This window comes from Diceros bicornis, chromosome 5 (assembly GCF_020826845.1).
Source record: "Diceros bicornis minor isolate mBicDic1 chromosome 5, mDicBic1.mat.cur, whole genome shotgun sequence".
In the NCBI taxonomy this organism is placed as follows: domain Eukaryota; kingdom Metazoa; phylum Chordata; class Mammalia; order Perissodactyla; family Rhinocerotidae; genus Diceros; species Diceros bicornis.
The window spans coordinates 93,270,015-93,503,693 of record NC_080744.1 but is presented as its reverse complement, the minus strand read 5'-3'; the positions used below and the strand labels follow the sequence as shown (position 1 = coordinate 93,503,693).

At 47.7% G+C, this 233,679-nt stretch overlaps 7 protein-coding genes and 1 pseudogene across 17 annotated transcripts; 5 read left to right on the top strand and 3 right to left on the bottom strand.

Moving 5' to 3' along the window:
• The first annotated feature begins 26,128 nt into the window (after positions 1-26,128).
• ANPEP (alanyl aminopeptidase, membrane) lies at positions 26,129-43,237 on the top strand. Its single transcript, XM_058542448.1, has 20 exons — positions 26,129-27,382; positions 27,789-27,931; positions 28,048-28,187; positions 28,587-28,713; positions 28,798-28,952; positions 29,185-29,298; positions 29,389-29,532; positions 29,713-29,778; positions 29,922-29,987; positions 31,650-31,825; positions 32,093-32,172; positions 32,857-32,990; positions 33,108-33,163; positions 34,034-34,181; positions 37,252-37,343; positions 37,802-37,912; positions 38,021-38,188; positions 38,976-39,116; positions 39,553-39,634; positions 43,058-43,237. Exons 1-20 carry the CDS (start codon positions 26,775-26,777, stop codon positions 43,208-43,210), a joined length of 2,904 nt encoding a protein of 967 aa, XP_058398431.1. The 5' UTR covers positions 26,129-26,774; the 3' UTR covers positions 43,211-43,237.
• Positions 43,238-49,161: 5,924 nt separating this feature from the next.
• Positions 49,162-51,423, bottom strand: MESP2 (mesoderm posterior bHLH transcription factor 2). The gene is made up of 2 exons (XM_058542449.1): positions 50,578-51,423; positions 49,162-49,742 (listed from the first exon to the last, which is right to left on the bottom strand). Exons 1-2 carry the CDS (start codon positions 51,421-51,423, stop codon positions 49,473-49,475), a joined length of 1,116 nt encoding a protein of 371 aa, XP_058398432.1. The 3' UTR covers positions 49,162-49,472.
• A 15,720-nt stretch (positions 51,424-67,143) lies between these two features.
• Positions 67,144-68,524, top strand: MESP1 (mesoderm posterior bHLH transcription factor 1). Its single transcript, XM_058540485.1, has 2 exons — positions 67,144-67,839; positions 68,167-68,524. The coding sequence occupies exons 1-2, from the start codon at positions 67,144-67,146 to the stop codon at positions 68,239-68,241; spliced, it is 771 nt and encodes a 256-aa protein (XP_058396468.1). The 3' UTR covers positions 68,242-68,524.
• A 4,809-nt stretch (positions 68,525-73,333) lies between these two features.
• Positions 73,334-124,702, bottom strand: WDR93 (WD repeat domain 93). Of its 2 annotated transcripts, XM_058542443.1 has the most exons (17): positions 124,317-124,702; positions 114,922-115,266; positions 114,107-114,299; positions 112,216-112,280; positions 105,457-105,535; positions 103,330-103,445; positions 101,535-101,573; positions 94,802-94,886; positions 90,837-91,008; positions 89,266-89,336; positions 88,629-88,715; positions 87,207-87,326; positions 85,568-85,781; positions 84,091-84,154; positions 82,012-82,168; positions 81,445-81,658; positions 73,334-73,678 (listed from the first exon to the last, which is right to left on the bottom strand). In XM_058542443.1, exons 2-17 carry the CDS (start codon positions 115,222-115,224, stop codon positions 73,579-73,581), a joined length of 2,079 nt encoding a protein of 692 aa, XP_058398426.1. In that variant the 5' UTR covers positions 115,225-115,266; positions 124,317-124,702; the 3' UTR covers positions 73,334-73,578. The 2 variants fall into 2 exon arrangements, with proteins under 2 accessions (XP_058398426.1, XP_058398425.1); XM_058542442.1 differs by lacking the exon at positions 73,334-73,678 and having other exon boundaries at positions 81,062-81,658.
• A 187-nt stretch (positions 124,703-124,889) lies between these two features.
• On the top strand, positions 124,890-146,941 carry LOC131406451 (peroxisomal membrane protein 11A). Of its 3 annotated transcripts, XM_058542444.1 has the most exons (10): positions 124,890-125,069; positions 127,641-127,756; positions 134,691-134,749; positions 137,501-137,705; positions 139,376-139,458; positions 140,635-140,899; positions 141,200-141,372; positions 143,111-143,302; positions 143,730-143,975; positions 145,021-146,941. In XM_058542444.1, the coding sequence occupies exons 1-10, from the start codon at positions 125,005-125,007 to the stop codon at positions 145,366-145,368; spliced, it is 1,752 nt and encodes a 583-aa protein (XP_058398427.1). In that variant the 5' UTR covers positions 124,890-125,004; the 3' UTR covers positions 145,369-146,941. The 3 variants fall into 3 exon arrangements, with proteins under 3 accessions (XP_058398427.1, XP_058398430.1, XP_058398428.1); XM_058542445.1 differs by lacking the exons at positions 134,691-134,749; positions 137,501-137,705; positions 139,376-139,458; ... (3 more) ...; positions 143,730-143,975; positions 145,021-146,941 and adding an exon at positions 129,724-131,825 and having other exon boundaries at positions 124,915-125,069; XM_058542447.1 differs by lacking the exons at positions 127,641-127,756; positions 134,691-134,749; positions 137,501-137,705; ... (4 more) ...; positions 143,730-143,975; positions 145,021-146,941 and adding an exon at positions 129,724-131,825 and having other exon boundaries at positions 124,913-125,069.
• An 8,195-nt stretch (positions 146,942-155,136) lies between these two features.
• KIF7 (kinesin family member 7) lies at positions 155,137-171,038 on the top strand. 8 transcript variants are annotated; one of them, XM_058542440.1, is made up of 19 exons: positions 155,137-155,267; positions 156,053-156,415; positions 157,992-158,192; positions 158,517-158,910; positions 159,178-159,712; positions 160,188-160,304; positions 160,885-161,112; positions 161,999-162,141; positions 162,474-162,589; positions 162,773-162,925; positions 164,428-164,630; positions 165,685-165,882; positions 166,310-166,435; positions 166,614-166,790; positions 167,930-168,145; positions 168,927-169,133; positions 169,892-170,090; positions 170,204-170,350; positions 170,577-171,038. In XM_058542440.1, the coding sequence occupies exons 2-19, from the start codon at positions 156,088-156,090 to the stop codon at positions 170,939-170,941; spliced, it is 4,053 nt and encodes a 1,350-aa protein (XP_058398423.1). In that variant the 5' UTR covers positions 155,137-155,267; positions 156,053-156,087; the 3' UTR covers positions 170,942-171,038. The 8 variants fall into 8 exon arrangements, with proteins under 8 accessions (XP_058398423.1, XP_058398422.1, XP_058398421.1 ...); XM_058542439.1 differs by lacking the exon at positions 155,137-155,267 and adding an exon at positions 155,739-155,954 and having other exon boundaries at positions 159,178-159,697; positions 166,617-166,790; XM_058542438.1 differs by lacking the exon at positions 155,137-155,267 and adding an exon at positions 155,739-155,954 and having other exon boundaries at positions 159,178-159,697.
• A 78-nt stretch (positions 171,039-171,116) lies between these two features.
• TICRR (TOPBP1 interacting checkpoint and replication regulator) lies at positions 171,117-213,626 on the bottom strand. Its single transcript, XM_058542433.1, is given in 23 exon segments — positions 171,117-172,653; positions 173,546-173,671; positions 173,800-174,412; positions 174,414-175,979; positions 177,776-177,933; positions 178,555-178,689; positions 179,795-179,856; positions 180,943-181,033; positions 188,877-189,023; positions 190,515-190,572; positions 192,668-192,764; positions 193,293-193,532; positions 193,701-193,780; positions 193,874-193,967; positions 194,265-194,365; positions 195,470-195,621; positions 198,860-199,078; positions 199,876-200,015; positions 203,323-203,452; positions 204,447-204,681; positions 206,633-206,871; positions 207,838-208,117; positions 212,860-213,626. Coding segments are annotated over 23 exon segments (5,739 nt in total). The 5' UTR covers positions 213,523-213,626; the 3' UTR covers positions 171,117-172,540.
• A 13,418-nt stretch (positions 213,627-227,044) lies between these two features.
• Positions 227,045-227,141, top strand: LOC131406706 (U6 spliceosomal RNA; annotated as a pseudogene).
• Positions 227,142-233,679: the final 6,538 nt, after the last annotated feature.

The following is a 233,679-nucleotide window of genomic DNA, read 5'->3' as shown; positions in this document are numbered from 1 at the left end:
TCTTGCTCCTGCACTGCCCGGAGGCCAGGTCTCAGGTACAGTGTGAGCTGCCTTGAGATTAGGGGGCTCGCTGCACCTTCCTGGTAAAGTCTCCCCACCTGGGGACTTCTCGTGCCTGCTGGCGGGAACCCAGACTGTTTCCCAGGCCTCCTAATGCTGTCTCAGAACCCGTCAGAGATGGTGCCCAACGGGCACCATCTTTTCGCTCTTTGAACAGTGCTTTCTGTGCTTGCTGCCCATTGCTTCCTACACCCTCTTGTCCGCACGCTTTCAGAGCCCCTCAGAAATGGGCAGTGTTGATCGGATGGTAGGCCCTCTTATGTTGGAAGAGGGAAATGTAGGTGAATATATCTGATGTAAAAACCTCTGATATCATTCTTTTGAAGGGTTTAATTTTTTTTTTATAAACATTTCAGCACATTCACATTCCTCTCTCTCACATTTGCTGAATGTCAAATAGGAACAGAGGAAGGAAACCGATGCTTATTTTGCCCCTACTGTAAGGTGGTATGAGCAAGATCCTTCCACAGTCCTTATAACAGACATTATCATCTCCATTTTGCAGATGAAGAAAGTAAAACTCAGGTCAGTTAACGTGCTTTAGGTCACACAGGGCTAAGAATTGACACTGTCTGCTTGCCTAACTCCATAGTCTGTTTTTTTTCACTGTTCAAGATGGCTTCTCCCAATTTTATCTTCTTTCTTATAGATAGGGTAACTGAGTCTCAAAGAGGTTATGTAGCTTCTCACAAACTGTGATAAAAACAGGCTTGGTTTTCTAAGGTAACCAGTGACACCACCACAGAGTGTGAGAGCGGGAGGGCTCAGCGTGTCTCCCTTGAGCTCACGAAGAGACGAAAGCCCGGAGAGTTACGTGTTGTGTTGAGGGTCACAAAGCTAGAACCAAGCCATTCCTCTTGAATTTATTTGTTTTGTGGTTTAATGGAGGATATCCACATGTCCTGGATTTCCTGAGATAGTCTTAAAATGTTTTGCCTGCCAGAAACTAATGGTTCCCAAAAACCATGGACTGGTCCTGGAGCCTCCAAGAGTGGGCATCCCAACAACGTCCCTCACACTGCCTCTAAAAATGGCATAAAACTTAAGCCTGCCTTTTTATTTGGAAAACTCAATCCCTTTGGACAAGCCACAATAATTGTTCATTAACTACCTGAGGTTGCCTGCAAATCCAGCTAGCTTTCTTGCCTGCAATCAGCAAAGCCATAAGCATTTTTTTTTAAATAAGTTAAGAGGAAATCCTCACTGGCCTTTTTTTGGAGAGGGATAGATACTGCTGCTGAGAGATGTCAGTTATGAACACAGGGGCTAGGCTTGACTTAGGGAGTCCTTGCCCCTAGATGGTTACACTGAGGATTTCCTAAAGTGGTACAGAATACTGCGTTTTCAGGGCTCACTGCCACTAATTAAAATCTAAAATTCATCCATTGTGCAATTTCTAAGTGCCTGGTGAGTGCCAGGCTCAGTGCTAGGCACTGAAGAGAGAGAAACGAGACTCTGCTTCCTACTGTTGTCTCTGCTGAGGATCTCTGAGTGCTCAGATGGAGTCTGACTGGGAGCCTGAATTTGTGGAGACCGGAGTCAGTGACTTTGTGTTATATGGGATATTTAAAGGACAGTAACCCATTTCCCACCCCCAGCTGACCCCATCATGCCCTGCTGGGCTGTGCTCGAAACAGCCTGTCTTAGTTCAAGCTGTTGTAATAAAAATACCATAGGCTGGGTGGCTTAAGTAACCAACATTTCTCACGGTTCTGCAGGCTCATCAGGATCTAGTGAGGGCCCGCTTCCTGTTTATGTCATAGACAGCATCTTCTTGCTATGTCATCACACGGTGGAGAAGGTGCTGGGTGGCAGTAGAGGCTCCACCCCCATGACATCATCCAAACCTAATTATCTCCCAAAGGCCCACCTCCAAATACCATCACATTGGGGATTAGACTTCAACATATAAATCTGGGGGGACACAAACATTAAGTCCATACAGTGCATCTAATTACCCACCTTTCTTCCAGACTGGTTGTGCTTGTCACCTTGAGGATTAAGTCAGGATACCAAGTCTTCTAAAGTCCTGTTATTCAGGCCTCTGCCACACACACAGCCAACCCTCCCTCCCCACCACCTCCACGTCTATGGAGCCACCCTAGTGAAGCCCTCTCTGGCCCCAGCTTCATCAGAAAAGAAACCAGGGGAGTATGGCTAAAACCAGGCTGCTGGCTAAGTCCTGCCATGTAGATCAGTCTTTAGTAGGGGATCTCCTTCGTGTGGCCATCTGTCCATGGCTTTCCAAATAGGATGCAGAGTGATTGGTGCCTGCAGATAAAGATCAGGAGTGAGTGCCATAGCCAAGGTGGAGAGCCACTGAAGTATGAGAGACCCAGGGGGTCGTGGGCTGCTGGAAAATACCCTGGTCATCAGTCTCCCAAGGCCTCTACCCTACCACCGAGAGAGTGCCTATCCCATTGTGGTCATTGTTAGCCTGATGTCCACATGCACTCGTACACCAGTGCGTGGTCAGTGCTCAGAGGCTGCCTAATGGCTGTCCTCATGGTTCAGACTTTGCCCTCAGGAGCACTGGGGATTCTGCATCTGCAGTGTTGGCAGCAGCTGACAGATATACAGACAGGCCTCCTTTAAGGAAATAGTTCCGTGAAAATGAATAATCATTTCCAAAACACTTTAAATTCTTTCCTGTTTCAATGAATTAATGTTTTAAAAAGGAAATACATTCATGTAGTTCAAACTTTAAGATAACAAAAGTCTGTTCAGCCGGACTCCCACACTGTTCCCCCAAACCTCCAAGCCCCCCCATCCCTGGTAGCAACAAGTGTTTCCATTTTAAAGGAGTAAGAAACAAAGCCCCTGGATTTTTATTAGCGAAACTGCGAGTGTGTCTTCTTGAAAGAGTTATGTTCCATTTGACCTCGGTGAGTGACCTCAGCCCGCTACAACCATGCCATTCTCTGTAGGGAGGGGGGCGCCTCCCAGGCCACCTCGTATAAAATAGCCCCCCTACTTCAGCACGACCTCCTCTTGCTCTGCCTTTCCTTTTTCTGACATACCGTGTGTTTGGGTTGTGGTTATTGTCGGTTCCCTACTAGGATGCACGCCCCTCAAGGGCAGGGGTTTGTTGTTCAGTGCTGTTTCCCAGCTGCTGTGAACAGTGCCTGGTACATACCACTCAATAAAGAACTGTTGAATGAGTGCATAGTTGGACCAGTGATTCGTTCTTACAGTAACTCATAGCTTATGCTCTCCTGGGCCCTGTGCTCAGCACTTAGGGAAGGAGAACCAGGGTAACGGCATTGGGAGCAGCAGGTGGGGAGGGACCAGGTGATGGCCTGTGGAGGATGAAGGAGAGGAGAAAGGCAAAGCTGATGACTGTGGAGCCCAAGTGACTGAAGGACCAGTTGAGAGAGAAGGAGGTGGTTTGGGAGGCAGAAAGTCCAGGGTTTGGATGTGGACATGTTAGGTTGGAGTTGCCAGAGAATATCTGGGGGCAGATGTCCACCAGCCAGCTGGGAACTTGGGAGTGGGCAGGAGAGGAAGTGAGCGTCCATCACAGGGAGATGGTGGTTGAAGCTGTGGGGGCGAGCAGGGTGGCCACGGGATGAGAGGAGGGGGTTGAGGGACAGCCTGTGGGCAAGGGAAGGGCAAGGAGAGTCTAGATAGTGGAGTGACTTCTAGTCAAGGGAGAAATTTTTCAATGAGAAGGCCCCTGCTGAGAGGCCAAGAGGCTGGGCACTAGGAAGAGATGACCTCTCTCGGGCTTGCATTTGCTCCCACCAAGCCCCACAAGTGAGGCAGCAAAATAAGGAAACTTTGAAGGGGTGATTCTAGCCAAGTGATGGGGCAGGTCCAAGCCACAAGGAGGTCGTATAAGAGTGTGGGTCCCAATCCAGCTCTGTGACATACAGAGTCCTCACCCATAAAAGGGGTACCAATAACTCCTGCCTCAAGGGGTTGCTGTAAGGATTAACCGAGAGAATTGGTGTAGACCACGAAGGGCTCCATACACATGCTACTGTCATCATTGGGATTTTTGCAGAGGGAATGGGAGTTGAAGTAGACGCAATAAGCTGGGAGAAGCGTGGTGGTGCTGGGAAGGAGAGACGGCACTGCATGGTGCTCATGTCCTGGCAGAAGGAGGAGGGGGGCACCAAGGTGGGCCTCAAAGGAGTGGGGCTGCAGAAGGATGATGGGGACAGTGGCTGCTGGCCGGGCCCCACCAGTGGGGTCCCAGACCCATATCGAGAGGCCACCACTGGATAAACTGTAGGGGAAGTGATGGAGTCTCTGGGGGTGAAGCTTTCCTTACAGTGAGGAGTTCAAAAATAGAGCAGCAAGCTTGTGATTGAAGGGACCAGAAGTGCGGGGGACACAGCCTGGAACTCCCTTCCCCCGGCGTCAGCAGAAGTCGAGAGGTCCTGCAGGCACAGTGGAAGGAATCAGCGTTCAGCCAGGACTGTGGTGAGGCCTGTGGCCAGCAGGCCTGGCTGAGAGTTGGGATCCTGCAGGGACTCCACCCTTCCCATGAGAAGTGGGATCAGTGGGCCTTCTCAAGAGCAAACCTTATATTTTGCTCAACTTGGACATCAGCCTGGCCTGAGAGCACTTGGGAACAGGGAGGCCCTCCTCTGCATCCTAGGACTGGGTCACGCCTTCAAGAGGGCAGGTTCAAGGTTGTCTTCTGCGTTGATGAGAATGAATGCCCTTTGTAAACCCATGAGATAAAGGCACAGCTGAAATGATATAAAGGAGGTACAGGTAAATTTCTCAAAGACTGGGATCCATTGGTCCCCCAGACTGAGGTGATATTCAAAATATTTACCAGCCAGCATGGCTCAGGCCCTGGGCAATCAGAGTGGAGGTACCAGATGCAGGGTGGGGGTGTTACTGGTGGTCCTCCCACCTCTCCTGAGGCAGCAGAGGGGAGAGCCCAAGAGGCTGCCACAGCTGGGGCTGCTGCAGTTGCGTCCTTTCCCAGCCTGGAGGAGAACAAGATAAGGCCCCACTGGTTGCGTGTGTGGCCTGGTGAGTCAGCATGCCTTCTCCTACTTGGGCATTGCGGTGGGAGGGACAAGGGGCCTTCTCGTACCGATCTCTGGACCCTCACAAGCTGGCAGCGAAACTAGAGTCAGGAGGCAGCCACAAGCCCAGGGCACTTTCCACTGCAGAAGATCACGGCCTTCACCCTGCGCAGCCTGGGGGTGAAGGTTTCCTCCAGCCTCTTGGTTCTGATCGCTTGGCACTGGACTCCCTTCCCTTGACCTGCCTCCAAGTGGCTCCCCAGTTGGCCGCAGGCCACACAAATCAAAGGTGGCAACATGTCTGGCCTGGGAAGTAACCCTTTCTTGCTATGGAAGTGCTTATCTAACTGAGGCAGGCTAGGATCTGAACTGCCAACTGCTAAGCCAGCTTTTCTGGAACTTCCTTTGTGTGGCTAGGAGGTATGGCTGGACCTGCTGCCTCAGCACGGGTACCAGAGGAGGCAGCTCCCACTCAGAGCCTGGACTGGGTACTTCGGGGCACTTACTGCTGAAATTCCCTGTTCTGAGTTTCCCAGCCTCTACCTGCCTCTTTTCCACCAGCTGGGCCCTAGGAAGTGCCAACCAACCCATCAGCTGTGTAAAGTGCACGAGGATGTTAGAGGTTTGGAAGGAAATCCCTGGGTTCAAACTCTGTGCCCAACAGGCAAGCGAAACAGTGATGCCACCTGGCACTGCGCTATGCCTGGCACAGGTTGACAGCCTGAAGCAGCACCCTGTCAGGCCCATCCCTGAGCCTCAGGTCACCTCCCTCCCAGCCCCAGCCAAACCTGTGAGCTGCTCTGGGCTCCTGTGGCCCCAGAAAGGCCACAGAGTCCAGGCTGGGCCAGGCTCCCCTGGCTTCCACATGACCTCTAGTTCCCACATGTGCTCACAGGTGGCCCCTTTGCTCTGAGCCTTCGGTCCCCAGCTTTGTCCCTGACTGGGGCCTCAGGCATCCCCGGCCCCTCTGTTCTCACCCCCTCATAGCCCCAAGCTTAAGCCCTCTCCCTGGGAGCCCACTGCCCACCATCCCCAGATCCTGCTTGACAACCAGCTGCCCTGGAGCCCACATCTCACCGCCATGCCCCCCACCCCGATGTCCCACCTGGACACCCCCCACAACCCTAAACTGTCTCTCTGCCTCCTCCTTTGCCTCCTTATGGCCCGTTTCGTCACTCAGCAGCCAGAGTGAACCTTCTCAAGCATTCAGCAGACCACAGCACTGCCCTGCAGTGTTTAAAACCTTCCAAAGGCTTCCCACCGGCCACCGAACAAAACACAAGGCCCTGTGTAGCCGGGCCCTACCTGCCTCTCTGTCCTCACCTCCGGCCACACTGGCCTTTGCAGCCAGGCTCACTGCCACCACAGGGCCTTTGCCCTTGCTGTCCCCTCGGCCTATCTTCAGGTCTTCCTCGCTCCCTTACTTCAGGAGAGGCTCTGCTCAAATGTCACCTTCAGAGGACATCCCTGTCCTGCCTGCCTCCCCAGTCACTCCGTGTCCCTCACCCTGCTTTATCCTCCATGGCATTTATCACCTAACACAATACTGTGTGCAACGTCACCTCTGGTCTTTTCACTATCTTTTGCTGCTGTTTTGCTGGTGCCTAGAACAGTGCCTGACCCATGTTAGCTATCGCTTAGTGAATAAATTTATTTATTTAGTAAATATTTAATAAATAGCTATCGGTAAATAAATGATTGTTCAACACATGAGTGAATGAACGCACACTCTTTCCCTCTCAACGGGCTTGAAGCTCCACATGCGCTCCAGGCTCGAGGGCAGGAAGCTCTGTGGAGTGGGGGTCACAGGGCCCGGCTTCTTGATGCACTGTGTGAGTCATTTAGATGCCGACTTCTAGTTGTAGGGATAGTGAATGAGAAAGCAATAATCGTATAGACATAGAGCCCTGAATGGGATATAAATTTGGTTTGAATCCTGGTTCCACCACCTGCTAGCTGTGTGACCTTGGGCAACGTACATAACCTCTCTGTGCTTCCGTTTCCTCATCTGTAAAATGGGAATAAACCCTTGAATCAGTCAGGTTCTTGGTTGCAAACAATAGAACCAACCCAGAAACTTAATGGGCTATGGGGAAGCTCACACAGGCTTGGAAGGTGGAAAGCCCAAAACTCAGCTGACCGGGCCACAGGGGAAAAAAATCCTCTGAAACATGCTGCTGGCACAGCCAATGCTGGACCTTGGGGCCACAGACCCTGCTGGCCCTCCCTGAGGAGACAGACTCCCAGGCAGGTGCCTCTGATTGCTGAAGCTCAGGTCCAGAGGCTGGGACACGAAGCAGAGGGAGGCTGGCCCCCGGATCTCACGGGGACAGGCTGCCGAGCATGGAAACAGAGCTGTCCACCACGTCGCATGCAGAGGGTTGTCGTGAGGATTAAGAGTTAATCCCGAATGCTCGTACACAGCTGGTGGGAAACGCGGGAAACTGATGGAATCCACTGGAGTTGGCATATGCTTATCCCACGACTCAGTGGTGCCAAATGAGGGCGAGTGTCCACCCAAAGACGCGGACCAAAATGTTGAGCGCAGCACTACGCGTGATCGCCAAAAACCGGGAACAACCGAATGCCCATCAACAATGGAAGGCATGAGTAAATAAGTACCTTGGAATACTACACAGCCGTGAGGACAAACCGCAACTGCACCCGACGACGCGGACCAGCCTTACAGCCGGGGCAAGAAGCCGGGCTCGACGCAACGAGCCGGTGATTTCCTCTCTCCGGCTGCAGACGCAGGCGCCCGCGCGTGCGCGGCGGAAGCTGGGACAGCGGGTGCCCCCCCCGGAAGGATGGAGGCGGAAGGAGCAGGAGCGGGCTTCCTGGTTGTTCTCAGGGGTTCCCTTTGTGAAGCTTCATTGAGTTCTTCACTTATGAGTTCGTATTTTTCTCTAGGCTTGTTATGCTTCAATAAAAAATAACAAACAGGTTTAAGAAAAAAAAATTAGTCCATGGGAAGCACTTGGGGTAGTGCCTGGCCCGTGGTAGGAGCATTGTGGCCCCGTGGTCATTGTGAGACCCGTTGTCCTGTCACCCGTTGGTCTCTTCACCCCCCACGCCCCCTCCACCGCCCAGGCTGGAAGAGACCCGAGTGTTCTCAGATCTGTGCGTGGACAGAGCTGGTGCCGCAGGCGCAGGGCTCCGAGCTCGTTTGTGGGAGATGGGGAAGGACTCCCGGATCAGCACATCTCAGCTCATTCATCAGGGAGTTAGCCAGTGCCGCACAAAGGCAGGAGTGGGGAGAGAGACAGTCTGGCAAATTAAGGGCTGGCAAGCAGCTGAGAGCAGGAGTGGAGACAGGGCGGCCTGGGAGGGGATGGAGAGCCGGGCCTTCTGAGGCGGGAAGTGGTGGGAGTCTATCCTGAGGACAGCGGGAGCCAGTGAGCGTGTGTGTGTGTGGGGGGGGGGTTTACATGTCCAGTTTTGCACCCTGGCTTTAGTGTGGAGAATGGATGGAAAGGGAGAAAAACAAATTCCAGGAGCCCAATTAGGAGGCTTTTGGCGGCGGCTTTTTGGTTTTCAGACCGGGTCACGGCGGGACGGTGAAGACGAAGAGAAGCGGAGGATTCGTGGGACATTCTGGGGTTAGAACCGACAGGGCTTGGGGTCGTCATCCAGCACAGAGGGAGGGTGAGGCAGGCCCCCACCAGGGCTTGGGCAGCCCGTGGATACAGGGCCTTGCTCTGTCGGGCACTCGGGAAGAGCAGGATGGGGGTGGGGTGTGAGTTAGGTTTGGGGAGCGGAGTAAGCAGAGACTGAGAGCAGTGGGCAAACTTTGGGGAGGGTGGGGTCAGGGGAGGGAAGGGAAGCCGTGTGCACGGAGGACGCCAGCTTCCCAGAGGCTGCCGGTTTGGGCAGCACGCTCAGAGGACAGGCTCAGGTTAGGGAGTGTGGGCCATGCCCCCAGGGTTTCTGCAGCTCAGGGGGGAAGGTGGGGGAGTGGTGACAGGGGGGATGCAGAGTGGGCCTCTGGTGGCTTAGTTAGTCCCTAAATTTCCAGAACAATAAACTGGGCCCTGGTGGATGGGAGGACCCTGGCGCATGGGGAGGAGAGAGCCCCCCCCCCCCCCCCCCCCCCCCCCCCCCGTGATGGTGCCCAGGTCAACAGGCTGGATGACATGTGTGGAGCGCTTGCATGCTCTCCAACCTGTAGAAGGGGCTAAGCAAGAGCGACAATAACAATAGTGAAAGCAGCTGTGGTAGACACTATTACTGGTCAAAATATCTGTTGCCTCTCTCTGGGCGAGCCTGACAAGTCCCACACCTTTGACTTCAGGCTTGGTGACCTAACTGGCTCTGGTCAATGCCATGAGCATAAGTGAGGTGTGCCACTTCTAAGCAGGAAGTTCAGGGATCACGACATGGCACTGCCATGTTCACTTTTATCTCTGCTGGGAGACCCGCAGTGTCCCAGATCTGGGCTGCTCCTCAGCCTCGGTCACGGAGCGGAGCTGACTTGGTGCAGAGCTGCATCCAACTCATGATAGGCATGTGGGGTGAGCAAGAAATGAACCTTGTTGGAAGCTGCTAAGATTCAGGAGCTGTTTGTTACTGCAGCATAACATAGCCTCAGCTGACTGCTACAGCGGCTCCTGGACTTGGAGGGCTGACTCTGCACCAGGGGCTGTGCAGTTGATCCTGACAAAAGGGTGCACACTGTGTAATTCCATTTATATAAAATTCTAGGAAATGTAAACTAATCTATAGCGGCAGGAAGCAGATCAGTGGCTGCCTGGGGACGGGGTGGGGAAGAGGGGGACAGGAGGGAGGGATTAAAAGGGACATGAGGACACTCTTGGGGTGACGGATCTTAATTGTGGGGATGGTTTCATGAATATATACACGTCAGAACGTGTATATTTTATGTACCGTTTATTGTATGACAGGTGTACCTCAATAAAACTGTTTTTAAAGAAAACTCAGCTCAGTCTAGAATTCTAATAAAATTCTTATCACTGTGTTACCGATGAGGAAAATGAGGCTCTTTGGGATCAAATTACTTGCTGATGGTCACACAGCTATTAGAGGTGGATCCAGAATTTGAGCCAGGTGTGCTTGAATCCAAAACCTGTGCCTTGAACCTGGAAGGATTCTGACTGGCAGGCCACAGTGCAGGGATGAGGGTCCCCAGAGACAGCCCCCGCTTCAACGTGGTGTTCCCCGAGAGTCACCTTGGGGTGAAGAGGAGGTGGGCAGATGCCTGGCCCCACAGTTTTCAGAGCTGCCCCACGTCTCCTGGAAGAATGAGCCCGGCACAGGTGCAGTGGGGTTCCGGAGCCGGCTTGTACCATCTTGGGAGGGCCAACTGTTAAAATTACAGGAATTTTGCGAGCCAGTTGTAAAATATAGCCATTATGAAAAATTAAATTATATATGCTTACCATTAAATAAAGTATATTAAAAACAAAGGTAACACTCAAAACTCACGGCTTCCTAATTACATTCCCGCGTCTGGCTGGGACTTTCTGCTCTTGAGGTGCTGCACACTGATTGTGTCTGTATGCTGGAGGCACTCAGATTGCGTCTGTATGCTGGAGGTGCTCCGCAGTGCTGCGACCCCGGCGTCTCTTCCCAGCTCCGCCTCCTGCGGTAGCTTAAACTTGGATGTGGTGGGTTTATTTTCACCACAGAGATCAGAAAATGCTCAGTCAGGGCTAAGCTCAATCAACATCTAACCGTCATATCTCTGAGCCCTAGGGTCTGGCCACTGCACAGGCCCAGGAGCTGAAGGGAGGGGCAAATACCGTCAGAGGCTGAGGCCCAGGGCTGCCCGTTATACCGCTGATAAAATGGCCAGCACCCTTGAGCCCTGCTGCCTGACAAGTCTTCTGTGCGCTCCCTCACTTAATCCTCACCACAGCCCTCTCAGGCAAAGTGCTGTTACTATCCACAGATGAAGACGCTGAGGCGCAGAGAAGCTACTAGCCCAGCTGCAGGGAATAACTGTCACAGCCAGGACACAAAGCCTGACTCTTAACCGCCACTGTCCACACCCTGCCCCCTCAAAATTACCGGTGTTGGACGTGGGGTCTGGCCCAACCCTTTCCTGAAACATCTAGCAGGTGCAGACCCCGGGCCCCCCTGAAGCCTGGAGTGGGCTTCAGTGACCACCGGGCCCACGGCCCTGCTTCTCCTGTGGACAGCCAGTCTTGGGGGCCATGTTTTGTGCAGATCCGAGTGCCAAGGAGAGGACAGACCCATCTCCAGTGACCTAGGCCAAGGGCAGGTGGACTCCTGCCCAGAACAGCCTGGGGCCCCTCTTGGAGGCCCTGGAGCACCAGGGGCCAAGCTGGGCTTGTGGACATCTCAGAGCTTCCTGAGGGCTCTGAAGAGAATTCCAGGAATGCCGCAGCCTGAGGGTCCTCTAGGTTAGAGGGGCCTCTAGGTGTCTGGGGCTTAAAGAAGGGAATTCTAGAACAGGTCTCAGACTGTCAGAGCAAGAGTAGGAAGCCCTGGGGAGAGAGACAAGTTGAAACAGGTCTCCCAGGTCAGGAGGTGAGGCCCCCAGGGTGGGCGGGCCCACCACCCCTCTGGTGCTAGAGGCAGGGGAGCTGTGATGTGGGGTATGGGGTGAGGGGTGGGTGTGCTCTAGCTGAGCCACATGGGGACTGGGCAGAGGCTGGCTCGGAAGAGGCTGAGGGGCTGAGGAGGACCCCAGGGCCCTGCTGGGCATAGTGGGTTGAAGGGTGGCCCCAAAAAAGATATGTCCAGGTCCTAGTCCCCAGAACCTGTATATGTGAGCTTATTTGGAAAAAGTGTGTTTGTGTTGGATCACTCAGGTGAGCCCTAACTCCAGTGACAGGTGTCTTTACAAGAGACACACAGAGGAGAAGGCCAGGTGACCACAGAGGCAGAGATAAGAGGGATGCTGCCACAAGCTAAGGATGCCTAGAGCCACCAGGACCTGTAAGGGGCACTGAAGGATCCTCCCCTGCAGGCTGGTGGAGGGAGCATGGCCCTGCTGATTCCTTGATTTCAGACTTCTGCTCCAGACGGTCAGAGGATAAATTTCTACTGTTTTAAGCCACCCCATCCATGGTATTTTGTTACTGAAGCCCTAGAAAACCAATACAGTGGGGGTGAAAATGGGCATGTTACAGAGATCCCCCCACTGCACGGGCCACACCTGGGCTGGAAGGAGGCTCACAGACTGGCAGGCAGGAGATCAAAGGGAGAGCCAGGGAGCGGGGCTGCTGGGTGGAGGCGGAGTGGGCTCAGGCTGGGTGGGCAGAGGAAGGCCTGTAGAGGGTGATGGATGGAAAGGACTGGGGGCAGGAGGTGGGCAGAGGCCTGGAGTACTCAGAGGGATGGGAGATGGGGGTCTGGGAGGGACACCCAGGAAAGGGCAGTATCAGGCAGGGCGCTTCCAAAAGATGGCAGGGCCTGGGAAGGGATGTGGGAGGGATGGCCAAGGAGGCAAATGGGGAAACCCCCAGAGCTGAGGCTTCCTGGGGAAAGAGGCTAATGTCCCTAGGGAGAGGCATGGCCAGAGAGGGCATGAGCCGTGCCGAGCTGGTCAAAGACAGACCCTTCTCAGAGAGCATCCGTGGACGTACATTACTGGGGGCTTCCTATGGGCAAACGTTGGTAAACGCCGTGCACGCTTTTTATCATTTAATTCTCACAACAGCTCTATGAGTGTCCCCACTTTACTGATGAGGAAGGTGAAGGCTCCGGGGTAAGTAACCCCCTGAGGTCGGTTGCCCAGCTTGTAAGTGTCAGACCCCTATAGGAAGCCACGTCTCTGACTGCAAAACTGGCTTCCTGCTGAGCCTGCCCCTCCCTCTCCCCCTGCCTCGGGGACCTCTGCTCCTCCCGCTGGGCGTCAGGGTCCGTTCTGTGCCTTCCACGGCTGGGACCCCACTGGGCCCACCTTTATATCGGCAGGCTCTGTCCCACTTCCTGCCTGGTCAAGACAGATTGCTCTAAAAGCTGCTCTTTGTCCTCCTTTTTTTCAAAAATTGTGTGTTTAATCAATTTTATAATAAAACCCAAACTGAATTCTTGAAAACAACAGCAAGGAGAAATAAGAAGAAAAAGTCTCAGCTCCGGGGAGCACTGACTCCAGCTCCACCAGCTCCTGCCCCAGCAGCAGCCCCGCTTTGCCTCCTTTTCTCTGAACCCTGCCTCCCCTGCCTTCAGCTCCTGGCCACGAAGCCTCCTAAATATCCTGAACTGCCCTCTCCTCCAAGCCCCTCCGTCTCTGCCCTGCCCCCTCCCAACTTCTCTCCCTGCCTCCCATTTGACTCCGCCTCCAAGCTGGTCCCCAAACTGTCCCCAGAGGCTCACTCTAAAAGGCAAATCTGACTCCATCAGTGCCCTTTTCTCAAAATTCATAGAGCCTAAACTCCTTAGCACAGCACCCAAGTTTCCAGTGTCCGGTACCCCGCCCGCCCCAGCCTCACGCCCTGCCACGCACCTGACCCGCTGCCTTTGTATATGCTGGTCCCCCTGCGTGGGACCCCCTTCCTCCACCTGCCCATCAGGCCCTCCTCCTCACTGTCATGACAATTGTGTGGAACTTGGTTTATTCATTCACCTGATATGTGCCAACTCTGGGCTAGGCACTGGGGCATGGCAAAAACAGGGCAGACCGAGCCCCTGCACCCTCAGAGTTTCTTATCCCTGCTGCTGTCGTCCAGGTACATCTTGAGTCCCCCAGGACAGGTACCGCCTGAATCCACAGAGCCGAGCTTGGTGCTGCACCCAGTGTGTGCTCCTTAAGTGTTTGTTGACTCACTGACAGAGCAAATGAGTGAGTGAATAACCATAACTCTTTCCTTCTTCACAGTCCTCCCACTCCTGGGCAGGGGCTGTGTTGGCCTCAGAGTTGAGTCACCTGCTCACAGGAGGTGCTCAGTTCTAGAACACACGGCTCCCCTGGGAGAGGGAGGAGTGTAGGGAAGGGGACAGTGAGGGCTGAGGACACTGAGTGCTCCGAGTCCTCAAGGCTGGGGGGCCTGGGAGTCTGCACCCCTCTCCCTTCTACTCACACACTACTTCTGAACTCCCGGGGAGAGGCAGGCCTGGAAACGACTGCCCACGTCCCCAAGGGCCTCCAGCTTGGAGGAGCGGACTTCCAGGCCACGCCCCCACTGAGCTGCCTCCAGCTGGTCCCTGCACCCCCCACCCGCCGACATCTGGCACTCTCCCCAGCTCTGCCCAGCACCTTGAGCTTGGAGCAGGGTCAGGGGCCCCGAGAGGCCCCACACAGTTAGGACAGGACCAGACCTCTACCCTCTCCCCCTTCCCCAATGCCTTCTTGTCTCCTTTTCTTTTTCATATGGTATTTTAATGGCTTTGATGGTGGTGGTGATTGCTACAAAAATAGTACACGTTTGTTCTAACAACTTAAAGAATACACAAGTATATAAGGATAAAACGGTCGTCTCTCCCCCTCCCTCCATCCCTCCTGCATCAAGTTGACCTGAGACCAATCGGGTTAATCATTTGGCAGGTGCATTCCCCCTCCATCCCAACACTCGTGACACGACAGGAGTGTACGTGCACCAAGAGCTCTTAGGAAGATGGGGTGATAGTAAATGCATTACTTTGGCACTTGCATTTTTTTTTTTTTTCTGTGAGGAGGACTAGCCCTGAGCTAACATCCAATTCCAATCCTCTCCTTTTTTCTTGAGGAAGACTGGCCCTGGGCTAACATCCGTGCCTGTCTTCCTCTACTTTATATGGGACGCCGCCACAGCATGGCTTGACAAGCGGTGCATCGGTGCGCACCAGGATCCAAACCCGTGAACCCCGGGCCGCTGCAGTGGAGCGCGCGCACTTAACCGCTACGCCACTTGGGCCGGCCCCTGCCACTTGCTTTTTTAACTTAAAAACTTACTATGGACATCATTCCAGGGTAACATGTACAGAATTAACTCATTCTCTCTAACTGCTATGTAATGTTTCCTGGGGATGTTTAATAATTTATTTAAATGGCACTGTATGGACACTTCGGCCTTTTTTTGCATGTGAAACAAGGAATACTGCAATAAACCTCCTCCCACTCGTCCTTAAGTTCTGGTTGGATTCCCTGGGTTTAGAATAAATTCCCTAAAGTGGGGTCACGGGGTCAAAGGGTATGTGCATTTAAATTTTTAATAGGTCTTGCCATTTTACTTTCTCAAGCGCCCAGAGCAATTCACAAGTGTCCCAGGAGCGAATGGAAAGCTGCTTCCTCCCGCCCCGCACGACTCCAGGTGTGCTCTCTCAGTCGTCCAAGCCTTTGCCAGTGTCATGGGCAAAAACGGACATCGCATTGTTTTGAGACTGTGTTTCCTAAATATGACAAAGGTTGCACATCTTCTCATGTGTCAGTTGGCCTTTTTTATTTCCTCTTCTGTGAGTTTTTGAATCTAATCCTTAGCCCAGTTTTCAATTCTGGCGTCTTTATTTTTAAAAATCATCTTGTAGGACCAGCTTGAACATTATTGATATTAATCCTTTGTTATATGTGTTGCAAATATTATACTCCAGGGTAACAGTTGTCTTTTGCATACAGAAGTTTGTATATACTTAAATTATTTTTAACTTTTTATTACAAAAATTTGAAAACATCCTCAAAAGTAATAAGAATAGCATGATGAGCTCCCAGTGTATGCACCTCTCAGCTCCAACAGTGATGGAGACAAGGCAAACTTCCCCTGTATGAAGTTTTCCTTCTAACGTTGTTTGCGGTGGTTTTTGCAATCCAGAGATTTTTGCCGTCGTGTAGTCACGTTTCTCAGTCTTTCCGTTCGTGGTTTCTGAGCTTCGTATGCTACTTAGAAAGCTTTTCCCACTCCACAATTATTAACCAAACCAAACCAAACATATTCTTCTAGTACTTTTAAAACATGATTGATTATTTTTTAAATGGTGGCATAGTATTTTTTCACATGGAGGACCATCGCTTATTTAACCAATCCTCAATTACTGAACACTAGGTTTTCTCTGATTTTCCTCTATTTTAAATCGTGCTGTATTGAGCAGCCAGCCCTGACTTCTCCCACTTCACCTGGATTATTTCATAGCAAACCCCAGACATCAAATCATTTCATCCATAAAGACAAAAGTTTTACTTTTTTTTTTTTTCTGAGGAAGATCGGCCCTGAGCTAAGATCTGCCAATCCTCCTCTTTTTGCTGAGGAAGACTGGCCCTGGGCTAACACCCATGCCCATCTTCCTCCACTTTATGTGGGACGCCGCCACAGCATGGCCTGACATGCGGTGCGTCAGTGCGCGCCCAGGATCTGAACCGGCTAACCCCAGGCCGCTGAAGCGGAGCACAGGCACTTAACCGCTTGCGCCACCGGGCCGGCCCCCAAAAGTTTTACATTTTTTTATATCAAAAAATCTGTTAATCTTCTGGTCTTTTTGTCCTGCACTTTTAATTTTGTTTATATTTTGAATAGACTGTATTCACATGGTTCAACATTGAAAAAAACAGAAGGATACATTGAAAAGTTTGTTTCCCACCCTGCTCTCCGGCTGCCTAGTTCCTTTTCTGGGAAATAACCAGTGTTATCAGTTTCTTGTGTGCCTTTAGGGTCATTATATACACGTATAAAAGCGAATTATGTGCTCTTCCCCTTTTAAAATACAATAGCTAAGCTACTTGAACAATTATATGCGCCCGCTTTTGTTACTTAACATGTCTTGGAGATTGTTTCAGAGGGAGCATCCTAGTTCTTGTTTCTAGCTCCACACATTCCCTTGCACAGACATGCAAGCAGAGGTCGACTGGCCCATCTCGACCGGTGCACGTTTGGGTACCTTCCGGCACAGACAGTGTTGCAGGGAAAAGCCTTCTACATTCGCCATTTCGCTTGTGTGACAGGATATCTCTAGGATAAACTTCTGGATGTGGAAGTGCTGACTCAAGGGGGCATGTGTTTATGTTTGATGAATAGCGCCAAATTACCTCTACCGAGGCTGAGCCAGTCACACACCAGCCGGCGGAGCAGGAGCGTGGGTGCCCATTCTCCTCCCACTCCTGCAATGGTGTGTGTTATCACGTTTTTTTTTTTTTATCTCCGCTGATCTGATAAGTAAAGAATAGTATCTTTGGAGACATAACTTTCAATTATCTTTTTAAGAGTGTTATTGAGCATCTTTTCACATGTTTAACAGCCTATTTGAATTTTCCCTTTTCCAGTAACTGTTTTTTCATAGCCTTTGTCCAATTTCCCCCATTTGAGTCATTGTTGGTTCATTTTTAAATGATTTATGGGAACTCTTCATATAGTAGAGAAATCAGCCCTTTGCCTATGTTATGAGTTCCAGTTCATGTCCCCCCCCAACCCCAGCTTAAAGTTTTTCTTTTGACTTGGCTTGTGGTAGTTTTTGCGATGCAGAAATTTTAATTTTTTTACATAGTCCAATTTATCAATCTTTTCGTTTGAGCCTTCAGGTTTTGTATAATAATTAGGAGGGGCTTCCCCTCTCTGGAATTTTTATTTTTTTAATTCTCCCACGGTTTCATTCAATATTATAAAACATGATCTGCTTTTTGTGTGGGACAGTATTTCTTCAGATGGGAAGACCATCATTTATTTAACCAATCACCTAGAGCTGAACATTTAGGCTATTTTGGATTTTCCTGAATTAAAAGTAATACTGCAGTGGAAAGCCTTGTCCATAAATATTCTATTTTATTAGGCTAAATTCCTGAAAGTGACCTTCATTCCTCTCCCCGAACTACCCTCCAGAAAGTCGGGCTGCACTTCTGCCTCAGGGCATGTTTATTTGTCTAAAAATGCCCTCAGAACCTAAGGCAGAGAGGCAGGACCCAAGGTGGAAGGTTCTTTCTCCGCCCCTTGAGCCTTTCCTGGGCTTGTCAGTCACGGAGAGAATTCTGTCGATTATGCTGGAGGAGGAGGCCAACCAGGAGGAGACTGGAGGGAGAGAAAGAAAACCCAAAAGAGCTGCTGGGGTCTCACTCAGAGCCTACTTTCTCTTACTTTACACACAATTCTATATACCAGTAAGCTTGCGACCTGGATTTTAAGAGTACAGCAACACATTAGGAAGGGGAAGCAAGGCTGCTCCTTACAGGCACCCTGGCCCACTGCGCAGTTTCCAAAGGAAGAGCAAGTGCAAGTATAATAAAGCGCAGTCAGTCAAAAAGCAACCAGTCTGGACTGTTCAGTGCGGTGCTAAACCATCCCACAGATCCCAGTAATGCACCAGGAAGAACCGATTAGATTGGGTGATCTCTAAATTTGCTTCTAAACCTGAGATTCTGGGCGGCATCTTGAATGCTGTGGTAGGCAGAATAATGCCTCCCTCCCCAAAGATGTCCTCCTCCGAATCCCCGGAATCTGTGAATATGTTATGCTGCACGGCAAAGGGGAAGTCAAGTTGCAGATAGAATTAAAATTCTAATCAGTTGACCTTAAAATAGGGAGATTATCTTGGATTATCCAGGTAGACACAATGTAATCACAAGGATTCTTAAAAGTAGAGGCGGGAGGCAGAAGAGTTTGTGTCAGAGTGATACAGTGTCAGAGAGACTGGATGGGCCATTGCTGGTTTGAAAACGGTAGGGGCCACAAGCCAAGGAGTGTGGGCAGCCTCTAGAAGCTAGAAAAGGCAAAGAAACGGATGCTCCCCAGATGCTCCTGGATGCTCTCCAGGAGGCAGCCTTGCGGACACTCTCGAATTTAGCCTAGTGAGACCCATTTTGGACTTGATTTACAAAGCTGTAAGATAACAAATGTGCATTGTTTTAAGTTTGTGTTAACTTGTTACAGCAGCCAAGTGAAACGAATGCAAATACCATCTGGTACGGCCCAGAGAAAGATGCGCAGAGAAGAAGCGTGCCCTGCCGCCAGCAGCACAGCCTCTGGAAGCAGAATCCGGATGAGAAGCGCATAGCCCTAGCTCCGGTCTTTTTTTTTTTTTTTTTTAACTAGGTCCTGCTGCTCCTCTACCTTTTTTTTTTTTGTTTGTTTTGTTTTTTTGTTTTGTTTTGTTTTTTTTTTTAAAGATTTTATTTATTTTATTTTTTACCCCCAAAGCCCCAGTAGATAGTTGTATGTCATAGCTGCACATCCTTCTAGTTGCTGTATGTGGGACTCAGCCTCAGGATGGACGGAGAAGTGGTGCCTCGATGCACACCCGGGATCCGAACCCGGGCAACCAGCATCGCAGCGCGCGCACTTAACCACCAAGCCACGGGGCCGGCCCCGTGCTCCTCTACCTTTTTAATGATGAGCCCCAGGTATCACGAAAGTTAAATTGCGTCCCCTGTCGAGATTCAGTTATTCACTTAACCGGAGGATGCCCGCTTTCTCTTTCTGGATGAGTGAGGCTCTCCCCCCAGTTGGAAGGGCGAGGCTCCGTGCCCCACCCCCGGGGCAGATGCTGTCCAGATGTGGAGGGGCGGGGCCCTGGGGCTGCGGCCACAGAGGGGCTCGGTGAAGGGGTGAGCGGTTCCAGGCGCTGCGCGCGGGGCCGTCGGCGGTGCGGCCTCCCCACCCCGGGGGCTCCAGGGAGGCTGCGGGCGGGCGGGCAGGAATCGGGCGGAGCTGCGGGCGGGCGGCCTGGAAGGGGTTAACCCGGGAGGAGTAGTGGTCGGGTCAGGTTACTTCCCTTTAAAAAGACGGGAGAGGAGGAGTCAGGTCCTGGTGGGGCAGTGGCGGGGGCCCGCTCGTCGTCCCGGGTGGCCGCAGGCAAGTGGAGCGCGGGGCAGGGGGCTGCGGGGGCCGAGGAGGGGGCGGTCGGGGGCGCCGCCGGGGGCGGGGAGGGTCCTCGCCGCGAGCGTGGGCAGAGACCCGCCGTCTGCCGCCGACGCCCTCTCCTCGGATGAGTACACTGAGGTCCAGGGAGAGCGGAGAACTCTTCTGGCCAAGATCCCGCCACGGCCCCCAGCGGCCGATCAGCGGGTCAGGGGGCCTCCACCTGGAGAGGTGGCCCCAGGGCGGGCAGGGGGGCCACTGGAGCCTCTGGGGGGGAAAGGTGGAGAGACCCCGCTGGTGTTGCGGACTCTGTCCTGCGGGCGTCTGAGGCAGGGTGGGGTGGGGACCGCACCAGCCGGGCTGCGTGATTTGAGCGGTCAGAGCCCTGGTCTCAGGCAGAGACCCGAGGTCTGACTGTGGCTTAGTCCCTGAGTCTCTAAATGACCTGGGCCTCTCTGGGCCTCGGTTTATTCAACTGTAAAAGGGGAGGCTTCAACCAGGGTCATTTGCTTTTGAGGATGGGCGGTAGACAGGTGGGGTTGGGGTGGGGAGGAATCAGGGCGTGGCCAAGAGGAAGTGGGTGGGCCTCCAGGTCACCGGAAGACTGGCCCCGCCCCATGGGGGCAGGGGAGCTGGGCAGGCGGGGCCGACTCCTCCCACCTCGCGGTACCCTGGCATCCTGACACCGTGTCCAGCCCTCGGCCACCAACCCGCCGCCCTACGGAGCCCCAGAATCTCAGGCTGGACTATCGGTGGAAGCAGGCTGTCGGAGAGAGCTGCTCCCATTTCACAGATGGGAAACAGGCTCACCAGTGAGGGGCAGCCCAGCCTCCCGCCCTGTGCTTCCCCTAGAGCCTCCTGAGGGGGGCCGAGGGGGGAGGCCAGCTCCTGACCACTCCCACAACCCCCAAGCCAAGTCCTCCATCCCCTTAGCTTCAAGACTGTTGCTAAGAATTCTGAGAACATAGGTGGGAGTCCCCACGTGGCCAGGGGCTGAAGTATCGGAATTGGGCCTAGTTCCTGGGCTTGTGGCTCTGGTGGAAGATCTACGACCCTGTGCTGGGCGTTATTTGAGAGTCCAGGAGGGACCGGCATGGACGATGGGCCCGCTGCGCACACTGAGGCCCCTGGGTGCCTTCGGTCATACTAGCCCCCAGCCATCACCCCCAGCCTGGGCCTAACACAGGGTGCTGTCATCAGAGACCCTCCCGTGGCTGCGGCTGCCCCTGGGAGGCAGGGCCTCCTAGCTCCTCCACAGGCCTATGCTGGTAGCAGCCCCCAGCGCTGCCCTGCTGACCAGAAGTTCCACTTCCTAGAACCACCCCCAGCTCCCAGTCCTGGTCTGGGGGCAGGGAGTTCATGGCCCATTTGCAGAGCTACCCAGCTCACTTCCATCCCGTTCCCAGTCTCAGCTGCTCCCTGCAGGAGCCACTTCCGCTCCCTGCCCCTTAGCGTGTGCATATAAAATTCAGAAGGGACACACAGTTCCCCTAAAAGATGATCAGACCCCGTGTCCTGCCCAGATCTGCTTTCTGTAACTTATGTGTTGTGCTAAAAGGTGTGTGTGTGTCTCCTCCCGTGGTCTCTAACCCTCCTGGGCACGGCACAGTAGAACATGTGGGGAGCTGTGTGGAGCACGCTTTCGGAGGCATGTATAGTTAAGCCTATAGAACCTGCCATTAACTAGCTGCATGGCCTTGGGTAAGTCATTTAACCTCTCTGTGCCTTGGTTTCCTCAGCAGGCCAATGGTGGTGGTAGTCCTGGTGAGGCACATAGGAGGTGCTCAGTTGCACAGATGGGAGTTGCCAAGAAGGATCTGCAGCCCAGAATGGCCCCTGCACGGCTGGTGTACTTCCCCCCTCCCCACGAGGGCCCCTCTGCTCCTTCCCTCCTTAGGGCCTTGCCTTGGGCTCAAGAGGCTGAGCCAGGCGCTGACTTCCCACTGGGGCCTTCTGAGGTTCTCACAGGAGGGACAAGGTCCAAGGCTCCCAGAGGAAGCACCCTGGGGGCTGGCCCAGGCCCAGCCTCATGCAGCTGTGGGTGGAGGCTTTAGAAGCCTGGGGGAAAGTCAGGGGCCTGAGGGGCCAGAGCATGGCCTGCGCTGGCACCCCAGCCTCGTCCTTACCCCCCACTCACTGCCCCTTCAGAGCAGACAGGTGGGCTTCAGGCTGTCCCGTAGCTCCCAGCCTGCCCGGCCCTGCAGCAGATGGGAGGAGGCTGAGTGAGGGGAGCAGCAGCTTACCCAAGACCCAGCGGTCTGCGAGGGCCAGGGAGCCTGGATCACGCGGTCCTCCGCTCTCCCCGCCGCAGCCCCTCCCAGGCTCCTAGGGATTTCATGTTTGAACAGAAGGCAACTTGTACCCCCACATCTGAGACAAAGCTGCCTTTTTCCATTCGGTTGATGTCTTCTGCGCGTGTGGCTATGCCTTAAATGTTCTCTAGCATGATCGTTGTCAACCTTAATTTTTTTTTTTAATTTAGAAGAACTTTTGTTCCCTGGACCAAGACGTAGATGGGGCAGAAATATATAAACCTATAGAAAGACTGCTTTAGTTGAGACAGGGCTGCAGGTGCTTGGTTTCTCCCCCATCATGAGGTGAACAGTAAAAGGAACGCACACATTTTGCTCACCTGCAGAAAGGTCCCACCCCTGAGACAGTCTGAATGTGACACCGTCCCCAACCATTCAGGATGGAGAGTGATTCCCAAAGTGAGGCAGCTATACGATGATTTTAGGGGCCACCTAGATGAACAGCTTTTATTTATTTTTCATTTTATTTATTTATTTATTTTTTGAGGAAGATTGGCCCTGAGCTAACATCTGTTGCCAATCTTCCTCTTTTCTGTCTTTTTTCTTCCCAAAGCCCCAGTACATAGTTGTATATCTAGTTGTAGGTCCTTCTAGTTCTTCTTTGTGGAACACCACCTCAGCGAGGCTTGATGAGCGGTAAGTAGGTCCGTGCCAGGATCCGAACCAGAGAACCCCAGGCCGCCGAAGCAGAATGCACAAACTTAACTGCTACGCCACTGGCCCAGCCCTAGCTTTTAAATCGACAGTCATGAATTGAAATGTGTGTTGGAAGAAATATAACAACACATCCAACCAAAATTTCATGGTCATTTTTGCTCAGAAGGAGAGTAAGCGGTGAATTGCTTTAAAGAAAAATATTAAGTGAATAATGTACAGCAGGATCACAGAGATGGCAAAACTCACAAAGGTGGTTTGTGTGTACAGTCTGGGAGCCCAAGAAGGTGAGGTATGGAGGGGAAACCTGTCCCGAGGAAAGAGTCTGAATTGCGCTGAATCCCATCTTTACCTGCTGTCTGTCATCTTTTTACTGACGCGTCCATCCCACAAGCGTGTGTTGCCCCCCTGCTGTGTACTAGGTCCTTGCCTGGTGTGGAGGGTGCTATCCCCATGGCGCAGAGTCTTGGGGGCACTGGGAGGGTTGTCCTGGGAAGTGAGCCTCCAGGACGAGTGGGTGGTAGGTGAGGGAGAGACAGAAGCTTTCCAGCCCCAAGGAGCAGCTTGGGGGTGGGGAGGGCTGGAAGAGGGAAGAGCATGGTGGGCTTGAGGAACCTAAAGAGGCCAGTGGGGCAGAGCACAGAGGGCGACAGAGGGAGAGGGCTTGAGATGAGATCAGAATCACTGGGGCTAGATTGGGCTGGATCTATAAGCAATGGGAAAGATGGTGGATGCTGTCATTCATTTAGCCAACATTCATTGCGTTCCTGCCCTGTGCTAGTCATGGAGGGGTATGCAAAGTCGCAGAGCCTTCCCTCTAGGCACCTAGGCCTGGTGGCAGGCTTTTGAACACGTGGATGGACTTTTCATAAGTGCCGTGTCAGAGGTATAAACAAGAGGCCAAGGGAGCACAGAGGGGAGAGGGCTGCCATGTATGAGAAGGCAGTGACATTTGAGCTGGGTTTTGAAGAATGAGTAGGAGTTTAACAGGAGGAAAAGGAAAGGTGGCAGTGAAAACAAGGTGAGTAAAGGCACAGAGGCGTGAAAAAGCCCAGAGGGTCTGGGGAAATGCCGGCAGCTGGAGCCAGAGGGTCAAGTACGCAGAGGTTTTCAGGCTCAAGCCAGAGCTGAGGTTTCGTTCCACAGTGAGGAAGCTGGCAGTGAGGAGCTAGAGACCCAGGTTAGAGCAGCAGAGGAAGATCCCTCTGCCAAGGGGTGTGGTGAGCTTGGGTGACAGGGGAGGACAGCGCTGTCACCACTGCCCAGTGGGGTGTGAAGATGGCCAGGCCTGGGCCACGGCAGGGGCTGGAGGAGGGGACCCTTTGCAGTGTTACAGAAGATGGGGACTGCAGAACATGCCCTCTCTGTGCCCCCGGCCTGGGCTGGCATGGTGCCCGGAACAGCGACCTCTCCTTACAGGGCAGTGGGCTGCCTGCTGCCCTGACTTCGAAGACCAGAGGCCTTTTCCAAAAGAGTAAAGATTCCAGCCAGCTGGGCCCGTGGTCTGTGTCCAAAGCAAACAGGAAGAGACCACAGTGGGCAGGCAGGGCCTCTTTCTTTGTTTGGAGAAGGGATTAGGCCAAGCGGGCTTGTGGATCTTCCTGCTGCAGAGACAGGAGGGGCTGCAGGCCAGTCAGGGACCGAGCGAAACTCGGTGCAGGGGGCGCATGGCCCTGGGTGCCAGCCTACAGGGCACCGTAAAGATGGCCTCCCTTGGCAAATTCTGGCCTTGACGGAGGGAGACTGGGAGCACGTGCTACGGCACCTTGGGTGCCACCGTTCCCTCTCACTGTGCCCAGGCTGGAGCCCTCTCCCGCGCACTCGGCTTCCTGCTGGTGCCCCTTGGCCGTCAGCCCGGGAAGTCCGTGCTGCCCAGACCGGGGCCCCGTGGCGGGTTTCTAGAGAGAAGGAGGGAAATGCCAAGGGCTCAGAGCACCCTCAGTCTGAAGGATGGGCACCCAGGATTGCCCTGAGGCACGCACTCAGGCCCTGGCCTCCCTGGCTGGAGGACAGGCGGCCGTCTTTCCCTCTTGCAGCTGTGCCTGAATGAATTAATCTGTGCATCCGCTCAGTTCATGCCTGTGTTCATTCACCAAGCCCTCACACAGGCTCAGGATGGCAGGCCCAAGCTGGGGCAGGGAGCAGCAGATGAACGAGGTCCTTCACAGCTGACAAGCTGATGGAGCGGTCAGATGTGAGCCCTGAGATGCAGCTGCCCCTAACAGGAGTCCTACCTGTCTGCAGGGGTTGGAGGAGGGCTCAGAGAAGCGGGCAGACAGTTCTCCCAGGGCAAGAGTGGGGGCGGGGACAGGGGCGGAGGTGGGCTAGAAAGACTTCAATGAGAAGTGACTCCTGAACGGACTCATTCATTTATCATTCACCCATTCACCCGTGTGTGCGTTCACTCAACAGATATGTATTGAGCACCTACTGGGTGCCAGGTCCTGTGCCAAGTGCTGGTGAGCAGATACAGCTGAGGACCTGCTTTTCTGGGGCCTGCAGTTGGTGGGGAGACAGTCAGGACTCAAGTCATCACCACACAGACCAAATGGAAAATTACGCTGAGTTATTGGGCTTTGAAGAAGAGGTTTGTGGTGCTGATGGAGCTAATGACCTGGTCAGGGAGGTCGAGGCCTCCTCTCTGAGAAAGACTTGAAGGATGAATAGGAATTAACTAGGGCAAGAAGGGAGAGAAGATGATCCAGGCAGAGGGAACAGCAGGTGCAAAGGTCCTGTGATGGAATGACTGGATGAAGGCCAGAGTGGCTGGGGTACCGTGACAGAGGGGAGCGTGGTGAAAATGAGGCTGGGAAGTGGGCGGGCTGATAGCACCTGAACTTGTGGGTCCTTTTAGAATATTTGGTCTGGATTCTACGAGCAAAAGGAAGGTTTTAAGCGGTGGTCAAAATGATCCTGGTTGTGTGGTGAATAGTTTTGAGGGGGCGCGAGTGGAGGGGGGTGTTGATGAGGGTACAGCAGTGTCCACATAAACAGTGGAGGGGCTTTGACCAAGGACATGGCGAGATCAGGGGATGGGGGAGTTGGATGTGGGGTGAGGGTCAGGCTGTGTCAAGGTCTAGGAAACTGAGCTGGTGGATGGGAAGGGTGACAATGAACATCGTTTTCCTGTACGAATGTATTTTATTGAGTGTGATAAGTAATATCTTCATTTCTACCAAGGAGAGGAAAAGAGGCAGCGGTTGCACTGTGAGCAAGGGATGATGTTTAGTTTCTACTGTGTGGTATTTAATATGTCTTCTCAGTAAATCTTTTCAACACACCCCAGAGGTAAACACGATTGTTTATTTACGAGGAAAGAGGTTGCAGAAAGGTAAAGTTACCTGCCCAAGGTCACGGCTGGGAAGAGGTTAATCCTCCACCAGCCTCCTCTCTTAAAAAAAAAAAAAAAAAGGCAAAACAACTTCTTTGATTCTATGATTCTATTCAGTGAGCTGATAATTGAGCAAACAGTTTCTGTCAAGAAGGGGAAGGGAGGGACCCTGGGAGGACCCCCTGCTCTGGAAGAGTGCACGGGAGGCTGGGACCGCGTCGCCTAGGAGCCCCAGGCGTCCTTCCAGAATCCAGCCACGGGGTGACCCAGCGTGTTCTTGACCCAAACCAGAAAACAACCCTTCCCTTCTCTGCATCTTTCACCTCTTGCTCCTGAGAAGTCCTTCCCTGACTCTAACCTTGATCTTCCTGCTTCTGTCCCCACTGTCTCAGCTCGCAGGCAGATCAACGCCACCTGGCTGCTCCCTCTACCTGCTGGGCCCGCAGCCTGCTCCCTGCCCTTCAGCCCTCGGGCAGACTCCTAGGCAGCCGGCAGCCTGTAACCAGACGCTGTTTGCTCCCAGCAGGCTCCCTGAGCCTCACTCCGCACACTGTTCCTGGGTCTCCTCTCCCCAGCCTGGGTGGAGTGTTCCCCTGCCCAGTCCAGTGACCTTCGCCTGTCTGAGCCCTGGTTAATTTTTGCCCAGTCTTCAGGCTGTGGGGCTCCTCCCCTCGGGGATATAAGCCTGGCCCAAGGCTGCCCCGTTCCCTACCTGTCCTGAACCTCCCCAAGCTCCCTCCCCACCCTCACCATGGCCAAGGGCTTCTACATTTCCAAGACCCTGGGCATCCTGGGCGTCGTCCTGGGCGTGGCAGCCGTGTGCACCATCATTGCTCTGTCGGTGGTGTACTCCCAGGAGAAGAATAAGAATGCTGGCAGCTCCGCTGCAGCCACCACGAGCCACACTACCAGTCCCACCACCACTGCAGCCACCACCTTGGACCAAAGTGAGCCATGGAACCAATACCGCCTACCCACGACACTGGTGCCCGAGTCCTACAGGGTGAAGCTGAGGCCCTACCTCACCCCCAACGAGCAGGGCCTGTACGTCTTCCAGGGCACAAGCACTGTCCGCTTCACCTGCAAGGAGGCCACCGACGTCATCATCATCCACAGCAAGCAGCTCAACTACACCCTCACTCAGGGGCACATGGTGGTCCTGCGCGGCGTGGGCGACGCCCAGCCCCCTGAGATCGACAGAACTGAGCTGGTGGAGCTCACCCAGTACCTGGTGGTGCACCTCAAGGGCACGCTGGCGGAGGGCAGCCTGTACGAGATGGACAGTGAGTTTGAGGGGGAGCTGGCCGATGACCTGGCAGGCTTCTACCGCAGCGAGTACACAGAAGGCAACGTCAAAAAGTGAGTTGGAGCTGGATCTGCTCGGTGGGGGTGGATCCCAGACGCTGAAGCAGAGCCGGAGCCTGAGGGTCAAGGAAAGGCTTAGATTCGAGACCTTTGAACTTTCTGGAGCCCTTGGCTGGCCATTCCATCTGCAGGCTCAGAGGAGAGAAATTTGTCTTCCAGCTAATACGGGGATAGAGCCTGCCAGGACTTTGACCCTGAATCCAGAGGAGCTCTGATCCCCCATAGCCAGCGGGCGTGTCAGGGCATGAGGCTGCCCAGGGGAGGTGGGGAGGGCAGAGTTAGGCCTTCCGTGCACCCCTTCCTCTGCATGCCCAGCAACACCCTAAAACTCCCAGCCTGCCCACCCCCCTGGGGTGCAAGCATTCTGCCGGCACAGCCCCTAACACCCTGGTTTGGGCAGGGTGCTGGCCACGACACAGATGCAGGCTGCAGATGCCCGGAAATCCTTCCCGTGCTTCGACGAGCCATCCATGAAGGCCCAGTTTAACATCACCCTCATCCACCCCAAAGACCTCACAGCCCTGTCCAACATGCTGCCCAAAAGTGAGCGAGTCTGTCCTGGGGCCACACAGCCTGGGGAGGCCGGGACCTGGGGCTGGAGTGCAGGATGCGGGGGGAGGCGGGGTACATCCCCACATACTTGGATGCTCCATGCCCAGGTCCTAGTGTCTCCTTTTCGGAAGACCCTGACTGGAACATTACCGAGTTTGAAAGCACGCCCGTAATGTCCACGTATCTGCTGGCCTTCATCGTGTGCGAGTTCTCGTATGTGGACTCGAGGTCACCCAATGACGTCCTGGTACGGAGCTGGGCCCGCCAGTCCTTCCCTGGGATTGGTCCTGGCCTGAGGGGTATTCCTGTTGATCCTCATCCCTGAATCCCAGCTCTGAGTGATCTTGGGCATGCGTCTTAAGTTCTCTGACCCTCAGTCTCTGCATCTGAAAAATGGGTCCCACCTCCTGAAGGGAGTTCCCAACTCCTGGGTGCCAGACACATGGTGGCTATGACTACTGTTATTCCCCAAAGGCTCCTCCCTATGACTCGAAGCCCCTCAGAGACCCCCAGCTCTCTCTTCTGCTGACCAGGCCTCTGGGTTTAACCTAGTTGCTCCCCCTACCAGCCTGCTGGGCCCTGGGGCTCAGCCCATCTGCACCAGGAGCCTAGAGGGACCCCTGACCTACCTCCATCCTCTTTGCAGATCCGGATCTGGGCTCGGCCTAGTGCAATTGCGGAGGGCCATGGCGATTATGCCCTGAACGTGACAGGCCCCATCCTGAACTTCTTCGCCTCACATTATAATACATCCTACCCACTTGACAAATCCGGTGAGTGAGGGGCCTTGTGCGGTGAGGGGCAGTGGGTGGGGCTCCATAGCTAGAGGCCATCCTGCCAATGGCTGGTATCCCCAGACCAGGTCGCCTTGCCCGACTTCAACGCCGGCGCCATGGAGAACTGGGGGCTGGTGACCTACCGGGAGAGTGCTCTGCTGTTCGACCTGCTGTCCTCCTCCATCAGCAACAAGGAGCGAGTGGTCACTGTGATTGCTCATGAGCTGGCGCACCAGGTAGCCGCCCCATCGTGGGGGGAGTCCAGAGAAAGACACAGAGGGCCCTGGGAGGAGATTGCACAAGTCCTGGCTCTGCGCTTGGCAGCTGAGAAGGGAGGAGGGTCCCACCTGGCAGGGTAGCAGTCACCATGATGTCGGTGAAGTCCCCAGCCCGGGAATGGTGGCCCTGGGTACTGTTAATGACTGTAAGGCCAGAGTGGCTTGCTGGGCTGACCTCCCTCCCCTACAGTGGTTTGGGAACCTGGTGACTGTGGCCTGGTGGAATGACCTGTGGCTGAACGAGGGCTTTGCCTCCTATGTGGAGTACCTGGGTGCTGACTATGCAGAACCCTCCTGGAATCTGGTGAGCCAGCTGGGGTCTGGGGTGGGGCGGGGGAAGGCCTGGGTCACCCCCTCCCAGGCCAGTCTCCTGATGGCTGTCAGGGATTTGCAGAAAGACCTCATAGTGCTGAACGACTTGTACTCTGTGATGGCCGTGGATGCACTGGCCTCCTCCCACCCGCTGACCTGCCCTGCCGACGAGGTCAACACGCCGGCCCAGATCAGTGAGATGTTTGACACCATCACCTACAATAAGGTGCTGCCCCAGCCTCTGTGTTGGTCCTGAGACAGTGGGGGGCATGCGGAGGGAGGTAGGGACTCAGCCCACGGGGGTTCCACCGCAGCCAGGGCTCCAGGAGCACCTGTCCTGGCCTGATGGGGGCACAGGGTCCCGCCAGCTCAGCACAGCCCTTCTGAACCCCTCCCCCTCCCCCAGGGAGCCTCTGTCCTAAGGATGCTCTCCAATTTCCTGACGGAGGACCTGTTCAAGCAGGGCCTGGCGGTGAGTACCCCTGGCCAGCCATGGAGCGGAGGCTGTTTCCTCCAGCCCCCGCCCCTTGTCCCTGAGCCCTGCCTACCACAGAAGTTGAGTGGTAGAGCCTGGGGATACCGGCTTTGCCCTCACAGTGGCCTGTCTTTCCGCAGTCCTACCTCCATGCCTTTGCCTACCAGAGCAGCACCTACCTGGACCTGTGGAAGCACCTGCAGGAGGTCGGTAACAGCAAGCCCCCCTGAGGCTGTTCTGTTGGGGTCCTGAGATGCTGAAAGTCCCTGGGGGCAGCACATGTGTAAGAGAATGTGCCCAGCTCCACTGCTTACCAGCCCAGGCAGGTCATTTGGAGCCTTGGTTGTTTATCTATAAAATGGGTGCAGTGAGGGCTCCTTGAAGGAAGTGTTGTGAGACCACAGGTCAAGCCCCCTGGCAGGTGGCCTGCCTCGTGCTGTAGTGAGCTCCATGATGGGAGCCGAGGAGGCCCCTCATCTTAGCAGTGAGGAAACGGGCCCTCACGGTTCCCAAGCTCCAGCCCTCCTCTGCCTGGAACTTTGGAGCCCGTCATTCAACCTACTCAGCACTCCTGGCTGCCCTGTGCCCTGACCGGCCCCTCCCAGGCGCAACTTTGCACACACTGGCACCCTCGGCATAAACTCTGACCCTTCCATCCAGCCCCGCCTTGCATTCCTGTCCTCTCAGACCCCCAGCATTCCCTGTCTGTGCGGCAAACTCTCTGACTGGGGTCCACCCTCCTGCCTTCCCCTCCCTGCCTCTCCTAGGGCTGGAGTCTGTGCATCCCTCACCCCCATCATCTCCTCTCCCTCACAGCTGCCCCCACCCCTTCTCTGTGGCCCTCCTCAGCCCTACTGACCCCTCCAGAATCCCGTGCCCCAGGCTCCCTCTCCAGCTGCTCCCCCACTGCTGCCACCATCCCTCCAGTCCCCAGGTGCCCAGGCTGGGCCAGTCTGACCAGGGAGGGCAGACCCAGGGTCTTGTCATGGAGTCACAGCTGGGCTCCAGTGCCCTCCTGGCCAGTCTCCAGCCCAGCTTCCATCTGCCATGAGCCTGATCCCCCTCCCCCACCTCCCACGGCCGGCTGACAGGTGGCACTCACGGCCTCGTTCCCTCCCCTCCACTTCCACTGTCTTCCTTGCCCCGCCCCAGTTTCCTGCTCTTTCCTCCCCTCCAAAGCCGAGCCCTCCTCCACGCCAGAGGCCCCTGCAGCCCCATTCCTCCCTCCCACTCCCTCTGTCCCTGAGCCCCATCTCTGCAGCCCCAGAGTGCCCTCCCCTCAGCTTATACCCTTCTGCCCTGCTCTTCTGCCCTCTTTCTTGCTCTGTTCTTAGGGTTTCACTCTCTCAGTTATTAACAGATGTTGTTGGCTTTTTGTTGTTATTACTAAAGCAGTGCACACGCATGGAAAAAGACAAAAGAGGACAATAACACTCCCCAAGCCCGTCCCCAGACTCCCACCTGGGTGTGTTTCCTTCACACCGCCCACGGCCCTCCCCCTCCCCCTGCCTGTGACACCAGGACACTGATACCTCTGTCTCCTCTCCCTTCTCATCCTCCCAGGGTTGTTCAGGGTGAACCGTGGGCATCCTGGGTGCCCCTCCCTAACACCCCCCCCTCAGGTTGGGCCACAGAATGGGGGACCCCATAGATTTGTTTAATCAGTGTGGAATGAACCAGAGGCCAGGAAGTCCTCAGCTTGCCCAGCACTGGGCACCCCAGCTCCTGCCTCCCAACCCAGTGTTCTTCCACTGCCTCCCAGCAAGGGGCACCAGCGAGGAGAGGCCAGGGGCTGCAGGGGCTGCCCTGGATGGGCGGGGTGGAGGGTGGCAGTCTGCTGACAGCAGCACCATCTCACTCTGCCCCAGGCTGTAGACAATCAGACAGCCATCCAGCTGCCTGGCACTATAAGCAACATCATGGACCGCTGGATCCTGCAGATGGGCTTCCCCATCATCACTGTGGACACGAAGACAGGGGACATCTCCCAGGAGCACTTCCTCCTTGACCCGGATTCCAACGTCACCCGGCCCTCAGACTTCAAGTGAGCAGAGGGGGTCACTGAGGCAGGTGTCCTAGGGAGGCTTCTGAGGGGCAGTTGCTATGGGGCTCCCTGACCATAACAGGGTCTGGCCTGCTCTGGTCCCAGCCCTGGTGGCTGTAGACTGGCTCTCCCTCTGGGGCCAGGAGGATGGGGGCACTTAGTGCCGGAGTCAGGCAGAACTTGGGAGCCTGGGCAGGGCTGCTGTTCACTGGCAGTGGCCAAGAGCTGTGGTCTCTCACCACGTTGCCCGTGGGTCTCTTGTTGCAGCTACCTGTGGATTGTTCCCATCTCGTCTATCAGAAATGGCGTACAGCAGGAGGACTACTGGCTGCAGGGCGAAGCACAAAGTAATCTGGCCCTGCCCTAGTGAACAGCAACCCCACCTGTACTCCCAGCTCCTGGCCCACGTTCTGGGGGTTATGGCAGGCCTCAGCGAGGGCTTCCTTCATCATTTCATTCAGTGAATGAAGCCGACCACTTTGGTTCCGATCTCTATCCTCTCTGGCCGCCAGGAGAAATGATGGAAGGCAGGGCGGGGGGGAGGGGGCGCTGAGCAGAAGAGATGGAAGGAAGAGATGACTGGTGTGGGGGTGCCAACTGGATGGGAGGCTTTGCCTGGGCTTCCCGCTCCATCGATGGGGTGTGATGGAGCTGTCACAAGCTGAAAGAGAAAGAGAAAGAAGGAGCAGCAGCAGCAGCAGCGTGGGGGCTGAGTCTGCGTGGACCGTGGCTGTGCGGACAGAGGTGTCCAGGCAGCTGTCACTTTCCGGCCTCATGGAGCCTGCAGGAGGCAGGGCCGGCACTGAGGTTCAGAGATGGCATGCTTGGTCAGCCAGAGGCGGAGTTTGGCCTGGCAGCCCCATCCTACACCCTGCTCCTCCCCTCTCCTCGGCCTCGCCCCAGAGGCTTGAGGGCCAGCTGGTTCCAGGCTGCACGGGAGGCTGCTCACCCTGAGGCCTGGAGAGAGGAGGGCCAGGGGCCAGCCTGTGCCTCCTGAGCAGCCTCACCCCAGCTCTGGTCTCTCCCCACAGCCCAGAACGAGCTGTTCAAAACTGCGGATGACGAGTGGGTCCTGCTGAACCTCAACGTGACGGGCTATTACCAGGTAAACTACGACGAAGACAACTGGAGGAAGATTCAGACCCAGCTGCAGACAGACCTGACGGTAGGTGTCGGCCACCCCAGCCCGTCCCCTGCCCCCAGCCCAGCCCCAGATGGCACCAGACTGCAGGGCCTGCCCCCACCACCAGCCTGAGGTCACATGCTCTGTTGCCCCTCCTAGGCCATCCCTGTCATCAATCGGGCGCAGGTCATCTACGAGGGATTCAATCTGGCCAAGTGAGTGCCCCCTTCCTCCTCAGGCCCTGCCGTGCTCAGCTGCGGAAGGCCTGCTGACTTCAGCCCTAGTGGGGCTCCCTCCTGCTGTCCTTACTGTGTGCCAGGCACAGTGCGGCGGGCTCCCCGAGCTTCCATCCCCACCTCGGCCCCTACACCTCCGGAGATTATTAGTGTTGCAGCCCGTTTCCCAGACAGGAATCTGCGACTCAGAGTGTGAGGACCTCGCCTGACGTCACACGTAGCCCCTGACAGCCAGACACAGGCCTGTCTAGCTCCAAAACCGCATGTCCTCCACGGCACCAAGCTTTTCCTGAGGGCCACCTGTGTGCCACGCCGCCGTGCTAGGTGCTAAAAAAATCTGGGAAGGACAGGACATGGATAAACAAACCTTTATCGAGCACCTGCTGTGTTCCCAAAAGGTGCTAAGCTCTTTGACATAAGTGACGTCACCACAGATGTGGACATTTATGAACAAATGTGCACAGAGGGCCTGAGGAGGAGGAGGAGGGAGCCAATCAGAGTAGAGGCAGATGGAGGAAAGAGCACTAGCTTTAATTCCTTTTGAATCTCAGCTCTGTCTCTTATGGGCAAGTCTCTTCCCCTCTCTGAGCCTCAGTTTCCTCATCTGTTAAGTGGGGATAATAAGCAAGGGAATGTGACTGGCAGTGGGTGAGGCCAGGGCCTGGGCTGGCCTTGTTTGTGGTAGCGCCCAGCATCCACGTGTCCTCCCGCGCCAGCCCCACACCCAGGGAACGCTGAGCTGGCTCGCTTGAGGGTCTGGGACCTCAGGCTCCAGGAGGGGGCTGGGGTTCCCACAGTGAGGCTGGACTGGGTGGGCGTGCTTACTTGGGCCCTTCTGTTTGTCCCCAGTGCCCGAAGGATCCCTGTCACCCTGGCGCTGAACAACACCCTCTTCTTGATCGGAGAGCAAGAGTACATGCCCTGGCAGGCCGCCCTGAGCAGCCTGAGGTACTTCGAGCTCATGTTCGACCGAACCGAGGTCTACGGCCCCATGAAGGTACAGAGGGCGTGGCCGGATTCAAAGACCAGTTCTGAAATGGCTCCGTTAGGAAGTCAATAGAAATATTGCCTGGAGTGATGGAACCCTCCGGCTGACACAACACTAGGTCCTTTGTTGAGAGCACGCTCAGCAAAGGGGAGAGCGCAGGAGGGCCAGAGGGTTGAAGAACGCTGTGGGGGGCGGGGCGGAGAGGACGCAGACTTGTAGCTGGCAGATCTGGCAGTCAGCACTTGCAGATGGCACAGGAAAGGCCCGCGGGCTGAGGGGCAGAAGGCCTGTCTTTTGAGCTGTGTGGCCTTCGGCACCCCGTCTTCAGCCCCAGAGAAGCCCTCTGTGAAATGAGCAGGCCCGTATTTGCCTCGCCTGCCTGTTGGGCTGGGAGGGAGATGCGGGCGTTAACGGTTGACACATGGGGAGCCGAGGCTGCCGCTAGAGAGGGAGACCTGGGGAAGCTCAGCTTGCTCTGGATGAAGCTAGATCCGTAAGGACGTTCATGGCAGCATTGTTTATAAAAGACAAAAAACTGAAAACACTTACATGTCCAACAGCTGGGGACTGGTTAAGTAAACTAGAGTAGCTATTTAATGGAATATCATGTAGATCATACTTGAAGAGATCATTTTTTTATTAAAATTTTTTCACATTATTTATTAAGTTCCTATTATGGTAAATGAAGTATTATGGTAAATGAGGTTTTAACTCATTAACCTACTTTCCTCAAATTCACTCCATCCTCGTAATGTAGCTAAATCACGATACTTGGTCAAATCAGTAATCAGCATTTGCTTTATTGTGATTATTTAAATATCATTCTCTGTTGAGCCATATAGAGTACTATGATTATGTTTCCTTTTTTATACATCTTGTACAAATGTATCAGATAATGCCTCTGTTTTGCTTTTTCCTGGAGACATCTCTCCTGGAGCCCTCATGTTGACGGCTCCCTTCTAGAACTTTCTAGAACTGCTGCTCGGCACCCATGAGTGGTGTAGGTCTGTGCCTGGGAACCGAACCTGGGCCACCAAAATTAACCACTGGGCCACGGGGCCGGCCCCTCATTTTCGGTTCTTTGTATGTGGCCAGTTTCCCTCTTCTGGAAGCTTGTGGGCTCGTGTCTCAACCAGGTGGCCTCCACTGGGCATTTCTCGTCCTTCTACTGTTTCAGTCTGGGCTTTTTTGCATTGCTCTTTCACGCTTTCTTCCCCTCCTCTTTTCCAGTCCTCCCTTCCTGGGACCTCTGTAAGTCCAGCTCACTGCTCTTCATTGGTTCTCCAGTTTTCTTCTCTCTTCTATTTTCCAGCTTGTTCATTTTTTGTTCTGCCCTCTGGAATATGCACACCACCTCCCCTCTACAGATTGTTTTAATTTCTTCCATCATATTTTTAAACTTCCAATTTCCGTTCCTGGCTCTGGTGTCCTATGAAATAGCTTCTCTGAACTCCCTGGGGGGATATTTATGAAATTTTCCTTTTCTTCCATTGACTTGTTTCCTCTGAGTCTTCTGTTTGTTTTGGTCTCCTTTCAAGTTGGAGGCTGAGCTGCCCCTTTGGATTTGAGAGTAAGGCAATAAAAAGTGATTGGAAACTCCGTGGGGAGGTGGAGTTTGTCGTCTATGGATCTTGTTGTGGGGTGACTGAGTGGCCAAGTAACTCCTCACGAGGACTCTCAAAAATTAGTGCCTGTGAGAGCCAGCCCTGATGGCCTAGTGGTTAAAGTTTGGCACGCTCCACTTTGGTGGCCCAGGTTCAGTTCCCGGGCGTGGAACCACACCACCCGTGTGTCAGTTGCCATGCTGTGGCAGCGACTCACATAGAAGAACTAGAAGGACTTACAACTAGAATATGCAACTGTGTACGGGGGTTTTGGGGAGGGGAAAAAAAAAAAGGAAGAAAGGAAGATTGGCAACAGATGTTAGCTCAGAGCAAATCTTTCCCAGCAAAAAAAAATGAGTATGTGTGAGTGTGTTCCCTTGAGACCATTCAGTCTCCAGAGAGTGAGCCCCTGTCTTGTGCAATGGGGCTGGTGATGGGATCAGAGTGGGGAAGGAAACTGGGGGGCACCTCCATTTAGTATGTGAGCTTTCGCCTCTGGCCCTCTCTGCAGTCCAGCCACCCTCCCACTGTGTCTGGGGACCCCTAGTTCTGAGTCCTTTGATTCAGCCTCACCCATGAGGGAGGGAGGGGTGTTACGTGCTGTAAGGAGGGAAGTGGGGGCTTGAGAGTTTAATTACTCCTTCTACGGACGTTGACCCCATCGCCCTGTTTACGGCTGCTGCCTCACTCCTGTCCCACCGACCCATCCCTCTAATTCTGAGCCTTGTCACCGCAAGTCTTGCTTCCGTCTCCATCTCCCCCTTGGTGGGGCTCTGTCGCAGACTCTCCCACTCTGCCACGCCTGTCCCATCTCCCTCTCTTCGCCCTCCAGCTCCTAAACTGTGTGGACGTCTCATCCATGTTGTTTCCTTTCCTGTTCTCTTTGTTCTTCAGGGTTTATTCCTTTTACATTTGGAGACAGATTCTGGTTGGTACACATGACCATCTACCACACTGAACCAGAGTCCGCAAAGGATTTTAATAACGTGGGGTGGGGCTTATGTTACAATGTCAGATAAAAAGAGCACTGTGCAGAATTGTAGATATGCCAGGTAGAAAAGAAAAAAGAAGGGGTAAACTGATTAATTTGGAAATTATTGGTTTGGTAAGCTCCTACCTGGTTTTCATCTTCTGCGTATGCTTTTCTGTGTTTTGTGGAATACTTCTGATCAGCCGCCGGGGAGTGGGGAACGCCCAGCACTATATTAAGAAATGGTGACACTTAGACATGGAGTGCTAGAATTGCCTGAGGCTTTGAGAAGAAGGAACCCCAGACGAGTCCTCAGAAACCTGGCCTCGTGCTGGCCCCTGTGAGCACTGTCTGGCTTTGGGCGAGGCCCGAGCCTCTGGCCTCTTTGCTTCTGCAGCCACTAGCCCTTGCTCCACCTGCCCAGCCACGTCATAAGCTCCACGGGGTCCAGGCAGGTCAGGCATGAGTCTCCGCTTTGAAGCTATTTATGTTTTCTTTTCCCCAGAGCTACCTGAGGAAGCAGGTCACACCCCTCTTCAATCATTTCCAAAGTACTACCAGCAACTGGACTCAGCGCCCAGAAAGCCTGATGGACCAGTGAGTATGACCCCTCCTGGTGTGGAGGTCACAGGTGGCCCAGCCACCCAGCAGTATCCTCCTCTGGAGCTCCCAACTCCTGGCCAGACCAGGGCCGCCAGGCAAGGAGACACCCCCCACTCCAGAGACACCCCTGCCCTGAGGCCCCATGTGGCCTGTGGGCCCATCTGACCTCTTTGTACAAAGGACCAAACTGAAACTCCAAGGTCCCCTCACCAGCTTGGTCATTCAGGTTTTAGGTGTTGAAGCTGAGGCTGGAGCCTGTGCGGGCCCCTGTGTGTCCCCAGGCTGCCTTGGGGACTCAGGAAGCTCAGGCCTGAGGCATGAAGCAAATAGGGGGACTACAGAGGGCCAGACAGGCTGCAGCCTTAGACAGAGACCCCTGGCCCTGCTGCCCTGCCTGGAGTTGTGTGTCAGCAGGGGCCAGGCAGGCTGACCACATGTCACCACCGGGGCAGGTACAACGAGATTAACGCCATCAGCACCGCTTGCTCCAATGGGGTTACTCAGTGTGAGGATCTGGTCTCGGCCCTTTTCAACCGGTGGATGGAAGACCCCGATAATAACCCGTGAGTGTGTCCCCTCAATCTTCATCTGTCCCTGAAGCCCGCAGCTCTGTCCTCCTCTCCACCCTCCCTGCTGTTGCTCCACCCCTGACAGCCTCCACCCCATGCCAGGATCCACCCCAATCTGCGGGCCACTGTCTACTGCAAAGCCATCGCCCTGGGTGGCCAGAAGGAGTGGGACTTCGCCTGGGAGCAGTTCCTAAACGCCACGCTGGTAAACGAAGCTGACAAACTCCGCACAGGCCTGGCCTGCAGCAACGAGATCTGGATCCTGAACAGGTGAGGACCTGGGCCAGGCGGGGTGGGTGAGTCCCCCTCCTCCCCGGGATCAGGGGCCAGATGTGGAGGAGAAGGAACCAGCAAGGCCTCCACACTCTCATTCCCGGGGTCCTCACAAACCTGCGCGGTGGGGCAGTATTTTCCCCATTTTGAGGACACTGAGGCTCAGAGAAGCAAAGCAACTTGCCCAAGGTCCAGATGCTTAATAAGTGAGAGAGTCAAGATGTGAACCCAGGTCTGCGTCCACATCCTGTGCTTTTAACTGCTGTAGCCTCTTGACCTTTACTCGACAGCAGCTCAGTCTCCCTCTGTCAGGGGCTCTGGTGCAGCTGGACCTGAGTCCTTCTGGACGTCCAGCTTGGCACCCTCAAGCCCTTGGCTGAGGGCTCCTGGCTCCCACTGTGTGCCTCATATGCCATCAGCTGGACCCCAGTAAAGAAGAGCCACCCTCAACATCAAAGATAGGAGTGGCTGTCCCACTTGGTCCAGGGCTCGCGGACCTAGTACTCCTTCCTTCCTTCATCGTCAGACATTTATCAGGCACCAGGTCATATCAGGCATGACACCTGGCATAGCCAGTGACCCTGCTTAGGGAACTCAGTGTCTCATCTACAAGAGGGATGTAGGACCAAGGAGTCTTCAACCCTCGGCGTGCTGAAGGGACGTTGAGAGGATGTGGTAGGGATGTGCGTGGCAGAGGGCAGGGTGCTTTGCTGTCCTGGGTTCTCTCTCCAATCTGACTGCAGCCCGTGGAAGTGGTCGCTAACATGGCATCCTGCCCTCACAGGTACCTGAGTTACACCCTGAACCCTGACCTCATCCGGAAGCAGGACGCCACCTCCACCATCACCAGCATCGCCAGCAACGTCGTCGGGCAAACTCTGGCCTGGGAGTTTGTCCAGAGCAACTGGAGGAAGCTCTTTCTGGAGTGAGTCTGCTGGAAGCATGTCAGGGGGAAATGCACACCAAGGGTGGGGTGCCCCGGCGTGGTCTGTGTGGACAGAACATCACAGGGTTGAGAGTTGTGGGGTGGACACTGCATAGGAGTGGTCAAAATTAACACAGCTTGAGGTCGAGTAGCGGGCAGAAACTGCAAGAGAAGGCAGGGTACGGGCCCTCCTTTTTCCCACTTGGGGGAAAGAAAGTCTGGCTGCTGGGAGTGTTCTCTGGAGGGACAGGAGCAAGGACACTGCAGTCCAACCCGCACTCAAGTTCCTAGTGGTGTCTCCTTGGGCGTGTCATTTCATCTCATCTACAAGATGGGGACAGTCACAGGGTAGTTGTGTGGATTTAGTGTCGCCTGCCAGTCACTGAGCGTCAGTTCCCGGCCCCTCTCACGGCTCATCTCTCTCCCCGCCCTGCAGTTACGGTGGTGGTTCCTTCTCCTTCTCCAACCTCATCCAGGGAGTCACCCGACGATTCTCCACCGAGTACGAGCTGCAGCAGGTAGGAAGCCCTGGGCTGTGCGATGGCACCCAGAGGCCCATCTAAAGGGACGGCCGCCATTCATCTCCCGCCAAATGTGGCCACAGGGGAGCGTGGGCTGCATGTTGCAAGGCCTTACTCAGTTATAGGGGAAGCTGGGTATCCAGACTTTCTTTTTTTTTTTTTGTGAGGAAGATCAGCCCTGAGCTAACATCTATTGCCAATCCTCCTCCTTTTTCTTCCCCCAAAGCCCCAGTAGATCATTGTATGTCATAGTTGCACATCCTTCTAGTTGCTGTAAATTCAGACTTTTTAAATGGTGACAATTCAATCAAAAATATTCATCTTGGTGGGGCCGGCCAGGTGGTGCAGTGGTTTAAGTGCATGCGCTCCGCTTCGGCGGCCCAGGGTTCACAGGTTCGGATCCTGGGTGCACACCGATGCACAGCTTGTCAAGCCATGCTGTGGCGGCATCCCATATAAAGTAGAGGAAGATGGGCACGGATGTTAGCCCCGGGCCAATCTTCCTCAGCAAAAAAGAGGAGGATTGGCATTGGATGTTAGCCCAGGGCTGGTCTTTCTCACAAAAAAAAAGCAAAAATATTCATCTTGGAATTTTTGTGTAGGCAAAAAGTAAAGAGAATAATATAATGAACCTACATGCATGCATTACCCAGATCGAACAATTATCAACATTTTTCCAACACTTTTTTAGGATGGACAATTTTCAAGCAAATCACTGATATTAAATGATTTCACCTGTAAATACTTCAATCATATCTAAAACAAAGGAATTTTTTAAACGTAATCTCACTGTCATTAGCAAACCCAAGAAAATTAACAATTCTTTACTATCGTCTTATACCCAGGCCATTTTCAAATTCTCTAAGTTGTTTTTTTAAAAAAGTCTTTTTGCAATTGATATGTATGTTTGAATCAGAAGCCAAACAAAGTTAACTCATTGCATTAGGTTGATTCATCTTTTTTTAATTGAGATATAATTCATTATATTATAAAATTCACAATCTTAAGTGGTTTTTTAGTATATTTTACAAGGTGTACAACCATCACAACCATCTAATTCTAGAGCATTTTCATTACCCCCAAAAGAAATCTCATATGCATTAGCAGTCATTCCCCCTGTCCCCAGCCCCTGGCAACCACTAATCTACTTTCTGTCTCTATGGATATGCCTATACTGAATATTTCATATAAATGGAATCATACAATATGTGGCCTTTTGTCTCTGGCTTCTTTCACTTAGCATAGTGTTTTCAAGGTTCATCCACATTGTAGCATGCTGTATCATTCCTTTTTATGACAGTGAAATTTCCTTGTATGGATATACCACATTTTGTTTATCCATTGATCAGTGGACAGACATTTGCGTTGTTTCCACTTTTCCACTACCTGTGAATAATGCTGCTATGAACATTCATATACAAATTTTTGAGTGAACACACGTTTTGGTTTCTCTTGGGTATACACCTAGGAGGGGAATTTTTGGGTCATTTGGTAACTCTATGTTTAACTTTTTGAAACATTGCCAAAATGTTTTCCAAAGCGACTGCACCAATTTATATTTCCACCAGCGATGTATGAGGGTTCCAATCAATTTCTTTAGGTCTTTTCAGACACTTGTTATTTTCTTCTTTTTTTTTAAATTATAGCCATCCTAGTGCACATGAAGTGGTATCTCATTGTGGTTATGAGTTGCATTTCCCTAATGACTAATGATGTTGAGCATCTTTTCATGTGCTTATTAGTCGTTTGTATATCTTCTTTGGAGAAATGTCTATTCAAATCCTTCACCTATTTTTTAATTGGGATATTTGTCCTTTTATTGTTGGGTTGTAAGAGTTCTTTATATATTCTGAATACTAGGCCCTTATTAAGTATATGATTTGCAAATATTTTTTCTCATTCTGTAGATTTTTTTTTTACTCTCTTGATAGTGCCTTTAGATACACATGTTTTTAATTTTGATGAAGTCCAGCTGTTGCTTGTGCTTTAGGTGTCATACCTAAGAAACAATTGCCTAATCCAAGGTCATGAAGATTTACACCTATGCTTTTTACTAAGAGTCTTATATTTTAGCTCTTACATTTAGGACTTTGATTAATTTTTGACTTAATTTTTATGTATGGTGTGAGGTAGGGGTCCAACTTCATTCCTTTGCACATGGCTATCCAGTTGTCCCAGCACCATTTGTTGAAAAGACTATTCTTTCCCCCAGTGAATGGTCTTGGCACCCTTGTTGAAAATCAACTGACTATAAATGTGAGGATTTATTTCTGGGCACGCTATTCTATTTCATTGACGTGTCTGTCTACCCTCATGTCCGTACCACACGGTCTTGATTACTGTAGATTTGTAGTGAGTTTTGAAATTGGGAATGTGAGCCCTCCAACTTTGTTCTTTCAAGATTGTCTGGCTATTCTGAGTCCCTTGCATTTCTTTATGAATTTTAGGATCAGCTTGCAAATTTCTGCAAAAAAGGCAGTTGGAATTTTGAGAGATTGCATTGAATCTGTAGATCAACTTGGGGAGTATTGCCATGCTAATAATATTAAATCTTCCAATCCATTAACACAGATTTATTTGGGTCTTTTTTCCTTCTATTTGGGTCTTAATTTTTTTCAACGTTTTATAGTTTTCAGCATACCAGTCTTGCACTTCTTTTGTCAAATTTATTTCTAAGTACTTTATTCTTTTTGATGCTATTGTAAATGGAATGGTTTTCTTAATTTCACTTTCAGATTTTTCATTGCTAGTGTATAGAAATACAATTGATTTTTGTAAATTGCTCTTGTATCCTGCAACCTTGCTGAACACATCAGTTTTAATAGTTTTTTTTGTAGATTCCTGAGGATTTTCTATATATAAAATCATGTCATCTGCAAATAGAGTTTTTCTTCTTCTTTCTTGGATGCCTTTTATTTCATTTTCTTGCCTAATTGCCCTGGCTACAACCTCTGGTACTAATATAGCTTTCAGTCTGTAACATCTCTTTTTAAAAAAATACCATTTATTTGTTGACGCAACTGGGTCATTTATAGTATAGAAATGGCCACATTTTGAATCTGGCTGGTTGCTTCCTTGTAGTGTCTGTTTAGTTTGTCCCTCTTGCCTACCTTGATTGGATTGAGATTGCAATTCAATTAAAAACTGAGGGTCAACTCAGTGAAGAGCCACACAATGAAGGCCAAACACATAGAGGAGCCAGATTTACCCTGAGGCTGCCATCCTCAACCTCTGCCCTAGATAAGGACTTTGCCCAGGGAGAGGGAGGGACCGGCCCTTCCTGTCCCGGAGAACAGGCTGTGGCCCTCATGGGGGTGGGGGCCCTAATGTGGAGTGGGAGGACAGAGGCCTGGGTGGCCCTCTCCTCAAAGCTGTGTTAGAGACCCAGCCTGAAGCTAAGAATCTTCCTTTTCCTGGCAGCTGGAGCAGTTCCAGGAGGATAACATGGACATAGGTTTTGGCTCAGGCACCCGGGCTCTGGAGCAAGCCCTGGAGAAGACCAAATCCAACATCAAGTGGGTGCAGGATAACAAGGAAATCGTGCTCAATTGGTTCACAGAAAACAGCAAATAGTCCCTGTCCTTACAGTCACCAGGCCCCCATGTGAGACACCCACGTGCATCTGTCCCAGTGGCCCACAGCAGGACCCCCATTCCTGGAGCCTGAGGCACCAGCGTCCTCCTCTCAGGAACAAAGTCTTTGGCCCACGTTCTCTGCACTCATGGGACCAATCCTGATGGCCAGACTGTCCAAGCACCTCCCAGCCCCTGCCCCTCATGCCAACCCCACCCCAGGCCTGTCACCCAGGGCCCTGGGACTAATCTCAGGGAAGCCCAGCTCCAGGGCCAGATGAGTGGAAGCCCTCGATGGACAATGGATGGCCTTGGGGGGCTGCCCTGCACCCTCTCTCACCTTCCCATAAAGACCCTGAACCTGAAGAATCAATACAGCACTAGATCTGTATATTTTTTTTCTAAGAGAAAATGTAAATAAAAGATTTCTAGATGAGCTTCCAGACTCATTACTAAACTAGAGCAGGAGTGGGTCTGCACAGCAGCTGGTGGGACTGGGATGGAGGGAACCTGGGGTGTATGGGAAGCACTGTAGGGGTCTGGGACCCCCAAGGAGCATAGGAGGGGAGAAGTACCCAGCCCCCTGGTCCTTCCTACGAGACACCTGTGTGGTGGTGTCCACTTGCTGCATTCATTTCATCCGAATTCCCATGGCAGGCTTAAGATGCTGGGTGCTGGGGAACCATGGGAGGCAGGGGGCAGGCAACTGGACACAGTGGTTCCCATGGTGGAGTGGGGAGAGCTAGGGCTTGATGCCAGGTAGAGAGCAAGTCCTGACACTGGAGGGAGTGCTTTTTCAGAAAGCAGTTTTCACAGTTGTAGAAGCTAGGGTTTGCACCCCCTCACGTGAGGCAAGGGAGCAGTGTGCTGGCTGGGTCCTTCTTCCTATACCACAGCAGCACACCTGGGACACCTGGGACAGTGAGAGAAAGGGGCTTGCAGGGAGGGCAGCAAGCCCTGGGTGCCAGGCCTGGTGCAACCACTCACTGGCCATGGGCACGTCCCACCACCCCTCCAGAATCTGTGGTAGATATCAATTTGAAAACTGGTTCTTTTCAAGAGTAGTGTACAGAAAAAGGCAAGTGCCCTCCAGATCACCTGGGGCAGCCAGGGGTCAGGCCACCCTGAGGAGAAGGCCTGGGATCCACAGCCCTCCACAGCCCACAGTGGCCTTGGTGAGAGTTTCTTGGCAACGCCGCCCGGTTGTAGAAAGCTCACCTCAGCCTCAGCCCCACGAGGCCCAGCTGAGCATCCGAGGCTGGTGGGAGGAAAAGAGGGAGGAAACAGACAGCAGCAGGGCTTGTTGGGGGTCACCTCCAACTGACACCACAGTGAGCTGCTGGGCTGGAGTCCTGGAGTCCAGGGGCCTGGTTTCAGATCACTGCTCAGCCAGTTTCTTGGGCAAGTGATCTTAACGCCTGAGCTTCACTTTAAGACCACTGATCACAGGGTTGGTGTGTGACTCTAAGGAGAGTTAGCCACATGCACGGCCCCACATGTCAGGAGAGCTAGGTGTTGTCATCCTTAGCCCTGTCTCCTGGCTCAAGGCCCTGCCCACCCTCTTCCCTCACAACCTGTCCCTCTTGTGAGAAGCAGGTGGTCTGGAGCAGGGGAGGCTCCTCCATGCTTTACTGTCTTCTGCACATCAAAGGGTGGGGCGGGCCAAGGGCCGGGGCTGGCTGTGGTTACAAGCTGGGGTCCCTCTCCAACCAGGAGGTTCCCCCAGCCCAGCTCCTCTGGGCCAGCCCTTCCTGTCGCCAGTGCCCAGAGGCCGCGGCTGGCACTTGACCTGGGGACCAGAGGGCAGGCCCCCTCAGGTGGTCCCCACTGGGGGAGGGGCCAGCCCCACCAGCTAGGGTCTCTGGGGAAGGTTGGCTTCCCGTGAGAAGACTCGACAGGGATCCCAGTCTCTGTGCCTGGCACTGGGCTAAGCGTTTATGCGCATTATCTTGTTTGGTTCTCAACAGTCCCAGGAGATAAGATAAGGACTGTCTTTATCTCAGCAAACTGAGGCGCAGGGAGGTTAAGTCACAACTCAGTAGAGCTAGGAGACCCGCCCCTCCCCCCCCCCGCTCTAATGCCCGTACATGAGTGGAAGCCCATCCCCCACTGGGACCTGGGGCAGGGTCTGTGACATCCACACATTACAAGGTTACAAGCTCGCACTGCCTGACAGCTTTCAACTTTGGCATTCATAACACCCTGTGCCTGCACAGCTGGAGAAAATCAGTTCCCCAGGGATGCAGCGAGGACATGCAGAGCCAGAGAACTGCCTGCAGACCCTTGCTCAAGGTCGCATGCAGAGCAGGAGCTGACTAGAACTCAGACTGCTCACTCCCTGTCCAGCGCTCTGTCTGCCGGTGGGTTGAGCCCTCAAGGCCAGTGGGGGAAGAAGGAAGGCCCTGAGGATCAGCAAGCAGCAGCCAGGGTGTAATGCCCTCTCTCACCTCGCCACCCTCCAGGAGGCCCCTCAGGAAGCATGTCCTCTACACTGCAGGGTCACTGAAAGGCCTGAATGACAGATTCAGTGAATGTCCAGTCTCCTATGGATGGCGACTAGAGTCCTTAGGAAGACGTGGGTAGACCAGTCATCGGAGGCAGGGCACCAGCGTCAGCAGCCCCTCTCCCTCTCCTGCCAGGCACTTAGCAGAGGGGTGAAGCCAAGAGCAGCATGCCTGGGATGGGGCCAGGGATGGAGGCCGGTGGCTGCTGCTTCTGAGAGGCAGGGCTGAGCCTTCCCTCCCAGAGGGGAGGACAGGGCTAGGGGATTAAGCCAAGCCCTCTGGCCCTGCTCCCTCACTTCAGAAGCATCTAGGATGTCTCCCAGGCAACTCCAGCTGGGGGATGGTGGCCTCTGGCCTCTGCCTCTGCCCCTCCTAGAGGAGCACCTCTTGAGGGCAGCTGGGAGAACAAGCTGCCAAGTTCCAAAAGACGCTCAGCTCCGGCTGCTGCTGGTGAGGGCCACTACTATCTTCGGCTCCACTCCAGCCCTTGCAGGGCTTCGGAGCAGAGGAGTGTGGCCATCAGTGACTGGACCAGGGAGTACCACTCTGTCCCTAGAAGGACAAACCCTAGATTGGTGAGAGTCAAATGAAGGAGACGGGCAGTTGTTCAGGTCTGCCTTAGGTGCAGAAGCCATCACTGTGGAGCCAAGACCTTGGGTCTTCTCAGGAAAGAGAGAGCATTAGACAGGGAGCCAGGGGCCCGACGGCCATACCTAGCTGGGGGCTAGGGATAGTTGCTCCCCCCCCCCCCCCGCCCCCGGCTTATTTCCTCATCTGTAAAATGAAGAGGCGAAGAACAGCCATTGCTCCTGCAAGAGATTTTCACATATTGAGGTATATGGGGTAACTATTCAGATTCAAAACGATTTGGCTTGAACTAAAAAAGCCTGACTTAATGGCCTTTCAAACATACATTGTACATGTGCTTTAATGGTGAAGTAAAGACTGCACTCTCTTAAGATAAGAGTGCACACTTCCCCTCCTACGCCCCGTTGCTAACGCCCTATTGGTAATGCTGCCCGTATTTGTTCCTTTCCTGACATCAGGGTCATGTCGACCTGCTATTTTGCAACTAAATACCTCTTTGGAACTTTGAAAATGTATCCTGGGTGTGTTTAATGTATGCTCTTTGTTCTAAAAAGATACGACTGAAAACCATGCTTCTGTGGAACACTTTCTTCCTTTCTGGAAAAGGCCTTCCCGGGTTATAATCCACACTCTGGCTCAAGTAAAATTCATCTATTTCTCTTACGTATAGAATGGTTATTTTGCATCGACACTCCCAAACCTGGCTGGGGCTCAGAATCCCTGGGGAGGATCTTGTTAAAGCCCCAGGTCCCAGGCCCTGGTTGATGCACTGAATCATGCTCTCTGGGTGGGAACCTGGAACCAGATGGCTCAACACACACCAGGTGAGGGAACTACTGGACTGGGTCACCTCTTAGGTCGTATGGTTCTCTTCAGCTACTGTATATCGAGCAACGACTATGTGCCCAGCCTAAGAGCCCTGAGAGGAAGGGTCTACTATTGTCTCCATTTCAAAGCTGAGCAAACTGAGGCTCAGGGAGGTTTCGTAGCTTGCCCACGGTTACATAGTAAGAGCTTAATGGAATGTGCACCCAGGTCAGCTGTGCCCTGTACCCGTCTCCTTGCTGTGTGTAACCTTGCATGGGGTTTTCTCACCCCTCCAGCTGTGGCTGTCAGCCCCTAGGGACATGAGGGCCCTAGAGCAGGAACCAGAATCCACGTCTAGAAGTTACGGGAAGAAGGCACCGCAGGGGTCACCTAAGCCAGTTCCTTTTTTAGGAGATGGGGAAACTGAGGAACAGAGACGGAGTGCCTTGCCTGATGTCATAGGGCACGTCAGCAGGCAATGGGCTACCCCGCAGCGTCAGACAGAGACAGACGCATCTACCCCGCGTGTGGCCTAGAGCTCAGGCAGTTCATGCTCTGATCTTGTTCCCTCCCTTTCTCCCGCCCTGCACTGTTACAGGGGCCTCCCTGCCAGGCTCCATCTCTGTGAAGCAGCCAGAGACCAAGAGCAGCTCTGACCAGCTCACCCCCAGCCCCAACCTCCAATGTCTCCCCATCACCTAGGAAACAGAGGCCAATGCCTCACCATGCTGCCACATGGGCTCCTTACAACCTTGCCTCCGAGCTCCTTTCCCAACTCTGTTGGTCGCTTTTCCCTGTCAAGTCTGGACTTGAGCCACTTCTGCTTCAACTTGGCTCATGTTGTTTCTTCTGCCTGGATCACTCCGCACTCATTCCTCTTGGCAAACTCCCCCACATCCCTCAATACCCAGCTCCAACACCCGGAACTCTCCCCTACTCGTGTTAGCAGATACAGAAGGAAGTTCCCACCACCGCTGGCTCTTAAGCCCATGGCAGCCTTTGCTAATGGATCCCAGCATCCTTTCCCCAAGATCCTGGAGGTGCCTCTTACTCTTACTCAAGACAGCATAAATCAAGGCAGCAGGACTGATGGATCAGCAACTCAAGAATGAAACTATATTGTCAACCCCATCTCCCAGCAGGCTGTCACATCCTCTCTGGTCCCAAAGTACCTTGTATAAACCCCACCGTTGATCTGGGCTCTGTTAGTTGGGAAATGCTTCTCTCTGGCACCTAATAGTGGGTATTATGAGCTAAACTGTGTTCCCCCAAAATCCATGGTGAAGTTCTAAGCCCCAGGACCTCAGAATGTGACTGTATTTGGAGACAGAGTCTGTAAAGAGGTAATTAAGTTGAAATGAGATCATACAAATGGGCCCTAATCCAATACAACTAGTGTCCTTAGAAGAGGAGATTAAGACGCAGACACACAGACTTCGGGTGACCATGTGAGTACACAGTGAGAAGGCAGCCATCTGCAAGCCAAGGAGACAGGCCTCAGAAGAAGCCAAACCTGCTGACACCTTGATCTTAGACTTCTAGCCTCCAGAACTGCGGGAAATAAATTTCTGTTGTTTAAGCCATCCAGTTTGTGGTACTTTCTTTAGGCAGCTCTAACAAACTAATACACTGGGCCTAGCATGTGGGAGCCACTCACAAGCATCCTTTGGAAACAATGTCGTATAACTGTGAAAAGAGCCCTCGGGCAGCAGGAATGCACCCAGAGGGATGGAAACGGGCAATGGTGATGAGTCTGCGGCAAGTGTGCAAGTCCAGTATTAACCCACCTGTGCCACCCGCACAGCAGGCCAGGGGGAGCCTCTGTGCAGTAAATATTGACCAGCTGGCAGGTGAGGGCCCACTCCCAACCTTGGTAGGCCTGGATTCGGGAGGGGAAGAGCAGCATGACTTGTTCCCCGCAGGATGGGAACATTCTTCCTTTTCCAGAGGCAATAAAAACCCAGATTGGTAGAAGAAAAACAGATCAAACCAAATTTTGGGTGTTTTCTTAAGTACAAAATCTAAGCATATAGGCTTCTGCCCACCCCCGACCCTGAACCCACTCCCCACCAGTCCCAGCCTGGCCAACTTCGTGGTCAAGCACCACCTTACTGTAGCTCAGGCTGTGTCTACAGAGCATCAGTCCTTCTGGGGGGTGTCTAGGAGTAGAGGGCACTGCCTCAGCCCCGATCGCAGCCGGGGAGGCCATCCACTATTTGTTTCAACACTGCTTCCATGAAAGACATCACTTGGAAAAGGGATCCTTGGCTAAAGGAAAGCTTGAAAACCACTGAAGTAGAAACTGAGGAGGGTGCTCCATATGACAGGTCTGATTCCTGGCTGAAAAGGAGGCAGGCAAGGCCATTAGTAGAAGATGCCCAGGTGGGGCCCCTCCAGATCTTCTTGCCAAAGTTCAGGGCAGCCACTGAGACGCAGGCCTGAGCTCTGGGGAGGGCTTTCATCACTGAGCTGGAAGGCAGGGCCTGGTCCCTGGTCCTCTGAGCTGGGGAGCACCTCTGCACTGCGGCTCCAGCATCCCCACTGGGTCTGAGGCTGGAGTCTCTGGCATGCTGGGTGGGGCAGGAGGGGTGGGATTTCTGGCAACAGACAGGACTCCAGAGACACAGAGATACCCTGCAACAGAGACAACAGCAGCTGGTTAGTGGGCCACTGCCTGATGCCCCGAGATCTGAACCTGGACGCTCTCCAGAGTGTTGCTGACAGGTTCTGAACAGCCCTAGTGCTGTGGATGCAGTGAAACAATGTGGTGAAGGGAACTGGCTCTGGAAATAGACTGCCAGAGTTCAAATCCCAGCTTTGCCCCTCACTAGCTACGAGAACTCAGCTGACTTCTTTTAGTCTCAGTTTTTGCATCTGTAAAATGGGGATGATGATGGTAACACCTACTTCATAAGGTTGTTGGAGGGCTGAATGAGTTAATACCTGTCAAGTGCCAAGAATAGTAAGCGTTCAATAAATTTTCGTTATTAATATGCTCTTTTATGGACCATGATTCACTCATTCATGGGCCTCATGAATGACTGCAGCTTGAAGGAAGCATGAAGGTCACCAGCTCCAAGCCCAACTGCTCAGGAAGCCCCTTCTCCCGGTGTCGGCTGGTCCTTCCTCCCCCTCAACACTTACTGGAGCACTTGGAGCGAATTTCCTGACAGTGGCCCCTGAAGCAAGTCCGAGGACTGCCCCCTCTTCCACATGTCTGTGAAGACTTCTAGGTACAGGTGGTGGTGGCCTTAACTCCCCAGGGCCCCACTTCTTTCCCCAAGGAGATTAGGGTCCTCTCCATCCTCCCTAGAGCTTTTCTCCACTCCTAATCAGGGTTGGATTAGAGAACCCGGGATCTAAAAAGCACTATATTCTCTGCAGACTAGAGCCTACCCACCTCCTCCATTTCCAATTGAAGCCTGGAGACCACCACAAGGGAAGCGGAGAGGGCCTCGGGGGCGCGTACCTGGTACACTGCAGCCAGCTCCCCGGCCGAGGGGGACGGCGTCCAGGGCGTGGCGTAGTTCCTGGACTCTGGGGACGTCTGCGTTCCCGAAAAGACTTGAGGCGGCGTCCAAAGGGCCGCGTCGCGGGCTCTCCCTTGGGACAGATGTGTGGGCGACTGCATCCCAGGGCAGTCAGGCGGTGTCACCCAGGGACCCATGTCAGGGATCCTGTTCCCCAGGACCTCGGGCGCCGCCGGGGCCTCGGGGCAGGCTGGCGGGAATGCCCAGGACGCCACGGCGCGGGTGGCTGAGGCCAAGCCCGGGCCGCGCGCCTGCGCCTGCGTCTGCGCCTGCGTGGTGCCGCCGTCGGGGCAGAGCGAGCAGCCCCGAGGGAGCGGCGCGTCAGTGTACCGCTGGCGCCGGCGCTGCAGGCTCTCCTCGCTGAGGCCGAGCACGGCCGACAGGTGACCGATGTAGCGGATGGCCAGCCGCAGCGTCTCGATCTTGGTCAGACTCTGGCCGGCGGGCGCCACGGACGGCGGCAGAAAGCGGCGCAGCTCGTGCAGCGCGCGGGCCAGCGTGCGCATGCGCAGCTTCTCGCGCTCGCTGGCGCTCTGCCGCTGCCCGCCGGCGGGTCCGGAGCGCACACGTCGCGGCGCCGTCGGGGCGGCCTCTGCGGCATGGGCGCTGCGGGCCGGGGGCGCGGGCTGCGGGGGCATGCGGGCGCCGTCCCAATGGCACGAGCCCGACGAGTCCGAGGAGGAGGCCGGAGACGTGGAGTCGGAGTGGCCGGCCCAGCCCCAACCTTGTGGGAAGATCCAGTGGTCGTGGCCCGGGAGGTTCTGAAGAGGAGGGGACTGGGCCATGGCCGGGCCTGCAGGCTCTGGGAGGCCAGGCCGGCCACCTCCGGGCCTGAGCTTTTATCGTGACCAAAGGTGCAAGGTGGCCCCCCACCAGGTTACAGAGAGGTGTCAAAACCCACAGAGCCCAGGGAAGGTCTGGGCAGGGGGCCCCTGGGAAAGGGGCCCATTTGTGAAGGTGTGGATTCTGACTCCTCAGGGGCTCTAATGGAGGCCCCTGCAGCCGGGAAGTGTGGGAGGGATAATTCGCATCTGGATGGAGCTGCTAAGCTTCTCACCGTGTTCCCACCCTACCCCGCCCCACGCGCTCAGGGTGAGTGCCCAGGAGCCCGACGACCGTGGGCAGTGCCATTTTGGGGGGGCGGCCAGGCTGTCCCTCAAGTGACTCATGGACCTTTGGGAAGAGTAGCTGCCTCTCTCATCACCAGCCCCGGGGGCCTGTGTCCGGTAACTTCCACCCATTGCCTACAAGTGTGCTGAATAAGACTCCAAGACCAGCCCTGAGGGACCCGGCCACGGTGAGGGCAGTGGGGAGGAGGGGACATAACAGGTAGACCCTTCCTGGGTTCCCCAGAACAGCACTTGCTGCTTTGCTGAGTGACACCGAGAAAGTCATCTCACTGCACACAGTTAGTTTCTGTCCCTGAAAAATAGAGCAGCCTGGAGAAGAGGAATGGGGTACCGTGGGATGAAAATGGGGGAAGATGGGCCCCCAAGCAAGCCTGAGTCAGACACTCTTGATTTGCTGTGTGACCTTGGGCAAGTCACTTAGTTCCTCTGAGACTCAAGTTTCCTCATCCCCATTGCAATAATGATATAAAATAGTCACCACCTAGGTTGCTGGTACTAAGCAGAACCATCCGTGGAACCACCTAGTATGGGCCTGGCAAGTGGGCTAAATGTTTGCTGCTATCATTTTATAAAGAAGGTACTTACATTTCCAGATGCTTGTAGGCATTATTCATTTTGTTATGTAACATTTAAATATTTATTTAGCAACTGGTAAGTGTCAGGCACGCCAGGCTGAACAAGCTAGTTGTGGTCTCTGCTTTCATGAGATTTCAGTCTTGTGGGAGGGACAAGTGTCAGGCTGTTATATAAGTGGTAGCTGTGTGCCCTTGGTTAGGGCCCTTAACCTGTCTGAGCCTGAGCTTCTGCTCTATAAAACAGGACTAATAATTATAGTATCTACTCACAGGACTGAGGACTGTTGTTACCGTCTCGTAGTATAAACAGTGACATAGTAAAGTTTATAAAGTAAAAGCTGTCACTCCTCAGCAATAGTTGCAGTTTAAAGGAGGCGTCAGTGTTCTTTGTGATCTTGGGAGAAAGGGTTGAATTCGGAGGCTAAGGGCCAAATGAGGGCTAAGGACTGTAGAGCTCTGGCCACAGAGGTGGAGAGGTCACAGCTGGGCCTTGAACCATGAGTAGGACTTGGGTAGAGAGAGGCAGGGAGAGAATATTATTCTGGATGTGGGAACTGCATAAGCAAAGACCTTGCAGGGGGACTTCCCAAGGTGCTTCAGGAACAGTGTGCAGGGATGGTGGTGTGGAGAGCTAGGACACACCTTGGCTGGGGCCAGGCTAAGAAGTCGAGTTTTATTTGCAAGGCGATGGGGAGCCAAATGGACTTTTGAGCAGATGTGACATAAAAAAAAAAAAAAAAAATGTAATGAATAACTAAAGGTCAACGTGATGATGTTTCAGGACTAGATTAGCCTGCACCAGCCTGAAGTAGTAAATGGCCTTGTAGTATTTTTATGGCTGTTTTTAAAAATTAACTTTTATTTGCGCAAATTACTTAACTAATAGCTCTCTCTCTAGAAATGGAAGCATTCCAGTGACAGCTGGACTCCCTGTAGCCTCCCCCCAGAGGTAACAGCTGTTGTTCAGTTGCCATGTGTCCTTCCAGACCTGGTCCCTGCATTCACATAAACACATGTGTCTTTAGAAAACACAGTATATGTGAGGTAACATTATGGCACATTGCCTGTAACTTGCTTTTTTTCATTCAACAGCATATCTTAGAGCGTGCCATGTCAGCACATATTTTGCTGACTCATGGTTAGTCGTAGGTGATTTAAATGTCCATTTTAATCATAGTGGATAATTTTAACTGGGAAAAAAAGTGAAATGGCAAGAGGTGCAGATAAACTTTCAATGATGAAATTACATCACTTTCTCCTCAGAACTTATTTTTTAAAATATTGGAGAAAATATGCCCAAGTTACCACTCTAACATTAGGATGAAGTAATAATTGACATTGAATAACGTTGGTCAAGGCAACTGTCGTTTAGTTTATTCTAGGTGCTATGAATTAGGAGAGGAAATTTTTAATTTGTCCGTAGCACAAAAAGAAGGTGGAATTGATAAATGATGGCCTTGATTTCAAACAGGCTTTCTTTGGAAAGAAGCAGTTATGATGCAAAATTTCATGACTTAGAAGGGTTTAAACCAAGGTAAAAAAAAAACTACTACTTTTTCCTAAGGGCATTTGGGACTTAGAAAACAGTCAATCCTACACTTTTTAGGTTGAAATAATGAGAAAACATTTATAATAAATCATCGTTTATTCATCCAAGGCTGCACAGTGCTATAAAAATCTTGACATATTGTACTATCGTGGAATTTATGTACATGTAATTGACAGTTGTAAACAAAGTTCATCAGGTTTCATATATATTTCTTTTCTTTCTTTTTTTTTTTTTTTGGTGAGGAAAATCAGCCCTGAGCTAACATCCGTGCCCATCTTCCTCTATTTTGTATGTGGGACACCACCACAGCATGGCTTCATGAGTGGTGTGTATGTCCACACACGGGATCCAAACCTCCGAACCCCAGGCCACCGAGGTGGAGCACACGAACTTAACCACTATGCCACCAGGCCAGCCCCTCATATATATTTCTTGATCTGGATTCTGAAGTTTCAGATTAATGTGCTGTTGACATTGAGCTCTCTGACTCAGCCCTTTTAACTGCTGAGTTAAAAGGCATGCTCACACCATACTCAGTCCCTTATTGACGTGCCTTTAGCACATTTGTAGTTTTTGCCAAATAGCACTGCCTTGTGCACAGGCAGCCAGATAGGAGTCGTGGAATGGCTTTGTGATCTCCAGGAAGGTTCCGAATATCCAGAGTTATTCCTCCTCTCTCCCCACTCACTACCCATTAGAGCCAGCCTGGAGGGATTTCCCATGAAAGGATTTGGTGAATGATGGGAATCTGCTGCCAGCACAGAGCCGTGCAATGCCCTTCCCTCTCCAGGAGAGCCTGGCTTCCAGGTTTGGGCTAGCCCCACAGCCCAGGCCTTAGACTGACTGTGGGGTGTCAGAGCATAAGTTCTGGAAGGTGTGGCCTAGGGCCTGTCTTGCTGTGGCCCCTGGCTCTTCACTGGGCCTCGTAGCCAGGCTCTAGGGCACAGGGGTACACTGTCTGACAGCCCCATTCAGTAGGGGGACAAAGTGGATCCCCCCATTGGGCCTCCAGTTAGCCCAGGGAGGCAGTGGGGTTTAATGGTTAGGAGGCCAGGCTGTGGAATCAGACAGGCTGGTTTAGAGTCCCAGCTCCACCCTTTGCCAGCTGTAAGAACTTACTCACCCTCAGTTTTCTCATCTATAAAGTGGGGATTCTGCTCTCCAGGGCAGTTGTTGGGGTAAAATGAGATAATGCATGACACAGTGCTGAGCACAGAGCTTGTGTCTGTAAGCCTTGCTTATAGCAAGTTCAGGGCAGCAGAATGAAGTGGGTGAAGGACTAGGCTGGGTTGTGAGTAAGGGGGCCGATATCTTCAGCCTTGGCCCTGGCAGAAGGGGATTCCTTCCTTCTCTGAGACTTAGTCCAGCACCGGGCTGTGGGCGTCCTTCCGTTCCCCTGCCCTCCATCTCCAGCCCTTCTCCTCCGTGGACCCAGCATGAGGGTCATCCTCAGCAGGCTCGCGGGTTCCTGTCCTGTAGCAAAGGGTCAGCAGAACTGGCGTGCAGAGGCTCCGGGAGAGCTCAGGTGCTGGAGCCAGGGCCAGCCAGCCCGGCCAGCTAGCAAATGGATGGGCGGAGCCAGCTGGTCCTGGTGGGCCAGGTCCTGGCCCAGCTGTTTGTCCAGTTTGCCTCCAGCCCTGGGACCCTCAAGCATGCCTCCTTCTGTGCTGAAACCTGCCCCCGGTGCTGGGCCAGCAAGGTAGGCCTGGGTCCTGCTCAGGGGCTTCCATGTGGGCCGTCTCTGCTGTCTTCCTCACGGGCTCGCCTGTTGCAAGGGCTCTCGCATGGACAGAAGTCATGCACTAAGGACGGTAAAGCAAAAAGAAGCCTGAGGCATTGATGGCAGCATGGAAGTGCCACACTGGCCCAGCACTGTCTACCCCTGAATTTCTTTAATGTAAGAGAAAATAAATCACCATCTGGTTTAAGTTATTGTCATTTGGGTGTGTGCTATGAGCAGCCAAACACAATTGCTGTCCACATAATAAAGAAGTTCCCAGGGTATCCTTGTCGACAGATGGGGCCACGTGAGCTGGATGACAGTTCAGGTAAGTGAATTCATAACAGATTCAGTGTTCCAACAGGTGAATGCATGGATGTTCACCTGGATGAAGGTCTCTGGTGATGTGCCACCAGCTCTATTCCCAGCCTTGTCATGGGCAGCATGACGATTTTGAATGAAGCTATGAACTGATCTAATTTGGGGTAAGATCCAAACCCAAGAAGTGAACTGGATAACAGCCAGGATCTAAAGAGGGGTCGGGGGAGGGCCGTAGGGGTGAAGGGGCATATGTGTGCGGTGAGGGATGGCAGCTAGACTTTTGGTGGTGAACATGATGCAATCTCTACAGAAGTTGAAAATATAATGATGTACGCTTGAAAATAAAAACAAATAAATAAAGAGGTCCTGACAGACTGGAAAAACCCATCAGATCTAAGAAGGTGGAATCAGCAGAGCCCCTGTACCCTCCCACTTCAGGGTCAGGAGGCATCATATGACCAGCAGCACATGTGGAAAGAGGATGGCAGGCATTGCCTTCCAGGCATCAAGGGCATGGAAACAAAGGTGATCGCATTCCCATCCACTAGAATCAGGTCTTCAACCAAGGAGGCGATGGTCTCTTGTTCCCCAGGCAGGGTGGGCCATGTACGTGGTCAGCTTGGGGGGCACAGTTCATGAGGGATGGAGACAAACCCTAGCTCAGGGGAGGGAGGTTGATGAGGGCGCTTGAAACCACATCATCAGAGAAATAGCTGAGGGACTTGGGGATGTTTTGTCCAAAAAGAAAAAAACTAGGGGATGTGATTGTTGCCTCCAGACACCCAGAGGAGAACACTCAAGGGAGAGTCTGAAGAACATTCTACGATCGGAGGGTCTGACTTGTGAGGGAGTGAGTGGCCTGTTCCTGGAGATGATCAAGAAGAGGCCAGACAGGCAGGAGCTGAAGTGGTTGGCTGTCATCACCTCTGTCAACACTGCCAAGCTCCATAGAACAAGGGGTTGGTCCAGAGGATCCCTGAGGTCCTTTCAGAGCTGAGGCCAAGAAACGGGGAGAGAACAGGAGCTGCTGCCTCAGGGCTCTGGGCCGTCTCAGGGCAAGGGAGCCACGGGAGCCTCCAGGGCGCCTGGGCTGGGCGAGTGCAGAGTGAGGCCTCACAGGTGCCCCCCCTCCTCGCTCTCGGGGACCTTCAGCTAAGCTTGCCAGTGTGGCACAGTCAGCTGTGAGGCAGGCAGTGACCGGGTCAGCATTCCTGTTACACAAGGGAGGAAGCTGAGGCCTCCACCCCTCATCCCCTGTTGGCTTCCCAGACTGCCCCAGACCACCAGTCAGCTGAGAAGGGCAGAGGTGCGCAGGCGGGCCCCCGCATGCGCTCCCTCAGCTCTGGCCCTGCTAGGGGCCAGGGGCTGGCAGTGACTCTGCTCAGCCCGCTCGTGGTGGCTCAGCACAGGTTCACCGTTTGTTGCCCCCATTCCTCCCCCGGGGGTTCTCCACCTGCTCTTTCTCCCTGGCCGGGCAGTGCGGGGCCCCGGGTGCAGGTCCAAGGGCTGGAGCCGGTAAAGGCCTGGCCTCTGCCCCATCACGCTTCTTCCCCTTCCTTCCCCTGGGGTCCCTTCCAGGCCTTGGGGGTGGTCAGGCTGCGTGGGGGCTGCAGGAGCGTGTGCTATTCTCATTACCAGCGGAGCAGGGCGGGCCAGCCCGGCCTCCCCCTTGGCCACTGTGGCTGCCTTCACACCTCCTCTCTGCCTGTTGATACAAGGCTGCCTCCTCCAGGGCAGAAGGTGTCGACTTGGGAACGAGGGCATGCAGGGGCCTCCAAAACAGCCGGGTAGTGGGCCCCCTCAGAAACCCCAGAACACACTTCTGGCATGGGGGTGGGAGGCTGCAGGTCCCCGCCCTGGGAGGCCCAGGGGAAAGGCAGGGCCCCTGTCCCTGGGATGGGGAGGGAGGACGTGAGGGAGGACAGGGACCTGCACAGGCCCCTCACTCCAGGAGCCCTGAGTCAGCCTCTCCAGGCCCAGGGGCTGGTACATGACTCTGGGCGTAGCCAGGGAAGCCCAATGATGAGGCCCTGCCGGGCAGAGCACCATCAGTGTCACTGGGAGGCCCAGAGACTGACAGCCACCAGGACAAGGTCACAGAGCAACCACTGGAACTGAAGCTCACCCTGACTGGGCCTCAGCCTGTCCTCGTCTTTGGAGCCCTTCTACATTGTGCGCTGCCCAGCGCTGGGCCTGCAGTAGTCTCTTCAGGGCCCAACTCCGTGACTTCTGGCCTGCTGTTCTCCCCGTGCTCATATGGGGAAACTGGGCCCAGAGAGGTCACTTCATTTGCCTAAGGTCCCATAGAGCCAGGATTTGAACCCACAAAGGCCATGCACCACACCATTGGGAAACACTGCCCTTGGGGAGCTGGTGAGTGGGAGACAGGAAAGAGGAACAAGTCATTGGGCTCTGAGTTTATGGTGGCCTGGTGTGCTGGGAGCCCACGGGCGACAGACGAGTGCTACCTGGCCAGTGATCAGGGTGGGCCCCAGGAGGCAGGGAGGAACCTGAAATTGTGGATTTTCTTCAAGTGGAGGAGGGGCATTCCTGGCAGAGGGGAAAGGTGGGAGTCCAGGTCCAGCAGTGGGGAAGCCTGGGGCTAGTTTGGGCAGTGCCAAGTGGGCTGGAGCCCGTGATGCAGGTGGGAGCAGTGGGAGAGGGTGTGGACCAGCAGGTGGGAGCGGGGTTGGGGTTGGAAAGTCCTGCTGAGGGAGGAGTTTGGACTCTTAGGGAGGCAATGAGATCCACAGAGATTCTGAGGGAGGAGAGGGGTTGGAAGGTGAAGAGCAGGAGGCAGGACACGGTCAGGAGACTGTATCACACCAGGGTGAGGGCTGACTGGAGCTGGGGCAGGGGCACCGGGAGGGGCTCAAGGAGCCCAGAGGAGAGGAAGTGGAGCAAGGTAGGGAGGACGTGGCCACTGTTGGCTGGGGCAGCACAGGAGGGGCTGGGGACCACAGGCATGTGGGGGCTCCCTAGCAGCTGCTGGGGGCATGAAGGTGGACCCACCGCTCTTCCTCCAACAAGAAAGCTGAGCCCAGGAGGCTGGCATGGAGGGGCCTGCAGAGGCTCCATGAGTGCCTGGTCCAGGCTCTGGAGCCCAGTAGGGGCACTCAGGCCTGGGGCCAGTCATGCCTGGGCTCAGTCCCCATCCGAGCCTCAGTCTCCTGGCTATGAAATGTGAGACCTTCCTAGGAGGATCAGGTGGAGTCCCATGTGATCAGTACGGGAGACTCCATAGTCCTGCCTGCCTGCCCTGCTAGAGAGAGACCATCTAAGGTCCTGCAGTTCTTGGGAAGGACCAAGGGAGAGAATGAGAGGTGCCCACTCCTGCGGCCCCAGGCTCTCCGCCTTAGCTCTGAAGGCCTCAGGGGCCTTGGGCCTACCTACTGGAATGCAAACAAGCTTGGGGGGGGGTTAGGGTTCTGCAAAGTCTTCCCTCCCTCCCTTCCTTCCTTCCCTCTCTTTCTTTTTTTAAAATTACCAAACCAATGAATGCTTGTTACAGAAAAGTGAGAAAATATAGACAATCAAAAAGAAGGGAATTTTAAATGCCCCCAGTTCCATCCACCTGGAGAGAACCATATTAACACGTTGGCCCACATCTCTGCATCCCTACAAATACATGAAAATGGAGGGAGAGTCATCAAGAGAGAGCATGTTGGGGTTTTTTTGTTTTTCCATTTTTTGAAGCTTCTGGTATATATATTTTCTTTTTTTAGCTTCATTGAGATATAATTCACACACCATACATTCACCTGTAAAGTGTAAAATTCAATAGTTTTTGTATTTTACATTTTTAAAAATTGTAGGAAAATATATATAACATAAAATTTGCCATCTTGATCATTTTTAAGTGTGCAACTTCAGTGGCATTAATTACATTCACAATGTTGTGCAGCCATCACCACTTCTATTTCCAAAACTTTTTCATCACCTCAAGTAGAAACTCTGTACCCATTAAGCAATAACTCCCCTTTACCCCCCTCCCCCAGCCCCTGGGACCTGTAATCTGCCTTCTGTCTGTATGAATTTGTCTATTTGAGGAACCTCATATAAATGTAATCGTGCAATATTTGTCTTTTGGTGTCTGGCTTATTTCACTTAGCATACTGTCCTCAAGGTTCATCTGTGGTGTAGCCTGTGTCAGAACTTCATTCCTTTCTATGGTTGGATAACCTTCCATCGCATTATATACCACGCTTTGTTTATTCATCCCTTGATGGACATTTCAGTTGTTTCCACCTTTTGGCTATTGTGCCTAATGCTGCTATGAACGTTGGCTTACGAAGATCTGTTCTGGTCCCTCCTTTCAATTCCTTTGTGTATACAGAGAGCATGTTGTTTTGTGACCAGCTTTTGACATATTAAGAACATTTTCCATCTCAGTAGATGTACTTCTGAAATGAGAGTTTTAAGGCATGCCTCGTACTCCACGGGGTGGGGCTAACAGTTTAGTTAGCAAGTTCCCTACTGTCCACTGAGAGGCCTTAGAGTGGTCCATATAGGTACATCCTTATACCTATAGTTTAAAAATTATTTTTAAATTGCACATGTAATATATGAATGTGATCTCCCTGTGAAAAATGTAAACATTACAGATGAGACTAAAGTCTCCTTTGATCACCGCTCAGAGCCCAGACCTGCCCCACATGCACACACACGAGATGAGACCTGAATGTGATTACAGATCTGGAGCGGACCCTGAGGTCTTTGTGCATTTACACACATGCATACAGCAGACCCTTACAAAATGCATGGTATCATTCGATGACTTTCTATGTCACGATGTTTTTTAGACTTTTGTTTTCTCATGTTTTGGTTATGTCAGTGGCATCATACGGAAGGGGTTTTTCTGCAACGTGGTGCTGTCACTCAGCAGTGTGTCTTCACTTGCACCTTTAATCTTTTCTAATCAGGATGAATTCCCGTCAGGGAACCCCCTGGGCGAAGGGCATGTTGAGCTATTCTGAAGCCTCAGGCCAGCCTTGGGAGCCCTGGAGGTGTGTTGTCGAGGAGGCTGACCTGGTTATGGGCAGCTCGTGCTAGCACACCTGGTGGACTCAGCCAGCCTGGCCGCCTGTGGGGCCTGGGCTGGGGCATAATCTCTAAGGGTAAAGAAAACTTCCTTGGCTCAGGCCAAGGGCTGGATCTTGGATTTCTCCTGATGGAGGATCCTCCAGAGCTGAGGACTGAGTTCATCCTATCCTCAGTCTTTGGCACAGAATCAGTACTGACCATGTAAGACCCTTCTCCTGTTTGATTTATTATCTGGTCAATTTAAGCTCTATCCCCTCCCCCTAGATGTTCTCCACTCTGTCCAGGGTTGTCCCTGTCCCCCAGCATCTGGCAAAGGAACCTGTGCCCAGAGGATCCTCAGCCCCCAGGTCCTGCCCGGTGTTCCAGCTCAGTCCTAGGAGCCCCCACTCTGCTTTTTATTGGGTCTGAAGTCAGATACCTCTGGGGAGGTGAGGCAGGGGTGCTCTCCTTCCCCTCCCCTTAGGAAGGAGAACTGGAGCTGGCTGAGGGCCTGAGCCACCCAGCAACTTGGCAGGGGCTCATCACGGTCCTGGCCGTGCAGTTGTGAGCGTCAGCGAGGGCAAGGGTGGGTTAGAAAGGGCCTGAAACCTGTGCATCCTACCTGGAGAGAGCTCCATGCTGTGCTTTCTGGAGGGGCTGGTGTTGGACACGCCCCAAGTTGGCAGCTGAGCTGGGCCTGCAAATCCTTATCAGGGAGTTGGCAAGGGCACAGAGCCTCAGGCATCCCCTGCCTAGAGTTTCCGTCAGCTTGTGATCTGTTTTCAACCTTTGTTCCCAGGGGTGTGTAGTGAAGGTGGGGAGACCTGGGCCCTGCTTTGCCCCTGCCCCCTGAGCCTGTCCCCCTTCTCCTCATTCGTCTGGGCTCCATCTTCCTCTGCCTCTCTGCACACAGATGCATGTTCTTCCCGGTGGACAGATGAGCAAATGGGTCCAGAGAGGGCAAGTGGCCTGTCTGGGGTCACACAGCCCATCACACTGGCGCTGAGCCATCTTTACCCACTTCTTAAGCCAGCCCCGGCATCTCTGACACATCTACTTAGCTCCCAGCACCCACCACCCCGACCCGGCACTGGCCATCGCCCCAGAAAAAAGGTCTCTGTCTGGTTGGAGGTAGATCTGTCCTGCTCCGGTCCCAGGATCCCAGGTGGCTGGGCGGCGCCCTCTGCTGGCTGTGGCTGGGAATTTGAGGACACTGGACACCCAGGCGTCAACCCTCTGGCCTGAGACGTGTGCCTTCTAACCAAGGCATGCAGCTTCCCAGGACATCCCAGCAGGCGGCCGGGAGTCCCTGCCCCATTTTACAGTTGACGAAGCCAAGGTGCCGTGTGACAAGTTCCCCCACGTTCACATGTCTGAATCTTTGCTTTGGGCTGGCTCAGCCCCTTTAACCCCTTTATGCCTCGGTTTCCCTACGTTTCAGTATAAGGCTTAGACCCTCCTCCACTTATCCAGCTGAAGCGAGGGAGCATCAGTGTGACACCCCTAAGGAGAGGGGCGCTATCTACTCACCCTGCATTCTCAGCCTGGCTCTCAGAACTACGGAGATTCTGGCACTTCCTCGCAAGCCTTTCCCAGAATCCGCCAAATCTCTCTCCTTTCTTCCCACCCCCTCCCTCCTCGTCACCCCTCTGCCTCCTGTGACTTCCACTGGCTGCGCATCCAGCTGATCCATGACCAAGATAATCAGATTATCGTGGGTCCAGAATAATCTATTCCATATGGCTTGCCAACTCGGTGGCTCCTGGAGCTAAAGGTGTGAGGAGAGGGGGTGATCTCAGTTGGAAGAGGCTCCCTGGGAGCCTCGGGGGCCTTAGCTGGGAGGCTGATGGGGAAGGAGGGAAGTGGAGAACAGGTTGGGAGCCTTCCTGCTAGGCCCTCTGACTGCCCTGGGCTCCAGGTGGCCAGAGCCCCCTCTCCAGACCAAGCACGGCCTCATCTATCCGAGACCCAAGGGGACTTAGGATCTGGGGCGGGAGGCTGGGCACTCCCTCGTGCCTTTTCCACTCTCTGGATTGGGGGGTGGGTTCATTATAGGGCACTGCTTCTCAACAGTGGCCAAGCTTCATAATGCTGGGGAGATTTTACCTTTCATAGCCAGATTCTCTGGCTCCATCCTCGAGCGATTCTGGTTCAGCAGGTCCAGGTGGGTCTGGAACACTTTTCTTTGACACCCCCACAGGTCCCTGTGGCTGTAGCAAGGTTTCATGGGGTTCCGGGGCATCGCCCCCACCCTGCACCTCACTCTTGGGGCAGCCCTCCAGGAGGAAAGGAGCCCCTCGGGTCCTCCAGAGGAGACGGGGGAGGGGGTGGGGAGGACAGAACACAGGCTTGGGCCCCAGACAGAGCCAAACAGACCCCAGGTCTGCTCCTACTAGCTCTGTGATGTAGAACAACCTCTCTGTACCTCCACTTCCTCATCTACAAACGACAGTGACACTCATGTCACAGCGTAGTTGTAAGCTGTGACCCGGCCAAGCCCCAGCACAGTGCCAGGCCCCAAGCGACAGCAGCCAGCAGGTATGCAGCGCTGCGGGAAGCACGGTCTGTGCAGTGTGATTTGGTCCTCATGATGTCAGCACAGTAGGTGTTGCTCACCCCGAGGCTTGGAAGCAGAAGCTGGGACCCAGAGATGGAGAACGAGTTACCCACATGACACAGGTGGTACGTGGCAGGACAGGGATTCCATCTTAACCCACATTGGCCACACTCCTGAGGGGTGTCCCAGGCTGTCTAAAGGTGGGGGCGTCATAGATAACAATCGCTCCCCTGAAAGGGCTTGCCTCTCAGCCTGGTGCCGAGGTGTGGCGGGGAGATCCCTGGTGGTAGGGGACACCCAAATTAGGAGCTTTCCAGGAGATGTGCCTGTTGATGCTAAGCAGGCTGGCAGTAGGAAAGGAGCTGCTTCCTTCTCCTGGGGCCTCTGGCTCCGGCGGGGACAGGATTAGGGCCTGTGAGGGGAGTATTTACATAGCACCTTTGATTAGCACTCCCATGTCAGAGGGGCTGGCCGGGAAATGAGGGCATTGAGGCTGGAAGGCGGGAGGGGGCAGTGCCCAGGACCCAGGCTTGGCCTGAGGAAGCCAGCTGGATCCTAGCAGGAAGGCTGAGACTCAGGCCCCAGCCTGAGAGGGTGCCGTCCTGTCCTGCCTGCCCCCACCCGGGGCCAAGGACTCCAACCGAACTCTCACCTCTGCTCGGTGGGGCTACCCCAAGGCCTCATTTCCCAGCCTTACACATTGGCAGACTCAGGCAGGCTCAGGCCAGGGGAGCCGGAGCCACTGGCCCCGGCACTTGTCAAAACACAGGCCCCAGAGGTGTGAAGTCCTCACCCCAGCAGGAGGGTGTGTGGGCCCTGCTGCCCGGAGAACTCATTAACTCAGCGGCTCCCAAATGAAGCCACCGAGAGGCTAGTGATAAGGAGATCAAAGGCAAGAGGCATGGAGGACGGGAAAGGGGAGGCCGGCAAAGGGGAGGCCAGCTGACAGAGTGGTAGCGCCCAGGCTCCAGGCTGGGGGTCCCTCCTCTGCCCCCACCTTGCTCCATCAGGCCCACGGACCAGAGCCTTTGCACAAACTGGGCCCAGAGACCCCAGGGGCAACAGGAGAGGCAACTCCCATGTGGCACCTCCAATTTGTCAGCCTTTGAAGACCCCAAGGTTGGGGTTGGGGGTGGAATCCTCCCATCTGCCCCGCCTCTCTTATGCCATTTTTGTGGGTTCTTTGCCTCCACACTCGCCCCCTGCATCTTTTTAACCCTCTCTCAGCCCTGACACCAGAGATCCTCCTGTCATGTGCGGCTCATGTGTCGCTCTCCTGCTCCAGATCTCTCAGTGGCTCCCGTGTGAGTGCCCAATGAATGTCACCATTAGGTCCCAGACCTGAGAATCCTCAGAGGCCAGAGCTGTGTTTTCAGGATAAACAGTCGGGCTCCCACACATCTTGCCTCTTGTCCAAAAAATGTCTAGTTGATTTTGTACTTAATAAAATAAGAACTCATTTCAGAGCATTGTTACCAACAAACCAGTATTGGCGGCTTCCTCTGGAGGGGGAACTGGAGGCAGGATGGTAAAGAGATTTGTTATACCTTCTGTACTGGTTGACTTTTTGACTTTTTAACCACGTGCATGTATTATATTTTCAAATAAATAAAGATACGACAATAAAACAAAAGGGTGGCTGATTGCCTAGGAGTTTTTGGTGATTTTGAGTTTTCTCAATTAATTAGCTACAAAGTGGAAATCAGAATCACGCAAGAATTGGAAGATTTTTTGACATTCAGAAGGCTGGCAACAGAGCGTCCAGAGCGCTGAGATCCCGCCCTCCTGCCTGTCCAGCCTTTACCTTGCATTCCCTCTCGCTTGGGTGCACAACACACTCTACCCATTCCTGACCGTTTGTTCCCTCGGGTCCAATGGGATCAAAGGGGCCCAAGTCACTGGGCTCAATGCCAGGTTCTGGGCTTGGATCTGGAGCCCCAGGAAGCCCTCCATCGGCCAAGGTCCAGAAGGGGCAGACCCTGCTGACAGCTGCAAGCTGAGGAGGGCCGTCCTGGCCAGGCTCTCCTTGGGAGTAGATGGGTCCTACAGCATGTGCCCAGGGAGTGGGTTCCTCCCCTTCTCCTCAAGGGTGGGTTGGCACTGCCTCTCCTGGATGTGATGGTGGGCATAAGCATTCCGGGGTGCTGGGACAGACTGTGGAGGAGGGGGTATAGAAGGTGTTAGAGGAGGCCAAGGGCAGTAAAAGATAAAAGAGACAAGGGGAGGAGGCGGTGGTGCCCAGGGAGAAGGTACCAAGCCACTTGGCCTTCTTGGCTGCAAACCAGCTCAGCCATCAGTCTCACAGGGCTGGAAGCCATGGGGGATGCAAAACATTAGACCCACGGCACTGAAAGAGACCCTAGATACCACTTCTCTTGAAGACATGCTGCCAGACACCAGGTACTTCAGTCTGGCTGGAGAACAGACATTCATGCATGAAGTAGCGATTATGACAAGGTGCAAACTCACACCCCTGAGGAGTCAGGCAGACAGTGTAGATTCTCTGAGATTTCCTATGTGGACAACCATGTTGTCTGAAATGAGACAGTCTTATTTCTTCGTTTTCAATCTGTATGCCTTTTAGTTCTCTTTCCTTAGTGCACAAGCTAGACCCTCTAGCATAATGTTGAATAGGCATGGGTGGGAGCAGACATCCTCGCCTTGCTCTCTGTGTCCGGAGAAAGCTCTCAGTCTTTCGCTATTTAGTATGATGTTAGCTGTAGGCTCTTTGTAGATGCCTTTTATCAGGTTGAGAAAGTTCCCTTCTATTCCTAGTTTCCTGAAAATTTTTATCATGAAATTGTGTTGAAATTTGTTAAATGCTTTTTCTGTGTCGTTTCCACTCAGATTTCTTTGGCACAGCCCATTATACCTGCCCCAAAGTGCAGAATATTGGCTAGAGGCCAGTGTTGGCAGCTGTGGCAACAGGCCAAGCCCTTGATCCCACCAGGCTGAGGATGTCCTGGGGGGCAGCAGGCTTCCCCCTCGGCTCAGATGGTCCAGCAACCTGACCAGATTCGGCCAGCTTGTTGGATTTTCCTGGGATAGCTTCCTCATAATGTCCTGCCTGCCCACCAGGGAAGGGCGCATCCAGGACCAGACTGCTTCAGAGGAGGAACAGATTACTGCTCCTCTCACCTCCAGCGCTAATCAGGGCCCCACTCCCGGTCCCCAAATAATTCTACAGACCTGGCTGCAGCATGCTCCGAGGTTCCCATTATACACATTGGAAACAAAGATGCAAGAAAATTTAAGAATTTGCTTAAGGTCCCCAGCAGGTGAAGGGAGCCCCAAACCTAGGTCCTGGACTTCCAGCTCCCTGACCTCGCTTCCTTTAACCTGCAGAGCTGGCCGGGCACCCCCGGGCAGCGCTGGTCCGAGGCGCAGGCAGGAGGCCCAAGTGGCTGGGTCAGGTGCCCACGCGAGGGTCCAGGTGGGGCCGACCTGGCGCAGCCAACGGGCAGGCACCTTCGCCCCCCGTCGGTTCAAAGGGTCAGGCTCCGCCCCCTCCAGGCCCCGAGCCCGCTTTGAAGTGCTGATGCGGCCTGGAAGGGGCCACTTGACACCTCGGGGTCGGGATAAAGCCGTCGCCGGTCGCCGGCCGCCGGCCCCCAGACACGCCGCCGCTGCCATGGCCCAGTCCCTGTGCCCGCCGCTCTCCGAGGCCTGGATGCTCTCCGCGGGCTGGGGCCCTGCCCGGCCGCCGCCGGCCTCCGACGGGGACTGCGGCTGCTCCCCCGCCTCGTCCCCGGACACCTGGGGCAGCGCCCTGGGCGGCAGCCCCGAGCCAAGGCCTGGGCGGCCCGCACCCCCGGCCCCTCGCGCCCCGACCGCCGGGAGGCGCAGCGCCCGTGGCAGCCGTCTGGGCAGCGGGCAGAGGCAGAACGCCAGCGAGCGCGAGAAGCTGCGCATGCGCACGCTCGCCCGCGCGCTGCACGAGCTGCGCGGCTTTCTGCCGCCGTCCGTGGCGCCCGCCGGCCAGAGCCTGACCAAGATCGAGACGCTGAGGCTGGCCATCCGCTACATCGGCCACCTGTCGGCCGTGCTGGGCCTCAGCGAGGAGAGCCTGCAGCGCCGGCGCCGGCGGCACAGCGACGCGCCGCTCCCTCGGGGCTGCCCGCTCTGCCCCGACGGCGGCACCGCGCAGGCGCAGACGCAGGCGTGCGGCCCGGGCCTGGGCTCAGCTGCCGGGGCCGCGGCGTCTTGGGGATCCCCGCCAGCCTGCCCCGAGGCCCCGGCGGCGCCGGAGCTGTGCAACCTGCCGGTGCGCTACAACGAGGAGGTGTACCCAGAAGGGCTGGCGATGGAGCTGGGTCCCTCGTCTCCGGTTAGTACCTCCTGCCGCGCGCAGACCCCCCCTCCCGGTGCCGTGGTGGATGGCGCCACGCCACCTACTGTCCGCGCCCCCGGCAGACAGCACCCCTGCGGGGACCAGCCACCCTGCCTCCCCCCTCCCCCCACCGCAGCCCAGCTTCGCCTGCCCGCTCACGGGAGCAACGTAGCTGGTGTGCCCCGGCGAGGGCAGGGAGAGGACGCGCAAGGGGACAGGGTCTCGTTCCCCGCCAAAGCCCTCCTGAGAGTGGAGCCCACGACCGCGGACGTCCGGGCTCCGCGGCCAACGCTGAGGGCCACGCTGTTCCCTCTCTCCCCGCAGCTCTTTCCCGGCGACGTGCTGGCCCTGCTGGAGACCTGGATGCCCCTCTCGCCCCTGGAGTGGTCGCCAGCCTGAGTGGTTGAAGTGACGACAGCTGGCGCCCTGGCCGTGAGCCCCGAGGCCTTCTTGGCCTCAGCTTCGAAGTGGTCCCTCGCCAGACTCCCTCTCCTCGAGGAGGGCCCCGGCTATACTGGCATGGGCATTCCTGAGAGTGACAGCCTGTCCCCACCCAGGACGGCCCTCCCTAGTTTCTTGTGTCGGGGCAGCCCATAGCGTACACACTTAGAGGCAGGCAGCAGGCTCTGCCTAGTGTGTATTTATTTATTTGTGAATAAACTGTGCTGGTGTAGGTTGGCAATTTCTTCTTCCTCTTCATGGACATAGTGCTCCCTCCCCCTCCTCCAAAGAAGAACATAAGAGAGTTGGGAGGGTTTCTTGCAATTTCAGCCCCCAAAGCACACAGGCTCAGACCCCTTCCTCCCTGCCTTCAACCCTGGCTTAGCATCTCCTATTCCACATGGGTCAGCCTTGAAGGGGGGAGGCTCTCCAGATGAGAAAGTGGCAACTAGTGGAGTCTGTCCATCTTTTCTTTGGACTTGGTGGGCAGCTGGATAAAACCAAAGAATCTGTAGAAAATACATTTTCCATTAGCAAGTACTTATTGTGCATCAAGTCCTTTACACATTTTATATCCAAATAACCATTTTACAGAACAGTAAACCAAGAATCAGCACTCAGGCCCAGATATGACTTCAGAATCTGAGGCCTCAGCCCTGGTGGGATTTTGCCAGCTCCGTTCATTCTGGCCTGGGAGACACCGGCTCCAAAGGCTCATTTCCTGTGTCTGGCGTCCTTACTCCCCTTGTGCTGGAGCATCTTGGCCTGGACCTGGGATTTTTCCCATCTCCCTTCAGTCTGGTTTCTCTCCCATGTGGTTAAGGGACATAAGACCAGTGGATCAGTCCTGAGGTTATGTAACTGTGACCTCACAGAGGCCTGGCTAGGTAAGATGACAGGCTCATCTGGTTGCATCCAAATCCACACAGCTGACCTGGACCGCTGCCACACTCCTGTCTACACTGGCTGGATTCAGATTAGGAAGGTGCTGCACGGGGAAGAGGGGAGCCTTGAGCCCAGAAGGAGCCTGGCCTGGGTCGGGGGGGTCTGGTGAGCAGTCAAGCCTGGGGATGAGGGTGGGCAAGGGGGTGTAGCCTCTCTGCCCAAGGGTCCCTCACCCTCTATGGATACCCAGTTCTCCCTCTGCCTCCCTAAAGCGTCTTTGAAACACAGACCTTGGTATCTGTCTTTACTGAGATGTAATTTACATATTATAAAATTCACCCTTTTAAAGGTTATAATTCAATGGTTTTAGTATATTCATAGAGTTATGCAACTATCACCACTATCTAATTTTAGAACATTTTCATCACCCCCAAAAAGAACCCTGTATTTTTTAGCCATCATTCCCCATTATTCCACTCCCCACCCCCACCCCAGCCCACTAATCTACTTTCTCTGTAGACTTGCTTGTTCTGGACATTTTGTACAAATGGAATCATACAATATGAGGCCTTTTCTATCTGGCTTCTTTCACTCAGCATAACGTTTTCAGGGTTCACCCACTTTGTCTTGCGTATCAGTACTTCATTTCTTTTTATTGCCCAGTACTGTTCCATCGTATGGACATACCACACAGTTTACCTGTTTATTCACTGATATTGGTAGGCGTGTTTTGAAACCACCTCAGAGATCATTTCCAGTGCTTGGGCCCTGGCCAGGAGGGGAATAATTCGGAGTGGGGTGGGGTCACTGCTGTGTAATTCAGGAGTCCAGGCGTACCCTGGCCAGCATCTGGCTGCAGAGAGTAGGATCCAAAAGCAGAGGCCCTGCAGCGGGGCAGGACCTCACACCTTCGCTGATCACCGCCTTCTCCCGCATCTCCACCCCCATCTCGCTCTCCCCTCCCAGGACCCTAACTGGAGCAGAGCGGGAAGTCTTTTCCAGGAGCCTACCTAGTTTAGAAAGTCTGTTTGCATGGCAAAGGCCCCGTGGTTTAGGATGGGGAATTAAAGTTATTAGCAAGTCTTTTCACTGATAAGTGGGGCTCATTGGCCAGCCCCTTCCCCTGCGGAGGGCCTCTCCTCCCTCTCAGAGCCCAGGAGGGGCCCACTGTTTATTAGCACCTGGGTGTGAATTTTCATTAACACGTCCCTGCTAATAAGACAGAGGATTGGAGATGGGTTGCCTCCCACCGCTCCCGCACCCCACCCGCTTCCTGGCCCAGCCCCACTCGCACCCGGAGGAAACCCTGCGTCCCCACTTAGAGAGACGAGGACAGTAACCAGCGTCCGGGTAGGTGAGTCCTGGGCACGTGCGCTCTCAGTTCTCAGCTAACCTGTGAGGTAACCCCAGTTAACGGGGCCACCTTAAGGATGGGAAAGTTAAGAGGCTAACTAATGTGCCCGTACAGATGTTCAGTAGCAGCGCTGGGATTGGGCCCCAGCTGTGACTCCAGAGCCTGTGTGCTCACCCGCGGGTGCACTGCCTTTTTGACAGCTGAACACCAGCCTGTTTCACGGACAGAGGGTATGGGGTAGCACACCTCATCGGGGGCCTGGCAGGGTGCCCTGGGCTGGGGCGGTCTGAGCCTCGCCTGCTGGAATGTGGGAGTGTGAGGACGGCATCAGCACGGGGCACCGACCGGGGCCAGCCTGTGGGTCCGCCCGTGATCTGCTCGCTGCTGGTCAACAGGGCTGCCCTCCCTTCCCGCAGAGCTGCTTTCACAGCCTGATGGTCAGAACGCACGTGCTGGAGAAACAGATCTGGAGCAGCTACTTTGGGCCAGACTCAGCTTAGGGCTTTCAATTCACCATCTAATTTCAAGTCACTTTAGCCCCAGAGCCGCAGGAGAGGTGGGCAGGTGTGTGCTTGTGGTTATGTTGCAGATCAAGACAGAAAAAGGTCAAGGAGTTTTCCACAAAGTTAGTGGCTATTAGGGTGGGGACAACGGTGGGTGGTAGTGACAAGTCCCGTCTTTGGAATAGCCCAGGCAGGTAACTGAGTGCATGCTGGAGGGCGTAAAATAAAGCTCCTAACGCACATGGGCCACGGGTGCTGCTGCCAGCAGGGAACCTGCTTCTGCTCACTGACCACACATGGTGTCCCGCTGAGACAGCTGTCCTGTGTAGATGCTGATGCTGCACGGGCCAATGTTTTAAGGAGGGGCCGCTAAGCTGATCATTCTATACTCAAGGACATGCTACATGTGTCACAATATGAACCCAGGGGCAGAGGAAGCAGGCGGTGGTCATGAGTCGCCTGTATCTGCAAATGGCAGACTGTTCTGGGAGCAGGGCCGGAGAGCTGGGCTCGGCCTTGGGTGGGCAGTGCATCTGGAGGAGGGCCAAGCCCAGATGTCCCTCTGGCCGAGTGTTCCTAAATCAACAGGTCCATCTGAGGGGAACATGGATGCCCAGGATTCTGAAACACCCTCTCCCTGGGGAACCAGGGTGGCACAGGGCTGGGGAGGAAGGCTGGCCCTAACTACAAAGCCCCTGCTTGTCCCAGGGTGAGGCCAGAAGCCACTTTGTCCATCATGCATTTGCACAACCCTGAGGGTGAATGTTTCCTAAATTCTGCACTCTGGGCAAACGTTTGCCTCACCCTAGTCCTAACACTCCCCTGAGAAGACCCAGGGTTCTTGGTGCTTCCAAGGGGCCCTATTACCCAGTGCTCAAGGACCTCTTTGGGGCCACTGGCATAGCCCACTCAGCCCTGGTGGGCACCAGCACCGAGGGGGGCTAGAGCCCTGGACGCACAGCCCAGCGCTGCCCAGGCCTTTCCTGCCTCTTCTAGCACTTTGCCAGGCCCTGGTTCCTTCTCCATTGTCCCTCCTGTGGGACCCGGCACACAGGCTCCTTGTGAATGCCCCTACTCCCCTCTTCCCCCTCGCCCTCCCCAGACACACTAGGAACCGAGGAGGTGGCATGGCGTTGGCAACACGTGACTTTGGAGGTGGACCCAGCACCTCTGTCATCTTGGCCTGCTCAGCATCCCTCCTGCCTTCTTCCCTCGGGGCTGTCATTTTCCTTTCTTCAGACAGTTCTCCCCTCCTTAGTTCAGGGGTCATAACCTCCATGTCCTTCCAGGGATGGGCACATGCCGCAGGTGCTAGTGGGGATAATGGTAAGATCTGCATTTCTGTGAAACACAGAAACCACGGCAGATGCCCCGTAAATGTTAGCTCCCCGTCACATTGAGGTGGTGTGTGAGGCCAAGACCACCATCCCAAGGTTTCCTCTCCCATCTCAAAGAGAGTTGCCAGGGTGCCTGCTGTGTAGAGGAAACAGACTGCTGTAAAATGTTATTTCTGCTGCTGTGTTTTCATTCCCATGGTGGGGAGGGCGAGGGGCAGGGTGTCTCAGGGGACCCCTTTGTCCAGGGGACATTCGGCTAGTCAGTACCAGTGCCATGAGGGAGGGGTCATGCCAATGAGGAGCGTGTGTGACCCCGGGAGGAGGTGGATGGGGACACAAAAGAAGCGGCCCGTCACAAACCCTGCATGCAGTCAGGACTTCGTGGGCAGGTTACCATGGGGGAGGCTGGGACATTAACCATCTGCAGTTCTCAAAGTCACCACTCAGTGTCCTCAGAGAGGCAGCAGAGGCCTTAAGCTGCAGGGAACCCCTCCATCCAGTTTTCCTGGGAACGGCAGTTTCTAGAGAAGAGAAAGTTGCCTCTCTGCCCCCTCCTGTGCCCCCAGGCCCCCCAGCTTCCTCTAGGGTTCCCAGGCTAGCTGGCAAGGGGCATCAGTGGCACAGTTCCTGCCCCCCACCTCACCTGGCCCTACTCTGCCTCTCATACCTGTGTGACCTCAGGTAGTCACTCAACCACTCTGAGCCTCAGCTTCTCCAAAGTGCTTCCATAAAGGCTATGGGCCAGCACAGAGAGGGAAAAGAAGCGGGTGGAGAGAAAAGGGGGCCACCCAGTAGCCCGGGTGGGCTGGGTGTCTTGTTCATTGGAACAAAGTGGTTCTCCTGGGCCTATAAGGCCCAGAAGCCTGGTCCCCCAAGGCCTGGGACTCTGGTGGAAACCACGCCTGGGCCCTGCTGGAGTCTGGACTGGGTGGGAATGAAGGGTTACACATCACAGCAACTTGGGAGTCTGGAAACAACACTGCTGTTTATTTGGGTGACCCTCTGCCCGCCCGAGGGCTCTGACAAGTGGCTTAGTGGTTGAAGGCCCCCAGAATCCTTTCCCCCTGCTGGCTCTGCTGGGGTCCAAGACTGCAAGTCCAGGCTCCCTGGGCCTAGGAGCTGCAGTCCTTTGCACTGTGTCTCTTGGCCTCCGGGCATCCTGGGGCGAGGCCTGCCTGCTGCCAACCTTCTCACAGAGCCCAGGGTGACTGCCCAGTCACTTCTTGAAGTTCTCTCTTTGGAGGAACAAGGAATACCGCCGCAGCCGGGCCCAGGGCTCCTCCTCTTTCACCTTGTTCGTCTCCAGCCTCTGAAACCTGTGGGCCACACACTGGAGATGAGAGGGTCCTGCCTTGTGCTGCATCCCCCGACTCCTAGGTCCCCAGGGTGGACCCTGACCACCCTGCTAATAGAAGGAACTCTCCAGATGACATATCTGCTTCATGTCCGTGTCCTCAGGACTCAGCCTGGTGCACAGCAGGCACTCGAGAGGACTGTTCAGAATGAATGATGGGTCTAGCATTCCAAACCAAGAGGTGTACAGAGAGCAGGCACAGGGAATTTAGGAACTAACGGTCTATCCACGTGGACCAACGTTCAATACAGCAGAATGCCAACAGCTTCGTTTAATAAACATTCTTGAGCATCTACAGTGACAGGCGCTGGTGCAAATGTCAGAAAGATCAAAGTGACTAAAACAGCCTGTCCCTCTCCCCAGTTTAGTAAGAGTGACAAGAGTAAAAGAACGTTTGTAACAGGAGGCACTGAAGTGCAACAGAGGAGAAACGCAGAGAGGAGGAAGAGGCCCACCTTGCTAGGCAGAGCTCCAGAAGATAAGACGTCTGAGTTGGGTCATTTATAAAATAAGAGGCTACAGGGGCCAGCCCGGTGGCATAGTGGTTAAGTTCGTGCGCTCTGCTTAGGCAGCCCGGGGTTTGCAGGTTCGGATCCTGGGTGCGGATCTACGCACTGCTCATCAAACCATGCTGTGGCAGTGACCCACATACAAAATAGAGTAAGATGGGCACAGACGTTAGCTCAGAGCCAGTCTTCCTCACACAAAAAAATAAATAAATAAGAGGTTATTTCTTTTAATAGCAAATAAATGCATGTTCAATACAGAAAAATCAGAGAGGCCCTGGATTCACGCCTCATTCTGCATGCAGAGCTGGCGGCTGTGAGCGGGGGTGGCGGAGGAGGAGGGGCAAGCTGCTGCCAGGGTCTCTGCCTTGGGAGCCTGAGCTCAGCTCCAGGCACACAGAGGATGGGCGGGAGGGACAGTGACTGCAGCTCTGGATTTGTTGGAGGCTCTGCCTGTGGGACGTCCACACGGAGACGTGTCTGGTACTCAACACATTAAAACACTTTTTAACTTAAAAAAGTAATCTACGCTTTGCTTTTTTTAAAAAAATCAAAGACTACTCATGGGTATACAATTGAAAGTAAACCTCCCCCTCACCTCAGATCCTTATTTTCTGATCCCAAAGCAACTGTAATTAACAGCTCCTTGTGAGTCCTTGAAAATTGTTCACACACGTACAAGCATAGATGTGCGTATCTTTTTTTTATACTTAAATGAAAGCGTGCAACACACTGTTGTGCATCCTGCTTTTTTCACTGAAACTACATCCTAGAAATCACTTCCAGGTGGCGCTCACAGATCCTTCTCATTCTTTTTCCCTGTTGACGACACTTAGCGTTCCCAGCCTCCTGCTAATGTGATCAGGGCTGCGCTGACCATCCCGTCTCCGCAGGGGCGTCTCTGCGTGCGGGAGCGGATAGGGGAGGCAGAGTGTGCAGGTCAGAAACTCAGGCTTTGGACCCACATGCCTTGTGTTCAAACCCAGCTCCTTCGCTTAAAAGCTGGTGCCTTTGAATGGGCGAGTTGACCTCTGTCCACCTCAGCTTCCTCGCTGTACGGCGGGGATAATAATAGTAACAAATAAGATTATTCCCACAAAGCACTCAGCACAGTCCCGGGCATACAGTAGGCGCTCAGTGAAGGCTAATTATAATGATGCCTCCGCTGCTGCTGATAAACAAGTGGAAGTGAAATTGCTGGGTCAGGGGGTCAGAACAAGGAATCGATGAGTGACCATCCAGGAGGCGGTGTAACAGATGCAACGAAGACAAGTTTTAAAGGAAGACCGAAAATAAAGCCACCAGCGTGTTCAAAGAAAATGTGGGTGATTTTTAAAATATAATGTTGGTGAGTAGAAGGGCTTTCTCTACGACCTAGTAATAAGCAATGGCGAACCTTGCGCGTGTGTGCCAGGCCATGTCCTCTGAGGAAAGTCGACTGTCGGTGGTTTTACACAAGAGGACACTGAGGTCTGCCCGTCACACAGCCAGAGGCCCCCAGTCGACCCCCTGTCACAGTGTAAGGCTTGCACCCTGAATCTGGGGCTCTTCACAACCAGCCCTCAGCGAAGCCTAAGGGAGAAGATGGAAAACTCCAGCCACACGACACTTGAAACTTTTGTTTGGGCCAAACAAGCAACCAAAATTACTCCTATCCAAAGATAAACCTGAAAAATTATTCGGAACATATTCACAAAGAACTCTTAAAATCAAAAGAAAATGAACTCACCCCCAGGAAAGAGACTGTGGGCAGGTCACAGGAGGAGAGAGAGAAACGTACAGCACACATGGCAAAACGATGCTCAACCTCCTCATTTTTCAAATTAAAACAGTAATGAGCCATCAATTTTTGTCTCCCGTTTCTTGGCCAGTGTGGGAAGGGGCGAGGACATGAAGTGAATCCACTACCTCTGGAGGGCTGGTGGGTACCACTGTCACAGTTACAAGGTGCCTACCCCATAACCCTGAAAGGCCACCTCTAAGAATTACCCTATAGAAATAGTAAGAAAAACCCACACAAACGACCGTGTGAGGCTGCTGGGCTGCGCAGGTGGGGCCAGAGCGACCCACGGTGTCTACAGTGGCTGGGGAGCATATGGAAGAAGAGGACATAGGAGTGTTGTGTTGACCACGGCTCCTCGGAGCCGGGCTCTGGGAGGAGGAGAGAAGGCAGCTGCAGGGCTGGGAAAGTGCTTGCTTATTTTCTAAAATGGGGACATAGTGGGGACACATGCCTATGATTATGACGAGCCAGTGGAGGGGAAGAGGTCGCCAACCGATGGATGAGAAGGTCTTGGTGTCCTGGGGGAGGAGATGGCCTAGGACTCCAAATGTAGGAAGAAGTATTAGCCTTGGGTATGAGCAGGGTGCTGCTTTCTCTGAATCAGGAGGTAGGCAGGGGGTAGGGTGGGGGCCCCTGGCGACCCAGGCGAGAGGGCAGCCAAGGGACTAGAGAGCTCCGGGAAGCGGGAGGTGAGGTTATCCACCCATGGCCAGGGCAGAGGTGGTGGGGGATGCCTGCCATTTGGTGTGAGTAGGTGGAAGCTGGTGGGCGCTCTGCGTCGGGCCAGCACGTCTGCAGTGACTCTCTGTGGCGGTGCTCAGCAGAGGAGGGAGTGGGGAGGATGCCTGGTCATATGAGGCTGGGCACTGGCCATCAGGAACCCCCTGGGAAAAGCCCTCTCTGGAGCCTGAGACGCTCTCCTTCCACCATCAGCAAATAAAGGCTCTTCCTTCCCGTGATGGTGTAACAAACTATGACTGTTGTCTGTTTGAAGCAAGGTACTGACCAGGTGCATACATCTTCCAAAAAGATAGGCTGTCCATCCACAAAGTGGGAGAAAAGATGGAACATGTCCAAGTCCTTGCACAAAGCCTTTGAATTCAAATAGCCTGACGGTATACACATTTGGGGTCTATGAGTCTATAAATCATTTTCCAGGGATTCATCCCTTTGTTTCTCAAGAAGAGAAAGGAAAGTTAGGATAGGCCCACAATTTCTGTTCCAGGGATAGTAACAAAGGGGGTCAGAATACCACCCCTTGCCCTCTTCCTCCAACCTTGAGGGAAATGTCACCTGGTGTCCACATAGGGCCTGCCCAGCCCTCGTCAAGGGAGCCATGTGCCCTGTGGACTTGGGACTGTTGGGTCATCCCAGAAGCCCATCTTCTAGAAGAAAGCTGAGGAGACAGAACCTGGATCTTGTTTGGCCTTGTATTCCGCAAGGAATAAAGGTTGAGAGAGAGAGAGAGACAGACAGACAGACACACACACACACACACACAGTCTCGCTTCCTGGTGTCCTGAAATTTCTGTCTTGTTGTGATCAAAAGTTTGATTGAGCAAGAGGTGGCAGACACTAAACAGACGGGGAGTGGAGCCAGATGGAAACGGTGCCCTGGGTGCCCGGCTGGACGGGAGCAGAGGCCATGCCTGGGGAAGGGCTGGGGAAGGGGGTGCATTGGCACTCACTGGCCTCTTTTCAAAGCCCTAAGGGCAGGCTCCAGGCTCACACGGGCTGTTTATAAAAGTCCCCAGGGCTGGGTTTGTGAAAATAATTTGGTCAGGCTATCGCAAGTTTGAAACTGAATCTATTGCCACGTGAATCCACTGCCTTCCAGCCTCACCTCGTTTTAGGGCCAGTGGAAACTTTCAGACACAAGGAGTAAAAAGGAAAAGAAAGACGAGACCTAAAACCTTTGGGACATATATGGATATGTGTGATAAACAACAATAGTAAAATGTTAACAAAAGAATCTAGGTTGTGGGTATACGGGTGTTCACTGATATTTTGTTTTCAAAGCTACCGTATGATTGAAAATTTTCACAATAAAATGCTGGTGGGGGGTACTCTTTGGGAAAGCCCCAGATGTCAGAGCAAGTAGAACAGGAAAAGCCTCTTTAAATCAGTGTTTCCCAATTTATCGCTGGGACCCAATTCAGAAAATGGGTTGCCACAAGGGATATGATTCAAACACTGTGATCAGGGCCAAAGAAACGTTCCTTCAAGCTGGGCCTGCCCCAATCGCACAAAGCGACCCCTCCCAGCTCCTGTTGGGTCTCTGGACCCAGGGAGTACTTCTCTGAGCTTTTCCGTTCCCCAAGCTCCCGCTGCTCGTTCAGCCCAAGTGCTGCCCCCGGCCCCCAATGCCCCACCTGGTCAGCCCTGCTGACTCTGGCCCTCTTCCCTGCAGAACGTTCCTGGGGGGCAGTGCTCTCCACCCCACCCAGACACTGTGGGCCTTCCAAGGAGGGGCTGGGGTGTGGCACCTGGGACTAAGCTGTGCAGACAGGGAGGAGAGATGGCTGGGAAGGGGGAGGTGGAAGAGTCCCCCCCATTCCCATGGGGGCTAGGATAGGCCTCTGGGACTCCAGAGCCTGGAGGAGGTCAGGGCAGAAGGGCTGTCTCCTCACGAGAGCGAGCCCAACCACAGGGCGGGGGGGCAGCATGTTATAGACACCTGTCCACAGAAATGGCATCAGCAGTAAAAACCATATTTACAAGGAAGATTTTCTAAAAATTAAAAAGTCATTAAGTTATATTCTGGAGTGACATGAAGCCAGATTAGAAAGCGAACACGGAACATGATCTCAATTTAGTAAAAATGCCAAGGAAAAAAACTGAGGGAAAGGCACTAACATATTAACAGTGGCGCTGGGATTTTTGGTGATGGATTATGGGTTATTTACATTTTCTTTTTTGTCTTGTCCTGTTTTCCCAATGTCTACACGCACAGATCTGACTTCTATCAGAAACAATGAGTGATACTTTCACAGCAGGTAATTCTCCGCTGTAGCTGTCACCAGCCAAGCAGGGTTCCTGGGGTGTCTAGGTACTAACCCTGCTCGTGGTGTGGCTGAGGGTGGGAAATGTCTGTTAGGGATGGAGGCGTCCTGAGCAGGTCGGGCCCTCTGCTGCCAGGCAGGAGGTGAGCCGCCCAGGACTGGGGCTGCTGGCCCGTGGTCCATTCTCACAGGGAGGGTAGCCAGTGGCTTTTGGATAAAGTAGGAAGCAGCTCACCCTTTCTAAGCTAGTGAAAGGAGCGGGTTAGACAGAAAGGACAGGAACAGAAACAAACTCAGTAAACAAGGAGTTCTTTGGGCCTCCTCAAGCAAGAGCACCAGAAAGCTCCTTGCCATGCCCTCCACCCCAGGAAAACGGCCTCGCTACAGCCACAGCCTAATCTCACACTCGTGACTTTTTGCTTAACCACTATTTTAAATTTTCCAAAATAATGCATATTTTTTGTAGAAAAGTTGTAAATAGGGAAAATACAAAGAAAAAAATCATTCATACTTCATCACCCAAATATAACCAGTTACTATTTGGTGTGCACATTTCCAGTCTTCTCTCTTTTACTCAAAATCAGGATTATACTATAAATAATATTTTATAACCACTCCCCATCTTTTATTCAGAAAAATTTCAAACTTACAGAAAAGTTGCAAGTAGTGCAATGAACCTTCACCTATATTCACCAGCTGTTAACATCTCATCACCCTCTCTTTCTCTGTCTCTCTCCATAAATATTTTCCTGGGTTTCACCAGTTGTTCAGATTTTCTCTTTCTCTCTGTCTCTATCTATAAATGTTTTCCTGGACCACTTGAAAGTAAGTTGTAGACATCATGATACTTCACCCTTAAATTCTTCAGCTGCATCTCTTCAGAACAAGTCAAGTCATCAAGGGTCAAAACAAGAAACCTCCACATGAGGACCAGCCGAGCATCCTTGGTAAATCCCTATCAGGGGAAATGTCAACTGACCCCTTCCTCACTGTCCTCCTCCCCCAGGACCCAGAGACCATACTCCTCTCCCAGTGAATGGGCATGCTTCCCTCCTTGACACACTGAAAGCCACCCAAGCAACTCACCACAGCCTAGGAAGGCACTAAACGCAGCAGGTAAATGCCGTCATGAAGGAGGCGCTGTGGTGCCACCTCATGGTGATGTTTACAATTTTCCTAGGCATGAACTGGCGCTAGCAGAGAGGACCCGTCATCATTCTTGGACCTACCATTTGCTGAGCGACCACCCTGTGCCTAGCACTTTACATGTATTATCTCACTGAATACCTACAAAACCTGAAGGTCAGGCATTACTGAAATGTCCAGAACACAGTCTGCCACATCGTGGGTGCTCAATAAATATTTTTTGAATGAATGAGGAAACTGAGGCTCTGAGAGGTTAAGTAACTCACTCAAGGTCTCCTAGTTAGTAAGCGGTGGAGTCAGAGTATCTTAGCCGTTCTACTGCATTCCTCTTAAAGAAGGGCTAAATAGAGAAAGGGAGAGATGGTTGGGAAGCGACGCTACGGAGATTGGAGAGATCACAGAATCTCAGAGCTCATGTTACAGAAGGACATTGAGGTCCTGGAAGAGAAGGGACCACCAAAGTCACTGGCTCTGTAGTGGCAGGCCTGGCACGAGAATCCAGGGCTCCATTGATGACCCCCTTCCACCTAAGATCATGGCAGAAATCATCAACAAGAATTTGCAAACATCCATAAATTTGTTGTGGACGGATTAGAAGAGCACCTGCTTCTCGAGAATGGACTGAGGACAGTTCATTATGCTTTTATAGAAGAAAGCAGCACAAGCAGAGTCCCAGCAGGACTGGGGGTAGCAGGAAGGGGAAAGGGAAGAGGAGAAATGCATTACATAACCGTTTCTCTAGATGCTGGGTAAAGGAAGGGGGTCTTCCCAGAGGCTGGCAAACATTTTCTATAAAGGGCCAGACAGTAGATGACTTGCGGTTTCTGGGTGACCTGGGCTCTGCACAACTGCTCACCTCTGCTGCCAAAGCACACAGGCAGCCAGAGATGAGGCAGAAACAGCGGGCCTGACGGCTCCCACGAAGCCTTATTTGCAAAAACAGGCAGCGGGCCCAATTTGCCCACAGGCTATAGTTTGCCAACCCCTGTCTTAGATGACTGCATCTAATAATCCAAATATGCTTAAAAAAAAAGAAAAGAATTGAGAAAGCAGAAAGGAAAGAGGGTCTCGACAGGAAGAAAACAGCAACTGGCAGCCCTTCTTTTCCACCAGCCTGAATTCATCACTCCTCTCCAGAGCAAACGGGGATTGGAGTACGGCTCACGAGCTCTGATATGGTGGAATCCCTCACTGAAGGGAGAATGTAAACGCCGAGCGCATCTTACCATCGAAGGAACCACACCGTGCCTTAACCCAGAGACAACCCCAGGAGCAGGGAGGGGCTACAGACCTAGAACTCTGCCTCTTCTGGAGGAAACTGGCGCATCTTTTCTCCAAGGGCAACCCCTGGGAGAAGACCACATTATCTGTGAAGTCAGGTTGAGGAACGGTGCAATTTCTTGAGATGTTTTCCAGGAGTGGGTAGGCCTCAAAATTAAAATAGAAAACAGAATTTTGGATGTTCTTGTCGTCTTCGGTGGATTCAATTTCATCTGGATGGTCTCCTGAGATGAAACAAGAACACCATGTTCTGTATAATGATGACTTTCTCCCTGGTCTCTGTGGTCTGGGTGGGTAGGTGGGGGCCGCTCTCTGCTTATAGAGGTTGGGTCATCAGGGCTGCACTGTGAGGGGCTCACTTCATCTGGAGGAGCAGGAGTCCAGAGAGCAGACCTTGCCCCGCGTTTTATCTAAGTGCCTAGTGAGGACTATCCTTTTGGCCTATGGTGGAGGGGACGAGGAGTGGGGAGGAGTTTTGGTGGGGTCATCCTATGCTTTGTGAAAGGACTGAGACAGTCCAGGAAATGGCCAGCAGGCCACAGGTCTGGGCAGTAGCCCTCCTGGTCCCTTTCCATACCTCGGAGCAGGAAACATGGGTGGTGTGAAGACACAACAAACACTGGCGTCCACGGGACCACCAGACGGTAGGATCTTGGGGGAGCAAAGGCACAGATGATGTGAGGCTTGGCCACATCCATGAGGTGCACACAGCCATTCCTGGAAAAGATCAGCACCTGGGAAGCAAACAGATGGTGAGTGAGGACTTCTCCACTCTGTCACTCACCCCAGTATGGAGGAAGAGAAGCAGCTGGACGCAGAAAACGGAAACAGAATTTATTTGCTCTTGGGCACCCAGCCTCTGGACGCACCCAGGGCTGTTCAGGGGACCAGAGGAAGGTGTATGTTTACTCCTTTGGTGCCACCAGCAGCCCCGGCCCTCCTCCAGGTGCTGTGCCTGATCCTGGGCTGTCCTTCCCCTTGTGTCCTGACTTCTTTTTTTTTTTTTTAAATGTTTTATTATTATTATTATTATTATTATTATTATTATTTTTGGTGAGGAAGATTGGCCCTGAGTTAACATCTGTGCCCATCTTCTTCCACTTTGTGTATGGGACACCGCCACAGCATGGCCTGATGAGCGGTATGCAGGTCTGTGCCAGGGATCCGAACCCGTGAATCCCCAGGCCACCGAAGCAGAGCGAGCGAACTTAACCACTACGCCACCGGGCTGGCCCATGGCTTCTCTTTCTAGTTCCCCCAGCATCTCTGCTGAAGAGCTGGCCCTCCACATGGCCAGGATTCAGTCCTGCATCTGGGAAGATACTCTTTCCTGCCTCCTCCTGGGGACCCTGCTCAGTCCCACGGCCCTTCCTTGCCTGAGATCCAAGACGGGGCCTCTCTCCTGCTGGGGCTCTTTCTTCTCTTAGATGAACATACTAAACTCACCCCAATCTCTAAAAAACCCTCCTTGACCCTATGTCCTCTTCCAGCTGCCACACCACCTTCCCTTCCCTGACAAATGTCCCAGAGTCTCTCCTCACCCTCTCCACTCCTCCACCGCCCCTGCTCGCCCTCTGTCCCCACCACAGACACTCGTCTCCATGAGTACTTGGTTCTCATCACAGGACACTGTGCTCTTGCCTTCTTCAAACTCTCCTCCCTGAGCTTCCAGGAGTCCCGCCTGGTTTCCCTGGGGAGTCCCTCTCAGTCACTTCGTGAGTTCATTTGCCGTGTCCTGTGAGTGATGGTCATACCCCCAGGGAACCTCTTCTCTACACACCTCCTCTCTCTGACTAGGGGAACCTGCTGGTCCTCACAGTTTTAACCACCACTAACCAGAGCACAGAGTCTACACTTTTAGCCCTGGGTTCTCTCAGAGCCTCCTCTGTGGGTACTATGGGCCCCTTACCTGCAGCACAGCAGGAATCACAGACCTTCCTTCCAGGCCTGTGTTCCCCTCGGCGGCCCTGTAAGGACTAGGGAATCAGTTCCACAAGCCAGGACCAGCCTCAATGCCTCCCTCTCCGTTGGCCACAGCCACAGGCAGCCCAGCACTGTGGAGGCCATCTGCACCAACACCTCTCCACTCTCCACCCTTCTCTGAATATGCTGCTTTCCTGCTCCAACTCCCCTCGATGCTTCAAGCCCCACCCCACACAAGGGCTCGTCTGCACCCTCCACCGTCTGGCCCCTCTGTCCCACCCCAAGCCTCCTCCCTCTCGACACCCCACAGGAATCTGACCCTGCAGCTACTTGAACTTCCTGCAGAGCCTGGACACACAGCGTTCTCTTGCCTCCATTGTGCTGCCTTCTTAGCTCCTGTGGCTCAGTTCAGCTGTTCTGTCACTTCCTTCAGAAAGCATCCCCCTCCTCCCCACCAACTGCTGCAGGTTGACTTAGGTGACCCCTCTCTCTGTTCCACAGCATCCACTGCATAATGTATCACAGCCTTCCTCATGTTCTAGAGCAGCTTCTTGCTGACTCATCTGTCTTCCCACTGAATTGTGAACTGTATGAGGGCCGGGACCTTCTCTTTCATATCTGTGTCCCCCAAAGCTAGTCTAGTGCCTAGCGCTTGGTAGGCCTTTGACAAATATTTTTTGAAGGAAAAACAAACACATTCACTGAAGAGGAATGAGTGGCATGGGGAACCTACCATCCCAGGTAAGGCTGGGACGGGGGCCACGGCACAGATGGCTTCATCCAGGTGCTTTGCAGGCCTATGGGGAACAAGACACACAGACGTTCATACTTGAAGAGTTTTAAAGTTTTGCTGTCCTCTCTGAGGCATATGTCCTGGAGAAACTCTTGTATATAAGCATCAGGAGATGTGTCGGAGACCGTTCATAGCAGCCAAACCCAGAACAATCTAAATATCCTTTGGTAGGAACTTGTGGCATATTATACGACGGAATACAATATAGCAGTGAAAATAAAAGAATTGGAGCTACATACACACCAACATGTACCACTCTTGTGAACAATGTTGCAAAGCAAGTTACAGAATAAATAGGATTGAAAAGTTTGAAAATACATAGAATATCATTCCATTTACAAGTCCCCTAAAAACGCACAGCTAAACAACATATTGCTTGGAGATACAGTCATATGGATGTAGGTTAATTCTTAAAGGAAAGCAAAGGAATGATGAATTTAGGAAAAAGACGTGGCAGATTGAAAAACAAAAAGCCATAATATTTGGCAGCATCTCCCATCAAAAGACAGAAGCTACTTTTCCACCGCTTGAGCGCAGGTGTGGCCCTGCCACGTGCTCTGTCCCACGTAACACGAGTAGAGGCTTGGAAAGTATTCATGCCCTGCGGCTGCCCTTGCTTGCTGCTGGGAACCCTTAGGCTACCGGGTGATGGCCTGAGATAGCCTGCAGGAGAGGCCACAGGAGGGGAACAAGTGCCCTGGCCAATGGCCTGCCCACTGCCAGGTACGTGAGTGAGGCCATCTTAGACCCTCGGCCCCGAGCCAAGCTGCCAGCTGCCTGCAGGCACATGTGATGCCTGAGCAAGACCAGTGGAAGAACTGCCAACGGAGCCCAGCCCAAAATGCTGACCCACAGAATCAGGCTGAACATTAAGTTGTGGGGTGCTTTGTTATATACAGCAACACATAACGAATAAGGTGGTTCCCTTTGGGAGGAGAAAGAAGAATATGAGCAGGGAGAAGCACACAGAGAGCCTGAACTGAATCTGAGATGACCTATTTCTTAAGCTTGGTGATGGGTACAAGGGAGTTTATTCGTCTGCCTGTCTGTGTCTGCATATATACTAAATACACACACACACATATAGATATTGTATAGATCATGCATAAAATGCATGCATAAAATATTTCACGATTTAAAAAAGAAAGAGAGACCCTTGGGGAAACTGATAAAAGGCTATTTTGGCAGAAAGACCCTCTTCTTGATCATGTGGCATATGAAAGACATTATTTGTGCCATCATACAATTTTGTTAGAAATATTTTATCTATATACTCACAAGTAAAAGACACTGGTGACTGTGAGAAGCTCATCAGCAGAGTTCTCCTTGAGTCGGAGAAGATGTCAGTTTTTCACTATTAAATAGCATCATCTGTCTGGCAGATCATTCACCCCCATCTTGCCCTCAAGCCACTGACCTCTCAACAAGCACACTGCTGGTGGGTCCCTGAGTGCCCTGGGCAGCCACCAGGTGGAGAGAAGCATCTGTGCACAGCACCACACATTTCATTTGGGATTTCACTGGACCCTCGGGGTACACATTCCGTCCTTCATGCACTAAGAAGTATCTTAGGAAGTGAACGCTTTGGCAGAAACACCCCTCAGGAAGAGCGACGACCCCGAGAGGGAATCCTGGAGGAAGTAATCACACCAGCAGGTCACAAAAGAGGGTAGAGGGATGCGGTCACAGAAGCAGGGTCTGTGACCCGCGAGTACCTGAGGGCTGTGAGGGCAAAACCAAGTGATGAACACCCTCTGAGAGTGAACCCAGTAAGCCCAATGCCCAATGGAGAGAAGAGCCCCCTTCAGGAGGACCCCTTCTAAGTATGGAGAGGAGTAGGGGAGGGGGAGAACCCAACCCACAGCGGGGCAGAGTCAGCACTGGAACAGGAGGAAGCTACAAGCCAGCCAGGTACTGAACTGCAGCTGACCATGCATGTCAGGTGTGTGTGTGTGTCGGGGCGGGGGAGGGCGGTGTCGGAAAAGGGGAGGGAGGTATGTGTGTAGCCAAACAGCAAGAATTTACCAATATCTAGAAAAACGAAAACAAGCTATTGGGCAAGGGATTGTGAAATTATAATCATTCTTCTGCCCTTGAAATATCTTTCACTACTATAATAATGCTGTGGGTGCAATAAATAAAATTCAGGAGGGCCTTTAGTGATGTTTATCTTAGCACCACGTGGGGAGAATGTCTCCCTATTTGAAACAACCACTGAATTCCGCAGATGGAAACAGCCCAGGTGAGGAAGGCACTGCACTGAGTTGACAGAAGCCTCCCTGAGAAGAGCCAGCTCTGCTGTCCGACCATCGTCTCTCCAATAAACAAGGCACTATCTCCGCTTCTCCTCATCAACTCACCCGCTGGGAGGGCTGCCAGGAAGGATGGCCCACCTCTACTCTCAAATGATACACACATCCAACTGTAAAGTGACAAACCACTGATGCATTCATTGATTCCTTAAAAGCTTGGTTAGAGGGAGACACTCCCTCAGAGGTGGATCAATTCAGGGTGAATAGATACCATTGATTTTCTGCACCTACAAAGCTGGACCCAGGACCCTGGGACCCCATCAAGCTGCCACCCACCCAGATCAGCTGCTTGTCTCGCACTGACCATTTGGTAGGTCTCTCAGCTTCAGCACCAATGAGGTTCCTGTTGACTGGGGTGGGGGTGGAATAGCAGGAAGGAAGCCTTCCTTATTTTGAGAGCGTGGGGGCTAGGAGGAGGAGGGCTGAGGCCGCCATGACATCACGTTCTGTGTGGGAAGATACGTCCTCTCTGGAGTGTGATAATGGAGTAATGGTTGTGCCTCCGGGACCCGGTACAGCGCCAGGCACAGAGCAAGCACTCAACATACACAGGAGGAATGGGAAGTGTCAACACATGTGTTCAATAAATGTTTGTTGAGTCAATGAATGAGGGCAAAGCAGGACCAGCTCCGCAAGGTGACTTGAAGAACACAGAGTGACTAACAGAAGGCGAGGAGCTTGCAGGAATTCTGGAGTCTCACTACCCGGACCCCATCCAGGTGTTGGGCAGATGCAGGGGCTCACCTCCGGCCAGGTCCCACAGCGTGAGCACACCATCCTCGCAGGCCAGCACCAGGAAGGAGGATGAGCAGCCGAGCTGAGAGACTGCGATGGGTGCAGCACAGGGCCACACGCCCTCGGGGTCTAGCGGGGAGGGCACTACTCACCAGGCGGGCCCCCAGACCCCACTCCCACCCCTCACCTCTACCTGGACAACCTGAGACCCAGACTAGTGTGCCTGTCTGGGATGTGGGGAGGAGCACCTGTCTGACTCAGCATCTCTCCTCCCTACACAATGCTTCTCCAAGTCACACTACGATTACACCACAGGGAACACCTAATGAGTACTTGCTAGGTGCTAAACACTGCGGTGAGCACTCATGTGCGCCACTTCATTGAATTCTCACAAGGGTTCTAGGAGGCAGGGGCTACTAGTCCCCCACTTTACAGAGGAGGAGACTGAGACAGAGAAGCAAGTGACCAGCCCAAGGTCATACAGGCAGTCAGTACAGACGTGGAGACTGGAAGCCAGGCTGCCTGGGAGAGGGAATCTTCCTTTGTGAATTTTTTTTTTCTTATTTTTGTGAGGAAGATCAGCCCTGACCTAACATCTGCCAATCCTCTTCTTTTTGCTGAGGAAGACTGGCCCTGGGCTAACATCTGTGCCCATCTTCCTCCACTTTATATGGGACGCCACCACAGCACGGCTTGCTAAGCGGTGCGGTGGTGCGCGACCAGGATCTGAACCGTCGAACCCCGGGCTGCCGCAGCGGAGCACGTGCACTTAACTGCTTGTGCCACCGGGCCGGCCCCTCTTCGTGAATTTTTAAACATTACTTTTAAGTATAATTCTAAAAATATAACCTAAGTGTACAGCTCAAGGGATTATCACAAAGGGAACTTGCTCATGGAACTGCCTCCATGGATTTGTAAAAATCAAACAAACAACAACCCCCCTATTTCCTAAGTGCCTTTCCATTTCAAAGAGCTTTCGCACACAGAAACCCTCTGGATTTTGCTATTCGCAACAAATGCATGCAGTGGATGGGGATGGTTTAGTTAATTAGCTCTGTGTTTCAGAGGATAAAAGGGGACCGGGACATGAAGTGACTGGCCTGAGACTACACAGTTTGCAGACAGGGGTGCTGGGACTGGACCTGGCCTTCTGAGGCCACGCCCACCCTCTTTTTACTTTAGCTGCCTAATGAGCCCCATGGACCTGACTGGGATTTGTCCTCACTGACCTGCCATCTTTAAGAAACATAACAGTTCAGAGACAGAGCCTTGGGGTTACACCACAGCCATCGAGCCACCCACTTATGCCTGCACAGCTCTGGTCCCCTAAAGTGGCGCTGATGGGTCAGTCACGTGCTCTCAGCTAAGCTGGAGAATGACATGCTCTGAGAGCCCTGAGCTCAGGCAACACCCATCTCAGCAGTAAAGTACCAACTTTATCCTTCAGAGTTCGGTTAAGTGAATAGAGGAAGAAGTTGTGACTTCCAGTCCAGTGTACGCCAAGGACACAGGCTACCCCTGGGAAAGAAGAGAGGAAAGGCGTGTCATGTAAGGAGCCTGCATGGTCCTTGCTTGTGTGGAAGGTGTCTGCCCAAGTGGAAGTCAGTCTGAAATCAAAAGTGGTTTGTTCTAATGGGCAGCACCCAACAGAAGGGTGAGCTTCTTATGGAGGTGGGGCTGGGCACCCCCGGGAGGGCTGTTCCTAGGGCCCACTCGCCTTCGCAGGCAGAGAGGATGGCCACAACTGCCCATGGCTGCTTTCACATCTTCTATATAATTCATGTCCACTTGGCTGTCAGCGGACAGTGTCTACACAACGAATGCATCTCCAGAAGCAGCCTGGCGGGATGTGTGTTCCTACTCTCCCCTGCGACAGGAGTGGCCTCCACTATCAGGGAAGCTGGGCTCATGGGCCACAGGTCCAACCAGACACCGTGAAGCTACAGCTGGCAACCGACTCTCCACCTTATTCCCTCCCACCGCCAGAGTCTGCTCTAGGAGGGCTTGCTGAGGCCTTCCCTCAAAGCAACCTCTCGCCAGGACAACCCCCTGCTCCACGTTCCCTTACCTGAGGGGCTCTTGACGTCCGCTGGCATTGCAGTTATGCAGCTAGGAAGGAGGAAATGGAAGGTGGCCATACTGGGAAAGAGAGAGACACTATTCAGAACCATGGCAGACTCTTCAGCAGGGAGAGGTGCTGGCAGAGTCTGGGTACTAAGACCAGAAACGGGTAGTTAAGATGGACCTTCCCAGGGGTACAGGGCCATGAGGCAAATCATATTCTAGCCCTGGCGGGTGCAGACCCAGGAAGTTGGTGTGGGCAGGGCGGGCGGAGCTGTGGGAGTCACTCCCAGGCTGGGAACAGCACCCAGCACTGGGCAGAGCCATCACTGTCCTTGGGGAATGTCCCTTAATGACCAGGCTTGGGTGATATGCATAAACGCTCTCTCACCCTGGAGGCAACACAACCAGTGGTGTGCTGATGAATTGGCTCTCACAAAAAAAAAAAAAAAAAAAAAGCCCCAATTTCCTGATTTATAGAGTTTGTAGCTTTTTGTGATATAAATATTCCCACTATGGTCAATTATTAGCAGTTTAACAACTGGCCTGCAAAATTCCTCAATACCTTGCTGGGCAGTACACTTGCTGGGTTCCAGTTCATGACCCGGCTGGTTGCTGTTAGGGCTGAGCCCTAGGACTTTGTGTCCTGAAGTGAAAAACCTCCAGGTCCACTTGACAACAAGATGAGAGGTTTCTGGGCCAGCCCGGTGGCGTAGCGGTTAAGTTCGCACGCTCTGCTTTGGTAGCCCGGGGTTCGAGGGTTTGGATCCGGGGCAAGGACTGACACACGGCTTATCAAGCGGACCGACGCGCCTGTGGCAGGCTTCCCACATATAAAGTAGAGGAAGATGGGCACAGATGTTAGCCCAGGGCCAATCTTCCTCAGCACAAAGGGGAGGACTGGCAACAGATGTTAGCTCAGGGCTAATCTTCTTCACACACACACAACACAAAAAGATGAGAAGTTGTACTTTCCATGTAAAGCAAGAACATTCCTGAGATCCACAGCAGCTGTGAAGAGAGCTGGTTCTTAAAACCAGCTCCCCCAGGTACTTCAAATACTGTATCACCAGATACAGATACTTTATCATAACATGGGGCTAATGAGGCCTACCTGCTGACTGAGATTAGAAAGTAATGTATTTTAATAATTACACATTAATATATTACATTTAGAAAGCCTGGGTGGAAATGGAGAAAAATGTTAATAATAATGACTTTTACTTCCATCTTTAGGATCTTCTGTGTTGTCTAGATAATCAGGAAAAAAAATTTTTAAGAGATGATATCATACATAAAATTGTAAAATAAACTATTTGTCATCTCCATAGATACCTATTCCTTCTTTGAAATCCATGCTATAGCCTTTCTTCTAACAACATTTAAAGAACCTCCATACAACTTTTCAAAAGATCTGCTGAAGTTCTCAGAAAAATCCCCCAAACCAGAAAGAGCTTTTAGACCCTGGACTAATCCTGGTCAGTGGCTGATTCCTGCGTGTGCCCAGAGAGGAGCAGCTCTCGGGGCTCCAGGCTCCTGGGGAGCAGGGGGTTCCAGCTGGGCCTCCTCCGGGCTCACCTGAGCGGCCCCTCGTTCCATTCCCCATCCAGGTACTTCTTGTAGGAGGCCGTGAAGATGGCTGCCTGCTGCTCCCACTGCCTCTCCCTGATGAAGTGGCTCTGCCCGGAGCCCAGCCCCCAGCAGTCCTCTAGCTTTGCAAAGACTTCCAGGGGGCTTTTAAATGTGGTACCTAGGGGAAAATATTCCCAAATTGGTCAAACCATCTGACTTTCCCCTCTTGATTTTCCCTTCCTTCCTCCATGCTTCCCAGTTTCCAGCAGAATCCGTCAACCTCAGAAATCTGTTCTTGCTCTGCAATCCTTTTGTGAGCCCAGGGCTTCATCTTCTCCTGGGCCTCTCTGTTACCCCACCAGCTCAGGGAACACAGGCAGAGCAGTGAGCAGCTGCTCTCCCTCCTTCTACTCCTGCATCCCCATCCCACTGTCATTTCCTGATTCCGGATGACAGAATCTCCAAAGGAGGCCGAGGGAATGTTCACCATGTCACTAGAAACCTTAGATCACTGTTGCTGTCTCCCCAGCTCAGCAAGGTCCCAAACCCGCCAGTTACGGTCACTATTCAGCCACCTCTGAAGACCCACCTCATTTAGACAGTCCCAGTCTCCACCCGTGTTGACATACCAACTACCTTCCTTTAAAAAAAATCTCCTTTCCCTGTCAATCACTTATCACTCCCCTCCCCAGTGACCTCGCATTTCTTTTTTTTTTTAATTAATTATTTTTTTCCCCCAAAGCCCCAGTAGATAGTTGTATGTCATAGTTGCACAGCCTTCTAGTTGCTGTATGTGGGACGCGGCCTCAGCATGGCCGGAGAAGCGGTGCGTCGGTGCGTGTCCGGGATCCGAACCCGGGCCACCAGTAGCGGAGCGCGCGCACGTAACCGCTAAGCCACGGGGCCGGCCCTAGACTATCTTTTTCTTAATGATTTATAGGAATGCTTTATATATTCTGGATATGGACCATTCATAAGTTTTATGTGTTTTGCAATATATTCTCTATGTGGCTTGCTCTTTCATGCTCTTTTTTTTTTTATATTTTTTTTATTGCAGTAACATTGGTTTATAACATTGTAAAAATTTCAGGTGTACATCATTGTACTTCTATTTCTGCATAGATTACATCATGTTCACCACCAAAATACTAATTACAACCCATCACCACACACATGTACCGAATTATCCCTTTCACCCTCCTCCCTCCCCCCTTCCCCTCTGGCAACCACCAATCCAATCTCTGTCCCTATGTGTTTGTTTACTGTTGTTATTATCTACTACTTAATGAAGGAAATCATACGGTATTTGACCTTCTCCCTCTGACTTATTTCACTTTGCATTATACCCTCAATGTCCATCCATGTTGTCACAAATGCCTGGATTTCATCGTTTCTTATGGCTGAGTAGTATTCCATTGTGTATATATACCACAGCTTCTTTATCCATTCGTCCCTTGATGGGCACTTAGGTTGCTTCCAAGTCTTGGCTATTGTGAATAATGCTGCAATGAACACAGGGGTGCATGTACCTTTACAAATTGGTGTTTTCAAGTTCTTTGGATAAATACCCAACAGTGGAATAGCTGGATCATATGGTAGTTCTGTCTTTGATTTTTTGAGGAATCTCCATACTGTTTTCCATAGTGGCTGCACCAGTTTGCACTCCCACCAGCAGTGTATGAGAGTTCCCTTCTCTCCACATCCCTTCCAACACATGTTGTTTCCCGTCTTGTTAATTATAGCCATTCTGACGGGCACGAGATGATATCTCATTGTAGTTTTGATTTGCATTTCCCTGATAGTTAGTGATTTTGAACATCTTTTCATGTGTCCGTTGGCCATCTGTATATCTTCTTTGGAGAAATGTCTGTTTGGGTCTTTTGCCCATTTTTTAATTGGGTTGTTAGTTTTTTTGTTGTTGAGATGCATGAGTTCTTTATATAGTTTGGAGATTAAGCCCTTATCAGAAGTATGGTTTGCAAATATCTTCCCCCAATTGTTAGGTTGTCTTTTCGTTTTGTTGATGGTTTCCTTTGCTATGCAGAAGCTTTTTAGTTTGATGTAGTCCCATTTGTTTATTTTTTCTATTGTTTCTCTTGCCCGGTCAGACGTGGTGTTTGAAAAGATGTTGCTAAGACCGATGTCGAAGAGCGTACTGCCTATGTTTTCTTCTAGAAGTTTCACAGTTTCAGGTCTTACATTCAAGTCTTTAATCCATTTGGAGTTAATTTTTGTGTATGGTGTAAGGTAAGGGTCTACTTTCATTTTTTTGCATATGGCTATCCAGTTTTCCCAACACCATTTGTTGAAGAGACTTTCTTTTCCCCATTGTATGTTCTTGGCTCCTTTGTCAAAGATTAGCTGTCCATAGATGTGTGGGTCTCTTTCATGCTCTTAATGACATCTTTGGATGATTAGAAATCCTTAATTTTAATGTAGTCAGATTTATCAAATTTTTCTTTTATCTTAAGTACTTTCTGTGTTTTGTTTAAAAAGTCTTTCCTTACCCACAGGTCATAAAAATACTGTCTTATTTTCTAAAGGCTTTATCGTTTTGTTTTTCATATTCACTTTAGATTTGTCTGGAACTTATTTTTGTGTATAGTATGAGGCAGGGGTCAAGTTTCCCTTTTGTTTCCACATGGTGAACCAGCACCACTTATTGAAACGACTCCTTCCTCCACTGCTCTGTAGTGCCACCGCTGTCAGGTAGCAAGTGTCCATTTATGCCTGCGTCTGCTCTGGCCTCTCTATCCTGTTTCATTCATTGATTTTGCTATCTACTATATACTATCTACTATTTCTATATTTTATATATCTATTTATCTATTATTCACTCATCTATTTTTCTATCTTGTCTTAATCACTATAGCTTTATAATAATCTCGATGGAGCAAATCATATCATCACGTTCTTTTACAAGAGTGAATTGGCTGGTCTTGGCCTTTTGCATTTCCCTCTTTGTTTTTAATGGTTGCAAAGCATTCCTTTGTGGGAGTGTACCAGATTGTATCTAATCAGTCTTTTGCCTCTACAAATAATGCTGCAGTGAACATTCTTGTAGATATGGCTTTAAGGTTATGTGTGAGTACTGAGAGGATATACTCTATATCCTCTGCCTACAATGGACTTCCCCTCTGCTCCTCTTGACCAACGCCCACCTATTCTTCAAAACCTTCCTAAATGTCCCTTCCTGTGATAAAGCCTTTGCCTACTCCCTGGGTAGAGTCAGTCGCTGCTTCCTCTACATCTTCGTGGTCCTGGATGTTCCCCATTGCTGCATTATCACCTCCTACTGTGGTGGTTTCCTTCTATTCTCCCTTGGTAGACCAGCAGCTTTTAGAGCCCAGGAGATGTGTCTTACTCATCTTTGTGCTTGGTGCATTATTGGCACTCAGGAAATACTGACGAATGAACTAACATGGGAAATGTAGGAATGAACGAACGCCAACTAGCACTCAGGAAAGATGTCTCTCCTTCCTGATCTCCCAATTCTGTTAGTTATTTGTATCCTTGTAACATTTATATTTTTTGTCTTCAGGTTCCAGAGCTTATGACTTAAAAAAAATTTTCCTCTTCAAAACTATACTTGCAAATTAGATATTGCTGCTAACAAACAGAAAAGACACAAAGTGTGGAGGAAGGAAAAGAAGGAAAAAACTGAGAAATCGACATCAAAACAAAAGAGTATTAGGGACCGGCCTGGTGGCATAGTGGTTAAGTTTGCGTGCTCCGCTTCGGTGGCCTGGGGTTCACAGGTTCGGATCCTGGGTACAGACCAACGCACCGCTTGTCAAGCCATGCTGTGGTGGCATCCCATATAAAGTAGAGGAAGAAGGGCACAGATGTTAGCCCAGGGCCAGTCTTCCTCAGCAAAAGGAGGAGGATTGGCAACGGATGTTAGCTCAGGGCTAATCTTCCTCACAAAAAAAAAAAAAAAAAGGAAAGAGTATTAGTCGAATCATACTGACCTGTAACTGGTTTGGGTGGTTTGATCTTCATTATGTGAACTGGAAGACTCAACTTAACATCTCCTCTAAAACAAATGTTTATATCCTACAATAAAGAAAAAGCATAGCTAAGAAGCCAACAAAGGCGATAAAATAGAATCATTAAAAACACTCATTCCAAAAGAAGGCAGAAAAAGAGGGAAAAGGAAGAAAAATAGATGGGACAAATAAAAAGTAAATAGCAAAGTGGTAAATTTAAACCCCAACATATCAATAATCACATTAAATATAAATGGCCTAAACACCCCAATTAAAAGGTGGAAATTGTCAAATTGTATAAGAAGGCAAGACCCAATGATATGCTGCTAAAAAGAAACATTTTAAATATGAAGACACCAACACATTAAAAGTATGGAAAAGTATATCTTGTAAAACTAATCAAAAGAAAGCTGAGGTGGCTATATTAATATCTGACATAATAGATTTCAGAGCAAAGAATATTATCAGGGATCAAAGGGTCATTGAATAATGATAAAATGGTCAATTCATCAAGGGGACATAACGTTCCAAATGTTTATGCACCTAGTAATAGAGCCTCAAAATACATGAAGCAAAAACTCATAGAAGTGAAAGCAGAAATAGATAAATCTACAATCTTAGGGATCTGAACAATCTTCTCTCAATAATTGATAGACTACGTAGATAGAAAATCAGTAAGAATATAGAAGGAAAAGCACTAGGAATATAGAAGACTTGAATAACTTGACAAACAATAGCAGAATACACATTCTTTTTAAGTACACATAGAATACTTACCAAGATAAACCATATTCTGGGCATAAAACCAATCTTAATAAATTTAGAAGGTTTCAAATTATATGAAGTGTGTTGTCTGATCACTATGGAATTAAATTAGAAACCAAAAAAAGAAAGATATCTGGAACATTGGACACTAAATAATGTGCTTCTAAAGAATCCATTGGTCAAAAAAGAAATTAAAAAAAAAGCAAACGAGAAAGAATTTTTAAGTATTTTTGAAAATGAGGACATATATTGAAATTTAAAGGATGCAATCAAAGCAGTGGTTAGATATAAGCTTATAGCACTAAATGCCTATATGAGAAAAGAAGAAAGATCTCAAATCAATGACTCAATCTTCTACCTTAAGATACTAGAAGACAAGGAAAAAATTAAACCCAGAGTAAGCAGAAGAAAGGAAATAATAAAAATCAAATTGGAAATTAGTGAGACAGAAAACACAAAACAATAGACAAAAAGAAATGAAACCAAAAGCTGGTTCTTTGAAAAGAGTAATAAAACTGACAAACCTCTAGCCAAGCTGATTAAGAAAAAAAGAGAGAAGACACAAATTACCAATATCAGGAATGAAGGAGGTGACATCAAAACAGATTTTACAGATACTAAAAGGATAATAAGGAAATATTATGAACCACTTTAAGTCAATAAATTTGACAACTTAGATAAAATGGACAAATTGCTTGAAAGACACAAAATACAAAAGTTTGCTTAAGAAGAAACAGATAACCTGAATAACCCTTTATCTATCCAAGAAATTGAATTTGTAGTTTCACAAAGAAAACTCCAGGATGAGATGGCTTTATTGGTAAATTCTATCAAACATTTTAGGAAGAAATCATATCAGTTCTCCACAAACTCTTCCAGAAAATAGAAGAAGAGGAATACTCCCAATCTATTATATGAGGTGGTATTACCTGATACCAGAACCAAAGATGTTATAAGAAAACAAAACTAAAAATATCCTTCATGAACACAGATGCAAAAATTTATTAACAAAATATTAGCAAGTTAAAATCAGTGAGTTAGATCTGTGAATAGTTTATTTAAATAACGAAAAGGCACAAATGAATAATATTAAGAACAAGAAAGAGGAATAACTTAAGAGATTTTGATTTTTACAGTATAGAAGAAATATATTTACATCTATATCTATATATCTACATTAATAAATTAAATGAATTATGACTGAAATTGGCTAAAAATGTTTTAAATGATGGACTAACAACCATAGAAGAAATTGAAAATATGATACAAAATTTTACTGCTAAGTAACATCCTAGGACTTATTTAGACCTGCGGGAGAAAAAGAAAGATATTCAACTTTCTTTACAAGGCTGGCATAACGCTGATACCAAATGTTGACGAGAAAAAAAAAAAACAACAGCATAGACCAATCTCATATTTGAACATAGATACTATCTATGAACATAGAACTATCAGTTTGTTTTGCTAATATTTTATTTAGGATTTTAATATTAGCCAAGCAAATTTATAGTGTAATTAAATGAATTATGACCATGTATGGACTACCCAAGAATGGAAGGAAGACTGTTTCAACATTAGAAAATCTATTAATGCAACCCACTACATTAGCAGATTAAAGAAGAAAAGCTCTGAGGCCGGCCTGGTGGCTTAGCAGTTAAGTTCGCGTGCTCCGCTTCAGCGGCCCTGGGGTTCGCAGGTTCGGATCCCAGGTGCAGACCTACGCACCACTCATCAAGCCATGCTGAGGCGGTGTCCCACACAGAGGAACCAGAAGGATGTACAACTATGACATACAACTATCTACTGGGGATTTGGGGGGAAAAAAGGAGGAAGATTGGCAACAGATGTCAGTTCAGGGCCAATCTTCCTCAAAAAAAAAAAAAGAAGAAGAAAAACTCATCTCAAAGGATGAGGGGAAAGTATTTCATAAAAGTCAATATCCATTCCTAAACAATAATAATAATAATAATAAACTCTTAGCAAACTTAGACTAGAGGGAGACATGCTTAACTTGACAAAGGAAATTCATACTAAAAACCTGTAGTAATCTTCATGCTTAATAGTGGAACACTTGAAGCATTCTCACTGTCACGAACAGGTCATGGATAGCCTACTATCACCATTCCCATTCAATATTTTACTAGAGATCCCAGAAAACGAAACAAGGCAAGAACAATAAATAGGAAGGATAAATATTTGAAAGAGGAAAAGTTGTCAGTATTTACAGTTATGATTGTCTATCCAGAAAACCCAAGAGTATCAGCTGGCAAACCCTTAGAACCAATAACAAAGTTCAGTGAAGAGGCCAACGGTGCTGGGACTAGGGTAAAGGAAGTGAGGCAACCAGGGTGCAAAACTTAAGGAGGCACTCACTGTTAGGGGCCCACCCTGTCCTCGCATATCTGAATGTCTTTTTAACTTTTGCACCTTATGTGCCTCACTTACTTCACCCTAATGTTGGCCCTGGGGGCCAGATACAAGATCAACATACAAAAATCAATAGGTCTCCTATGCACCAGTGTAGGACATTTGTCATCTCTTTGGCTATCCAGCCCTAAACACCTTTTCTAATTTGAGGGGACTCCCCTATTGTGTGAGTCTGGAAGGATCTGTCTCCCTCTAAGGAACTGAAGGGGCCTGATACTTCTTCCTGTCCCTTGGAGATTAGCGTGTTGGCACACGACCCAGGCTCAACCAGCTGCATGCTCCTGCCCAGGACTGTGACTCTTGAGGGAGTGACACAGAGATCCAGAAACAGTGGATAAATTATTCACATTATTCTTAGCCATGTCAAGACCCCAGTGGTAGAGCCATCATGCAAAGCCCAGCATCAGCTTTGGTGACTGTGTCTCCTGGGGATGGTAATGTTCAGCAGTGGTGGTAGCTGGAATCCTTGGTGTCTTCCAATTTTCTGAAACTTGATGTCCTTCCAATTTCTTTGCTGCAACTAAAGACCTGATGAATACTGAAATAGCCATGAAAATACAGATGGTAGAATGAACATATGCATTTAACTCCTCTCCCTCCTGAAACCCCATTATAATGACAGAAAAGTGTTTTTTTTTTTAAAGGAATAAATTCATAAGGAATAAGAGAATAAAAGAGGAGACAAAAGCAAGACAATTTTGAAGATACAAAGCAGATGGCTAAATGATTTGGCAGACCCAAGAAAGTTAGATCTGAACCCAGGAAGGGAGAAAGCCTGGGAGCCACCTGATTTATACCACAAACCCCCTAAGACTCAAGGAAATGGCAGCCACAGGTATCTCTGAAAGCTGAAGTGCCCGTGGGGCTAGCAATAGGAGGATTGGTTGAAAACCTCTCTTAGAAGCAGTTAAACTCTTAGATTCCCTCCCTAACTCCATGCAGCCAAGAGGATAAAGCTAAAGTTTACATCCTGAAAGCTGAGATCATCCGCACACCCAAGCCATCTTCCCTAGTGGCTCTACAGCTCAGGCAGATTAGAGGAGCCACCACTGGGAAACTGACCAGCCACAGAGGAAATACTCCAAGACACTGACATGAATGTTTCCCAATAAAACAGCCCAGCTAGGGAACCCTACACTAAAACCACAGTCAAGAAGCCCCACCATGCGCACAGCGTCTCCTGTCAGTTTCTCAGTGACTCCCAATCTCTGGCATGAGTAGACAGCCAAGTACCATCAGACAAGGGAGGAAAGCAGTTCTTCTGAAAGAGAGAGACCAAAACAAATAAACATCAAGGAAAAAGCAACTACTTGGGGGAAACAGACTACACATAGAAAAGAAACATCAAAAAATTATCATACATGTTTTCAGGGAAGCCATAGTATGCACTAAGTAAATAAAGAAAAGGGAGGGGTCTATCAGAGAACCAAAAGAAGGGCTCTTGTAAATGAAAATATGATAGCAAAAATGAAAAGCTCAGTGAAAGAGCTGGGAGACAGAGCTGATGAGCTCTCCCCAAAGGTAGAACAACAACAAACGCATGGAAAATAGAACAGAAAATATACAATAAGGTCACCAAGCAAGCAGGTGGCATAGACAGGATTAGAACCCTGGCAGTTTTGCTCCCAAGTTCATAAGGTCTTGGTGTAGGCAGACAAGTATTTTAATGAAACAGGATAAAGAGTATAGAAATATATACAGGAATGATAAAGATCACATTTCAAAGCAAATGGGAAAAGATGGATTACTCAAAAATATCTATGTGGCAATTGGCTGTATGAAAAAACACGGATAAAAGTTGATCCTTCCCTTGCTCCATTCGCAAAAGAAACTCCCATATGAATTAAAGAGTGAAATGTCAAAAAAAAAAAAACGACTATGAAAGTATTAGAAGAAAACATAGGAGAATTTATAACCTTGGCATAGTGAAAGCCTCCTTAAGTGCAATGGCTGTAAAGAAAAGAGATAATTATAGCTACATCAAAATATAAAACTTTTTTCAACAAAAAAGGACATAAACAAAGTAAAAAGGGAAATAACAGATTGGAAGAAAGTATATAATCAGCAAAAGATACATACAGGCAACTCACAGAAGAGAAAACCTCAATGGCCAATAAAAATATGGAGAGATTAATGAAAAGTAACACGAGATGTCATTTTGTCCCGTCAGTTTGCAAAATAAAAAACATTAATTGATCATATCAAGGTCAGCAAAGCTGTGGCTGTCATGCCATTTTTAAAGGACCATTTAGCAGTATGTATATTAAAACTAAAAATGCACATACCCTTCAGAAGCACTTGGGTATACAAAGAAGAATTTACAAATATTTTCACTGTTATTATGTAAAAGCCACAAACTGGGAACACCCTCAATATCATCAATATTCTAATAGCCAAATAAACCATGGTACATCCATAATATAGAATAGAACACAGAGGGTCAAAAAAACAAAGTAGGTTTATTTGACATTGAAAAACCTTGCCAATAAGTTGAGCAAAAAAATTCAAGTTCGTAAGAAAATATGTATAGTATGATGCCACTTACATAGAAAAAAATTCCCATAAAACAAAACTATATTTTTCAAAATAAACAGATAAAAGAATATAAATATACACTAAAGATCTAGAAAACACACACCAAGCTAATAATGGTGATGCACTCTGGAGAGGGCTGCTCTATCTGAATTACCTGGCTTTTCCCAGAGTGATGTATTCACATATTATTTGTATAAGTTGAAACATAATGTAATTTAAAAAGGGAAAAAAATAAAGGGCTTTAGACAGACTTCCATTTGGAAGTTCATCACTACTCTATTGATAAGCCTGAGTCCTCTAAGAGCTAAGCCTCTGGAAAGCATGGCGTGCTCTCGGCCTCAGAGGGAGAGCCAGAAAGCTCCAGGAAGCTGCTCCATTCTCCAAGGTATCCCAACACAAAGACGAAACCCCCCAAGAACCTCGGCTTGCTGGATGGGCTGTTATTTTGGCAGGGGCAAATTGGGTTTCATGGGGCTCGAAGTACATACAATTTGGGGGCCTCTGTAAGAAAAAGAACACAAAATTTTGAACACAAAATGCCCATGGCCACCCTACTACCACCCAATATAGAGGAAATTGTGACAGAGTGGAAGTTTGAACTAAAAGAGACAGTGGTATTAAGTAATTGTGGTTAAAATACGTTACTTTTGCCAATTTTACAAAAATACGTGACCATGTGAACACACTGCTAGGACTCCTCCTATGGCCTTGGCAGGGGCCATCCAAGTCAGGAGACCTGAAAATTAACCTCCCTTACCTTCAGGGAAACCCACCTCTGGACAAATGACTTGGTTTAATTACCCACAAGGATAGGGCGCCATCTTCAATGGACATGAGGCACAAGATGAAGTCACAGAGAATCTGAAAACAGTGCCCTGGTGGAACCCTTTACTAGTATACTTGATAGTTAAGGTAAATTTCAAGTCAAGATAAAAATATCTAACATGTAACTTAACTCTCTCGGGAGATATTCTTTAAAGTTTCTTACCATTTCTGAATTATCTGAAGTCACGGGATCAAGAGTGTTCTGAGGAGAAAAATGAGAAATTAATTCACACTAGGCTTTGATATGATCCCCCTCCCCGCTTAATCTTCCAAGATGCTCTTTCTTCCCCCCAATTACTCTTGTGAGTAGTGAACGCATTCAGTAGACACGGAGGACCAATATTTGTGTGGTCCTCTGGCCTGCAGGATTTTAACACATGATCCCAATTCTCCAGGATCTTAAAACGTAGTTGGGGAAACAAGAAATAGATGATAAGAGGAAATACGAATGAACAGAGATAAGGAGATCAGTTAGCAGACCATTACAAAAATCTAAGTTGAAGTGAATATTTCTGATTGGTAAAATAAATTGGTGACGTGACAATTTTATTTAACTAACACTAAATATAATTCATAGTACAGGAACTACCACTGTAACTGGCATTAGTTGGTTGCTTCTCAGTGTATGGAAACTGAGGAAACTATGGTGAGAAACCACACCCACTCCAAGGTGCTTTTCCCAGTTGGATAATAAATTAATCCCCAAAAAAAATACATCTGTTGAGCACTGAGTATGATACCATGGGGTTGGTTGATAAAAAGAAGCAGAAGGTATGGTCTTAATAATCCAGAAATTTATTATCTAGTTAAGAAAAAAGGACTTTCATGCACAACAGGATAACTAAAAATCAAGGTAGTATGTGGAAAGTGCCAAAAAAGGGGTACAAAGGGGGGCCGGCCCAGTGGTGCAGTGGTTAAATGCTTGCACTCCGCTTCTCGGCCCAGGGTTCACAGGTTCGGATCCCGGGCACGCACCGACACACCACTTGTCAAGCCATGCTATGGTGGCATCCCACATAAAGTAGAGGAAGATGGACAGGGATGTTAGCCCAGGGCCAATCTTCCTCAGCAAAAAAAGAGGAGGATTGGCATTGAATGCTAGCTCAGGGCTGATCTTCCTCAAAAAAAAAAAAAAAAAAAGAGGTACGAAGAATAAAATCTGTGAGACTTTAGAGGAGGAAGTTCTCTGGGTTGGTAATTCTAGTGGTACAGGACCACACCCCGCAATTAAGACATTTACTGGAGAGAAAAGGCATTTATTCAAAGCCACTCAATGAGCTCAGCATGAATGTGAGTCTCGGTCTCCTATATTAATAATTTCACTAATTCTTTAGCACCTAACGGAATATGTTTAAAAGGCATGCGCAATTAATATTACTTGGTTAAAAAAATAATAACTGCACAACAGTTAGATGAGCAAATTAAATCTTAAGGTAATATTTACTGAGGAACTATACATTAAAGACACAGCATGAGGCCCAGGGACCACATATAATTAAACTGAAATGGTGGAGTTCCTAATTTCTAAGAAAAATATGAAGAATATATGTATTCCCATATATTGAGCACAACTGCTTTATACCATCATCTGGGAAATTTAGTGGAATTCAAGGCATGAAAGGATTATTTCAGCCCAGGAGGGAAAACAATTACCTAAGAGGCATGAGTCAGGATCCAAGACCCTCCCCCCAGAAAAATGCCTGGGAGTGGTCTTGGGGGAGGGCAACTTTCTGACAAGAGAGATACTGAGACTCCCATTCCTGAAAACACGTCCACTTTGTAATATCGTACTTTAACCAAAGCAAGTTGATTGGGGAGACATGGGCCAGTGCGCCTGTTGTCCTTTCTTATAGCCTCCAGAAGGCCTCATTTATCTTGAAGTTCCACAGAGGATTTAGGCTAGATGTGGATCAAGGGTAGGGAGAAATGTATCAGTTGAAAGCAGAGATGTTTCCTACCAGTTGCAGCTGTCTGACTTTTTTCTTTGGATTTATAGTGAGTTGGGGGTGCTCCACTTCCTTGAGCCAAGACTCCTTGGGCAATTTATACACATCCAGCCAAATGTCTCCCGCTCCTGCATTGGAAAGCCAAGGAACCATTAAGCAACTGCAAGCAGGCGACAAGTTTCATCTAAGAAATGGCCTGTCTTCTTCAAACCCCTGGCACGGAGACCAGCACACCCTCTCAGAACAGCAACTTTGAAAACTGAAGATGTGGTTCTGCATTGGTTCCTCTAAGTCCTCACTTATGGAAAGCTGTAGAGCTCCTCCCCCAAGCCACCACATCGAAAGGGAGCAGGGACTTCTCACACTCACAGCACTGATGTTAACAGTTTTTAACCCAACTGTCTGCTCTGCCTCATGCCCATGTTTTCTAGGTTCCAAATGGTACATTCCACTGACATTCTGTCTTACAGCTACTCCTGCCTGGGGAGGAAGGTGCATATACAGAATCAGTAACTGGGAGGAGTATGGCTGAGAGGGTTAGAATTGGGAGATGCTCCAAGAGAATTCTTCTGACCAATATTTAAGGAGATGACAACCCATGGGGTGACTGTGGGACTTTATCTTGTCAAAGAAACATGCTCAGCTTCTATACCAAATACCTGCCAACCTGGGAAAGGTTACTTTCCCATGGTATAGGATTCTGGCTAAATGTTTCCTTAAAAAAGTAATCGTCTGAACACCTTGATTTCAGACTTCTGGCTTCCAGAACTGCGAGAGAATAAGTATCTGTTGTTTTAAGCCACCTAGTTTGTGGTACTTTATTACTGCAGCCCTAGGAAGCTACTACAGATAGTAAAAAAGTTTCCTTTGATACATAAAACATTATAAAATATATATCTTCCTCAAGCACCTAACATTTGAGGGGCCTGGGGCAAGAGTATAAATAGAGGCCCATATACCATATGTCTAAATATTTAAAAGTTAAAAATCAAGCTAACAATCATTTGAATAAAACATGTTCTATTACCACAGTAATAATTGCAACAGGTAAGATCCAATGACGAATGCTAAAATTGGTGGGCAAAACTTTAAGGAGAAACAGGATATTTGCAAAGTCTCAAAGTATCTCCCCCCAAATGTTTCTCAATTACTGTGGTAGTTTCAAAATATGTCCAAAAATTCTTTGATCTTCCCACCTCCAGGAAGTGGTGCTTAAATTCTCTCCCCTTGAGTGTGGTCTGGACTTAGCGACTTCTAACAGAGTATGGCAAGGAAAAAACAGTAGCTCAGGAGTGGAGGAACCTGGCAAACACCACTTTCACTAAGTGATCAAGGTTAACATCAGCAGTAGTGAGTTATGTTGCTATCACATACCCTCTGATACGATGCACGGAAAAGAGCACTTCACCTCTGTGGTATCTTCCCCCAAACCCTTAATCCCACTTGAATCATGAGAAAAATTCAGACAAACTGAAATTGAGGGACATTGCACAAAACATCTGACTGGTATTCTTCAAAAGTGTCAAGGTCATGAAAAACAAGGAACGACCAAGACATTGTCACAGAGAGGAGTAGACTAAGGAGATATGATGACTAAGCGCAACATGGTATCCTGGATTGAACCTTGGAGCAAAAAAATTAGATTAGTGGAAAAACTGGTGAAATCTGAAAAAAAATCTGTTGTTAATAGTATTATACCAGCCCTGTGGCGTAGCAGTTAAGTGCACACGCTTAGCTGCTGGTGGCCCGGGTTCGGATCCTGGGCGCATACCGACACACCGCTTGTCAGGCCATGCTGTGGCAGCGTCCCATATCAAGTGGAGGAGGATGAGCACAGATGTTAGCCCAGGGCCAGTCTTCCTCAGCAAAAAAAGAGGAGGATTGGCATGGATGTTAGCTCAGGGCTGATCTTCCTCACACACACACACAAAAATAGTATTATACCAATGTTATTGCTTAATTTTGACAAATGAACCAGGGTTATGTTAAATGTTGATACTAGGGAAGCTGGGTGAAAGGTATAGGGGAATTCTGTACTATTTTGTAAGTTATTTCTAAATAAAATGTTTGAAAAACAAAAGTGTTTATCTGGAAGAGACTGCAAATCTGAACCTTCTTAACAGCCTTTGGTTAACTTGCCTTGTAGGAGGAAGGCTGCAAAGTCCCCTCCTTGAGAAATCTCCATCTTTATACAGGTGGTTTGCTTGCTGGTGTCATCCTGAAAAGAAGAGAGATGCTGACAGAGTAAGGTCAGCCTAATGACAGAGAAGAATGTATTTCAGGGCCTTCTGTGGTTCACACTAGAGAACATAAATCTTTTTAAAGCTTGAGACATGAAAAGATGCCTCAAACTATTTCATACTTTCCATTTTTTGTACAGGAATTGGACAAGATCATATGTAAAAAAGTGGAACTCAATTTTCTGTCTAGAAGTTTTTGGACTTATTTCCTGGTTTGTAGACTACTCCTGATGATTTGCGGTGATTTCATACTATCTGATCTCCTGGTCAGGTTTGCAAACCCTAAATATCTAGGCCAGCACTCAGTTATCCAAAATGAGTTGAAATAAGTTTTACATGACACTGAAAACTCTGGTCAGTTTGCTTGAAGAAAGCCTCTATCTAGACTATCGTAGTGTCTTAGTCTGTTCAGGCTGCTATAACAAAATACCATAGACTGGGTAGCTTATAAATAATAAACATTTATTTCTCACAGTTCTCGAGGCTGGAAATCCAAGATTTCCAAGGATTTCAAGAACCCGGAAGATTCAGCGTCTGGTGAGGGCCAGCTTCCTGGTTCATAGACTGCCTGCCACCTTCTCGCGGCGTCCTCACACAATGGAAAGCTCAAGAGAGCTCTCCTGGGCCTCTTATAAAGCACTAATCCCATTCATGAAGGCTCTGGAGTCCCCTGTATTTCCCATAAACTGGTAATCAGATCTAGAGGTTTGATTAGATTTAGGTTCAACTGTTTTGGCAACAATACTCCACAGGTGTGCAGTCTCCCTCCTGCATCACATCAGGAGCTCATAACAGCTGGTTGTTCTCTCGTAGTAATGTGAAGGTTGAGCACTGAGAACAGGTGTTGTCATCCTCGCTCATCAGTGATCAAGTTCTCCATCAGCCACCGATGGTCACTGCCTAGACCATTACTCTGCAAAATGGCTATAAAATTAAGATAGCCCAAGTGGATCACTCCTTCTGCATTTGTTAGAATTCTTCTGTAAAGGAGATCCTTCCGTCATCAACTATTTGATTACCCTGAAATACAGCCTATATAGGAAAGTCAGGATAAATGCTTGATTCTTTCCCTTAGTTTTCAGAAGATTGAGTCTGTACCCTAGCAACTTACAAAGCTAACAATGAAGTCTTCAAAAATATATTATGAATTAATGATTTTTTAAAAACAGTTTTTGGTGTGTTCTAACCCGGCAACACTACTTTCTTTGTAATGTCCCTGTCAATTTGGATATCAGAGTTATGCTGCTCTCATAAAATGAGTTGAGGATTATATATTCTCTAAATGTTTTTAGAGAGTTTTTTTAAACATAAAATTTAAATACAGTTAAAGGCACAAATATTAAATGTACATCTCGATGAGTTCTGGCAAATGTATACATCTGTGTAACTAACACACAGTCAAGGCATAAGACATTACCATCATCCTAGAAAGTTCTCCTAGTACCCTGTTTTAGTCAACTACCCCTCTATAGGCAACCAATGATCTGATCTTCCTCACCAACATAGATGAGTTTTTCCTGTTCTTAAATTTCATATAATTGGAATCATACAGAATGTACTCTTTGTACATTCTGGCTTCTTTCACATAACTTAAAGTCTTTGAATTTTATCCACTGTGTTGTAAGCATCTCTACTTCATTACGTTTTATTGCTAAATAGTATTCCATTGAATATACCACAAATTTTTATTCATTGTTTCCAGTTTTTGATTTTTTTAAAATAATTTTATTTATTTATTTTCCCCGCAAAGCCCCAGCAGATAGTTGTATGTCATAGCTGCACGTCCTTCTAGTTGCTGTATGTGGGAAGCGGCCTCAGCATGGCCAGAGAAGCGGTGCATCGGTGTGCGCCGGGGATCCAAACCCGGGCCACCAGCAGCGGAGCGCGCGCACTTAACCGCTAAGACACCGGGCCGGCCCATCCAGTTTTTGATTATTATAAATAAAGCTTCTATGAACATTCTTGTACAAATGTTTTTGTGGATATATGTTTTTCTTTCTCTTGGGTAAATACCTAGGAGTCAAACTGATGGGTCATAGATTTAACTTCGTAGAAACTACTTACTGTGGTTGTACCATTTTACACTCCTCCCAGCAGCGTATCAAAGTTCCTATTGCTCCACATCCTCGTCAGTATTTGGTATGCTTGGTCTTTTTAATTTTAAGCATTATAATAGGTGTGTAGTACTGTTTCATTATGATTTTAATTTGCATTTCCTGTTAACTAATGATATTGGGTACTTTTAAAAATTAGTTATTCATATATCTTCTTTTGTAAAATGTCAGCTCAAGTCTTTTGCTTATTTTTTATTGGGTTGTCTTTTTTATTATTGGAGTTCTTTATATATTCTGGATATACTTTAAAAGGTATATATACACATTGCAGGTACTTTCTCCCAGTCTGTCTGTGGCTTGCTTTTTTATTTTCTTAATAGTATCTTTATAATAATAATGATTATGAAGACCTTTATTAACAGGTGCTTGCATTTTGTTAACTTTTTTGAAAAAATCAAGTCACAATGTTTTATTACAAATTAAAAATGAGGTTCTTAAAAATCTCAACTTGGCTGGATATGAAACAATTTAAAAACCTTTAAAGGTGTATTGAGAAAAACCAAGCTTTTTAAAAGAAACCTAGTTGGTATTACCAAAAAGAGACGTTTTTAGGTAAAAATAAAAACTGGATGCTGCACAGATAATGCCAATAGTTCTAGTTATCTGGTCAATGGTCAAAAAAACAAGCACTTAAGGTCTTCTGCTCCTATCTTTTGCTCACTTCTTATTGCTGGAAATTCACATTCATTTCTTGAACCAGGTGATGGTATACAGGTGGTAAGCTGACATTTACTCAGCCCGGCCCTGCTCAGCCTCAGAAGCTGATGAATTCTCAGCCAAATTCTCGGCTGCTTTTGTCCTTTTGCCATCTTATGGCTTAGGTTTTCCAGGTGTTTGCATCAGCAGCAGAAGTTGCAGGGTAGCGGCGTGAGTGGCTGCTGACCTCAGGTCTCATCTCCTTGGTTTTCCTTCTCCTCTTCATTGCCATCCTTTCTGGGCCGTCTTGGGCAAGGAGGGCCAGTCCCCAGATACAGATTCTGTCTCGCTGTCTACCCTGTTCTGCACCCTGCTTGTCAGGCCCTCCATCCCTTCTCCCTGCACAGGATGGTGGGCATGCCGTGCTTGGCACCTGCAGGGTCTCCACACTTAGGCAGGTGGGGACTGTCACCTGCACCAGGCCCGACGCTGTGGGCCTGGCCTTCAGGGGCACTCTCCGACCCCTCGTTCTTTTCGCCACTCTCACTAGTCTGGAATTCTGCTGGTAATGCCGTGGATGTGGAGACGATCACAATGGTTCAGGTCTGCTGCGGATTCACTGTCTTGCACTGAACTCCACCAAGCCTGTAACATCTGCTGCTTCTGCATCCTGTTCTCCTTCGACAACATCAAACTCTACCACCTGTCCATCTCGTACACCCCAAAGGCACTTCCTGGGGTTATTCTTTGTGAACATCTGCTGTCCAAATACATCTTCCTTGATGTCCTTCCTGTTGACGAAACCATATGCGTTCTTCACATGGAACCATCTGACTGTTCCCTAAACCTTTGTTGCGATGACCTCCTTGTCCCCACCAGTGGGTGCCACTGCTCCCTGTGCTACGGCAGGTGGTATGGGTGTGGGCAGTGCAGAGGCTGCTGCTGGGTATCCACCTCGCCAGGGTTGTGGTCATGGTGACTGGGGCCGGCACGACAGCTGCAGATCCTTCTGGGGTGTGAGGGTCACTAGGCTGGGCACTGGTAGGGTTGCTCAAGGTTCTCTGGGGTCTGCTCTCAGCTCCTGCTACCGATTGAACTCAATAACATCTTTTGATGAGCAGAAGCTTTAATTTTTTTAACAGCTTTATTTGGGGTGTAATAACACATAATAAACTGCATATTTGAAGTGTACAATTTGATAAGTTTTGACATGTGCTATCCCTTGAAACCATCACCACAATCAAGATACTGAACATATTCATCGCTCCCAAAAGCTTCCTCCTGCCCCTTGGTAATCCTTCCCTCCAACTTTCTCCCACCCCACCCTAGGCAAAAACTGATGTTTTCTGTCACCCGATTAGTTTGTATTTTCTAGAATTTCATATAAATGGAATCATACAGTATGTATTCTTTTTTGTGTGACTTTTTTCACTCAGCATAGTTATTTTGAGATTTACCCATGTTGTTATGTGCATTAATAGTTCATTCCTCTTTATTGCTGAGCAGTATTCTCTTGTGTGGCTATACCACAATCTGCTTATCAATTCACCTGTTGACGGATGTTTGGGTGGTTTCTAGTTTTTGGCTATTACAAATAAAACTGCTATGAACATTCATGTACCAGTCTTTGTATGGAGATAATGCTTTCATTTTTCCTGGGTAAATACCTAGGAGCAGAATGGCTGGATCACATGGTAGGTGTATATTCAACTTTTTAAAAAACTGCCAGAATGGTTGTACAGTTAAACTTTACCACCAGCAGTGTATGAGAGTTCCAGTTGTTCCATATCTCTGCCAACACTTCGTATGGTCAGTCTGTCTAATTTTAGGCATTCTAATACACGTGTAGTGGCAGCTCATTGTTATTTTAATTTGCATTTCCCTAATGACTAACCATGTTGAGCATCTTATTTGCCTTCCATATATCTTCTTTGGCAAACTGTCTTTCTTTTCAAATCCTTTGCCCATTTTAAAAAATGGGTTATTTCCTTATTTTTGAGTTTGAGTTTTGAGAGTTCTTTCTATATTCTGGATATAAGTCCTTCATCAGATAGGTGATTTACAATTATTTTCTCCCAGTCTATTCCTTGTCTTTTTATTCTCTTAACAGTGTCTTTTACAGAAGTTTTTAATTTTAAGTTCAATTTATCAATGTTTTCTTATATAGATTGTGTTTTTGATATTGGAGCTAAAAAATCTTTGCCTAACCCAAGGTCACAAAGACTTTCTCCTATGCTTTCTTCTGGAAGTTGTATAGTTTTAGATTTTACATATAGGCATATGATCCATTTTGAATTAATTTTTCTATATGGTGTGAGGAATAAAAAGTTTTTAATTCTGATGAAGTCCAATATCAATTTTCTCTTTTATGGTTAGCACTTTTCATGTCCTAAGAAATCTTTGCCTGTGCCAAGGTTGCAAAAATATTTTCCTGTGTTTTCTTCAAGAAGGATAATGTTTTAGCCTTTACATTAGGCCTATAATCCATATCAAATTAATTTTTGTGTGTGTGTGTGTGAGGAAGATTAGCCCTGAGCTAAAATCTGATGCCAATCCTGCTCTTTTTTGCCTAGGAAGATTGGCCCTGGGCTAACATCCATGCCTATCTTCCTCTACTTTATCTGGGACGCTGCCACAGCATGGCCTGACAAGTGGTGCATTGGTTCATGTCTGGGAGCATGGCCTGACAAGTGGTGCATTGGTTCATGTCCGGGATCCAAACCTGTGAACCCTGGGCTGCTGAAGCAGAGCGCACGAACTTAACTGGTACGCCACTGGGCCAGCCCCTCAAATTAATTTTTATATATGGTGTGAAGTGGGGGTGAGGTTCATTTTTTCCCCCATTTTTTACCTAGCATTCCAGCATCATTTGTTGAAAACACTTTCTTTTTCCCACTGAACTGCTTTGGTGCCCAATAATGGTACTTTTTACAAGACAAACTACAACTAAAAATCTACTCTGGGGGCCAGCCCTGTGGCCTAGTGGTTAAGTTCGGCGCACTCCGCTTCGGCAGCCCGGGTTCGGTTCCCGGGTGTGGACCTATACCACTCATTGGTGGCCATGCTGTGGTGGTGACCCACATACAAAATAGAGGAAGATTGTCATGGATGTTAGCTCAGGGCGAACCTTCCTCAAGCAAAAAAAGGAGGATTGGCAACAGATGTTAGCTCAGGGTGAATTTTCCTCAGCAAAAGAAAAAGAAAAATCTACTCTGAGCAATCCTCTCTCTTTTTTGGATTCATTGATTCAAAAAACACTTGCTGAGAACCTACAGTGTGCTAGGAACAAGGGATATATGGGTGAATAAGACATGTCCCCTGCCCTTGGGGAGCTCACATCCAAGAGAAACAGCAGTCACACAAACAAGTAAGTATGGAGGGTGGAGAAAATACCATGATAGAAATGTTGTTCTATATGGTGGTGGCACAGAAGAGGGAGAGAGAGCTCTTCTTGGGTATATCAGGGGATGTATCTCAGAGGAGATACTGAGCTGGTCTTGAAGGAAATTTAAGGGAACGAGGAAAATTTAAGAGGCACATAGTAGTCAGGGAGGCAAGGAGAGCGCTCCAAGCAGAGGGGATAGCATGGGCAAGGGAACAGAATGTGTATCAGCCTGGAAAACTTAGGGACTTGTAAGCAGTTAGTAGATATGCTGGTCTGGTGGTCAATCTGGACTGGAGTCCCTCAGTAATTTTCTTCTTTCAACAACAGGGTATATAAATCCAAGGCATTCAGCATGTACCCTCTGATGGCGGGGGATCTTTGAATTTGATGTTTTGGAGGCTCCCTGACCCGGGAGTCTGTATTTCTTTCCACTCTAGGACAGCTGTCATCACCTCCATATTAAAAGTAAACTTAATGTGCTACAGCTTTTGGTCCAGCTACAGGTGAAAGAAGAGGAACTTACCACTTCATTAATGGCTTTGATTAGGAAAAGACCATCCTTATAAAGATAAAACAGTCTAATGATACCTGAAACAGAAAAATAAGTGAGAATGTAAGACAGACAAGTGAGCCAAAGAAGAACTGGACTTTTCCATTTGACTTTCTGAAATTATCACCATAAGCTCACGCACTCTTAGGCCTCCACCCTGGCCCCTCCATTGCCCAGGGTGATCATGGTATCCCTGCCTTCCTCCACCTCTCACTTGAAATGTTCAAGTTCTTTTCCCGCCTGGGTCCTCTCCACCTAACCTGGCCCTTCCTCTTCTCCTGGAAGGCTCTGTAAGCGCTTCAGCCACATCAATCCACTCCTTGATTTCTATCCGCCTGTTTTAGCACATCATCTGTACTGCCTCACATTGTTATCCAATCGTTTCCTGTGAGGGTATTTTATTCCTCTCAGCGAGTTCATAGATTCCTTGAGGGAAAGAATCATATCTCACCGTTCTATGTGCCTCATCTCTCAACCCCCAACAAGCTCGTCATGCAGTTAATTTTGTTGAATTAATAATTCTGTCACTCTAATTCCCATTTAACCTAAGGGCTCTATATATGATCATGACCCACCATGACTTCTTACTTCTTTCTTTAGGTGCCTCCCAGATACTCAGAACTTGCTTCTACACCCATAATACAGACCTTGTAAAGGCATCTGGCCCACCACGGGTGAAAGTCTAACTCAATCCAATCAACATCCAAGGGATATCTACTCCATGACCATGAATGTGCTAGGGACAACCAAGGCAGTCTCTGTCTTCAAAGTCATCACATTGAGGGTCACACAGACATGAAACCAATTAGATATAATGCAGTGTGACAAATGCAATCCTATCTTTAAGACCAAACTTCTCCTATCAACATTCCCACTCCAGATGCCTCAAAGCTGTGCATGCTCAAATGGAACTCTTCAACTTACGGACCCCTGAAACCTTATTCTCCTATAACTGCTATCAAGGCATGGCATCATCATCCACCCTGTTATCTAAGGCAGAAAGGAGTCATTTTTCTTCACTTATCCTTCATATACCTCCCCACTCCTGACCCCACACACATATTCCATCACTCATCAAGTTTTTCCATTACATTTTCCTTTTCATTTTAAAGCTTTTTATTTTGAACTAATTTTAGACTTACAGAAAAGTTGTGAAAATAGTACAAACAGTTCCCTTATTCCTTCACCCATTTCCCCTAATGTTAACGTCTTATAACCATAGTACAATTCTTCTTTTCATTTTAACGGACCTTGCCTTGGTTCAGACATTCATAATTTCTCTCCTCAATGAATGTAATAGTTCTTCCTGGTCTCTCTGCCTCTCATTTTGACTTTTTCAAACTCCTAACCAGGGTGCCCTTCCTAAAATGCCAATCTGGTCAGGTCGCTCTCCTGCAGACACAGTCTCCTCCAGGACACTGTCTACAGTTCTCTATACTGTAGTCCCATTGAGGGCCTGGTTCATCCTCAGATGAGGGAAAAAAGCAAGCCCTGGTTCCTGCGAGCGGCAGGATTGCTGAATGCCCAAAGGGTAGGGGACTCTGGGGCCACGCCGCCTGGTTCAAATCCTGCCCATGCCACTTACTTTCCATGTTAGCTCAAGTAACCTCCATGCCTCAGTTGCCTCTTCTGAAAAACAGGGATAATAAGTTGTACTTACCTCCTAGGGCTGTTGTGAGGGTTCAATGGGCCTCTATACATGAAATGTTAGAATAGTGCCTGGCACACTATACTGTTCTGTAGGTGTTAGTTACCACTACATGACCATGTCTGGCTCTGCCGATTTCTAGAAAGGAGATTAAATTGAGCAACAGTCTACAGGTACCCGTTAATTAAGCTAAAAAGGAAGATAAAGAACAAGTACCCATTTCATCCACAGGAGCAATAAGTATTTCACTCCCCAAATCTGTGGCCCAGATGGAAGTGACATCAACCTTAAGTTTCTCCCAAACATATACTTGTTTAGCATTGTAGAGATTATAGATGGAGAATCCTTTGGCTCCTCCAATAAACACATAGTCTTGGGAAACAGCCATACAATTCGGCATGTTGTTGAGCTGGGAAAACAAAAACAAAGAAAAAAAAGGAATGATTTTCAGCTGTCACCGTCTGCAAGTAATATGAACTAACTTTTCAAAGAGGGACGTGGGCCCTTCTTAGCTATAATATCCAACCCCAAACATAGTGCTCATCTAATTATCTTGCCCAAACATCAAGAAAGTCATAGCATTCCATTTTTAGGGGAAAGGGGCCAGAGAAAACAAAGAAGCTGGGAATAAATGCACATTCATAACACTAAGCATGACTACAAGCCCTGTGATGAGTAGACAAGTGGCCCCATTCCCTGTACTTTATTCATCTAGAACACTGTGGAAAGAGCTATAGGTAAGGCACTGGCAGATTCTCAACCATCAAGCAAGATTAACATATTCAGAAAGATTTTTAAATAACAACAGAATATAAAAGACACTCTGCATAATCTTCAATTAACCAGAACACCCACTTCCCCAGGCAATTACTAGATCGATTTTCATCAACATCAGCATGCCTATAATCTTTCAAAAATGCACCTGTCTTATTGAATGAAAGTTCCTGGTAGGAATTCCTTCCCTGGATCAGGTGTTTTCATTTATTAACACTGAACTGAGAAACAGGGACTCCTGGTCAGCTGCTCCATACCTTGCTTTCTACAAGTGGAGGGTAGATGGTGGGCTGGATCCAGCTGAGCTCAGATTTCCTCAATGTGTCCCTCTCCTCAATAACTTCCCACGACCGGTCAAACAGAAGGTTCACCAGCTTGTTGATCATTCGATAAGGCTGAGGCAGGGAATCTAGCTCCTCATCTGGGTCCTTGAATACATAATCCTCTTCATCATCTTTAGACCAGTCCTTCTCTGTTGGGGATGGCACCTCCAGAGGCCCCTTTCGTGTAAAAACGGGCAGCCTCGTCTTCTGGGCTCGACTTCCTTTGGGGGATGACATCACAGAAGGTGGCACTGAGAACTTCTATGAAACTCTGAAAAGCTGATAAAGAAGTAAGCAAAGGTACTTTGAGAAAAAGGGGAAGTTAGCAGAAGATAGAGCATCATCCTCTCTACCACAAATAGCCTACGGGGACTATATTCTAGAGACTGGCACTTTCCTTATTGATCACAGGGTTGTTACCACATTACTCTTCATATTAGTAGGGATGTCAGCAGAGACAGGTATTCACTATTCACATCCTCCAGGCCTGCCCAAGATGATGTGTGCTATGATGGAAGGAGAGGAGTTTGGCATCCTTGTTGCCTTTCGTCACCTCCTAAGAGAATGGCTGTCTTTCTGTCCCAAATAGAATTCACTCTGTCTCCGACAATGTATGCTTTCTCATTCTTCCATCTCTGCAAATGGCTGTGCTCAAGCCCGCTGGGTAAGAGCCATGACTTCTCCCCTTCCCTTTCCCTCACCTCCAACCTGATGCAGTCAAGCACTTACAATCCTTGCTGTCCAATCTGTTTCTTTCTCCCTATTGCCACTGCTGCCGCTCAGGAGTTCTGTAGGTACAGTGCCCAGAGCCTGTGAGACTTTTCAAGGGCCTACAGAAATGTTTGAGACTTGAAAAAAAATTGACTGAATAAAAACCCCACAAAATCAACATAATTAAATATTCACAAAAATATTTACAACTTATCAGCTCCACTCTGTGTGTGTATGAAGTTCAAGCCTATAAGAAAAGAACAAGTAATCTGTACCTTATAAAACTCAAAACTGTACAAATTATAACAAGGCTTGCAAATGTTATAGTTTAAAAAAGGCATTTAATGTAGAACACAGGGTACATTTTAAGATGCTTAATGTAGTGGGGTAGGGTCTTGCACTGCCAGGTGCCTGGGGGCCATGGAAGTCTTATAAAGGCCCTGCTGCCATCACCTTTGCTCACCTGCTAAAGTACATTTCTGATGTTTCCAGCGCATGAGTGAGAGGAGACTAGCTAAGTCTGAGTCTGAGAGGAAAGAACTACTTGAAATAATTAGAGGGAACAGTAACCTGAGCTCACACAGGTCCAGGAATGCCTGTTTCCACTAGCGACAATAGAAAACCTCAAGATTCACAAACACTGAGTAGAGTACTCAGAAGAGTCTTGCCAAGTGGGAAAAATTAGCCCTAGAATAAATGCTGCTCTGGTATCACCCACCAAATCTTAGAAGTTAGGAAATTAAACTATTACTAAGTAACTTAACTGCATGCCAGAATAAAGCTCAAGATTATTTATAAGAATACAAAAATATCCAGCACTGGGCTGGCCCGGTGGCATAGCGGTTAAGTGCGTGCGCTCCGCTGTGGTGGCCCAGGGTTCGGACCCTGGGCACGCACCGACGCACCGCTTGTCAAGCCATGCTGTGGCGGCGTCCCATATAAAGTGGAGGAAGATGGGCACAGATGTTAGCCCAGTGCCAGTCTTCCTCAGCAAAAAGAGGAGGATTGGCAGATGTTAGCTCAGGGCTAATCTTCCTCACACACACACAAAAAAATATCCAGCATCCAATGAAGTAAAATTCACAGTGTCTGAGATCCAATAAAAATATTACCTGGCATACAGAGAGGCAAGAAAATATAAGCCATAATAAAGAGAAAAATCAATCAATTGAAGCTGACTCATAATCAATGATTAAACAGATATTAGAATTAGCAGACAAAACAGTTATGAGTATATTCCACATGTTCGAAAACCAAGAGGAGATACTGAACATGTTAAGTAGAGATGTGGAAGATCTAAAAAAGAAAAAAACCAAACTGAACCTTTAGAGATGAAAACTACAATGTCTGAGATGAAAAATACACTCAGTTAGATTAATAACAAGATTTCAGAGCAAAACAAATTAGATGGCAGAAAAAAGATTAGTGAATTTGAAGGCACAGCAACAGAAACAAAACGAAACAAAGAGAAAAAACAAATGAAGAGAGTGAGGTGTGTGATAACTTGAAGTAGCCTAATCCACGGGTGACTGAAATCCCCAGAGGAGGGACGAGACAAAAAAAATTTGTAGAAATTGGGGCTGGCCCAGTGGTGTAGTGGTTAAGTTTGCATGTTCCACTTCGGCGGCCCGGGATTCACAGGCCCAGATCCCAGGTGCGGACCTACGCACTGCTCATGAAGCCGTGCTGTGGTGGAATCCACATACAAAATAGAGGAAGATTGGCACAGATGTTAGCTCAGGGACAATCTTCCTCAAGCAGAAAGAGGAGGATTGGCAACAGAAATTAGCTCAGGGCCAATCTTCCTCACCAAAAAAAAAAAGAAAAAAGAAAAAAGAAAAAAAAATTGTAGAAAAAATGGACAAAAATTTTCTAAATTTGATGAAAACTGTAAACTCACAGATGCAAGAAGAAAAACAAATCCTAACCAAATAAAACATGAAGAAATTTATACCAAGGCATATCATGATCAAATTGCTCAAAACTACTGATCAAGACAAAATATGAAAAGCAGCCAGAGGAAAAAACACATGTACAGAGGGACAAAGTAAAGAACAGCAGCAGATTTCCTGAAGGAAACAGTACAAGTGAGAAGACAGTGGAGCAACATCTTAAAAGTACTGAAAGAAAAAACTTGTCAATCAAGAATTCTACACCCAGGAAAAATAGCTTTAAATAAATGAATGCAAAATACAAAACAAAAACTAATACAAAAACTGAAAGAATTCATCAGCAGGAGACCAGGATTATAAGAAATAAAGTTAAAGAAAGGCCTCCAGGCAGAAGAAAAATGGTATCAGATAGAAATATGAATCTACACAAAGGAATGAAAAGCACTGGATGATAGCTATGTAGGTAAATACAAAAGACTTTCTCTTATTATTTAAATCTCTTTGAAAGATATTTAAAATATTTAAACAAAAAAATAATAATAGTGTAGTAGGGGGTTAATAGCACATGTAGAAGAGATATATATGACAATAATAGTTCAAAGGCTAGGAGGGGAGAAATGGAAGTAAATCAATACCACTTGAATGTAGACTGATAAGTTAAACATGCATACCATAAACGCTAAAGCAACCACTAAAGTAATAAAATTAGGAGTTATAGCTAATAAGCCAACAAAGGAGATAAAATGGAATCATCAAAATATTCAATTAAAAAAGGTAAGAGAGAAGAAAAAGAGCAAAAAACAGATGAGACAAACAAAATATATGGTGAAACCCAACCATATCAATAATCATATCAAATGTAAATAGTCTAAACACTCTAATCAAACAGCAGAAATTGTCAGATTAGACAAAAGAGAAAGATTCAATATATGCTGCCTACAAAAAATCCACTTTAAATATAAAGACATATTTAGGTTAAAACTAAAAGAGTAGAAATAGATTTACCATGCTAACGCTAATTAAAAGAAAGCTAGAGTGGCTATATTAATATTAGATGATGCATATTTCAGATCAAAGAATACTACCTGGCATAAAGAGGTTTGTTTCATAATAATAAGAGGGTCAATTCATCAAGAAGACATAATAATCCTAAATATTTATGAACCTAATAACAGAGCTTCAAAGCACATGAAGCAAAACTGAGAGAATTTCAATGAGAAACAGACAAATCCAAATTATAGTCAGAGATTTCAATACCCTCTCTCAATAATTTATAGACTATGTAGACAAAAAGATCAGCAAGGATACAGAAAACTTGAACACTAATTTGATATGACTGACATTCTAGAATACTCTACCCAACGACAACAGGATACAAATTCTTTAAGTACACATAAAACATTTATCAAGGCAAACCATATTCTGGGCTATATAAACTAAGTCGTAATAAATCAAAAGTACTCAAGTCATACAAACCATGTTCTCTGACCACACAGAATTATTTTAGAAATCAACAACAGAAAGATATTTAGAAATACACAAAACCTCAAAATATTAGGAAACTAACATTTCTTAATAACTTATGGATCACTACTACATACCTATTAGAATAGCTAAAATAAAAAAAGTATATTGACAATATGAAGCCCTGGTGAACACACAGAGCGAATGGACTCACATGCATTGCTGCTGGGAATGCAAAAGGATAGCAGCACTCTGGGAAAGGATTTGGCAGTGTCTTATCAAGTTAAACATGTATTTACCATATGACCCAGCAATACCACCCCTGAGTATCTACTCTAGGAGTATGAGAACTTATGTTCTCACAAAAGCCTGTACACAAATGCTTATAGCAGCTCTATTTATAATTGCCAAAAATCGGAAACAATCCAAATGTCCTTCACCAGGTGAATGGATAAACCAACTGTGGTATAGCCATATTATGGAATATTATTCAGTAACAAAAAGGAAAAGACTACTGATACATACAAAAACATGATGAATTTCAAAGGCATTATTCTGAGTGAAAGAAACCAGTCTCAAAATTTATGTGCAGTATGATTTCCATTTACACGGCATTCTTGAAAATGCAGAACCAGTAATGGGAAACAGATCAGTGGCCGTCAGGAGTTATAGGTGGAGGGAGGCTGTTATTTCAAAAGGATAGCATGAGGGTGTTTTTGGGCATGATAAAACTGTTTCATCCAGATTGGAAAGGAAGACATAAAGCTGTCTTTATTCCCAGATAATATGATTATCTATATAGGAAATCTGATGAATCTACAAAAAATCTACCAGAACTAATAAATGAGGTTAGCAAGGTTGCAGGATACAAGCTCAATATACAAAATCCTATTGTATTTGTATATACTGGCAACAAACGATCAAAAATTGAAATTTAAAAATACTATTTATAATAGTATCAAAAATATGAAATACTTGGGGACAAATCTGACAAAAGATGTACACAAGACCTGTACACTGAAAGCTGTGAAATATTGCTGAAACTAAAGAAGACCTAAATAAATGGACAGAAATACTTTATTCATGGGATAGAAGACTCAATTTTGTTAAGATGTCAATTCTCCCCAAATTGATTTAGAAATTGAACACAATCCCTACAATAGTCCCAACTGGCTTTTTTTTTTTCCTTAGAAATTAAGAAGGTGATTTTACACTTCATATGGAAATGTAAAATACTTAGAATAGCCAAAATAACTTAGAAAAAGAAAGACAGAATTAGAAGACTAACACTACCTATTTCAAGACTTATTATGAAGCCATAGTAATCAAGACAGTATGTATTGGCATCAAAATCAACAAAGAGATCAATGAAACCAAATACAGAGTACAGAATTAGACCCATCCACATATGGACAGATTATTTTTGACAAAAGTGCAAAGATAATTCAGTGGAAAAAGGATAGTCCTTTCAATAAATAATGCTACATCAATTAGATATCCATATGGTAAAAAAATGAACTCCGATCCATACCTTGCACCATATACAAAAATTAACTCAAAGTAGATCATAAACCTAAATGCAAAACTTAAAACCAGAAAACTTCTAGAAGAAAACATAGGAGAAAACCTTCACAATCTTTGGTTAGACAAAGATTTCCTAGGTATGTGTTATGAGAGGTTCGGGGGATTCGATTGGAGATGTAAAAGAAACTTTCCACTCCAAACAAATGGACTGAAGGTATATTTTATTATATAGAGGAGAGTAAAGGCGATAGTCTACAAACAGATCCGAATAGGTCAAATAGTAAGAGGGAAAAACATCAGCTCGACTGGAAAGGGAAAGCATCCACATCGGCTGAGATAGCAGCAGATTCGAACAGGTCATATAACGAGAGGGAAAAACATCAGATGGACTGGAAAGTGAAAACATCCACATCGACTGAAGGGAAATGACATAAATCAACCGGAAAGAGAAACACCAGGTTGACTGAAAAGAGAACACATCAGATCAGTTACTCACAACATCCATGCCCCACTGCCGGGAGAGTCCCTTCAATCTACACGGCTGGGCGGGAATCACATGTCCGGGCAAGGCGTCCCTTCCACAGGTGGAACTCTCACCAGGCCTCGGTTTCCAGCAGTTTATATAAGCAGTTACAGAGTTTTGCAGAGCAAGCATCTAGTGTTCCCATGCACAAATGGTTATCAGTGGCATATGTACACTGAGCCCCCTGGCTATAGTCCCAGCCCAGCAGTTGTGTACGTGCATTGTTTTCTCTGGTTATCGTCCCAGCCCAGCACAGATGGCCAGTCCATCCCGTGCTATGACGCCCAAAGAGCCTTGAAATGTTACAAATTGCAACTCTTTCTGTGGGAGAAGGGCCAGTTCCCATCACAGAGAAAGCAGCTTTATATTTCTTTGTGTGCTGGTGGGTGTAGGTCAATGGAACGGCCAAACATGGCTGTACTCATGTCAAGACAGTATGACATTAAAGCACAATCTACAAAAGAACAAATGGATAATTTAAACCTTTCTAAACCTTTCAAAAATAAACTTACGCTCTTCAGAAGACACTGTTAAGAGAATAAAAGGTAGTCCACAGACTGGGAGAAAATATTCGCAGGTCATATATATGATAAAGTGCTTGTGTCCAGAATATTTTAAAAACTCTTAAAACTCAGTAATAAGAGAAGAAATGACCCAATTTTTAAAAATGAGCAAAAGGTTTGCACAGACACTTAACCAAAGAAGATACACAGATGGAAAATAGGCACATGAAAAGATGTTCGACATCATTATTAAAATCACAATGAGGGGCCGGCCCAGCGGCATAGTGGTTAAATTCGTGTGCTCCACTTTGGCTGCCAGGGGTTCGCGGGTTTGGATCCCAGGCACGGACCTACACACTGCTTATCAAGCCACGCTGTGGCAGGTGTCCTACATATAAAGTAGAGGAAGATGGGCACCGATGTTAGCCCAGGGCCTAACTTCCTCAGCAAAAAGAGGAGGATTGGCAACAGATATTAGCTCAGGGCTGATCTTCTTCACACACACACACACACACACACACACACACACACACACACACAAAATCACAATGAGATACCACTAAACATATTAGAATGCCTAAAGTTAAAAAGATAGACCATGCCAAGTGTTGTTGAGGATGTGGGGAAACTGGAACTCTTCCAGCTGCTGTTGGGAAAGTGAAATAGTACAACCAGTTTGGAAGACAGTTTAGCAATTTCCTAAAAAGTTAAACATACACCTACCACAATATCCAGTCATTCTACTCATAGGTGTGATATAAGTGAATGGAAAACATATGTCCATACATAAACTTGTACGTGAACGTTTGTTATGGTTTTATTTGTAGGAGTTCAAAACTCAAACAACCCAAATGTTTATCAGTAGGTGAATAAACTCCCACACGTTCATATCTCATATTCAGTGGGAACACAAAATAGTACAGCCACTTTGGAAAACAATTTGGCAGTTTCTCACAAAGTTGAACATACACTTAACATATGATTCAGCAATCCCATTCTTACATATTTATGCAAGAAAAATGAAAACTTATGGCTCATATGAAAATCTGTACTTAAGTATTTATAGCAGCTTTATTATAATTGCCCCAAACTGGAAACAACACAAATGTACTTCAGTGGGTGAAGAGATAATGAACTATGGCACATCTATACAATGGAATACTACTCAGCAATAAAAAATTACAAACTACTGATATACACAACATGGATGAAACTCAAATGCATCAGGCTAAGTGAAAGAAATCAGAATCAAAAAGCTACATGCCATATGATTCAATTTATACGATCTTGTGGAAAAGGCAGAATTATAGGTATAGAAAACAGACTATATAAATCTGTATTTAGAAGCACCCTGTGCTCATCTCTGTCATCTAACATATCGCTGTGTTGTACTGTTCTGTTTACTTGTATCCCTCATTAGTCTATAACCCTAGGTCTAGAGCTTAGCACAGTGGTTGGTACACGGCCAGCACCTGAGAAATTCTTATTGCTTGCAATATTGCCCTGACCTAGGACATTAACTTAGAAAACACTTCTGGCTCTCTGAAGACAGGCACTTCCTTCTGCAAAGGATGAGTAATTTGTGGGGTCAAGAGGATATACCCACCCAAAGCCTAGACACCCCTTTCTGGAATCTAGATCATGTTCAGGGACATATCCCCCTGGAATTTACTGCCCAAATGATGCCAGGGTCTGCATGAGTCTCCTTCTCAGCTTTCTCCTGAGGGGAGACCCAGCTGCTAAAGTGTTAACCCCCAGACCTGAGTGACGGCCAAGGCGTGGCTCTTCGCAGGGGTACAGGCAAAACTTGGATGTGTCTTGAAGTATCCACACATTGTATGCAAGGCCTCTCTCAGTGATGTAGGTGGGAGCCAGAAATGGGAAGAGAGGGGGTGAGAAAGGACTAGGGACCAGCTCTCCCCACAGTACCATATTCTAGCTGTTTTTCCAGGTATTCCAAGAAGCTTAAGAATTCTGAATGTGAAACTGGACTTCTAGATCATTATGACGATACATTTGTCAAAGTAGGAGAAGAGAAGATATTTTATTTAACAATTTGTTACCTTGATTCAAAACTTTTAAATATTTAAACATATCGTATGTGGGTTTCTATTGGTACTCTTACCAGGCCTGCAAATGTTAGGGGCCGGCCTGCGGAAGGGAATAAAGATTACAAAAACAGATGACCTTACTTTGTGATTCTAGGGTGCACATTTTATAAAATTACTGCTATGGAATGGGTGGGGCTCCATGTTTTCAAGCCCCACACAAGGAACGTTCAGTGGTGCAATTTCACTGCAATCTATTTTCACCCCCACTTTGTTCATGTTAACCCTTTTAGGATTTCCTCAAGTAAAATCTTTCAGTGTTCAATAATCCTAACAAAAATTTCTCTCCCTTTCCCCAGCTCTCATGCTAGAAATACACTCCACAAACTGGCTTACCTCTGCTCTAACCATTTCATTCCTCAGACCTGGAGCTGGTGTTGCTCAAGGGAAACAGAAGCACAGAGCTGGGAAAAGATTAGGCCCTGCAGTCCCAAACAAAACCTCAGGGGAATCTCCATTCCGGGTTTGTAGGGCCTGGGCCTTGCTTGCTCAGCAAGAGCCCACAAGCCCATTGCAACCATGTGTGCTTCTGGCTCCCTTCTGGGCAGGACGCCCAGCTGCTGGGATTTGTAATAATCCAGGGCCTGGCCAGCCAGGATCTCACCTTATCTCACTCAAAGAACATCACGTCTTAAAGGGACACAGAGATCCTCCACGTGAGCTACTGTTTCTGGAACGCTGGTCGTACCAGGGACAGCCCCTTGGCAAGCATATAGCCTTTGTGGCCCCTGCCTATAGAAGCAACACCTTCCCCGCCTGCGGTTGCTCGTTGCTGTCCAGCCGGCCGCCACTGGACCTCCCTGTAAGTAACTCCCAATAAACCTATATGTCTCGTTCGCAGTCTCTGGGTCTTTTCTTCCGGCTCTCCGCAACCTATCCCGCACTGCTCACCCAACTGGGCGTGTGGCCAGACAGGGGTCCACCTGGGGATCCTGGGCACCAGGATCTGCAGGGATGCGCGGGGCGTCCCGGGAACGCCTGCCGCTGGCGAGACGGGCCCCCTCAGAGCCCCCTCTAGAAGACCCCAGGTGTAAAGGGGAGCCCCTGGACATGCGGGGAGCCACCGCACCTGAGGGCGGAAGCTGAGGTTTCGCTCACCTGAGCCAGCGCCTGCGCGTCGCCTTAGCAACCACCATTTCCGGCCCCGACCGGAAGCCCGCGAAGTGGCTCTTCGGAAGGTGCGCCCGCCCCCACGGGGGCGGGGAAACAGCGGTTGTCGCTGGCCGAGACCAGCTCTCCCGGGGGTACTCGCCAATGAGCCCCGTGCGACGCGTGGGTCTGGGCTGGGTGCCATGGATGTCATGGACGCCTTCACCCGCTTCACCAACCAGACACAGGGCCGGGAACGACTCTTCAGGTGAGTCAGGTGCCGGCGGCCACCGCCCCTTCCTCTCTCCGGCGCCCGGGAAGGAGGTCGTAGCCCGATGCGTGGAGCAGGAAGGACGCTGCGGGCTCCCGGAGGGAGTGGTCCTCGAGCCCTTCCTCGCCCTGAATGCCGTGGGGCTGAGCCGACGCCCCGCCCCCGGGCCGAGCCTCGTGCTCGGAAGCCCCAGGCCCGGAGCGCGGCCGCTGGGAGGCCCTGGCCGTGTGCCGGCCGTCGACGAGTCCTCCTCTCCTGACCGCAGGAGGGCTGGGTCTCTCCGCTCCGCAGTCTTCCCAGGATTTTTTTTTTAAAGAGAAACTCTGGTTTAGCATTGTGGCTAGGAAAGCCCAGCATTTGACTGTGGCTTCAAATACCCATGAAATGGTTATGGAGAGACAGAAATTTTATCTTGTCTTCCCATACTGTCCTGTCTCCCTCATTGGGATGCTGCGTGTGCAATAGTCCGTGAGCTGTGAAACGAATACAGTGTGGCGAGCTCGGAAAGAACTGACTGCGCCGCTAAGGTCACGCCGTGCTACTGAACATATTAAACAGCGATTGTGGCTTTAATAATAATTCATGATATTTCTTTTAGAAATTTGGTTGATTCTTGCTCAATAAAAATAGAATAGTTAGAGTTGCAGTTTCATTTAACAGCTTTTCCTCTTCTTCTGGGTGTACAAGTGCTAATGCAAACAGACCAGTAAGAATAGCCCCAATAATGATATTTTTGGAAGCCGACTTTATGCCAGATATTGTTCTCAGTGTGTTACAGCTAGTAACTCACTCAACCCTCGTCGCAATCAGATACTCTAAATCATCCCCATTTCACGGATGGGGAAACGGAAGCAGAAGGTTAGTAGGTACTAAGTGGTAGAGCTGAGAGATTTAAATCCATGCAGTTGACCTCAGTGCCTACGTCGTTAACTACAAGCCATGCTACCTTTCTAATTAATTTGATAGGTTTTTAAAATGGTTGCAGTATATACAAGCTTTGTTAAAATAGAAGGCTACAATTCCAGTGTACACAGAATGTTTCCTGCAAGGTTTATCAACGAGGTTGGTTAATAAAATAATTGTTTAGAATATACTTATTCAGCGAGATCTGAGATCTCTAGTATTCATTTCCCAGTCTCCTTGGTGATCTATAGCTTCTGTGAACGAACTGGCATTTATAAAATAATGCTTTGTTTTTGTACTCGTTCGTATTAGACCAAATTTGAGAAAGGGGGATTCATTCATTGACATCACCAGCTTGAGCCCTCTAGCCAGGAAGCATACATTGAAAGGGAGAGAGAGAAAGAGAGATATTTTTTCTTTTTACTTCATCCCCAATAACAAGTTCACCATTTTGGAAAACGTGCCACATTTTTATTAAGAATAATGTTTATAGCATAAAGGGATTCAAATGCAGTTACAGGACAGTAGGAAACAGGCACCTGCTTTATTAAATAGACTGACAAATGCATTTAGATGTTTGATTATGTGATAAAATTTCTCATTTGTTGTATTTCTGTTAGTAAGGCATTATTTGTAGTCATGACAATAATCACTTTACTAAATATTTAGTACACTCATGTATTGCTTAATGATGGGGATATGTTCTGAGAAATTCGTTGTTAGGCAATTTCATCGTATGATGGAAACATCATAGTGTATAGTTATGCAAACCTAGATGGTATAGCCTGCTACCCACCTAAGCTCTATGGTACTAATCTTATGGGTCCACTATCATATATGCTGTCCATTGTTGGCCGAAACATCATTATGCGGCACATGACTGTATTATTAAACAGGATCTGTCTGTATTTTATATAAAATGCTAATTAGTTTTGAAAGACAAATATAAAACATGTCTATACTTATTTATGTATTGGTGTGTATTTGGTCCTTTTATAAAAAATTAAGCAATGTTCAAACTGTGGACTTTTCATTTGGTTCTGGTTTGAGTGTGTGTCCTGTCACATAAGTAGTTGGTTAACTACATGGCAAAAAAGTTCATTTTAGGGCCAGCCTGGTTGGCCTAATGGTTAAAGTTCGACATGCTCTGCTTTGGCGGCCCAGGTTTGGTTCCCAGGTGTGGAACCACACCACTCATCAGTCAGTGGCCATGCCGTGACGGCGGCTCACATTAAAAAAGAGGAAGATTGGCAACAGAAGGGCAAATCTTCCCCGGGAAAAAGAAAAAGTTCATTTTAGAAATCTGAAAGATCATTCTAGAAAAAATAAAGATTATGGACCTTTGCAGACTTAACATGAGGGAGATTTTTGTGCAGTTTGCCACTTTGACTATATCCATTTCTCTGTGCCAGCAAAAGGCCTTTTTAGGGGCTGTTCACTGTATTATTGCAGAATTCTCTTTCATTACCTTTGTGTTGCTTTTCCATCACATGTTCTACCCTTTGGCCCTGTGGAGTGACTGTTGCAGAACTTTGCTTTCGTAAGAGCTGCTTACATGAGAAACTTTATCTTTAGCAAAACATATTTCTCCTTCTCTTACTTCGTGAATCAAGTTTTATTTGGTTTGTAAATCATTCTCCTCATTTTTTTTTTTTTCCATTTCAGAGCTACTCAGTACACATGCATGTTGCTTAGATATTTGTTAGAGCCTAAAGCTGGCAAAGAGAAGGTGGTAATGAAGCTCAAGAAATTGGAGTCCAGTGTGAGCACTGGCCGTAAATGTAAGTACCCTGTCTCTTGAGGGACAGTGGCTCCTGGTTTAGAATCCTCAGACCCTGTAATTCACAAAATACATTCTAGGTCATTAATTTCTAGTCAATCAAGTTTATTGATGAAGTTGACTGGTAAGGCTGCTGTCATGGAACGACAGGCCAAAAAGGTTGAATGTTTTGCTGCAGACCATTCACACACACCCTCCTATGTTCACATTTGGTGCTACACCATGTCTTTCTGCTTAATCATAACCACTGGGACATACAATGTGTTAGTTCACCTTTAGTTCTTAGAATCACAAAATGTTTTGGCAATCCCTGACATGAGCTCCTGGCTCCTGGGAGCCCTTTGTATTCTGTAGAAGAACAGAATAGCTTTATCTTGGGCCTCCTGTCTTTTAACCTTCTGTTGAGGGATTGGTAGAGGAAACGGATGGACACATTTTCTTAGATCATTTGTGGGGTGGTTTCATGTTAAAGGCAAAAAGTGAAGTCAGGGTTTTATACTCATTTAATTCACTTTGAAAATAAAGCATACTGGGAAATCCCATACCTATAGTAACAATTGCATGCCTGACTCCTAGTTGTTTGATGAGAACCAGATGTTGCTACAGTAGGTAAGCAGAGGCGTTAGAATGGAATGTAGAAATCAGATGTTGATCAATTATTCTTGAACATCTACTTCATATAGGTTTAGTCCTGGCTTTATGGGAGAACTAAGATCACATGGTATAAATAATAAGATTTAGTGCCAAATATGTTGGCTGGGGTAGAGGAAAAGAAAGGTGTTTTGGAGGAGGTGGAACTTGAGGTGTGGCTAGAGAACGAAGGAGAGCGCTCTTGAAGGGAGGTTTCCTCTAGTGAAGTCGCAGAACTGTCATGAGCAAACCATTGTATTGAGGGATCAATGAGAAAACTTGTTTGACGGAGAGAAGACTTTAAGTTGTCAAGCAGAGGGATGGGAAGGGTCGGGTCAGTTTTTCTGGATGGCTTAGAAGGCCAAGATTAGAAGTTCTTAGACTCTTGGAGAATGTTGGAGCTCAAAGGTCCTTTAGAGGTCACTAGTCTCTGAAGTTCCGAAAGGACTTACCCAAGGTCACTCAGCCAGTTAGTGCAAGAGCCAAAACTAGAACCCAGGATTATTCATTACATATTCTGTTTTGTGTTATTTTTGATAAAATAATACCAGACATTCTTCTGAGATTATAAGTTTCCTGAGGGTAGCTACTTTTGAGCATTGGCCGAGTCTAAGATATAGTCCTTTAAGGAAAGTACTTATTTTGTATCCTCCATAATGTTTAGTACTGTAACTCATTCTGAGTAGGTGCTCCATAAATGTTCGTTGACTGATGCATCCCTGATTAATTGAATTACATGCTTAGATAAGGGCATGCCTTGCAGCGGTTGATTTAATTCAACTAGGAGTCACATATGACAAAATTGTTAGTTGTCCTATCCATGGTATCCTACCATCCCTACTTGGTCGTCTTCACAGTAGGGAGCCAAAGGGGTTTGGACCAGAGAAATGGCAAAATGATAATGGTGTTTTTTAAAAGAGCAATCTTTTGTCTGGTAAGTAAATAAAATGTAAAGCATCAGATTCTCCAAAAGAATATTGCACCTGGACTTAATGTTATCAAGTACCTTACTTGGAAAGAAGTGTAGGTGGTAATATTTGAATGTAACAATTCACACTCATGATTGATCTTGCCTGAAGTACGTTGTAAGTTGATGTTAAGGTATTCACTGGCACGGAGGTGATAAATTTAAAGAGTCACTGTCTTTTTTGCCTTCCAGGATCATTTTAGGTGTCCTTGACAAACTGTAATATCCTTCTCCTTTCCTGAGCAAAGATTGAGCCTCAAATGACAGTCAGTTGTTAAACCAGTGCTGGCTTCGCACCTTGATATAGGGATTCTGCTTTCCTGTTACACACTAATTAAATCATTGTTAACTGTTGTGGGTTCTTCTCGCAGGGTTCAGACTCGGCAATGTGGTACATGCTGTACAGGCGACTCAGCAGAGCATTCATGCCACTGACCTGGTGCCCCGCTTATGCCTAACACTAGCCAACCTGAACCGTGTGATTTATTTCATCTGTGACACCATTCTCTGGGTGAGGAGCGTAGGGCTCGCCTCTGGCATTAACAAAGAGAAATGGCGAATGTGGGCTGCCCGCCATTACTACTATTCTCTCCTGCTGAGCCTGGTCAGGGATCTGTATGAAATCTCCCTGCAGATGGAACAGGTTGCACATGACAAGGCAAAGGGGGAGAAATCATCATCCCAGGATCCTCTTGGGTACAGCGTGGCTGATGAGGAAACAGAATGGCTTCAGTCCTTTCTCTTTCTCTTATTCCGATCTCTGAAGAAGCATCCTCCCTTGCTCCTGGACACGGTGAAGAACTTCTGTGATATCTTGAACCCTCTGGACCAGTTGGGGATCTATAAGTCCAATCCTGGCATCATTGGACTTGGAGGTCTTGTGTCCTCTATAGCAGGCGTCATCACGGTGGCATATCCACAGATGAAGCTAAAGACCCACTGAGGTGGTTTCAGGCTGAAGACTAGTCCCTGCTTTAACAGATGGCCTCTTAGCAGAATGGATGTTTGCCTTAGGCACAGATGGTGTCCTACTGTCCTTAAAGACTTGTTCACCTGAACACGTAGTGACCTGTGAAATGTGCAGAGGTGGGGCCAAGAATGGAGAACGGGAGAGCGTGAAGATTTATGTGTGTTTTTTAGAGTGCTGGAGTGACTTGTGAATTTCTGAGTATTTTCCCTTCATCTAACATTTAGTGAGCATCTCTTATGCACTTAGTAGGAGCTTAGTGTTTGCTGAATGAATAAAAATTGAAAGAAAAAAATTGAAAAAGGCCCAAACTAACAAGTGAACACTAATATGCGGTAACTCTTGGGCTGTGTGCCTCCCTGCTTTCGCATGAATACAGTAGGTCTGATGCACAGCCCACTCTCAGATCTAGTAAAGGCCCCTTATTCCTCCGCCCCTTCTTTCTTCCGTAGATGCCAGTGCCAGGATGGAGAGGAGCTGGGCTTATAGCCTCTTAAATTGTGGACCCTTACTTCATCGCACTCCTGTCCTCCCTCTGTGCAAAAGTAGAATCAGAGATGTATCAGGCACCTTCATTGAGGTATAAATGGTGTGTTTAGGTAATGCAGTGAGTAAGCAATAATCAGAAGCGGATAGAAAGGACTTGAGGTAAAAATAATGTGGAAGGTCACAACGGGTGCCTGTAGGTAGCCTGTGACTGATGAGGAAACTGAGGTTAAAAAAACTGAGGACAGAACCTCATTCCTCTAACTCCCAATCCAGTGGTCTTTCCATGATATTTCACTGTCTTTCTGATTGAGTGGAAGTGTGAGACTCTCTAGAATCCTGTGTGAAAAGCCTTTTTTTGAACCATTATTGGTCAGTGGTTTGTATTCTACAAAAATTAAAACTATATCTAGACTTATCAGCTAGACTGTTTTTTTTAAAGCCATATAACTGGGTATTTCTACATTAATTTTCATAAAAATTTATGCAGTTAAAAAATTTCATGAGTACTCTGAACGTAAGAGGGTCATGATTTTCTATGTTAAATCAGACTTCATATGTGTCGGGTGGTTGGGGGAGTTGGAAAAGAGCAGTGAGGGGCTAGTGAAGAGGACATTTACTCATGCTGTGTTCTTCCTTCCCATCTTGGGTGTTGGGTTCTTATTTATGATTACAGATTCTCTGATTTGAGGGAAGTGAGGTGGAGAAATAGGATGTCATCAAGTAGGAGGCCTGTGTCAGCCTCACCAATAAAGCCATCTCATCTGAATGGAAATGAGAAAAGAAATGTGCACTAAATAAATTTCCCATAAATGTGATTGAGACTCAGGGCCTTGGCTCTCTATTTTTAAAGTGATCAATCAACATATAGGATTTGGGAAAGAACATTTTGTGAATTTTAAGAGAAATGAAAGCTGCTAGATCAGGGCAAATAAAAAATTTAAATAATTATTTTTACTTTGTCCAGATCCTCTACTGTAATGGATTAATTATGTCTAATAAATTTCTAGACAAACTTGACTCATGTACCTGTGAATGTGTTCTGAGAATGGAGAAGAGTTAAAGGTAAGGTGATCCAGAGGGAATCTCAGTCAGAGTCTACCCAGTTGGTAGAGTGAGCTCTGGGAAAATGAGCTCTCTCCTGGAAGATCCAAGCTGAGGGGGAGGATGAAGAAAATTTAGACATAGAACGTCCAGGTTGCAGGAGACCTCTAAGATGATCACATCCAGACTGCTACCGAGAGAGGGTCCTCTATGTCAGCCCTGTCGGTGGTGGTTTGGCTTCTGCCTGGAGAAGTCGGCCTTGAATCTGCAGCGGCGTGTTATCTGTCTTGGTGCTTTTGTCCTCTGCAAGTTAGGGTGGGTTGTGGGGAGTTTGGGAAATGCCACCTCTTCTAGAATTTGTGAAAACCTTAGTGGTGCCCGGGTACCTCCCTCCCTGTGCATCTTTGTCCTTTTTAACTGACTCTCCCCACCTCCGAGCCACCAGATTCATGAGGGATTCTAAAAAGCAAAGACATTCCTAATACATGTACAGGCCAGTGCATTCATAACTAACATTGTTGCCTGATAGTTTGTTTATTCAACAGTGAACGTTTGAGTGCAGTGCTTAGTGTTGGGACCCACTGGTGCGCAAGATGACCGAGGTCCCTGTGCTCCTGTGGTGGTGGCAGGGGAGGCAGGTAGGGATGGGGAAGGAAAGAAGATAATTGTGTCCTTCAAGCTGCTGCTGGAAAACAGGCTGCTCCCGGGGGCCTCTCCTAGGCCGTTTCACCACTTGTCACCTCTCACCCACATTCTGGGCTCTCAGCTGAAGCGGCCGAAGAACGAGCCTTGTCAGCAGAGCTTTCAGGCACAGAGCCCTGTGCTCCCCTGGCCCAAAGCCACTGCTCCAGAGGCTTACAACTGCCCTGTGGCCCAGGTTGCTATCCAACACAGCCGCATGGTTAATTTGTGCTGTGAGGGCAGAAACCACTTATTTAGATGCTTCCCTTCCTCTCCATTACTGTCTTATGTTTTAAAAGTCCAGGTTGGATTAATAAGTATTAAATATATCACATGTTTATTACTCCTTTTGGGGGTTTCTTGCTTGACTTTCCCCTCCCTTTCCTGACTGCTCACTGCCTTCTTTATTATAGCACAGATACAGAATTGATTACCATGGATCTGTAATAAAGCTCCGTTTCTCCCTAACCCCTGCCTCTTCCTCCTGTTGCCCACAGCATACAACTCAGCAGAGAGCCAGCAATAGATACAATTCTACCAACAACAGGGAAAATAGATAGTTGTGTCCTCCTATTATCCATTTTAATTAAAAGGCCCTTCTTAGACAATCTAAAGCGATGGCTTACACCACAGTCCTCCATCATCTTTGAAGCTAGGAATTAGAATTTGGGCTCCTGCCCGATTCATTGCTAAGGAAGGGGTGGGAGGTGATAGTTCTTGGTTGTCTGGATGCTGTTGGTCAGTAACAAAATCTTGGTCAACACTGTCACTTTTCCAGACTTGACAAAATCCAGTTGGCTTTCCTACCGTGTATTCTGGTGGCATCTTAGACCAGGTACAGTTCAATAAACTCTTGAAATCTAGGAATTTACAGAGGTTGCAATTGCTCCCTCAAAGTCTAGGTTGTTAAGGAGTCAACCCCCAGCTCTGGTTCTCTTCTTGACTGAGAGCAAATTATCTTCATAATCAGAGTAGTACATTCAGGTGAACTCTGGGTTTAAATCTTACTGTTCAAAATCCTCTCTCGACAGGAAATAATAAGCGATGAGGGAAATGGGTTGAAAATGGTCCCACAGGACCTTCTGTGGAAAAGTAGCCAAAGATTATAGAACTTTAGAGCTTATGAGTTTAATGACATATAGCCCAACACATTCTTTCTGGAAAACAGGTGTTTTGAGAACGGGGGGCCAGAAATGTTACAGAACTGATACTTGGTGGCTCTGGAATAACGACTCCTCTGATCCTGGATCTCCTTCAGCTCTGCAATCCACTGCCTAGTTGGCTAAATCTCCTTACAGAAATTAGGATATGCCCCAGGGACCCTGGGTCAAATAACCATGACAGCTGGTGGACCCAGCTTTGTCTTCCTCTCTGCCCTCCTCTAGCTGGGAGGTGTTAGTAGCATTGTCCAAGACTCCCTGGAGCAACCGGGATTGTTTCTGCTGAGGAGACGCTCTGCAGTCTGGGCTCTGTGGACTGAGGCAGTATCAGCTGGAGTGAGTGTGGGGGTCCTGGGACATCTGCCTTACCTGGTTTGTTTCTGAGTTAAAGGGAGGAGGTTGAGGTGAGGGGTCTCCTGGGAATTTTAGTGAGGATGAAGAGGCCTGCAGGGAAACCGCTGAGGGAGAGATTATTCGAGGTGAATGACGAAGAGTGTAGAGTAGATATCCTGGGGCCACTAGCTTTTCCAGAACACAGCTGAAATAGCTTGTTTTAGGAGTGACTACTTTCTCACCTGGCTGAGCACAGAGGGAAGGACTGGCAGATATACTTGCTTAAAAAGAGGCATTAACACAGAACTTTTTCATTAAAAAAAAAAAGACTGAAACTTATTCTTTTAGACTCTCATCTAAAAGCCCCTAAACTTCATCTAAAACATCTTATTTCTTAAAGCTACGTTCATTTTTCGTTTCTTACCCTGAACCTAGTAAGAAACATCAGTCTTGACAAGTAGGCTGTGGGGGGCGACTCATCCCTATGAGACTCTAAGGAGTGGTCGCTTGTCGGTGACATTTACCCTCCAACCTAATGCCTTCTGTTCAGGAAACTTGAGCTCCCAGGCAGCCTGGGTCCAGTTGGTGGCCATAAGAGGTAGGGGTCTGGCCCTGTGGATCTCAAGCTGAGGGCTTTCTGATGGACCTGGGGCCCTCTGCTTTGCAGCTTCAAGAGCTATGATGGCAGTCAACAAGGACTCAACGTTGCTGGAGGGAGACCTCCCTGTGAGTAACTTGGGCTCATATAAGACGGGGTAGACAACGGAGTAGGGGGAGGGGTTGTGGAGCAGCAAGGGCAGGTTCGGGGGGCTTAGAACGAGGTAGTCTCGATTATATTCATAATTCATTGACCATTATGTCTTAGTTATTGTTGCCCTCACTATCTTTGGCAGGGGGCTGTTAGAGGATCTGGGGAGAAAAAAGATGCTTATTAAAAACTAAGTACCTTGGAGAAAAAGGACAGAAATACCGGCTGGGAGGGAAAGGAGAGGAAGGGAACGACTGTATTCTAAACCCTGACACAGGCAGAGTGTACATTCAGTACTGAGCCACAGCGTTCTGTAACTCCAGGGGTGTTGTTCATGTCAAAGTCTATGTACATGGCACCTCTTGGAGTTACACAGTGCACAGCCTCTGCTGCTGTGTGTGGGAAGGGGTTGGAGGGGCAGTGTGTCCAGTGTTGTGTGTCTGGCCTGGTTTTCACTGTTCTTGGTGTGGTTTGACACTTATAGGTGTACCTGATGCCTCCTGGCAAGGCTTCTCTGATTTAGGCACAGTTCAAATAGTTAGTGAAGCTTAAAAACTACAAACCCATACAGTACTCATCTTGTCCTGTTAGGCTTTAACTCTAACTTATGCACTAGGAGTTACCGTGGCAAGTTTTGTATTGAATCATAGAACACAGAGAGGCAGAAAATGGTGGTGTGTAGTTAAGCCATCCTAACGGATGGTAGTATATTCCCTTCCCAGGACCTCTCTCCCACTTTGGCTTTGCCTAAAAGAACCCTGTAGGCTCTGTCCAAAACGTTAAAGAAAATGTTTTCTTGTTTACAGTCATAATCTTTTTCTAGTTCAAATTTCAAGCTCACTTGCAAGACAAAAAGCTAAAATATTGTAGCCTGCTGTCTAGTATACATACAAGTCTCCTTGATGAGTCTTCTAACTCAGCCTCCTACAAATAGAAGAGGCTAGGTCTTCGCCTCTAGAGCAGAACCATGCAACAGTGGCATATTCAACGCTACAGAGAGAGCTTGAGCCTGAGTCAGACCTGGGGAGTTTTCTCTTTTTACTTTTTATGTGGAGAATTCTTAACATTCATAAGAGTAAACAGAAGAATATGATACCCTTCACTAGCCCCAACAACCATGAATCCATGGCCAATCCTGCCTTGTCCTCACCCCCATTTATTCCCCCACCTTCTGTTATTTTGAAGCAAATCCCAGATACAGCATTTCAGGCCTGAGTTGGAATCCTGGCTCTGCCACTTACTAGCTGTGTGATCTTGGGTAAGTCACTTCACATCTCTGAGTCTTTGCCTCCTCATTGGCAAAGTGGTGGTGATAATGCTGACCTCAGAGGGTTGCTGTTAGAATTAAATGAGATCATGTCCACCAAAGCACCCCATCAGAGCCTGGAGCATAATGGCCCTGAGTAAGTGTTTTTTCCCTCTGTGTGACTAGAATCCACATTCTTTTACTGAAAGACTAGTTTTTTCACTAAGATTCTTACGTGACCTAAAGTTTAATTATGTGACTGCTGCCAAAGTTAAAATGCGTTAATAAGAGCACAGCACCCCAATAATGAGAGTGATGGTTTCATTATACCCCACATGCTCAGACCACACCTGGAACACTGTCTTCAAGTTTGAGAGCTATAGTTGTAAGAAAGGCAACACCAAACTGGAGCGTGCCCAGAGGAGGGGATCACCAGACGAGGGCGGTGAGCCATTTGTAAGCTAAGTTAGGAACTGGAGCTATTTAGCATGGAGAAGGGACCGCTAAAGGGAGACATATGTGCCTTCAGATAGGTGAAGGGCCAGCCTGTGAATGATGCAATAGATTTGCTTAGCGTTGTTCCAGAGGGCAGAGGGTGGAGCAGTGGGTGGAGGCAAATTCAGCTCAGCAGTGCTGTCCAACGAGGGGCACAGGTCACTCTATGAGGGGTGAGCTCCATCCAATGAGACGTCCAAACACAAGCCTACCAGAGACACTGTGGGAAGCATTCATGCTGCAGAGGCCCCTGGAGGCCTAAGATTCTGTGATTCTGTGCCATTGGGCAGATCTAAACTTATGCCTTCTGCTCAGTGCAGCCCTGACTGTGATTCGTTTATTCAACTGAGCTTACTGTGCAGGCTTTAGACTAGGCGCTGGAAATACAGAGGTGGCAGTCTATTCGGAGAGAGACAAGTACACACACGATCACAGCGCCATGTGAGGAAGGGGGAGACAACCCAGCGAAGGAAGCGGTGGCTTCCGATTTGAGGGAGGAGAGTCAGGAAGCTTCACGCAAGAAGCGATGCTCCGGCTGTGTCTTGAGGGAGTGGGATTCCAGCAGACAGTGGGATATGGGAGGGAAGGGGAGCATTCTAGGCAGTGGGACTGGCATGCACAGGCAGGGAGGCAGTGTCCCAGAAAGACCAAAAAACGTGTAGATGAAGCCACCAACCCAAGGTGGACAAAAACTCTAGACAGATATGCTGACACAGTTGCTCTCTACCAGGGGTGGGCTGGAAGGCCCCTGGAGGATGGAGACTGTCTCAGCAGCTCTGCAGAGCCTGGATTGTGACAAGGAGAGCATGGCAGGCTGGCTTTTGTTTTTCCTGTGGGGCATCTAGAGACGTTGCTGGTCTGGGTTCCTCCTAGGTCACTTGGACCCAGGCTAGCCTCACCAATGGGCTCCGTGACCCTGGGGCCACCTTCCCAGGAGGCGGGAGGGGGAGGTGGGACAACATGAATGCTTTCCTTCCTTCCATGCCAGGAGCAGGAGAACGTGCTGCAGCGGGTCTTGCAGCTGCCGGTGGTGAGTGGCACCTGTGAGTGCTTCCAGAAGACCTACACCAGCACCAAGGAAGCCCACCCTCTGGTGGCCTCTGTGTGCAATGCCTATGAGAAGGGCGTGCAGGGCGCCAGCAGCTTGGCGGCCTGGAGCATGGAGCCAGTGGTCCGCAGGCTGTCCACCCAATGTGAGTCCCTGTGGCACTTGGAGGCTGCCTGCCTGTTCACTGATGCTCACTGGCTGCCTGTCACTCTGTTTGTCCACCTATCAGTCTATCTGATCATCTGAGAGCTTGCTTGTCTGTCTGCCTGGCTGCCTACGTCTCATTGCATGTTCTTCTCATTTATAGATATAGATGGATGTAGATGTAGATATAGATATATATCTCATCTATAGATGCCTCATCTATAGCCCAGCTGGCATTTTCTTGGGATAACAATGATGGGCCAAAGCATTGGCAGGGGGAAGGTATGGGCAGAGCTTTGTGGGCAGTGGTGGGAGTGGGGCCCGTGGCAGACCAGACACCACTTGAGCTCCAAATCCAGCAGCAGCAGCAGGAACTAGCAGAATCTGGCACAGAGACAGGGACAGCAGGCACTAGGGCGGGCCTGGCAGGGGGAGGGGAATCCCTCTGGGCCCAGCAGCTGGTGGTACCAGCTCTTGACAGGCAGGGGCAGCAGAGAGCTACCAGCCAGGGCCCTGGAGGTGGAGGACAATGGTCCATGAGGACCTCACCAGACCTGCCCTGTTCAAAGTGTTCTGCCCCATTTGAAAATACGCTGCCCCATTTGAAAATATGCTCTCCAAGGCACAGCTCTTAACAGGGCTGAGGGAAATTCCAGCAGCACCAAGTCTAGGACCTTCCACCATCCTAATTAGAGAAATATGTGTATCTGAGGATTCTGCACAGCAAACAGGAGAGAACAGATGTAAAGAAGACCCGAGCCCTGGGCCAGCCTCCCTGCCTGCAAGCTCCTTAAATAGCTTCCCTGGGTCTCATTTTGCCCAATCGGAAGATGGCCAAGTCATCTGGGCTCTCTGCTACTTGAGAATTTTGTATAGAAAAATAGGATCTCTGTAGAAATATATGAAAGAATATATATAAATATCCTTTAAAACTGTGCTCTCCGTGATTGTGACTGCAGAGCACACATCCCAGGCAGCCCCTGGGCAGTGTCTCCTGGAAGCATTTGCATCCTCTGGCACTTGCCCCACTCTCTGGGGGCAACTCCTTTCTCTTCCCTGTGACCCTCTGCCCACTGTTGACCATCTCACTCCTAGAGGTTAAAAGGAAGGGCCATGGACAGTGTGGGACCTGTACCAGCTGTGGCTGGGAGTTTGTCACCTCTAGAACTAAGTAGCCCCAGGCCTGGTCCCACCAAAGCCCACCCTAGGGCCCTGCTGCCCCCTCCCTTCACACCTCTGCTCTCTTTTCTCATGCTCACCCAGAGAGGGGAGGGAGAGACCAGGATTTGTGGTGAGTCGCTTAGTTTCTGTCACTTTCTCCTCACAACAACCCTGCAAGGTAGGCACCATCAGTCCATGTTTTCAAAAGAGGAACCCGAGGTTCAGGCAGGTTGTGACTCCCTGAAGCCACACACTGCAGATGTGGGCACTGGGCTTTGAGTGCAGGTCTGCCTGCCTCCAGAATTCCTACACACGTGGACGACATTGGCCTAGTCTCAAGCAGTCGCAGCAGATGGGGGCTAAAGGTGGCAGAGGCCTCAGGCCCTGAGATGCTTTGGAGGCAGAAGGGCTGGGGGTCTGAGGGCTCCCAGACACCCTCCTTGGCACAGAGGCCACTGCTAGGTTCTCACAGAGGGGCAGGGCTCACCCCACCATGGCCTTTACTTCCAGTTACAGCTGCCAACGAGCTGGCCTGCCGAGGCCTGGACCACTTGGAGGAGAAGATCCCGGCCCTCCAGTACCCTCCTGAAAAGGTGAGCCCCTTCCCTCTTCTCTAATGCACCCCACACTCCATTGTCGCTGCCTCTCAAGGGAGGAGAGGGTGTGAGCTGACGATGCCATGACTGTGAGTCTTTCATTTCTGTGGCAAGGGCCTGCCCCTAAGGCCACACACGTGCTTCTTCCTCTCCCTGTGGGGCCAAATGAAGGCAGGCTTTCTGGGACCAGCAGACACAAGCCCAGAGGCAGTCTCACACAGGAGCTTGGGGTGGGTCCCACTGCTCCTGATACCCATCCACCAGGACACCCCAGGGGCTTTACTGGGCCACTCGGTGACTATGGCCACCTAAAATCATGGGTCACACTCATCAGACCCCAGGATTGCAGTCCCATGTCCTCAAGAGCCAACCCTTTATGGGCCACGAGACTGAAGAAGACACTTCGCTTGGATACATAGTCACTGGGTATTTGCTGTGGAAAGGGCCGTGTCAGCTGCTTTGGGGGAGTAAGCTTCCATCTCTGACCTTATCCATCCCACTGACCAGCTGTCTACCCATCCCCCTGAGCCCTGTCCTACCCAGGGCCACAGCACATGATTTATGGAGCCTCTCATTCGATCCTCTTGTCAGCCTTTGGGGATCGGGTGGTTATCCTATTTTACAGATGAGAAAACTAGTGACTTCCCCCAGCCACTCAGCCTTAAGTGGAGGCCACATGAGAGCAGGTCTGTTTGGCTGCGAGGCCTGTGCCCTTGACTCCCATTTTCCAGATGAAGGGCAACCTCTTTGTCACAAAGGAGCTCCCAGGCTAATAGGAGAGAAAGACAAATTCTTTCAATGCAGAACTTGTAGGAAGATCAACCACATCTATAAATGCAGATGGGCGTGTGAGCAGTGTTCTGAGGGAAGGACAGAGGAGACAGTAGAGGAATTGGAACAGGAGATGCTGTGTCTGCACAAGGGTATCAGGACAGGTGTCATCAAGGATGTGGCCTTTGGGGGGATTGTCACAGGATGGTTAGGATGTCAACAGGCAGAAATGGGGCACAAAGAAGCCAGTGATCTGGGTGGTTGGCACAGGGAGGGTTGGAGCCCTTCCCCTTTAAAGCCCAGCTTAATCCAGCTGCCCAAATATTGGTGCCTTCCTGGAAGCTGGGCTCAGGGCCTGCTAGACCCACGTGCCTGACCCTCCTCCCCACCCACTTCCCCTAGATCGCCTCTGAGCTGAAGGACACCATCTCCACCCGCCTTCGCAGTGCCAGGAACAGCATCAGCATGCCCATTGCCAGTACCTCAGACAAGGTCCTGGGGGCTGCTCTGGCTGGCTGTGAGCTTGCCTGGGCTGCGGCCAAAGACGCTGGTGAATATGCCGCCAACACCCGAGCTGGTCTGCTGGCCTCTGGAGGGGCCGACTTGGCCCTGGGCAGTGTTGAGAAGGTGGTTGAGTTCCTCCTCCCTCCAGCCAAGGAAGAGTCAGGTATCTGCCATTAGGGGGCTGGCAGACCCACCCTGGGGAGTGAGTTGGCCTCCCATGCTGCCTGGGAATTAGCAAAATAGGCAAGTGCTCATTCAGCAGGGAAGGCCCAGTGGGATTTTCAGATGGATCCATCCTCATTTAGCCCCCTTCCCCATTTGTAAGTGGGGAAGTGAGTTGCTGAAGTCACCAGTGAGCTTGTGGTGGAGCTAGGACAACCGCTTTCCAACCCCAGACGCAATCAGCTTTCCCCAACCCCTCTCTGATCTGTTTTCCCTTCTTTTCCCCCAAACTCTTACCTAGCCCCCGCTCCAGGACACCAGCAGGCCCAGAAGCCTTCCAAGGCCAAGCCAAGCCTCATGAGCAGGTTTGGGGCCCTGGCCAACACCCTCTCTGAACACACCTTCCAGACCACGGCCCAGGTGCTGAAGCAGGGCCACACCCTGGCCATGTGGATCCCGGGTGTGGCGCCCCTGGTGAGTGTCTGCTCTGAACTCGGACTGACCCTAGGCCTGGGAGCCAGGTGGGCCTTCTGGTCCCTCCCATCTCCTGCCTGCCTCTGCCTCCCGTCCTGGGAACATCTCTTCCAGCCTGGGCTGGGACCTCAGGTCTAAAGACAAGAGGCCCTAAGCAGGGACGGAGCACTAGTCCTCTAGGCTGCAAGGGGAGAGAAAGGATAGGGCGGGAGCCAAGGGTAGGCCTACCTGCTAGGGTGGGTCCCACCCCTTTGTTCCCCCAGGTGGGCCTCTTGCTGTGGGCCCCGCCACCAGTGAGGGTGCAGGGACCCCCCCCCCCCCATCAAATAAACAAGGCACAAAACCCGTACTGGTGGAGACAGCTCCAGCTGGGCCATATCCCTGACTGCCACCACATTTCTGATTTCCCTTCTAGAGGCTTCTAATTTGCATCCCACAGCACCCAAGGTAAAGCTGCCTTTTCTAGGCCCAGGTAGGGCTGACTCCCCACCGCCCCGCCCTTGCCCCGACCTCTCTGTGTATTTTAGCAGAGATGGGCTGGATTTTTTTCATAAGGAACCTTAGTAAAACACTGAGGCCAAAAAAAGAAAGAAAACATTAAAGCATAAAGGTCAGCAAACAAGATAACCACTTTTTAGCCATCATTTGGGTGATACTTTGAAAAGTGTCTTCAGGCCTGGCTTGTTGATTCCAGCAAATGTTTGCTGAGAACCTGCTATGCCAGGTTCTGTGGTTCCAGTGGGGACACAGGAGTAGTAGTTCCCTCTGTCGCCTGCACTGGGAGGTCAGTCACAAGTGGGAGCTGAGACTGACTCCCGAGCCCCAGCCTGGCCCATGGTGGGGAGGGCCCACTGGGCCATGCGACCTCAGGGGCACCACCGCTCACAGCGTATATAATGGTGTTCCCTGATGTTGTATAACAAGGGGCCCTGGTTGTGGGGCTCCCTGTGGGTTTGGAATGAGCCAAGCTGTGCCTCAGGGGATGCCAGCCCACCTGCCCAGATCAGTTTCCTCCCACGGGACACCCTGGCCCACTTGATTTTTTCACTCTCTGAAGATCTGCAAGCAGCACCTACTAAAGCTAAACCTGCATATCTCCTATGACCCAGCAATCCAACCCAACAGAGACGAGAGCCGTGTTCCCCAAAAGACATGTCGAAAATGTTCCTATCAGCTTTATCCTTAGCCAAGAACTGGAAACAACAAAATGTCCATCAACAGTAGAATGGGTACATTTTGTGGTGTATTTATGCAGTAGAATATTACACAGAAATGAAAAAGAAGGAAGTACTTGAACATGCACTAACATGGATGAATCTCACAACATAATGTTGAACAAAAGAAGCTCTTCATGAAAGATACACTCATTGTATCAGTCCATTTATAGGAAGTTCAAACAGGCAAAACCAATGCATGGTGTGGTCACCCTTGTGGGGTGTTGATTGGGTGGGGGGCACAGGGAGGCTTCTGGGGTGTTGAAAATGGTCTCTATCTTGATCTCTGGTGGTTGCTCAGGTGTGTGCCTATAAAAATCCACACAGCTGTTCACTAAAGATGTGTGCACTTTAGTGTATGTAAGTTATTACTCAATGAAAAGTTTTCAGAACAGTCTGCTGGGGCAGGGCCCTGCTCACCTCCCCCTACTCTGACCTCGGGGGTGAGGGACTCTGGCTTCTGGGGCTGCCCAGCCTTCAGCAGGGCCCATGGAGCTAGAGGCCTGCCCCCTTCACTCCCTCAGAGCAGTCTGGCCCAGTGGGGCGCATCAGCGGCCATGCAGGTGGTGTCCCGGCGGCAGAGTGAGGTGCGGGTACCCTGGCTGCATAGCCTCACCAGCACCCCGGAGGAGGACCACGATGACCAGGCAGACACAGGCGGGGAGGAGACGGAGGAGGAGGAGGAATCCGAGACCGAGGAGAGCAAGCTCAGTGAGGTGGGGGAGAGAGCGGGAGCTAAGTGGGGACGCAGAAGCCTCGGGGTCCCACAGCCCACAGAGGGGGCGAGAAGCAGAGTCACAGGGTGAAACAAGAGCCGGGGACACGGTACATAGGCGCAGCACTCCTCACCTCTCCCCAAAACGCCCAGCTAACAAAGTACTTCCCTGACGTTCTCTCAGCTGACCCTCACAACAACCCCCGAAGATAAGCAGGGTAGAGATCATCATCCCCATTTTGCAGAGGAAGAAACAGGTTGAGAGAGGGAAGTGACCTGCCCAAGGCCACACAGCTAGTGGCAGAGTCAAGCCTACAGTTTTTTCTTTTTGGTGTCCCTGTTCTTCCCCCTCTAGCACTGGGGATGGCAGGGAGGGGAAGGGTCAGAGGAGTCCCTGCAGGAGGTGCTAACCTTGCTCTGGTTCCCAGGGAGCAGCCCTGCCCAGCCCACAAGGCTTTCTGGGCAGTGTGGCACATGCCCTGCAGAAGGCCTTCCAGGGCACCATCAAAGCGGTGACTTGGGCCCCTGTGGCTGTGCTGGGCACCACAGGGAGGATGCTGTATCTCACGCCAGCCCGTGCTGTCTGCTCCACCAAGGGGAGGGCCATGTCCCTGTCCGACGCTCTGAAGGGCGTTACTGACAACGTGGTGGACACGGTGGTGCACTACGTGCCGGTGAGTCCCACCCCTGGTCACCCTCCCTCCTCCGAGGGGGCCTGGACAGGACAGATAATGCATATTTGACTGAGGGGCTACGGCTGCCCTCCTTCCCCGATCTGCTCGGCCGTCCTCTTCTGATCCTCAGTGCCCTGGAAACATGCTGACATACTATGGCCTTGACTGGGGCCCTTCCCAGCCCCAAGAGTATCGAGATCCGTGGCCCTGGCCTGAGACCTTTCCCCACATCCCTCCTTCCCACCTGCTGATGGAGAGGTCTCCCACCATCAGTCTGCCGGCCCCAGTGGCCCTCACCCCTCAACTCCCAACTGAAGGACCTGGCGCGTCTGCATGCTGCTCCTGGAAGAGGTGGGAGGGAGGCTTCCAGGGCACCCGGGGAGGCTATGTTTCAGGGGACGGCAGCTGCGCCCATCCCAGTTCTATCACCTATCACCAACGGGAAGAAACCAAGGGACGCCAGTGCTGTCCCTTTGGGAGTCCTGGGCCCCTTCCCAGAGCAAGTTACAGGTTTTGCAGGTTCTGGGAGGGCTGGGCAGGGCAGGAGGCTCCCCTAGAGCTGGAAGGGGGATGGGTTACTCAGTCACTCACTCCCAACAAGAGGCATGCCAGGGGTCTTGGCAGCCAGCCTGTTCACCTTGGGCCCCAAACAGGACCAGGCCTGGGTACAATGACCCTGGCTGGGGCAATGTGTGAGCCGTGCATAGTCCACAACTCAGGCCCAGGAAGGGTCAGGAAAGCCACTGACCTCCCACTGAGGGACCCCTGAGGAAGGCAGGAGGGGGTCCAGAAACTTGGGGAGAGGGGCTGCCTGCCTTGCCGTAGAGGGCTGGATCTTGGAGGCCATCAGAGAGGGCAGGACACCAGCGGTCTCCCCTGTGCATACCATCCCGCTGCACCCGAGGCCCATGCCCTACAACCCAGCCCGTGTCCCCGGACGGCCGCTCCCGGGAGGCGTAAACGCGGGGGCCCCAGCAGGGCAGTCAGTGGGAGGCGCAGGAATGAGGGCCAAGCCTGGACCCTAACGCGGCTGTCGCGCCCTCAGCTCCCCAGGCTGTCACTGATGGAGCCCGAGAGCGAATTCCGGGACATCGACAACCCGCCAGCCGAGGCCGAGCGCCGGGAGGCGGAGCGCAGGGCGTCTGGGGCGCCGCCCGCCGGCGTGGAGCCCGCGCCGCCCCGCGGCACCCTGCGCAGCGCGCGAGGCCCGAGCGCGCCCCCCGGCCTGGCTCCGGAGGACAGGGGGGACCTGCCCGCCGCGCCGCGCCCGGCCTTCCCAGCCGTGCCCCGCGAGAAGCCCACGCGCAGGGTCAGCGACAGCTTCTTCCGGCCCAGCGTCATGGAGCCCATCCTGGGCCGCGCGCAGTACAGCCAGCTGCGCAAGAAGAGCTGAGTCCGCCGCGCCCCCGCCCTCCCGGCCCGGCCGGCGCGGAGGGCCAGGGCCGGTGTCTCCAGCAAATAGAACCTACACTTCCAAGTGAGCGTTGACTTCTTCAAAGTAGTCCGCTTGGGACAAGAGCCTCATTCCGACCCTGCTGCCAAGACTCGCATCTTTTTAGCATCCTTTTTGGGCTTAGCTGTCAGAGCCCATTTTTAAGAAGCATCAGAGCAGCAGCCTGCTTTGATTCTATGCCTTGTTTTTTTTTTACCAAAAGATTAATTGCCTAACTTGATCTTTCATTTCTTTAAACAAACTTGTGGCCAAATGACATTTGGCTGTTTCCAAAATTTAGATCCATCCCCTGTAGACAAATATTTGCCACCAGTGAGTAACGTGTCGCCACCCTGAGGGTCCACGAAGGAATTCCTGACGCATTTCTAAGGACTGAGCTGAGAGACTCCTGAGTGCCCAGGCTCTCAGCAGACTGCTCTGAAGGGAACCACAGTCAGGTGCGAAAGGTCTTTTGTGTTTATATAAAATATTAGCATCGCTTTCTGGGTACCCCGTACTCCTCACGGGCTGAGTCCGGGCCTTGCTCAGTAGCGCCACCATCTTGCTCACAGCCACATTTCCTTGTATGCTTACTCCCTTCCGCCTGCATATTCACCACCCCCGCCTGTCCCCCCTCCCCCCGTGTGTGGGGACGACAATGGTGACCGTTCACGTTATAAAGTATGGACTCTATAGCCATAGTTCATTCCAAGCCCTGTTTTTGAAAATGTTCATATTTGGTAAATCTAGGAAATGTACACATATAATTTAAAAATTCAAACATTGCAGAAGATATGTCTTCCTCCCTGAGTTCCCTGGTTCTCCTTCACAAAAGCAACCATGGTGCCAGTCTCTTGTGCATCCTTCCAGTTACAGGCTGTGCGTGTGCAAACACGTGTATGCACTCCCCACTTTGTTTACACATCTGGGGCATGTTATACTCATACTGCTTTTTTCACTTAACAATACATCTAGATGGGGCCGGCCGTGTGGCTTAGCAGGTAAGTGCACACGCTCGGCTACTGGCAGTGTGGTTTGGATTGCAACCGACGCACTGCTTGTCAGGCCATGCTGAGGCGGTGTCCCACATACAGCAACTAGAAGAATGTGGAACTACGACATACAACTATCTACTGGGGCTTTGGGGAGAAAAAGGGGAAAAAAAAAAAAAGGAGGGTGGGCAGTAGATGTTAGCTCAGGGCCGGTCTTCCACAGCAAAAAGAGGAGGATTGGCATGGATGTTAGCTCAGGGCTGATCTTCCTCACAAAAAAAACAAAAAACAATATATCTAGAGATCTTTTTGTATCAGTATCATAAATCCTCCTTACTCTTTTTAACAGCCACATAGTATGTGCTTCATAATATAGATGTGCTATATCTGACCTCACTAGTTTGCTAATGATGGACTTTTAGGTTGTTCCAATCTTTTGCTCCTGCAAACAGTGCTACAATAAATGTCCTTAAATGGCTTGTGTAGATGCGTGGATATTTCTATAGGATAAATTTATAACTTGGAACCATGACATGCTAGGTGAAAGAGTATGTGTATTTTAAATATTGATAGATAATGCCAAGTAGTCTTCCAAAGCAAACTTGGTTTTTCTTATTTTCATCTGCAGCTGCCCAGATAATTATGACACCCCTGTCAGTCCTTTTAGACATCCATACATACACACTCATCCCCTACAGCCCCCCTCAGACCCGTGAGCACCCTCTTGGCCCCCATTCTGTTGCACGCCTGAAAGCCCAGCTCCCTGAAACTGACTCTGGGCCCTGGCAGATCTTTGGTGTAATGAGTTGTTGGCCTGGATCCATGGTTTTGAAATCTGAGGATGCCCAGAATGGGGAGAAGGGGGTGCTGGTGGACATACACACGTGGACATGGCCGGGACCCTGAGCTAGCCTTGGGCCTCCCACTACACCTCCACAATCCACACCGCACCCAGCAGTTCCCTGAGGAGGAGGTGTGGATCTGGCAAGAGGGGCCCTTAGCAGCTGATATGACAGGGCTAAGGAGACAGAGCCCAGCCTAGCCCTGGCAGGGCCCCCGTGGGCAGCTGCTGGAGAAGTGACCTCAGGCCTGGGTGTGCAGAGAGAAACGCCTAGCTGTCCTGGGCCTCGCCTGCCCATGCTGCTTTCTTCCTGGAGCTCTGCAAACCACACTCCAGGCCACTCCTCCACAGTCCTGTGGCTCCTCCTGTGAGGCCAAACCCCAGTAGGCAGAAAAGCTGCCCTCTCAGCAACCCAGGAGAGCGAGAGCTGGGGCCTCGACAGGGCTGTAGCAATCAACGCACCCGCTGACCAGGCCCAGACCCCTCACCCTGCCCTAGAACTCAGCCAGGGTGCTGGGGGCCAGTATACGGAATGGGACAGCCCAGGAAAACAAACGGTTTAAGTCAGAAAGTCTCTTTTTATCATTAAAAACCTCTTGATTAGGTAGCAAAGTGCTCTGAGCCTGTGCCTCAGTATTTCTGAACACTTTTTGGTGAGAAAAGAGAGAAAAGCATCTCCCCTAAATGGCAGAAATTTGCTTCGTTGGCTCCAGGCTGGATGTGGGACTTTTCTCTGTTCTGAGAGGCATCACTCTGGTGAGCCTTCTCACTCGTGTGGATGTGAAGGCTCATCCACATGCATCTTTGGTAGCTCAGGACCCCGGGAAGACCTCCTTTTCACATTGGGATGCCAAGGTCCCTCTGCAGAGAAATACCTTGCCTCCTCTCTTCTATTCCAGCTGACAAAATGCAGCTCCAATTCAATCACAGCTTTTGGAGATGGAAAAAGAACCATTAGAGACAATAACATACATTTATCCATGCATTTATTTACCACCTGTTTCTTCCATAATTATCTAGGATCTTAATATATCCAAAGTTCTTCTGTGCCTGGAGAGAGATATCACTATGACTTGGGCTTCAGTGCTCGTTGTATTAAGCATAATTTTCTTAAACATGTGAACACTTCATACTTAAAAACTTATAAAATGCATAAATCAAATTATTTTAAATATTTAAATGTTGATTACAAACTAAAAAGTTAAGTTCTTTTGAATATTTCCATAAACCCGGAGTCAATGGAAACTTCTGCATGTCTTATTGGCACCTTACTATAGGTAGCAGGCATCAAAGTTTCCTCTGTTTGCAGAGAAGGGACTGGGTCTGCGCAGACTCAATCCAGTCTCCTCCTGCAATGTACTTTTGGACCCTTCTTCTACCCACCACTCAATGGAAGAGCTAGAACGTGTGCGGTTCCGTTAAAATGTCCTCTGTGACATCTATGTTCCCACCCTGACCCTACCCCCAGTAACCACAATCCTGAATTTTGTGTTTATTAACCCCTTGTTTTTCTTTATAGATTTATTTCTTATGTATGTACCCATTCCAATATTATTTGGTTTTGCATGCTTTGAACTTGAAGTGGAATTATATGTACCTTTCTGAGACTTTCTTTTTTTCACTCAAAATGACGTTTTGAGAATCACTTATTTTCAGTAGAGATTCTTATTATACAAATATTGCTATGGTCTGATTGTTTGTGTCCCCCAAAATTCACATTTTGAAATCCTAACCCCCAGAGATGATAAGATTAGGAGATAGGGCCCTTGGGAGGTGCTTAGGCTGCGAGGGCGGAGCCTCACGAATGGGATTCAGGTCTTTATCAAAGAGGCTCCAGACAGATCCCTTGCTTGGTAATCTGCCATGTGAGGACACAGCAAGAAGGCCCTGGCCATGAACAAGAAGGGGGCCTTCTCCAGAACGTGACCGTGCTGGCGCCTTGATCTCGGACTTCCCAGCCTCCAGAACCCTAAGAAATAAATTCTGTTGTTTATAAGCTACCCAGTCTGTGGTATTTTGTTACAGCCATCAAATGGATTAAGACAAATATATTTTGTATTTAATAAGTATGTATAAATATATGATAATTTATTTAGTCATTTGTATTAGAACTGATTCAGTTTTGAGAGACAGAAAGCCCTAAATAACAATGTGTGTGAGTCAGCCTTTGTCATAATATTGCTGCACAAAGACTACCCGAGAACTCAGTGGCTCACGAAAATGTGCATTTATTCCTACGTCTGTGGGTCAGTGGGCCGACTGTGGTTCGGCTCATCACTGTGGCACTCATGGGTTCAGATCTGCTCCAGATGTGCTATTTCAGGGCTCCAGGGTAAGGGGTCAGTGGCTATCTGGGGCATGTTCTTCTCATAACAGATTACTGGCACACAAGAACCAAGACCACATGGCTTTTGCTTGCATCACGTCTGCTTACATTCTGTTGGCCAAAATGTGTCATATGGCCAAGTCCACATCAATGGGGAAGAAGAAGAGAGAGAGGACCAAATATTTGCTGAACAATAATAGAAACTAGCACACAGTGGTTTAAATATGATGTAAGTTTATTTCTCTCTCATGTAAAAGCCCAGAGATGAGTGATCCAGAGCTGGGATGGCACTCTGCAGCGACAGGGATCCAGGCTTTTTCTATCTTATTATTTTGCTGTGAGTGATTTCCTTTCCTAAAGTCATCTCATAGGCCAAGATGGCTGCTCCAACCCCAGCCATCAACTCCATATTCCAGCCACAGAAAAGAGCAAGGGGTAAGGAAAAATTAAACATGTCACTTCTGCTTATAATTTACTGGACAAAGCTTAGTCACAGTAGATGGCCACATCTAGCTGAAAAGGAGGCTGGGAAATATAGTCTTTATTGGGAGTGGCTAACAGTCAGAGGTCTTGAAAGGAGGGGAAGTGGATCCTGGTGGTGGAGGGCAACTTACAATCTCTGCCACACCACTCTCCTATCAATAGACACTTGTGTTGTTTCCATATTTTTAACTTTGGACAGTGAACATTATTATGTGTTTCTTAGGGAATATGATTAAGAGTGGGATTGCTAAGTCATAAAGTATGTGGATCGTTAACTAGATATTGCCAAATTGTCCTTCAATGTGGTTGTTCTGATTTACATTCTTATTGGAAGTATGAGTCCTCTTACTCAACCTTCTCACCAATACTTGATATGGTCTAGTTTTATCATTTTTGCAAATCTGAAGTGTATAAAATGGTATCTCATTGTGGATTTAATTCCCCGATTAGCATTGATATTGAACATTGTTTATTATGCTTATTGAATACTGTATTTGTATTTCCCCTTCTGTGAAGTGTCTGTCAAAACTTTTGAGCAATTTTCTACTAGTAGTTTTTCTTGTTGATTTTTAGATGTTTTTTATATTTTCTGGATACTAATCCTTTATCAGCTGTATGTATCACAAATTTCTTCTTCCAGTTTGTGACTTGTCTTTCCATTCTCTGTGGTTTCTTTCAATGAACAAAAGTTCTTAATTTTAATTTAGTCAAAATTATAATTCTTTTCCTTTTTATTTTGCTATTTTGAGTTATGTTTTAAAAACTCTTCCCTACCATGAAGTCATGAAGATATTCCCCTATATTTTCATAGTTTTGCTTTTTATATTTAATTAATTTTTATGTATGGTTGAAGTAGGAATCTGACTTTTTTCTTCCATATGGATAACTGATTGTCCTATATACATTTCCTAATTTGTTGACTTTTTAGTCTCTCCTTAATTGAATTGTATACTGTGGGAAGGTTTTTAAGAGTTTCTCTTGGAAGTTAGCAGGAAGCTTCTGACCTGTCGATGCCTGATGCCTGAATGATGCTTTCTTGCATCTAGATGGGGCTTAGGGACAAGGTTCTGCCTCATGTGTGGAATAGTCTGGCTTCCCCCTACGGATCTGCACTCTCAGTTCTGTCATAGATCAAGTATCCAAATGTGGTCTATTTGTCTATTCCCATGACATTTACACATTGTCTGAATTACAATAGTTTAAAATATGTTTTCACATCTTGTTGGGCAAGGCACCCCACATTGCCCTTCTGTAGGAGTGTCTTTGCAACTTCTGGCTCTCTGCTTTTCCATATAAATTATAAAGTCAGCTTGTCAAATTCCACAAAAGAAATGTTTGCAGACTCAACTTGTTTCAATTAACTATAATTATTCTTTGCTCTTTTGATGCTCTTGTTGTCACAATTTGGCCCCTTTAAGTTGGGGTCTTTGTCCTTTCAGGCCTACAACAGACATTTTAAAAGCATCTGAGCTTTCTGACCGCAAAAAATTATTCCAGTTCTTGACCTAATACATGGAATCAGCTACTTTTAATGGGGAATAGTGATAGAGACCACACTTTGGACACGGGGGTGTGCATATCGGATTGTTCCATGTGAATATTGGTGGTAGATAGAAAAACTCTGCACATCCACTAGCGAGAGCTGGAAAAAACATATTTCTTTCCAAGGTCATGAATTCACATTGAGAGTGCATGTGAACTTTAACATTACAATTCTTTAAAAATGTTATTATAACATAAAAGTTTCAATTTTATTTTCTCTAAACTTAATTAATATAATTGTAATTATAATTATAATTGTATCTCCTCTTTTTTTTTTTTTTTGGTCAGGAAGATCAGCCCTAAGCTAACATCCATGCTAATCCTCCTCTTTTTGCTGAGGAAGACCAGCTCTAAGCTAACATCTATTGCCAATCCTCCTCCTTTTTTTGCTTCCCAAAGCCCCAGTAGATAGTTGTATGTCATAGTTGCACATCCTTCTAGTTGCTGTATGTGGGACGCCGTCTCAGCATGGCCCGAGAAGTGGTGCGTCGATGCACGCCCGGGATCCGAACCGCAGGCCGCCAGTAGCAGAGCGCGCGCACTTAACCACTAAGCCACCGGGCGGGCCCAATTGTATCTCCTCTTAAATATTAGGTTTCATCAATCATTATCACTTTTTGTTACATTTACACACATGAAGATCCAAGTTCAGTTTTCAGCTTCCTCACACTTGGAGTCTAAATGGACCTTTTTGACCATTATGGTAACAAGCTGCTCCATATCATTCTGGCTTAGGACCCAAATGCTTTAGAATATTTGGGGCCAACAGTGTAATTCTACAGCATGTCAGAGAACCCTAAGGTTTCATCTGTTTTTCCCAAATGCTTGAATTTTTAGTTTCTCCTTAATTGAAATATATATAGTAGGAAGTGTCAGAGCTTCTGGCAGCTTCTGACAGACAGATGTTTGGTGCCTGGATGATGGTCCCTCATAGTATGTGAATCAGTTGACCAGCCTCTCTTAGCCAGGATTGTCTGGCATCTAGTTTGGGGACTTGACTTCTCAAACACAAGGAGATGTCATCGTGAGGACACGTCTTCATTCTCCAGATATGTTCTATGCACCACCCTGTCACTTCGTGCCTACAATATGAAAATATGAGCCATATTGATCCACATCCATATTTCTGTTAATATAAAGACAGTTTTTCCTTCTTTTCTTCAACAGCTTTTACCAAAAACCCCTATGGAGTGACTATGCCAGGTCTTGGGCCAAGCGAAAGGGACATAGAAATTCATAAGGAACATTCCCTTCAAGGACCTCACGGTTTAGTAGGTAAGATGGACAAGTTAGAATATGTTTATTATCAATGTGTATAATATATACGTACTTGCTTGTATATCATAGTGCTATAGTCCCTCCAAATTTTGTTTGTGTCCCTCCAAATTCCTATGTTGAACTCCTAACCCCCAAGGTGATGGTATTTGGAGGTGGGGTCTTTGGGTTGTGATTAGGTCATGAGGGTGGAGCCCTCATGATTGGGATGAGTGCCCTTATAAAAGAGACCCCAGAGAGCTAGCTCGTCCCTTTGCCATGTGAGGACACTATGAAAAGATGGCCGTCTAGGAAGTGGGCCCTCATCTGACACTAAATCTGTGGAAGCCATGATCTTGGACTTTCCAGCACCCAGAACTGTGAGAAATAAATGTTTGTTGTTTATAAGCCACCCAGGCTATGGTATTTTGTTATAGCAGCCTGAATGGACTAAGACACATAGAGAATAATAGTTGGAAGGGTACCCTCCAAGACATTGACTGTGCTTACCTCCCTCCCTTTGTGCTTTTGTGCTCTTTAATTTTTTTTTTTTAATTGGCATGTCTTACAGGGGCAGGAGAGAGACCAGTGAAGAGGCTCTGCAGAAGCCCAGGTTGAGAGACAGTGGTGGCTCGGGCGGCAAGGTTGTGGAGGACGAAGAGACGTGCCTGGACTGAAAGCTGCTGAGGGGGAATCAGGGCTTGGTGGTAGATGGGAGAAGAGAAGGGGAGTCAAGGATGGCTTGAATGATGGGGTGGACGGTGCGGGGCATGCGGGAAGAGATGCTTGGGGGCAGTCCCCTTGGCAGCACCTGCCGAGGTAGATGCAGGATGAACACCTCTGCAAGGTTCCCACTTTCCCACAGAATAACCTCTCCAATAGGAGAGGTTGGCTATGAACTCTACAGCAACCCTCACCTCCCAGTGGCCTCTCCTAGGGAGAACCCAACTTGTCCATCTAGGAACCCGAGGCTGGTGGCAGTGCAGTCCACCAATGGATCAGTGGATCCCATGCCCATTCCAAACTGGGGGCTTACAAGCTAGAGGTGTGGGGCCAGGCCTTGTTAGGGCCTGCCTTGGGGGTGAGGCTCTCTGCCTGGCATCCTAGAATGACTGAACAGGAGCTCCCTCGAGGCTTCATCGTCCATCCCTTGGGTCTCCCAGGGTCTGGGGCAGAGAAAGCGCACAGCGATGACTTTTCCTGGTGTGAGTGCAGAGGGTGCAGCCAGGGACCGGCCACAGAGGGTGGAGTGGGCCCCCCTCCCAACCTCAAAAATCTCATGGGGGATGGATCCTTCTCAGCTTTAGAAGGGGTAGTGAAATCAGATGAGAAGAGGGGGTTGGAGGTTCTTGGGTCTGGAGGGAGAACTTTGCTGAGCTTTGAGGGGGCGTGGGCAGTGCTGCGCTAGAGGGGTAGCAATGGCGGGAGGAGGGAAGGTCTGCACCTGAATGAACGAATGAATGAACGAAGTAGCTTATCTTTAGTCCGCTGTTAACCAGAGTCTCAGGGTTGGAAAATCCACCCTCCTCTTGCGGAGTGAAAAAGTTTCCTAGTTCGTTTTCGTCTTCTGACTTGTTACAGCGTGAATTATGAGATTTAGGTGCCCCGCTCCATGAGCAGGTGGGCTTCTCCAGCTGGGAGAATCAGGCCGGCCTTGTTGATCGCAGTGTCCCCAGAATTCAGCGAGTGCTGGCGCGGTGCTCGGGTCTGCAGACGTGTGGTCCCACCCCTCGGGCAAGGCCCCGCCCAGTCCCCGCCCCTCCTGTCCCGCCTCGCCCTGTCTGCGGACAGACTCCGCGGCGCCTCCCGGCTCGCGCCTCCGCCTCCCGGCGCCCAGGCGGGCGGAGTTGCGGGGGAGGGGCGGGATGTTTTGGGAGGCGGGGGTCCCGATGACGGCATCGGAGCGCGCCGCGCTGGGGCTCGGAGCATGACTGCTCTGGGGGAACTGCGCTGACACCCAAGCAGGTGGGTGTGGGCCCGGGAGGGGGTGGAGGTCGAGAGCTGGGATGGGTGGGGGGAGGCGCGCACTCGCCCCCTCCGTGCGCAGGCCTGGGCCGGGTGGCACGGGGAGCCGGGACGCCTGGGGAGCCCTGACCGGGCACGAGGAGCCCCCATCCTTGCTTACCAGCTTCCTGGAGGCCCCTCCCTGGGCGGCCGGGAGTCCCCCCACCTTCTAAGTCGGGGGCCTGAGTCCGGCGTCCTGGGCCTGGGCAGGAGGAGTGAGCTGCGAGGGTCGGGGCCGCATTTTGTGTGTGTGTGTGTGTGTGTAATCACTTCTCCAAACTTCCCGGGAGCTCCTGTCGCGTGTCCGCAGCCTCCGGCTCCTGATCCCCTACCCGGGCGCCCGGCCGCACCGGTGGAGTTGTCCGGGCGCCTTCGGTGCGCGGAAAAGCCGGACCGCCCGGGCCTGAAAAAGTTCGGGGTGAGCGGTGCGCGAAGGCGCCCACAGTATTGCGCGGCACTTACCGCTGTGTGCCCAAGGCCGGGACTCAGCAGGGTCTGAATGAATGAATGAACGAACGAACGAACCGTTACATGTGCTGAGAGAAGTTAAATAGAAATAAGTGCTGTGGGCTCCGGGGGTAGAGGGTCGTCAGGACTGCGATAAGAGGAGGGAGGAGGGGGGAGTTCCTTGGGTGAAGATTATTCATCACTATTGGGTAGCTAGTAAGCGTCAGACCTGTGCTGGGACTGGAGATACAGCACGAAGGGGCAGGGGGGTCCCTGCCTCCCAGCTCCCAGTCTGAGAGGTGGGGGGAGACCAGCGGGTCATCTGGCAATTGCAACAGAGTGGTCAGTGGCTGATGGGAGCAGCACTCCCAGAGTGTGTGTGTGTGTGTGTGTGTGTGTGTGTGTGTGAGATGGGAGCAGCACTCCCAGAGTGTGTGTGTGTGTGTATTCTAAGAGATGGGGTCACAGGAGAAAGGCAGCTGGAACAGAGAAGCCTTTGAGTGTCAAGTGGAGAAGTTAGGGCCTGATTTTGCCGGTGATGGGAGCCATGAAATGTTACTGTGTAGGTCTGCATCATGGCCCTTGCAGCATTTAGGCACCAGGCTGGGGCGTGGAGGATGCTCTGAACTTTGTCCACCCTCCTCTCCTCCCCTCCAAGGTCAGGAGCTGCAGCATTTGGCTCCAGGTCATGGGCGGGATGGGTCCGGCCCTCTGAGTAGAGGGGCTGATGGCAGGGGCCTCTTCCTCTCTCTGCAGGGCCGGGAGCAGGGTCTGGTGCTCCCTCCCTCAACATGGGTCTGGAGGCCCAGAGGCTGCCAGGGGCCGAGGAGGCCCCCGTGAGGGTGGCCCTTCGAGTCCGCCCATTGCTGCCCAAGGAGCTGCTGCATGGGCACCAGAGCTGCCTGAGGGTGGAGCCGGGGCACGACCGTGTCACCCTGGGCCGAGACCGCCACTTCGGCTTCCATGTGGTGCTGGATGAGGACGCTGGGCAGGAGGCTGTGTACCAGGCCTGCGTGCAGCCCCTCCTCGAGGCTTTCTTTGAGGGCTTCAATGCCACCGTCTTTGCCTATGGTCAGACAGGCTCTGGGAAGACGTATACCATGGGGGAGGCCAGTGTGGGTAAGTGACCCTGCTCGAGGCCCCATGCCGATGTTGAGGGCCTCAGTTCTCCTGAATTTCTGCCCCTGCCCTCTTGCTGCCATTCCCTGTGAAGGTGGGGATGCTGGGGGAGGGAGAGCAGGTTTCCTAGACAGAGCTGCAGCCCAGGGTGGGACCAGCCTTGTCATTGGGCTGGGCAGGGCAGGAAGGAAGGATCCTTGGAGGTGAGTGGCCTTCTCAGCTCCACAGAGATGGGGTCACACTCTCTGGTTCTGGGGACCTTAGGGGAGGAAGGGCACAGGAAGTTGGCTTGTCTCTGGAGGTTGCCAGGATGGCTGCCAGGGTCAGGAATCCATGTTCTGGTCAGCATGGTTGGAATGGGGACTGTCCTGGAAGAGACCTGCTCTGGCTGCAGAGCAGGGGAGAGGGCTGGCTCTGTGAGGCTCTGCAGCAGAGTTTTGGGAGAGATGATTTGCTTTGCGCCAATTGAAGGAACTGTCCCCTTTTAAGTAGCACGAACTGCTTTCTCTTAGGTTATAAAAGTGTACTTGTTTGTCATAGAAAATACAGAAAAATACATGCACAAAATAAAACTTACTTGATAATTGCCTTACAGAAACCACTCACCCTGTTAACATTCCAGTTTCTTTCTTTCTTTGTTATTTTTATTTTTTTTTTGTGAGGAAGATTAGCCCTGAGCTAACATCCATGCTAATCCTCCTCTTTTTGCTGAGGAAGACCGCCTCTGAGCTAACATTTATGGTCAATCCTCCTCCTTTTTTTTTTTCCCCCAAAACCCCAGTAGATAGTTGTATGTCATAGCTGCACATCCTTCTAGTTGCTGTATGTGGGACGCGGCCTCAGCATGGCTGGAGAAGCAGTGTGTCGGTGCGTGCCCGGGATCCGAACCCGGGCCGCCAGTAGCGGAGCACGTGCACTTAACCGCTAAGCCACGGGGCTGGCCCTCCAGTTTCTTTCTCTGTGAAAATTATTACACTTAAAAAAAAATAGGATTATATTGTATCCATTTTTTTGTATCCTGTTTTATTTTCTTAACAATATATCATGAACATTTCTATCATTAAATATTTTTCAATCTAATTTTTTAATGGCTGCCTGGCATTCCATTGTGAATAGAAGGTAATTTATTTAATCAGATCCCCTATTGGATCTTAGGATGAACGTGTAGGATGTTTGCATTTTTTTGAAGTTATGAGGAAGAGTGCTGCTCTGAACATCCTATTACTTCCTTGGGACAAATTTAGGAGGTTCTTCAGATAACGGAACATAGACTGTAGTAATGAGCTCCTTGTCCTAGGAAATAATCAAGCCAAGGCATGATGATCTGGCAGGGAGGGATGTAGTGGAGGGTAGGCTTATGTCATGAAAGGGGTTGGTTGACCCATGAGAGGTTGCTTCCAACTCTGAAATTCTGTAATTATGCCTGACCATTCTGGAGGATGGCCTGGCTCAAGCTGCCTAGCCCATCCTTCTCTACACTGGAGCCCTATCCTCCAGCTGCTGGCAGGGCCCTTGTGGCCTTGGGCCATGTCCAGCTGAAGGCACAGTGGCAGGAGGCCCTGCAATGTCTCCCCAGCCTCCCTCCACGAGGATGAGCAGGGCATCATCCCACGGGCCATGGCTGAGGCCTTCAAGCTGATCGATGAGAACGACCTGCTTGACTGTCTTGTGCATGTGTCCTACCTGGAAGTGTACAAGGAGGAGTTCCGAGACCTGCTCGAGGTGGGCACCGCCAGCCGTGACATCCAGCTTCGGGAAGATGACCGCGGGAATGTTGGTGAGGAGATCTTGAGTCCTCCACTGGCAGGGAGTGGGGCATCTGGCTTGAGGAGGCTTCCCCTGCTGAAGGGCGGCTGGCCTGTCTGGGAGGGGTACCACCTAACTGGGAAATCCTTCTGTACCCAGAGTGAGGCGCTGAGGCGGGCATGTGGGAAGCTGGAGCCCCTCACGCCCAAACCAGGATGGGCAGGACCCCCTGGGCGTGGGGCATGGCACATGAGTCAGGAAGAGCTGTGACAGGGTAGTCCTGCCCTGCCTGCTCTCCTGGCTGGTCAGCGTCAGGCTGCCCCTGCCTGTGGCTCACAGCCTTCTGTGCCCGCAGTGCTGTGTGGGGTGAAGGAGGTGGACGTGGAGGGCCTGGACGAGGTGCTGAGCCTCCTGGAAATGGGCAACGCAGCGCGGCACACAGGGGCCACACACCTGAACCACGTCTCCAGCCGCTCACACACGGTCTTCACGGTGACCCTGGAGCAGCGGGGGCGCGCCCCCAGCCGCCTGCCCCGACCCGCCGCGGGCCAGCTGCTCCTCTCCAAGTTCCACTTCGTGGACCTGGCAGGCTCGGAGAGGGTGCTCAAGACGGGCAGCACAGGCGAGCGGCTCAAGGAGAGCATCCAGATCAACAGCAGCCTCCTGGCTCTGGGCAACGTCATCAGCGCCCTGGGTGACCCCCAGCGCCGCGGCAGTCACATCCCCTACCGGGACTCCAAGATCACCCGGTGAGCCCCCCTGATGGCCGGCCGGCCCATGGGAGAAGGGGCCCAGAGAGCCGCTCTTGCCTGTCACGTCTCCTGTTTGGTCTCAGGCTGGGGCTCGGGGAGGCGAGTAGGGGATGGGTTCCCCTCTGGCTTCTGGGGCGCTCTGCCCATGCCACCCGAGGTATCTGGCCCACAGGGCACCAGGCCGACGATCAGGCCCGATGTGGGGTCTAGACTGCCGGCCCCAGCTCGTTGGGGCCCCTGACACAACTCCCCCGGCGTCCTCAGGATCCTCAAAGACTCGCTGGGCGGGAATGCCAAAACAGTGATGATCGCCTGCGTCAGCCCCTCCTCCTCCGACTTCGATGAGACCCTCAACACCCTCAATTACGCCAGCCGCGCCCAGAACATCCGCAATCGCGCCACCGTCAATTGGCGGCCCGAGGCCGAGCGCGCGCCCGAGGAGGCGGCGGCCGGCGCGCGGGGGCCGCCGCGGCACCGCTCAGAGACGCGCATTATCCACCGCGGCCGCCGCGGCCCGGGGCCCACTGCCGCCTCTGCCGCAGCCGCCGCGCGCCTGGGCGCCGAGTGCGCGCGCTACCGGGCCCGCACCGACGCCGCCTACAGCCTCCTGCGCGAGCTGCAGGCCGAGCCTGGGCTGCCCGGCGCCGCCGCCCGCAAGGTGCACGACTGGCTGTGCGCCGTCGAAGGCGAGCGGAGCGCCCTGAGCTCCGCCTCCGGGCCCGACAGCGGCATCGAGAGCGCCTCCGCCGAGGAGCAGGCCGCGCAGGCGCCCGGCGCGCGAAAGGTGGCCAAGGGCCAGGTGTGGCCCCGGGAAGCGGAGGGGAAGGGGAAGGAAGAAGGTCTTCGCACAGCCAGCTGTGCCCCTGCCCACTAGCAGAGCCTATTTGGGATTCAGAGGCACTTCTGATGACCTTGGTCACTTTCCTTAACCTCAGCACGCCTCAGGGTTTCCATCTGTAAAAGAGGGAGAACATCGGTATCTACCTCTTGGGGATGTCGTGAAGGCTGAAGGTGTAATGAGTGTCCAGCACACTGGTCAAAGCTCAGAGAGTTGTTCCTAATAACGGTGGTGATATTATTGTTAATAAAAACAGGATTAATAATTAGATGGCCCAAATGGCTTGCAGAGGGCGCCACATGCCAGGTGGGGTGTGGAGCCCCCATTGCAGGGCTAGGGGAACTCCTGGCCGGGCAGAGAGAGGGCCAAGGTGTCCCAGGGACAGGCAGTCTGGTCCCGCCGGCTCCTGGCCCTGAAGCCTCTCCTTGCCCCATAGGAAGATGAGGGGGCGCTGCAGCTGCTGGGCCTGCAGAGCCAGGTGGCCCGCCTGGAGGAGGAGAACAGAGATTTTCTGGCTGCGCTGGAGGACGCCATGGAGCAGTACAAACTGCAGGTGGGGCCGCCCCCTTCCATAGTGCAGGGGATGCTTCCTTGAGGAGGTGAAACTGAGTTGAGTTTCCCAGGATTAGAGAAAGTTAGCCTTCGAGGGGTTCTGACAGGGTGGGTAGAGGTTGGGGAATGTACAACGTGAGCAAAGGTGTGGAGGTGAGGAACAGAATGGTGCGGGTGGGTGTGCGGGATGGTCATGCCGGTGGATGAGAGGTGGGACTGGAGGGGCAGCAGGGTGGGACGCTGGAGCTAGGTTCTTCCTTTTGTCACGAGGTAACTAGGTCGGTGTTACTCCTGGCGCCCTCTGGTGGCAGTGATTGGCATGGACGTGGCGGACTGGCGTGGAGGGAGAGGACGCGGCAGGGTGGAGTGAGAGCTTGAGCCTGAACTACTGCAGGATGTGTGTGTGTGTTGGGGGCGGGAGGGCAAGAGATCTCAGAGGTATTTGGCCTCCTCAGTTTTAGCCCAGAGAGGGTGGGGTGGCCTCACACCTGTTCTTGTTTCCTGCACTTCTGCCTGTCAGCATCCCTGCACCCCCACCCCAGCATCTGCATCCCCCCTCGCACCTGGACCATGTCTTGCAGAGCGACCGTCTGCGTGAGCAGCAGGAGGAGATGGCGGAGCTGCGGCTGCGGCTAGAGCTGGTGCGCCCTGGCTGGGGAGCCCCAGGGCTCCTGCAGGGCGTGCCTCCTGGGTCCTTTGTGCCCCGGCCTCACACAGCCCCCCTGGGGGCTGCCCACACCCGTGTACTGGGCATGGTGCCCCCTGCCTGCCTTCCTGAAGATCTGGTTGGCCCTGAGAATTGGGGAGAGGTGAGGAGGTGGCAAGGATGGGTGGCTGCTGGGTCTGCTGGACTGGGCAGGCTCGGGCAGGGGCAGGGCAATGCTGGGGAATGTGTTCCTCACCCATGCTTTCATGGGACCGGCTGTGTGATGCCCTTTTCTGGTGTCCCTGGAGGAAGCGCCAAGATTTGGGTGACTCTGTAGGGCCTCTCAGAAGGGTCTGGTGCCATTGGGCATCCCTGGGGTAGCTGGAGATTGCCTGTAGTGAGAAGGTTACAGAGGGGGTTCTGGCTTCCAGCACCACATGGGAAGCTTGCACGCTTCCAGAGACCGGGAGCTTCTCACCTCTGAGGCCACTCCCCTGTCTTTGGATGCCTGTCTTTGAAAGTTCACTTTCCCATGAGCCCTCATCGTCGCCCTGAGCCTGGTCTCCTGCTTCTGGTTCTGTCACTTGGGGCCTTTTGGGCAATGGCTGCTCCTGCGTCTATTTGAAAGCTCTGAGCTAGCTCAGCTCTAAGTCCCGAGGGCCTGAGGAGCGGGAGGCCGTGGGTTTGGCACACGTCTCTTATGCACACGCCACTCTGGCAGAGCATTGTTGGCGAGATTCGAGTTGGGTGCAGATGACCTGTATACAAGGCAGAGGGCAGGTTGTCCCCTGAAGGGAACCAGGTGCTGTGGGAGCCAGAGCGGGGGGTGGGGGGAGAGGAGGAAGCCCTGCTCTGACTTGAGACTGGAAAGGCTGCCCAGAGGTGCTGTTTGAGCTAGTTCTTGAAGGTCAGGTCGGCCTTGAGAAGGTAGAGGTGTGAGAAGAGCATGCAAGGCAGGGCAGAGGGAGGAGCGAGGACTTGGTGATGGGAAATGGCGGATGGGGGATACCCCAGAAGCTTCCTGTCCTGAGACGCTGCCACTCCTCTAGCAGGTGACAAATGGCAGGGAATCTGGAGCCAAGTTGCTGGCGGAGGTAGACATGCTGGGAAGTGGCTCTTCAGCTGCCTCAGAGGAGGAAGAGGAGAAAGCAGAGGAGGAGGACCTGGCGCGGCGGACCCTGCACCTGCGCAGGTGAGTGGGACCCGCTGCCGACCTGACAAGGACCGGCTCAGGGCCTGGGCTGGGCCAGAGGAAGATCCTGCTGTGGTCGAAGGGTGCTCTCTCCTACATCGCCCTGGTCAGCCCTTGGGGGAGAGCGGTCAGGGGCTGTGGATCTGAACCAAGAGTTCTTGCGGGGGGTGGGAGGTGTGCTGCGGGGTGGGCCCAGGCCTCCTGGTTCTCAGCCTCCCAGGCGGCCCTTGGTACCCCCAGCTGCCCTGTCTCCCCTGAGCTTGGCCCCTAGCCTCAGAGTTCTGCCAGACTGACACCCCGGGGTTGCACTGCCTCCTGCTTCTGCCCTCCAGAAACAGGATCAGCAAGTGGAGCCAGAGGACAGGGGCCCACCCGGGGAGTCCACCTGACAGGAAGGGTCCAGAGCTTCGCCTGGAGGAGCTGGGTGCAGCGATCCCGGGGCCCAGAGGTGAGCTGGTTGGGCACAGAGCGGGCCCTGAGCCTTTCTTCCCTCCATGGTCCTGGATTGGCCACCCTAGACAGTCCACACATCATCCCTGGCCGCCCCTGCCTGGGGCATGCCTCTCCTCACCCCTCCTCGGCCTCCCCCACTCTCAGCTGGGGAGCAGCCTTGACAGTCGGCCTGTTACAGCAGTTGGTGGAAGCAAGGCCCAAACTCGGCCCCGCCAGGCCCCTGCTGCCATGGCCTCTGAGTGGCGGCTGGCCCAAGCCCAGCAGAAGATCCGGGAGCTGGCCATCAACATCCGCATGAAGGAGGAGCTCATTGGCGAGCTGGTCCGCACAGGTGAGGGGGCAGGCATTGGGGTGGGCCTTCCACCTGAGGCTGGTTAGAAGCAGGGGGCTGGGCCGGCCCCATGGCTTAGCGGTTAAGTGCGCGCACTCCGCTGCTGGTGGCCCGGGTTTGGATCCCGGGCACACACCGACGCACCACTTCTCCGGCCATGCTGAGGCCGCGTCCCACATACAGCAACTAGAAGGATGTGCAGCTATGACATACAACTATCTACTGGGGCTTTGGGGGAAAAAATAAATAAATAAAAATTAAAAAAAAATAAAAAGAAGCAGGGGGCAGATGGCCTAGGTTTGATACCCAGCTCAGCCTCTTACAGCTGTATGACCTTGCGCGAGTAGGATAACTTCTCTAAGCCTCCGTTTTCTCATCTCTAAAATGAAGATAGTAATTGTACCTGTGTCCTAGGGGTGTCGTGAGGATGAAATGAGTTAATTCAGGAAAAGTGCTTACAATAGCTCTCAGGAAGCATTACCTGTTATTATTATTTATCAATGCCTGCTGTATCAGGCACTGTGCTGGGCATAGAATCTCTCGATCCTGAGGAGCATGCAGTGTCCCCACATCCTGCCACATCTACTACTGGTGATATGGGTGGAGGGGCAGGGGGTGATTTTATGAGGTGACCAGTTGAGCCTTTTCATTTTCATAGTTATCAATTTGTTTATTATAAAATGCATTATGACAATTTTCATGCCATAGACATATGAGAAGAAAAGAGACTAGTGCAGTGTGTCCCTGTATACCCATCACGCAGCTTTAGCATTTATCCAGATTTTCCCACATTTGGTTTCTCTCCCTTTTTTCATTGCTGAAATATCTTGAAGCAAATATCAGGCATCATGTCACTTCGTCCCTACACCTTTCAGTATGCCTCTTTTTGGACATTTTAACCAAAATGCCATTAGCACATCTAAGAAAACTAGTGTCACCTCAATGCTCTAAGCATCCGCGGGTCCCTGCGATTATTCCACAATGTCCGTGTGGAGCTCGTTTGCTTGAATCAGGCTCCAGGCTTGTTCCACACACTGCACTTGCTTGTGAGGACTCTGATGTCCCCCTTCTCTCACCTCTGCACAGCCAGCCTGTGGAATGTTTCAAACCCCAAATGTTCTGGCTTTGTCTGTTTGCTTCCTTGTGGTGTCATTTCACTTGTTGCTCTGTCCTCCGTACTTCCTGCAAATCAAAGTTAGTTCTAGAGGCTTAATTATATGTAGGCTCAAGTTATGTACTTATTTTAGCATGTATTAGGTAAAAATAAAACTAGGTAACCCATAATTTCCCTGGGTCACTGCTGTGGATGAGGCTAATTTAAAAAGTGAGTTGATTTAAAGAAAAATATGAAGTAAATTATGGTACTAGTGGTACAAACGTTGGCAAAACCTGTGTCGGTGTCCATGGCTGACAGAGGGCTGGTAAACCTCCCAGGGGAGTGAACAGATGGTCCTCCGGGGGAAAGGGGCTGCCTGTGCTGACGCGGCCCCCCTTCCTTCCAGGGAAGGCAGCCCAGGCCCTGAACCGCCAGCACAGCCAGCGCATCCGGGAGCTGGAGCAGGAGGCAGAACGGGTGCGGGCCGAGCTGAGCGAAGGCCAGAGGCAGCTGCGGGAGCTTGAGGACAAGGAGCCCCAGGACGCTGGTGAGCAGTCCCAGCTCCAGGAGTTCCGCAAGAGGGTTGCTGCCGCCCAGAGCCAGGTGCAGGTCAGTGTCAGGACCCCGGGGGTGGCAGCCGTGGCCTCCCAAGCTGGGGTCCTGGTATCAAGCTCCCTGTGGAAGCTGGTGCCCAGGCCCTCGTGCCCCAGCCCCTGGCTGGTGGTGCTGATGCCCTCCTGGCCTCCCAGGGTGAGGCTGGTACTATGTGGAAGCTGGCAGTACCGGGGCTCAGCTCAGCTTTAAACGTGGCAGAGGCAGGGAGGCGGGACCTGCCTGAAGACCATCCAGGAAACCAATGAGAGGGTGAGGGGTGGGCATCAGAAGAAAATCAACCCTTCCTTATGCAGGCCCCCCCCCACACAATCCATGTGTCTACCCTTCCAGCTCTCCATTCCCTTGCCTCTCCATCCTGTCTTCCCTCTGTCTGCCCATCAGTCCATGTGTCCATCTAATCCATTTGTTTATCCTTTTATCAGCTGATGTGACCAACTGTCCATTTATCCATCTATCCATTCGTCTTTCTGTTCCCTTTTATTGATTCATACATTTTTCTGGCCATTGTATTTTTCACATTTATATGATCCCATCCATTTGTCTGTCCACCCACCCTTCCATTCATCCATCATTGCAGCTGTCCATCCATCTTTCATTCCTTCTTTCCCCAGTTCAGGTGTCCAAGAGACAATTCAGTAGAGTGGTTGAGAGCGTGGGCTCTGGAGCCTGACTGCTTGGGTTTGAATCCCAGCTCTGCTATTTGCTAGCTGTGTGTTCTTGGTCAAGTTTCCTAACCTCTCTGTGCCTCAGTTTCCTAATCTGTAAAGTAGGGATAATAATAATCATACCATTTCATAGGATTGTTAGGATCATTTAATACACAGCATTTGCTAGAATTCCTGGTACATAGTAAATGTCATACTACCTCCCATTATTAGAGTTTTGTTATTATTATTAATCCTTTATCCACCCACCTGTTTTCCCTTCTGTCTGTCCCTCTATCCTGTCATCCGTCCTTGGTCCTGCCCGCCCTTGTTGAGTGCCATTGCACTGTGCCAGGCTCGAGGCAGCCCCCGTGCGTGGCCCAGCAGAGCTGTGTTGCTCCCAGGTGCTGAAGGAGAAGAAGCAGGCGACGGAGCGGCTGGTGTCGCTGTCTGCCCAGAGCGAGAAGCGGCTGCAGGAGCTCGAGAGGAACGTGCAGCTCATGCGGCAGCAGCAGGGGCGGCTGCAGAGGCGGCTTCGAGAGGAGACGGAGCAGAAGCGGCGCCTGGAGACAGAGATGAGCAAGCGGCAGCACCGCGTCAAGGTTGGCTCTTGGCTGGGGCAGTGGGGGGCGCCTGTGCCCAGGCCTGGAGGCCGAGTCGGGGGCACAGCCAGGGGGCCCAGGCAGGCTCCGTCCCTGCCCCCCTGCTCACAGTCATGTGACCCTATAGAGCAGGTCACTTGGCCTCTCTGAGTTTGTTTTTTCACCTGAAAATGAGGAGAGTTATAGGAAATTCAAGGCTAGGGTGAGAATTCAGTGAGATGAACCATATAAGGCGACTGGCAGCTTATAGGAACTAGATAAGGGTTTGCTTCTGTTTGCTGGTCCCAGCGAGACTCGAGGGTGGTGAGGCTGGGGAACGCTGCACAGGGCTCTCTCGGGAGGAGGCAGGCACCCCTGTGGGCTCTGGTAAGACGCTGGCACAACAAATGGCCCTGCCCACTGAGCTGCTCACCCTGCGCATCCCCAGGAGCTGGAGCTGAAGCACGAGCAGCAGCAGAAGATCCTGAAGATCAAGACAGAAGAGATTGCGGCGTTCCAGAGGAAGCGGCGCAGCGGCAGCAACGGCTCTGTCGTCAGCCTGGAGCAGCAGCAGGTGGGGCTGGGCTGAGCCTGCACCCCAGGAGCACCCACAGCCTGGCTGGGCAGCCCTGGCTGGCTGCCAGGGTCCCCTGGGGGTCAGCTGGTGGGTACACCATTCTCCCCATCTGACCTGAGGTGGTGGCCCACAGAGCCAGAGGTGTGAGCTGATTCCCTCCCCCACTTTCCCTCAGAAGATCGAGGAGCAGAAGAAGTGGCTGGACCAGGAGATGGAGAAGGTCCTGCAGCAGCGGCGGGCCCTGGAGGAGCTGGGGGAGGAGCTCCACAAGCGGGAGGCCATCCTGGCCAAGAAAGAGGCCCTGATGCAGGAGAAGACAGGGCTGGAGAGCAAGCGCCTGCGGTCCAGCCAGGTGAGGTCCCGCCAGGGGAGAGCCTGCCAGCTGAGTTTCTGCTAGGTGAGGTCCTGCCAGGTGAGATTCCATCCGGTGAGGGCCTTCCAAGTGAAGTCTAGCCAAGTGAGGTCCCTCCAGGTGCTAACCCTGCCAGGTGAGTTCCTACCAGGTAAGGTCTAGACAGGTGAGGTTCTTCTGGGTGATGTCCCTGCCAGGTAAGTTCCAGCCAGGTCAAGCTCTGTCCTACTGGGCTATATCCTTTCAAGAACTCTAGGGCCTTAGGATGTTTATGACACGAGTTCTGATGTGGCGGTAAAAGAACCTCTCCAAGTATCCATCCTATAATTCATTTCACCCATAACCACCTGCTCTGGGACTGCACAGGCCGAACAAGGAACAGCAGGTATAGAACGGTGGTATGGCCAAAGAGAGAGTCTTCACTGGCGTTAGAGGCAGACAGACCTGGGCACACGGACCTGGTCCCACCCAGCTCCACCTGGCTCTTGAGTAGGAAGCTGCTGAGCCACAATTTCCTCCTCTGTCAAATAGAATCATAATGTTGCCATGAGGATTGTGGGGGTATGTCAAACACAAAACCCAGAGCGTGTTCCAGGAGCAGGTGCTCGGGCGCAGTCCACAGGGTTCCAGCCCCACTCCTGTCCCCATGGAGCACTCTGAAGTCCAGGAGGTTCAGGGTGCTGCTGGATTATCTGTAACTTCGCCATTAGAGCCCTCACTTGCTCCCATATCAGACTCCCGGAAGGGCCTTCAGGGTTCGGCCACTAATTTCCCATGATTCCTATCACAAACTCTACAGTCAAGTCATCTCAGGACAGGCCAGCACCCCCCTGCTGTACCTTTGCCTGTGTCGTCCCCTTCTTGTCAGGATTGCCTTTTCCTCTGCTTGTCTGTATCCCCCTTCCGGGCCATCGCTGGGGGCCCCTCCTCAGGGGCTCTGGTCCCATCAGCCCCCACTGCCTGAGACTCCATGGAACCGAGAGTCAGGCCTCCCCGCTGAGCAGCACTCCTGGATTGTAGGATGCTTGAGGGAAGGGCCTGCGGCCTCCTTAGCATCTGATGGCTGGGCTGGGCCATTTCTGTCACCCCTGTGAGGATGGCGCCTGCTCCTTCCCTAATCTCTGGCGGTGCTGTCCCAGGCCCTCACCGAGGACATTGTGCGCGTGTCCAGCCGGCTGGAACACCTGGAGAAGGAGCTCTCCGAGAAGAGCGGGCAGCTGCGGCAGGGCAGTGCCCAGAGCCAGCAGCAGATCCGTGGGGAGATTGACACTCTGCGCCAGGAGAAGGACTTGCTGCTGAAGCAGCGCCTGGAGATCGATGGCAAGCTGAGGCAGGGCAGCCTGCTGTCGCCCGAGGTACGCCCTGTGGGCTGGCCACCTGGCCTGGCCCTGGGCTTCCATCATCCGTCTGTCCCTCTGCTCCTCAGCCTCCTGGCTCTGGCCCTGTGCCAGGTGCTGGGCCTTGCTGCTCTTGGAGTTCCTCCTGTGTGTTCGCCCACAAAGGTGGGGTGGGGGCTGGGGAGCGTGCTGGACTGGCCCTTTTGCCCCTATGTTTGCCTCCTTGTCTGGGACACATGGGCTGGGCCTTGTCACTCTCTCATTCCCTTCCAGCTGGAGTCTGTCTCATTCTGTGTCATGTGCCGCATCGACCGCATGCTCACACAGCTCAGCTGCCTGTGTGGAATGAGCACAGGCAGCACCTCAGTGTACCTTATGGCCACATTTTTGCCTTCCCTGAGCAGCAGAGAGAGCCTGTGTTAAGATAGCTGACCCCAGCAGACCCTGTGGTCCGCTGGGCAGTCCTGCCATGCCTTCTTTCAGTGTAGGGTACCCTGAGCTTCCTGAGTGTAGATGACTTGAGAGGCCATGCCCTTCAGAAAGCAGTCTCGTGGCAGAGCCCTGGCCTCCCCCCAGGGTTGGGGCTGTGACGGAGGCTTCCGTGTTCCTGCCGTAGTGGGCAGGGGCACCCGTCTTGACGTGCTGACCACATGCTCACGACGAGGGGTCACTTAAAAGCTCAGTTGTGGCTACGTGCCGACTGTCGCATGTCTGCCTAGAACTTCGTTGTTCAGGGAGCGGGCGTTCCACAGTGCAGGAAGCCAGGACTTCACCTCCACGCATGCCCATGTCCCCGCAGGAGGAGCGGACGCTGTTCCAGCTGGATGAGGCCATCGAGGCCCTGGACGCTGCCATCGAGTACAAGAACGAGGCCATCACGTGCCGCCAGCGGGTGCTGCGGGCCTCAGCCTCCTTGCTGTCCCAGTGCGAGATGAACCTCATGGCCAAGCTCAGCTACCTCTCATCCTCCGAGACCAGAGCCCTGCTCTGCAAGTACTTTGACAAGGTGAATCACCGGCCCGCGGACCCCCTGCCGCCTCCTTCCGGAACTCATGTTGGGAGGTGTATGATGGCAGCTCCAGAAAATACCCTGTTTCCTCTCAGGGTGAACAGAATCAGGGCCAACTCCAGTCTCCAGGGCTGCCTCAGACTCTCCTCTTTAAGGCCTATTTTACTTCGTGAAATGAAGACCCAGTCTCCTCCACCTCCCCTGCCGGTCTGACTGGCACCCTCAGGGCGGCCCTGGCCCAGAGCAGTGGTTCTTGATAGGAGTGATTTTGCCCCCCAGGGGACATTTGGCCACGTCTGGAGATACTTTTCTTTGTCACAACAGTAGGGCTAGAGGCCAGAGAGGCTGCTAAACATCCTACAACGCACAGGACAGGCCCCTCCCCTACCACCAGGAATGATCGGGCCCAAAATGTCAGCCATGCTGAGGTTGAGAAATCCTGGCCTCACTGAAATCCCCCAGCTTGAGGCTCCGCTAGCAGCTTAGTAGCATGTGACCAGGACAGAGCTGGAGGCAGGGATGGCAAATCCGATTCATCTTGAGAGCTGACTCTCATCATTTGGAAATTGCTGCCTAGAACACAGTTGAGAAGGTGTCTGAGGCCAAGCCTCAGCAGGAGACCCCGGTTATTTCTTAAGTCATTTGCGATGGGACGGTAGTGGCAAGTCTGCCAGATAGCTGCTGTCCCTGGATGAGGATGACCTGGGCAAAGGGAGCCAGTGCTGGGGGCTGAGCCTGGCTGGGTCTTGGGACAGGTGGTGACACTCCGAGAGGAGCAGCACCAGCAGCAGATTGCCTTCTCGGAGCTGGAGATGCAGCTCGAGGAGCAGCAGAGGCTGGTCTACTGGCTGGAGGTGGCCCTGGAGCGGCAGCGCCTGGAGATGGACCGCCAGCTGACCCTGCAGCAGAAGGAGCACGAGCAGAACATCCAGCTCCTCCTCCAGCAGAGTCGAGGTGAGGCGCCCCTGGCCAGACTCGCGCCCAGGCCCTGGCCTGCCCCCCAGACTGTGGTGGCTGCTGCCTGCCCGCAGCCCCTCACCACCCTCTTCTCTGCCTTGCCCCTCTAGACCACCTTGGTGAAGGGTTAGCAGACAGCAAGAGGCAGTATGAGACCAGGATTCAAGCTCTGGAGAAGGAGCTGGGCCGCCACATGTGGATAAACCAGGAACTGAAACAGAAGCTCAGCAGTTTGAATGCCGCCAGCCAGAGCAGGGGTAATCTTGATCTGCCGTCATCGGGCTGGACTGTGCTTTGCCCTGCCTTGCAGCGTCAGGCTGATTCCCTTGTTCTGGGGAAAGCCCAGAAACCACTGTAACGTCAGTTGCGGTGACTTGTTGGGTCATTTCACACGTTGCTTATTGCACTGGGTGTTGGGAGGCTAGGGCTTCAGGAAGGTGCTGCCACCTCCATTTCTGACAAGAATGTCATTCTTGGTGACAGGTGGGGAGAAGAGGACCCCGTGCCTGGAGAACAGACAGCCCCCTGGAAATGAAGATGAGCTCCACCCAATGCCTGAGCTTTGGCAGTCCCCACTTGCTGAGGGTGCCCCCCGCGCCCGGGAGGAGATGCGGGACTTGGTCAACGCCCCGTTACCGTTGACATGGAAACGCTCAAGCCTGTGTGGCGAGGAGCAGGGTTCTTCCGAGGAGCTGCAGCAGTGGGAGGCCACTGAGTCCCTGGTGGGGCGGGTGCTCCCTGTGGGTGAGGTGGGGCTGCCCTGGAACCTCGGGCCCTTGTCCAAGCCCCGGCGGGAACTGCGGAGAGCCAGCCCAGGGATGATCGACGTCAGGAGAAACCCACTGTAGGCTCCTGGGCAGAGCCGCCTGGAGGGAGAGTCCGAGCCTGCTGAAGGTGCCGGGGCCTGTGTTTGCTTCTGTGAAGGAGTCCTTACCTCACACTCTCAGTCAGGTCCTGATCTTCACACTAATTAGTCAAGATTTGGGCCAAAGCCCAAAAGAACTGGACTCAAAACATTTCTTAAAAAAAATATGCAGGTTCCTACCACTCACTTCCTTTAAGCCGTGTAACCCAACTGCCACCTTTTGGCTTGCGTTTCAGGACAATTCTGGTCTCAAGCCTACGTGTATGGGCCATTAGCTTTGGGGTCAGCCAACGTTTGTCACAGAATGGTCAGTGGCACCAGGGTTGTGGTTTAAGTTTGTCACAGAATGGTCAGTGGCACCAGGGTTGTGGTTTAAATGTCTTATGTATGTGAGAGGGAATTGGGAAGCCTAGCATATTTCTAGAATCTTGTAGAAGCATTTTATAATAAACAAGAATAATCTCTTAAGGGACAAATGGGAGTTTTCACTTAGAGTTTGGTTTACAAGACAATAGTAGAAATCAGGTTTAGGAACACAATGCTTGAAAGCTTTTCAGAGACCTGGAGACAGTTCTGAGTCAGCCCTCACTGTTAGCCAGGTCCCTGGCCAAGATTCGACAGCAAGCTGGTCCATGGGCACTCCAGGAAGATCCACGACTTGGAGGACAGTCTCGCCACTAACGGGGAGGACTGTCTGTGGAGTGGCTGACTCTCAGGGCAGACCTTGAGTTGTGGATGCTTCAGAAATCACTAGAGATGGACCATGGCCATAGTTAATCCTGGGCTGGAGCATTACACAGAAATGCACCAAATGCTAAATAGCCAGAGAGGATTTTATTGTTACACACAGAATACAAAAAATTGATTCTGCCACCTGTGACACAGTCTTCTGTTTTACGTATGGTGCTTCCGTTCACAAGCACTGCCTCTGTCTCGGGGTCCCCACCTGATAACAGCTCTGTGAAGAACCTGTGTGGGGGTCCTTTTTCCCACTTTGTAAGTGAGGCAGAGTGGTCCTCTGACTTGCTACGGTCGGGGGCGGGGTGGGGGGTGGGCTGGAATGGGATCCTGGTCTTGCACTTCCTTCGCTGGTTCCTGACTGCCACCTGCCTCTGAGTTACACCAGCTGGTCCACCTCCCTAACAAGGGGTCAGTGTGGTGGGTCAGGGCGGGGCCTGGGGTGGATGGATTCCAGGAGGGGAATTTGAAAACCCTAAGGCGTTCTAGTGGGACTCTTAAAGCTGACTGTGGTAAAAGAAGCTTGGGGACAGGCCCCCAGTTTCCTTATGCCCATGGGGACCTGGCTGACTTCACCTTCATCTTTTGAACTTCCTCAGTTCCATATTCCTATTTCTGTGCAGCAAGCCCAGGGTTACATATGATGCACATCAGTAGGGCCCTGGCTCAGATGAACTGAGTTTCTGGATACACTGCTAAGAATTCCTTTATGGTATGCATCTGGAATTCCTGATACATCCAGAGAAAACCACTCTCAGAGCACTTCTCCTGTCCTGAGACTGCAGTGGCTCTGGACAAGTTCAGTAGTGTCTGTAGTTAAGTCTCCCAACCAGTTCCATCCTAACTAGCTAATCAGCTTCTTCCGTGTGTAAGTTCTGCTGATGGGGCGTCTCCTGGAGATTGCTCGGCTGAAAGGTGATTCTTCTGTCATAGGGGGAAATACATCCACATCCTCATCTAGAAAGAGGCAGAAAGAATTAGCACGCAGGAAGTAACTGAGGATGGAACAAAAGAAAATGGGCTTGAACTGCAGAGGGTTACATGTGAAGATGGACTTATGAAAACCAACACTGCTCGCAGGTTCTCTCATCCTGCAGAAATGTTGCCTTCACTTTGTACAAGGCCCTCCACCCTTAATGTCAGCACTGAGCTGACAGCAATAAGGAACTGTGAAAATGCCAAGGACCTGGGGTACTTCAGTTTGATAGTCTGCACATTCTTTTTGTCTCAGATCTGTGGGGTTTATGCTATTTTGCATGATTCATATCATAGTCTTGAGGGAAGAGGACCACCGAAGGCCTTAGCTCCTGCACTCCCGTCAGTTCTAGCAGCAGAAGGAAACCTTTCCAACCAGTGCAGTCAACAGGCTCCATCCAGTTCTCTCCACGTGGATGGAGAAATGGGGACTCCTAGAGTCTGAAGGCTGATTACAACAGCCAGTCCTTTATCACTCAGGATGACAGAAACACCTGAGTATAGACCCACTGCAGGGAAACGGCTGCTCCGAACATACCACCTGTCACTTGTGCTGCTCTGAACACTCCTCAGAGCCCAGTGACTGCAGATGAGCATACATGTTGTCGTATGCCCACTTTGGTCACCGTCTTCAAGCAGCTGAAGTATTTTGGTAGGATTTTGAGGGGATTTCTGTTCAAATGCACAGAAGTTCTAATTTCTCTGGGAAGGGCACATGACACTGTAGGGACAAAACCATCTGTCCCATACTCAGGGAATGCCCTCTGACTCCTCCAAAATTCAATTGTCTGGCAACCCTGAGCTAACTTGGGGAGTCACCCAAAGGACAGAAGTTTGATCCTGGTAAGAGTCTCCAGGACTGTCAACAGATTACCTCTGGCGTCTTTATACTGAGAGGAGGGTGTTCTCCCTTGGAACAGCAGTGGAGACTGGGTCAGAGCCTGGAGACCACTGGCAGAGAGGCAGCTCCGCACGGCACAGCCAGGGGGTGGGGTGGAACCTAAGGCAATGGCACACGGTCAGCACTGCAGGGCCCCAAACCGGGAAGCCTGAGCCTTCTTAAGAAGCAACTCCTGAATGCCCCATCACCAAACACTGTCCAACAGCCACCACGGGCCACACACTCACCTGAAACAAACACCTCGTCGTCCCCTGTGGAGGGGAGCTGTCGCACACTTGCACTCGGGGACCTCTCTTCACCCTTACTAAATTCTGAGTCTTCTCTCTGCTTGTCACAGACTCTTTTGGCTTGACACTCGGCTTCTTCCTTGGCAGAAAGGAGTCTCTTCCTGGAACCCAACCCAAACTGTCCCCAGGAGAAGGCTTCCTCAGCCTTAGGCACACTGTCCCTGGGAGGTGACTGGTCTGGCAGCTGACACACCCCCTCAAGCTCAAAATCCCCCAAGATGGGAGTCTTGTTGACGCTGAGTTCAAGGCCTTGCTCCTTTCCCTCCAGCTCGAGTAGCGATATGCCTCCAGGAAGGTCTGTGCTGACGTCACCCCTCCCAGCAGAGGTGCTGCTACTGCAATCCACTGCTCTCTTTCTCCGTGGCCAGTCTTTAATTGTGTCAGGAGTCGTCTTCCCACTGTGCTTGGGAGATGGTGTCCAAGAAACCCCGATGTCTGTTTGAAATGGAGAGGTGGTACTAGAGGGGCAGCGGGTCGGGGTACAGGACTGGCAGATATAGGTTTGTCCCCCACTCTTGCCGGGGGTGCTGTGCGAGGGGCAAGGGCAGGGGGGGTGACATGTAGGTGCTTTCAGGTTTGCCTGAGGACTTGTTGCCCCTGGGCATGCCGAGACCAGGGAGGGAGCTCTCCTCTCCTAGAGAGCTCTCTTCTCTTCTTAGGGGCTCAGGTTCTGCCAACGAGCTGGGGTCTATCTTCTTAATTCGAAGCTTGGGAAGGCCAGAAGCTTGCATCTCCAGCTCAACCTCATAGGTCTGTGGGCTGGCAGAAGCTTTCGAAAGCCAAGTTGAAGCTTGCAGGTTCTCTAGTTGTGTGGCAGCCTGGCACTGCCTACTGTCTGCGGTACAGCACAGGTCGTAGGAAGGTGTCAGGGGAGAGCTGGGCCCAGAGGAAGGAGGAATCCCAGGGTTAGACAGAGAAGGCTTGTCATCAGCAACCACCATCCCTAACCCCTCACCTTCTTCCACTGGAGAAATGTTACTTTCCAAGTTACCACTGCCACAGCCCCCAGCTTCATCAAGAAGAGTGAGATACTCTGTGTCACTTGCAATAAGCAAAGGAGAGGATATATGCCAATCACTCCTGAAACCAGGCCCAGGGTGACCATGTCTCTCAGGGAAAGACTGAGGAGAGGGGGTCACTTCTTTCTTGTCCTTCCCAGCATCAGTGATGGCAGATGGGTTGTCACTTATGCCAACCCTAGGAGCAACAGAGGTGTTGGGCTGGCACTGCAGGAAGCTTCTTTCAGGGTTAGAGGTCTTTCTGTGCCTTTTCCCAATTTTAGAAGGGGGTTGAGGGGGGCTGGTGTCAGATTTAGCTATCTGTGAGATTTGAGGGGGAGTTGAGGGAGCAGGACAGGGGAGAGATGTGGCTACACAGGGTGATTTCTGGGACTCTTTCCAATCCAGTTCTCCAGGGGGAGGAGAGTCTATTGAAGATTTCCTAAATGGACTCTTGGAAATACCACACAAAGGAGAGGTAAAAGGTTTCCTTGGAGAAATAGGTGGGGAAGAAGTCATAGTTGTGTTCCCTGGCCTCTTTGGGGTTTTGACAGCTTTATCCTTCCATTTCTGGGTTGCCTCCTCTGCCTGAGAAGCTCCGGGGACAGGGGGATGCCGGTGTTTTTGATTCACAGGTGTGCCCCTGACAGCAGTTTCTCTTCGCACCCCCAAGGCTGCCGCTCTCGGAGGCGTTCTAAGAGAGTACCGGACAGGAGTTGGACACTCATCCCCGGCCCAGCCAGTTGACGGAACTGGGGCCTCCAGACAGGAGGTGCTTTCTGGACTGGAATTCACTGAAGGTGGCCAAGTAGAATTCTGCAAAAATCCAGGTGGCTGACCACCTGGCCTCTTGGGAGTTCTTGGTGTCTTTTCAAGAGGAGAGGCACCTCCTTCTGCCACCCCTTTCAGGGGAGTGACTTTTGGTTGAGATGGTGAATCCCAGCCATGTGAGGAGGAGTCTTCTAAGGACTCCTTAAAAATGACCTGTTTGGCAGGTGCTGTTTCTGCAGGGGATTTTTGCAGCCTTTCGGGGGTACACAATGGAGTTGGTGGTGTATGAGGGAACCTTCTCGGTGTAGCTTTAGAAAAGCTTGGAGATTTCTGGTAACTCTTCTTAGGAGTCTGTAAAGAAAATGCTTATTTCAGTGTTTGAATATCATAACCTCTATTCTCTAAAGAGTATTTAGTAATCTCTGAGACAATTAGAAAGGCCAGTGGGAGATTTATAGTCAGCCAAAGGAATGAGCTTCAGTTGGATTTCAAATAGTAACATGTGTCCACTTCCTTTACAAGACTCAGATTTTACTTGGCCACTTTTTCCAGCACCAACCACTGTATCCAGTCTTTGTCTCTTCTCCTAAGACAAATAAATAATCTTACTAATTGGCATACTGTGGCTACAACATGCTTTGCCTCTAACTATATCACTCCACCACTCACAGCTATCTTTCTCCTCAACAAGACAGCTATGTCTGATCTTTGCTGACTGCAGCCTCTAGGTGCCACACCGTCTGCTGTTCACCTGCATTCCACACGTGCAACCTACTATGTGCCAGGCAATGTGTGTGTGTCTGTGTGTGTGTGGGTGGAGCATGGAATACACAGATATAAGGCACAGCAACAAAGATACCATCTCAGAAAGGACAACTCCTCCCCCGACCCCCCCAAATTTCCCTTCTTTCTGGCAAAAATGCAGTTAAACACTCCAACTGGTAAGGAGGTCAGACACCTGTCATTTCTACCACCTGATTACATCATCTCAAAGGAATCCTGGTCTAGTTAGCATTTCACGTTGAGTGGGGTATCGATAGATGATAATACAATGTGGCCAATGCAATGACAGGGACGTGCATGGGGCAATAGGGGAGCACGGGGGAGGGCTGGCTGTCTAGCCCAGCTAGGGGGCGGGGGACACGAATAGTGAGTCAGGTCTTCAAGAATGGGTGTCAGTGGGTGAAGGCAAAGGGTAAGGTAGAGGGGAGAGGGCATGTTAGGCACAGAAAACAATGTGAGCAAAGGCACAAAAGCAAAAAACAGCAGTTGTGTGCAGGCCAGCGTGCAGCCTGATGCTGCTGAGAAGAGTATGAAGCAAAGGGGGCTGAGGGTGGAGGCCAGCCAGGCCAGCAGGGACCAGACCATGGAGGCCCTTGCCTATCCGGGGAGGAGACTGAACCTGGTCCTGTAAATCTGTGGTTTTCAAACCCTTCCCCACAGCAACCTGTCCTTCCCCAACCTCTAAGCAGTTTTTTGGGTTTCCAAACCAAGATTATTATTTTTGAACACAGGGTTCCATTTTAGGAAAACTTAGAAAACCCTGCTTTAAACAGATGAAGAGTCTATAGAACTTCAAGCAAAGTTATGTGGTCAGAGGAGCATCTGATGTGGTCACAGAGGTCACTCTGACCTCTGGGGGCCGGATGGATTTGAGAGGGAAAAGCCTGTTGAAATATTCCAGGCAGAAATGAACTAGGGCAGGAACTGCAGGGATGGAGAAGAGGGATAGTTTGTAAATAAAATGGGCAGGATTGATTGATTGGCTATTCCTGGGGAGATGGAGAAGTCAAGGATGACTCCCAGGTTTCTAACACGGGTGACCAGATGAGTGGGCAATCCAACGGAAACAGATGAATGATATGGCACATTTCAGAAAGATATAGATGTAGTGTATAATACAAATGGTAGACAAAGCCAAGAGATCATTTCTATCTCCTCCCCACCACCTTGGCCTCAGCTAAACTGCTGCCTTAAGTCCCAATATACCCAATAATTATTTATCTGGGTCAACCTGCACCATCCCAAATCTCTATGATCATCTACAGATCACCTGCTTTCTCTTGAATGGACTCAGTGGGTTTCTTTGGCCATGTTGCTATGTTCCCCACGACTATACTATGTTAAGCATTATAGAAATTTTATACCTGATTAGCTATAGGTATCTCAGAACCCAGTGTGTTTCTTGAAGGCCTTTTAATTCGAGCTGAACCCTTCTCTGAGGGACTGATCACCTCAGACACTGCCCCAAAAAGAAGGCTCTTGGGAGACCGAATACTTTGGATTGGAGAATTTTCTCTTTGGTCTGCAAGACAAAAACAGTGACAACATTTAATTCTTTCTCAACTCCTGCCCTCTCAATTCTAATAAAACAGCTAGACCATGCAAGAAAGAAAACAATAATTTTTGAAGCAACTGGGGAGACTATCCCACCTAATTATGTCAGCAACTGCAATGATTGCTTCCACCTTGAATTTTAATAAGACTGCATATTAACCCCAGCACCTATGTTAGGAAATGTAGGTGACTAAAATAATTTAATTTGTAAATATAAAAACACATATCTGATGATCCAAGCTAATGATGGATAAAAGAATGAAGGACATACAAACAGATATCACCTTCTACCTGTGACATGTGTGTAGGATCTGAACATATGGTGGAAATGACAGGTAATTTCCTCTTGAATGAATGAATTACCTACAAGGATAGTGCGGATGACCAGTTGTAGGAATCCAAAGGGATGACTCTGATAATGAAGGCCATGGACTGTTCATCTGGTCATCACCCTGAACCTCAAATATACATATTTACTCTACTTCTCCAATGTCAAGAAAGAAAATGTCAAATTCCATACTTCTTTTCCCAAAAACACTTCCCACCAAGCCAGCACGGACTTTTGAAGACAGGTAGGCAAGCACGTTACCTGGTTTGTCTTGCTGGAATGAATGAACTCTTTGCACACTGCGGGACTTTGGCTGAGACACAGAATAGAAGGAACCAGAATTTGTCCTGCTGAATGACAACTGCTTGATTCGAGGACTTCGTCTCACACTTATTTCTACAAAACCAGAATCACAGTAATAAGAAGAGAGAAATGCAAGCTTGATATTTTCCCATGTATGAAATGGGTAAACTTTATGTAATACCACATACAAGATGGAAAGTTGGCAAGCTATTGGCTTTGAGACTTCTGAAGTGTAACAAAGCTAAGAGGGATATGATATATGGTCCCAATAAGGTACAAAAAAACACTGACCCACTAGACTGTCACCTCCAGAAGTCTCATAAACTGCCACTTTTAAGCATGATGTGGGGTAAAAAAAAAAAAAAGTCTGTATAGTGTACTTTTGTAAAAAAATTTTTAAATTTAAAAATTGCAGTTTTCATGTGTATATTACATATATTTGTATAGAAATAACATCTGTAAGAGTACTATTAAAGCTAAAATTTTAACAGTATTTCTGAGTTGTGGGATTACTAAGTGATGATTAAAATTTTGGCTTCTCTATATTTTCTGCTTTTTCTACAATAAATATAAATTACCTGATTAAAAAAAAGAAGCTAGTTTTTGGAAACCCCTCCTTCATCATACATATACTTTATTTTTGTGTGTGTGAGGAAGATCAGCCCTGAGCTAACATCCGATGCCAATCCTCCTCCTTTTTTTTTGCTGAGGAAGATTGGCCCTGCGCTAACATTCGTGCCCATCTTCCTCTACTTTATATGGAATGCCGCCACAGCATGGCTTGACAAGTGGTGCGTCAGCGCACACCTGGGATCCGAACCTGCAAACCTCGGGCCGCCGAAAGTGGAGCGCACACCCTTAACGGCTATACCACCAGGTTGGCCCCCATCATATATATACTTTAAAAATAAACTTTAGCACTTTGCATTACATAGCAGGTTAGCCCTCACTCTGAATTCCATTTCTATTGCATAAAAATATTTCTTCGCCAGAAATTTCCTCAATACACTCTGTGCAAGAGACCATTCACCAATAAATATTTACTGATGTATGCTGTGGGCCCAGAGCTGTCACAATGTCTGTAAAACATCTTAGGATATGCTGAGCGACAACACAAGTACACAAAAGTTTTCATGGAAAGTAGATAAAACACAAAACACCCCCCCAAACCCAAAAATAAAACAAAAGTAGGTAATACCATTTTCTCCTTTTTCTGGGGACTCTTCAACAACGTCAATATCAGGACCAGGATCAGAGGATCTGGAGGAACAACAAGCACAGGATTATTCAATATCACTCATAATTAATGCACATTAAAGAGATACAGCTTCTCACCTCACAAGGTAACAAAGACCACAAGGTTTGATAACACCAGTGTGGGCAAGCACTCTCTTACATTACTGTCGAGTGAAACATTAAAACATTTTTTTTGGAAAGCAGTTTTACAACATCAAAATTATTTAAAAATGTGTATACCTTCTGACCCACAAATTTCACTTCTTGTAATTTATCCTGTAGATAAACTTGCATAAGCGTATAAAATCTGTAGACAAATAATGTCAAGACAGAGCCTTGACAGGATGGAGTAGACGCATCTCTCCCTACTCTGCCTGTTAAGTACAGCTAAAAACCTTGGACATTATATATAAAGCAAACATAAGAAGACTCTCAAAGGTGGAGAGAAGAGGTAGACTGGCTGGGGACCTCAGGACCCGAGGAGAGACAGAACAGCGAGCTCCCGGAGTTTCCTTTTTGCTTCATAGATCCCAGATTGGGTGCTGGAGAAGCTGACAACCCAAATACACCAGGAGGTACAGATAAAAACTGCCTTAAGGAAAGGCAGCTCTGTCTAGCCAGAGAACCAGGAAAGGAGCAGCCAAGCAAGACAAATTTTCAGACAAGAATGATGCTACTCCAACCAAGTGCCATGGAAAACTGTGGCCCCTCACACCCCTGTCAGCACAGGCCAAGGTGGGAGCCTAGACTTCTAGCTTGCCTGGCAGTAATGAAGACTCCCTCTTTCCCCATGTCAACACAAGAATAGATTTAAAAATTGTGGAATATCCATTCAATGGAATACTATTCAGCAATAAAAAGGGATGAACTATTGATACATGTAACAACATGGATAAATCTCAAAACAGTTATGCCAGGTGAAAGAAGCCAGACACAAGAGTACATTCTGTGTGGTTCTCCAGCCCTCATCGAGTTTACAGAATGCTCTTTGGTTGTAAGTAACAGAGTTAAGACTTGAGTCACGAAGGTCATGAGAAGCTAAACAGTGGCCTCCAGGATAATTAGGAGGGCTGTGTAGGTATGAAGAGGCTGGATAAGGATGTCACTCACCTGCCCTTGATTTGTCTATGAAGCAGCCTTCTGGAGGTTTGCTTATGTATTGGAGTCTCAGCCACACTCTTAGTCAGCAGTTTGTGATGACCTAAAATATAAACAGCATAAATTTCACTCAGCCCTATCAAGAAGGAGCTGCAAGGCAAAAGGAGCTGTTTGAACTCGTGCATTGCATATTACTCAGCTGGAGTAGATCTTAATGGTCTTGGGACTAAGGTCTAACCATAGGACTCAATTTAACATGATACAACAGTTTATCAGCACTATTAGAGATTAAATAATAAATAAGCCAATGTAAAATGTTATAAAATTATTATCTAATAAGCAATCCTGAAAAAATGACAAGCGCCCACTTATGGCTAACATATCTGTCCACCTAGTTGGTGGTTTTTGTATTTATGATTAAATGAAATAAAGTATGTGAAAATGCTGATACATCATGCAAATGTTAAGATATTTAATATTAAGATAAATCTAGCTGGCATAAATTTTCTCTGAGAATAGGTAGTCAAGCTATTCATGGGAGGACTGGTTTTAAGGAAGTTAAAATTGACTAGAACGAGGAGTGATGTCAGTAGGAATGTTGAGTGAGGACCTCTGAAAAAACTCTCCTCCATAAAAGGAATGAGAACACTGATAAAAATGGTCAAAATCAACTTTTTCAGAACTCTGGAAATTAACCAGTTTGCAACAATCCAGGGAGTATTTATTCAACAAAAATGGCTGAATCTCAGTAAGAATAGCGAGTTTTGTGGAACTTTAACTTGCCCAAGTCCCAACCCCCTCTCTCCAGCCTCATGGTAGCCTTGAGAACTAATAGCCTGCAATCATGGTGAAAACCAATAGCCCAGGAGCCTCTGGATGGGGCAGAATGGGACTGAAGCTCCCCCAAAGCCCCCTGCCCAGACAACTGTCACGATTTGACCTGTCTGGCAGTTCCCTGGAAAATCCCACTCACAAGGCTTGTCTCTCTTTGACCTGACTCAGGACTCACCCAGTGCAAACAGCCTTTTCCCAGGGAGCATATACCAAAAACAATCAGTAGCAACTGTAAACATAGTGGCTGCCGGAGGGAGTGATAGCACTTGTGGCAAACAACAGCTGACCGAAAGTTGAAATGGGAAAACTGGGGAATGAGATGTCCACAGAGGGCTCTACAAACTCACACATTCCTGGGAACCTAAAAGTCCATGTGCTATAGGGCTGTGTGCATGCCCAGGATAGACCCGAAAAGGCCCTAAACTGACATCTTCGGCTGACCTCGAGGCTCTGGAAAAGCAGAAAGTAGAGTTGTAAACTGTCCGGCTGAGGATTGAAGGCATGAGCAAAGGCACACATAGGGCCCCTCAGCAAAGGCTGGGAAACTTATTGGTCCCAGGCACTTAAGGAAATCTCTGTCCAACCATTAGCTGACCACTAAGCTAACTGAGGAGAGACTTCAGTAGCTACGATGACAGAAGGCAAACTTTAAAGAATTAGTTCAGGAAAGTAATTAAACAAACAAAAGCAATAACAACAAACCCTGGCGGAGAGTAGGGGTGGTCTGATTGCAGAGTTGCCTCATCATATTATTTAAAATGTCCAGTTGTCAACAAAAAATATGAGACATGAAAAGAAACAAGAAAGTACGGCTCATACAAAGAAAAAAAAATTAGTAATAGAAATCATCCCTGAGGAAGTCCAGACGTTGGATTTATTAGACCAAGACTTTAAATTAGCTATTTGAAATATGTTCGAAGAACTAAAGAAATCCATAGCTAAAGAACTAAGGGAAGTATGAGACTGATGACTTGCCAAATAGAGAATAAAAATAAAGAGACAGAAATCATAAAAAAGAACCAACTAGAAATTCTAAAGTTGAAAAATACAATATGTAAAATGAAAAATTCATTAGAGGTGCTTGCCAACAGATTTGAAGTGGCAGAAGAATCAACAAATTTGAAGACAGATTAATTGAGATTATCCAGTCTGAGGGACAGAAAGAAAAAAGAATGAATAAAAATGAACAATCTCAAAGACCCGTGCGACACCATCAAGCACAACAACATACACATACTGGGAGTCCCAGAAGGAGAGGAGAGAGAGAAAGGGACAGAAAGAATATTTGAAGAAATACTGGCTGAGAACTTCCTAAGCTTGATGAAAGACATTACACATCCAAGAAGCTCAATAAACCCAAGCAGGATAAAGTCAAAGAGATCCACACTAGACAAATCATAATCAAACTGTCAGAAGTCAAAAAGAAAGAGAGAATCTTGAAAGAATCAAGAGAGCGGCAATCCACCATGTACAAGGGATCTTTGATAAGCTTAATAGCTGATTTCTCATCAGAAACAAAGGAGGACAAAAAGGTAGTATGATGACGTATGCAAAGTGCTGAAAGAAAAAAAGACTCAACTAAGAATTCTATATTCTGCAAAGCTATTGTTCAAAAATGAAAGAGAAATTAGCACATTCCCAGATTAAAAAAAAAACAAAAACAGAAAATTTGACACTAGCAGACCTGCCCTACAAGTAATACTAAAGGGAGTCCTTCAGGCTTCAGCCTGAAGAAAGGGCGCTAGAGAGTAACGTGAATCCATGTGAAGAATTAAAGAGCACTGGTAAAGGTAACCACATAAGTAAGTACAAAAGACAGTATAAAAGTATTTTTTGTTTGTAACTTTTTTCTCCTGTGAGTTAAAAGATAAAGCAATAATTATACATCTGTGTTGATGGGCATACGATGTATAAAGAGGTAATTTGTGTGGCAATATAGCACAAAAGAGGGGGTAGGAAATAGAACTACACGGGAGCAAAGTTTTTGTATACTACTGAAATTAAGTTGGTATTAATCTGAACTAGGCTATTATAAATTAAGACATTAATTGTAATCCGCAGGGGGAGTGACATCACACAAAATGGTGGAGCAGGAAGCTCTAGGGGTTGGTCCCTCCACCAAAACAACAAATAAACTAGGAAAGAAATGATCAGAATACACTATTTTGGAACTCTAGAACCTGACTGGATGCTTATTATAACCAAGAAGTGCTTGATGACGGGAGAGGCTACTGATCTTTGGTAAGGGAACAAGGTGCACAAACCAGCTACCACCTCCCTTTCCTTAGCCTTGCTGCAGCTGTGGGGATAGTGGCCCACATTCCAGGAGCAGCTAGCTGGCTGGTGGTAGGGCAGATAGTGGGGACCTCGTCCTCCAAATTCAGGGTTGTGTGCTTTGGACACAAGGTGGATCCCTCTGGGGCCGGTGCAGACGCTTGCCTTGTTTTTGGCCCCCTTAGGCTGCAGCGGCTTTCCCCCACTGCATCTATTGGGAGATTTAAAGGGACAAGACACCTTTTTACTTTTCCCTTTTTGGAACCAGACATTTAAGGAAATCTTTTTCAGGTCATTGGCTAACTACAGAGATAAGAGAACAGAAATTTCAGTGACCACATACAAGGAATACACGCTTTGCAAAAACACTTTCGAAAATGCACAAACAGACAGCTGCAGCCCTCAATAAGCAAAGATCAGCAATCTTTCAGGACTGAGAGAATCTCATTTCCAGAGTTACCAAATTATAATATTCAGAATATCTAATTCTCAACAAAGAATTACAAAGCATATAAAGAAACAGGAAATTACAAAGCATATAAAGCATATGGCCCATTCACAGGAAAAAAGGAATCTGACAGAAACCATCCGTGAGAAAGCCCAGACACTGGAATCACTGGTCAAAGATAGTAAATCACATTTTCTAAATGTGCTCAATGAGCTCAAGTAAACCATGGACAAAGAAATAAAGAAAATCAGTAAAACAATGTATGAACAAAATAAGAATACAAATAAAGTGACAGAAATTATAAAAAGGAACCAAACAGAAATTCTAGAGCTGAAAAGTACAATAACTGAAATGAAAAATTCACTAGAAGGGTTCAACCTCAAATTTGAGCAGGCATAAGAATCAGTAAACTTGAAGATAAGGCAACTGAAATTATCCAGTCTGAGCAGAAAGACAACAGAATTAAGAAAAATGAACAAAGCCTGAGGAACCTGTGTGACACCATCAAGCATTACAACATACACATACTGGGAGTCCTAGAAAGAAAAAAGAGAAAGGGGCAGAAAAAAATTTGAAGAAATGGTTGAAAACTTCCTAAATATGATGAAAGACGTGAATCTACACATCCAAGCAGCTCAATGAACTCCAAGCAGGATAACCTCAGAGACCCAGAGAGGTACATTGTAGTCAAATTGTCAAAACCCAAAGACAAACAGAGAATCTTGAAAGCAGCAATAGAGAAGCCACTCAGTAAGATTAACAGCTGATTCCTCATCAGAAACCTTGGAGGTCAGAAGGCAGTGAGACGACATATGTAAAATCCTGAAAGAAAAAGGGCTGTCAACCAAGAATTCTACATCTGGCAAAAACTATCCTTCAAGAATAAAGCAGAAATTAAGACATTTCCCAAGAAACAAAAGTTAAGGAGTTCATTATCAGTAGATCTTCCTTATAAGAAATGCTAAAGGGAGTGCTTCAGGCTGAAATGAAAGGACACTAGACAAAAACTTGAAGCCATAAGGAGAAATAAAGAACACTGGTAAGGTAACTACACAGATAGAAAAGGAAAGACAAACGGAATCAAAAAAGTGTACTAGAAAAATCAGCTAAATACAAAAAAGGCAGTAATGGAGAAATGGAAGAACAAAAAAAGTATATGATATATAGGAAACAAATAGAAAATGGCAGAAGTCCCTTATCAGTAATTACATTAAATGTAAATGCATCGCTGTCTACAAGACTCACTTTAGATACAAAGATACAAACAGGTTGAAAGTAAAAGGATAGAAAAAGATATTTTATGCAAAAGAAAGCTGGCATGGTTATATTATTATCAGACAAAATAGACTTTAAATCAAACAAGGTTAAAAAGCCAAAGTACATTACATATTAATCAAAAGTTCAATCCATCAAGTAGATACAACAATTATAAACATATACACATCTAACAGCAGAGCCCCAAAATGTATGAAGCAAAAAATTGACAGAATCGAAGGGAAGAATAGATAAGTCAACAATAATAGTTGGAGACTTTAATACTCTACTTTCAATAATGGATAGAACAATTGAATAGAAGATCAGCAAGGAAATAGAAGACTTGAACAACACCATAAACCAACTAGACCAACAGACATCTACAGGACACTCCATCCAACAAGAGCAGAATGCACATTCTTCTCAATCACATATAGAACGTTCTCCAGGATAGGCCAAATGTTAGGCCATAAAACAAGTCTCAGTAAATTTTAAAAAACTGAAATCATACAAAGTATGTTTTCCAACCACAATGGAATGAAATTAAAAATTAATAACAGACCAAAATTTGGGAAACTCACAAATATGTGGACATTAACACACTCCTAAATAACCAATGGGTCAGAGGAGAAATCACAAGGGAAATTAGAAAATATTTTGAGATGATGAAAATGAAAACACAACATACCAAAACTTACAGGATATAGCTAAAGCAATGCTTAGAGGGTTATTTGTACCTGTAAATGCCCATATTAAAAAAGAAGAAAGATCTCAAATCAATAATCTAACCTTAACCTTAAAAAACTGAAAAAGATCAAATACCAAAGCAAGTCAAGGGAAGGGAATACTACAGATTACATAGAAAATAAGTGAAATCAAGAATAGAAAAACAATACAAAAATCAATGAAACCAAGAGTTGGTTCTTTGAAAAGATCATTAAACTGACAAACTTTTAGCTGGATTGACCAAGAAAAAAGAGGGAACACTCAAATTACTATGAAAAAGAGAACATAACTATCAACCTTACAGAAATAATAAGGACTATAAGGAAATACTATGATCAACTGTATAACAGCAAATTAGATAGCCTAGATAACATGGACAAATTCCTAGAAAGACATAAAATGCTGAAAACAGACTCAATAAAAAATAGAATATCTGAATAAACCTATAACAAGTAAAAAGATGGAATTAGTTATCAAAAATCTTGCCACAGGAGCTGGACTGGTGGCGTAGTGGTTGTTTTCACACTCTGCTGTGGCAGCCCAGGTTCACAGGTTCGGATCCCAGGCGTGGACTCACACACTGCTTGTCAAGCTATGCTGTGGCAGCGTCCCATACAAAGTAGAGGAAGATGGGCACGGATGTTAGCCCAGGGCCAATCTTCCTGAGCAAAAAGAGGAGGATTGGCAACAGATGTTAGCTCAAGGCTAATCTTTCTCACCAAAAAAAAAAAAAAAATCTTCCCACAAAGAAATACTCAGGACTAGATGGCTTCACTGCTGAATTCTACCTAACATTTAAAAAAGAATTAACCACCCTAACAAATATTGATTGATTTTTGACCAGGATGCCAAGACAATTCAATGAGGAAAAAACAGTGTTTTCAACAAATGGGGCTGGGACAACTGGACAACCACATGCAAAAGAATGACATTGGATTCCTGTCACATACAAAATAATATACAAAAATTAACTTAAAATAGATCAAAGACCTAAATGTATGAGCTTAAACTATAAAACCTGGATTAAGTAATAGTCTTTTAGAACAAAAACACAAGCAACAACAAAAATAAATAAACTGATTGAAGACTTCATCAAAATTAAAAACCTTTTGTGTATCAAAGGACACTATTAAGAAAGTGAAAAGACAACCCAAAGACTGGGATAAAATATTTGCAAACCATATATCTGATAAGGGACTAGTATCTAGACTACATAAAGAACTCTTACAACTCAATAGTAAAAAGACAATTCAAAAAATGGGGAAAGATTTGAATAAACGTTTCTCCAAAAAAGATATACATATGGCCAGAGAGCACATGAAAAGATGCCCAACAACATTAGTCATCAGGGAAATGCAACTCAACCACAATGAGATACCACTTCACATCCACTAGGATGGGTAAAATCAAAAAAAGGGACAATAGATGGTGGTAGTGAGGATATGTAGAGAAAATGGAACTCTCATACGTTGCTAGTGGGAATGTAAAATGATATAGCTGCTTTGAAAAACAGTTTGGTGATTCCTCAAAAAGTTAAACATTGTTACTATATAACACAGCAATTTCATTTCTAGGCATACGCCTGAGAATTAAAAACATGTCTACACAAAATATTGTATATGAATGTTTATAGCAGCATTATTCACAATAGCCAAAAAGTAGAAACAACTCAAATGTTCGTCTACCAAGTGATGAGTGGATTAACAAAATGTAGTTTATCCATACAATGGTATATTATTAGCAATAAAAAGCAATGAAGTACTGAAATATACTACACCATGTATAAACCTTGAAAACATTATGCTAAGTAAAAGAAGTCAGTTACAAGGACCACATATTGTATGATTCCACTTATAAGAAATATCCACAATAGGCAAATACACAGAAACAGAACGTAGACTGGCGGTTGCCTACAGCTGAAAGAGTTAGAGGGAAACAGGGAGTGACTGCTAAAGGGTATGGGGTTTCTTTCTGGAGTGATGAAATGTTCTAGAATTAGTGGTGATGGTTGCACAACTTTGTGAATATACTGAAAACCACTGAATTGCATACTTTAAAAGAGTTGATTTTATGGTACACAAATTATATCTCAATTATTAAAAAAGAACAAAAAAGCAACACAAAAACCCAAAGGACTATAAAACTGGTCACTATCCTTCATTTCTTTATAATTGGTTTTATAAAATAGATGCTGGTCTATAGGGGCAACTAGGAAAGGAGGATTGAGAGAGACCAGGATTAATTCTTCATCTAAGCTTGGAGGGGGAGAGACCCCAAGGGGAAAATTAACTGATGGTAACCACGGGGGAGAGGAAAACACATAAGATTAACAAGCTTCTATAACAAGAGAGCCTGGGGACTGATTTGGGTCCAAGAACCTCCTTCTCTTAGTAACCCTAAAATGTAGTACCTTTGGTCCTCTTGAAGTTGTCAAGTTTATACTCCAGACCTTCCACAGCTGACACAGAATGGCTTCTAGGCAACCCCTGCTTCACAGATCTCTTTGAAGGAGAAATCATTTCCTGGTTGAAGAGATTTCTTCGAACTTTGGTGACTTCTGAAAGCATCAAAAAAAAAAAAAAAAAAAAAAAAAGCCAAATATTATTGCTAATAAATGCCTTATCTGGGAAAAGAAAGAAATCCAAAACAGAGAAGCTACTTAAGGAAATTATTCTACAGACTGATTGCTATATTCACATTTACTAATAGGATTTCCTTAAATATTATACTCACATGGTACATTAAAACTATTTACTCTTACAAATTCAACTTAAATCCAGCTTTTCAGGAACAAGGAAAGCCTATTATCACTTAAATTAGAAGCTTTACTCATTGTAAAATGGACATAACCCTTAAGAGAGAGGTTGGCTAATGTAGTCATGGTCCTTTTAATACATCTCAGTGTTATGACGATTTTTCTCATTTTGGACCTTTTTGCTGCTTTGTATTCAGCTCAGCCTCAAGTAGAGAAACTGTTCTTTTCAATTCCACAGATTTCTTTCTTTTATAAGTATTTTACTAAGTTGTTGGGTTATTTTAAATTTTCTTCCTAACTCCAGAGCATGAGAGTTGTGACCATCTAGACTCAAAGTTAGGAAAAATAGCTGAAGAGTCAAGAAATACTTGACAAAGCTAGCAGGAAGGCATCTGTCTTAAGCAAGATGGCCTAGTACAGGCTACTCAAAAATTCACCAAGGGTAAATTGTTCTAAGAGCAAGTCACTTAAATAACTCCTTGTAAATGTGTCCTTGTTACCTGCCTTAGGCTCTCCGTGAAACTGACTTGTGACCTGACAGCCAAATTTAATGTGTTACTTTCTCTTTTTCCCAAGTTTTTGAGAAGTTTGATATCTACAGAAAATTTTAAATAACAATAACCACAGAGTCGTCACTAAAATTCACCAATTGTCAACATGTGTTTTCTTCCCCTCCACTTCGCTCTACATTTACACGATTTTTCACCCTGAATACTGCAGAGTAAGCTGCAGACATCACAACTCTTCAGCTCCCTGTACTTCAGCATGTCTCCTAAGAACAAGGGCATATTATCTAATCCATCTTTCCAGTTTCGCTGCCTCTTTTTTTTTTTTTTTCTTTCATGATAATGGCATTTTTAAAAAAGATCTCAGCGGGCCAGCCCCGTGGCTTAGCAGTTAAGTGCGCATGCTCCGCTACTGGCGGCCCAGGTTCGGATCCTGGGTGTGCACCAACACACTGCTTCTCCAGCCATGCTGGGGCCGCGTCCCACATACAGCAACTAGAAGGATGTGCACCTACGACATGCAACTATCTGCTGGGGCTTTGGGGGGAAAAAAATAAATAAATAAAATTATAAAAAAGATCTCAGGCTTGTTATTTCGCAGAATGCAATATTTTGAGACCATGTGAACATCTTATTCCCTTAGCACACAGTATTTGGATATATTTCATTAACTAACAACTATAAAAAACTCTAATTTATAACCATATGCAGCTGCTTAAGTACATGCAATCAAAATAAATTTGTCATTCTAGTCAATAAACGCATACACCAAGAAAACAAAGTATACCTTGTACTGTATCTTTCCCTGGGAGTGGAGGCTGCTGAAGAGGAGGGTGTGAACTCTCCTGAAAGATGACAAAATCTGATAAGAAAATTTAAATAAGTGTTCATTTAAAATATAAGAATAAAAACTCCACACAAAACCCTGTGACCTCTGCAGTTCCACTTGTAGAAATCCATAACAGAAATAGTTGTTAAAATGCTCAAAAAATAGATATATGTTCCAAGGACATTGAAGGCTGCATTGTAATAACACAAAATAAGAAACACCCTAAATACCCAGAGAGTGAAACAAATTATGATACATCTATCCAATGCAGACATTAAAAGAATTAGGAAGAACTGTAAGAATAGAGAAGGAAGGCAAGACCTATATATACTAACACAGAAAGAGGTTCATGATGAGGAAAAAGCATAAAAAACTGCAGAATAATAAGTACAGTAGGTTAACCACTTGTAATGTTTATGTATATGTATGTGTGTAACAGACGTGTATAAACCTTTGATGCTATTGGTATATACAGAAAAGGGCCTGGGAATATACACAACAAACTGTCCTCAGTGATTACTTCTGAAGAATGGATGGAGAAGAGACACTCTTAACTTTATATGATTTCAACTTTTTAATGATGATTATATATACCTTTTATAACTAAAAAATAAGGGAAAACTCACAAATTAATTAGAGGATGGCTATATTCGTAGGAACTTCTCTGTATTAAACTGCTATTTATTTGCTATTATAGTAAAGAATTCAAGAGTCCAGATACATCTCAAACAATACAACTGTTTTTAAAGATTTTTTGTTTTGTTTTTTCAATTATGCCACTGTAGTAATTAAAAAATGAAGCATCACATAGGGGCAGAAACGTAAAAAATGGTGTTCTTTTTTTTTTTTAGGGAAAGATTTGCCCTGAGCTAACATCTGTTGCCTATCTTCCTCTTTTTTTTTTTATCTTCCCCAAAGCCCCAGTGCATGGTTGTATATTCTAGTTGTATGTCCTTCTGATTCTTCTGTGTGAGCCGCCACCACAGCATGGCAACTGACAGATGGGTGATGTGGTTCCACGACTGGGAAATGAATCTGGGCTGCCCAAGAGGTGAGAACACTGAACTTAAACCACTAGACCCATCAGGGCTGGCTCAACAAATGATGTTCTTTATTAACCAAAATCAAATCCTGACCTCAGTAAATCTGGTCTTATAGAAGGAAACTTTCTTAGCTAATCTAAAACAAAAGTTTCAAAAGGGAGTACTAGAAAGGACTGCAAATCATTGTAAAGTCTAGTGAGAGGAGGTCTGACATCTCTTGGATTTCACACTCTCCCATCAGGAGTCCAAGATACATAAGATTTGCATCTTATTCACTTATACTTATTAACGTATACCGAGAAAGTGAACAACACTAACTCTTTAAAAGAAATCCCACCTCCAATTCCAAAGGACAGCCATAAATCTCTAGGAACACAGCAAACCACTGGTGTAATGATTAATGCTTCTAAAGCTAGTTCTCAGAGAATTTTAACTCTTCTCAGATAATTCATGCAGTTCAAAAGTCTCAAGGCATTTTTGTCCCTCTTCTTGCCTTAGCAAAACATTAATTCTACTTAGTAAATAGACTCCAGCTGGGTTTCTTTTTTTTTTTTTGCAACCAACAAAAACCTCAAGTCCTTACATCTACTTCCACAGAAAAACAATTACCACCTGGCTTCCTGAGAGTGTTTTTTTTTTTTAACTTGTTATAGAAGTAAAATGTACTGAAAAGTACTTTATGGTAAGCAAAGTCCTATTATGATTGTACATTATTTTTCAATGGTTTCTTTGCTTATGTTAGTTACTGTTTTATGAGTGTTCTTATCTACATTAAAGATTTTGTATTAACTTACTCATTCCTAACTTTTACTTGCTATTTTTCTTTATATTACCTCTAACTGTCACACTTTTGGGTAAAATGGTTAATCTTTAACAAATTTATATTTCTTTATTCCTTGGATTACAGTTGTATACACATTCATAAACTACCTAATTTTATTTCTGTATCCTCTAGTGTCCATTTCTTAAAAGTAGAGACACGGTCTTTCATTCTTATTTATTGTGTCAACTCATGCCGAAAGGAACAACTCTGGTAGTGCCATTTCTTGTCTCCTGGAAATGACTTACATTTTTTGTAGCTCTCTTGGACACTTTGGGAATTTCAATTTGTCGAAGATTCTGTGAAACCTCTGCAATGCTTTTATGTCTTATTAGTGCATTTTTCCTTTTGAAAGAAGGAAAAAAAACAGTCAATATACACTCAATTCAGGTTACAAAAGCAATTAAATTAGAATGGAACTAGAGTTTAAAATAAAACATTACTTAAATAAAAGTCACTTATCTTGGGATTGCCCTGAATTTATAGCAAAACAAATCAACCTCGGAATTTCTAAAAGTAACTACTATAAATTCATTTAGTTACAAACAATGAAAAGCATCAAGGAAAACTTAAAGAATAAGCGGAAACCTAAGTTTATCTCATGAAAGGCTCCTAGTTGCTGGAGACCCCATATGGCAGTCAAGAAGGGCACTGTGGACTACACAATACATACTGTATGTTCCCTGAAAAAGGTAGAGTGTCAGATGCTCCTTGTTAGGAACTTCAACAATTGGCTTCTGCGATTCAGACATAAGGGCAACTAACTATTAATTCAATCAACTATAGACAAAAACAAATGGACTATGGTTTAAACATGCCCTTTGTCAGAACTGTAACAGTGCAAGTAATTTCTTTAATTACTCGAATTCCTACCTTCTCTTCTTAGCTGATCTGGTACGAAGCTCCTCTAGTTGGTCAGATTCAGTGCCACCCAACACTGATCTATGAGTACTTGACATAAGAGGCACAGAAAGAAGCGGTGATTTGCTCTCCTGTGTCATGGAGTCATCACTGAAAAAATCTGTAGGAAGGACACCAGCCAGCTTCTGAGGAATTACAAACCCTAGGCTGTCGTAAAGATTTCCAAGCATCTTTGGGATAGAGTCAATATACCTGTGGAAGAGATTGGTTAAATATGGAACGGTCACCATTCCACCCTCCCTACACCCTCCCTCACCCAGCATGAGAAACAGTCCTTACAATTCCATAATTCTGAGATAATACCATATGTAGTTCTCGGTAAAATAGTTTCAAAGTTAAGTTAGTAGGCATCAAACTTACAATCCCAAAATTTCCTCCAGAAACTTTGCTAGGTATGCTGAATCCTCAGTTAAACACACCATGCGCAGCAAATCTGTCACCTGAAGGAGATTTTAGAAAATTACCACCTGCCTTCTCCAGGGAAGCTGAATGCATCCATGGCTATTCCCAGCGGCACTAAGCTATATACTTGCCTCCTCCACTACCCGCTCTACGTCACCTATGTTTTCATGTACTGAAGGGCACTGCAGGCACATCTCCAAACGAAGAAACACCTGAAGCTGGCACCTTGAGAGAAAAAAAGACTTGGTCATATCTACTTTGAGCTGTGTAACCAAAAGCTCCTTCCTTAAGCATAGATTGTTTATATAAGAAACAACAATCTAAAAAGGAGAACCACCATTGCTTTCTCTAAATAATGATATGGTTACTAGGTAAATAGGAGACTCAAACTGCACATAAGATCATAAAGAATCAGCTACAAAAGCCTCTTCAAGCAATTGGCAACCTATTTTAAACCGATACAAGCAAATCTTGGAGCTTTGTTTGAGTATGGCAAAAAAAAAAAAAAAAGTTGTTACTCACTCTCTGACTTTGTCTTCTTTATCCAGTTTTTTTCCTAGATTCTGTCGGAGACTTTTGCTAGTTTTTAAGAGGTTATTTTTTACTTGATTCAGGCAGTTCACCTGAAAATACAAAATTATCACATAGAATATTAAGTTACTTATCATTATTTCTAATTTCTTCCATAGCTGACTAATGCCCTAAGAAGGGAAGTACATTCCCTTACAAATTTCCCCCTTCTTTCATTTGAATGAAAATAGTGAAATGAATATTCTTATTTTATATCTTTAAAAAGAACATAGTAAAAGTATTTGATAGTAAGTGGGCACGGATAGAGCAAGCCTGCAGATTTGAACTTTCTTAAAAGGAAGATTCCAGAAAGTAGTGATGGAGAAGGCTAAGTACTCTAGACAACTCCTCTCCTTTTTGCTTTGGAGAAGGAGCCTGGCTTTCACCACCAACCACGAATAAAAACAACAACAACACGGTCTAAAACAGTGGTTTGCAACATTCCCTGTGCAGAAGAATCATCTAGGAAGCTTTTTAAAAGTACAGATGCCCAGGTCCCAACCCCCACAGATCTGTTTCAGTTGGTCTGGAGGGAGCCAGGCATCAGCATTTAAAAAAAATAATCTAGGTGACTGTGAACTGCAGCCAGGATTAAGAACCACTGGCTTAATTCACGCAGCTCAGATGAGGCTAGAGGTTTCATTAAAAGAGAAGTACAGGGGCCGGCTCGGTGGCGCAAGCGGTTAAGTGCGCGCGCTCCGCTGCGGCGGCCCGGGGTTCGCTGGTTCGGATCCCGGGCGCGCACCGACGCACTGCTTGGTAAGCCATGCTGTGGCGGCGGCCCATATAAAGTAGAGGAAGATAGGCACAGATGTTAGCCCAGGGCCGTCTTCCTCAGCAAAAAAAAAAAGAGGAGAATTGGCGGATGTTAGCTCAGGGCTGATCTCCTCACAAAAAAAAAAAAAAAAAGAGAAGTACATGTAATTACTAACCCCCAACTCCCCCCCCCCCCCCCCCCGCTGTTTCCTTGATTTATGCCTTTCCAATTCACACATCCATCTTCCAAGATCTGGAATTGTGCTCACCCCTTGCTCATCTTATCATTTTTTAATCACGCACTGCATAAGAGACATTTCCAAGACATATGAACCAAACCCACCAACAAACAACCAAGATGTTTGTTACATCTATGACAAATAATACCCCCCCTCACTTACTTCTAATTCCTTGGTGCCTCTGGACTTTAGGAACGCTTTAATGGTTGAGATCATGTTCTGAGCACATGAATACAATCTGATTTGTCCTGTGGCCACAGTCTTTTGGTAATTTTCATGTATGTAAGACAGTAGCTCTTCCTCAGTTTTAAAATCTGTGAAAGACAAAGACAAATTGATCATCAACTCCAGCTGAAGTCCTTGTATTATTTGTCAACTGGGAATTTTTGCCTCCCAGAGGCTATTTGGCTGCCTGAGTTGTCACGACTGGTGAGGAGAAGTGGTGCTACTGGCATCTAGTGGGCAGAGGCCAGGGATGCTGCTAAACATCCCATAGTGCATAGAACAGCCCCCACAACAGAGAATTATCTGATCCAAAATGTCAATAGCATCAAGGTTGAGAAAGTACAGAGACAGTGATCAATTTTAAGGCTTTGCAAATCAAGTGTACACATTATAAATTTAAGGGTAACCACTAATGGAAAAGAAAGAAACTATATAAGCTCCAAACCTAGAAGAAACAAAAAAGAGGAATCAAGAAAACTTGATGAATCTCATAGCCTGCTAGAAAGGAAAAAAACAAGCACAAACTAAGACACTAAAATACATCCAAGCTTATCAGTAATCATAATTATAAACATTTACCTTACAAATACTGATTAAAAGATAGCAACTGTCAGATTAGATTAAAAAATGTATGCGTTTATAAAGGATATACCCAAAACATAATGACAAAGAAACATTGGAAATAAAGGAATAGAAAGATATGAAGCCAAACACTAACCAAAAGAAAGCTAGTGTAGCTATATTAATACCAAGAAAAATAAACTTTAAAGCACAAAGTTATTAGAAATAAATAGTTATCATTACTCATTGACAAAAGATATAATTACAAGAAAGATATAAACAATTCTGAATCTGTATGAACCTAACAAGCCTCAAAATATATAATGCAAAAACTGGCAGAATTGCAAGGGAATTTTGACAAATTTACATGGTGAAAGATTATAAAACGATATCTCAGTTATACGAAAAAGTAGAAAAAAATTAAGAATGTTGAATATTCAAACATTAATAAACTTGATGTAATGGACATGTACAGAACCAAGTACCCAGCTGTTAAGACAATATACATTGGGCCGGCCCCGTGGCTTAGCGGTTACGTGCGTGTGCTCTACTACTGGCGGCCCCAGGTTCGGATCCTAGGTGCGCACCGACGCACCGCTTCTCCGGCCATGCTGAGGCGGCGTCCCACATACAGCAACTAGAAGGATGTGCAACTACGACATACAACTATCTACTGGGGCATTGGGGGAAAAAAAAAGGAGGAGGATTGGCAACAGATGTTAGCTCAGAGCCGGTCTTCCTCAGCAAAAAGAGGAGGATTAGCATGGATGTTAGCTCAGGGCTGATCTTCCTCAAAAAAAAAAAAAAAAAAAAAAAAAAGACAATACGCATTATTTTCAAGTACACATGGAATATTAACAAAACTTGACCACATATTAGGCCAGAGTTTCAGCAAATATTAAAGAATTATTGTCTTACAGAATACATCAGTGAACAGTCCAAAAATATTAAAAACTAACTACAAAAATAAAACACTCCCTTATATTATGTATGTCAGAAAATATTTAGAACTAAGTATCAAGGAAAACGGAATATACAAACTTGTATAATCCAGTTAAATTTATATTTAAAGGAAAATTTACAAATTATTATTATTTTTTTTTTAGATTTTATTTATTTATTTATTTCCCCCCCAAAGCCCCAGTAGATTGTTGTATGTCATAGCTGCACATCCTTCTAGTTGCTGTATGTGGGACACGGCCTCAGCATGGCCGGAGAAGCGGTGTGTCGGTGCGTGCCCGGGATCCGAACCTGGGCCGCCAGCAGCGGAGCGCGCGCACTTAACCGCTAAGCCACGGGGCCAGCCCTACAAATTATCTTTTAAAGACAAAAAATTAAAAACCAATTAGCTAAGGGTCCAACACAAGAAATAACAAGAGAGTAAATGCAAAAAATAAGAAAGCTATAATAAAGATAACAGAAATGAATAAAATAGGAAAAAAACCAAGAGACCAACAGAAACAAAAGACAATTCTTTGAAAAGTCAAATAAAACAGAGAAATCTATAGCAAGATTGAGCAATTAAAAAAAGAGAAATGCATAAACAAACAATATTAGAAATGAAAAAATGGAGCAGAAATTCAAAATACTATTAAGAGGTTTAAGGTCGAGGTTCATTTTTTCCGTAAAGATATCCAGTTGTTCCAGCACCATTTGTTGAAAAGACTATCCTTTTTGCATTGAATTATTGGGGCAACTTTGTCAAAAATCAATTTACCACTGTTGTGCAGGAACATTTCCAGAAATAATCTAGTCCTGAAATTTTGTTAATACCACACTGTCTTGAGTACATACTGTTATTTTTGCTCTCTCTTGAATGTATCATCCACATTCTTATACCTTTACTAACTCATTAAAGATGTTGTTTCACTCAAATTGATTATCACCTATGGATCTAGAATTCCATAGGAAAACAATCTTTAAAGGAGCAGAAAACTTTGACTCCAGTATTTTTAAAAGAACTCAAAGATAACATCACGCAATTATTGCCCAGAGTTCATAAGCAATTGTCACAATCATCCCACAGGACTGGCACTGTCAGTGTGAGCTAAGAATGTACCCTGAAAATAAGAAACATACTGTAATTCAATCTATTTTTAAAAAAAGAAAAGAGAACAAATAGGAAAATAGCAGCTACTGGACGAAATAATTCTGCCCAACTTTGAAAGATCTCAATAACCTCGCACTAGATTACTCACGAACATTTCCCCTCTCCCTTTATTCATAAATGTATAAAATTTCTTTAACCACTTGTCCTATGGCCAAGCCATGGCCTTTCTTCTTTGTGACTGTGCTTATGCTAATCGCCCATCTCGCATGCTCTTTTACCTTTCTGCCCTCTAAACTCTGCTCATTCTTCAGAGTGTAGCCTGGGCTCCACTGGCTCTTGAGAAGCCTCCCTAGCCTGTTCCAGCCCAAGACTGACCTCTTTTGTGATGCTTTGTATGACTTTACTTCCCAAATGACCAAGTATTTTCTGTTGTAGACTCTTGGCTCTCTCATGTACTAGTTTTATTAGTTCCTTATATATATTATATATACATCAATGTATATATGTTCTTATAGTTATCTTTGTAGTTGGATCATAAATCTAAGAAGAGAACATTATCTTCTTTTTATTGTATTTCCCATAACACACTTCTGGGCATGTAGATATTCAATAAATGTTCATTAATTGAGGGATATGATTAAAATTTATAAAAATATGAGGGTATAAAAGAGAAAACATGGACTTAGACACCAAAATGCTATGAAATTGAGGCATACCTTTAGGTTTAGCACTTCTTAGTGTCCTTCCTCTACTTTCCAATTTATCTGCTATTCTTCCCCTGGCTGTCTTTTGGAGCCCTTTCTCTCCAACTGCATCTGGACTGCCATCTGGATGTAACTTCTGAGCCTTCACATTTAGCCTCGCAACATTCAGCATCTTTAAGGAACGGCACATGGTGTTCATCTTCTGTCTCACTGGAGTACGAGGGATACCTCCTATCAAAACGACATCATGGGAAGAAACGTAAAATAACTTTTACTTCTGTGAACTCAAGAAGTACTTTAATTCAAATTAAATATTCTGTGAAAGAATACTGAAATGAAGTTTATCCTTTCAGAATGAGCTGAATTAGTTAGTTCTTAAGTCTCTTTCTACCTACAACAAAGGTAGAAAGAGAGCTCTTCTTTTAACTGAAGTTTAGGAACTAAACATCTGAATGTGATTAGATGATTTTTACATAAGACAAATGCCAAACAGACTCATTTTGGTGTTACCCAAAGGTCACAGGTTGTGATATAACTATTCTGATAGGGAATTTAGCAGTCTGCATCAAGAGCTACTTTTTGATACGGTAACTTGCTCCTGGAAACTTATGCTAAGGAAATCACTCAAAGAATAAATCATATGCATGATGTATTATTTACAATGATAAAAACTGAAAACAATCTACATGTTCAACAACGTAAGAATTTTGTAAATTTTGTTAAGGAATGAGGTAGAATAGCAACCAAAAAGGCAAGGTAGCAGATGAATAGATATTTTTAAGCAGCAAAGTTGTATTTAAATTTGTTATAACTAAAGATGAAAATGGTTTATTCATTAAGAAGGTAGGATTGTGGGTGATTTCTTTTATCACTATTGTAATAATGTAATTGTTTTCAAATTTGAAATACAAGAATTTGTCCTTCTTTATTCAGTTACCATTTCAACCTCATTTTAGGGAATGTCAATCTTTTAAAACATACAGTCTCAAAAAAAACTGCCTTAAGAAATAGCATTTCTACGTGCATACGTTTCTTTTTGCTGTCTTCCTGACTAGACACAGTGGATTCTTCACGAGACTTTCTCTGGTAGAGCTCGGAGAGGCAATGTGTTAATTCACTTTCAGTTTTGGAAGACTCTTCTTTATTAGATGAGGCAGCCCGCAGTAACCTGTGAACAAGATCTCTAGCATAAAGCTGAAATTCTGATTTTTCAAAATGCTTTAAAAACCAACAAAATTCATTATCCTTTTAAAAGCTAATCAAAAGATGTCCCCACAAGATGCCTTTAAAAATATATTTTCTCAGGAGGGAAAATGTTTCTTCTTTCATTTATGATTTGAACAAATTCAGGGGCAGAAGCTACTTGTTCACAAAACCATTAATCATTACATACAGTATTGACTTAAAAGATTCTTCATGTCCTAGGGTACATGCCTAATTATGGCAACTACTTCACTTCTGGGCTTCCACAGTTATTTTTTACTCAGTGTCCATAAGTTTTAATGTAATGTATATAAAGATGATGTAATACAGTATAATAAGTATCACGACGACTTCTGAATAATTCTTTCACATTGTAGTAAACTCATTTGGGATTGATGAGAATGGGAGAAAGTAGGGCAGGGGAATGATTGGTTATTAAATGCTTTTCCACCTAAAGCCAAATATCAGTTACTAAGGAAATTACAAAAATAGTATAATTTTCAAAATGTATTATTTGTATTTCACTATCACCCATTATCTGATATCATCTGATTTAAAAGGGGAGAAAGTTATAGTGACATTATTTGAATCCGCTGGGGCTATCAGCCTCATACATGCAGTAGGTCTGAAGCAGACTAATTCTCCCTAAGTGTGCTCGTGTTTCCTTTAAAAACGGGGAGGGTTTGCCATTTTTTAAAAAACTTATGAACCTTTCAAATACACAAAAAAATAGAGAGAGCATTATTAAATAGGTAAGTATGTACCTCCCACCAAGATTAAACACTTGTTAAAAGTTTGCCATACTCGCTTCAGATCTTTTTTAAATGAAATTAAGCATTACAGACACAGAGAAAGCCCCACCTAATCTTTTCCCATCCCTCCTCCCAGAGGTCTTCCTAAATTTGTGTGTATCTTATTTACAGAGACATACATATGCAACAAAACTAACATCAATTGCTATCTTATATGTTGTAAACTTTACATAAATGATATACATCTTTCTGCACTCAACATATTTTTCATGTGCATATAAATAGCTCTAGTTTATTTAGCTTTACTGAATCTATACTGAATTTAATCTATATACAATATTCTATTGTATAACTATACCACACTTAAATTTATTCATTTCCCTGCTGAGGCTCACCTGGTTCTTTCCACCTTTTCACTTTTAATGACTGGCAGTGAACATTCTAGTGTAGATCTCCTTGTGTTTGTGCAAAAATTTCTTTAAGGTAGACACCAAAAAGTGGAATTGCTGGGTGTCATAAAAAGTATGTAGTTTCTGCTTTACTAGGAATACAAATTGACTCTAAAATGATTGTAACTATTTATACTTCTATCATCTAAAGTGTTCTTGTTTCCCTACATGCCATTATCAGATTTACTAATTTTTGACAACCTGATGGGTAGAAAATAGAATCTTGTGGGTTTTTCTTATTGTGGTTTTAATTTCCATTTGCCTCAACTGAGTATCTTTCCAAATTATTGCTCTGTTGAATTTCCTCATGTGAATTGTTTGTTTGCATTCTCTGCCCAATTATCTACTGGATTGCTTGTCTTTTCTTAAATTGATTTTTAGGAGCTCTGTGCAATTTGGACACTAACCCTTTGTTGGTTATATGGATTATAGCTATCTGAGTCTATGACTAATCTTTTTCATCATATGGAAATTTTAAAATTCATTATAGTCATATATTTTCCTTCGTGGTTTGAATTTTTTATGTCTTATTTAAAAAATCCATTCCTAGCCTGATCTCCTGTTGTTTTTCCTTCTTACAATTTTAAAGTTGAGCTTTTCACATTTGGATTTTTAATTTATTAGAAATTTATTATTGTGTATGCTATAAAGTAGAAATCTAATTTCTATCTTTTTTCTTCTGCATAGCCAATTGTTACACCACCATTTATTGAATAGCCTATTCTCTTTGCTGTTTTATATTGCTGCCTTTGTCATGTGCCAAGCTCCCACAGGAGTGTGGGGGTCACTTTCTGGGCTCTCTATTCTGTTCCATTGGTCTACACCAAAACCACACTGCCTTATTTACTAGAGCTTTATGGTAAATTCTGCTATCTCATAGGAGAAAGTGCACCTGTTATATTCTTAGCCCTTTTGAGCTGTACCATGTCCATGAATCAGAAGATTCATTATTATTAAGATGTTAATTCCTCCCAAATTGACCTATAGACTCGATGTACTCTCAGTCAAAAATGCTGGCAGGCTTTTTTTGTGGAAATTAACAGGCTGATTCTAAAATTTACACGGAAATGCAAAGGATCTTAATAGCCAAAGCAATTCTGAAAAAAACGAAAAAACAAAAAACAAAGTTGAGAGGACTTAAGACTACCTGATTTCAGTACTCATGACAATGTGGTATTAATGTAATTTCTGGACTAGATTCTTTCCAGAAATAGACCTGCACAATGATGGTCAACTGATTTCGACAAAGGTGCCACAATAAATCAATGATAAAAAGAATGTTTTTTAACAAATAGTGTTGGAACAGCTGGATATATGTATGGAAAAAATAAACCTCGACTACACCTCTTAATAACGTTTTGAATTTCTGCTATATTTTTACATTTCTAATATTGTTATTTTTTTAATTGCTCAATCTTGCTACAGATTACTCTATTTTATTTGGCTTCTCAAAGAATCATCTTTTGTTTCTGTTGATTTCGATTGTTTTCTATTTGATTCATTTTTGTTCTTATCTTTATTATTGCTTTCTTTCTTTACTTTTTGGGTTTACTCTCTTGTATTATTTCCTGTGTTGGAGCCTTAGCTAATTGGTTTTTAATCTTTCTTCTTTAAAAGATAGTTTAAGTCTATACATTTTCCTTTAAGTATAAATTTAGCTGCATTATACAAGTTTGCTATTTTTCCTTTTTATTGAAATTGAACACTAAATATTTTCTGACATCCATAATATGAGAGCATTTTATTTTTGCAATTAATTTCTTCCAATTTTTTATTGTGGTAAAATATACATAACATAAACTTATCATCTTAACTACTTTTAAGTACATAGTTGAGTGGTATTAAGTATATTCATAATGTGCGACCATCACATCCAACCATCTCCAGAACTCTTTTCATCTTCTAAAACTGAAACTCTATAGCCATTAAACAATACTTTCCATTTGTAATTACTTTTTAGTATTATTGGACTATACCTAGAAAATGTGGTCTGTTAAAAAAAAAAACCCACATGCAGATAACTGAGAGCTGATTTCAATAATCACTACCCAGAGAAATAAGAAAGTCTTACCCAAATGACTCCATCAAATCTGAACTGGCCCCACTAAGGTTAGAGCAAGGAAACCACTTCTCTAAGACAGCTGCACTCCAGGGAGTGGTGCGGCCAAGCTCCTGCTGGGCCCACTCTGGAACAGGAGGAGCTACAGGGAAAAAGGAGCAGAGATGGGAGAGGAAGGAAAGGAAAAGAGGCATTAGAAACAAAGCAGAGAAACCAAGCACTTGCTCCTCCCTTGGACTGACAGTATTCTTCCAAAGGACATACAAAGCAGCATTGTTAACAACACTCCTTCATCTGCACCACCAACTCCAACAGGTCTGCATCGTCTCTGAAAAACGCTACTCCAAAAATGTACCAACACAGGCTTCCTTGCTGTTCCTCAAAACACCAGACACACCCTTCTCAGAGCCTTGGCACTTCCTGATGCCTCTACCAAAATGTTCTCTCCCTATCACTTCCTTCAAGCCTTTGCTCAAATATTACTTTTTCAACAACGCCTGTTTAAAATTGCAACCCTCCCACCCCTTAACACTCTCCATTCCTTTTTTCTTGCCTTATTACTATAGCACTTATCTCTTTCAAATATACTATATAATTTCATTATTTAGTTTGTCTTGTCTCCAATGACTAGATGGCAAGCTCCACGAGAACAGAGACCTTTGTTTATTTTGTTCTCTGATGCATTACCAGTACATAGAATAAGGCCCGACATGTAGCAGGCCCTCAATAAATCTGTTGAATAAATGAATGAATGGAGGGAATATCAAATTGATTATATTTATAAAAATATCTACCTAGCATAAATAAGGTGTGTATCATATTAGTAACAATGCAACGAATCAGAAGGTAGACAGAATCAGGACGGTTTACAGTCTTTATTAAACATATTAAAAACCAGGTTTCATATTATACCTTTAATTTCAAACTGTTTTCACAGAAGACTTTGGTCTTAGAAGTGCTTCAAGACTGCTAAAAATTATGATGATTTAAATTGCCTGAAGTATTGTAGCATGCTTTTATCCGTTTTACACCATACTGGGGTTCTACTAAGAGCATAGTGAGAAAAAAGTTCTGATGCTGGAAGGGATTGTAAACCTCTGCCCTAGACTCTGTTAGTTATTGGTTCAGAAGCTTACCAAAAGTAGCAGGATCTTCAAGTGAATTGTGAATCTGATTCAATACACCATCCATAAGATCGGAAAACAGGGACGCTGTGTCCTGGGGGCTCTCTTCCACAACTGTTTGGAGAAAATGTCTTTGAAATTCAGCCTCCTCTGTGCGGAACACAGTGAGAATTGTAGTATTGGTAGAGAGAGGGGAAATAATTCCAGTGATAGGGGGCCAGCCTTCACCAGGGTCCACATCGGCAACCTACAGGAGAAGTTCTAATTAGTTGAACATATTGTCATATGCCTAAAGAAGAATGTAGTTTAGTAAAAGACAGAACGATAGTTTCCCTAATGATTATTAATATAAAAGAGAAAACTGTGGAAAAGATAGACTTGATGGGTATTAGAGCTAGAATTGAACTTACTGATCATATAATCCTAATCCCTCAATTTACAAATAAGAAAAATCTAAGGTTACCAAGAATATTTAATAAGCACTTATTATAACTCACTGAACCCTCACAACCACTCAGGTAAAAGTGATTATTATCCCCATCTTACAGAGGAGGAATTGAGGCTGAGGAATAAGTAACCTGTTTTTTTGTGTGTGTGTGAGGAAAATTAGCCCTGAGCTAACATCTGTTGCCAATCCTTCTCTTTTTGCTGAGGAAGATTGGCCCTGGGCTAACATCTGTGCCCATCTTCTTCTACTTTATATGTGGGACGCTTACCACAGCATGGCTTGATAAGTAGTGTGCAGGTCTGCACCTGGGATCTGGACCTGTGAACCCCAGGCCGCTGCAGTGGAGTGCACGAACCCAACCACTATGCCACTGGGCCGGCCCCTAAGTAACCTGTTTAAGGTGACCTAGTTAGTAAGAGGCAGAAGCCAAGTGTGTCTGTCTTTAAAACTCATGCTCTTAACCACAAGGCAATACTACGACATAAGGGATTTACAGTAATGCACCACATAACAACGGTGGTCAACGGCTTTGGTCAATTTTAGACCACATACACAACAGTGGTCCCATAAGGTTAGTACTATAAAGCCTAGGTTGTAGTAGGTTATACCATCTAGGTTTGTGTAAGTATACTCTTTGATGTTTGCACAATGACAAAATCACCTAACAATGCATTTCTCAGAACATAGCCCCATCATTAAGCGGCGCGTGACAGTACTCAGATCACACAGTGGGCAGCAGAGCTGAGATCTAATCCAGATCACCTGACACTCCGGCCCAGTGCTCTTTCCATCAGAGCATACAACTCTTAGAACCACATCTGTTCAGATGACTACATAGTTTTTCTCTAGAATGTTTCACAATAGGATATAGACACCTTCTGAGGTTACAAAGGCAAAAGACAAAGTAAGGTAAGGAATTTTCTGGAAGTTTAAAAATAACCATCACCTTTAAATCAAATCTGGATATCTATGTGTTCCCTTTCAGAAGACATTTCTAAGTTTATGTAACTATTAGACACTATTATACCTAATTTTATAGTGTAGTGGCTTTTTAAAAATGAAATGTATTTATTATACAAGTAATAAATACATAATAGAATAGTCAAAAAATAACAAGAAATCACCCATCACTTTATCACCCTAACACAATCATTCCATTTGGCCCACAGCCTTTCTTCCTATGTGAATATAATTTAACTTAAGTGGATTCAAGGTACATGCAATTTATAAACTGTTTCTTCACTAATGAGCATTGCTGTCATGATGCTATAATATAGACAATATTATTTGCAAAAGCATCATCAGTTTCACTGAGACTATACAGGCATACCTCAGAGATATTGCAGGTTCGGTTCCAGACCACTGGAATAAAGCGAATATCGCAATAAAGCAAGTCACACAAATTTTTTGGTTTTCCAGTGCATATAAAAGTTATGTTTACACTATACCATAATCTATTAAGTGTACAATAGTATTATGTCTAAAAAAACAACGTACATACTTTAATTAAAAACTACTTTATTGGTAAAAAACGCTAACCATCATCTGAGCCTTCAGCGAGTCATAATCTTTTTTCTGGTGGAGGGTCTTGTAAAAAATGCAGTATCTGTGAAGCACAACAAAGCGAAGCACAGTAAAACAAGGCATGCATGTATTATGTAGGGTAGCTCTTGGCATTTCATAAGTGCACTTATTTCACTTTACCAATGTGTGATTAGACAAGAATAGTTAGCATGTAGAAGATACCTACCAGATGTAACTCATCAGCAGCCAGCCTGCTTACTAGCTGCTGAAATGACATCCTTTGAGACAATTTGTTCTCCTCTGGACTTTGTAGCATCCAGCTGTCAGTGCCCACAGTGCCGCTCATTGGGAGAAACCACTGGGCCACTGTGCCTTTTAGAAAAATTCTGACTGGTTTCTGAAAATGTCTCTGATGCATGGCCAAGGGCTCTAGGGTGACTGCCCATGTTTCTTGAATCTCTTTGCCTATTAGAAATAAAGAATATTAAAATTCTAATATAAGAAATAGTTATTAAAGATAGATTTAATAGTAAGAAGAAAAAATGAGATTGTCAGTTGAGGTACTAGTGTTGTCCCTTAGTTCACATCTCGTTCTACTGCCAACAGGCTATCCCAGCAAGTTCATTTAGCTCTACAGGAAAAGCTATATATGAACGGAATTACAGGGGCATGACTTGATGTCAGAACTTCTCAATAATTATGACTCAGAAATAAGTAGTCAAGCAATTCTCACTACTTACAAAAAAGAAGATACCACTTCTTAAATCCATAAAATACAGTGCATCATATCTTCTGAGGAGGTTAAATTTTAAAGACTGTGTATAATGGAACTACTTAAACAAAACTACTCTTGAAATTTCCTTAAACTGCACATAATGTATAACATAGTTTTATGCATAAATCCCTACATAGTTCCATATGAATACATCTGTGTGAATATATAATGTGCTCAGAAATGAGATTCATTATATAGTGAATCATATGGTAAAGCAAATTTATGAAGGTTCCAACATGCTGGCTCTTCCTGTCAGCACCATTTTCAGCTTCTGTTGACTAATTTGATATTTCTTCTCTTAGTCAATCATTGTTTCTCTATGGTCTTCAGTTTATCAATCTCTCCTATGAGGCAATGAAATCTTACTACTCAGCTTGGGCACTTGAACAATACTATCCTTCTTTTCAAACACTTAGGAAACTCTTTAAAATCATTCACTTGTTCTTTTCATACACGGCTGGCAGTTGTACATCAGAGTTCAATCCTTTCTTGTGGTATCTCTGATTTTGCTTAGACATCTTTTAATTCTTTCAGTTACAAGCATTAATTGAGTGCCTAGGCTGCTGGAAATTCTAAAGAAATTAAAAGCATGGGCCTGCCTTGAAGAAATGAATGTAACTGTGACCAAAAAGCTCCCCAAAATATTATTTGCTTACCTTCGACAGGGAGAAATAACATTCCTTCCATCGATGGAAATGAGGCTTCATACTCAGGAGAATTATAGAGCAAACAGTTTAAAGTGGAATCAGTTGGCAGAGCTGAAATCCAGGAAGAGAGGTGAGGTTCACAAGACAGCGTTCTTTCACTATGGAGCAGTGTCTCCTTTGCTTTTGTGAAATCCTGGCTGAAAGTTGCATAAGGCAAGATAGTGCCTCCTACATGGTGGAGCAGTTCATACACTGTCCAGTACCCGAGGTGGTCTGGGGACTCCCACAACTGAAATAAAAATTACAAAGAACCTCAGGTTATGGTAAAGTAGGCATTCATAAATAAAGCTAAGGGAAATCAGGAGAGATAAAAGTTGATACCTAAAGGATCAAATTACACAATTGATGTATTTGTTAAGCCAAACACAAATAATGGCCAGCGTCCCATTACTCTACAGCCCAAGAATATATTTACTACATAATATGCCTTCAAGAAAGTGTCCACTTAGTGAAAAGAGCACTTGGATTCTATTTTTTTGTCAAGGAACAGAAGTGATGCAAATCGCTGGGGATACATCATAAAATGTTAGAGGCAGAAGGAATACAAAACCATGACTCATGAATAGAAATAATTCTGTCCTACACAACACAACACTGGCCAGGTATCATGGGAGTGAGGCATGAGATCATTGCTGACTTGCCCACCCCACAGGACTGTAGGGAACAAAGAGGTCTTCTCAGTCCTATCCTCACTGCTTTCACAAATGCCCTCATCATCTCTCCCTTGGACTCCTACTGTAGCCTATAAAGTCTATGTTCCGCCTCTAATCTTTCTTCCATGTTGCTCTAAGAAGTATCCTTCCAAATCATACATCTGATCATGCTACTTCTCTAAAAACTTTGAAGGGCTTCCCACTGCCTCCACGATCAAGTAACTCTTCAGTATAGCCATAAAGCCCTTCACAACCCTAAACAAGCTTTCCAAACACCCATCCCTACCTTCCAGGCACACCGAACCATCTGCTGTTTCCTGAACATACCACATTTCATAATGCTTCCGTGTTTTTGCTGATTCTGTTTCCTGCACCTTACCCTTCCTTTTTCACCAACTAGATGCTTATTATACTTCAGCATCTAGCTTAAATCCTGCTTTCTCTGTAAAAGCCATTCCTCATCCCTTCACACATAAGCTGCCTCTTCATTCATCTTCTTTCAACAAGCTTTTATTGAGCAATCTTTATGTGCCATGAACGAGTAAGACCAAGTCCCTGTCTTCTAGGATCTTAAAGTCAGGGGTGGGGTGGGTAAAACAGCAATAACACGAAATATTTAACTGAGAATCACAATACAACATGACAACATTCAGGTACTATGGGAACATGAAGGAGGAGCACCTATCCTAGAACATGGTTATCATGCTGATTTGCCTACTCCACGGGGGAGTTAACAACATTAAACCTTCAATTGTATGTGAATATGAAGTCTTCTAGGTCATCTCCAAACCTTCCATTATATTCAAGTTCAAAGAGGGGCATAAGAGTGCCCAAGGGCACAGGCAAGGCAATGATAGACCAGTGCAAGAATCAAGGACTGTCTTGGATAGTGCTTTTAAAGTTAGGGTTGTGACCCTTTGATGGACTTGGATGGATGCACTGAGCGGTTTATAATCAGCATTAAAGAAAAAAACTAGAATAGAAAATATCACATGTAATGAAGAAAAACAATGTATTGTGAAACTTTTTTTTCAGTTATGCATACTAGCTTGGAAAATGCTATAATCGATTAATCAATATTTGCTGTTACCACTCATGTGTCCATGCCTGTGTTCACTGCTATGGGAGAGAATGTTAAACAAAAAAATTGTTGAAACTGTTTCAGCCAGAGGACCAGCCAGGGGAAAAAAAACTGATTATCAAATGAAAGGTAAAACTTTAAAAAGAGTTGAAAAGGACATTAACTTTTGATTAAAACGTAATATATGCACAGGATTAAAAAAAACTACAACCAGTATATACAGCATGGTTACATTTTCCATTTTTATGCATATTATAGGATAAGTGACAGACATCCTAATAGTAGTTTCAAATGTGGGGATTTATAAATGGTCCACTAGGCCATGTGGGAGATCAAGATTTGGCCACCCTGAAATCTATCTCTTTACCTTGGTTGTTTTCTCTGAGGACATTTGACCTCCCCCACTAACTGCCTAAAGAAGTTGACATGGTAGCTCCTTCCTGGAACAGATCTATCATGATGGCTGTAAAGATAACGTACGGTAAATGTTACAATAGGAAAGGCACCAACAAGCCCCTCTTATCAGAAGTTCTGTCTCTCTGGCCACATTCTCTGGATGACCCAGTGAAGAGTTGCCAGACAATCATTTACATTTATAAGGGAAATCTCCATTTGTAAAGGTATCTCCCTCTCTGTTTGGAGAAGAGAGGGGGATGAGCTCATCTCTAGTGACTTGTCAATGTGGAAGGTGAGGCCTTGAGCTGTATAATAAACCTTACTCTTGTTTACTGTGCTTTAGTGGTAATCTCCTGTAACTGACTCCCCCCACCCCCAAAATCCTCCTTTGTCATTGGCTGAAAATGATATTTAAGACGAGAATTTCTGCTATTGTGTTGAGAAACGCAGTGTCCCTGATTTCTCCCATGTATACATGTTATTAAACTTGGTATTATTTTCTCCTGCTAACCTGTCTTGTTGATTATTTGGCCAGCCAGAAGAACCTTAAGGAAAAGGGCAGAGAGAGATTCTCCCTCTTCCCCCGACAGCCACAAGCTCCAAGAAAGCAGGGACCACATTTGTCTGGTTCAGTAAAAGTACACCCAGCATACCTAGAGGTATGTAAGAAACATAAGTTGAATAAATCAGAGGCATAAAGTCGAAAATGTGCCAGGGGTCTCCTCTGCTCCCTTCTATCCTATATCTTTGCAAGAGTTCTGTGGGCTTGAAGCCCTCCTCCCCATCTGCGAGTCCACGTTGTTTCTCCCCCAATTCTACTTCCCAGACTGTGAGCTCCGCAAGGCAGGTCCTGGATTTTCTCTTCTTCCCTTCTCTCTACCCCTGTACAGAGAGCTCCCCAAGGACAGGGCCTAAGGCTCCTTTTTGCCTCCACAGCATGGCTGGACAGAGAATTTACAATAGGAAAAGATAGATTTTCACCAGACAAAAAAATTCCAGAAAAGCTAAAGATCATCTAATGGGCGTTTTCTTGGGGGAAACAATATAGCAGATGTGTGAAGGGAAGCCTCAGAGAAGACCTATCCCCTCAGATGGTGGAACATCAGAACTGGAAGGGATTTTTAAAAAGATCCAATTAACCAACTTATTTTAATGCTCTTCTGAAAAAAGAATCTTGAAGCCCCGTCTGCCAGACTTATTTCTAGCCAGCATTTGATATAAAACAATTCCAGAACAAAGTCTTTGATGTGATGTGATATCAATTACCCCAAATCGAGCACTTATATGTTGTGTGTTGTGTCCTACACTGGATTTGCTGCCTTACCAAATTTTAATTTCTAGGATTCCATTTTCTCCATCAAATGTTTACCATCCTCCTAAACACTTTTGTCCTTTCCCTTTCTTCTTTGACAAGCCATTGCTCCTTTATTTTGCATTTGCTACGGCTTTTTTGAGCTCTGTATAAGAGCATGTTGGAAATTTGAACACACCATATCATTATTTAATTATCTGCTCATTTTTCATCTGTAATCTTGCAATTTAACTCACTTCTAGTTTAGTGACATGTATTTCCAATAAGTGGCATCACATCTTCCACCTGGTTAAACCACCTCCCCATCAATTAGAACAAAATCTGCACCTACTACCTTGGTCCTACAGATGGGCCTCTCCTGCCTTCTGACTTCCTCTCCTGTTGCACTCGCCCTTGCCTACTAGGCCCGTCCTTGCCTACTAGGTCTCAGCATTCCTTGCCTTTTTGTTTCTGAAACAAACTAAGCTCATATCTTTACACCTGCTCTTCACTTTGCCTGGAATGTTCTTTCCCAACCTTCACATTCCTCCCTCACCATTCAATTCTCTGTTCAAAAAGGCCTTCCTTCCCTGACTACCAGCCTGTATACAACAGCCACCCCCTTCTACCTCCTCTGCCCCACTGCCAGCCCCTTCCCCAGCTTTCTTTTCTTCAGAGCATTATTTGAAATCCTATCACTTACTTGCCTATCTGTTTATGCTGTTAATCTTATCAGTTTAATCTATCTTCCCCCCTAGAAAGTAAACTCCACTTGGGCTGACCACTGCATCCCCAGCAGCTAAAACAGTGTGGTAGGCACCCAATGCAGCGGCTTCTCAAGGAACATTTGTTGACTAAATGAAGCGACAGGAGGAAAATGGTGAAGGTAAAAATATATACTTATCCCCACACTTAATTGGAGCGCAGGCCCCATGGCCTCAACAAAAATTCAAATTAGCCATTCGGGACTGTAAGTACACAAGAATTTATTCATTTAGTCAACAAATATTTACTGAACACCTACAATGTCTGATACACACCTGCAGGAGACACAAAGACACGTCAGACCTGGGGCCTGCCTTCCAGGTGTTTTAGACTAGATGGAAGGTGAGAGATGTGCACACCTGAACACAATGGAGAAAGCGTAAGTGCCACACAGAGTGTGTGGAAATTCAGAGGTGGGGGTTGAGTAGCAGCCATTTGGGCAAAGCCTTAAAGGATGAGAAGGGAGAGCACTGGCGTGCTCAGCGCAAAACAACGGTTCAGGCCTGTCGACCAGCCGGAGGCGGCTTCCGTATGCTGGAATATGGGTCGTGGGTGGGAGAAATAGTCTGGGAAGGCCCTTAAACGCTTCGACGTAGCAGTTACCAAGGACTACCTATTTTGTTGTGAAGACTGTCCCTATTTGTGACCACAGGACTTGCCTGCCGAAGGGACGCACGCTGGTCATGCTGGTGTCACTGTGGGTCTGTGGGCTGCTCTGCACACGCCGCAAGTTCGGTTACCCAGGAGAGCACCGTGCACTAAACCGGCGTTCACTACAAACTTACCTTATTCCGCTCTGTGGTGTCCACCCAGTACAGGGTGACCTTCCGGGCGATCATGACCTCCTGGACTCTCTTGGGCAGCAGCTTCTCCATGACTTGCTTAGGAGCGGGCGGCAGGCGCTGGGCCTGGGCCTCGCACCCGGACACGAACTGCAGCAGCTCCCTCTGCGAGTGCGGGCAGGGGGCCAGCAGGAAGACGGCGTTCGCAAAGCCCCCGAGCGCGCCCCCGGCCTCCCTGGCCTCGCTCTCCACGTCCAGCAGCCTTCTCCCCCGGCTGCGCAGGACCGGCTTCGTGGGCGATGTGATCTCGGGCCGGTCCCACTGGTAGTCCAGCAGCGTCTCCATCAGCGCGCCGTGCGTGTGGGCGGCCCGGGGCGTCGGGCCCGGCAGGTGGCCGCCGTGGGCGCCATCCTCGAGCCTGGCCTCCAGCTCCTCCTCGAAGTCCTCCCAGGAGCGGGCCCCCAGCTCGCGGAAGTCAGATGCGCGGGAGGGTCGGCTCCGCGCCCCCTGCGAGTCGAAGAACTTGAAGGCCCAGCGGACCCTGGCCAGGCCGAATCGGCAGCTCAGGTGAGTGAGGAGGCGCAGGGCGGCCCGCCGGAGCGGGCTCTGGCCGGCGGCGCCTCCCGCGGTGTCCAGCAGCAGCGTGACGTTGTGACAGCAGGCCATGGCGGCCGCGCCGCCGCCCCAGGGCTCCGGCTGGGGCCCGCGCCGCTCTCCCCTAAGCCCTTGCTTCAGGGAACCAGCGCCATTCACTGCTTCCCTCAGAGGCCCCGATCGAAACGCTCCCGCGCTCTCCAAGAGCTGCTGCCATTGGCGGAGCCAACTCCCAAGATCAGCTCCTATTGGTCACTTGCCTTACGTAAGTTACGTGTGCAACTTCCATCCTTGAAGCTGATTGGAAGGGCGGTGGAGGACACCTCTTCTTGATTGGTGAAGGGCGTGACTGTGGGCGGGGCGCCATCTTCCGGGAGAAACTTAACATTCATTGGCCTGAGCCCTCGTTTTAAAATTTAAAGAGATGGTGCTTCGGCGCCGTGTCATGAAGTTTCACTTTGGGGAAGGAGACCAGCGTTTGGGCGATTATGCTCAGGCGTGAGTGCCGGCTGCCGGGAGACGTTTACTTAAGACCTTGAAAACTTAGTAGCGGAAGGGAATTTGGGATGGTTGAATCGAACTGGTTTGAAGACACCCTAGACTTTCTATGGAGTAAAATCCGACGGTGAAGGCTTTAATTTTTTGTAATTTAAGAAACAATTATTAAAAATTAAAAGTTCACTCCCTTTGCCCCAGTAACTTATAGGAGTTCCTCTGAAGAAGGTAATCAGAGATCCAGATAAAAGACGTGTGTACCTTATACAGTTTATGTAACTTGAGAAAAATTGGAAACAGCTTGAATGGGAAACATTAAATAAGGTATGGTACATCCCCAAGAGGAACATAGGCAGCTTTTTTTTTTCTTTTTTGATGAGGAAGATTAGTCCTGAGCTAACATCCGTTGCCAATCCTTTTTTTTCCTGAGGAAGACTGGCCCTGAACTAATAACAGCCGTGCCCATCTCCCTCTATTTTATATGTGGGACGTCTGCCACAGCATGGCTTGATAAGCCGTGCTTATGTCCACATCCGGATCAGAACCCTCCAACCCGGGCTGCCCAAGCGGAGCTCTTGAACTTTAACCACTACACCACCTGGCTGGCCACCCCCCCCACCCCCCCCTTGCAGCTTTTTCTTTTTCTTTATTTATTTTTTTGTGAGGAAGATCAGCCCTGAGCTAACATCCATGCTAATCCTCCTCTTTTTGCTGAGGAAGACCAGCTCTGAGCTAACATCTATTGCCAATCCTCCTCCTTTTTTTTTTGTTCCCCAAAACCCCAGTGGATAGTTGTATGTCATAGTTGCACATCCTTCTAGTTGCTGTATGTGGGATGTGGCCTCAGCATGGCCGGAGAAGCGGTGCATAGGTGCGCGCCCGGGATCCGAACCGGGCCGCCAGTAGCAGAGCACGTGCACTTAACCGCTAAGCCACGGGGCCACCCCGTGCAGCATTTTAAAATAATGTTTTTATACTTAATGTTAGATGAAAAAAAGACTGCAAAACAGCACATGCAGTGAGATCTCCAAATTTTCTATCTACATGTATATTTCTAAACTGTTAAGATAATACTGTGTATCGGAAGTTGTCTTTGTGTCTGGGTGATGAGATTATGGTAATTAAAAAAATTTTTTTTTATTCTTTTCTGCATTTTCTAAATTTTCTACAATTCTCTATTTCTATATTACTTTTACATTCAGGGGGAAATATCCTCAATGAATAAAAAGAGTCCTCGTGTTGCAAATAGAAGAATCCTCAAGTGTAGAGAAGTCTGTGAGTCTAGATGGGAGCAGTTTCTATTATTATTGGTAACAGCAGAGAAGAATTTAAACTCTCTCTCTCAGGACTGGCCCACCTTTAAATTTCCTTCCCATTGTGAGATTCTCTGAGCCAGCTGTTTCAAGAAAGGCCACCACTGATATTTTGTAGTTTGTCCATGAATAAAACAAACTAACATTTCCTGATCCACCCACTGTCATTTTAGAGCAAAAAACATTTGTTAGTCTTAGTGTGCCTGGCACTTGTTAAAAACTTCCACGCCTATTGTGTTGTTTATCATTCATTCAACAAATAGTCATGACAGGGAACAATGTAAATAAATATCCCTCCCTTCAGTGAGCTTACATTCCAGTAGGGGGAACCAAATAATAAAATAAATAAGTAAAAGATATGTTATCTTTTATTAAGGGCTATGGAGAAAATTTAAGCAGAAAAAGGGGATAGGGAGTAGGTAGGGTTGTGCAATTTCAAATGGGATAATCAGGGAAGCCTCACTGAGGTGATATTTCAAAAAAGACCCTTGGAGAGAAGGGAGAGAGCCCTGTGGACAGCTGGGAGAAGAGGGTTCCAGGAAGAGGGAACAGCAAGTGCAAAGGCCCTGAGACAGGAGTTTGCTCCCTTATTCTCCACGCTCACTTCTTGAGAGTTTTTATTAAGCTCATTCTTTTACAAATAGTGGAGACTGAGGCTCAGAGCAATTAAGAATCTTCTCCATGATTTCATACACAGCAGAACCACAAATGGAATCAAATTCAGAATCCAGAAAGCAAATTCCCAGGGTACAGTGCTTGCAACCTAGATTGAAAAGCTTCTTAAAGAAAGACTCAGAACACTTTTTAAGAGTCAAGTTGATTGGTCAGGTCTTTGTTTAAAACAATGACAGAGATCTGGCTATGTACTCTCCCTAGATCAACAATCCCTCCCCAGATCAACAATCTCCCTTAAAGGTTGTTTGTTTGTTTAATATTTGTTTCCCTTTCACTCCCTTCCTTGTACACTTTTATTTAGTGAAAAGTTATTGTGTATCTGCCTACTGTTAGTGGCAGTGAGGGATGGATGTAAAAAGAAGAATAAACCTTAATATTTGACCCTAGAGGGAATTAAAAGCAACAGAGCACGGAATGCTTTAGTGATAATTTAACGCTAAACTGAATGTTTAGTATTGCCAAAAGAAGAAACTATTCCAAAAGAAACCATCACAGTGAGTTAGGGTGGCCAGATATGCTACCCTAACACTGGACTGGGAAGGGGGAGAGTGTGAGAAGAATTTTATCATGGGTGGAGATTTTCCATGCCTTAGGCACCAGGCAGGTAAAGGAACTGCGACACCGTAGGCATTAGAGATAAATAGGAAATGTCTCTTTTTAATTTTTTTTAATCTTACCAAAGAAAAGGCTAAGGCACTGAACTATCCAGTTAAATACTGAAAAACTGGCCCTATGGTCCCCCCACTGGAGAATATGATCATCATAGCAATAGCTAGTTTATTGAGTACTCACTATGTACTAGGCAATGTTCTGCAGAGATTTCATAGAGAAGGTAAACATTTAACTGAGTTTTTGTAGTTTGTCACCAGTAAAACAATATAGAGATTGTAAGATAGCCTTTTCTTTTTTTTTTTGCAGGGGAAGATTTGCTCTAACATCTGTTGCCAATCTTCCTCTTTTTTCCTTTTTCTCCCCAAAGCCCCAGTACATAGTTGTGTAGCATAGTTGTAGAGTTGTAGCTCCTCTATATGGGATACCGCCTCAGCTTTGGCTTGATGGGCGGTAAGTAGGTCTGCGCCCAGGATCCTAACCAGCGAAACCTGGGCCGCTGAAGTGGAACAAGTGAACTTAACTGCGCGACACCGTGCTGGCCCCTTTTCTAGTTCTTCTATGTGAGCTGCCACCACAGCATGACTACTGACAGACAAGTAGTGTGGTTCCACGCCCAGGAACCTAACCCAGGCAGCCAAAGCGGAGCGCTGCGAACTTTAACCTCTAGGCCATCAGGGCTGGCTCAAGATACCCATTATTTTATGTCACACTGAAAGAGAGAAAACATTCAGCCAATTGCAGTAAACCAGTGCTTTCTAATCACTTGGAATTTTTTGGTTTATATTTGAAAGAGCTCCTTTAGATTTCTGTAAACATAATTTTAAAAAATTACTTATCACTCTTACACATATGAAAGACAAAGAGAAAATAAACAAAATTAATTAGTTAAAGTACTCCTAAAACTTCTTCACATTCAGAATCTCACTCCTGAATCAGTTTTCAATTCACTCATCAGTGTCCATCTTTTCACACAATATCATTCTCTCTGCCATCAGGAGTGTTGGCAATGAACATTTCTCAAAAGAGTGCTCCACTACTGTCTCTGGTATTTGCTTTCAAACTACTTTCACCCATTCTGCAAGTTTTGACACAAGCCACTGACCATGACACTCGCCTCACTACCTCTCACTGGCCAACAGATCTTTTATAAAGGAGAGCAGAGAAATAAGGTGGTAGCCAGGGGAGATAAGGAGTTTAGAAAAAGTTGGTTTTTTTTTTTCAGATATATCATAATGTGTGTGCTTTTGCCAGGGTCAACTAATAAGATGAAGTTTTTTTTTTTTGGTGAGGAGGATTAACCCTGAGCTAACATCTGTTGCCAATCCTCCTTTTTTTGCTGAGGAAGATTGGCCCTGGGCTAACATCCATGCCCATCTTCCTCTACTTTATATGTGGGACGCCTACCACAGCATGGCTTGATGAGCAGTACATAGGTCTGCACCGGGGATCTGAACCTGCGAACCCAGGGACGCAGTAGCAGAGCATGCGAACTTAACCACTCTGCCACCAGGCCAGCCCCTGAAGATATTTTAATCAAGGTGAGGAAAAGAAAAAATAGCCAGAATGAGTTGAGGACAGGTCTAATTACACTTGGAGCTGAATGCAATCAAGTAGATTTACAAATTGTGCGTGTGTGCACACGTGTGTGTGTGTTTAGCACCAAAAAAGTCACAAAGCTTGAACTGAGAAAAATGATATTTGTTTGGATGAAAATAATGACCTACGGACCTCCAGGATCTTACATAAGCTGTAATAGATTGTAAGACCTTAAGAAAGTCATAGCCTCTGATGGACCTACAAATGAAGTCTGACAAGATAAAGGAAAACCGAGGGTCTAGCCTGGATAGCTATGCCTAGGGAGCAGAAACTGACCTAATCAGGGGGGTAAAAGCACCCGCAGCTCAAGGGAGCTCAAAATCTCTTCCTACCAGGATCTTGGTATCACTATGACCCAAAGTTCTGTGTCCCTCCTCTTTTCCCACCTCACAAGTGACAATGTTTATTGCACATACCCAGTCCCTCTTCCGGTTGTGTGAGATCAGTATGATTTGGCTGATAACATGGGTTTTTTGTTACTTTTTATTTTGAAATAATCATAGATCAAGGTTCATTTTGTTTGTCTATGGGTATTCAAATGGTCCAGCACCATTTGTTTAAAACACTATCCTTTCTCCACTGAATTTTATGAAAAATCAATCCTTGAAGACATTATGCTAAGTGAAATAAGCCAATCATGAAGGGACTGTATACTGTGTGATTCCACTCATATGAGGTACCTAGAATAGGATGACTCATAGAGACCAAAAGCAGAATGGTGGTTGCCAGGGGCTTGGGGGAGGGGAGAATGGGAGGTATTGTTTAATGAGTACAGAGGTTCAGTTTGGGAAGATGAAAAAATTCTGGAGATGGATGGTGGTAATGGTTGCACAACAATGTGAATGTACTTAATGCCACTGAACTGTACATTTAAAAATGGTTAAAATGGTAAATTTTATGTTAGGTATATTTTATTACAATTTTAAAAATGGTAAATTTTATATTATCTACATTTTATCATAATAAAAAAATCTGTGAGCTAGAAAAAAAATCAGTTGGGTATATTTGTATGGTCTATTTTGGTTTCTTTATTCTGTTCTGTCGATCTATGTGTCTATCCCTCTGCCAATACCACACAGTCTTGATTACTGTAGCCATATAATAAATCTTAAAATCACATAGAATGATTCCTCCCACTTAATTTTCTTTGTTCAAAATTGTTTGTTATCCTAATTCCTTTGCCTTTCCATTAAAATTTTAGAATAAGCCTATCTGTATCTAGAAGTAATCTTGCTGGAATTGCATTGAACTTATAGATCAAAATGGGGAGAACTGATATCTTTACTATGAGTCTTCCAATATGTATGTGAACATAGTATGTCTCTTCATTTATTTACATCTTCCTTGATTTTTTTTTAAAGATTTTTTTAAATTTATTTTATTTTTTATTTTATTTATTTTTTGTGTGTGTGAGGAAGATCAGCCCTGAGCTAACATCCGTGCTAATCCTCCTCTTTTTGCTGAGGAAGACTGGCCCTGAGCTAACATCTATTGCCAATCTTCCTCCTTTTTTTTTCCCCAAAGCCCCAGTAGATAGCTGTATGTCATAGCTGCACATCCTTCTAGTTGCTGTATGTGGGACACGGCCTCAGCATGGCCAGAGAAGCGGTGCGGTGGTGCACCCCGGGATCCGAAGCCAGGGCCGCCAGCAGCAGAGCGCGCGCACTTAACCACTAAGCCACAGGGCCGGCCCACATCTTCCTTGATTTTTTGGTCCAAAAAAATTGATTTATTTTGTGGTTTTTTACCATACAAGTCCTGTACATGTTTTGTTAGGTTTATACCTAAAGTAACGCTTTTTTTGAGCAATTGTACATGACGTATTTTTAACTTCAGTTTCCATGTGTTCAGTACTAGCATATAGAAATATAGTCAATTTTTGCATGTTTATCTTGTATCCTGCAATCCTGCTAAATTCACATACTAGTTCTAGGAGAATTTTGAGTTTGTTTTTTGTTTTTTCTTGTAGATTCCTTGGGATTTCCTAGGTAGCCCATCATGTTATCTGCAGATAGGGACAGTTTTACATCTGCCTTTCCAATCTATAGCCTTTTATTTCCTTTTCTAGCCTTACTGAGCTGGCTAAATAAGAGTAGTGAAAGCGTTCATGCTGCTTTGTCTCTGATCTTAGGAGGAAAGCATTTACTCTTTTACCATTAAGTATGTTGTTAGCTGTTTTGTAGATGTTCTCTGTCAAGTTAAGAAATTTCCCCTTTATTCCTAGTTTTCTAAGAGTTTTTGTCATAAATGGGTGTTGAATTTTGTCAAATGCTTCTTCTGCATCTATTGATATGATCATGTGATTTTTGTTTGTTTATACAGTGGATTACATTGACTGATTTTTGAATATTGAACCAGCCTTGCATACCAGGAATAAATCCCACTTGGGCATAGTATATATTTCTCTTTATATATTGACGAATTCTATTTGCTGATATTTTGTTAAAGATTTTTGCATCTATATTCATGAGGGATGTTAGTCAATAGCTTTGTTTTCTTATACTGTCTTTGTCTGGTTTTGGTATCAGGTAATACTGGCCTCATAGAATGAGCTGGGAAGTTGTTACACAACAATGTGAATATGGTTAACAATACTGAACTGTACATTTAAAAATGACTAGAAGGATAAATTTTATATTATGTATTTTTTTTTTACCACAATTAAGTATTTAAAAATGAGTTGGGAAGGATTCCCTTCTCTTCATTTTCTGGATGAGATTGTGTAGAATTGGTTTTAATTCTTCTTTAAACCATTGGTAAAATTCTTCAGGAAAACCATGTGGGCCTGGAGATTTCTTTTTTAGGAATTAATTAATTACAAATTCCACTTCTTTAATAGTTATAGGGCTATTCGAATGATCTGTTTTATATTGGGTGAGTTATGGTAGTTAGTGTTTTCCAAAGAATTGGTCCATTTTATTTAAGTTGTCAAATTTATGTGTATAGAATTGTTTGTAGTATTCTTTTTGTTTTTTTGGTAGTATTCCCTTATTATCCTCTCGATGTCTGCAGGGCCTGTAGTGATAGCCTCTGTTTCATTCTTGATATTTGTAATTTGTGTTCTCTCTTTCTTTTTCTTTTATATCAGTCTTGCTAGAGGTTTGTCAACTTTATTGATCTTTTCAAAGAGCTAGGTCTTTGTTTCATTGATTTTTTTTTCTGTTTTTAATTTCATTGATTTCTGCTCTTTATTATTTCTTTCCTTCTGCTTGCTTTAGGTTAATTTTATTCTTCTTTTTCTAGATTCTTGAAGTGAGAGCTTAGATTATCGATTTGAGACTTTTCCTCTTTTCTAATGCATGCATTTAGTGCCATAAATTTCCTTTTCAGCACTGCATTAGCTGTGTCCCACAATTTTTGACACATTATATTTTCATTTTCATTCAGTTCTTTTTTTTTTTTTTTTTGGCTGAGGAAGAGTGGCCCTGAGCTAATATCTGTTGTCAATCTTCCTCTATTTTGTATGTGAGCCGTCACCACAGCATGGCCGCTGACGAGTGGTGTAGGTCTGCCCCCTGGAAACAGAATCTGGGCCGCCTCGGAGCACGCCGAACTTAACCACTAGGCCATCAGGGCTGGCCCCTCATTCACTTGTATTTTTTAAAAAAAATTTCCCTCGAGACTTCCTCTTTGACCCATGGATCAGTTAGAAGTGTGTTGTTTAGTTTCCAAGTTTTTAGAGATTTTCCTGTTATCTTTCTATTATTGATTTCTAGTTTGATTCCATTGGTTGGTGGACACACTCTGTATGACTTCAGTTCTTTTAAATTTACTGAGGTTTGTTTTATGGCCCAGGATGGTCTATCCTGATTTTCTGTCTAGTTGTTCTATCAGTTGTTGAGAGAGAGATGTTGAAGAATCCAACTATAATTGTGGGTTTGTCTATTTCTCCTTTGCTTCGCTTATTTTGCATGTCTGTTGTTTGATGCATACACATTTAGAATTGCTATGTCTTCTTTGTGGGTTGACCCTTTTATCACTATGTAATATCCCTCTCTATAAGTGGTGATTTTCGTTCCTCTAAAGTACTTTATCTGCTATTAATATAGCCCTTCTTGCTTTCTTTGATTAATATTTCCATAGTATATCTTGTTTCATCTTTTTACTGTCAACCTACCTATATCATTATATTTATTTATTTATTTGTTTATTTATTTTTTGTGAGGAAGATCGGCCCTGAGCTAACATCCATGCCTATCTTCCTCTACTTTATATGGGACGCCGCCACAGCATGGCTTGACAAGCAGTGCATAAGTCTGCATCCAGGATCTGAACCTGTGAATCCCAGGCCGCCAGAAGCGGAGCACACACACTTAACGGCTACGCCACCGGGCTGGCCCCCTATATCATTATATTTGAAGTGAGTTTCCTTAAGTAATATCTGAGTCATTTTTTAAAATCCATTCTGCTGGTCTCTGTCTTTTAGTTCATGTATTTAGACTATCTACATTTAATGTAATTATTGATTATTAGGGCTTAAGTGTGCCATTTTATTTTTTGTTGGTTTTTTAGTTTTCTTTTTTTCCCTGCTTTCCTGTGGGTTAATTGAACATTTTTTTAAAATTCCATTTTGATTTATCAATTGTATTTTTTAGTGTATTTCTTCATATAGATGTGTTTTTCTTAGTGTTTTGTCTAAGTATTCCATTATATACATATAACTTACCACAGTCTACTGGTGAAGTATAGTGTATTAATTATAGAAATATTACCTCCTTCTAGGTCCCTTTACCTTCCCTCCCTTATAATTGTCTTAAATATTTCCTTTACAAATATTGATAAACACATTAGACAATGTAATAATTTTTGCCTTAACCATCAAACATAATATAGAAAACAAGAAGAGAAGGAAACCTTATTGTATTTACCCATATTTTTACTCTTTCCATTGTTCTTTCTTTCTTCCCAATGTTCCAAGATTCCTTCTTTTATCGTTTCCTTCCTGTTTCAAAACTTCCATTAGCTATTCTTTTGGGGTAAGACTGCTGGCAGTAAATTCCTTAATTTTCCTTCATCCAAGAATGTCTTAATTTTCTCTTTATTCCTGTAGGATATTTTCACCGGATGTAGAATCCTGAGTAGACAGTTCTTTTCTTTTTCATCACTTGAAAAATGTCATGTCACTTCCAGCTGGCCCCACCGTGGCCTCCACTGACACAGCGGGTCGGTGGGCAGCATTACTGCCGGATGGTGGTGAAAATCCTCTGGGCCATAGTTTTCCTTGGAGTTTGGCCGGACTGGATTGATTATTGTCTAAAAGTTTTCTGTCTTGCTAGTCTGCCCCTTTCCTGGTCTTTTGACTAGAGAGAGCAGACTTTTCTTGGGGCATTTTTTGTCTGCATCCGTTGGTGTATTAGGTTGCCAGCTGCTCCAGTATCCCCTCGGGATATAAAAGGCCAAAAAAAAAAAAAAAACCTCAGGGAACTCACTGCCATGTCATTCCTTGGGTCCCAGGATCCCCAGCCAGTCAGCCTCTTCTCAACCTTTCAGAGTCTTCCAATGTTTGTTTATACAGCGTATCCAGGGCTTTTAGCTTTACTTAGTAGGAAGAATAGGAATACATGCATCCACTCCATTTTGTCTGGAACCAGAAGTCAGGAGTCATTGTTTTTATTATAACTTATCATGTTCTGCTATATTCAAGCTATCTCTCTCTTTGTTTTTTTTTTGGTGAGGAAGATCTGCTCTGAGCTAACATCTGCCAATCTTCCTCTTTTTCCTGAGGAAGACTGGCCCTGGGCTAACATTCATGCCCATCTTCCTCCACTTTATATGGGATGCCACCACAGCATGGCCTGACAAGCGGTGCGTCGGTGAGTGCCCGGGACCCGAACCGAACCCCGGGCAGCGGAGCTGCACACTTAACGGCTTGCACCACTGGGCCTGCCCCCAAGCTATGTCTTTAAGAGTTTGCTTCATTCTCTAAGCTGTGAATTCTTAGATGGCAAGAACTGGGTTTTATCTGTCTTTGTGTCCTTAGTGCCTAGCAGAGTAGCAATAAATTATTTTTTTAATTGAATTGTAGTATGTTATCAAGCATTTATTTTCCAGAAGGATTTTAGGAATCTGTGCAGATACAGATAAATTACCAGGAGGGGGCAGTAGCAGCAACCCTTCCATGAGGGCTCTGAAGCCTGGTGCCCCACTGCGGAATGAAGCCTTCCCCAGAACTACTTGTCCTTGGTTTGCCGTGAGAGAAGCAGATGTGTGGGGACTTATTATAGTCGGGCCTCTCAGGGAGAAAAAAGACCTTGGGGTGGCTGACAAGGCTGTACCTGGAGCACATGGGTCTCATTCTTTTGGGGAAGGATGCTTCCCCCTTTTCCCAATAAAGGGAAAGGAAGTCACATATTTCCAGCACCTAGTGAGACCGTCATGATCTGGGCACTCCTCACAGTAATGCTACAAGGCAGGCGTTATTTCCTCTCTTTTACAGATGAGGAAACTGAGGCTCAGCGGGCCTCCGACAGCTGATAAGAGGGAGCACTGAAGCTCTTACACTGCTTCCCCCAAGAGAGGTGAGGACAGCGTCCTCCCCCTGATGGAGTAGACAGAAGGAACCTGGCAATGGAGGGCCAAGACAACCCCGCACCCAGCAAGCCTCTGAGCCCTGAGTATGATCCTCATCATTCTCTAATGGAGTGATAATCCACTCTGCTTTTAAGAGCTGTGTGATCTAGGGCCAGCGCCAGCTACGTAACTTGCAGGGCCCAGTGCAAAGTGACAATGTAGGACCTCTTGTGGGTATTTTTTTTAAATCTCCATTTTTACAGCTCAGAAAGATTAAGTAAGTTACTGGATGTCACACAGCTGATTGAGGGGTCCCTCTACTTACTGGAGAGGTAGGGCTGTGGGTCAGAGCTGTGGTAGAGGGTGGAGTGGGGTGCAGACGTGCAGGAATAAGGCTGAGTGGTGCTTGCCTCACTTCTGCCCTGTCATCTCTCTGACGCCTACTAGCCTGAGGCCTGGGATGTGACTCTCTTGTTCAAACCCCACCTCCTCTCTCCCCCCAGGAGTATCCCCTGGGCAAACCATGTCTGAGGGCCAGTACAATCCCAGAGCCCTGTGGGATTGACCCTCCCTTTTCTGGCTGGGAGAGCCAAGCCGTGGCTGAAGCCAGTGAGGCCTGGCCCAGGCCTGCCATATCAGGTCCGCGCAGAGCCCAGAAACCCCTCACCTTGGGTCCTATGGAAATGGTCTGGAACACTGGATCCATTCACTGATGTGAGAACCCAAGGGTGAAAGGAAGGTCCCCTGAGGAGGCAGCCCAGTCTTCACAGGAAGCCCATCAGGAGATGAGGCTAAAGCAGATGGGGGACCCTGGGGCTGCTGAGCAGGGGTGAAACTTACAAGATCAAACTCCTTCTCCAAAGCCAGGTATACTGCAAAGAACCTGAGTTTGCCTGGCATACTGGGGGCAGTTCTGCCCTGATGACCATCAGCCTCAGGCTCTGCCCAAGGGAGGGAGGATAGCCTCACTTTTGAAGAAGGGTCTCAAATTCCCTTCACTACACTCGGAGGGGCTTATATAGGCTCAGGGAAGCCATGGGGTCCTGGGTGGAAGGTTGGGAAGGAATAGAGACCCCAGATAATTTAGGGGGGTGGGCAGGACTGCAACCTCCCTAATGGAGCCATGGCCAGAGCAGAGGGAAGGCTGGAGCTAATCTGGAGGCCCCATACCCCAGGATTCCACCCACCCTCTTTAGGAGAGGGGACCTGCAGTTTCATAGCCTGGAGCTGGGCTAAGCCAGTGAGGCCTGGACCAGCTAGTAGGGACCATGAGGAAAGATTTCTACCACATTCTGAACCCTGGGGCTGCCAAGTGATTTGGGAGTGGAGGGCTGGGGAATCCGCTTTTAATTCATTATTCAAAAGCATAAGGTCAGGTGAAAAATGTTTTATAAGATGAGACTCTCATATGGGGTGATGAAACAGTTCTGGAGATGGATGGTGGTGATGGTTGCACAACAATGTGAATGTACTTAATGCCACTGTACTGTCCACTTTAAAATTGTTAAAATGGTCAATTTTGTTATGTATATTTTACTATAATTTTAAAAAAAAGCAAGTGAAACTGTGGTTAGCTTAGAAAGCATGTCAGGCTAGTCGCATCTGAGGCTGAAGAGAGGCTTCCATGCGCTCTGAGAAGGCCTGCAGGCTGTGGCCAGCAGCTTCTGGGGGAGGCATTGTCTTCCCCTCCAGGCTCAAAATGACCAGCCCATGGGGTTAGAATGGATTTTAAAGAGCCTGAAGGATGTGCCTCTCTTCTCACTCATTTTGGCTGTCCTTAGGTCCATGAGATGGGGTTATCTCTCTCCTCGCCAGTAATATTTGGGGATGAATGTGAGGACTGAGCCACTAAATCAGGGCCTGGCCCAGGAAGCATTTTTGCCACCCTGCTTTAGGACTGAAGGACCATTTTACAGAATCACAGCTGGTGTGAGTGTGTGGAGTTTGTAGCGGAGAGTGTAGGCATCCAGGCTGAGAGAGCTGGATAACAACCCAGCAGAGCAGGTCCTCTCTGGGCAGAGGCCCCATAATGCCCCATGGAGGGGTCCTTGGCAGTGTGCTAGGAGCACAAGAAGCCCCAGGAGAGAAGGGACTTACCTTCCTGGAGTGTATCTTTACTTAAAAATTCACAGGAGTGGATCATACTATGGTTTTTTGTTTGTTTCCTAACTTTTATTTTTTTTTAATTATTTTATTGAGGTCATATTGGCTTATAACATTATGTAAATTTCAGGTACACATTATTATATATTAGTTTCTGTATAGACTGCATCATGTTCACCACCAATAGTTTAGTTTTTCTCCATCACCATACATATGTGCCCTTTTACCCCTTTTGCCTTCCCCCTACACCCTCATATTATGTTTCTATTAAAAACACATATAATGTCACTTTGGCAGCCCATATTACTAAAACTGGAATGATACAGAAGATTAACCTGGTCCCTGCACAAGAATGACATGCAAATTTGTGAAGCATTCCATATTTTTTAGCAGTAAAGAATTGAAAAGTGAAATTAAAAAAAATCCAATTTACTATAACAACAAAACCCAGAAAATATTTAAGTATAAATTTAACAAAAGATGTGTAAGATTTACATACTGAAAACTACAAAACATTCTTGAGGGAAATTTTTATTTATTTTTTATTTTTTTATAATTTTATTTATTTATTTTTTCCCCCCAAAGCCCCAGTAGATAGTTGTATGTCATAGCTGCACATCCTTCTAGTTGCTGCATGTGGGACACGGCCTCAGCATGGTCAGAGAAGTGATGCGTTGGTGCACGCCCGGGATCCGAACCCGGGCCGCCAGCAGCGGAGCGCACCCACCTAACCGCTAAGCCACGGGGCCGGCCCTGAGGGAAATTTTTAAAAGATCTAAATACATGGAGAGACATACCATGTTCATGTTCACGAAGACTCAATATTGTTAATTCTCCTCCAATGATTTATAGATTTAACACAATCCCAATCATAATCTCAACAGACTTTTTTGTAGAAATTGACAAGCTGAGGGCCGGCCCCGTGGCGTAGTGGTTAAATGCGTGCGCTCTGCTGCTGGTGGCCCGGGTTTGGATCCTGGGCATACACTGACACACCACTTGTCAGGCCATGCTGTGGCAGCGTCCCACATAAAGTGGAGGAAGATAGGCACGGATGTTAGCTCAGGGCCAGTCTCCCTCAGCAAAAAGAAGAGGATTGGCATGGATGTTAGCTCAGGGCTGATCTTCCTCGCAAAAAAAAAGAAAAAGAAAGAAATTGACAAGCTGATTCTAAAATTTATGTGGAAGTACAAAGGACCGAGAATATGCAAAGCAATCTTGAAAAGGAAGTTAGAGGACTTACAGTCCCTTACTTCAAGACTTATTATAAAACTACAGTAATCAACATAGTGTGTACCATCATAAGGATCAATAAACAGGTCAAGGGACAGAATAGAGAGCTGAGAAATAGACCCACACTTTTATCGTCATTTGATGTTTGACAATGGTGCCAAAGAAATCCAAGGGGGAAAGAAATTCTTTTCAATAAATGGGGTTGAAATAACTAGACATCCATATAGAAAAAAAAATGAGCCTCAACTCCTGCCTCATACCGTACACAAAAAGTAATTCAAGATAGATCATAGACATAACATAAAAGCTACAACAATAAAACTTTTAGAAGAAAACAGAGAATATCTTTGTGGCTTGAGAGTAGGAGACGTTTCTTAGATAGGACACAGGAAACAATAACCATAAATTAAACAAGTGATAAATTAGGGGCTGGCCCGGTGGCATAGTGGTTGGGTTCACACACTCGGCTTTGGTGGCCTGAGGTTCGTGGGTTTGCAGTCCTGGGCATGGACCCACACACCGCTCACCAGACCATACTGTGGTGGTGTCCCACATATAAAATAGAGGAGGAGTGGCAGAGATGTTAGCTCAGAGACGATCTTCCGCGAGCAAAAAGAGGAAGATTGGCAACAGATGTTGGCTTGGCGCCAATCTTCCCCACCGCCCTCCCCCCTCAAAAGTGATAAATTAGACTTCATCAATATTTTAAGCTTTTGCTCATCAAAGACATTGTTAAATAAATGAATAGGCAAGCTACAGACTAGGGCAAAAATTTTGCAAAACATATCTGAAAAGAACTGATATCCAGGGCCCGCCCCGTGGCTTAGTGGTTAAGTGCGCGTGCTCCGCTACTGGCGACCCAGGTTCAGATCCTGGGCGCGCACCTACCCATGGCTTCTCCGGCCATGCTGAGGCCACGTCCCACATACAGCAACTAGAAGGATGTGCAACTATGACATACAACTATCTACTGGGGCTTTGGGGGAAAAAAAAAAGGAGGAGGATTGGCAATAGATGTTAGCTCAGAGCTGGTCTTCCTCAGCAAAAAGAGGAGGATTAGCATGGATGTTAGCTCAGGGCTGATCTTCCTCCCAAAAAAAAAAAAAAAGGAAATGATATCCAGGATATATAAAGAATTTCTACAACTCAATAGTAAAAACGCAAACAACCCAAATAAACAATTGGCAAAAGATTTGAAAAACAGATGCTGCCCAAAAGATGATATATGAATGGATAGTAGGCACATGAAAAAGTCTCAATATCATTAATAATCAGGGCAAGGCAAATTACAACCAGGATGAGATACAACTACATACACACCAGAATGGCTAAAATTTAAACGACTGACCCCCACCAAAGGCTAGCAAGGATAAGGAGCGACCAGAACTTCATACATTGTTAGCGGGATCATAAAATGGTTGTAACCACTTTGGAAAAGGCCAGTTCTTTTAAAACTAATTATACACAAACTCGATGACCCAGCAATTCCACTTCTAGGTATTGACCTAAGAGAAATGAAAGTACATGTCCACAAAAAGACTTGTACCAGAATGTTCATATCAACTTTATTTGTAATAGCCAAAAATTGGAAAAAGCCCAGATGTCCATCAATGGGAAAATTGGTAACAGTGCTGTGTTCGTACTAGGGAACATTCCTCCAAATGAAAAAAGAACAAACTACGATACATGCAGCAACATAGGTGACTCTCAAAATCATTATGCTGTGTGAAACAAGCCTTACACAAAAGAGTATATTCTGCATGATTCCATTTACATAAAGTTCTACCACAGGCAAAACTAACCTATGGTGGAAAAAAATCAAAGCAGTGGTCTCCTCTGGGGATTAACCAGGAGGGGCCTGAGGAAACTCTCTGGGGTGATGGTTCCATGTCTTGATAGAGGTTGGGCTGTACAGGTTTGTGCATTAGTCAAAATTTGGCAAATGTACACTTAAGATTCTGCATTTCATTGCTTATAGATTTTACTTCAAAAAACTGTAAGCAAATACTGAATTATAATTAATGATAGACATTCTGAAGTAACCAGGGAAAAATGGACTGATGTCTGCAATTGACTTTGAGATGCATTAAAAAAATACAATGGATTGATGGATGGATAGACAGATGGATAGATGGATAGATATGTGATAAAGCAAATATAGGGAAATATTAATAGTAGAATCTGGGTGATGGGTATAGGGATTTTCACTGTAAAAATCATTGTTTGAAATTTTTCATTAAAAAATGTTGAAAAAAAGACATATAGCGGGGCCGGCCCCGTGGCTTAGCGGTTAAGTGCGCAAGCTCCGCTGCTGGCGGCCCAGGTTCGGATCCCGGGCGCGCACCGAGGCACCGCTTCTCCTGCCATGCTGAGGCCGCGCCCCACATACAGCAACTAGAAGGACGTGCAGCTATGACATACAACTATCTACTGGGGCTTTGGGGGGAAAATAAATAAATAAAATCTTTAAAAAAACAAAAAAACAAAAACAAAAACAAAAAAGACATATAGCTATATCATGGAATAGCATATAAAATTTATGTGAATTTTTATCATAGAATGAGAGTGTTCCAGAAGATTCTTGAATAGATTCCGTTTATTGGCCTGAAGCACCCCCTCTCCCCAACACTTACCACACTTATTTTTCCCCTTCCTTTCTCTTGGGAAACAAAAAGGCTAGCAAATTGTGCCTGGGGCTGTTGTTCTCTCTCTGGGACCAGAGAGTCTGCTTCTTTGCAATTTTAATTTGGCTATTAGGGACTCAAAAGGGCTGCCCACTGCACTTGTCTTGAAGAGGTAATGAAGTTATGGTTGACTATTTAATGTCACCAGGACCTCTGGAGGACAAATCCATCAGCATTTCCTGAGTGGAGGTTGCAGGAGGTGACCAGGCCAGAAGCCCCACACTTTCCCCGGCAGGCACTGTGCAGAGGCTGCCTGTGGTTTGGAGCTGGAGGACGTGGGAAGGGGAGCCTTTTATCCCAGCCCCTAGGATAGTAGGGGGAACAGAGCTGGGGTGGGTCTGCTGAGCCAGTGCTGGGAGCTGGGCATCAGGGCGTCAGGCCCAGGGGATCCTCCGAGGTCACTGTGGCAGCAACCTGCCCTCTGGCTGGCTGGCTTTTACTACCAGGCAGAGTGACTGTTCAGTTAACCTGAGAGCGCAGGGGCCAGCCTGAGCAGCTCTTGCCAGAACTGGCAGGGGTTGGAGTGGGGATAGGGCTGGCTGGGAAAAGGCTCTCTCCATGGGCAGGGCCGGGTGAACAAAAGGCTCTCAAAGACAAAGATGACTTGACTCTTTCAGCTAAGGCCAGTGGCCCTGGGCAGCCCATCCTGCTCATCCTTACCCTGTGATTAGCGTCGTAACTGAATGCTGAAGATGGCAGGGATGACAGGGAGAAGATGACTGCAAGTCAGAGTTGATGAGTAGGTGCACCATGTCCCCACAGGCGCCTATGGGTCTGGTGTCCTCGCACCTGAGTGTGTCTGACCTTGTGGGTGTGGTCCTGCGTCAGCCCAGTTCTTGTTTCCTTACCTGTTCTGTCTATTCTTTGAATGTCCTCGTCTGTTTATCCTCATTTCTTTCCTATAAAAAATAATATATGTTATTTCTTATTAAAAAGTAACACTGGCCTATCACAGAAAATTTAGATTAAAAAATTGGATAAATTGAAATAATCACATAGAGATAACCTCTGTTAAGCCTGTGGTGTGGTTCCTGACAATGTTTATTTCCCAATGGGTATATTCCCAATTTAAAAAATTAGATTATAATATGTGTGCTATTTTTTAATCTGCCTTTTCCACTCAACAGTGTATCATGGAGGTTTTTCCCTGTTATGAAATACAAAGAAATATATAACCATTTTCACCAGCTGCTTACCATTCCAATAACATGGATGTGCACTAAGATGTTTAACCCTCTTTTGGTAGACATTTTGGGCCTTAAAATATTTTGCTGTTATAAACAGTACTGTGATTATAAGCATCCTTGGACACAAATCTGCCCTTGTCCGTGATTCTTTTTTTTTTTTTTGCATGAATTCTTAGGAGTGGAATTATTCTTTCAGATGGGAATAGACTGTTTTAAAGTCTTTGTGGACTTTTTTTGCGAAATGTAATGGACCTCTGATGTGCTTGCCTGCTCAGAATTCTTTCCTGCTTCTTCTAATAACAGCATTTTGTTTTTCCTTTAGGGAGCCACATCTCCCCCACTCTTTGTGGTCCTTGTGGGCTGTCAATCACTATACACCTCTCCTCGATAGGGTCGAACATGTCATTTGAGGTAGCCAGAGTACTATTACCCTGGCCACAGTGTTCAGTTCAGACATGAGCATGTGATCTGGAGAGAGTAAATTAGAGTATTCCCTGAGACTTAATATGAAGATTCTGTGTGAAGAGGGTTTTTCTCTTCCTTTTGGATTAGAAGCCATGAAGATATAGGCTTGAGGCTATAAAAGGTCATCTTCCCTGCCATCTAAATAGAGTCTGATGAGAATAAAGCCAAGACACTCAGGGAAACAGAGTCAAGAAATAGAAAGTCAGATCCCTGATGACCTTGCCCAAGCCCCTGGATCTAGCTATGCCTGAAGCCATCTCTCCCTGGGTCTTCCCAGTTAATTGAGTCAATAAATATCTTTTTTGGTTTAAGCTACTTTTATTTGGGTTGCTGTCACTTGTAAGTGAAGGAGTCCTGAGTAATACACTATGCTGGCTTCCTAAAAAGTCATACAAATTTATACTCCCAATAACATTGGATGAGAATGCCAATTTCCAAGGTCCTGCTCCTTGCTACCCACAGATTCGGGGCTTGAGGAAGCCAACTATTCTGAAATGCTGTGGGTTGTGAAGGTGTGAGAGGGATACAACATAATCCTAAGGTAGTGAGACCAGGTTTGAGGGCTACCAAAGTGAACCTAGATTATTAGAAAATTATTCCCTAGAGTTCTGCAGGAAATTAGGACATTCACAGGCTATCATGAGCATATTAGTTGATAGACAGCTGGTTCCTGCACAGATGTGTATTATGGTAAAAAACAAGTGTTCAACAAATAAGGGCAACAAGTAAAAACACAGGGACATTCAGCTGCCTGTGTCTTGTAGAATAAAACTACAGAAATTCAAAAGCAGAAGTGGCAAACCAGCAGGCTATGGGCTGTGTCCAGCCAAAGAATATGGTTTATTTAACTAGCACAGTGTCTTTAAAATATTTGAAAAAGGAACCAGAGCTTTGCAGAGATGGCTGATTCCAGGTCTGGAACAGGAAAAGTCCAAGGGAATGGGAGACATCAAGTTGTGCCCGAAAGGGGAAAATTGACCAAAGACAGTAGAGATATGTCGAAGAACACCGAAGCCACCTTGAAGGGCTCCCACTGGCCAAGTTGGAACAATTTGAGCATCAAAAAAGAATAAAGGCTATAATTGATTTTACAACATTGAAAACATAAAAATCCAGGAGTCCATAATGATGCTTAAAAAAAGAGAAAAACACTTCGTTATTATTGGACAAAGCTGTTCCACCAACTCCTTACTCTGAGAATTGGTAATTGAGGGCAAAGGAGTAAGCATTTTTTCTGCCTTCCAGTAAGAACCAGTAGTTCCAGTTTCAGGATAACCAAATAGCTCCAGCTGATGAGGGAAAGCTTTTCTTTACAGAGGAATGCCAGATAATAGATGTCAAAGAAATAGCATTAGG

Excerpts from the sequence above, each read along its gene's own strand:
- LOC131406451 (XM_058542444.1), top strand. The coding sequence starts at position 125,005 with ATGGATGTCATGGACGCCTTCACCCGCTTCACCAACCAGACACAGGGC. Across the intron at positions 139,459-140,634 it reads TCCAGTACCCTCCTGAAAAG|ATCGCCTCTGAGCTGAAGGA; the intron begins GTGAGCCCCTTC and ends CACTTCCCCTAG. Across the intron at positions 143,976-145,020 it reads CGGTGGTGCACTACGTGCCG|CTCCCCAGGCTGTCACTGAT; the intron begins GTGAGTCCCACC and ends TCGCGCCCTCAG.
- ANPEP (XM_058542448.1), top strand. The coding sequence starts at position 26,775 with ATGGCCAAGGGCTTCTACATTTCCAAGACCCTGGGCATCCTGGGCGTC. Across the intron at positions 29,533-29,712 it reads ACACCATCACCTACAATAAG|GGAGCCTCTGTCCTAAGGAT; the intron begins GTGCTGCCCCAG and ends CCCCTCCCCCAG. Across the intron at positions 39,117-39,552 it reads TGGAGGAAGCTCTTTCTGGA|TTACGGTGGTGGTTCCTTCT; the intron begins GTGAGTCTGCTG and ends CCCGCCCTGCAG.
- MESP2 (XM_058542449.1), bottom strand. The coding sequence starts at position 51,423 with ATGGCCCAGTCCCCTCCTCTTCAGAACCTCCCGGGCCACGACCACTGG. Across the intron at positions 49,743-50,577 it reads AGCTGGCTGCAGTGTACCAG|GGTATCTCTGTGTCTCTGGA; the intron begins GTACGCGCCCCC and ends TCTCTGTTGCAG.
- WDR93 (XM_058542442.1), bottom strand. The coding sequence starts at position 115,224 with ATGTCATCCCCCAAAGGAAGTCGAGCCCAGAAGACGAGGCTGCCCGTT. Across the intron at positions 87,327-88,628 it reads AACTCTGAAGGATAAAGTTG|ACCCCGAGGGCGTGTGGCCC; the intron begins GTACTTTACTGC and ends CCTCCCCGCTAG. Across the intron at positions 85,782-87,206 it reads GCTGTGGGACCTGGCCGGAG|GATTCCCTCTCGGGGTCGTC; the intron begins GTGAGCCCCTGC and ends TACTTCCTCCAG.
- MESP1 (XM_058540485.1), top strand. The coding sequence starts at position 67,144 with ATGGCCCAGTCCCTGTGCCCGCCGCTCTCCGAGGCCTGGATGCTCTCC. Across the intron at positions 67,840-68,166 it reads AGCTGGGTCCCTCGTCTCCG|CTCTTTCCCGGCGACGTGCT; the intron begins GTTAGTACCTCC and ends CTCTCCCCGCAG.
- KIF7 (XM_058542434.1), top strand. The coding sequence starts at position 155,753 with ATGGGGTCACAGGAGAAAGGCAGCTGGAACAGAGAAGCCTTTGAGTGT. Across the intron at positions 158,193-158,516 it reads AGATGACCGCGGGAATGTTG|TGCTGTGTGGGGTGAAGGAG; the intron begins GTGAGGAGATCT and ends CTGTGCCCGCAG. Across the intron at positions 170,091-170,203 it reads CCTCCTCCAGCAGAGTCGAG|ACCACCTTGGTGAAGGGTTA; the intron begins GTGAGGCGCCCC and ends TTGCCCCTCTAG.